The sequence below is a fragment of the Dermochelys coriacea genome, chromosome 8 (assembly GCF_009764565.3).
Source record: "Dermochelys coriacea isolate rDerCor1 chromosome 8, rDerCor1.pri.v4, whole genome shotgun sequence".
In the NCBI taxonomy this organism is placed as follows: Eukaryota; Metazoa; Chordata; order Testudines; family Dermochelyidae; genus Dermochelys; species Dermochelys coriacea.
The window spans coordinates 34,916,574-35,204,931 of record NC_050075.1 but is presented as its reverse complement, the minus strand read 5'-3'; the positions used below and the strand labels follow the sequence as shown (position 1 = coordinate 35,204,931).

At 44.9% G+C, this 288,358-nt stretch overlaps 1 protein-coding gene across 8 annotated transcripts; it reads left to right on the top strand.

The window, feature by feature from the left end:
- Positions 1-48,027: 48,027 nt before the first annotated feature.
- On the top strand, positions 48,028-280,472 carry SIL1 (SIL1 nucleotide exchange factor). Of its 8 annotated transcripts, XM_043520327.1 has the most exons (11): positions 52,570-52,706; positions 60,235-60,375; positions 103,943-104,057; positions 115,164-115,299; positions 177,233-177,353; positions 178,664-178,772; positions 199,468-199,659; positions 207,618-207,739; positions 269,228-269,324; positions 275,426-275,590; positions 279,693-280,472. In XM_043520327.1, exons 2-11 carry the CDS (start codon positions 60,236-60,238, stop codon positions 280,056-280,058), a joined length of 1,563 nt encoding a protein of 520 aa, XP_043376262.1. In that variant the 5' UTR covers positions 52,570-52,706; position 60,235; the 3' UTR covers positions 280,059-280,472. The 8 variants fall into 8 exon arrangements, with proteins under 8 accessions (XP_038269686.1, XP_043376263.1, XP_043376262.1 ...); XM_038413758.2 differs by lacking the exons at positions 52,570-52,706; positions 60,235-60,375 and adding an exon at positions 48,028-48,169; XM_043520328.1 differs by lacking the exon at positions 60,235-60,375 and having other exon boundaries at positions 52,568-52,706.
- The last annotated feature ends 7,886 nt before the right edge of the window (positions 280,473-288,358 follow it).

Here is a 288,358-nt window from a genome sequence, read left to right as displayed (position 1 = left end):
GGGAGTGATTCTAGAGCCTTCAGCCCCACAGGAGGCACCTGCCAGGCTTCAGGGCTTCAGCCCGGCTCTTTCTGAAGTCCTGAGCACCAGCAGGTGCTTTCCATGGGGCTGAAGCCCCAAGCCCCACTACCCTGCTGCAGGGCAGAAGCCCCGACCAAGTGCCCCCGGCTCTCGAACTTCTAAAGATTATAGTATGTGTCTCGAAGGATCAGTAAGTTTGGCCACCCTGGTATATAGTTTCCCAGTATCCGGGCTGGGGCTCGAAATGGTGTGAAGTTTTTAGAAGGAAGCCCTAGAATATTGAACCTGGCCCTTTTTGCTGCTGACAATAGCTGACAGAAGGTTACGCAGCCTCGATGTCCCAGAGAGCTAGGTCATTAGGGGAGAAGTGGGCTGGTGGCACAAGTGCTGACTTTTGTTTTTGGTGGTGGGTGCTCCTCTCCGCCCTCTCCCTCTGTGCAAGCAGTGGGCGGGGCCTCAGGGGAAGAGGTGGAGCAGGGGTGGGGCTGCAGAACAGAGCAGTGGGCGGACCCTCAGGGGAAGAGGCCAAGCGGGGGCAGGGCCTCAGGGCGGAGAATGGTGGGGGTAGGGCCAAGGTCCAGGATTAATCTGGCTCTGTGGGTGCTAAGCAAAAGCATCCCCTATTTTTTTTTTTGGTGGGTGCTTAAGCCCCGGAGCAGCCATGGAATCGGCACCTATGGCTGGCAGGATTCAGGGGAACTGCATGAGGGGCGAAGACAGAAGGAACAGAGAGCACACATGCAGCTGCTCTGCAGCCTCTACTCTCTAGCAGAAGCCATGTCCCAGACTGCAGCCCTTACACATGAGGCTGGGCCAAGTAGATCCATGTAACTCCTGACAATGTGCATGGTGCTGTACAAAATACAACTAGCAACATAATCCATTGGGCTGGCCTCCAAATCTCCTTCCACAGGCATGCTCCCCACCCCCTGCCCTTGGCCACACAGCTGAGTCCCGGTGTCTTACTGCATTCAGGGTCTCCTGCATACTGTACCAGGGACAGAACGGTTGGCTCAGTTTGGCACTGCAGTATTCAAGGACAAATCAAGGTACCTATTGAATTAGTGAAAAGAAAAGGAGTACTTGTGGCACCTTAGAGACTAACAAATTTATTAGAGCATAAGCTTTCGTGAGCTACAGCTCACTTCATCGGATGCTGTAGCTCACGAAAGCTTATGCTCTAATAAATTTGTTAGTCTCTAAGGTGCCACAAGTACTCCTTTTCTTTTTGCGAATACAGACTAACACGGCTGCTACTCTGAAACCTATTGAATTAGTGGCCTCTATGTCTGTGTCCCATGGAATCTCTCCCTCCTGGAGAGGAGGTCACCTGAGGAATAATTCCCCAAACCATGCATTAAGACGGATGCTTTTTATTATTGACCAGCAGGACCCAGCACATTAGACCCTTTCCAGTGTAAATACAGCTAGGGGTTTTTTCTGGTCAGACGGGGCTATTATTAAACTTTTACGATATATATAAAAAGTAACTATTCCTTTTATGGCTGGGAGATTCAGTCAGTAGGACCATTAGCTACAGTGACATTGCAGAAAACGTAACTGTATATCACCAAATATATTGCATCTATAAATAACTATTTGCTAAGGCAAGATGGGATGCTGTACTTGTTTTGTGCATCATTTCACTGTAACCTGAATAGAAAAGGATTAGGACAGAAGCATGGCGTTATGATAATGATTCAATGCCCTGTAAGCTACCCTCCAAGAGGGAGTGTGTTGCAAAGTAGCACAATATAACCACAACGCCCAGGAATCTACTGTTGCCCCTTTTTTCCCAGGCATGTCCCACGTTCTCTGTAAGTAACGGGCTTTAATACTTCCCGGTAAATGTGCTGCTGATGAGTTCCAAGCACAAGCCTTATTCTCTCTCTCTCTCTCAATTAAAGAGCTGCAAAGTAATAAAACACCCAACAAAATAGGTTTCTGCTGTATTAATTCTACTGCCTAGGAGATTTATCGGGGTCCCCAACCCCGCACTGCTATGTAAATGCCAAATCCAGTGGAGGAGATAAACTGATCGTAAAAGGTCCCATCAATTATTCACAAAGGTTTGCCGTTTGTTAAGGTCTCTGTGGCTGCATAGGGAAAAAGCCCCACAAGCACTGACGTTCTGCAAAGAATTCTGATTGCTCTCAGTGGTGGGCTGAGGCTCTTTGTGGCTGGAATCTCCCCCTACCCATCCCCCCAGTCTAGGAGAGCCAGCAGTGTTTGCGACACAATTGGGTTTAATCAGAGTCACATTATCTCCTTCCCACCCCAGCTGCTGCCTTTGCAACCACACTTTTCCCCCATCACAGTGTGAGGTGAAGGTGGATCCAAGGTGCAGCTCTGTCTCCAGTGCCTTGCCCCGAGCCCCATGCTGTACCAGGCAGCTTTGCCTATGAGCTCCAGAACCTGCTTCACCCTTCCCTTGATTGTAGTTAGGGTTGAGTGAGCCAGCATGGATGGAACAACAGCCCCTCCACTTCCACAAAGCCTTGGTCCCAAACGTGAATGGGACCCCCACAAAGCCCAGGAACTCTATGTTCATTGAGTCCCACCTACTGGTGCAGGCCTAGGGGCTTTCAAGGACTCCCTAGTGGCACCTGGAATGGGGAGAAGAGGCATTCCAGCTGGAAGTCCCTCATGTGCCTCCTTGCTTCTGATGGGGGATTCCTCTGTGTCCTATTGAGAGAGGGGTGAAGGGAGACTGCCTACTACTGACCCCCCTTAATCTCTGGGGACAAGACAGGCCTAGCCAGACCCTGGGGCAATAGAACAGCCCTGCCTGCTTTCTCACCACTGCTAGCATAGTGCAAAGAGGGAGCAGATTCAGGAGCTGGGGAGACCCTGGGGGACCCAGGAGTGACTGGATGAGATGGGAAGGGCATGGAGCAGGAGAGGGAATGGGGAGAGGAGAAAGAGATGAGGATGTAGGCAGTGATGAGCTGCCAAAATCTTAACAACTGGTTCCCTATAAAAAGTTCTAATTTAAGGGATGTGCCCCAGTATGTATTTTTTGTACCAACAGGGTTACCATATGTCCATATTTCAGAGTAGCAGCCGTGTTAGTCTGTATTCGCAAAAAGAAAAGGAGTACTTGTGGCACCTTAGAGACTAACAAATTTATTAGAGCATAAGCTTTCGTGAGCTACAGCTCACTTCATCGGATGCATTTGGTGGAAAAAACAGAGGAGAGATTTATATACACACACACAGAGAACATGAAACAATGGGTTTATCATACACACTGTAAGGAGAGTGATCACTTAAGATAAGCCATCACCAGCAGCAGGGGGGGGGGAAAGGAGGAAAACCTTTCATGGTGACAAGCAAGGTAGGCTAATTCCAGCAGTTAACAAGAATATCAGAAGAACAGTGGGGGGTGGGGTGGGAGGGAGAAATACCATGGGGAAATAGTTTTACTTTGTGTAATGACAGGTTTCAGAGTAGCAGCCGTGTTAGTCTGTATTCGCAAAAAGAAAAGGAGTACTTGTGGCACCTTAGAGACTAACAAATTTATTAGAGCATAAGCTTTCGTGAGCTACAGCTCACTTCATCGGATGCATTTGGTGGAAAAAAAAAACAAACTCATCCATGTAATGTAATGACTCATCCATTCCCAGTCTCTATTCAAGCCTAAGTTAATTGTATCCAGTTTGCAAATTAATTCCAATTCAGCAGTCTCTCGTTGGAGTCTGTTTTTGAAGCTTTTTTGTTGAAGTATAGCCACTCTTAGGTCTGTGATCGAGTGACCAGAGAGATTGAAGTGTTCTCCAACTGGTTTTTGAATGTTATAATTCTTGACGTCTGATTTGTGTCCATTCATTCTTTTGCGTAGAGACTGTCCAGTTTGGCCAATGTACATGGCAGAGGGGCATTGCTGGCACATGATGGCATATATCACATTGGTAGATGCGCAGGTGAACGAGCCTCTGATTGTGTGGCTGATGTGATTAGGCCCTATGATGGTATCCCCTGAATAGATATGTGGACAGAGTTGGCAACGGGCTTTGTTGCAAGGATAGGTTCCTGGGTTAGTGGTTCTGTTGTGTGGTGTGTGGTTGCTGGTGAGTATTTGCTTCAGATTGGGGGGCTGTCTGTAAGCAAGGACTGGTCTGTCTCCCAAGATCTGTGAGAGTGATGGGTCGTCCTTCAGGATAGGTTGTAGATCCTTGATGATGCGTTGGAGAGGTTTTAGTTGGGGGCTGAAGGTGATGGCTAGTGGCGTTCTGTTGTTTTCTTTGTTGGGCCTGTCCTGTAGTAGGTGACTTCTGGGTACTCTTCTGGCTCTGTCAATCTGTTTCTTCACTTCAGCAGGTGGGTATTGTAGTTGTAGGAATGCATGATAGAGATCTTGTAGGTGTTTGTCTCTGTCTGAGGGGTTGGAGCAAATGCGGTTATATTGTAGCGCTTGGCTGTAGACAATGGATCGAGTGGTATGATCTGGATGAAAGCTAGAGGCATGTAGGTAGGAATAGCGGTCAGTAGGTTTCCGATATAGGGTGGTGTTTATGTGACCATCGCTTATTAGCACCGTAGTGTCCAGGAAGTGGATCTCTTGTGTGGACTGGTCCAGGCTGAGGTTGATGGTGGGATGGAAATTGTTGAAATCATGGTGGAATTCCTCAAGAGCTTCTTTTCCATGGGTCCAGATGATGAAGATGTCATCAATGTAGCGCAAGTAGAGTAGGGGCATTAGGGGACGAGAGCTGAGGAAGCGTTGTTCTAAGTCAGCCATAAAAATGTTGGCTTCCTCAGCTCCTAATGCCCCTACTCTACTTGCGCTAGAGGGGCTGGCTGCTGGCTGGGCAGGGGTTGCGGCAGGGGCTGGCTGAGGGCAGGACAGGGGGCGTGGGGGTGACTAGAGACAGGGGCTGGTGCGGGCAGGGCAGGGGGTGCGGCAGGGGCTGGTGCGGGCAGGGCAGGGGGTGCAGGGGTGGCTGGAGACAGGGGCTGGCTGCAGGCAGGGCAGGGGGTGTGCGGCTGGCTGCGGGCAGGGCAGGGAGTATGGGGCTGGCTGTGGGCAGGGAAGGGGGTTGTGGCGGGGCTGGCTGCGGGCAGGGGGTGCGGGGGTGGCTGGAGATGGGGGCTGGCTGTAGGCAGGGAGTGCGGGGGTGGCTGGAGGCAGGGGCTGGCTGCAGGCAGGGCAGGGAGTGGCAGGAGGCAGGGGCTGGCTGCAGGCAGGGCAGGGGGTGGCAGGAGGCAGGGGCTGGCTGCAGGCAGGGCAGGGCAGGGCAGGGGGTGGCTGGAGGCGGGAGCTGGCTGCAGGCAGGGTGGTGGGTGCTCACGGGGAGAGCAGCTCGGAGCAGCCCGAGCAGCAGGATGCAGCCCAGGCCCAGCAGAGCAGCCGGGGACCCACCAGGCAGCAGCGGGAGCCCCAGGGCCAGGGGAGCAGCAGCAGTAACAGGGCTCATACCCAGGGCCAGGCGAAAGCCCACATGGCTCCTGCAGCACAGCGCACCCGGCGGCCGGAGGAGGAATTACATCAATTCCTGGCCGGAGCCCATCAAAACCTCAGCGCCCCCTGAATTGAACCGGTTCTAAAACTGCTTTAAAATTTAGAACCCGTTCCCGCGAAGCGGAGCGAACCGGCTCCAGCTCACCAGTGGATGTAGGGGTGAGCGGACTGGGCTGGAGAAGCAGAATGGAGGCAAACAGAGACAGCCTTTGCATCTGTCAAGCCGGCCGTCCTGCTCCTACTGCCCAGCCCCACTGAGTGACAGTGAAGTGAGCTGTAGCTCACGAAAGCTTATGCTCAAATAAATTTATTAGTCTCTAAGGTGCCACAAGTCCTCCTTTTCTTTTTGTCATGGGACAGGGGCTGAGCGACTTGGTGCCCGGAGGGGAGGAGGATGGGGGCAGGGAGATTTAGATGGAAGAAGGGAAAAGAGACCTTAATCACTGGGAAACCTGAGTGAGGGAGGGAAAGAGGCGGATTCAGAGGGAAATGGGGGTTGGGGGTAGGAGAGGAAGCTCAGGGACACACTAAGGAAGAAAATGGTTTGTTGCCGTTTACAAAGCCTGGGGCCTAACATCCCAGTGAGACACCCAAAGTCAGGCTCTCAGCTGGGCCAGTCAGTGAAGCCCCCATTGACTTCCACCGAGCTGCCCAGCCTGGGAGCTCTGGCAGCCGGTTGCTGAAGGAGTTCACAGGTCCAGCTACTGTCACACACAGGGTGGGAGCCTGTCTGAACATGGGAACCTGGGGGGAGTTTGTAGCCTGGTTGGGGCTCAGCTGCTAGTTTTGCTTTAGCAAAATGAACTCATCACTGGCAAATCACAGGGACTTTTTGGTATAAAATCTCTCTTCCTAAAGGTCTTAAACCTTCTAAAATGCACCAGGGAAGGGGCCCCAGACACCCCCTTTGTAGATTCTCCATGCTGCTCAAGGTAATAAATGGCATTGACCATAATTGGATGGGGAGCCGTGGGGAGGCGTCCTGGCCTGGCTAAAGGTGCACGCCTACCCCCCTTGCTTGGATTGCTGTTGCTTGGGGAAGTGAACTCCATTCAGATATCACTCTTCTCTTATGCCCACCGAGGGCCATCCTTACCCATACACAAACTCTGCAGCTGCGTAGAGCACCAGGAAATTTGGGGCACCAGCAACCAGCCCAATCCCCCAGCTGGCTGAGCAGGCTAGGAAAGCTGCCCCTGCCCCTGCTCCGCCCTTGCCCTGCCTTTTCCCCAAAGCCCCCACCACTGCTCTGCCCCATCCCGCCTCTTTCGACCCCTTCTCCGCCCCAGCCCCATCCGCACTCTACCCCTTCCCCTGATGTACGTCACGGGGACTGCAGCAGAGGTCGGGCGTGCCCTGAACCCACCGGGTGGCAGGAAGTGGAGCAACCCAGTCCCAGCCCTCTCCACTCTGCCAGCTGCCAGCTGCGCCGCTGGTCAGTGCTGAGGCGTGGTTCCCCCAGCCCCGCAAGTCCCAAGGCTGGGAGCCAGGGGAGCAGAGTGGAGTGGGCTGGGGCCAAATCACTCCACTTCCTGCCGCCCCATGAGTTCGGGGTCAGGCCCACTCTGCAATCAGTGGATGGCACGAAATGGAGCAACCCGGCCCCACTCCGCTGGCTCCTGCCCCCCACAGACCTTGGGCGCGCCCCTGCTCTGCCCCCGTGGAGGCCTGGGGACATCCTCCCCCTGCCCCACGGAGGCCTGGGGCCAGCCCCCCCCCACAGGGGGGCTGCATAGGGCACCAAAATGTCTAGGGACAGCCCTGTGCCCACCCTTCCCTGCCCTGCATCCTAGCACCACCAGACAGAGCAATGCTGCAGCTTCACCGAATGTTGAGATCTGAGCCACAGCCACCTGCCTTGGTGCACTCCCCTCCTCTGCTGATATACTTAGCTCTTGGTTTTCACTGCAGCCTGCCCGGAAGCAGGGAGTCCCAGCAATATCACACAAAAGCCTGTTCTGAAGACACTTCCAGCCTCGTTTCACAACCCCAAAAAGGTTCGTCACCCGGTTCAGAGAAGCATCTGACTTTCTGGGTCCTGACCCAATCTCACCCCTGAGACCTTCTTCTGTTCTGCTCAGGTTCTTCTCCAGCGCTCCCCACCAGAGTATCTAAGCATTTTCCAGCAGTGCATTAAGTGTCCTGACTACCATCTGTCATATGTGCTCTGTTCTCTCTCTGCATGGGGGGAAGGTTCATGCAGGGGAGTGCTTTGTTTTGGTAGGGGTTGTTGGAGGGTCTGGGGCTCGGAATGCTCTCTCTGTAGGTTCGAGAAGGCCGAGTCAGAGAAGTGCTCCTCACTCCTGGTGAGGAGCTTTGTGATGGTCCTAAGTTCCTGGGTCAGTTCATCCCAGTCTCAGTCTTTTTGGCTGCTCATCTTGCTCAAGCTATTGAGTTGGGAGGCCACTGATTTGCTGACAAGCTAAGATAAGCTGTTGAGTTTGTGTACAACGCCTTGTTCCGATTTTGTCCAGATACATGGCAAAGACAGCAGTACTGACAGACAAAGAATGGGTTTCCTCCTTTTTTTAAACTTAATTTGGTTTATTTCAACCTAATAAAAAGTAATGGGTTTCTTCCTAAACCAGAATGATCTTTGAACCAAGCAGCCCCCAAGAACGCTCAGCCTCTTGCACAGATGAGCTTTCCCCTTGTGGAAGGAAGTTCCATTGTCCCTGAGAAGCAGAGTTGTTGATCCCGGTCCTCATCTCAGAGGCTCTCTTAGGCATGCTGGGTCCAGGCCATGCAGAATTAGGACTGAGACCTTGCACTTGATTGGATATTCTATGGGAAGCCAGTGTAGCACGTGGAGGATGGCTGTGACGTTCTTGTGGTAGCCCGTGTTGCTGAGGAGACGTGCTGCAGTGTTCTGAACTAGCTGTAAAGCAGAGATGGGCCAGAGCCATGGGGTTCAGGTCAAGGTGAGGAGCAGAATCTTGGCCTCCCCAGAGCTTAGGCTCAGGGCCTTTGCACCCCCAAAGAGAAAGACCTGAGGCATGAGGTTTCCATCCAGATTTCTCCATAGCCCAGGTATATTTGTGTGAGCCTGTTGCCCTCTAGTGGCTGGCCCCAGCGAGGATAACAGCCTACCGCTTACAGCCAGTGGAGTTGCTCCTATTGCACAAGTGATAGGTGCTTTATGTGTGGTGCTGGAGGTGTCAGCTTCTGTCCCCACAGACCCCATGGTGCCCATATTGCCTGTATGCAGCTGTGTTTTGTCTCATTTACCCATAGTTTGATTCTTGCCTCATTACATTCTTAGACCCAAGTTCCCATCCAGATGTGGATTCAACTCTAAAATTCCCCCTTCTGTGGCTGGGGGCAGGGTTCAGTCCCTGTGTTCTGATCCAACTCCAGCTCTACTTATGAGGCTGGCCCATCACGAGCTGTTGTCTATTTGTGTCCCCCGCCCTAGCAAATAATTAAGGCCCTGCTGAGAGCAACGAGGAGGAGCCAAGGTGGGAGATGACTGGGTCCATGTTGGACCTCATCCCTTTCTCTTATATCCAAATACAAAACATTCAGCCTTTGCACCCCACGTACACCTTCCCTTACTGAACCCCAGGAACTTGTCTGCACTCTGGCACGCCCCTCCTCCATGCCCTGCATCCAGCAATTCACTCAGCACTACCTGGCACATTCCTTTTCACCAGGGGCCATACGCAAAACTAATCCTATTCAGCTTGCCTCAGCTTGCCTTGGGCAGCATACACAGAGGGAGAAGCATACACAGAGGGTTGTGATTATGCCTTGTAATACAGCAGCCCCTCACTGAGATCAGGGCACCTGCATGTTAGGTGCTGGGCAAATACATAGTAAGAGTCAGTCCCTGCCCTAAAGAGCTTACGATGTGAAAAGACAAGACAGACACAGAGTGGGAGAGGAAGGGACCTACCCAAGGTCAGTGACAGAGCTGGTAATGGAATTCAGATCACCTGACTCCCAGTCCAATGCCCTACGCACTAGACCTCACTGCCACTTCTCCCCCCGCCCCCCCCGCCCCCATCTCCTCTCAGGTGTAGGGATCCTAGGACATTTTTCTTTGCAAGGAAAATGTAATGGTTCACTCCAGTTTTTTAGCATTCAGATCCTTCCTGTATCAGGCTAAAAAATACTGTCATTTGGTTTGCAGAGTTTACAAGCTCTGTTGGCTTCACCTGCCAAGTCCCCCTCTTGTCTCGAGTTGTTCAATTCAGAACCAGATCTTCTGGTTTTGCCAAGAATTGTTCCATCTTAACTGCACCATAGCAACCCCTCCGAAGGATTGGAAGTGTCACCCTGCGACACATCACTGTCTCTCACACAAGTGAATGGGGACAATCCCTAACACAGTGGGTGGCTTTGGCTGCCCTATGCCCCCTGAATCCCAGCTGGTAGAGTGCCAGCTAGAGAAGCATTGTGTGCCAGCTGTTTGCCATCCCTGGAATACCTCATCCAGTTTGTCAAAAATCAAGGCACTAACTTTGGTAGCTGTAAGGAAAGAACTGACAAATATTTTCCTATTCCATATTTGCTGAGACCTAGCACCTGTTCCTGCTCCTCCCGGAAGTTGGGGGAGGGGAGGGTGTTTGTTGTTCACTAAAGTTTGCTTGGCTGCTGCTGCACTTGTGGCTTTTCCCTGTCTTCCTCATTAATGATTCCCCTGCCTGAGTTACTGTCTAATCCTGTCTCAGACTCACACTCCCAGATGCTCCACTCCCGATCAAATTTTCTGCAGAGAACAAAGTGCGGTGGGCACAGCTAATTTATATGTACAACCAGCCAGAAGAGAGCCAAGAAATGCCTCTTTATTTACATATTTAGTATTGCAAGTTAGACTTAAATAATGACTAAGCACGTGCTAGCCCAGTAGAAAGTTTAGGCAAAGCAGGTGAAATGAAGCCAGGTCTGCAATCTGAAACTCCGAGAGGACATAGGTGGCCTAGGGCTTTCCTTCGGTAGCATCAGGAAGATTCCCTAAATAATGCCCCAAAGCGCCCCACCCTGAGCTTGTTCCTGGATATAGTAAGATCATTACCCTTGTCCATACTCTAGGGATGTATATAGGTTCTGCGGGAGTTAAGAAGCAGGTGGCTTTGCTGACACTCTCCCTTCCTATTGCTTCACCCAGCAAACCATATAACTTGCTAGTCTGCACTTTTGGGGAAGTGCTACTGCAGTACAGCGAGTTCTGTTGATAGCTGGTTTGCTTCCTGGGTCTATGCTCTGAATAAAGGGCATGTGTCGTTTTGGTTGTTCTGGTGAGTACTGCATGCATTTAGGCTGGGGCTTCCAAGGAGCCTATGGGAGTTAGGTGCTCAAATCTCTTTGAAAATACCAGTCTTGAGGTCCAGATACCCTTGTATAACAGGTGTCTTGGTGAGGGCAGGAAGCCCCAGCCCCTGCTACGCAGTCCTGCAAATCTTGCCATGAGTCTAATTCCAGAAAGTCAAGACAGATCACAACTGCACATTTGTGTGTAGCCCCTTCCACCCAATGGCTCCCAAGGTGCTTTCCTAACTTTGCCCACCGCTGAAATGCAGCCTCCTCTGGAGAGCAGCATTCAGCAACACTACATAAGACAGGAAGGAAAGACTATGGTGCTGAACCCAGACTGCCAGGGGGATTTAGGTATCCAGACTGCAGTTACTAACAGCACCATGGGTATGCCACTCTACAAACAAGTAGTCATGCTGGAATTCCTCTGGGACAGCAGGCTTAACACTCTAACAGCACGGTCTTTAACAACCCTGAGGAATCAGGAGGACTGGAGGTTTTGTCTCCCATGCTGACAGACAGCTGTTCCAGCAGTTTAGTGCTCCTTAGCATCATGCTAGGTCTGTATTTCAGCGCTGAATCAAAGGAAAGAGATACCTGCTGTACCACTTCCTGCTGCATGCCCATTGCAGATGGTCCCTAGACATCTTTCCTTTCTGGCCTGTCCCAACTTAGCTTGTCACAGCTGCCAGACTCACAGCACAAAAGGGCATGGCTACAAGGTTTCTTGCAGACCATTTCTTCTACTGCAACAGAGTATTTGAGTTTTTGGCATGCTGCTCCCCTTCTCTCCAAAGCACTGCCAACTGGCCCCACTGTCTCATCACATCTGAACTGTCCTTGGCAACAACCTTGATGCAGATCTGAGTAAAGGAAGCCTGTCCTCTCCTCTCTGTTATGACGTAACACAAACTCTCTCTCTCTCTCTCACATACACACACACAGAGATGCAGAGGGCTGTAATCCCTGTTCAGCTCTGGCATCCCAAGGGGATGCTATCTCACAGTGACACAATGAATCTCATAGGAAAGGCAGCAGGAAAAAATACAGACCCTTCCCTCTGCACAGTAACTTACATCCCTGATCTGCAGAGAGGTAGATGGTGCTGTTGTTCTCATTCAAGCAATAGCCATCCTGCATTAGGGCAGTTGTAAAGAGCAGATGGCTCAGACAGGATTCATTAAGAGAATTTATCTGATTTATTAAGAGATGATTTTATTCGGGGACAAAGAGAATAAGTTATCAATATAATTTTCCTTTGGAAACAGTAATCACTAATGATCCACTGTTCAGTTCCATCACCATTTAACGTCAGGCACTGAAACCTAGAATTTACAATGTGACAGGAGAGAATTAACCCCTTCAAGCCGTGCTGTGCCCACAGAGGGGCCTCAATTTCTACAGGCCCTTCATTGGAAGCAGGACTTACAGTCAGGGTTGTTTCATGCTATCCTGGAAGATTGGAGGCCTCTTATTTCTCTGCATGATCACAGACCACCCTAGATGACTAGGCTGAGCATGGTAGTACTGAGCACCCAGCTGTAGCTCTGAGCAGGATTTATAAGGGTGGGTGAACAGCATTATCTCCAGGTACTGATGGGGAAACAGACACAGAGGGATCATGTCACTTACGTGAGGTCACAAGACTAGTCAGCTGCAGAGCTGGGAAGAGGACTCCCATCTCCTTCCACCACAGGAAAACCTGGGCCTTTCCTAAAGTGCTGCATTCTCTGCAGGGGCATTGGGGAAGGTGGGACTGGCTATGGGGAGAGATGGGCACTGGGGCGGGGGGCTTTGTGCATTCCCTGCAAGGCTTCTGCACTGATCTTACCCTGCTGTAGTGGGCAAGTTTTAAATTTCATCCTTATTCCCTCTCCGTTTGAGATCTTTTCACTCGCTGATTATCAGGGGGCTGGATCATCTGTCCCTCTGGCAGCTCTGGCAGTTGGCTGTTGCTGATGCTGTTTCTCTGGGAGAGTTGCAGAGGCCTCCATGCTCCATTCTTCTTGCCCTTGTGACCAAGAAAAGGCAGGTGGTGTGAACCCAAAGGGATTCTTTACTGAGGAGGATGAGCCCTCACAGACCTGGTGCTCCCTGGTTCTCTAGCTCACAGACAGAGGAATGCAGCTTGTGCTGCACAGGGCCAGCAGCCAGGCTGCCTTAGTCCTGGGACAGAGTCAGCAATCATGGAGTTGATTGCCAACTACATTGCAATGGCCAGACCGCCATACAATACAATATTCATGGGCTGTATGTGGTGCGAAAGGAGAGGCATCCGTTTTATAAAGCGTGTGACAGCATCCCTTTTATGTGGGTCTGAAACACAGACAGTCTGTCACCGTCATTAAGCATTGCATCTGCTTGTGCCTTGAAACTGTAAGCTCTTGGAACGTTCACATTCTACCAGCTGTCCAGCACTGTACAAGTAATGCTTCGTGCTTCAAGGCATAAGATGATTACCAGCTGTGGTCAGGAAGAAATTCCTCCCTCCTCTTTTGGGTCTGGGATTGCACAGCTAGGCAAGTGAGGAGGGTCTTGCACCTTCCTCTGAAGCATCAGATATCGGCCTCCATTTGAGGCAGGATATTGGGCTAGACGAACTGCTGTACTATTCCTGTGTGGCAATTCCTATGTGCTTATTGCCGCTACGCAATGGCTTTTGGAGAGTGGTGTTTTATGTTTGCCATGGGCCGCACTGAAAGCTCTTTAGTGTAACGTAGTGGGGCACAACAACCTGTTGAGGCTGTATTTTGTTACAAAGTACAGTGCAAACACTGCCTGATATTTGGTAACCATTTGTCACCAATATCTGACATTGTGAAAAATTGTCCAGTGAGCAAAAGCAGAATGTAGGGAGCAGATACTTGCAATAAATATCTCCAGGTAATAAGCAACAGGGTTACATGCTTGTTTCATGATAGAAAGAGTAGTAAAGTCTCTGCTGGGTAACCTAAAAGCATCAGGTTGTGAGCAATAGTGCTGGTTGATGATTTAAAGCCCTTTTTTCTGGGAATAGCCATTCATAAGCATCCCTTCTCCTTTTGGCACATGGCAACATGGTGATTCACAGGGTTTGACTCCCCTCAATACTTCTTTAGGGTGAGTGTTTCATTAATTTCCATTTGCATTTCATTCCAGAATGCGGGGGGGTTGTTATGTTTCGGAGACACCTCTTCAGTTTCTAGCGTCATTTCCATGCACAAAGAGCTCTGAGCCACAAAGGGGAGCCAGCGAGGGAAACATATCTTGCAAGCTGTTTATGAGGTACTATCCCTCCCTGCTTGCTGCGATGATGATTCCAACATGTGGGGCAGGAGGGGGTGGACCTGGTTCTCCCTGCTTGGCGTGGTACTGAACGTGACAGCTATTTTGCCCTAGCAGCTTGAGCCGAAGTGCTGAGGACAATAAACTGCACGGGTTGCCATTCTCTTGTGACCCCAGGCAGGGAAGCAGGTGACAGGCGTCTCCTTGATGGTGCTGTGGAAGCTCTGATGGGTAGGAGGCAGCTCACCTGGGATAAACATTAGCATGATATATGGTGTCACATGGGCTGTGGTAGTGGGTACACTGCAAGCGCTGGGAACATATAGCTGATAACTCACAGGTATGGTGTCCCCCTTCTCCCCTGGTCCATAAAGAGCAGAGGGGGCCAAAAGACCCATTCCAGGGAGCTGGAATAAATGAAAGCTCAGGAAATGGCCTGGTAGTAGAAGAGAGGAAATGGTCCCTGGGAATCAGAAGTTGGTTGAGGGGGAAAACCCAGGCTACTGTTCCTTTAAGGGCTCGGGATCAAAAGCCCTGTAGTGGCCAGTGTGGGCAGAGCTCTCCTCTCTTCCAGCCAATCAGGAGCAGCTCTCTGGAGGAGGGCAGTAGATAGACTGCCCCGGCCATCAGAACATGGGAGATGCTGGCATGAGAAGGAAGCCAGGGGCAGTGGTGAGCAGTAACTCTGGGAAGGGCAGGTGGTGAGTGGGGAAGATCTCCATGTGGATGGCAGAAGAGCCAGAGATAAGTATGAACCTTTGGGTGGCAGTGAGGGCCTTTATTGGTGGAACTGTTTGCGGGCATTAAACCCACCCCAAGAGGAGGGTGGTAGGACTTATGAGAGAGGCTGTGGAGAATCTGTAGGGGTATATGGGCATAGTGAGTGTCAGTTTGCAGCAGTGTTTCTCATAGCTGGGATCTACAGACTTGGGCTTGCAGGGATTGTGCTCCAGCCACCTCCTTTCCGAGGCTCTAGAGCCGAACCTCCAGCCTGAGCTGCAACATCTACACAGCTATTCTTAGTGATGTAGCATGAGGCTCAGTGTGACTGGCATGAGCTGTAACCTATACCTCCTCACAGGGCCTTAGAGCCTGGGCTCCAGCTGGAGCCCAAAGTCTACACCACAATTAAACAGCTCCTTAGCCTGAGTCAGCTGGCCTGGGCAAGATGCAGAGGTTTAACTGCAGCATAGACATACCTTAAGGGACCCTGAAAAGGGAGAACTGAGGAAGGCTGCTAAAGGAAATTCTGGCAATGAGGGACTGCTCAAGAAGCAGCACCCCTGTTGCTGGGGCCCTGATGAAGTGGCTGGGATTGTCCCTAAGGCTGGAACTTTCAGACTTTGAGAATCTCAAATAAACAAACAAAAACATCAGTTGCATGTCAGTGACAAATTCCCTCTGTACTCCCATGCTGTTCTACGGGGGAACACAGTGGGTGTTTTCCACCACCCTATAAGAAAGGCCATTCATCCCATGCACAGCCCCCCAGCATGCCAATGCATAACAGAACCCTGCTGGTTCAAACTGCTCTGCTTATGTTGTATTTTTTTCATTGCAAGATTTTGCAAGAAGACTCAATCACCGGGTGACATTCTCTGCAGTGCGTGAGCCGGAGGTCAGATTGGATAGTCAGAAGGGTCCCTTCTGGCCTTAGAATTGGGGAACACTTTTGCAAGTGGGAGCCTGAGAAGACATAGGAACTTGTCATGCTTATTTCTTGTCAAATCTGCCTGGGCTGCTTCTTCTACCTGGGCATCTGTCTGACTGTAGCATTCTGAAACTCCCCTTTCCAAAGGGCAGTGTCTCTCCTGAATGCCAGAGAAGCCAAGAAGAGAGCATTTGAAAGGGATCAGATTTCGAGCTGGAAGCAGGCATGTCCGATGGTCTGCTATGCTAAACAGGATGTTCAGCTCAGATCTTCAACCCAAGAAACCACTTCCAGAGGAGCTGTGGCCAATGGCTCAGGGAATGCAACTTCCACCTTGCTAACATGCTTTGCTGATGTGTGGTGAGTATAATGTAAGGTTGGGGGACTGGAAGAAGGTTTATGTTAAAGCATTAGACTCTCAGTATGTATAGCTCCTTCCCCACCTCTGGTTTTTTGATTCACTCCTAATTCTGGCCCCACAGTGGCTGGGTTCCATCATGTAGGCTCCCGTCAGCTCAGTGAGCTAAATGCAGAAGCTTTGAGGGACAGGAGCCAGTTACATATTAGCAAAGGATCAGAGCCTAAATCAGCGTGACCCCACATCGACGGGGCTGGCACGGGCTGTAACTGACACCACCGGAGACTTCTGCTGGACCTACAGACTCTGATTCACCTCAGAGTTTGGTCCCTTGTCTTTTGCTTCCTGGGCCAGTTGGAGCTGGTGGACCTGCATTCCACTGGCTCAGCACTATTGGAGCTCTCTGCATCGTCAAGCCCCTGAAGGGAATTCAAGGTGAAAACCTGACTGGTTTTTCCCTGGTTTCAGCTAGCTGGCTGGGTTGTGTGACAGAGCAATAGGCCTGCTGGATCTGGAGTTGACTGGCGCTTCATAGGTGTAGGGAACACAGGTTTGATGTCTGGGTGAGCAAGGGCTGGGAGTATTGTGGAGGCAACACACCCTGTATCTGGGGGAAGAGGGTGTCTCTCGTGTTTGTCAAGAGTGAAGGTGACAGCAACAGACTAGGAGAGAGCTGCCCAAGGACTCAGGGAGAGGGAGCCAGAGATGACAGCTTGGTGACAGGCCCCTGAAGCAGGCAAGGGGTAGGAGCATCCCAGGGAAGCAAGGAGCAGTCCTGAGCTGCCTAAACACAGTCCCTGGGCTTGAACTCAGAGAGAGTGGGCCTGCGTTCCCCTAGTACTCCCCACAGGACGAACGATGCAAGCCCCAGATGCAAAGGGGCCAGGGCTACTGAACTCTGGGTTGGAGATTAAGCCCAACCCAAACCCATTGGACCTCTGATTCTGTTTGAACTTACTTGGGCACCCTGGCAGAGGTGAGACTCTAGGAGCAACCAGGCCAGAGAGCCATGTCTCAAGAAGGGGAGATCGCCATGGAGCCTGGAGAGTGAGTGTTGGCAGGGACACCTGACACAGAGGGTGCCGTACCATGCTCGGCCAGGAGAAGGTGCACCAGCCAGCAAGGGTATATCTGCACTGCAATTAGACACCTGCGGCTGGACCATGCCAACTGACTAGGGCTTGGGCTCAGGGGCTGTTTAATTGCAGTGTACACATCCGGGTTCAAGCTGGAGCTTAGGCTGCAGCCCTAGCCAGAAGGTCTACACTGCAATTAAACGGCAGGTCAGTCTCGGCCCTAATAAATTTGTTAGTCTCTAAGGTGCCACAAGTACTCCTTTTCTTTTTGCGAATACAGACTAACACGGTTGCTACTCTGAAACCAGTCTCGGCCCTGTTAGCCTGTCAGCTGGCCAGACCTGACATTTGCAAATAGGCCTGGTCTTTACCAGGGGTCAGACCAAAACTCAGCATCCAGTGCCCCTAACCTCGGGGTGTTGAAATCCACAACCAGTTCTGAATTGTGCAGCTTGGACTGATCTCTGTTCAAGAGTAGCTACACAAGAAGCATACCTGGACATAGGGATGTACAGCATCCCTTCCCACCTGTATGATGCGCTTCCCCTGCAGCCTGAAGGACCCCATCCATGTATCTTATGCCACTGCATCTTGGATCCCACCAGAAGAAGAGAATCAGGCCATTCCTACTGCTAGGAAATGCCTCTGATCTGGGTGGGGAGATTGAAATTCCCTGCAGATCGCTGTTGTCTAACGTAATGGCATAGGGAGGACTGTGGGGTTGTCAATAAATGATGTAACATGGGGGGGGGGGGCTTAATTTTGCATGTTAGTTTCAGTGTTAGAAGAGTGGGCCTCAAAAATCACCAAAAAATATGGTATGTAATTTGTGGAGAGCTCCTTCACCTCTAGGACACTGGTGAAAGTGAGCCCAGGCTGAGAGCTGATACAATGTGGTGACTGTCTGGGGGCCTGCCTGACACAAGTTAGTGGGTCTCAGTCCAGCTCTCAGTGGAGGGGCGTCCATGTCCCAGACAACACCCGTCCGCCTTGCACTAAGAGCAGTGTCTTGGGTGACCTGCTGAATGATCTGTGGAGACTGAATTCCCCTCTCCCCAAATGTCCTGCCTTTGCTCCACCCCAGAGTGCTGCTCCCTCCATGGCAGACTGACCCACAGTTTGGAGCTGGCATGTGGGAGGAGCATGCACTGCTTCTGTCTGTCTGCATTGTACCAGCCTCAGGGAGACAGGACTTCTGCCTCCAGGGCTGTCTTTGCTGTAACTAAAACTGGAGTGACCTTTTCTTCCAAAACCATGGGGAGAAGGAATCTGGGGGTCAGGGATGGGGTCATTCTACTGCCAGTTTGGTCCCCCGTGGTTTTGTGTCATGTGTTACAGGCAGAGGTGCAAGAAAGCTGGTACGTCCCGGTACAGCGTACCAGCAAGAGCTGGTGCGCCATACCGGGGCGGACCAGCTTCCCCAGGCGGCAATTTAAAGGGCCTGGGGCTCCCAGCAGCTATTTCCACCAGAGTCCTGCTGCCGGAGCCCTGGGGTGGCGGCGGTGGGGCTCCAGCGGCTATTTAAAGGGCCCATGCTCGGAAGGGGCCCTGGCCTCTCTTCTCCGCCCCCCGCTCTCTCCTATGGGGGCAGAAGCTTGATGCTGCCTTCTCCTGGGGCTCTGTCCTGCTCCTGCAGGGCAGGCTCTGCTGGCAGCCCAGCGACCCCCTCCCCCGCCTCTTCCCCCCACTCTCTCTCTCCCTGCTGCCGATCAGCTGTTTGCTGGCATGAGGAAGCAGAGACGAGGTGGGGGCGGGGCCTCGGGGAAGGGGGTGGAATCGGGGCATACCCCCTCCAGCCCCCTGCCATGAGCCGCTCAGGGCAGGGAGCTGGGAGTGACCCCAGCCCTCTGCCCTGACTCCTGCACCTCCCCACCCCCACCCTGAGCACCAAACGCGTGCTCCTGCACCCTCCTTCACCCCATATACCCACCTGCACCCCTAGCACCAAATGGGAGCTGCCCCAGGTAAGTGCTCTACACCCCAACCTCCTGCCCCAACCCTGAGCCCCCTCCCTCATTCTAGCTCCTGGACAGACCCAGCACCCCAACCTCCAGCCTTCTCCTGCATCCCCAGCCCTGTTCTCAATGCACGCCCACCCTCAGCTTGGTGCAGAGAGAGAGACAGAGAATGGGTTAGAACCAGGGAGAAGGTAGGTACCTACTCTGTGGGCAGCGGTATGTGTGGGGGATCCTGTTTACCCCCTCCCCAGCCCTGCTGCCCTTTCAGTTTACTCCCTGCCCCTCCCTTGCTCCAAGGACCAACCCTAGCTCTTGCCCCACTGTGTTTTTTGCCCCCAGCCCCTGCCTTGCTCCAGTCAGCAGGGACTAATTCTCCCCGCATTCCTCACTGTGCTCATCTTGCCCCGGCCCCGGCCCCTGCCTCGCTCCAGCTGAGGACCAATCCTCCCCCCCCCCGCCATGCCCCGCTGTGCTCTTTCCCCAGGGGGGCCCTCAAATATGTTTGGCACCAGGCCCACAAAAAGTTAATCCGGCTTGGGCCCTTTAAATTGTCCCTGGAGCCTTGTTGCCAGAGCCCTGGAGTAGTGGCAGCAGGACTCTGGTGGCAAGTTAATGGGCTGGGGCAGTAGCGGTGGCCCCAGGCCCTTTAAATAGCCCCCTTTAAATCACCCCCGAGCCCCACGGCTCTCAGTTGCCTCTGCAGCTGGGAGCTCAGGGGGTGATTTAAAGGGCCCGGGGCTTCCAGCTGCTGCTCCCACAGCCCTAGCCCCAGGCCCTTTAAATCCTGATGTAAAGTGCCTGGGGATTTAAAGGCCCCGCCTCTTTCGGTTGAGGCCCCGCCCCCTCATCAGGACTCCGGAGTACCGGTAAATCCTTTAAGTTACTTTCACCCCTGGTTACAGGGAACTTGTTAAGCCAAGGTACTGGGATTCAGCAGTGAAGCCCTCCAATACCACTGAGCGGCATCAAACTCCTTTAGGCTCCTTCGAAAAGCCCAGCCCAGGTATCCACTCCCTGAGCATCTACCCAGTTAATCTCACCCTGACGCTGGGCTCAGTGTAAACCCTGGGGTGGATTCCCTGGGGACTATGTCCAGTTTGTTCCCAAATACTGATCCAAGAATACAGAAGGGAAATTCCCAGTGCCAAGACATGGGGCTACATTGGAAACAGACACCCTGAAAGTGCTGACTTTGTTGCGACTGGAAGTCAGCCCTTATAGATATAAATATGAAACCCACACCCCAAACCTTTATTTCCAGCAACACTTGCTGCAATAAAAACTTTGTTCTCTTCACCCTGAAATTGTCAGCTAGTTCCACCTCTTCTTGTTATAAAACTTTAGTCTTATTTCTTTTGGTAAATCGTTTGTATACAGCTCCATAGGAAATCAGCTTTGAATTGATCACTTTGGCTTCTTTGTCAATGGCTGATGAAATTAGGTATCTGATTTTATGTAAAGGAAGGGAAATCCTGCCATGTCTCCTGAAACATACTGCTCACTAAATCATTTTGATGAATAACATCATTATAACCCTGTAATGAAACCCCAAACTCATCCAGCATGATCAGGCTATAGAGACATGCCAGAAACTGCAGCTGTAGCAACTTTATTTACCCAGTTACAGAAAGGGAGCAAGCAGCCTTGCTGTTGTGGGCATTAGATTCCATAGCATTTGTGCTGGCATTTTAGAGGGTTTGAGGGGGCTCTCTGGATGTGAGTGGAGTGGCACCAGAAGAGTGGACATACTCACTGAGCCTCCTCTGCTGCATCTAAACACGTTCCCTGGGGTGAATTGCCCCGAGGGGGTGATGGGCTGCTTTTCTATGCTGTTGCTCTGGCTGTCCTGCCCACATGGTGATGAGAACCAATGGTACCTATAATTCTCTGGGGTCTCGCAGGGCTGGTCTGGGTGCCATTAACCCAGCCTGTTGCATAGATCAAGGTTCAGCATGACCCAGATTGCTCTGCTGGGGATGAGGTGGGAATTCAAGTGCCATGGATGGGAATGGGGAATGTGTCGGGAATGGGGAATGTCTTTGTGGAGAGAATTAGGGAATAGTGGATGGAGGTTTCTCATAAAACAGGAGGATGGGGAAACTGGCCTCAAGCATAGAGGGGGTGATGCCCTGATTCCCCAAGGGCTCAGACTATTAACTCCCCAGAGCTCCCTGTCAGCATAAAGCAGCTTGTCCTCTGCACTGCATGGGGCTTGAGCAGTGCAGCTAGCATCCACCCTGTCCCTGGGGTGGGGGGCATTACCTAGGGCTCCCAATGCCCCAGCCTCAGTGTCTTCTTCATATCCTGGTGCATGTGAATATTCAACACTCTGGGGAAGTGGGAGTGTCTGGATGAAAACAGGTCAGTTTCACAATGGTCCCCAAGAATGGACCCGAGAAGACAGCTGGATCTAAAGGCCCCAGACCTCTGAGGGTGAGTGGGTGGGTGAATTGAAATTCCACCCTGGAGTTTAGTGGCACAGGCAACTCTTTCTTGGTGGTGGTTGATTTGACACCGCTTTGTGCTGTGCTCTGGCAGGGGGAGTGCAGGGATTCCACTGGTCAGAGAGGGGCCATGCTCTAAAGCAGTGATTCTCTGGGACAGTGCAGCAGAGCCTGGTGGCTCTAGACACCTCTTGTTTGTGCGGTGGTTACTTCCTGGTTACCACTGAGACCTTGGTTGGTATCAGCAGGGGGCTCTGTAGAGGTTGAGTGAGCTTGTCCGGTCCCAATGCCTAAGTGAGGAAGTACAGTAGGTATTTCCAAGGCGTGGCTATCAGCTTTAGCTTTGACTTCACTGTGTCGGTACCCAGTATGTGCTGCTTCCCAGCTGGCCCCTTCAACTGTGGGTTTTTTCCATAGCCATATGCAACACCACAGGTACCTATATTACAGCAATGGACACAGTATAGTCCTGCTCCTATTCTTGGGAAGACATCACATGGAAAGGCATCCAACAGGCTAGAAGGACTGGACCATCCATGGAAATCGCTGTAGGACAGACAGGTGGTTGAGCAAGGGGTGCTGGCTGCTCCGTCCATCTACATCCAAGTGCAATTAAGTCCCATAAGAACCCTGGGAAATCACATGAAGGCCCAGGTGTCAGGAACCCTGAGCTGCTCGCTGTGGGAGTCAAGAGATGCAGACTGGTGAGTTCCTCTTATGCAGAAAACAACCATGTGAGACACCATATACATTAAGAACACTGAGCCATTAGCTAGCGCTTTTCATCTGTGGATCTCCAAGTGCTTTGCAAAGGTGGGTGAGTATCACTCTCCATGTTTCCTAGAAGTTGTGGGCCCTACAAGGCAAGTCAGTAACAAAGCAGGGAAGAAGATCCCCCATCTCCAGCCACCCAGCGGGATGCCCTCTCCATTAGATTGCTCTCCCTTACAAGCGCTGTGCTCCAAAGTGACATGTGCCTTTGCAATGCCTGAGCGAGCTGGGTGAAGAACATGACACAACACCATCACATTTTCTAATTTTGTTTCAGTGGATCCCATTTCCTGGTTTGTAGTTTCCAATGGACTCTGCAAAATTCCATTTGCCTGCTTTCCTTGGGTGAGGTACCTTCTGACAGGTGAAATCACATTAATTGTTCATCATCATCAGGATAAAGGTGGGCAAGTAGATGGCTGGTTAATTTTTATGGCCATATTCATGGCTAATTTTAAATGGCCTAACACAGCTCCTGCAAACCCCACCAAATACCACGGAGGAAGGATCTTAAAGCAGCCAGCAGGTCAAAAATGGCCAGCCAGCGCTTTTCTTGCAATTCAGCTCCCAGAAGGGCCAGCGCTCTTGTTCCACAGAGTGCCACAGCCAATGTCATTAGCCTGACTTTATAAATAGTGTTGCCATTATTCCGCCTTTGGACTAGAAGTTGCTACAAGTTCCAGTGAAAACCTGCAGTGTCCATGATTTGCATTCAGAGAGATACCCAAAGAGATTTCAAATGTGTGCTTAACCTGGCAAATATAATACAACTTTATTTTCTAGAGCAGCCTTCATAAAACCTGCTGTCCTCAAGTGCTTTTCAGAGTGAAACTGCAGAGAGGAATTTGAGGGGGGGGGGAAGATCTCTGCAGCTGAGCTTTTGCAGGATAGGAAGAGTGGATGACTCAGGGAGGCTGTTCCAGACAGCAGCAGCTATAATGAAGAAGGGCCTTGTAGCAGCAAAGGCAAGGTGGGGTGAGGGGAGGTAGTAGAAGGTTTTAAGAACAAACAGGGCAGTTGTAGAACTAGATCCTGAAATGGCTGGGGAACTAGTGGGGTTCTTTGAGGGTGGTCAGGGCTCTGTTTTCTGTCTTTCCATGGCCATGGAATTGGCTGCAGAATCTACCTTGCTGCTGGAGATTTGGCTACCATCTTAGCAGACACATTAAAGATCAAACCAGGGTCCTCTAAGCTGGAAACATAACCAGCTACAACATGAGCTAAAGAACCATGCTGCACCCTCTGGGGCTGTAACAGACTCGTATCCTCTGCAGATTGGGCATGCACTCCCCAGTAGCTGACACAAAGTCCAAACTTTTATGTTCTTAAAAAGAAGGAAGCTTCCCTCACTGTCTCCTTTTTCTCACTGAGTGTCAAGACAGAGGCTGTTCTAACACATGATCTGCCTACAGCCCTCTATATGGAGGCTGTTGGCTCTGTCCCCAGGCAATAACAACATTGACATTCATGCTCTCAGATATTTTATTGTTTGGAAGGAGGTTGGGTGAAGCCTCATTGAAGCTGTTAGGTGTGCTGGATGCCTTCCAGTCTGGTTAAATGAGGGAGCAATTACAAGCCGCTGTTTAGTGATAGCTGGAATAATGGAAAGTGCCATGCTGGGAACTGATAACAACTGCTGCCACCCAAAGACTAGACTGATAACAAACACGGGGGCTGGGGATTGATTGGATTGCAGCTGTGCGTCTGAGAAAGCAGCAGCAGAAACACAAGAGAAGTAGACAGGCAGCAAGGAAACCCCAGACACACCCAGAGAAGAATTTTTAGTGTGACCCTGAGAGAAACTGAGAGGGCTCTCTAGGGTAGAATACTAGCTGGAAGAAGGTTTAGAACTGTGAGCAAAGAAACCCTCACCTGCTGTGTGATTCTTGCTGTATTCAGGGAAATGGGATTTTATATACACTGTAAATAAACCTGGTTGCATCAAAGAAATATCTAACTTCATCATCAATTTCTCTTCCCAGCAGAAACAACCCATAAGATCCTGATTATTGGCTAACTGCATGGCTTAGCAGGGATAAGCATAGCAATTGGAGCTGTCCAGCTGATGTGCTCCTCCCTGGCAGTTGGGTGAATTGGGAGCCGCTGCAGGGAGGAGGCTGCTTGCTGGGGTCTGCTCTAAGCATTCAAGGCCCCAAGGCAGAGGAGATTCTCCCTCTACCCAGAGCCAAAAATGTCAGCTTGAGTGTCAAGTACCCAAACTGCAGGTCATAGAATATCAGGGTTGGAAGGGACCTCAGGAGGTCATCTAGTCCAACCCCTTGAAAGCCCCAGTCACCTCCTACCCAGCTGACAAAACCTTCAGCATCCCCCAGCAACTTCTGCAACTCAGCTGTGTGTAGCTGTGTGACAGAGTGTATCTACCCTGCACTGGCCCAGCTGGGATTGATATTTTCTGTCTTATTATTTATCCCTTTCCCAACATTCCGTTAGATTTTTTTGACTGCCGCTGCACATTGAGTGGATGTTTTCAGAGAACTATCCACAATGACTCCAAGATCTCTTTTGAGTTTCAACAGCTAATTTAAACCCTATCATTTTATATGTATAGGTGGGATTATGTTTTCCAATATGCATTACTTTGCATTTATCAACACTGAATTTCATCTGCAATTTTGTTACCCAGTCACCCAGTTTGTGAGATCTCTCACAGACCTGGTCTGTTCTTTATCTCAGCATAGCTGTGGTGCTCAGGAATTTGACAAATCCACACCCCTGAGTGCCATAGTTATGCCAACCTAACCCCCACTGCACACAAAGTTAGTCGTCAGAAGAATGCTTCTGTCAATCTAGCTACCATCGCTGGGGGAGGGAGTGTTCCTACAGCACCAGGAGAAGGTACAAGGGATGGTCTATACTCAGATTTGTAGCAACTTAGTTATTTCAGTGCAAATCTGGGGGTATCTAATGCAAATCTCCCATATGACACTTGAAAACCTGAATGAACAATTGCCTTGAGCTCACTTATAGTTTATGAGAACAACACCAGGCAGCATTGTTCACTAATTCAGACTAGCTCAGCCTTGAGAAGGAGACTGAATCAATGCTCATTCTATAGAACCAGGACGGTCTGGCTTCCAACTACATATGGATAATGATTTATAAACATAGCCCAAGCTGGGCCAGGCACTGCAGAGGTACATAGACTAAGCATAATGACAGGTTTCAGAGTAGCAGCCATGTTAGTCTGTATCTGCAAAAAGAAAAGGAGTACTTGTGGCACCTTAGAGACTAACAAATTTATTTGAGCATAAGCTAAGCATGTAATCCTTCCCCAGCTGTGCATGTATAACACAGAACATTTTATGTAGCGGGTTAACTGTTTTCTAGCTATTGCCCCATCCTGTCTAATTCTTAAATATTCTGTATGCCCTTCTTTGTCTGGACATGGTATAAGCACTACTAACCACCAGTGGCAATTATACTCCTGTAGAGTGGCCTTTATTGATGTATGTTTTATTTCCAGATGTGTTTTGTAGGGGAAAGAAATAGTAAAAAGATTACCCAGTTTAAAAAGAACCCTTTCAACTTTCCACCTAGTTAAATCTCCTTGAAAACTTATGTACCAGCCACATATTAAAGAAAATAGGTTGCACTCACTATTTAGGAACTCTGCACGCAATCCTAAATAGATCCAACTCCTTTGGGACAATGCAGATCACTAAGCCCTGGAGAAAGCGAGGGAGTTCTGGGGACAAAGCATTCTTCACTGAGGATATCGGACTACAGAGGAGATCAGGCAAAACCAGAGTCTGACTATCTTCGGGAAACACAGCAAAATCTTCCTCTTTGGAAAAGCCTTTCCACCATCATGAGACTATTCACAACACTGACACCCTCTTCTAGCCAGCCCCCCACCCAGCCCCAAAAACCTGTAACAAACAAACAAATCAACCAACCAAACAAAAATAACAAAATACTGCAGGCAGAGTTTTAGTATCTAAAGAGTATAGCTGCCAGAAAAGCCAGAGCCTGCCTGAAGTTCCCTTGGGACTTTGCTACTGCTATTAGTTTTATGGGGCGGGTCCTCGGGTACGAAGGTGATAGATAGTAGTATAAAACCTTTAGATCAGCGGTGGGCAAATTTTTAGGCCTGAGGGCTGTATCTGGGTATGGAAATTGTATGGCAGGCCATGAATGCCTGGTGAGGGAGGGGAATTTATGGGGTGTAGCATGCGGAAGCTCTATAAGGGATGTTACCGAGGTGGGAGGAGGAGGGACTCATGGGGTGTGGCACAGGGGGGGCTCTACAGAGGCAGTACTGGTGACTCCTAGGGGTCCTGCTGGCAGTGACACCAAGGCATCTGTTCCAGGCACCGCCACGGGCAGAGGCACCCTAGCTGGGATGGGTGTGGCCCCTGGGTAGTGTTGAGGTTCTTGAAGGTGGGGCCATAGGAGACCGGGAAAGGATTGGGCGTGCAGCCGCATGGGGGCACTGCCGTGTAGGGCCAGGGTTCTGATCCCGGAAACAGCACGGTGAAGTCGCACCTGTGCAGTGTGGCTCTGTGTAATAGGAAGATGATGCTCATAAAGGGAATTGTGAGTCGGAGACTGGGGAGTGCTGGGCGGGCACAGCAGGGAAGCCCCCGACCCTGCTCCCCATCAGGAGCTCAAGGGCCAGATAAAAACATCTGATGGGCCGGAAGTGGCCATGGGCCATAGTTTGCCCACCCCGTTCTAAAATATAATTTGGTCCCATCTCCACTGCAAGACACAGCATACCCCATTGGAGACAATGTTGTTGTGATAGGAATTAGAGGGGATGGGCACTTAAATTCCTCTCTCCTTCTACCTGTCTGTAGCCCTGTGCTGTGCTCTGGGCTAGAGTTTGTTAAAGCCACTCTGCAAGGTCAAGTTGTAGCTCATTGTGTCCTCTAAGAAGGGCTGGGTCTGTCAGTGTCCCATCAGGAAGTTTCAGAGCTTGGACAGCCTGTTCAAACAGTCTTGGCCCCTTGCCAGCAGCTGACTCACCTCCATGTGACTCAGCCCACTTCACACCTTGTTACCAAAGTTATTTTTGTCGCAATAGAAGGAGCATTTGGGCCCAATCCTGCTTCCACTGAAGTCTCCAGCAAAATACCCATTAATTTCAAATGAGAGCAGGATCAGGCCCTTTTTTCCTCAATGACACCAGAGTGTTGTGTGACCTTACGGTCTCCTCCAGGGTGGGTTGGCACCAGCAGGCAGAGTCGCTGGAAGGACAACACTGGCACAGTCCAGAGATAACAGAACTTATAGTTCTTACTGAGAGACGGGCCAGAAGCAGGAAGCCTCTTCATTCTGGCAAACTAGAGGCATGTGTTTTCTAATTATAGTGCATGCTTTATGCCCCATAAGGTGAACTTCAGACCTCCTCAGAGAATCAGTCCCAACCAGTGCCCCTTGATCAGAGTCCTGTGCCGCAATAATATTCCATACCAATTTAAGCTTGTCAGTTTCTACAGTGATTTGCCAATTTCCCATTACATCCAGTTTTTGGCCATTTGGCCTTCTGACCACCCCAGAGTAAGGAGTTAATTTCTGTGATCTCTCCCTGGCAGGTTCTTTTCATCATCTGTCAGATTACACAGACACTTGTGCTCCAGAATGAGAGAGGATCTGACATGGGGCTCCCCCAACCTTCCCAGGCTGATAGATCCCACTCCCCACAGCAGCACACAGATATACTCAGGCCTAGAATTTGCCAACAGATAGCTTGAGGCGCTATTTCCTGCACTGGTCTGTCCAGGAGCAGTTTTAGTCCATGCACAATCCTCTTTGAAATGTCCAGACTGTCCACGTCTCCAGCAGACCCGATCCCTCACAGCATTCAGGAATTCACTTTGATGCCCCCAGTGAATCCCAATCAGGGGGTTGCCTCATTTCTTTTGACTGAAAACCTGCTTGTCTCAATCTCAGTACCCTTTGTGGCTGTGGGGCTACCTGCTACCTTCCCATCTGGAGCTGTCTGACTTTCCGGTCAGTATTTCCACTGCTTCCTGCAGACTTGTAATTCTGTTGTTGATTCCTTCCCCTTCATTGCTGCATCCCTGAGCTCTGGCCCTGGATCCTCAGATGCTTGTCCAACTCATGGTGTTGCTCCAGGTCACTTCTAGGGTGATGGTTTCAGGGAGCATTTGCAGCTTTGCACTCTGTAGTTCTATCCCTGGACGTCTCCTTAGCCTGCATTAGCAATGAAGTGGTCTCATGCCAGGCCGTCCTGTACTGTTGTCTCCCTGCCTGGGTAGGTTTTGCTGCTATCAGCTGGAGCTGATTCCCATTATCTCTGAGGGTCTCTCTAGCCTGGTCTTTCTGGCCTGCAAATGCATCCAGACCAGAGCCCAGTCTTCCTGCGAAGGTGTCTCAAACTGCTGCTCCAATGCCTTTTTCAGACTTTTGTAATCCACCTGTACATTGGAGGGGGGGGAGTGGGAGGCAGGCACATAAAAAGCTGCCATTCCTGCCTTTCAAAGCAACATCCAAAAATCCACCTTCTCTCCCTCAGACTTCTAATTCATCCTTGCAGCCTGATCCAACTGTCCAGTCCAAGCACTCCAATCACCCTGTACATGGTCAGGCATAAAAACCAGGCCTTTTGGCCTGCATCTTCTAATTCCTGAGGCTCCATGCTGGATGTCACCCTCTTCATGGCTGTCATCTGCCATTTTCCCTCCTTCCCCTGCTCCATGCTGATCCCATCTACTGCCACTGGCGTTGCCTGACATGGTCACAGTAACTTGGTTACAAGAGCTTCCCAGAGTGTAATGAAGCTTCCCTTGAATAAAGCTCTTTTTCTACATAGAGTCCAATGGCTCGGTAATTCATACGTACAATAAATTACAGCATGCTCATCACTGGCCTCTTTCATAAAGCCAAGCCCTCCTTAGAACTCCCTCAGGATAAGCCCTTGGTAAGAGAGTGTCTCTACCACCAACCAAGGGGAATACGCTCCTCTCAGCATCCGATGGCGGCATGAGGGGAGCTATGAGCCAGGTTATCTCCTGGCACAGATGGACTGAGGAAGGCCTTCAAGATTAGGCATGATGTCCCTTTATTTTCACAATGGAGAAGTTTATGTCTATCTCTGATGCACACAGGCAGTTCCCATTGCAACATTTCCACAGGAATAATCAGGCCTAATCTCTTGGGATTTTATCACAAGTCTCATGAGATCGGGAGTTTTTCTTAAGGCACTAGGAATCCTGGCATCGGGTGAGTGTGTGAGAATCTCAGCTCTCATTTTAAAAAAACCCAGTATGTTTCTGGCTCTTGTGGTTGCAGGGAGAAGCTTGAAAATGTGAAACCTCAAGACTCACAAAAGAGAAAGTGAATAAAAAGAATCCCAAATTAATTATTTTTAAAACCTCCTGATTTTTAAGCTAATTACCTGATTCTGGGGGACCAGAGTCATGGTTTTTGAATGCTTGGGGCCAGTGACACTGATTGAGGCCTCTATTTTTGTGGGTGCAATTAATTGCTCCCCCAAACAAATGCAGGCCCAAATATTAGTAGTCAGACATCCAACTCCTTGCTTGTGCTTGCAAATCACATAGTTCAATGCCTATTGCATGCATCCTGCAATTCATGGGGAGGGCAAAAGAGTGGGCAAATTATTTGTGAATGCAAAACAGACTGGACTATTGCTCAGCTCAAAATCATGCTCACCGGCTCCAATGGGAGCCACAGAGGGCAAAGGAAGGCCTTAAAGTAAAATATTTAAACAAATGTAACAAATTATATTAAATGGCAATTCATTCTCACACTTTTTGTGTCTCTGGGGCAAAGTGGCTGTTTGCTCCATACTATGCTTCAGGCTTTACGGATCACTGACTCTACATCCATTAGGACTTTGGGCAAGTAGCAATTCCCCAGAAGTAGTTTAAAACCAAGGCAACTGAACTCTGATGTATTAGTGCTGCCTCCCTCAAATCCAGACTGTGATCCATCAATTACCTAGCTGGTTAGTCCCTTCCTTCATTCTTTTACATCTAAATGGCACATTTTATAGTCACCATTAAGTGATGTGATCAACATCACTTAGCTACTAAAAGAGAACTAAGTCTTGATTTAAAATTAAGTGCTGCATTTTGCCATATTCTTTATATGTAGCCAACAGAATAATTGTAGTGACATAAAAACTAATCACACAGCTCCACAATTAGGTCTTCCCTCCTAGCACTGTGTTTGTCCTTAAGTACATTGATGAAAAATTACTTCCATCTCCAAATTATCATCACATGCCCGTCTTCTTCAATACCGTGGGATAAAAAGCTATCGTTTCACATCAAGTGGTTATTGTAAAAGAGCTTGATAATAACAGACAATAAAATATACTCAGAGGAGTAGTTCTCTTTCCTCTTGATGTGTGGGTGATTTGCAGGCACTGATATTTCTGAGACTCCTATGCATACATCCTCAGAGAGGAGGTCTCTCTTTGTAGCTGGGACGGGTGTGTTTGTGCATGCTTCGGCCACGAGCAGAGTGTCTGTGCTACCTGTCAGAGCAGGGTTAGAGGATGGGTTTTCCAGAATGCTCATCGGTGTTGTAATTGGCCTAACTCTACTCCCATTGAAGTCAATAGTAAAAACTCCCATTGACTTCAATTAGGCTAACACAGTGCCTTTGAAACTCCCACTCCAGAACCTGAATCTCTCCTCTTATTTCCTCCTCCCTCCTGGCCCTCTCTCCACACCCTGTCCCCTCTAACTCAGCCTGACACCTCTTCTGGGGTCCCCACACACCTATGCAGCATCCTTGCTCTCCTCATTCGTACCCATTCCAGGGCTCCCCTTGAGTGGGATCCTCACTCCACTCTACTCCGGTGCTATCCTGTCAGGCTGCATACGTCTCCAAACCCACTGCTGCTAAAATGAGCGTGACTTTTGCCATTGACTTCGAAGGGAGCAGGATCAGACCCTTACATGGTCAGCTCTTTGGGGCAAGTTCTAAGGACCAAATTCAACCCTGGTGTTAAGGGGCACATGTCCCACTAAAGAGAATTACATTGTTACCCCAGAGCTCTATGTGAGTCTGTTCAGTAAAGGGCTGTGTGCATGCATGGTGCAACAGAGATAATTAATACTAATTATATCCTCAGTGAGAGAAATGCAGGCAGAAAGAAACCATCCCTCTTGCCTGGGTAGGAGTCTTCTAGGGAGAGGGAGACATCTTCCAGGCAGCGAAGCCTGGCGATGCAGAATCCTTTGAGTTCTGTCCAGCTTTGGGTGTTTTTCAGCTGGCTGTAGGAGAAGCACAGCTTTCTCTGGGTCCTGGGGTGTCATTCCAGCTCCACTAGTTTTGTGCAGTCCCTGTATTTGCTTGTCAGCTGCAGAAGTCCAGGGGGAATCATTCAGTCTGTTACTCTGAAATAAATATCCCTTTCTTGCTTTGGTCAGAGACAGGGGCATGCTCTTATCTCAGGGGCAGGAAATTAGATGGTCTCTTCTGTCCATCCACATGCCTCCATCGACTGGAGACATATGGGAGAGGAGCTCTGCATGTGTAACTCCCAGCACACTGTGATGTCAAGAAAGCCTTCACTCTTCAAATCTGAGCAGTGTTTATTGGATGTTAATACTTTTAATAAAAACCTTTCCCTGCAACTGACAGTCTATTAAGGGCAAAATTTTGCTCTCCCTGGCACTCCTCCCCCATGCCCCAGCTCAGTGAGCCAGCAGGCATCTCCCTCTGCTGCTCTCAGTTCTTATCTGCTCCTCTGCCAGGTGAGCCACCCCAACCCTTCCAGCTGGAGTGCAACCCCCTCCTCCCAGTGGGAACCCTTACAGCATCTCTGATAGGAGGCTACCCTTCCCAGGGGAACATCCCTCACTCCCCCAGCCCTCTCACTGTTCCCCTGGGTTCAGCTCTCCAGCCCTGCAGGTGTCAGCAGCAAAGCCTCTATGCTGCTCCCTGGCCTTCAGTACTCTTCAGCCTTCCCCAGGAAACACCTCTTCTGCTTCCTTCCAGAATGACCTGCTCCAGTCCCCTGGTCTGTGGAAGCTCTCATGCACCCCTAACTGAAACAGTCTGCCCTGGTTCACTAAGACTCCCCCTCAGTGGGGTTCTCTCTCTGATCATTTATAGCTCCCAGGTCCTGCCCAATCCTCTTCATTGGCCAAATTGGGAGCTCCTGTTGTGGCCCAAGGGGGATGGACCTGCTTCATTTACAGCGGCCAGCCCTCCTCCGACAGGTGTGTGCACATTAACCTGGTCATTTACCGGAGTTAGATCCCTGTGCTTCAAATTAGCTAGGTAGCATGGGTGGGATGCAAAAGAGTTTTAAAGGCGTTTGGTGCCTAAAGAGATAGGCACCAACTGTGATTTTCTAGAGTTCCTTGGCACCTCAGCATTTGTGAAATCCTGCTAAAGACCAGGGTGATGAGCAAGGGTGTAACTGGGAGACAAGGATCTTAAAACTATCACATATTAAAATAACCTCCTGGTCATTTGGCTTTAGGTAGTTAACCTTGTTCACAAAAAAAAAAAGAATAAAAACCTTCATTTGTCAAAAATCTGTAAAGCAGAGCCCTGGTCCATCTTCATCAAAGTTCCTTTAAACTAAATTCAGGCACAAGACTAGTTTAATATAGAATATATTCTCTGGTGAGGGATTATAATCTCCCCATGTGGGAGATGGATTTGGAGATCTAATGGATCTTTTCCGTCTACAGCTGCTAGGAGCCAATCCCTCCTCCCTCCCACCCCTCCTCTGTCAACGGAAAAGCTGGAATTTTCTTCTCTGAAGCCCAGAGAATGATTACTACTTGATATTCTGTTCTCCCACATGTGTGGAACCTTATGGGGGAACAGACTGTCTGAGCCGGAGAGCATTCCAGGTGGGCTGCCCTATGAAACACACATACCCATTAATATTTCACCGCCCAGTCCCTCTAGATGAGTTAAAGCAGGTTGGCCAAGGGGCACAGATTTTGATGGGATGTTCACGACAGCCGGTGAGGACATTCACTGTCCAATGACATTGGCTTGTAGGGTTTGCACCTTGGATACTTTTACTCAACGCTGATATTGATTTGGAGCTTGTTCAAGCACCAAATCATCTGTACTCAGCAGTTTGTGGACACACATGCCAGGGTCGCTGCAGCAGTATCCTGAAGGTTGAAGTGCTCTGCTTATCCATAGCACTGGCAGATGCGGTGCATGCTTTCCCCACATGGCCCTGTCAGCAGCCTTGGGGTGAAAGGGGAGTTCATATCCACAGTCCATTCAGTCCTGGGGCAAGTGACAACATGGCTTTCCTTAGTGGCTACTGGTGTGGTGTTTTCTGTGATGCGAACATTTGCCCCCGGAAGTGGGCTGAGACTCAAACTCATTTCATGTAGGGTATCGTGACTGACTTATCAGGCATGAACAGCGTCTAGACACTAGTGACCTGGATGGGCTTTGAACTGGAGCCATGAGCTCAATTTGTGGGCCAGATTTATCTCTCAGGTACCTTTGTTGACCTCAGACTGCTGGTGGGCGCTCTGTGCTTTGACAGCAAGGTCCCTTATTCAGGTGCCATATGGATTTAGCAGCTTAACTTTAGGCCCACACTCCTGAAAATCTCAGTTTGTATCTTTTGGGCTGATTCAGCAAGAAAAGAGCCAGACCGATAAAGAAGTGCCTGCCCTTTCCCAGTGAGCATGTCATTGATCCTCATCATGAGAAATGGGGAGCAATATAATCTGTCAGCATGGACTGAATACTGTCTTGCTTAAAAAGCACAGTCTTGTAACCCTAACTAATGCACTTTTCCCATTGGAAGACTGTAGAGTAGGGATCAAAGAGGGGTTGTAATCAGAAAAGTGACTGTGACAATGACATTGGGCAGTTCCAAGCAAAAACTGCTGCTGCTGTGAATTCCACCTGCATTCAGAATAACCAGCTGCGTTGTGCCTCTTACGTGGTTGCCAGTAATAAAGACTCCCATTGGACAGTCTTTTGGGGAAGTGCAAAGCAGAAGAGAATCCAAAGCTGAGCTGTCTCTGTAGGACCAACAGGAACTCAAACTTGTTTGTGTCGGTGGATTAAGCAGATCTGACTCCAAGACACAACAGAGAGCGGAAATGTGGGGTCAGAGTCACATGTTTGACTATAAAAGCACCTGACATAGCTTTGTAACAATGTGTTGGTAGCACTGTGGAGTGTTGTTACGGCTGCCGAGTTGTTAATGCTGCTAGTTCTGCTGTTCCTGGAGCTCTGGTGCTAGCTGCGCTAGCAGAGCATGCAGCATGTTGAGTCAGCAGACTTCGATGTTATTCATAAAGAAAGGCCACAGGTTCCATTCGGTGGCAAAGATGCTTGGCCTAGTTTAATGTCTGCAAAGCATGGTACTAGTGCCCTGTCCGATGGGTCATGGGGACTCTAACACATGTATGCCTATGACAAGGTAAAGGCTCAGTCAACGTAACAGGATGCTGTTCCATAGGCCAATACAAAGATGCCCCTTATGTGACTTCTCCTTTTATACATTGATACAAACAAGTTACATGTTACACTCCAGATGAGGTTGGTTATCACCTGTATACCTTGTACCTGCTTGTTTGAACAAAGCATCCTCATCCATTATCCTGTCATCCCATCCTTATCTTATGAGGGTTTGGTATGTTCCTGTACCATCTCTTGGGAATTTGTGTACACAGTTACTTGAGAACTCTGGGTGTTCATACTGCAACCGTGGGGTGACAAATGCAGGGTTTTGGCTCATTAGCCAGGGGCCAATCTCAAGAATTGTATTTGGATATTCACAGGGCACCCATCTGTGTAGCATCTTCCCTTCCCTAAGGGTCAGGGGAAGATTTGTTTCAGACCCACCCCTATTTTGGTGAGCCCTTGTAATTCTAAATGCTATGAAAACATTTCCAATAAAATTCAGTAAATAGAAAAGCATGAGGCAGAGCTTTTGCAAACAAGCTCCTCGCCTCCTGCTTACGTTACCACAACACCTGCTCCCTGAATTTTGTTTTTAATCTCCCATCTGCGGCAGACCAATTGGTTTTCTTGGCCAAGAGTCCCCCCTACCCAGGGATAAAGCACAGCGTTCCCTGTACTGCACTAGAGGAGGGTCTGGCTTGCGATCCTATTGCCTAATCTGAGCAGGATTGGGCCTGTTGTCAGGCAGATTGCTAATTATACTGCACAAGGGGAAAGGAGAGAGAAATAACCAAATGTAAATATTCTGCTTGAATCAAAGCTCACGGAACCCGTGGCTCATCAACACTTTCTAAGAGAAAATCTGGTTTCCCATTGCCATGGGGTCTGCAGGCATTTTTGAACATCCATCACCACCCTTTCTGGCCCATATATGCCCAGAGGCACTCCTGGGCTAAAATATGCTTGGTGAAGGAGGGGGTGGGGTGTCCCCCATTAGCAAGGTGCATTTGCACTAACCCTGACCCATTGGGCTAAGTTAGAGAAGGTTGGGGGCTGTGCTAACGTAGGATAACTGATCAATAGCTATGGGACTGTTGAGATTTGGTGAAGTGCAGGTGTAACCCACACACCTTCTGGGTGTGGTGCTCTGTCCCACCTAGTGGCACTGAGACCACTTAGAGAGAAAAATAAAATGAGTCTGCTCTACAGCCTTAGCTGATAGCCACTTGGCTTTTAGCTCATGCAGTAGAGGCTCATGTTTAGCTCCAGAGACCCCAGGTTTGATCCCACCTGCTGATGACCGGGGTCTGTTGGTGTTACACAGGCATGTTTTGTCCCACCTCCAACATGAATCCAGTTGGCATAGGAGCCAGTTATGCCACTGGAGGCTACATTATGCTGGAAGAACTTAGTGCCAGTGTCCGCCCCATTGTGCCGCCTAAGTGACACAGACCAGAGCGGGGCAATCTGGGCCACTATGTTGAAAGGCGCTCTACCTCAAACCAGTTTTAAACCCAAAATCTAATCTGAAGAGAAATGTTTTCAGGATCTTTTCAAAATAGCAATGGAAATAATTTCAAAGTAAAAAAAAAACTTCCTTTGTAGAGCTGTGAATACCAACAGCAGCTGTGTGTGCTGGTACATCAGAACCTGGCAGCTGAACTGACTAGAAACTGAAGAGAAGCTCTTGCCCCTTTTGCCTGAGCAGGGAGCCAATATCTGGGGCCTGGCACGTTTGTTTCCATTAGGATGAGAAATTTTATGAATCAGGTGTATTCTTAGTGCAGTCATGTTTATCTACAAATAACATACACACAGAGTCCTGTTTCCCTGAACATAGTGGAAACAAACAGCAGACATCTTCCTTGCTCAGAAATCCCCATGTCTGCCACTCCACTGACCTCTGTGCCCAAGAAGCTCTGTTCCTCTGCTTCCACTCAAAGTCTATGCCTGCAACTGCTTTTGGGCTTTCTCTGCTTCCAACACGCAAAGCCTGCTGCCAGCGTGGGTTTGCAGCCAAAGGAAACCCTGTTAATCTGCATATGCTAGCTCTGACCTATCGTGTGGCCTAGTGTGCTGGAAGGTCATCACCACTGTCTGCAGCTGTTTTTACTACATAAAGGAGACAGCTCTTTCTGTTGAGCCTGGAAGAGAGTGCTTGGCATACCCATTTGTTTTACAGAAGTTTATGATTGTCTTTAGATCCCCAAAGTAAAATTGACTAGCCCATTTTGCCTGCCCAACCAAAGCGACCCAAGCAAGGAAAACAAGAGCCTGGCTGAAGAAAGGGGAATTGAGTATTACAACTGAATCTCACAATCTGAATCTAAGATGATGTTAATAATATAGTAAAAAAATAATGACCAGTTCTTCAGCTGCATGTTGCTCCACTCAAGTTAGGCCTGAGAATACAGCAAGGCTGTAGGAACACATGGGTGAGGGGGAAATGTATGTATGTCACAGCACTGTCAATTCCAAGCATTCAAAAACCGCAAGTCAGGTCTCAAAAAATCCTGTGCTTGGCTTAAATATCCCAAGATTTAAAAAGTAATAAATGTGGAGCTCTTTTTTTTCCTTCTGGTTTTTGAGCCATTAGGGTTCACGTTTTCAAGCTTTTATCTTCAACCACGAGGGATAGGAACTTGCTTTGTTTTTATTTGTATGAACGCTGAGATTCTCATGTAATCACCTGACTCCGGAAGCTGGGGCTTGAAGAAAAACACCAAGTATTGTGAGACTTGTGATAAAATCATGAGAGTGGATGTCATGCCTGAAGCATGGCACTTTGGCAGTCCTAGCCCCCCCACCCTGCATCTATTCTGCTGTCTCTGAGACCTTCCATGTTTGCTAAGAGAAGGGCAGGGTTTTACCCTCTTTGGCAAGGATCAGGGGTGCAATTCAGACCAGTGAGGAGTTATATCACTGCTTGCCCTGCAACCTTGAGTGCCTTAGAATGCTTAACTACCCTACAAGCATGCAGGTTACATCCTGAGCGTCTGTGCGCTAGACAGCCCGGGTTCAGCAGCTCTGACCCCAGCAGCCTGTCTTCAGCCCCACAGCTTTACTGTGGCTCCCACCAACCTTGATTACTACTTTCAGGGTGACACCAACACACTCCCAGACCTGAATTTCTCAAAACCGTGTACTCTGCAATGTCCAGCCCTCTCCTGGGCAGTTCAGAGAAATACTATGGTTCATTTGTTCCTCTAACAACACAAAAGCTACCAGCTTGCTATATTAACTGGAGTTTACATTCACTTTAATTCAAACACAGCACTGGTGGGTTAGATTAATAGTAAAACAAACTGATTAACAAAAGAAGACAGGATTTGAAGTGGTTTCAAGTATGAGTAGGGTGACCAGATAGCAAGTATGAAAAATTGGGGCAGGGGGTGGGAGGTAACTGGCGCCTATATAACACAAAGCCCCAAATATTGCAACTGTCCCTATAAAATCGGGACATCTGGTCACCCTAAGTATGAGGAATAAAGTTTGAAAGGGTCACAAGCAAACAAAAGTGAAAACGCATTCAAAAGTCTAAAACTTAATCTAGCAAGGTACAGGCTTGTTCAAGATGGTTTCTTGCCTATATCAGTTCCCAGATACTTCAGCTCCCCATGGTTGAAGGACCCATCTTTCTCAGCTTGTTAGAACATACATTTCACAGTGATATTAATTACCGCGTGCCATTAGCTTTCAGAAAAAAGCTTACACTACACACTTTTATAAGACAGTAATATTATATTCAATTGGTAAATTCAATTGTTTATTACCTAAAGTTCAGCTCCCTCCAACCCCCCCTCCTTATAGCTCAGTGAATCTTTGAAATGGATTCTTCTGAGGGTCACCCCTCAAAGTAAAGTTTATTCAAGCTGCAAGGAAGGTGACAAGGAGGCTGGTGATGAAGGAAGCTCTGTGTTCTTTCTTCCCCCACATAGTAGCTTAGTAGCTCTTTTTACCTAATATGTAAAAATGGCTCTTCATTGTCTTTGCATGAAGATCGGGCCGGTCAGAGAATCAAATACACATAAACGTCTTTGAGTTATTAGTTTTTGAATGAACTCTCACAAGGCATATTTTGTACAAAGATTATTACAATAACTTGTTGAGTGTGAATACAGGGGTATTTAGTGTTACACCGTCCAGAGCATTTCAACCTTGCTTCCAGGTGTTCTGGCTGTTAGTGACAACTATGGCATTCATTTCGTGGCAAACATGAATCATAGACCAGCTTTTTATCTCCAGGTTTGGAGCCTGTATCAGACCGGCCACCTACAAACCTCCCCCTCATGGCCTGGGGTGACTCTGCAGCACTCTGCCTCAGTTTACCCTTTGATTCAGGGCCCCTTAAAAATGCCACATCACAGTCCAGTGGTAATTAAAACACTGCTCTTTTGGGGTCCAATTTATTTAGTTGTTCCACACATTGGGCCCCCAGTTCAGTGTTTCTCTCCTTGAATCAGGAGACCCCAGCCCTCCTTCCCAGAGCTGGGTTCAGTTCAATCTATTCCCTGCAGCTGCTTTCTCAGGCCAGCTGCAGCTTCCAGGACTTCAGTCCTGCTTGGCACTCTCTGTCCTCCTAGCTGGGCCAACACTGGCTGCCACGCATAAGCTCCTTTGAAAAATCCCACACCCAACACAAGTGTAGCAGTTGCATGCTTCAGAGTAGATTGCTTCAGGGATCAGGAGGGAATTCCCTGCCCCATGTACAGGCCAGGTATGTTATAATAACAGCTTCGTAACGTGGGTCATTCCTCTGAAGCAGCAGATCAGTGCCACAGAACTGGCTTCTGGCTTGCTGCAGAATGCACAGGGGACAGACTGGGACACAGGGCAGAGACTCCATTTAATTTCCAGTGAGCAGGCGGGAGTTAAAAAAAAAATCAGGAAATGCAGAATTTAAGGTCCAGTTGAATGGAGCTGGCTGCCTCTTACATGTCACTGACCTTATGGTGATTGCCCATAGGTGACAGACTCTCAGTATGGGGGGCTTCACTCCTCCCTTATAGCACTTTCTGTCTGTGCCATAGCATTGAAGCTGGGAGGAAATGGGCCTATACGTTCAAGGTGCCGAAGAGATTTATTTTTGAACAAGCGCTATATCAGTGGCCTAATTCATTTTTTTATGTTCCCTGATGTTTGGGGCACTAGCACTTCAAATCCAGCCTTGTTTGAAAAGGCCCCGTACAAGCAATTCCACAAATTAAAACAAATAATTCTGATTAGTTGCAAGTGGCCAACCCAGCCCAGGAGTCAAGCTCTTGTACTGTCAGTGAACATACGGTTTAATAAAGGCTGCAGCAGAGAAAAATAACAGTCAACTTGTCTTTATTATAGGACTCGGCATTTGCACTGTTTCTTTGTTCACTGAGGAAATCCAGCAAATGCACTCTTGGAGCTGGCTGTTTTCACTCACTGCTATGCAGCCTGAGATAGTGATGATAAATTCTCATGCTTCAGGGTAGAAGATGATTGCTTCAGGGATCAGGAAGGAATTCCCTACCCGATGTACAGGCCAGGTATGTGATTATAACATCTTCATAAGGTGTATCATTCCTCTGAAGCAGCAGACAAACATTCACACAAGGTAATGTGGGATGCAGTGGTGGATATTGGAGGATGGAGGGGAGAGGAGGATGGTTTCTGTCAAGGGTTGCTGGTGTGGGGTGGGGCGGGATAAAGAGTTCCAGGTCCTGCATTGCCCAGGACACCTCTAAAAAGAGGAGATTCTTCCCTCCCTCTCTGCCAACAGCTTCACCCGCCTCCTGGGTCCCCCAAACCCAAACTGCCACCCAGCAGAGAAAAGCCTGAACTGTCCCAAGAATACTGCCAAAGCCTCCTGCTTCCCCTTCACAGACTCTGCAGTGCAGCCAGGTGTGTTCGATGCAACCCAAACAAGCTGTGTGTGTCCAGCATTATATTCTGCAGCAGACTGAAAATCCGCAGCATAACATTTAATGTAATATAACAATAAATAACCTGGGGATTATATACTGATTTTACTCAGTTGTATAAAATTAACTGAAGTTACTCAGTTAACCAGAGTTCCCACACTGCCACACCAGAGTGCTGCAGAAACCAGGGGTCATTGCCACAGCGCTGGCATCTGGCTTGCTACAGAATATGCAGGGGCCTGACTACAAGTCCTTGGAACACTCTTAATTTCCAGTGTGCAGCATGTTCAAATCAAAATCAGGAAAAACAGAAGTTAAGGAGCAAGATTTTCAGAAGTGACTAGTACTTTTGGGTGCCCAACTTGAGACACCTTGTAGGGGCTAGATTTGCAGAAACTGCTGAGCACCTGCCCTCTGATCATCTGGGCTCTTTCAGGAGTCTCACAATGGGCACCCAAAGATTAAGGCACCCCAAATCACTAGTTGCATTTGAGAATGTTGGCCAAAGTTCATAGCGCATCATCAATGTGCTGCTGCACAGCCTGGATAGTTTAGGGCAGTGGTTCCCAAACTTGGTCCGCTGCTTGTGCAGAGAAAGCCCCTGGTGGGCCAGGCCGGTTTGTTTACCTGCCGCGTCCGCAGGTTTGGCTGATCGTGGCTCCCACTGGCTGCAGTTCGCTGCTCCAGGCCAATGGGAGCTGCTGGAAGCGGCAGCCAGTACGTCCCTCAGCCCGTGCCGCTTCCAGCAGCTCCCATTGGCCTGGAGCAGTGAACCACGGCCACTGGGAGCCGCGATCGGCTGAACCTGCAAATGCGGCAGGTAAACAAACCGGCCCGGCCTGCCAGGGGCTTTCCCTGCACAAGCGGCGGAACAAGTTTGGGAACCACTGGTTTAGGGTAAATATCTAACAACATAAACTGAAGGCTGCACATTTCACAGAAAAAACAGGGACAGACTTTACATGTGTGCAAAAGGCTGACTTAACATTCCTAGAGGAAGCTTAACTTCTTTGCATTTTCTACCCCTTTCTCTGCACCTTAATGGCATCATTGCATTTAGCTCTAGCTGAGCTATTTTTATTGCTATTCCATCCAGTTCTTTGCTGTCTTAGGGCCAGACTGTGACTGTCTTACTAAAACTGGGGAGCTGAATGGCACTCACTGTGTAGGTAAAACCCCCCCAACATGAGTAAGGGATCACAATTTGGCCCTTAGTTTTAGTTGCTCACTTCTGCCTCCCATTTTTCCCTACTCTCCTCTGCTCCTTTTACTTCCTCTTTCTTTCATTCTTTCTTGGATGGATACACATAGTACCGTGAGCTGCATGGACTGATGGTATTGCTTGGTCCTCTGTGGCTTTCCTTTCTGGCGTCTCTTCTGCCTCCGCTTCCACCTTTTCCTTCCAAGTGTCCCTTCCCATAACCCTGTCACTGGTGCTGCTTTCCCTTAACTGACCCCATGTGCACTTGTGCTGGCACTGCCTCTTTAGTCGTTTGACACTGACCAGGGCCTGACCTGCTGCTCATGTGAGAGGCAGAGCTCAGTATCCTGTCAGCCTCCCGATGCTATGCAGACATCATTAGTTCCTTTCTCAGCTGTGACATAGGCTGCGGCAGGAGAATAACTTATCCAGTGTCATAGGCCTGTGACTGATGTGGCCAGCCAAGGCCATTCTCACTACTTCATTAGGTGCCAGGAAGGTGTAGCAGCAAAACATATCCCTTCCCTTCATCTGTTTTCTTTCTCTCCCCATCCCCATTCTGGGCTGTGTCGACTCACATCTTGTCTGGTCCTTTCTGCTGTTCACATTCTGTTTTCTCAGTCACCCCTCTCTATTGTTTTGTGCAAAATGAAATTTAAAAGGATCCTGGAGCCTGATTATCTTTTCACTTGCACCAGTTTTGCTTTGCTGTAAATCCATTGATTCCAGTGGACTTATTTTGGATTTGTACTTGCACTAGTGAGGAGAGAACCAGGCCTTTGATCTCTAAAACATTGTGTTTTAGAGATTACGTTGCCAGTGAGTTTCTCTGTTGCTGTGTTCAAGCAGAGATTGGAACTAAGGTTCCAAACTGCAAGGAACTCTTGCTTTGTCTCCAGTGGGAACTGAGTGTCAGTACCTCACAGGAGTGGTCCTAAATCCTTTGTGATGTTGGGAATGTGGAGAACATGGGGACAGGGAGAGAGTTTTATGCAGCCTGATACTGTGGTTCTTCCAGAGTCTGAGTTTTTAGGCTGAGGGTGACATTCTGATCATTTACAAAGCTGGGCTGAGGCTCTTACTAAAATTAATTATTCAACCTCTTCTGGCAAATAATGGGAAGCCATCTTTGTCTGAACAGTTCTGGGTTGGTCATCTTTAATAAGTCTGTAGTTTAAATGTCTATTTTCTCTTCATGTATTTGGATACCGAGGCGAGCTGGCTCTGATTTTATAACTCTGTTTGGGGCACTTACTTCAGTGTCTCGCAAATGCTAAGCACATTTGGAAAAAACAGAGTAACATTATCAGATTTGTCATGGGATGCTGGTGCTAATCCTGAAGATATTATGCTGAAATCAGACAGAGGTTTGCCAGAGTAAGGGCTGCAGGATTGGACCTTCTGTGTCTATCCTGGACTAGAGCAGAAGTGCTCTGTAAATCTGTCACTGTGGAGCTGCATACCCATTAGGCTACATCGTACTGTGACTCTACAGCATACTCCCTATGGGTGTCTGTGAATGGCAATATCTTAGCATCAGAACATTTTAAATATATGAAAGATCAAAACTGGCTCCTCATAGACCATTATTATTTACTATTAAGAGTTGAAGGTCAAGCCATACGTTATTGGAAAATCCACTTCACTGAGATTTACCATAGCCCCAGATTTGACCCATGACCTCAATTATACAATAATTTAGGTATTCTTAATAACACACTCCTTGACTGGGTGCACACTATCTAAGTAGCAATATTTAGGCAGAAATGAATAAGTTACCAATAGGATTTTAGCTCTAACTTTGAATTGCTTTGTTGCTGTGGCCTGCATATATGACAAAAAGAAGAGGTTTATCTCTCTCTCTCTTAGGTCTAACTTTCTCGCCTCTTTTTCAGCATGGCCCAGGGGATACTAAGTGCAAATATTGCAAGTTAACACTCTTGTATTCATCTGAAACATCTCAGCCTCCCTCAGGTGTGAGAAATGAAAGGAAACAGTCTGAGGAACAAACAGCTGAAAGTAGGAAAGACCATTTGGGCCACATTCACGGAAGCTGATGCATAGATGTGTAAATTACACCTCCTGTCCCAGTGGGTATGTGTTTTTTTGGATTAGAACTGGCCCACTGTGGGGGCTACATCAGCAGAGGCTGCTGCTGAGTGGATGCACAGGCCAGCTGCCTTGGCCACATGTCTCCTTTCTGGGTAGTACTAACTACTTGATGGGTAGCTCTGGTCCTCTATGCTCCCCCATTAGTAGGGAGGCCATAACTTCCCTCCGCCCCCAACGCCCCCAATTCCTAGCTAAGCAGTGTTTCTATCCTGGGGTCCTGCATGTGACTGCTAAGGTCACATGTGCACCGGTGTATAAAGCAGCAGGACTCCAGAAAGGCTCTGCCAAGGCAACACGGTGAGATACACCTTTTGTTGTAGTGAAGACACAGCTTGATTCTTTTCACTACCAATACAGATACAGCTCTCCACATTCGCACAGCATTTGGCTACAAGAATTCATCCAGGATCATTCATACACACAAGCCAAGTAATGGCTGTATGTAAAGATATTAATTACAGCAAAATGTTACCTGCATTCAGCAAAGTAATATTCAGGTGAACATTCTGTGCTAAATTCACCCTCAGGCATATGCTGTTTAAATCAATGGGATTGGCTATATTCCTCTCTGGTGTAACTCCATTGATTTAAATGGATCACACCAGGTTGGGCTGCGCCTTCTGCATTACAGGCTTGATCATCCAACCCTTACTCATGCAAGTAAACTTTTCTCAGCCATTTAAATTGTTCATGTGAGCAAGGACTGCAAGATCAAGTCTTGTAATTGGAGAGGATTGTAACTTCTGAGCAAGGAAGTGTTAGTCAGTGGGATCCAGTGCAAGTGGAGTTGGATTTATTATGATTGATATATGCATTTATAGCAAAGGATGAAAGTTGCTAATTGTTTCAATGCATCGCATGGTGCAAGCATCAGTTCAAACATTGTATGGGACCTGCCTGAACTGCAGAAAGCAGGGGACTCGGTTACAAAGAAGTTAGGTTTCAGAGTAGCAGCCGTGTTAGTCTGTATTCGCAAAAAGAAAAGCAGTACTTGTGGCACCTTAGAGACTAACAAATTTATTAGAGCATACGCTTTCGTGAGCTACAGCTCACTTCATCGGATGCATCCGATGAAGTGAGCTGTAGCTCACGAAAGCTTATGCTCTAATAAATTTGTTAGTCTCTAAGGTGCCACACGTACTGCTTTTCTTTTTAAAGAAGTTAGGGTACATCCACACAGCAAAAAACCCCAAACAAACAAAAACAAACCCTGCTGTGAGTCTCAGAGTTTTGGTCTACAGACCTGGGCCAAATAGCCATGTAGACATTCCGGCTCGGGCTCTGAAATCCTTCAGAGCCTATGCTTCGTTGAAAGTTCACAGGACGTGGGCTTTAGGTACTTAGATGCTTCTGAACATTTTATACATTGTAACCCAGGTGGAGAGCAGGTTCCCAAGTCAGATATTTTTGTGGTGTAACTGAACTCTTAGAATGCCCCTGTGCTGTGAGAAAGAAAGCTATCAAGGCCACATCCTGTTTGCTTTACTCATACAAATACTTCTCTTTTCTACCTCACACAGATGTTGTTTGGATAAATTCATCAAAGATGTGAGGCGATCAGATACTACATTAATGGGGACTATGTAAGTACCCAAGATAGACATATATCCACAAAACTCCCACTGACTTAAATGGAAGCAGGAGCAAGATCTTTGTTTTCATGCAGAGACACTCTGGGATTTCATTCTGTGGGCCATATGTTGTGTCAATGGTTTTAAATGTGGTGGCATCAATTTTAATATTGAAATCAATGCAGAATTCGACTTAAAAACCAATGGCACACCATGACAGTGTGTATTGTGCAAGATGACGCAGGAATCATATGACAAAATAAGTTAATCATCATTTGGGAGTTTTCCTTGCAACTTTAAAAAAAATGCATGTCTACTCTTTTCTTTCTTTCCAAGGCTTGGCAGCCATATAGATATAAAGGTTAACATGCAAAGCCTTCAGCTGTTCTTTTAGCAGTACACTGTACAATACTGAGTTCACTGATGCTTGCCATGTCAATGATATCTGAAAAGAGTAAATAGCAGGTCTTGCCTCTGTCCCTCTCCTTCTGCTGGTTAAGCAGATTTAGTGCAGGCTGTTGCACAGCTGGTGCCCAAAGATTATGAAAAGGGAATGATCTCTGTGGTCTAATATGGTCACCACACAAGATGACTGAAGTAGCAGAAGTCTTAGCTTTTACGATCAGCAGATAGCTCATAAAAAGAGAAAACCAGGAGTGCTAAACATATAGGCAAAGACATCTTGCTAGGCAGCTAACTTCAGTGTGGGGCAAACCCCTCCCCACAAAAGGCCATAGCTGCCATCTGCAAAAGTAATTTATTTTAACTATTTCACTTCAATTAATTCTGAAATATAATTAGTCAATCATTTCTAGTCTGATTGGTTTTTTTATGGTCTAATATTGCTTTAATGGGATTGATTTTTGTTGTCGGGAATAGGCTTCTTGCCCAAAGCAATGGTGACCATTGAATACTGAGCTGCAGTGAGACCATCTGTCACTGTAGCCTTTATTTATGATTTCTCTTCCTGTCACCTCCAAGTTGAATACAGCGAAGCAATCCTTGAGGGGGCCATTTAGGGATCTGGGGCAAAAATTGAGGATTGACCCTGCTTTGAGCAGGGGGTTGGACTAGATGACCTCCTGAGGCCCCTTCCAACCCTGATATTCTATGATTTTATGAATAGAGAAGCTTCTATTAGGCAGAAATACCAGGTGCTCTCCATCTGGAACCCTTCAGCAATTAAATTGTCCTGTGGGGCTACTTTTACGCTGGCTTTGCAGGGATGTAACAAAGAAAACTTCCTCCACGAGGACACAGCCACCACGATATTGTCAGGGATCTCATATGCAGCCTGGCAAAGGGAAGCGCCAGATGCACCGTCAGATGCTCTACGCTCACGCTGCCTATGGTCCATGGTTATCGAAGGAATGTCAGGATGGGCATCTGGGCCCCAATGGGTAGTGCCAGTGTAACCCACACACCTCCTGGGTGTGGTGTTCTGTCCCATGTAGTGGCACCGAGACCACTTAGAGAGATAAAATGAGTCTGCTCTACAGCCTTAGCTAAAAGTCAGTTGGCTTCTAGCTCATTCGGTAGAGGCTCATGCGCACAGGTCCACTGTTTGATCCTGCCCTCTGGTGACCACAGGAGCCAACTTTTGTTGGCGCTGGTGGGAGCTTGCGCCCCCCCCCACCCCTGCCCTTCCCTTATTGGACCCCTCTCCAAATCCCAGCTCTGCCTCTTCCCCAAGTGTGGTGCGTTCCTCCCAGCTCCCTCCCAGTGCTTGCCACACAAAACAGCTGTTTCACGGTGCAAGTGCTGGGAGGGAGGGGAGAGAAGCAGGACACAGCGGTGCGCTTAGGGGAGGAGGCAGAGGTGAGCTGGGGCAAGGGGGGTAGGTCGAGGAGCTGCCGGTGGGTGCAGAGCACCCTCCAATTTTTCCCCATGGGTGCTCCAGCCCCGGGGCACCTAAGGAGTTGGGCCCCTATGCTGGTGACCGGGGTCTGTCGGCATTACAAGTGGGGGCTCGTCCAGGATTTCATTGGGGAAGTCTCTGAAGCTCAGGACATGCTTCCTTAGCAAAGGGAACTATGTAACCCACACACCTCCTGGGCGTGGTGTTCTGTCCCATCTAGTAGCACTGACACCACTTACAGAGAGAGTCAAATGAGTCTGCTCTACAGCCTTAGCTAAGAGCCAGTTGGCTTTTAGCTCACGCACTAAGCTTCAGAGGTCCCTGGTTCAATCCTGCCGGCCGGCGACCAGAGTCCGTCGGCATTTCACCAGCAAGAGCATGGGCGGCTCCATAGGCACCCACAGCTATGCTAGAAGAGCCACAGCGACCGCGGGGACAGGCCGCTGCTGCTGCTGGTGAAGCCCTGGCCCAGGCTGTCAGCCCGAGCTAGAGAGTCCCCCGCTCAGACCAGCAAGCCGCCCTCTGGCTTACACGCCGGAGATCGCGTGTCTGGCGGCCTCAGCGCACGTGTCCTGACAGCAGCCACCAGGGACAGTCCCGCCGGGACGCGGCGCGTGGAGGGCGGGGGTCAAAGGCACCCAGGCCGCGGAGCGCCCAGCAGCCAAAGCAGAGTCAACCAGGCCCGAGCTACAGAAGGGGTGGGGCTTCCCGCCTCCCAGGGCGAGGTTTATGAGAGCGGGGCGGGGCGAAAACCTCCGGTGGGCGGAGCTCAGCGAGTCAATGCGCCGATCTCTGATTGGTGGCTGCAGTCACGTGCTGCGGGGGCCGAGAGGAGGCGTTTGTACGCGCCTACCGGGGAGGGTTGTGGAGCGTGCGCAGTGAGGGGCCTAGGCTGGAGGCTCAGGTAGGAGCCGAGTGGGGTGGCCGGGCTCTCCGCGTCCATGAGGGGTTGTGGCGCCGCTCGCGGGCTGCGGCAGGAGGGGGGCGCCGGGCCTGTGTGACGCAGGGCAGATTATAGGGAGCCACCTGCTTTCCCGCCTTGTCCAGACAGCTGTGAGTCTGCTGTGCCCAGGCGGCGCCCCGTGCGCTCGTCGGCTGGCTGGGGGCTCCCGGCGCGTGCCTTGCGCCCTAGGGTCGCCCTCGGGGTGCCCGGCTCCCGGCGCGTGCCTTGCATCCTATTTGCCCCGTTGCTATGCTCGCGTGGCCTCTGCCTCTTCCCTGCCCTGGGGAGCCGGTGACGGGTGTGTGGTGTGACCCATTCCCTGTCCCTTGCAGATGAGGGTAGTGTGTTTCTGCGGACTGGTGTAGGTTTGCCAGCCCTTCAAGTTTGCCCCGGAGTCTCCAGGAATTCAGGAGTGATCTTCAGTTAAAGATTATGTAATTTGATAAAACCTCCAGGAATTTGTCCAAATAAAATTGGCAGCTCTACTGTGGTGCAGGGCCAAGTTGGCCTGGCATACAGCACGGCCTCCGACTAGCCTGCCTGGCCCTTCGTGTTGGTGGTCCCCAGTGTGCATTCACTGTGCTTTCCTCCCAGCAGAAGTGAGGGGCCCTGGTGGATGATGCTCTTCCTTGAGCTGAGCCCCCCCCGGCTCTGTTGTGGGCTGGGACCTGCTGTATGTGGCTATGGGAACCTTTATATTTAAAAATGGGGAGATGTATGCCACATGGTTAAACTCCTTGGGTTGCAATTTGAGCAGCCTGATGTAATGAAGTTGCCAGCTCTCTGGGATTGTTGTGGAGTCTACAGGGATTAAAGATTAATCTTTAATTAAAGTGTCATGTGATGAAACCTCCGGGAATACGTCCATCCAAAATTGGCGATGCTAGGCAGTAGTGGTAGTCTCGTGCTTATGGGTATAGTGGTGGGTGATATGCTACCCCTTCCCTGTTCTATGTTCTGGGCTGGGTAATTGTTTCAGTCCCATCTCTCTCTGCCTCATTAACTTGCATTCCGTACCTTAGCTGAAAACCTTTTTTTCTCTCCTGCTTATAGTTCTTACTACTTGTCTTCCTCTGTTGTTGATAACTCTGTGAAGCTTTGTGGAATACAGTGTGTGTGAGACAGAATATAAAGTAGAGTTGTTTTGCACTGTTGCTTTCCATGGAAATTCCTGGGTATGTTGGATTCAGCTGAGTCTTAAGACTTTTTTGTGGCTTTAAAAACACCCAGGGAGAGATGCCTTTCATTTTTCACAAAAAGAAAAGGAGTACTTGTGGCACCTTAGAGACTAACAAATTTATTAGAGCATAAGCTTTCGTGAGCTACAGCTCACTTCATCGGATGCATTTGGTGGAAAAAACAGAGGAGAGATTTATATACACACACACACACAGAGAACATGAAACAATGGGTTTATCATACACACTGTAAGGAGATTTCAGAGTAGCAGCCGTGTTAGTCTGTATTCTCAAAAAGAAAAGGAGTACTTGTGGCACCTTAGAGACTAACAAATTTATTAGAGCATAAGCTTTCGTGAGCTACAGCTCACTTCATCGGATGCATTAGATGAAGTGAGCTGTAGCTCACGAAAGCTTATGCTCTAATAAATTTGTTAGTCTCTAAGGTGCCACAAGTACTCCTTTTCTCACTGTAAGGAGAGTGATCACTTAAGATAAGCCATCACCCACAGCAGGGGGGGGAAAAGGAGGAAAACCTTCCATGGTGACAAGCAGGTAGGCTAATTCCAGCAGTTAACAAGAATATCAGAGGAACAGTGGGGGGTGGGGTGGGAGGGAGAAATACCATGGGGAAATAGTTTTACTTTGTGTAATGACTCATCCATTCCCAGTCTCTATTCAAGCCTAAGTTAATTGTATCCAGTTTGCAAATTAATTCCAATTCAGCAGTCTCTCGTTGGAGTCTGTTTTTGAAGCTTTTTTGTTGAAGTATAGCCACTCTTAGGTCTGTGATCGAGTGACCAGAGAGATTGAAGTGTTCTCCAACTGGTTTTTGAATGTTATAATTCTTGATGTCTGATTTGTGTCCATTCATTCTTTTACGTAGAGACTGTCCAGTTTGGCCAATGTACATGGCAGAGGGGCATTGCTGGCACATGATGGCATATATCACATTGGTAGATGCGCAGGTGAACGAGCCTCTGATAGTGTGGCTGATGTGATTAGGCCCTATGATGGTATCCCCTGAATAGATATGTGGACAGAGTTGGCAACGGGCTTTGTTGCAAGGATAGGTTCCTGGGTTAGTGGTTCTGTTGTGTGGTGTGTGGTTGCTGGTGAGTATTTGCTTCAGATTGGGGGGCTGTCTGTAAGCAAGGACTGGTCTGTCTCCCAAGATCTGTGAGAGTGATGGGTCGTCCTTCAGGATAGGTTGTAGATCCTTGATGATGCGTTGGAGGGGTTTTAGTTGGGGGCTGAAGGTGATGGCTAGTGGCGTTCTGTTGTTTTCTTTGTTGGGCCTGTCCTGTAGTAGGTGACTTCTGGGTACTCTTCTGGCTCTGTCAATCTGTTTCTTCACTTCAGCAGGTGGGTACTGTAGTTGTAGGAATGCATGATAGAGATCTTGTAGGTGTTTGTCTCTGTCTGAGGGGTTGGAGCAAATGCGGTTATATTGTAGCGCTTGGCTGTAGACAATGGATCGAGTGGTATGATCTGGATGAAAGCTTCTTTTTCCCCCCCCTGCTGTGGGTGATGGCTTATCTTAAGTGATCACTCTCCTTACAGTGTGTATGATAAACCCATTGTTTCATGTTCTCTGTGTGTGTGTGTGTATATAAATCTCTCCTCTGTTTTTTCCACCAAATGCATCCGATGAAGTGAGCTGTAGCTCACGAAAGCTTATGCTCTAATAAATTTGTTAGTCTCTAAGGTGCCACAAGTACTCCTTTTCTTTTTGCGAATACAGACTAACACGGCTGCTACTCTGAAACCTTTCATTTTTCGTATCCATTAGCTTAATCTTTTTAAAATGGCTTTAGTGTAAAGTCAAGTCAAATTTTACTCAAAATTTAGATTTTGCAAAACTTAACTGATGTTTCCATGAGTTTTTTTTATTCCAGTAGAAACAGATTCTTATACTAAATTTTGTAACTTTTCTGTTTTGTTAGAGATGCCATGAAGAAAGGAAGCAATATAATACATTATAATGGAATTCTTGATTTTATAATCTGTTGTAAGGAGTAGTGGTAAGGAAAGTAAGAAAATGCCTTTCTTAAAGGTGACCTGTCAATGAAAAAATATTGTGTCCTTATGTCCTTTTTAGCTACTTTTGTATTGTATATTGTAGGTCTGGAAATAAAAGGCAGCTTCAAAAAGAGCTCCTCCACCAATCTGTTTTTTACATTAGAAATCCAGGTCTACTTCTGGAAGATTCTGTGGGTTTATTTACACACAAACTTGCACTGAAAAAACTGAATTACTTATAGTCTGTACCTTTTTGTTATTACGATACTATTTCTGAGTGTGGACACTCTTAATTAAGAATAAGTGTCCTGTTTTGATTTAGCTTAAGACACTTAAGAGTGCTCCTGATCAGGTCAGTTTTTAGAGTGTCCACACACAAAACATCCATTAAAATAACAAACGGTGTGGGTTAAAACTGATTCAGTTATTTTGGGACAGTTCAGTTACTTTGTGTGCAAACCAGCCCTTAGCTGACTGGAGAACTAGTGAAATGGTGGCATTATATGAGCCAAGAGAGTGAAAGCCAAGCAGTTGAGAGGGGAAGAGGTTTTTATTATAAGCCTACTAAAAAACTGTTTTCTTTTGTTTTTTAACCCTCCCATTTAACTGCAATGCTTGACTAACATTTTGGATAATGGAAGCCTTTGTTAAACATTCAACACTCCTATCCTTTCTGTTGGGCCAAGTCTACTCTTAAAAGTTTTGCAGGTGTCAGTTAAGGGTGTAATCTATTCATTGAATTTATTAGATATAATTATGGTTGCGAAAGCCCTAGTGTAGACAGTTACACCAGCAAAAGCATTTTTTGTGTGTGTGTGCTGGTTTAACTTATTTTGCTCGCTGAAGTGGAACAAGCTCTTTTTTGCTGATATAACTGCATTTACACTAGTTAGGCTGGTGCCAGTATAGCTATACTGGCGAACCTTTTATGTGTACACAAGGTCTTAAAGTGTGAGGTAGGTAACAAGACCTGCCTTTTACAATGGATCCTACAAGTCTTTATTTCAGCTGTATAAGATCATGCAGCTCATATTTGCTGTGAGCACGTCATCTTTGAAACAGTGGCATTGTTAGAGGTGGAATTTTTAATGTACGTTTTGTTTATCGTACCATAAAATGGCTGTATTGAACCCTGCCATTTGCTCTTCTTATCCGGTCCCAACATGATGGCTGCATAACTGCATCCAAGGCAAGGGTATCCAGAAAGTGGCCCCAGGGAATTCTACAATGCAAATGCCGCGATCCTTAATATAGAGGTGAATCTAGTGAAGACTTCTGTGTAGCTTCTCTTATGAAAAGTAAGTGTTGCACATTGGGTTCTGTTGTCTATTCAGGCCCACATATCACTTGTAGCTGAAGGGGATGTAAATCTACTCTATTTATGGAAACTAAGTGTGAGGTTTGGGTTTCTGGCAAGTTGCCAGCATACTCCTTGACTATACAAAGCATGGCTCCACCCTTCCTATAAGGAAGTGACAAGTAACCATGATTAATTTTTATATACTACTACTACTATATTACCTTCTACTCTCTTATTGGTCCAATTCTGAATTTATTTACATTTAACAGTAAAAATGTCCTCAACAAGCCTCTTTTTACTCATTCTGTTGAGGAGCATATCCTCATCCTTCCACCAAAATCCCCTCTTACTGTTTTTGTGTCACAGTGAAGTTGAGGATGAGGCTTATTTAAAAGGTGACTGGCTCAAGATGGACAGATATGACAGCATATTAAATATAGCTCACATTGGTCTGTGGAGGTTTTGTGAGGTAGTGGCTCAGCAGGCTGAACTTGAGGATGAGAGCCTGGAGCTCCTGAGTGCTAATCCTGGCTCCACCACTGACTTCCTCTTTGACCTTGTGCAAATCACTTAAACTCTCTCTAATTCATTTTCCCCATCTGGGAAATAATACTTAACTCCCCTTTGTGAAGTATGTGAGTCAGCTTTAATTAATATTTGTCAAGCTCTCTGTAGATCAGGAGTGCTATATAAAGCTAGCTATTTATTATTAACACAAAGATATTCTTAGCACCTGAAATGAGTGATGACTGAAAACACAGATTCTGCTGGGATATAGCCATGTAAAATAAGGCAGTACCGGTTTGTGAAGCCTTGAGTAAACTTCTTTTACGTCATTAGAATTTTCACTCTCAAAGCTTCTGTTTCAAAAAAATCCCCAAAAGGCAAAGTCAAAATCAGCACAAACTGAGGCCTTGGCTACACTTGCAAGTTAGAGTACATTAAATCAGCCTCGGGCACCCTAACTCTTGAGGTGTCCACACTGGCAAAGCACGTAGAGCGCCTGGACTCTGCAGCTGGAGCGCTCCTGGTAATCCACCTCCACGAGAAGCATAAAGCTTGCTGCACCATTAGTCCAAGATTCACCAGAGGTTTGCAAACCTTGCCCCCTGTTTCAGGTTTGTAAATTCTCACCAACAACTACATACCACACAACAAAAACACTAACCCAAGAACCAATCCCTGCAACAAACCCTGTTGCTAACTCTGTCTGCATATTTATTCATCATAAGACCTAACCACATCAGCCACATCATCAGGGGCTCGTTCACCTGCACATCTACCAATGTGATCTATGCCATCATGTGCCAGCAATGCCTCTCTGTCATGTATATTGGCCAAACCGGACAGTCTCTATGCAAAAGAATAAATGGACACAAATCAGACATCAAGAATTGTAACATTCAAAAACCAGTAGGAGAGCATTTCAGTCTCCCTGGACACTCAATAATGGACTTAAAAGTGGCAATTCTTCAACAAAAAACTTAAACAGACTTCAGCGTGAAACTGCAGAACTGGAATTAATTTGCAAACTGGACACCATCAAATTAGGCCTGAATAAAGACTGGGAGTGGATGGGTCACTACAAAAAGTAGTTTTCTTTTTGCTGATACTCACACCTTCTTGTCAACTGTTAGAATGAGCGACGTCCACCTTGATTACATTGGCCTCATTAGCACTACAAAAGTAATTTTCCCTCTGTTGATATTCACCCCTTCTTGACAACTGTTGTTCCACCTTAATTTAATTGGCCTCGTTAGCACTGACCCCCCCCCCACTTGGTGAGGCAACTCCTATCTTTTCATATGCTGTAATATATATATACTGCTTACTGTATTTTTCTCTCCATGCATCTGATGAAGTGGGTTTTAGCCCACGAAAGCTTATGCCCAAATAAATTTGTAAGTCTCTAAGGTGCCAAAAGGACGCCTTGTTGTTTTTTGCTGATACAGAGTAACACGGCTACCACTCTGAAACCTGTAATTTTGAGTTAGTTATCTCACTGGTTCTCAAACTGTGGTTGGGACCCCAAAGTGGATTGGGACCCCATTTTAATGGGGTCACCAGTGCTGGCATTAGACTTGCTGGGGTCCGAGGACTGAAGCTTGAGACCGAGTCCTACCACCATGGCCAAATCTTAAGGGCTTCAGCCTTGGGTGGCAAGGCTCAGGTTACAGGCCCCCGCCTGATGCTGAAGCCCATAGGCTTTGGCCCCCCCAGCCCAGGGTGATGGGGCTTGGGCTTTGCTCTCTTTCTCCCTCGCCTCCTGCCCCCGGCGGTGGGGCTTGGGCAGACTCAGACTTAGGTTCCCTCTCCTCGGGTCATGTAGTAATGTTTGTTGTCCAAGGGGGTGCAAGGAAGTTTGAGAACCCTGTGTAAATTTAAACTGACATGGTTATAATGATATAACCTGCCTGCATAGACACTCTTAAACTGGAATATGAGTACTATTTTTTTGTTTAGCTTGGGAAGGGGTTTAAGCTATGCTTCTTCCCCCCCCCCCCCCCCCCAGCCGCTCTTACACTGGAATAAGAGTGTCCACTTGAGGCATGCTTGTTATATTGGTATAACTGATAAAACTTTCCTGTGTAGTCGAGACCTAATGCGCTCCTTTTCAAGACATAGTTGTTTTTAAAGGACACTGGCATTTTGAAAAGTCAACACAAACTGGGATTTGTCTATTGCTCACAGGGTGCCTTCCTAGGCTCTGCTATGAAACCTTTCCTAGGCTGGTATCTGTCAGAGGCTATTGCCTATGGGCAGCATATCTCAGCTACATCCCTTCGTCGGGGCCACCCTCCATTGGACTCGGCTCATGACAGCTATGGCTGGTCCCCCCCGTGAAGTCCTTGCTAAGCTGTTTTCCACTGGGAAAATTCTTTCCGGGTACCTTTATTTTTGTTCTGTGGTCAGTCCCAAGTTTGGTTCAGCTGCTTCCATTATCATGTGGCTACTCAGGTGGCAAGTATTATCTGACACCCCACCGCCAGTATGAGCCTGCTATGCCCTTACCCTAACTGTTCAGTTCTTCTTTCCACCTACAAGATCCACTTGTCGTCGTCAGAGTAGGTCATGTGGAGAGCTGCATTACAATGGCAACAAATAACTTCCAGGTGCTGTTTCCAACTGTCAAACAGTAAAAGAGAGGAAGAGGAATTGAAATGAGAGGTAAGCCCTGAGCATCTCCCTGGCTTTAAGCCAGGCTCCCCTGAGTAATTCATTTCAGCATCTGCACTCTAAGTGCAGGAATCTGTCTTTCGTTTGATAACCTGCTCACTCTCTTGTTCAGTATGTGAGTTGGTTTCTAAATTCCAGTGTAATAACTTTTAACTCTGGTCAGTGGGAAAGTGAATGAGCTGCATTCTGTTAATGTTTGGCCCATTTTTCTACTTGGTACAAATGTATAACATCTGCTAGCATATAGAAGAGAGAATGTGCACTCTAATATTCTGCTTGTCTTTATTGCTTCTATTATAACACTCACAAAGTGAGACTTCCATCTTGTGCACACGAGGAAATTGATCTAGCTGTGTTGGAATAAGCTATTCTGGAATAGCTCCCTGTGCAGTGTGAGGCACCTCGCTCCCACTTGCCCTTGGCATGAGGAAGCCATGTCTGTATCTCCCAGGGATCAGCTCCCCGACTCCATAGGCAATACAAGCACTCCCTTTTTGGCCTGCGCAGGCCTCACTGCCTTTCTTCAGGTTAGGGAAAGGCACACTCTGCCCTCAGCTTAGCTCCCTGGAGTGTCCAGCCACTGTTCCACTTGGCAGTTATGGTATTCACAAATCTGTTGCTTCCAAAGAAACAGTACACCCCAGTTTACCAGTTTGATCTCAAATCACAGTTTTGCTTTCACACACAACATTTAGATATGTTTATAGTGAAATCAAGAATGAATCTCTGTGCTTTGTTTTGTTTGTGATATCAGGTAGAAGTAGTGGAAACAAATGGTTACAGATAAAATAAAATCAAAATGCATTCCATAGCCTAGACTTAATTAACATAGTACTCTGATGTCTTGTGGAGTATTGCTCACCCAACATCTTTCCAGGCTAGCTGTCATCCTGCTTTCATAAGACAAACATGCTGTTAGCTTGTCTCCTTGGTGAAGAATCCAAAGTGTCTCTGGTGCTCCCTAGATATAGCAGAACAATCTTTTGCCATTACTCATAAACAGGACACCCTCTGTTCACTGTTCCTTCAAGTGGCTTTCCTTTCTTGTTGATTTTGCAATCTCTTGATTACCAACAGGCTCAGTATGCAAACAGACATAGATTGTGAGGCGGGCAATACACTTATGACCAGACTGCGATAATAGTCTATTGCCACGTGCCGAAATAAACATTTTTGAGGTATCACCTCCTGGTGACCTGCCTTAATCCCAAATCCCTAAGAATATAATTTTCAGTATAGGTACATAACTTCTTAAATATTATCTGTGTATACATTTTGAAGTGTTTGAGGATCACATGCCACCCGTTGGTGAACTAATACGCATATATCTGACCCAGGGATCCTTGTGCATCCCTGTACCCTCTGCCAGTTGGCAAAAGTGGTCTGTGGGTTACATATGGACACTATTCCAGAACAAAAGTGACTTCATTCTGGAATAATATTCTGCTATAGCCATGTGAGTCAATTTCCCTGTGTAGATTAGGACTCTGCCTCTGTGTATTTATTGATTTTAATCCAGAGTGACTGCTTTAATCCACATACATTTAACGGGAGAAAATATCAATAGCTGGCTCTGACTAGGTCCTAAATGCCCCCAACGCAACTTCCCACTGTCGTGAATTTAAAGCGGTCAGTGCCTTTCTGAAGCACAGTCCCATCCTGTCACGTTCTGGGATGCAGTCCAGATGAGTGAAGGATTGTGTCACCACCTGCCCTGTAATCCTAGATGCCTGAAATGCCCTGTTGCTGTGGCTTGCAACCTGGACACCAGCAACCAACCAGTGAGCATGCAGGTCACACCATGAGTGTCTGTGCACTGTAAATCCATGGATCAGTAACTCTGACCCCAGCAGCACAACAGCTGCTTGTGGGCTTTTACCAGCTTTGGTTACTACTTGCAGGGTGACCCCCAACACACTCCCAGTTCCGAATTTTCCCTAAACTGTGTGCCCCGAGGCATCCCACTTGCTCCTGGACCACTGGGTGAAATAATTAGGCTTGCTACTTTTAAAGAGACAAAAGCACATTTAGTTTATTTATTTAAATAGGGTAAATACACCCTTTCCTTCAAACATAGCCCTGAGTTCCTTATAGTAAAAATAAATTCCATTTATTAACAATAGGACATAAGTAATGTCAAGAAAAAGGAATAAACATAGAAAGGGTTAAGGGCAAATCAAAGTGAAAATACATATCTGAAAGTCAAAAACTTAATCTAGCAAGGTACAGGCTTTGTTCAAGATGGTGTTTTGTTTTGTTTTGTTTTTCTCACCAGTCTTCCTTCTACCCTGCTATGACTGACTTTCCCTCAATCAGAATCTTCCATAGAAGTACAAGGTGCAGGCTTCCTGTGTCTTCCTAGGTGAAAGTTCTTTGTTTAAGCAAGTTTCTCACCTATATTCAATTCCCAGAGACATCAGCACCTCCCCTTTCCTTGGTTGAAGAATCCGTCTTTCTCAGCTTGTGAGAGCTCTAGCCCTTTGTGCCTCTCTAGTGATGGATGCCAAAATGGCTTTCTGTCTCTGCTTATGGCTTTCAAAGTTCAATGACCTAGTTTAAAGAGGGCAAGATAACCTCATGGTGGTCTTCCCTTCCTGTGGTCTTCCTATTCCTCCTGCTGATTTTTGTATAGATGGGGCTTCCGTATTTTAGGTCACGCTTTGCTTAATTTCTTGGGAGACAGATGGCTGTCTTCCTTCCTGTCTGGTGAAAACCTGTTTTTCCATTTATTTGGTCACCGATTGTAAAGCATAATATCAATGAGTGTCTATAGTTCTTTATATAGTGTTTAATAAATACATTTCATGGTGATATTAATCATCAGTGTGCCATTAGCTTTCAGAAAATATCTTACTTGATACACAGTTATAATACAGCAATATTGTATGCAGTCAGTGGATTCAATTATTTATCATTTGAGGTGCCCCCCTGTCTTTATAAATCAAGTAAAATTTCTGTCTTGTAGGGGAGTAGATGCCATGCCATGTTCTCCCCACCTGATAACTTTGTTTACCTTATGTGTAAATGACCCTTCATTGTCTCTTCCTGAGAAGCATGCTGGTCAGAGAAGCAAACACATTGCTTTGTCTAGGGCATACCTGTTTAAGCCAGGCATGTCTGGGGAGCTGGTAAACATTTTTTTTGGCAAATTCCATTATATGTCCAAAACTCTTAATACCTCTCCCCTCTCCCCCATACGTCATACAAGTATATTAATGGTCAGTGAATTGCTAGTTTTCCAATGACACATTACATGACACCTTTTTAGATACAGATTATAACCATACACCAAATTGGTCAAGCCAGCTGAAACTCATTACCTGATTCCAGTGAGCCCTCTGGCACTGGGATGCTCTTAGGGTCACACATCCATTGTGTCTTCTTTCTTTGCTGGCAACTGCATGGCTGAGCTCTGTCATTTTATTGTAGTTGTGGGGTGAAATTCTTGCCTCATTGAAGTCCATGGCAAAACTATTGACTCTAGTGCAGTCAGGATTGACCCTGTTTTTCACCACATTCATCTATTGAAACTAGTTAGCTTAAGTATGTTAACCATAACTCTGCTTCCTCTCACAAAGTTGCACTTGAGAAATGTTGGGAAAATGGTGGGGGAATAGTGAATGGCACCCCCTCCTTGTAATTCAATATTTAACCAATGCCAAAGTCTGGTGGTGGTATTTTTTTTTCGTCACTACCTCCCCGGGTCGGGAGTGGGTAATTTGCGCGCCTGCTGCCTTCCTTGGATGTGGTAGCCATTTCTCAGGCTCCCTCTCCAGAATCAAACCCTGATTTCCCTGTTACCCGTGGTCACCATGGTAGGCACAGGAAGTACCATCGAAAGTTGATAGGGCAGACATTCGAATGCATCGCCGCCGCCACAGGGGTATGCCAAAGTCTGGTGTTATGTGGAGCATTGTGCTGCTGTAGGGGGCTATATTTCCAATGAGATGTAAAAGCAAGTTCTTGTTCCTTTGTCTTTAAGGTTCCCATAACCCTTACACAAATATGGGGTGCCTTGACCAAATTTTAGTCTACGCAATTAGATTCTGCTTCCCAAAATTATCTCTATGGTTTCTCTGATTATTCGTCTTGTCTCAAAGGGCTGTGTAGTGTAATTTAGTGCTACACAGAAGCTTAAGATACTCAAAGATCTGGCTGTATCTGTTGGATGAATGTACTTATATGGGTGTTGGATGATTTGGGTCCCAAATATAGTTTGTAAAACACTTGGCTTCATGGGATGAAATAATCTATAATTTATTCTAGGTATGTGTTGATAATACTATAGGATTTTCAGTGAGCAGGTTAGAGCAGTCCTGAACCCATGAGCTTATGTTGTTTGCCTGCATGATGAGAATCTTTGCCAGTAATTCACAAAGTCTGATGCTAGTGTCTGCAAAGGAAGGGGAGATGCTTTCAAAACCTCTGGGTTGCAAGGGAAGAGTCCCTGTACAGATGTGTGTGGTGTTTCTGGGGAGAGGCTGTGCCAGGTATCTGCTTTTAAGTTTCCAAAATACATTTATTTTTAACAACTGCCTATTTTAAACACAATGTTTTGTTTAACAGGAGTTTTAAAAAGGTTTCACTATTAATTTTAGAACTTTCATTTAAAGCATGTTTCTGTAAAATTGACTTTTTCAATGTCCTCTGCATTGTGTTCTTTTGCAAGAAATCTCTGCATAATTATTTCTTATGTACTTGTTCAATCTATCAGCCAACAGATGTCAAGTATAGCAAAATACTATAATAATATTATGAACTAATAATAGTTATAATGCTTCTAATTGCCTGGCATGGCTTTTGATAAAGGCAGTCTCAGAAATTAGTGAGTGAATGCTTAACCTTGAACCACAGAAGCATAAATAAGCACTTAATCTTGCTCTAGGTGTATTATACTGCAGGTGTTTCAGCTGCACCCACCTATCTCTAATCAAGTGGCCTGTTCCCTTAATTTCCTCAAATGGACCAGGAGTAAAAATCATTTAAATCAGTTATTTATAGTAAAAACCTGTTATCAGTATGTTCAGAGATGCAGAACAACTCTGGCAAACTCTGTTGATCAAGTTTATTGAAATGGATTTTGCATGTCAAAAACTGAAGCCTGGTCATCTTAAAACTAATTTGGCAGTTGACGACTTGGGTTTCAAAAAATTCTTGTGTCTTGATTGTTACAACAATGCACATAAATTGCTTCCACATTGGGAAGACTAGAGAAAATGCAGTAATCCTTTATCTTTTATGTAAGTCGATTTGTGCTGCTTATAAGTGCCAGGAAGTTTTTCTGACACAGGCTGAAATGTGTTTATATGAAGCTAGCTATTCATTACAGATAAAGTCCACCCACCCCTGCACAAAGACAGAGTAAATCCACTTTAGGCTTGATCTTGAGTTCTTGCACCTCCCATTGAAATAAAGGGAAGTTGTGGGCGTTCATTGTTTCTCAGGATCAAGCCCTTGGTGTAGGGAAGCTAAGCAGGGATTTGGGGATGGGTGTTACGGAATTGTCTGCATCCTTCAAAGCCAGGAGTAGGATGCTGGACTGCAGGACAGACCCTCATTGGCCAGTATTTTAGCATTTGGACTAGAATAGTGACTGCAGCATTTTTCACGTAGTGTGTGTTTACCCAACAATGTAAGACCAGGGTTAGTAGAACTTGAGTTAGCAGACCATGGGTTTGTTTACCTAGGGCTTCAGCATCATTTGTAACCCCACGTTAGGAATTATTGAACCCTTGGTCTCAACCTGTATTATCTTTATGTGGGCCTGAATCCAACCACCCATATCCCAGACTTCCTGCTGCCCTCCCAAAATGTGGCTACTTTGGCCCTTTATGGTGCAGTGTGGAAAAACTTGACTGTCCAGAGGACAAAGCAAGTGAGCCCATGAGATTGTGGAATACTCTGGGAGTCCACTAAAAGTATGATGGGCCTGTGTCTACACTGAAAAGCCATTGGGCTTGAACTCTGGGTCCTGGCTTGAGTAAGGCATGCACTGAACCCAAAGGGGTTCTGGGATCAGGGTCAGCATGACTTGTGTGTAGATGGAAGTGAGATTAGGCTTGCTCCTAAATTCAAACCCTGGGTTTACATTGCCCTGTATATGTACAGGTAGAGACTCACTACCCATAAATCCACAAAATTGTGGATCCACTGGTATTGCCCTTTGTCCTACCTTCAGCAGCTTCACTCCACTCCAGGCTAAATGGAGACATAAAGGTGCTGAAGGGATGCTCACTTTCATGGTGCACAACGGATGCCCTGTGTGTCTGCTCTTAAACCCTGTGGTAAGGATATATCCTGTGTGAAGAACCTTCTGCCAGGCCGTCTCTGCTTGCGTGACTTTCACCCAAGCTCACTACAGACAGAATAAAAAGAAAAGGAGTACCCGTGGCACCTTAGAGACTAACAAATTTATTAGAGCATAAGCTTTCGTGAGCTACAGCTCACTTCATCGGATGCTCACGAAAGCTTATGCTCTAATAAATTTGTTAGTCTCTAAGGTGCCACGGGTACTCCTTTTCTTTTTGCGAATACAGACTAACACGGCTGCTACTCTGAAACCTACAGACAGAATGGTAAGCTGCTTGTTGTTGTTAGCCCTTTTTCCTTTCAAGGCAGTGCATAATGGATCAGAGGGCACAGCTGTACTTGCTTTACTGCTCATTTCACTTTGTGTTTTATTCATTTAATGTGAATTTAATGGTGGTGAAGAGTCCTGGATTAGAAGCCCTCAGTTTCACCACAAAGCAGGTACAGCATAGGAAATGGCAGTGCAAGCTTCCTCACACGTGTGCCTCAAATTTAATGTGTAAGTACTACCCGAAGGGATATGAGAAGGACACTTTCCATTACATGGCTTTGGGGTTGAAGGTGCTGCTTGTGATAGTTTGTAACATAATGCTTTAGATGGTAGAAAGGAGTCGTATATATTATTGCTTTGCACCTTTACTGAACTGGGTTGGATTTGAACTGGTGACCTAGAAGTGAAGGCTCTATTTACCATTACCAGTGCCTTGACTAGTCCCCTCCCTGCATTTGCTTCCCTAACCATCTCTAAACCCAAAGGGTTCCGTTTTAACATAGCCATTGGCCAGTTTTGACATATGCTTGTCTGGCACATAGAACCTAACATTTTTAACATTTGGCTTAATGCTTGTAATGAGCTAGGACTTCAGTGTTCTCTGCTCAACTTGCCACTTCCTTTAGACTTTTTTTTACTTTGCAAGGTTTGAATGCTCACTCAAGGTGTTGCCTTTCTAGACCCCTTTCTGGCTGCAGGCCAGTTGATCACCATGGATACCATGCCTCAGGAACTGCAAGGCACACGTTTTTTCCAAGACATTTGTAAAGAAAGATGCTGTAACATGCAACTTTTGTTTAGGGAGAATGATTTTTCTAAGCAAATAAACAGTTTGTCAAAGAACTCTTGTTGTCATACCAGATACTATTAAGAAAAAGACAAATCTCCGAGCTCTTCAGGCTCAAAGTTATGAGACTCATTTAACTTGTTTCAGAGTAGCAGCCGTGTTAGTCTGTATTCGCAAAAAGAAAAGCAGTACTTGTGGCACCTTAGAGACTAACAAATTTATTTGAGCATAAGCGTTCGTGAGCTACAGCTCACTTCATCGGATGCATTTCCACCAAATGCATCCGATGAAGTGAGCTGTAGCTCACGAAAGCTTATGCTCAAATAAATTTGTTAGTCTCTAAGGTGCCACAAGTACTGCTTTTCTTTTTTCATTTAACTTGCTAATTTTCCTTTGCTCAGCAGTTCCTCAATGGCTAATAGCCAGGATGGGCAGGGATGGTGTCCGTAGCCTCTGTTTGCCAGAAGCTGGGAATGGGCAACAGAGGTTGGATCACCTGATGATTACCTTTGCTGTTCATTCCCATTTGGCATTGGTCACTGTCGGAAGACAGGATACTGGGCTAGATGGACCTTTGATCTGATCCAGTATGGCTGTTCTTGTATTCTTAGGCATTCCAATTATATCCTGAGTTAGCTTGTTAACATGCTTGTGTGTTTTTTCGGTCCATAGAGTAAGCATCACCTTTATCTTTTTGTTCTGTTCAGGTACTTGTACCACATTTCTCATTGTGGCAAACATTTTGCTTTTATCAGCAGATTGAGAGCTCTGGGTTTTTTTTAATCTGTCTGGATTAGATCATAGGGATACACTTGCCATTTGATTAATTTAATATTTGAATAAATAGCAACTTGTCTAAAACTAACCCATGAGAAACCACTTAGGACTTTTAGGTATTGAATACTTTCGAAGTATTCTAATTTTTCTTTTGCTGTCCTTGCATTTTATTATCCATTTCCCATAAATTCTTGGCTTTTTAACCTGTATAGGCCTTATTCATGTACTTCACCAATATCAATGGTGAGCTTGTAAGCAGCTGAGCAATAGATCATTCTCTCCACTTTGCAGAAGGTTATTGTGGTTTTCCTTATCAGGCCTGTCGTCACTGTCATCTCGTCTTGACTTTTAGCTCCCTTCCCTACGACCTTCCCAAATCCCAGCTAGATTCCAGATTGCTAGATTACAGCATGTCCAGAATGCTGCTGCTGGAATTTTCACACCTACAAAGAGGATCAAATGCATCACCCTAACATCAAGCAACTCCACTTTTTTAATACTCTGTGTGGACTCATGTCAGCTGACTTCATGGACCTTTGTCTCTCGTCTCTTCCGTTGCTTGTCTGGCCCTCGCTTCCTCTCAGTCCCTTCACCTAGTTCTAACACCAGTGAGAGAGAGAGAACCTTCTCCTTTACAACCATTACTGTCTGGAATAGCCTTCCTGTCTCTCCGTCTCCCTGGTTCTTGATCTCATTTCAGATTTCATCTGTAACAGGGTGGATTTGATTTAAATCGCTAGTCAGGAAGACTCGATTTAATCATGGATTTCTACATAAAAGTGCATTCTTGTTGGTGGTTATAACCTTAATACATAGTCTTCACAACTCAGAGATAGATGTAGGTTTCATTTTTAGAAGGTACACACTATACCTTTTTAAAGTGATTTATTTTGAAAACTCTTCAGATTAGTTTTACAGCTATATCAGAAAATGAATGATTGTTTGGTTATTTCATTTACTCAAGGTAATTGAAGCAGATATTTATGAAGTGATTGGGAGGTGAACTATCTCCAGTTTAGCAGGTTAATCATTAATACTTGGAGACTTTACTTGCCATGCTGTATTAGGAGGAGAATATCACCAGACAGACATTTAAATTTGTTTTATTTAGCTAAAACAACAACTTTATGCATTCTGGATTTTTTTTTCCTTCAACAGCAAACATATAATATTTTAACAAAACAAGCATATGAATTTTTGAATTTAGTTTAATGTTCAAGTTTTTTTAAAATCAGGTTTGTTTTTATTAAAACTTAACTAAAATAGTTAAATGAAATATTTTAAAAATTTTTTTTTTAAATTGACCGTCAGCCAGATCAACATGAGAAACTTAAAATATTGACTTCTGTAGCTAACTCAGTTGTCTTCAAGTTCATTTTCCTGTTTGTTCATAATCTGGAAAAGAAAAACAAGCTTTCCTGCTTTTTCAGGTCCCAAACAATTACTCAGTTTGGAATGAATTAGTCCAAAGGAAGAAAATATTCTTTCTACACCGGCTGAAGAAGTTACTGCTGTTCAAAGCGAGATTATCACTTCATCAGTCTCTGAATCCAAGTGCTTAAGTGACTTCCACCAGTGCACTGGTGTGACTTTCTTTAAAACATCATTAGCAAACTTATATTTCTTGACTGGTTTTTATTCCCAAACTGGGTCTCTTTTATGGCCTGCTGCCATTATAGGTTTTCCATTCTAGTGAGAGAATGGTATGGTAGATCTCAAATCAGTGAAGGCTACACTTGGAAAGAGTTCAAGACTTCTGGAATATGCTGCTCAAACAGTTTCCCTTTTGTTTCTACTGCTTGTCACTCCCTTCTCACATTTATCTCCAGACTACTTCTCCTCGTCCAGATCTATTTTGCCCCCAACAATCTTGTATTCATCGAACTTTTTGAAAATTTGCACTTTTAGGGAGAGGTAAGGGATTGACTCTGTGTACACAAATTTGCAGAGGGACAATAGGGTTGAGGTCTGTTATTTCTCACCTCTATATATTATTTATTAAAAAACCATTTTTGCTGTTAACAAGCATGTTGTTGTCTCTGGAGACACAAATCCACAGTTTGAGAACTGCAAAACTAGACATCGCTGATGCTGAGTACTGAGTCCCATTGGGTAGATAGAAAGATTAACCTAAATAATCTATACAGAAGCCCCTGGAACCCCATAAGATTGGGTCCCTAATCCATGGACTTGGTGATAAGCTGCCAAAATCTTTACAACTGGTTCCTGCCTCACCCCACAAGGGGGTAGTGGCCCACTCCTGCCCCATCCACCCCCCTTCCCTGTCCTCTGACTGCCCCCAGAACTGGGCAGGAGGGTCTCATGGGTCACTGTAGTGGGTGCCCACCCCCCCAAGAGCCAGAGGGATGTGCTGGGGGGGCAGCTCCCAGGAAGCATCCGGCAGGTCCCTCTGGCTCCTAGGGGTGGGGGAGCATAGCTGGGGGTGAGCGGGGGGAGCGACCACTCCCTCCCCACTGATCACATCAAAAGTGGCTCCTTAGGTGCCGACTCTGTGGATGCTCCAGGGCTAGAGCACCCCCGGGGAAAACTTGGTGGGTGTAGAACACTCACCGGCAGCTCCCCGCCCGGCCCCAGCTCACCTCACCTCCGCTCCGCCTCCTCCCCTGAACGCGCCACCCCGCTCTGCTTCTCTCCCCCTGCTTCCTGAGAATCAGCTCTTTGCGCGGGAAGCCGGGGAGAGGTGAGAAGCAGGCGGCGCCTTTGCGCTCAGGCCAAGGGAGGCAGAGGTGAGCTGGGGAAGGAAGCGGTTCCCCTGTGCTCCCCCCCGGGGTACCTCGCTCGTGCCCCTCCCAGCTCACCTCCGCTCCACGTTCAGGGGAGGAGGCGGAGCGGAGGTGAACTGGGGCTGGGGGCAGGGCAGGGAGCTGTGGGTGGGTGCTCTGCATCCATCAAATTTTTCTTGTGGGTGCTCCTGCCCAGGGTCAGCTCCTAAGACGCCACTTTTGGCCGGTTGTTAAATTTAGAAGCCCTTTTAGAACCGGTTCTCCCTCACGGGCCAACCGGTTCTAAAAGGGCTTCTAAATTTAACAACCAGTTCTAGCGAACTGGTGCTAACCAGCTCCAGCTCACTACTGCATGAACTATTGGAACTCATTTACAAAACCTTTTCTTAAATATTACATGAATATATTGTCTCATAGAATTAGAATTTATAATACCTATTCCATGATACATTATAGCTCAAAGATATCTTAATTAAAACTCTTTAAATAGCTTTTTTTCCTCAAAAAGCATTTTATCAAAAAAATCAGATTTAAAAAAAAATCTTTTTTTTTTTTTAAATTAAAAATAATTGATTTTTATCCACTCTGATCTGTAAACTTCTTTTCTTCCTTGATTAACACTGTGCCTTTGAATTACTCTCTACCTGAGTATTTAATTTGTAAACATTTTGGGACACTGTTTGAAAAATGTAATATAAAGCTGTATTGCATTTACTGTAATCTGTTATTACAAGCATATTTCACAGGCATACTATACAGTACTGTGGGTTTTTAACTAAAATTTTTGTTTTTTCAAGTAAGCTTTGAATAGCTGTATGGTAACAAATGATGGATAATATCCATATGAAACAATTTCACTCCATTTTCTTTTCCAAGACCATGAAAGAGTGAAAAACAGCTTTGAAAATGTTTTTCTCATAGCCTTGATTCCTGCTTTAGTATAATTTGTGCTTTTTTTTGTGGTTATTTCTCCTTATGGTAACTTATTAGTGCTATTACTTTTCATGGTCCTCCAAAATAAATTGCTCTACAGTTAAAAAGATCTAGCAGGAGCCTAGTATGAGTTGGATCCTGCTGTAAATTGTGGGTTTAAAAACTCCAAAGGTTTGGGTGTTGCCTGGGTCCCTTAACTCTGTTTCAAGTGACAGCTGGCACAGGCTCAAGGGAGGCAGGTCTCTTTGAAGTGACTTATTAGATATTTGTTAAAATTTAATCCAGTAGTGAAAGCGTTGTATAGCTCTAAGGGTTTGTCTACACTGGGTGTTGTGTTTTTTGCCCCACTCTAGCTGCCCCTTTGCCAACCCCCTGTGCAGATAGTGGCTTGCATTGGAGCAGTTTACATCAGTTTGAATGTGGGAGAAGCTGCACTCATGCAGGTCACTTGTTTCGCCAATGTGGTACATCTACATTGGAGGTTTGAGCCAATGCTGTGCTAGTGGAATTACATCAGTGCGCCCTGCTCCCAGTTTTGACAAGCCCTCTTGTCCATCCACTCTCTCCACATTAGTGGTTTCTTGTTGATTTTTCTACAGTGAGTTGCTCCAAAGTGCAGCATCAGTGTGTGACAAGGGATTGAATTTAAATTTTTTCTAGCCAAACTGGCCCATGTTGTCTGGTAGCCAATATTATAGGGGACATTTTACAATCAAAATGGAAATAAGTGGAACCTAGTATTCCTGCCAGCGAAAGGGACCAACTCCCCTTCCACCAAGAGGAGGCTGCCTATCTAAGGATAAAGGCTGTATGCTAATGCTGCAGGTTGGGGAAATGGAAGCCTCCAATTGTGACTGGGAGTTGCAGTTTATGCAAAGCCAGTGTTGGCTTCCCCTCACAAGAAATATTTTAAAAATTTAATTATTCTTCCTAAAATAAAACAAAGGAATAGTAAACAGGAAACCTCTCAGGATATGCCGTATTCGGGAAACGCGTTCATTTTGATGATGATGATTTTTCTCCAAAGGCTAAATGTTCTCCATCTGCACACGTTGGGCTCTAGATGAATGTTGACCAGATACTCATCCCCAATAAAATGGAGAATCGCTAAATATTTCACCTAAAATACCAATTTTAGGTGGATTGCTACCTAAAATTCCAGTTATCATAGATTTCCCTATAAGCATGTTTGCTTATGTCCAGAAATTCCAATTTATCCCAATTGATTGATTTATATCCTGAGGTGTTCAAGTGCATTTATTAGGTTTAATAGTTAGGAGCGGACTGAGTGATGCTGAGAACAAGAGGTGTCATCAGCATAAAGCATGATCTTGTGTTCTGCTTGGCCTCTCCTGATGTTATGTACATGTTGTTGATTTGTATGGACAGGGGTGAAAGTAATTTAAAGGACTTACTGATACGCCGGAGTCCTGAGTGGAGCACGGCTTCAACAGGAAGGGGCACGGCCTCTAAATCAAGATTTAAAGGCCCTGGGACTCCAGCTGTGGCTGGGAGCCTGAGGGTGGCTGGGAGCTCAGGGCCGAAGTAAAGGGCCTGGGGCTCCGGCCGCCACGGAGCCCCTGGCCCTTTACATTACTGCAGGAGCCCTGCCGCCTCTACCCCGGTGCTCCGGCAGCGGGCTTGGGTGGCGCTTTAAAAGGCCCGTGGCTCCCCGCAGTGGCAGGTGCATTGGGTCCTTTGCGGGGAGCCCCAGGCCCTTTAAAGCGCCGTCTGAGCTTCGTACCGGCTTACTTTCACCTCTGGGTATGGATAGCAATAGCTAAAGCTTCTAGGGGTTGGTCTGACAGCAGAAGTCAGAGGGGGCAACTCTGTTTTGTACCCCTGTGAAGTGGGAATGGTTTTGAAATAATGCCATTTGTTACCACTCTGGAAGAGGGATTCATATAAAAAGTATAATCCATGAGAGAATTGACTACCAAATGTGAATTTAGCAAGCAAGTAAAAGGTAATCCCAGGAAACAGTCAAAGATCTTCTCCACCTCTAAGGATATGGCAACAAGAGGCTCCTTTGACTCCCTTGAGACTGCAATTATGTTGATCGGTTGGCACAAAATCATTAGTTATGTTTTTCACATCATCTGGGATAAAATCCTGAAAATTTTGCTGAGGCAGAAGTCTTATGACAGTGGGAGTTGGATGGGTATGTCTACACTTAAAATGCTACAGCAACACAACTCTAGTGCTTCAGGGTAGACACTCGTTACAGTGATGGAAGGGGTTCTCTTTTTGCTGTAAGTAATCCATCTCCCAGAGAGGCAGAAACTGGGTCGATGGAAGAATTCTAGCACTGTCTACATCACGGGGTAGGTGAGCATAACTAGCTCTCTCTCAGCAATCTTTCACGCTGGCATAGCTACATCTTTCAGGGGTTAAGTTTCCAGTGCAGACCAACTATGAGTATGGGCTGAGTAAAGACCTTGGGATTTGGCTCATGATTTATGTATATAAAGTGTATACAAAGACTGCCCAGAAATGACAGATTTGTATCTATTACTTTGTTGTTCATGATTTGTGATATTTACCAGAAGACAAGAACTTCGTTTCATACGAGGACACAATCAAACATTTCTCATATTTTTTTTAAAATGCCTGTTTTACTCCCTGTTGGAAATGTGACATTGAAACTCTAAATCCTTTAAAATTCCTCTGTCACATGTACCTAACTGGTTTTGTGTGTGTGTGTGTGTGTGTGTGTGTGTAGTGTGGTGTAGTTAATGTGTTCTTAGGAAGCCATAATCCTATATGAGCAGGGACTACATCTGTGTCCTCTGCTTTGATGCCAGTAACCACAGCTGAAAAGAAACCTTCATACAGACAAAACTGTGTCTAAATATAGGTTTTTCATGAGGCATCAAATGCTCTTTAAATAAAATTTGAAAAATAGATGCAGAGCATGGCTCTGGTGCTAAGAACCCTGAATGGAATGCAGGATGACACACTTGCCTCCCCCTTTCTCTTTTTGTGTTCCTCCCACTTTGCTGGTGTTTAATTCTACTGTTGTTTTTTCCCCAGTTACTTTTCTCATCTTTCTGGGAGGAGGTTGGTTGCATACATGCACCTTCCTATGTAAGATTCCTGGAATTGGCCAGACTCCTGCTGGAGAACAATGGGTGTACAGAAATTCTGGTCTACTTCAAAGATTTTTGCAGTGTAGCTTAGGAGTGTGAAAAAAAACACCCTTTTAACTGATATAGCTATGCCAGCAAAAGCCCTAGTGTTGACACAGTTAAACTGGTGAAAAAATCCTTTTACTGGTGTGACCAGGGTCCCAGGGGAGCCAACTTAGGTCATTCAATTAGGGTGAACTGAAAAGAGTGGGGGCAGGCAATCCCCAAAACTGATGGATATTCCAATACTGAGATTTACCAAGCCAGCACAAAACAGCTTCTATAATACCTCACTGGTTACCCAGAAGCCAACAGCACAGTTCCCTTGAAGTAACCCAGCCATAGGCCTCCACCCAGACAACCAAGTCAAATATGATGAGGATTACTGAAAATCTTATTCATCACAAAGGATCGGACACATTACCTCCCAGGTTAATGAATATTCCAGATCTTACCCAAATACATGCTTACAGCCAATTCTTATTAACTAAACTAAAATTTATTAAAAAAGAAGAGAGAGACAGTATTGGTTAAAAGATCAGTATACATACAGACATGAGTACAGTTCTTGAGATTCAGATTCATAGCAGAGATGGTGAGCTTTGTAGTTGCAAAGAGTTCTTTCAGAATTACTTCTTAGGTAATAGTCCAATGTTTATATTCAGGGTGCTCCAGTCAGGACTGGAATCTCAATCTTGTGGCTTAAGCTTCCTCTGTATGAAGCATCAAGCAGATCTGAGATAAAAAGGATCAGGACCCAAGAGTCTTTTGTACAGTTTTCTAGCAGCCACTGGACCATACAGTTCTGGGTGAACAGTAGGCTTTTGATGTAACCTTCTGTTTCCTAACCCTCACTGGTAATTAACTACATGGATTAACATAAGATAATTTATCCATTAAGCAGTTTATCGCAAACTTTAAAGAGCCATATAGACAATGACATTATTGCACCCAAGATTAATATAAATGTTAATATTCCCTTTTGATCTCTGAATCAGTAGCTATAGTGACAGACAGGAACTGTCTATGTGGCTAGCATCTAAGATATAAGTAAACACATAAAATTAGTATCCCCTCTAATTCTCTAACAATACAGGTTTGCACTTCAAAGTTCTAGCCTATCTAGCATGGAATGGCCCTAATTGCCATTTCTAACATGTCTCTATAGGTTGACTCTGGGTCGGTTAGCCTGCAGAATGCTTAACCCTTTCTGGCCACGTGTTACACTTTGTATAAGATTCGTTGCAATTATATAACAGTGGTAGCAATAATGATTTGCATGGTCTTATTTTAATCAGATAATGTCACAACTGGCGTAGCTTATTTTGTTCGAGGAACAGGTATAAGCTATGCTTTTGATGGTATAAACTGCACCTCCTCTAGGAAGGTTTGCTGGTATAGCTATACTGGCAAACCCTTTCTAGTGTAGACGACTTTTGTAAATCAAGCTAGAATGATGATTTTATTAGTGTCTGGGACAACCACCTCTGATGTGGGACACGATATTTAACAGCTCACAGCAATAATACACAATGATAGAGGGAAGGCATCAAAGAATACAGTATCCTGTTGAAACTTCAGGGAGTAGCAAGGGAGGCAGAATGTAATTACTGGAGTTAAAATTTGACCAGAAAACTGGGGATAACATCCCCTATTCTTGCAAAAAATACTAGAGAATCTTTAATTATCACAAGATCTTGGTTTTGAAACTCCTGTAGCATGGCACATCCAGCAGAACAGTGTCCCCTAATCCTGTGCTGGGATTTAGGTTCATCACTGACTTAGTGGGGAATGTTACCTACTAGTTTTTTAACACCACTTCATGCAGTAGCTAGGTGTTCTGTAGCTTGTTAGATGTGACAGGATCCCAGCATAGTGTGATATAACTGCAGGTACAAGCAGGAAAAAGGACAGGAGGAACAAAAATACAGAGATACTGAAAACATGGAAGACAGGGTGGTGGCAAGAGATGGACAGAAGTGGGGCTGTGAAAGGGATGAGGAAATTCTACCCAGATGCAGTAGCAGTGTTTATTTGTATTGTGGCAATGCCTACAGGGCCTAGCTGGGGATTGGGGCCCTCCTGTACATATATAACATAAAGGCAGACCCTGCCTTGTAGAGTTTTCAATCTAAATATCTTGTAAATTAGCTCCTGTCCCATACATTCCCAAATGATAGACTCTACTGTTCCTTCTATACCAGAATTTAACTATTTAATTCCACAATGAATAGTTCTTTAAAGAAAAGATGCAGTGGAAAGATGGTGATAATCCTTAGCAATTATAAAGCAGTTTATATCTTCAAAACTCTTCTAAAATGTCTCCCAAGAATGAACGAGATACTATTCTGTTAGTGCAGAAATGTCACATTCTTTATCTGTTGTGTTTCAGCCCAAGAGTGATAATTTAAACCTCACTTTCTTTTAATAATGAATATTGCTGATGACTGTCTTGCACAGAAACTTCTACATGGGAATAGATTGTATTGTAATGATGTATTTTTAAAGTGAAAAGTGTTTGGTTGATGTAAACACTTGGGTTTAATGTGGCCAGTTAGGCTTCCTGGATTTTTCCTTTGGAGTTTGGCTGCCTTCCACTTAAGGGAGTGCAGTAGTCTATTAAGAGTTTATTTGATCTGACACATGACAAATTGTTTCCAGTGGTGGGTACTTCAGGCAGTGTGTTAGCTGGCAGCCCTGGTGTGGGCACTGTGGAAGTCGGGAGAAACAAGTCCGTTCTTCACCTTCATAGATACTAAGGTCAGAAGGGACCATTCTGATCATCTAGTCTGACCTCCTGCACAACGCAGGCCACAGAATCTCACCCACCCACTCCTGTGAAAAACCTCACCTATGTCTGAGCTATTGAAGTCCTCAAATTGTGGTTTAAAGACTTCAAGGAGCAGAGAATCCTCCCTCAAGTAACCCATGCCCCATGCTACAGAGGAAGGCAAAAAACCTCCAGGGCCTCTTCCAATCTGCCCTGGAGGAAAATTCCTTCCCGACCCCAAATATGGCGATCAGCTAAACCCTGAGCATATGGGTAATATTCACCAGCCAGATACTAGAGAAAATTCTTTCCTGGGTAACTCAGATCCCATCCATCTAATATCCCATCTCAGGGGATTAGGCCTATTTACCCTGAATATTTAAAGATCAATTAATTACCAAAATCACATTATCCCATCATACCATCTCCTTCATAAACTTATCGAGTTTAATCTTAAAGCCAGATAGATCTTTTGCCCCCACTGCTTCCCTTGGAAGGCTATTCCAAAACTTCACTTCTTTGATGGTTAGAAACCTTCGTCTAATTTCAAATCTAAACTTCCTGGTGGCCAGTTTATACCCATTTGTTCTTGTGTCCACATTGGTACTGAGCTTAAATAATTCCTCTCCCACTCCGGTATTTATCCCTCTGATATATTTATAGAGAGCAATCATATCTCCCCTCAGCCTTCTTTTAGTTAAGCTACACAAGCCAAGCTCCTTGAGTCTCCTTTCATAAGACAAGTTTTCCATTCCTCGGATCATCCTAGTAGCCCTTCTCTGTACCTGCTCCAGTTTGAATTCATCCTTTTTAAACATGGGAGACCAGAACTGCACACAGTATTCTAGGTGAGGTCTCACCACTGCCTTGTATAACGGCACTTAAACCTCCTTATCCCTACTGGAAATACCTCTTCTGATGCATCCCAAAACCGCATTAGCTTTTTTCACAGCCATATCACATTGGCAGCTCATAGTCATCGTATGATCAACCAGTACTCCAAGGTCCTTCTCCTCTTCTGTTACTTCTAATTGACGCGTCCCCAGTTTATAGCTAAAATTCTTGTTGTTAATCCCTAAATGCATAACCTTACACTTCTCACTATTAAATTTCATCCTATTACTATTACTCCAGTTTACAAGATCATCCAGATCCTCCTGTACGATATCCCGATCCTTCTCTGAATTGGCAATACCTTCCAGCTTTGTATCATCTGCAAACTTTATTAGCACACTCCCACTTTTTGTGGTGAGGTCAGTAATAAAAAGATTAAATAAGATTAGCTGAGATACTATCGCTTCATGCTTTATCCCCCCATATCCCTCTTTTGTTTGTTAAATTGTGTCCTTTGCATGGATTATTAATATTGCTGATATGCTGTCTGTGCTTGCAGGTGCCATTTGTGTTTCTTGTCGTGCTTTGGTGTGCAAGGCATATCAGGGGGGTGAGTCTGGCTTTTTGGAACCAGACCCAATTGCCTTTAAAGACGCGTTGCTCTGTTAACATTGTATATATAAAATGAGTAACTCCATAATGAAGGGTGGAAGAAATTTCACAATACAATTTCAGTATCTAATGGCTGTTAGCTAAAAGGTATATGTCCTCTGAGACATTTTAAATACATTTTATCTGTTCTATTACCTGCGGTTTCAAGAACATATCCCTCAAGCATTTTAATCTTGTTTTTCAGGCTTGTCTCAGAATGAGAAATCACTCTTATTTGTAACATTGGGGATAATTACCATGTTCACTCATTTCTTTTCTGTTCTTTCCATCCATATATTATTGTTTCCAAGAGAAAATCTCTCAGTAAATCTCTGTTAAAACAAGACAGGCTGCTTGATTGAAGGGAGAGCCTGGCTGGTCTGGAAATGGGTCTGCAATGAGCAAGAGAGCCTCTTCTGGCTCATGTGCAGGTATGCTTTAATGCAGTTGCTCTCAATCTTTCCAGACAACTGTACCTCTTTGAGTAGTCTAATTTATATTGCGTATTCCAAGTTTTACCTCACTTAAAAACTACTTGCTTACAAAATCAGACATCAAAAGACAAAAGTGTCATAGCACGCTATTACAGAAAAATTGCTTATTTTCTCACTTTTACCATATAATATTTCAATTTAAATTGATTTTATAAGTACAATATTTATGTGTATAGAGGAGTATAAAGAAATCATTATATTAAATTTAGTTTGTACTGACTTCACTAGTGCATTTTATGTAGCCTGTTGTAAAGCTAGGCAAATATCTAGATGAGTTGGCGTACCCACGGAGATCTCGGCATACCCCCAAGGGTACGCATACTCCTATTCGAGAACCACTGCACTAGTGTACTTCTTCAGACCCATTATAAAGCACTTCGACATGTGGAGCCAATCAGATGCCTGGACGGGCAGAATGTTCTTAACCCTATAATTAAACAATAAGGCACCCCAGGAAGTACATCTCTGGGCAATTATAACTTATCAGAATGCCTGAGGTGAGGTATGTGGCTGAAGGTCAGGTCTACTTAACTACCCGAGAAATGTAGTAATCATCCTGAAGTGCTCTGCCTGCAGTGTCTCACTGCTGTTATGAAATGGAATTGATATATAACAATAAGAAAACCAGCTCATCAGAAAGTCCTATTTTATCCAGAGACTAAAAACCAATTCAGAGTTTCTGTAACAATGCCTTATGTTCTCTCTCCAGCTATTTCTTTTAAATATAACGTCTCTGATGCTTATGGCAGACTGACAGTGTTGGAGACCAAAGGTCACTCTAATTATTATTTATTATATAGCAACATAAATATTCATCATACTTAATACACAAATTACAGGGTCCTTGCCCTGTTAAACTGACCCCAATTCTACAATCACTTGTGAGTAACTGTACATGTGAATGTGGTCACTGAGTTCAATGGGATTTTGTACATCCCTAAGGGCATGGCTACATGGAAACATCAAAGCGTTTCTGGAGTGTTTTGAAGTGCTAGTGTGCTTGCGTGCTGGGAGAGAGCTCTCCCAGCACTCCTGGTAATCCACCTCAACGAGGAGATTAGCTCCAAGCGCTGGGAGCGCGGCTTCCAGTGCTCAGAGCCTGTTCACACTAGCGCTTTAAAGTGCTCTGACTTGCTGGGCTCAGGGGGGTGATTTTTCACACCCCCGAGCCAGCAAGTTAGAGCGCTATAAAATATAAGTATAACCAAGCCCTAAGTGTCTGCAGGGTCAGGGCCTAAACTGCAACATAACTTGATGCGTGAGGTGTGCTATAATACCCAGAAGCGTACTGCCTGGGTTGGAGTGGAGGATGAGGGGAATAGCCTTGAGTTGTGTGGCTTTAGCCTGCAATTCTAAGGTAATGTTATAAAATGTTATCCTGTGTCAAGAGTGTTTGGCGGTGGGAGGACTAGGCCTTCGTGAGAGGAGGACTTGCATGGATTTGTTCTTTTCTATTTCAGTATTGGCCAGTCCTATGGTAGGCTAGTGATCTCCCTAGTGTTAAGGGGCAGATTGAGACCTGGTTGCTACATGGCTGAGGATTGATCCTATTGCAGACCAGAAACAAAGCAGCTTTGGAGCCCATTGCTCTTCAGAACTTGGAGAGGGAGAAAGATAAAACTGGTTTCAGAGTAGCAGCTGTGTTAGTTGGTATTCGCAAAAAGAAAAGGCATCTGGCATCTTAGAGACTAACAAATTTATTTGAGCATAAGCTTTCGTGAGCTACTGCTCACTTCATCGGATGCATTCAGTGGAAAATACAGTGGGGAGATTTATATACATAGAGAACATGAAACAATCTGTTACTGTACACACTGTAACGAGTGATCGCTTAAGGTGAGCTATTACAGCAGGAGAGCAGGGCGGTGGGGAGGGGGAAAGAAACCTTTTGTAGTGATGATCAAGGTGGGCCATTTCCAGCAGTTGACAAGAACATCTGAGGAACAGTGGGGACTGGGGGCGGAATAAACATGGGGAAATAGTTTTACTTTGTGTAATGACCTATCCGATCCCAGTCTCTATTCAAGCCTAAGTTAATTGTGTCCAGTTTGCAAATTAATTCCAATTCAGCAGTCTCTCATTGGAGTCTGTTTTTGAAGTTTTTTTGTTGAAGAATTGCAACTTTTAGGTCTGTAATTGAGTGACTAAAGACATTGAAGTGTTCTCCAACTGGTTTTTGAATGTTCTAATTCTTGACGTCTGATTTGTGTCCATTTATTCTTTTATGTAGAGACTGTCCAGTTTGACCAATGTACATGGCAGAGGGGCATTGCTGGCAGATGATGGCATATATCACATTGGTAGATGTGCAGGTGAACGAGCCTCTGATAGTGTGGCTGATGTGATTAGGCCCTATGATGGTGTCCTCTGAATAGATATGTGGACAGAGTTGGCAACGGGCTTTGTTGCAAGGATAGGTTCCTGGGTTAGTGGTTCTGTTGTGTGGTGTGTGGTTGCTGGTGAGTATTTGCTTCAGGTTGGGAGGGGCTGTCTGTAAGCAAGGACTGGCCTGTCTCCCAAGATCTGTGAGTGATGGGTCGTCCTTCAGGATAGGTTGTAGATCCTTGATGATGCATTGGAGAGGTTTTAGTTGGGGGCTGAAGGTGATGGCTAGTGGCGTTGTTGTTTTCTTTGTTGGGCCTGTCCTGTAGTAGGTGACTTCTGGGTACTCTTCTGGCTCTGTCAATCTGTTTCTTCACTTCTTCAGCAGGTGGGTATTGTAGTTGTAAGAATGCTTGATAGAGATCTTGTAGGTGTTTGTCTCTGAAGGTTTGGAGCAAATGCGGTTGTATCGTAGAGCTTGGCTGTAGACAATGGATTGTGTGGTGTGGTCTGGATGAAAGCTGGAGGCATGTAGGTAGGAATAGTGGTGTCATAAATATAAAGAGAAGGGTAAACACCTTTAAAATCCCTCCTGGCCAGAGAGAAAACCCTTTCACCTGTAAAGGGTTAAGAAGCTAGGATAACCTTTGCTGGCACCTGACCACAATGACCAACGAGGAGACAAGATTGTTTTTCTCCCTCTTCAGCTTTGAAACTAAGGGTCTGTGTCTGGGTGAGGCTTTTGCCGGGGACAGAACAGGAATGGAGTCTTAGAACTTAGTAAGTATTCTAGCTAGATATGCGTTAGATTATGATTTCTTTTAAATGGCTGAGAAAATAAGATGTGCTGAATAGAATGGATTTTCTTATTTTCCACTGAATGCATCCAATGAAGTGATCTGTAGCTCACGAAAGCTTATTCTCAAATTTTAGTCTCTAGGGTGCCACAAGTACTCCTTTCTTAAAGATAAAACTGATTACCTAAAAGACTCCTGTTAGATAATGTGTCAAGCAAGGAGGATTGTGAGTGCTCCCAGCTCTGCAGGAAGCTACACACAGTGAAGGCCAAGAAGCAGAGAACGAAGTGCAAGATCAGCTCCTGCATTCTGCTGCCTTGCACAGAGGGAGAACTAACACTGAGAAGAAGCAGTGACTGCAGGCCTTCCAGAGAATGACCTTCCCAAGATACCTCTCAGTCTGAGATGGCCGAGTCTCTGCAGAATCCACAGAGCAGGCTGCCCCTAAAAGCTTTTAGCTAGCCCAGCCGATTCAGCAAGGCAGCTTCATCCTTCGTTGCTAATGTCCTCCTTAATGCAGGGAACTCAAAAACCCAAAAGGGGACACAATCCCAGGACCAAAGAAACCAAAGTCTAAAATTAAGTAGATCTCCTTGACTTTGATACTCCTGAGGTTCTTTCTGACAAAAGAATGTTCTATTAAGTGCCTCCCATAAATCCAAGTGGAGAATGAAAAACACTCATAATCAAGCTCAGGTTCATCCCTCAGTTTGTCCCTTTCTGAATCAGAGACTACCAAGCCTCTGAACAGAGCACTTATCAGTAGGATGAGACAATCAGAGACCAACTGCTGTGGGTAGTCTCTCTGTGTTCTTTACTTTCAGCCTGTTTTTGGGTCCTCGTCTTTGCTCCAGTGCCTGGATTGGCTGGGTTGCAGAGTGAAATTAACGAGACTGCTCCTGTTCAGAACCCTGTAATGGCAGTCACTCTTCTGCTACTTTGGGTAGCTCTGAGCAGGAACAGAACTTCTGGCACTGTCTGCAGACTCAAAAATTATTCTGCATCTGGTCATGCTTGGAGAGTTTTTTTCATTGTATGTAGGCTAGAAACTTACACTTTTTAAAATGAAAATTTAAACCCTCAATTTCTTCAGATTTTTAGGCATTGCCCTCCCCTGTCATGCACCAGGGAAAGCTTCTCATTCACTGACAACTGGAAAGCAGATATTGTCAAGCCTCGTACTAGATATTTTTTTTTAATGGGGCCCTGTGATAAATGAACAGGGGGAGGGTAGCTCCCTTTTTATGGGCAGCCAGCCAGTTAGTTATAAAATTCCTCTTAGTAGCTGTTCTCTACTTGCTTTACCTGTACAGGGTTAACAAGTCCAGAGATAAAAGGAAAGGAGTGGGCACCTGACCAAAAGAGCCAATGGGAGGGCTAGAACTTTTTAAAATGGGGGGAAAAAAACCTTCCCTTTGTCTGTCTGGTGTGTTCTCTGGGAAAGAGGGAAACAAGAGGCAGTTATGCTATGAGAAGCTTTAAGCCAGGTATGATCAAAATAATCAGATCATACCTAGAATTACTTATTTGGAACTCCCAAATAGATTAGCAATGTTTAGAAAGACACGATTTAGGTTTATTTCTGTTTTATTTCTTGCCTTGTGGACTCCTCCTGTGCTAACCCCAGATGCCTTTGTTTTGCTTGTAACCTTTAAGCTGAACCTCAAGAGATCTACTCTGATATTTAATTTTTGTAATTTTTCTTTTAAGATTGAGCAAAAAGCCTAAGTTCCAAATGTATTTCCTTTCTCTTTGTTTTTAATAAATTTTTTACCTTTTTTTAAGAGCAGGATTGGATTTTTGTGTCCCTAAGAGGTTTGTGTATATGTTGTTTAATTAGCTGGTGGCAACACCTGATTTCCTTTGTATTTTTTTTTTCTCAGCTCTTCCCTGGGGTGGGGATGGGGGTGAAAGGGCTTGTGGGTACCCCACAGGAAGGAATTCCCAAGTGTTCCTTCCTGGATTCTCAAAAGGTGTTTTTGTTGTGTGTGGTGTGTGTGTGGTTTTTTTTTTTTTTTTTTTTTTTTTTTAAATATACACTTGGGTGGTGGCAACATCTACCCATCCAAGGTCACTCCCAGCACTGGTAGCCATTCCCCTCACAGAGGTGGTGAGTGTTTGTGGTTTTTTTTTTTTGGTTTGTTTTTTTGTTTTTGTTTTAACAGCGCTGGAAGAGCTCTCTCTCAGTGCTGATGCTGTGACTACACAACCATATTAAAGCGCTGCCAGTGAAGACAAACCCTTAGACACTTAGGCATTATCTTGGGCACAGACAAACCTGGTTTCATATCCTTACCCCCATGCATAAAGAAATTCCTACAAGCAGCAGAACTGTTGGATGGTTTTCTGTCATGGAATCTGTACTCCATATTATCATCTCTAGTAGCTTCATCATTTAAATCCCCATTTGTTTCTTCACCATGACGGTCACCTTTCACATAGGGATTTCATCTGCCATCAGGTTTTGAGAATGAGAAGCTCTTTCTGTAGATTATCAATGCTGTATGTTCTGCCGTGACCAGGTGGTGCAGAGAACTGATACAACTTTTCCATTAATCACAAGTCATTGCTCTACCTTCATTTTGTCTGAAGCATCTGAAAGGAGAAAAACAGCATAGACTAGATATCCATAGTGCATGAAAAAAATCTACCTATGTGGAACTGAAACACCCAGGAAATCAAACTTCCTATTCAACCTTTATCTCTAAGCAATAAAAGGAAAAATCTTCAATAACTAGGTGGATCAAAGCTTTGCATAGTAGAGGCTGATAAGGCATAAGGTGAGACTCCCACCCAAGAAGGTTACAGACCACACAACAAGATCAGTGGCCACCTCATGGATGGAAGGAGTGCAAGCCTCCTAAGAGATCTACCCATCAGCCTTACCTACCTTTGTTGGCCTTGGTCCACACCTTTCCAATTAATACAAAGTAGACATAGAACTTTCCGGAGAAGAATGCTGCAGTCTTTGGTGCCTTAATGATTGTTTCAATAACTTTCCAAAAGAAACATAATGAGCTGTGTTGTAATGACAGTTGTAACTAAAGGGACATTGCACAGATCACCTTTCTTATTTTTGTTACCTACTGTTGTTACAAGGAACACCTATAATTGAGAGAGATTAGAAATATTTTTCTTTTGCATGTTGTTTACTTTGTGCATTTGTCAGTATGGTCTGTACAGTCAATTTCCCTGTTTCTTTTCTCATATTTTAATTATGGTAGTGCCTACGGCCCAACCTAGGGCAGTATATAGTTAATAGTCAGTTAATCAGTTTCCTTTGTGTAGGCCTGTTACACAGCAACAAAACAGAAATGACGTTTCTGTACTGTAGAACTGGTACATGAGGGAATAAAGGAGAGGGAAGAAGGTTGCCTCCCTCTTTTGGTGCATGGGTCTGCCAATACAACCCACTCTTTTTATGACTCTGGAGTTGTGATTAGTGCTGTTTTATATTTGCAGTTCTAAAATTTTAAAAAAGGGTTTAAAAATTGTATCTTCTACTGGCTAACAGTTTTCACCTTAGTTTGTTTCAACTTGAGGAGTACTCCTGCTTGGCGGGGAGGGCTCAGGGCTTATCTATGCTTGAAACTCCACAGTGGCACAGCTGCAGCCCTTCAGTGTAGACACTATCTACACTGTTCTCCCATCGATGTAAGTAATCCACCTCCTCAAGAGGCAGTAGCTAGGTTGATCTAGTGCTGTTTATCGTGGTGTGAGGTTGGGTTATCTGCATCCCGCAGCTGTGGATTTTTTACACCCCTGAGCAGTATAGCTGGGTCAACCTAACTTTTTAGTGTAGACCAGGGCTTGGTCTTCAATCTTGAAATGAAAGGTATAGCTAAAAGAGTAGATATGATCAAGAAAGATATCTAGTTCTTATAGATTTTACACACCCCTTCTTGTTCTCTTCAAGCTCATAACTGCCTACGTATTTTTTCCGTGATTTACGTAAAGTATTGATCTCACTTTAAAGTTTGCTCAGTAGTGAGATAAAAGAGTAACACCACTTTACATGTATAACACCTTTTACCCAAGGATCTCAAAGCATTTTTACAGACTCTGAGAGAAGCCTTACTATGCTCTTATACATAAATATTTATCTCCATTCTACAGATGGAAAAACTGAGATTTGGGGTGGTGAAGTGAGTTGCCCGAGATCGCACACTGAGTCAGTGGCAAAGCCTGTAATGGAACCTAGGAATCTTGGCTCCCAGTCGTCTGATCTCACCCCTGGATAACACACCTTAATTAAGATAATATTGAAGTAAAAAGAAAACGGTACAGAGTTTAGGCATAGAAGTTTCTGGTTATCAGGGAATAAGGTACAGATTATCAAGGGGTGCGAAATTCAGTTTAGGAGCGGGTGGCGTAAGGAATACATAATCTGCAATCTCCCCGATTGGGGGTAAAAGTTTAATGGGTCAAAGTACAGACATTGAGAGAGAGGTCCATATAATGGCTATGTTCAGGTGTGGAGTATGAGTGGATGCCATGATGAGGATGGATCTACCCTCATTTGGTGGGATTTAATGTTGAGTGAGTTTATGGTTCCATTTCATATGGTCCAATGAAAAAAGACGCTCAGTCCCTTTCCCGTGGTTGATGCACGATGTTGTACCGGCTCACACCTCCTGGTACTGTTGATGGCCGGTGATGTGTTCGATGTAGATGTCCCTGGACCATCGGATTGCGTCAGACCATGAGGCGCCGCATGAGCCGAGCGTACTGTCGACCGATCCCACAGGTCTGCAGCACATGCTCATTGCAGGGGTCCCAAGCGCCCAGGGCTCCGACAATCAGGGCATCCATCTGCACCTCGTAGCCCTTGGCTCTCAGGGTGTCGGCCAGGGGGGCGTATTTTTCCAGCTTACGAGCTTGGGATTCGCGGAAGGCCGGGGTCCTGGTCTCGAAGGAGACTGTGATGTCGATGAGGATGATCTTTTTCTGGTCCTTGTCGGTGACTACCACGTCAGGTCGCAACTGGCTGTCCGTCCCGGGGATGGTGGAGTTCACAGCGACCTCCCCCAGGCAGTGTGATGGCTTTCACCAGGCGGTTCTGGATGGCGTTGTGGCGCAACTGCCAGGCTCTGGAGTGAGGCTTGCAGCTGCACAGGATGTGGGGCAGCGTCTCGTTGGAGTAGCCGCACTTCCTGCAACGCTTGTCTTGGTTCCCATGGTGGACAGCTTCATTGAGCGGGACGTAGTTGAGCTGGGTGCAGTGGATGAACCGCCAGTCGGCGAAATGGGTGAAGCTGCCCCCGGCGAGGAAGTGGTTGCTGGCGTCCCACTTGCTGGTAAGTTCGAAGACTTTACCCGGGTCTGGTTTACACTTCAGGGTTTCCATATACAACGAGTGGATGGCCGCCTTCAGGGTCCTCTCCAGCATGCCCCTGGAGCTCAGGATGACGATGGTGTTGTCGTTGGACCTGATCTGCGGCACCAGGACTCCCAGCTCCTGGCGCTCCTCCCACTACTCCCAGCGGCAGCCGTTGCACTTCCCCAGGCGATGTGTGGCATTGCGAGCGCGGGACCACAGTGAAGCGATGTCGCCACCGTCCCATCCAAATTCGTCATCCAGAGAACTGCTCAGGAATATGGCGGTGTCTTGGTTGGAGGGGGCTCTGCTGATCCGCTTCGTTGTTGCATCATGGAAGGCGTTTGCTGCGATGTTCCTTACCATGGCGTCGGGACATGTCAGCAGATGGTAGGTATGGGTGATCACCACAATGTCACACAGTTCACCCATGCGGGGGACATTGGCACCACCATGTCTGTGCTCGTTGCTGGCTCTCTGGGGAAGGAACAGCCACTTCTTCACCAGCTGCCGGATGATCTTGTCTGCCTTGTTGAGGGGTACCTTTGCCATGGTGGATCCCCTTAAGACAAAAGAGATGCAGGGGATCAGGAAGGTGTTCAGGGCATTATCTTCTGCTACGGTGTTAGCAGGGAGGCGTTGATCTTGGCAGCATCCTGCAAGATCTCCTGGATAGTGTCCTCGGGTGTCTGCTGGACACGGAAACCCGTCGGCATGCCAAGGTGCTAGTACACCTGCTCCTCTGCCAGGGAGATAGGCTCACCCTGGATCTGGAACCCTGTTGCCTGCACCAAGTCCCTTTTGCTGCCGTCGATGTGGAGAGATGCGCACTTCTTTGCATTGAAGCGGAGCCCCATCCAATCGGCAGCTCAACTGGTGGCATCTAGCGTATGTTGGAGGTTCTCTGGGTCGTCTGCAGTCAGGACCAGGTCATCCGTGTAAGCCAGGACGCTCACCCTCTCACCGTGGAGCTTGAAGCCATCTGTCATTGGAGATCGCTCGCAGCAACGGCTCCATGGCGAGGTTAAAGATGATGGGACTGTGGGGACAGCCCTTCTTAACTCCACTCCAGATTGGGATCTCGGCGATCTCCCCTTCGACCGAGTGAATGGTTGTGCTGCATCCCTCGTACGCCTCTCGGATCAAATGGCGGGAATTCTCTGGCATCCCAAACGCCTGGAGTGTGGCAAAGATGTGGTGGTAGCCAGGTCAAGCCATGCTACCGTGCACTGCCTCCGCGCCTTTCTGGCTGTTTCGATGGTGGTTTGGAGGACAAAGTTGTGTTCATAGCAGCCTTCACAGGACATGAAGCCTTTCTGGGTGGAGCTGATGGCTCCCCCGCTCACTGACCACTCTGTGATCCTCGACGTCAGGCAGCTGGCATAGAGCTTGTACATTGTGGAGCAGAGGGAGATGGGCTTCCAGTTGCTGGGGTCGTCCCGCTCACCCTTCTTGTACACCAGTACCGTCCTGGCCTTCTTCCAGGAGCTGGGAGTCCGGCAGAATTGCTTGCACTGGTTGAAGAGCATGGCGAGGACCAGGCAGCCGGGATCTCGCTTTTTCAGGAGGCTGTAGGGGATGCCATCTTTCCCAGGAGCTGTTTTTTTTTTTTTTTGTTTTGTTTTGTTTTTGTTTTGTTTTTGAGAGTCTGGCCATCACTTCCCTGGGCGTAAAGTCAGTTTCCAGGACACCTGTTTCGTCAACACGGAGCAGGGGGTGGAGACACTCTGGGCGCTGCGCGTCATTCTGGGCTATGCGGTCGAATACATCCTTGAAGTAGCTGTAGAGACGCTCGGATGGGATTGTGCGGTAGGGCGAGGGCTCGTCTAGGATCTCCCTCATAGCTTTGGAGCGGTTTGCACGGTACAGCTTTTTGGATCCTTGAAGCTGCTGCTGGATCGTAGCAGCGTACTAAACAAAACCAAGTCTTAAGAGAATGTTAATAGGGCTCCATTCTGGAAGTTTGTGCTCCATTCCAGAAGTAGCTTATAGTGGAGAATTTGAATTGTCTCTCTTTGTTCTTAGATACTGCAATTCAATATCAATAGCTATAAACAATGGCTTGCTTTTTGGTGGCATTGTATAGCTCCAACATGTGGTTAGTGTAGTTCCTTTGCTGGATTCTAGCTTCTACTGAGAGTTATGCCCATGGGTTGACTTTAATAAGAACTGTCACCTTGGCCTCATGTACTGTAGTAGAGTGAGGGAATGCATTTTTCATAAACTTCACAGCTAATGGTGTTTCTCACAGATCAATAGAGCTGTTTGTAGAGGTCCTTTCTTTCCCCACTTTTGCAGGCGCTTTGAGTTGGTTCTCATGGTGACTTATGCAATACTGTTAAAACAGTAGGGATCTTTGACTCGAGAGAGATAGCAGTTTATAAAAGAAACCTCGGTACTGATATGGTTCTGACGGTGAGGTGTTAGCTGGGAAAGACTGAAATGTAGGTGTTTAAGCATCAGTAACAGGTAGGTTGTATTGGTATTGTATATGAGAGCTGTGATCTTCTCTGCTTTTTATCCTGTTTGCAGCAAGGAACATTAGCCTAATGGAAGTGCTACAACACTTTAGTTGAATACACATGCTAGTGGCATTTCTGGGCAATGTAGATGCTAATGATTTGATAAACTTTATGTAGCATTTTTCATACTAGGGCTTCTGAATTGAGCTATAAATCTACAATAGCTAGTTGGCTGGGACCATCCTTAATTTTAGAAACTGGGAAATGTCAGTGTGCTGGCTCCATACCTTCCTAATCCCAGCCAACGTCCTGTTTCCTGGCACCAAACTTGCCTAACCACATTGAGCATCATCTGTCCTATCTCCATACCTGCTTAATGCAGATTTTCTAATTCTGTCCCCACTGTGACACTGTACCCCATATTCTTCACAGTGATATGATATGATTATGACATAATTATGATGGATTTTGTATAAGACATGTCATGTAAGGGGTCATTGGAAAAGTTATGATTTGCTGAATATGATCTTATTTGTATGCATGTATCATTTTTGTATTTAAAGTTAGGAATATTGACTAAATCTGTATTTTAAATGTAGTTGAACCTGAGCAATACTCACTAGGCAAAATGTTTCCAGTTCAGATAGCTGGCTGTGAAAGGCCTGTTCAAGGTAATGGGCCATTAGGATAAACAACAGGCTTTAGGAGAACCTTATCCCCCATCTGGTAAACCTTCCTGAGAATGTTCCAGACAGCCTGTAAGTAATGGCTGCTATGACTCAGCAAGGTATGTAAGGGCCTTCACAGACAAGGTCAGCTCCCACGCTGCTGTCCTGGGCAACACAGTATAGGGAGGAGGTGAGTAGTCTTCAGTGGTGAAAGAACAGGTTAAGAACTATTTAGAAAAGCTGGACATGCACAAGTCCATGGGTCCAGATCTAATGCATCTGAGGGTGCTGAGGGAATTGGCTGATATGGTTGTAGAGCCGTTGGCCATTGTCTTTGAAAACTTGTAGTGATTGGGGGAGGTCCCAGATGATCGGAAAAAGGCAAATATAGTGCCCATCTGTAAAAAAGGGAAGGAGGAGAACCCGGGGAACTACAGACTGGTCAGCCTCACCTCAGCCCCTGGAAAAATCATGGAGCAGGTCCTCAAGGAAATCATTTTAAAGCACTTGGCGGAGAGGAAGATGATGAGCAACAGTCAACATGGATTCACCAAGGGCAAGTTATGCCTGACCAAGCTGATTGCCTTCTATGATGAGATAACTGGCTCTGTGAATACGGGGAAAGTGGTGGATGTGATATATCTTGACTTAAGCAAAGTTTTAGATACAGTCTCCTATGTATTCTTACCAGCAAGTTAAAGTATGGATTGGATGAATGGAAAGCTGGCTAGATTGTCAGGCTCAATGGGTAGTGATTAACGGCTCGATGTCTAGTTGGCAGCCAGTATAAAGTGGAGTACCCCAGGGGTCAGTCCTGGGGCCAGTTTTGTTCAACATCTTTATTAATGATATGGATGATGGGATGGATTGCACCCTCAGCAAGTTCGCACATGACACTAAGCTGGTGGATGAGGTAGATATGCTGGAGGGTAGGGATAGGGTCTAGAGTGACCAAGACAAATTGGAGGATTGGGCCAAAAAAAATCTGATGAGGTTCAACAAGGACAAGTGCAGAGTCCTGCATTTAGGATGGAAGAATCCCATGCACCGCAACAGGCTGGGGACCGGCTGGCTAAGCAGCAGTTCTGCAGAAAAGGACCTGGGGAGTGGACGAGAAGCTGGATATGAGTCAACACTGTGCCCTTGTTGTCAAGCAGGTTAATGGCATCTTGGGCTGCATTAGTGGGAGCATTGCCAGTAGATCAAGGGAAGTGATTATTTCCCTCTATTTGGTACTGGTGAAGCCATATCTGGAGTACTGCGTCCAATTTTGGGACCCCCACTACAGAAAGGATGTGGACAAATTGAAGAGAGTCCAGCAGAGGGCAATGAAAATGATTAGGGGGTTGGGGCACATGACTTGCGAGGAGAGGCTGAGGGAACTTGGCTTGTTCAGTCTGCAGAAGAGAAGAGTGAGGGGGGATTTGATAGCAGCCTTCAACTACCTGAAGGGGGTTCCAAAGAGTATGGAGCTAGGCTGTTCTCAGTGGTGGCAGATGACAGAACAAGGAGCAATGGTCTCAAGTTGCAGTGGGGGAGGTCTAGGTTGGATATTAGGAAAAACTTTTTCACTAGGAGGGTGGTGAAACACTGAAATGCGTTACCTAGGGAGGTGGTGGAACCTCCATCCTTAGAGGTTTTTAAGGCCCGGCTTGACAAAGCTCTGGCTGGGATGATTTAGTGGGTTGGCCCTGCTTTGAGCAGGGAGTTGGACTAGATGACCTCCTGAGGTCTCTTACAACCCTAATCTTCTATGATTCTGTGATTTTGGACTCCATTTTGGGATGTCTGTATTTTTCCACAGACTGGTCTGGGAACTGGTTTTGGAACAAAGGGTTCCCGCTAAAGCTGTATAAGGCAGGGAGTGACATCTGTTGTTTTTCACTCCCCACACATGAGTACTCCTGGAAACACCAAAGGAACAAAAGGCTGAACTGGGGGAACTACTGGACCCAGACTAAAGGGATTTCTAGCCTGTGTAGGAAACCTGCGGATCCCAAGGTGCAAGGCAAGTGAAGCTTGTTCCTTAAGAATCTGCAAGCCTGCTTGCATCATGAGTGAAAGATTGTTAATTCAAATCCTATCCTCCTAGTATGTTAAGCTTAGTTTTTTTTTATTTACTAGGTAATCTGCTTTGATCTGTTTGCTATCCATTGTAATCACTTAAAATCTATCTTTTGCAGCTGATAAACTTGTTTTTTGCTTTATCTAAACAAGTGAGTTTGAATGAAGTGCTTGGAAATCTTAGCTCAAGGGGAAAAGGCTGTTGCATTGCCTCTCCACATTGAGGAGGAAGCAAACTGGATGATTTCATACTGGTTGGGGTTTTGACCAGGGCAGGACAGTACAGCTCTGGGGTCCTTGGCTGGGAAGCTGGCGGTTATTTTGGCTGTAGCCTATTGTTGATTCATGCAGTGGCTGGCCAGCCTGCATGTAACTGCATCTAGGTTTGTCCTTATCTGTGTGAATGCTGGTGAAAGACAACTGTAGGATTGAGAGCGGGTCTGCAGCTTGTCACAACAGTACAGTGTGAGAGGGAGCCCAGGCTGGTGAGTCAGAGGGTTCAGTGGTACTTCAGGACCAGGGGGGACCCTGGGACTGGGGGAGGGAACCCATCACACCCACATAGCCAGCTTTTGAGCCACTGGCCAAGAAGTTAAAAAAACAGATAAATCTTTGGTCTTCCATCCAACACTGGGGTTTGGTGTCCTGGGTCTCAGGACAGCAAATGGCCAGTAGCTGATTGCTTTTCCTTCTGCATGCCCTTTCTGGCTGATATCATCTTCCCCTGCTCCCCTTTTTCTGGAAGGAATTTATAGTTAAGGTTATAGGATTAGCTACACCCAGAAATAGTGCTGACTAGCCATGTCACTTGTGGTTTATCACAAAGCGGCTTTCTTTGTTATCACATGGGTCTCCATGCTCCCTGCTCCAACACTGCACCCCTGTCGTGTCTGATTTGAAGAGCAGGAGTAGAGAGAGGATCCAAGGCAGTGAGTGCACTGAAGCCTTGTCTATACTGCTCTGAAACTCCAGTGCTAGTCTAGCACCAGTGCAACTCCACCACTGCTAGCATCTGTGGGAGTACCAATGTAGTTTACCTGCTGGTAGGTATGTTCTCCCCCTATCCCCCCCCCCCCCCGCTATTTAGATCTTCGAGTGGGGTTAGACTTCATATTGGTAAAAACTCTTGTGCTCTGTCTATGCTAGCACTCCAACTGCTGCTCGATCTGGTAGAGCTGGACTGGTGCTACACCAGCGTTGGGGATTTCAAGAAAAGTGCCGGCATAGGGGCAGCCAGGGAGAGGAGTTAGCTGGTGATAAAGGCCAGTAACGGAAACATCAGCCCTTTCAGGCTGTAAGCTCTTTGGGGCAAGAATCCATTAACCATATGATTGTACAGCACCTAGCACAATGGGTGCATGGCCTGGTTGGCCTCTAGGTGCTACTGCAATATAAATGTATAATAATAATAATCTACCCCCACTGATTCAGACCCTTGCTGATGAGGCATGGTGAGAGGAATAGCTCAAGTGAGAATTTTAAGTTGGCATAAACTTTAATAGCTTTTTATTAAATGGAGTTTATATTGCTAAGATGTAAAAGCAACTCTTTGTTTCACGTCAAGTTACTGGAGCAAGTCATAAACTTGTATCTAGTTGAGGTCTCATAACTATTACTCTAATTTTCTTGCTTGTTGTAAGGGTTGACAGCCTGTCATAAATTCCTTAAATTTATTTCAAGTACATTGAGAGAATGTAAGCGGATGTATGAGAGCCAGCATAGATGTGACTAGATCACTACCTATTTTTAAGAAACTGCTTAGGCCTATAACGGACATTTAATGCCAAGAGTGGGCCCCACGTCAGTTTACGTGAGATGGAGGCTTGCAGGGTGGATTTTATTTAAATCAAATTGATTTAAATTGCTAGTCAGGAAGACTCGATTTAATCATGGATTTCTACATAAAAGTGCATTCTTTTTGGTTGTTATAACCTTAATACATATTCTTCACAACTCAGAGATAGATGTAGATTTCATTTTTAGAAGGTACAGACTATATATTTTTAAGTGATTTATTTTGAAAACTTTTCAGATTAGTTTTACAGCTTTTTCAGAAAACGAATGATTATTTGGTTATTTCATTTACTCAAGGTAATTGAAGCAGATATTTATGAAGTGATTGGGAGGTGAACTATCTCCAGTTCAACAGGTTAATCATTAATATTTGGAGGATTTACTTGCCATGCTGTATTAGGAGGAGAACATCACCAAACAGACATTTAAATTGTTTTATTTAACTAAAACAACAACATTATGTATTCTGGATTTTTTTTCTTTAACAGAAAACATAATATTTTAACAAAACAAGCATATGAATTTTTGAATGTAGTTAAACATTCGAAGTAGCAGCTGTGTTAGTCTGTATCCGCAAAAAGAACAGGAGTACTTGTGGCACTGTAGAGACTAACAAATTTATTAGAACTTATGCTAAGAACTCCTGTTCTTTTAAACATTCAGGTGTTTTAAAATCAGGTTTGTTTTTGTTAAAATTGTTTTAAACTAAAATAGTTAAATGAAATATTAAAAAAAAAAAAGTGTCAGCCAGGTCAACATGAGAAACTTAAAATAAAATATTGGCTTCTGCAGCTAAGTCAGTCGTCTTCACCTTCATTTTCCTGTTAGTAATCTGGAGAAGAAAAAAAAGCTTTCCTGCTTTTTCAGGTCCCAAACGATTTCTCAATTTGGAATGAATTAGTCCAAAGGAAGAAAATATTCTTTCTACACTGGCAGAAGAAGATACTGCTGTTCAAAGTGAGATTATCACTTCATCAGTCTCTGAATCCAAAGTGCTTAAGTGACTTCCACCAGTTCACTGGTGTGACTTTCTTTAAAATGTCATCAGTCAAACATATATTTCTTGAATGGTTCTCCCTTAGCTCTGAAGTTTATTATAGTTGGCATTATGCAGGGATGATTGCTAGATGCATTTTATCAAAAAATCTGATTTAAATTAAAAAAAAATCAATTAAATTTAAAAAAAAAATCATTGGTTTTTATCCACCCCGGATGCTTGTAGTAATGTCTTCAGTGTTGGCCTCACACAGCTCCTATTTTTATATCTTTTGAGGCAACATATGCCAAGAGTTGCTACAGTGGAACTTTCTAGATAATGTTCATCCTCAGTGAGATTTTCCATAGTGACCTTAGGTCTGCTTGCTGCTCATTACAACAGGATTGGACCATGTAGACTGCATCCAGGGTGGATGGTCCACCTGGTTGATCCCTAGACTATTGAGGTAGTGCTCAAGGTGGTGGAGGAAAGTGGAATTGACCCCATAATGGTCAATACTATGCAGAATGGTGGTGTGCTTTCTCAGTTTACCATCATCTGCAAGAAGTACCCCTCTTAGTTCCCCTGTGCAGTCAGGCTAGGGGAAGAGAAGATGAAGACTTTTTGGTCGCTGGCTGGCAGCCTGGCCAGTCTGAAACTGCATGAGACACCCTTGGCAACATCTGGTGGTGTCACCAAGGTCCTCCACCACCTGGTTCCAGCAACTGCAGTCATACAAGTCAGAGATCATAAGACCATGAAGGCATTGGAACTCATTGTCCTGTTAAGTATCTCTCTCCTGCCCCCCCCGCCTCCCCTAATCTTAATTATGGAGGGAGTGATGTCTCCTTGTTCTGTTAGAGGGAGGGGATGGGGAGGTTGCAGCCTTTTTTGGGAACAGCATGTGTAATGATTCCCTAAATCCTAATTCTGCTGTGGAATCCTTCCAGGTGCCTCCTTGGTTAAGGAAGAGTGCTATCTGAAGCTGCTAGAATATCAGGTGTGAACATATTCAGTGAAACTCTGTTCTGAAATAACTTTGGTAAACTCACAAGCTCTGGGATGTGGGGAAATAAGAGAATATTAGTTACCATAACGATGGTGAGATTTAAGGGGGAAGTGTGGAGTAGCAATGAGGAGGACCTTCAGAAATCACTTTGATCTCTACACTTCCTTAAGAATATCTAAGGTGATTTTACTGCTCCTGGTGATATCTTTTGGTAATGGTTAGAAACTACAAGAGGCTGCTATGTCCTTAACCAGCGGAATCAGTCTCACTGCCGTGAACAAGATCTTTTAGTTAGGAGGGGGTAGGAGGGTGGATTTAAACTGAGGCAAAACAGCTGCCTCCTTCAGTTTCCTGATGCAGGATTAATAAAAGTGATCTTTATTGTCAGCTTCATGATCTATCTGATTACCTGCTGCAGTCATTTGATGATAATTTGAGCCATATCATTGTTAACCCATTGCTCTTTTGAGACCTCAGTTTTACTCCTGAGGGTATTCTGCGCCAAAAAATTTAAAATTTTGCACACTATTTTAAAATTCTGCAAATTTTATTTGTCAATAAATAAATATGGAGGCTCCAGCATGGCAGTGGGGAGCACAGGCCACTGACTGCACAGAGGTAGGACATCACTCTGTGCCCTTTCACCTCTGGACATGGACTTGGTGGTAGAGTTGCACCTACCCTGACACAGTACAAGGGCCAAGACTGTCCCAGAAACACCCTGGGGCCCTACCCCTCTGTGCCAAGCATACTAGATGTAGGCAGGCAGGCTCAGCCCAGCAGGATGCAAGTAGGGAGGGGCTTAGTGTAGGGAGATCCAGGTGTGGAGTGATTTGGATGTGGGTGGCTTAGTGGGGGGACCAGGTGCAAGGAAGATCTGGATGAACAAGGGCTCATTGCGGTGAGTGAGGTTCTGGGTGCAGACACAATGGGACACGGGGGTCCAGGTGAAGGTGGTTGGGGCTCAGTGGGGGTGTGTGTGGGTGTGGAGGGCTCAGCATGTGGGGTCCAGGTGCTGGCGGTGGGGTGCGAGTCTGGGTGTTGGTTTAGTAGGGTTCAGTGGGGTGCGAGTCTGAGTCTGGGGGTATAGTCAGGGTGGTCCAGGTGCATGTGGGGTGGGGCTCTTTGGGGTGGGGGTTTGAATGCAGGGGGTGGTCTGGATGTAGGCGTGGGCCTTGGCAGGGGGTGGGGTCTGGTGCAAGGGGGCTCTGGATGCAGAGGGTGATGCTTGGCAGGGTGTGGGTTTGGGTTCAGGTTCGGGGTGTGACTGAGAGAGTTCTGGGTGCAAGAGGTGAGGCTTGGTGGGGCAATCTGAGTATGATGTGGGTCCGGATGCATGGGGGTTGGGCTCCCCGTACGGTGACCCCTTCTCCCCACAGCTGAGGAGCTGTGGGGGTGAGTTTCCTGCAGCCGGAGAGGTTTCTGGCGGTGGATCTGATTCAGCCATGGACGCTCCTTGCAGGGGAAGAGGAAGTCCCATCCTCCCCAGCCCAGCTGGGACTAGTAGCTGAGCCTGGCATAGGGTAGGAGCCCCTGGTTGGGGCATCCCCAGTCCCGCCCCTCCAATTGTTTACCACTCTGCTGGCTGCTCCGGGGACCCAAAACAACGTACCCATACTGCTGGGGAGCAGTGCATGGCCACTTTTGCGGCTTCTGTTTGCTTCCCGGTCAGAGACATTTTTCTGCAGGGAAGCAAAGAAATCTGTAGGGTGCATAAATTCTTCATATGCACAGTAGCGCAGTATTCTCCCAAGAGTATAATTTGATCATTGTATTGCACAGTCAACCTGTGGAACTCCTTGCCAGAGGATGTTGTCAAGGCAAGATTAACAGGATTCAAAAAAGAACTAGGTAAATTTATGGAGGAAAGGTCCATCATTGGCTATTGGCAGGGATGGTGTCCCTAGTCTCTGTTTGCCAGAAGCTGGGAATGGGAGACAAGGGATTGCTTGCTTGATGATGATCTGTTCTGTTCATTTCCTCTGGGGCACCTGGCATTGGCCACTGTCAGAAGACAGGTTAATAGGCTAGATGGACCTTTAATCTGACCCCATATGGCCATTCTTATGAGTACAGATCAATAGGAGGGTCTTCAGAGTTTTGAGGACAAATCTTAAAATACTCCATCTTGAGCTGAGTGGGAGGTTTCTTTAAGGTGGCGCACGGAACGTGAGACCTGTAGTTTTAATGGACTGCCCCTCGGTATTAAAGATGTGGACAAAGGATACCTGCACCATTTTGGGCGGATCAGCTGCAGCCCTCTTACTCCTTTCAAGTTTCCAAAGCAACCTGCATTAGGGCAGGATTTGGGCACCCCGAGATGGATCTGGTGAGCCACTAGATAGGGCACAGACAGCTGCAGTATGATGAGACGATAGATAGCAGTAGTTCTGCATCTCCTGTTCTGTGCCTGGCTCTTCCTTGCTCAAACAACAGATCACAAATGAATAAAGCCATGTGGGTGCCCTCTGGAAAATACTGTTTTCTGTGAATGTCTAAGGTTCTGAAGGAATTCATTAAGCAAATTAATTGACTAAATTAAGTTTAAAATTAAACTGTGAGGTTGTTTGCATAAACATTATCTAAATAACTAATTTAGATTTTTCATGTTACAGTCACCACCAGGCCTTTAAAATAAGTGCTGCTGACATGTGTTTGCCAGGAGTCTCTGAAAGAGAAAACATTTACAGGTTTCAGAGTAGCAGCCGTGTTAGTCTGTATTCGCAAAAAGAAAAGGAGTACTTGTGGCAAATATTTACAGCAGCTGAAGGGCCAGCATTACACTCCCTGGAGCCCAGGGCAGAAAGCCGAACCCCAACCGCATGGGGTTGAAGTCCAGGTCCCTGAGCCCCGCCACCTGGGGCTGAGGCTGAAGCCTGAGTATTGTAGCTTCATGGGGGCCCCTGTGGCATGGGGCCCCAGGGAATTCCCCTGCTTGCTACCCCTTAACGCCAGCCCTGGCTTTTATATGCAGGAAACCAGCTATTATGACACAGGTGGGCTCTGGAGTTTTTATAGCATGTTGGGGGGGGGCTCAAAAGAGAAAAAGGTTGAGGACCTTTGCTGTAAAAGATTTAGCACATGCATAATTTTACTCATGTGAGTTGTCAATGGGAAATGCTTATGAGAGTAATATTACACACATGCTTAAATGTTTGCAGGGTTGGTCAAGCTAAGGTTCACAGCTTCATTGCAGTGAGTACTTCAGCTGGCGTGCAGCTTGGGCGCAGAAGCAGACCTGTCAGTCACTGGCTGCAGGGGAATGCCCACCATCACCCCCCAGCAGCAGGGCTTTTCTGAAGGAAATTCCAACCTTGTATTTCCAATTTCTGACTAACAATTTGTCTCAATGTGTCTTTCACATATCCAGCCATTATCCTAGGGCAGAGGTGGGCAAACTACGGCCCGTGGGCCACATCCGGCCTGTGGGACCGTCCTGTTCGGCCTCTGAGCTCCTGGCCGGGGAGGCTAGCCCCTGGCCTGTCCCCCGCAGTCCCCCCCTCCCCTGCAGCCTGTGTGATGTGCTGCCAGTTCTCTGGCCTCTGCCGCTCCTGCCGGGCAGTGCGGCGGCGGCGTGGCTGGCGCTGGCTGGGAGGCGGGGCTTTGCCGCTCTGAACAGCGTGGTAAGGGGGGGAGGGGTTAAGCGGTTTCAGGGGGAAGTTGGATGGGGCAGAGGTTTGCGGGGGAGCAGTCGGGACAGGGAGCAGGGGCATTTGGATAGGCGTGGGAATACCGGGAGGGGGGAAGGGGAGGCCTGCCTGGGGTGTGAATAGGGGTCAGAGCAGTCAGGGAGCGGGGGGGGGGAGGATGGGGGGGTGTGATTCTGAGGGGTGGTCGGGGTCCCGGGAGGAGATGGTCGGGACAAGGAGTATTGGATGGGTCGGGAGTTCTGAGAGGGGCAGGAAGTGGGAGGGGGCGGGGGCCAGACTCTTTGGAGAGGCACACCTTTCCTCCGCTCCCCTCCCCTCCGTACAGTTTCGCAATGCTGATGTGGCCCTTGGGCCAAAAAGTTCACCCACCCCATGCTAGGGCTTCACTTCTCTTTTGGGAAGATTGTTCACTCAGCTCTGTGGTGTTTTTTGTGGAGGCTGGTACCCCTGCAGGCTTCAGGGAGTGAGAGAGGCCAAGAAAAGCCAGAGGCAAAAGGAAGGGACTATGTTTCCTGCTCCCTCTTAATAAGTGTCTTGTTTGGGAGCTCAAGCTACCCACTGAAATGCTAGAATATGAATGAAACCATCCATTATTTACTTCAAATCAGAGTGATATAACCCATTCCCATCAAGGGCTGTTCCCCATCCTATTTCTAGCCTTAGAGAATCAGGTAGACCATTTGAAACATTTGAACAAGTTCTAAAGAGGACTCATCTTTACATTCCCATTTTATCATTCTTCAGAACTTTCATGTGATGGCAGCTTTCCCCCCTTCCCCTTTCAGTTCTCATCATTACCATTTGATCTGACAAGTGTGTCCAGGATGATGGTAATATTAATACTGGTGTTAAGAAAGAAGGAATTTTACTCTTGCTTCTTCCTGGAAAATTTTGCTAATCAGAGCTCTTTATAGAGCTGAAACAACTACACAGAACAACATGGCTTGTAGAATATCTTGGATTCATGATAAATGCAGACATATGGGTGCCAGGGTAGTCAGTCAGAAGCCTGTGTTGAGGATGAATTCCATTGGGTTCAAGACCTCCTCTCTGAAGAATGTTAACAAAAGATGAAGTTGGTCATAAAGGAAAACAAGTGGTGTCAGAGAAACAAAAATCCCAGTTTTTAGTGAAGCCTATTGGGAACAATAATGCAGTTTATCTTTCTGTCTGAAGAGGTTATGGTTCTCAGGCTTGATTTAAGCTAACATTGAGCCTTGGCTATCTCTACCTTGCAGAGGAAGTCTGTGATTGCCAAAACCCAGTGCTCCATCCAGCACCAGATAGATTCAGAATGGATACTTGGATGAAATGATTATCAGTCTCATGGAGCCTAGAGAGAAGTGAACAAGTAGAACTTTATTCTACTGGCTGAAGCAGAGTCCATCTTTTAACTACCTTAAAGGATGAAACATTGTCTCAAATTCCTCTAGAGTCTAGGAGGATTCTAATATCTGTGCATGACAGTGTCAAAGCAAAAGGTCAAGTCTCTGTACTATGTTCTCAGCAAGGAAATGGAAGTTTTGTGCAAAAATCCCAACATTAAAGGCTTTCTTAGGACAACTGTCCTGATTCCAGCCCTGCAGAGTTAGAGCTCAGCCTTAGAAATGTATTCTGGTTCTTATAGCACTACCCCAATTGCACTCCTGTGACAGGTGCTGTCGTACTTCCTATCCATTAAAGTAGATGTCCTAATAACAACCCTCTCCGATTAGAGGAGTTGGTGAAGATGGGAACTCTCTCTAATGAGATCAACTATTGTACTTTTTAATTCAGCCAAGTAGTCCTCACAACTGTCACAGCATTCATTCTGAAAGTAAATTCAAGAAACATTCTTCCTTCTTTCAGGTATCAGACCAATCTGTACAAATGCTGACCATCTCAGATAGAGAAGTCATGTCTCTCTTGCATTGAGATTTGCTAGGTGGCCACATGGCCATCAATACATAATATCACCACATTCTGTATATTTGTCATCCAAACTCTGACCAATGCCAGTTTTTGCAGAAGTATTTTGTTCACGCCTCAGTGCCCAGGGGAAGACACATAATTTCCGCATTTATGATGTTTAGAAAACATGACCTATGAGGGAAGATTGAAAAAACTGGGTTTATGTTCCCTCTGTCTTCTCTTTTTCAGACTAAACAATTTTCAACTAAGTAAAAGTTTGTTACAAGGAGGAGGGAGAAAAACTGTTCTTCTTAACCTTTGAGGATAGGACAAGAAGTAATGGGTTTAAATTGCAGCAAGGGAGATCTAAGTTGGACATTAGGAAAAACTTCCTAACTGTCAGGGTGATTAAGCACTGGAATAAATTGCCTAAGGAGGTTGTGAACTCACCATCATTAAAGATTTTTAAGAGCAGGTTAGAAAAACACCTGTCAGGGGTGGTTTAGATACTTAGTCCTACCATGAGTGCAGGAGACCTCTCAAAGTCCCTTCCAGTCCTATGATTCTATGTCCGTGTTTAAAGGGAGATCCTGCTTTCTATCCTGGAGGCTCATTGCTGTGACAATACCATTGTAACAGAACTGTGGACCTTATGATGATGATGAATAGGAAAATGTATCTGTGCTTATCTTGAAATGTCCTTCAAGTAGTAATGTTCACAGATTGGGCCCACCCTGAGTACAAATGTATCGTCCAGAACAGAAATGGAAATTAACAAATTAAACCTGACTCTGGGGATGTTAAGGGAGATTAGTCCCAGGTTCTGCATTAGGAGAAACTGCTATGCCTTTTCTTCAAAGTATAGTTAACACATCCTGTAATTTAGGAAAGTAGAATGAAATTATCTTGGCTGTGGAAATTCTCAGTTGGAGGGAACTTCGGGTAGCTAGGATGTTTCCTTGCTGCCAGTGACTGACAGGTCTGGTTCTGCCCCCAGATTGCAAGCAGGGTCAAATACCTACCATTTGTAATAGATCTGTGGACTTTATTGCACTAAGGTGAAATTTTCAGGTCAGCACAGATACATTTTCCTAGAATCTTCCTGTGTGATTTATATACCACCGAACGCATTAGGAGCCTGATCCCGATTTTGTTTTGTTTCTTTGGGTGCTATGGTATAAAAATAACATGAATAATTTTCAAGTAATTTATTTAAAACATTTAATGAAAAGGTTTTAAATTTTGCATTGCAATATTGTTATTGATCTGGGATCTTAAGCAGTTAATTATTTCAACAAAACGCACATGCTTTACCTATACGGTAATCTTTTTACAGTATTCCTTTGGATGGCTTTCTTCCCACCACCCCAGGTAAACATGTCTTTTTCAGATGCAAAGAATGCTTTGGTGAGGAGGCATCACTTCTATGTTTTCCTGAATTAGTTTAGCTTTGTTATGTTTGTCGGTCATATCATAGGTTCATAATAGTTAGATAGTAAAAACTTTCTAGAATGTTGAATTAGTTTGTCTGGAATGACCAGATAGAGACTCCCCATTAAGCTGATACCATATTTGATTTTGATCATCATAGCTACATTGAAATTAGTATCTCAAGTTGACACATAGGTGACCTGTAACATTCTGAGTAGTATCCATATTAGGCATTCATCTTTTAAAACCTTTACTGTTTTAAAAAAAAACAACTAAAAACAAAAAACCCACCATATTAGGGCCCCCATCCTGTCAGTCTGAGTGCTCTCAAATCCCATTGAAGCCAATGCAAGTTGAGGTGCTTCAGCAGCTTGCATGAGGCAATCAAGATCCATGTTCAAATTTCACTAAAAGTTTTATCATTCTATAATGCAGCCTTGAAAAGTTCTACCTGACAAGAGTGAATCTTGCTGATGAGTGAGTAAAATATCATTAGTATTTTCATTATGACCAGCCATTTTGGTAAAGGGCAGCAGAATAGATTTTGTGCTTGGGCTGGTAAACTTTCCTAACAATTTTGCAAGGCTGCTATAATCTCAGTATTCCTTCCTTGATCTTTAGCTGAGAACAGGGATAGAACTATTATACTTTCTGTTGATTCTGTTGGCTGCAACATAGAGTAGAGGTGTCTGGGTGGTGCGTCTTGCTCACCTGCTCAGAGCCTAGCTGATTGCCATATTTGGGGTCAGGAAGAAATTTCCCCCGGGTCAGATTGGCAGAGACCCTGGGAGTTTTTCACCTTCCTCTGCAGCATGGGACATGGGTCACTTGCACTAAACTAGTGTAAATGGTGGATTCTCTGTAATCTGAAGCATTTAAATCATGATTTGAGGACTTCAGTAACTCGGCCAAAGATTATGGGTCTATTATAGGAGTGGATGGGTGAGGTTTTGTGGGCTGCAGTGTGCAGGAGGTCAGATTAGATGATCGCAATGGTCCCTTCTGGCCTTTAAATTTATGACAAGGGCACAAGAGAAGTCAGTGGTATGTGCTCCTATAGCATGGCTGATCAAAATTCAGATAATGTTTCTTATAGAGTTATTGGAAGCACATAATACACACTGCACATTGAGAGTTAAAACACAAAAGAATGGTGCATACCCAGCCGCAGTAAGAATTCATGAAATATGTTCCTGTTCAATTCTTTTGAATTGTCACCTAGGCCTCTACTGGCTGCACTCACAGAGCTGTCCAGCAGTTACTGATGCATAACTAGTAACATCAGTAAAATGTCTCTGCTAATAGAGAGCATAATGGAAGCACTGTTACTGTAGCCACCAATACAGATGAGGTTTTCAGAAGCTCTTGAACAGAACTTTCTTGTAGTGGAAACTCTCAGCTGGTAATGAGCCACATCACTGAAAACATTGCATGCTATGACATGAGCACTTGCTTCTTGGGAACAAAAGTGTTTGAGTCTGGATGTCTGTAGTCTCTTTAGCACCTAATTTTTTATGAGAAAAGGTAGAGGATAATTTAAAACAAAGGCCCTTTCTATGTTAGGGAAATTTACATTGGTAATTACACCTGTGCAAATTTCCTTTATTTTTATATTGAAAAACAAGTTTATTATTACAAATCCTATCGTCTTTTGGAACCATATATAGATCCCCATCTTTCCATTTTCAGCTGCTACAAGATATAAGAAACAAACAGCTAAAACATTTTAAAATACAGCAAGCTTATGAAGTCTCAAACAAAGCCATGTTTGTGGACAGGGAAAAAGTTTGTTTTGTTTTACACACGCGTGCGCGCACACATGCTTTTTATGCTTTTAAAACTTAGTCTGAAAATGTCTTACTACATCTGAATGTTTCTGTCCTGTAACAAGGTGGCAAGATACGGATGCTTCTCTATGAACATATCCCCTTACATTTAACATCTAACTCTTCCTGCTTAACTGTAAACTACACAAGATATTAAGTGTTTTGGGGCATGCAGAATTCCAGGCAGGCACAATCTTGTATCCTTTAGAGAGCTGTATTGTGATTTGTCACCAGTCTTATCAGTACATTTGAGTTTTATTTTTAGGGAGTGTTCTAAGTTCTCTGTCACTGCTTTGGTGAACTTCTTACTTATCAGATTTTCAGATTTTTGTTTTGGGGATAAATTAATTTTTCTATGTTCAGTTGTGTCTTCACTTTTATAACAGAAGAAAAATCTGTTTCCTGTATGGTGAACAGCAATTGCTGTTAAGAATTGTGGGAGGGGAAAATTGTATGTGCCTTTTGGTCAGCATTTGTATCTTTCAGCCCATTCCTCTGAGCCCTAGTCTACACTAGGGGGGGATCGATCTAAGTTATGCAACTTCAGCTGCATGAATAACATAGCTGAAGTTGATGTACTTAGATCAACTTACCGTGGTGTCTTCACCGCGGTGAGTCGACTACTGCCGCTCCCCCGTCAACTCCACCTGCACCTCTTGCAGAGCTGGAGTACAGGAGTCTACAGGAGAGCTCTCAGGAGTCAACTTATCGTGTCTAGACTAGATGCGATAAATTGATCCTTGCTGAATCGATTGCTGCCCGCCGATCCGGTGGGTAGTGTAAACATACCCTTAGAAGCAAATGGCATTGGCTGAAATCACACAACAGTGTCTCCCGAGAAATTGAGGCATTAGGCCACAATAGTACTGTACTCTGTTGCCCAGATGAGAAACCAGTGAAATTGGTCATAGTGTATCGCTAAGGCTAAGATTTTGTCATGGACATTTTTAGTAAAAGTCACGGACAGGTCACGGGCAAAAAAGACAAATTAACGGAAGCTGTGACCTGTCGGTGATGTTTAGTAAAAAATATCCATGACAACATGGGGATCTCTGGGTCCCCAAACCGCCTGAAGTGGGCAGCTGCACAGGGGCTAGGAGCTGCCTGCAGCAGCTGGGGGCTGCGGGGTACCCCTACCCACCTGCAGTTTCGGGAACCTGCAGCAGCCTGGAGCTTTGGGGTTCGTTCCCTCAGTGGCCGGGAGCTCGGGGGTTCCCCTGAGGGCTGGGAGTTCTGGGGGCCGCCAGAGGCAGCAGGGGTACCCCACAGCTCCTTGCCCCCATGGGTGGCGGGGGACCCTGCAGCTCCCAACCACTGCAGGCTGAAGTCAGAGGTCACTGGAAGTAATAGATTCCATGACTTCCATGACCTCTGTAACTAAATCGTAGCCTTATGTATTGCATATTACAGTGGCCTAGTTCAGAAACTGAAGCACTGGCTAAGGAACAGCATCTTCTTTGCCTTCCTTCTGAAAAACTAACTTACTACTGTTTTATTTATTATTATTTATGTTAGGGCTGGGTTATGGGTTTCAGCAGGAATCTGAACCTTCCCCATTGACACAGCTGAACTGGTGCCAAAGGTTTTCAGTCTCCTGTTTGGAGACAGTGGTGATGACCGAGGAAAGCCTTGTTCCCATATCCTATCTTGTGATTGAAATGCCTCCATCTTGAACTCCACTTGAGCTCCTCAGTCACTTCTTTGGAGTTGCCACAGGAAATAAAAAGACCAAATCTGCAGTGCTAATTCACGCAAAACTCTTGTTGACCTCTGTGGATGTTTTGCCAGAGTAAGGGCTGTGGGATTTTGCTTGCAGATTATATCATGATATTTCACAGAAAAGTGCACCTTCATTTGGAGGGGTAGAATATTGGTTACCTCATGTTAACAAAAACATAGCTAGGATGTGAAAAGGCCGAAAGACAGGCCCTAAATTTGCTACCAGAGCTCTTCTTCACATCCAAGTCTATGTAGCTTGAAAGCGTGTCTCTGTTGCCAATAGAAGTTGGTCCAATAAAAGATATTGCCTCCCCCACCTTGTGTGTCTAATAAATATAATACTCAACTGCAGAATGTGTAATAGTAATGTTGAAAACTGTGAAGAATGTGTATTAACATATTATATAATTGGTTTTTGTTTCTTTGAATTCTAGACTGACTGCAATGTCTCATTGCATTGGACTCCTGTCCATTGCCTCTAAACTGAACTTGCTGGTTTTGCTGCTTTCTGCATTGTGCTTCTGTTCATGCTTAAGTGACAGAATTCCAGTAAGTATCTTCTAATCCTAAGCATGAAAGATGGCTATAAAAGATCATTGAAATCATTTGAATTACTTGGTACTGGTGGGGTGAGCATACCCTTATTTATTTCTCCAGTAATTATGTATAGCAGTGCATCACCTCTCATCTTTGCAGCATTTTGTCTTTTTAAAATGTTCTATGGTATAAAATTTCAGAAAAGTTTTAAGAGGTAAGCCTATCTGAGTCACTTGATGCTGAGCAATAAAAAGGACATGGCAAAAGGAAACATGCGATTCAGGCAATGTTCACATTTTGTCACATGCACCTTGTTTTATTTATTTAATCAGCTGCAACTAAAACTTTAATTTCATTAGGATAAAAACTAAAGCTAAATGTGTGCTCTAGTGGTGAGAGCAGGAGATGGAAATTAATAGTATTTTGTACCCAGCTGTGCTTCTGATCACTGTGTAACCGTGGGTAAGTCACTCATACCCACATTTTGAAAAGGGGCATATGATTTTGGGCCCTTTGTGGGTGTTTTTTTTTTTTTTTTTTGGATGCCCAACTTGAGACACCTTGAGCCTGATTTTTCAGACTTCAGTTGAATGAAATAGGAGCTGTGTGTGCTCATCATCCATGTAAGGGTGCAAAGCTGAACAACCAGAAAATAAGATCAGCTTTCATTTAAAAAAAAATGTATCTAGTTCTCTTGGTTGCAAAGGAAAGCTTGAATACATGACCCTGAGTGTAATCAATGCAGTGTCACCTGCCAGCATTTTCAGGCAGCATGACACACTAGCTCAGAGAGGTGCGAGCTACCCCATTCATCTTCATGGGCTCTGAAATCTACTTTTCTGGGACCCTTGACAACACCAGTCTAGCAGAGGACACTGAAGGTGTATCTACACTGCACACTAAGCCTGTGTCTGTGTCACCCAGTGTATTGGACTTTGTGTTTCCCAGCCCATGCTTGAATGTCTGCACTGCATTGTAAATCTGGGTTTACAATTGCTGGACCTAGGTGTCTCAGCTGTGTTAAAGTGTCCATACTTCACTATGCAGTCCTTGTGACTCAGATTTGTGGCTTGACTTGTATCCACACGACAAAATGACAGGGCTAGGACCCGGGTCACAGCGGGACTCAGACTGTGACACCCTCCCCCCTTTCCCCCAACAAGGTCTTAGGACCAGGGCCCTGACTGCTTGCTGACCTGAGTCGTACTGTTTTTTGTGTGTGGATGAAAGGGGGGCATGGGCTCAAACCTGAGTCAGAGCTCAGGCTTAGTGTGTAGTGTAGACATACCTTGAGATGGGAATGACCCTCATTACACCACATTAGCATGGCTTTGCAAGGCTCCCAGCACACAGAGTCCTTTGCTCAGTCCCTTCCCTTTCTGAGACAGATCCCAGTTTGTCTGCAGACAGGTAGTGGTGGCTTGAGGAGAGGCAAGGCCTCAGCCTGGCCATGGGAGTAGTGGTGGAGGCTGCCTTGTCAGCCCAGAATAGCTCATGTAGGTGGTCTCCGCTACTACTAGCCTAAGAGAGGGTGAGGCACAGGGAACCACATTTTGGGTGTGTCTAGTCGCCTGGACTGGGAATAATCTCAATTTTAACTCCAATTTAACATTATATCTGGCTTTAAGGAAATGTCCATCTTTCTTTGTAGAACTTGTTTTGGTTTCTAATCTCTTGATTCTCTAAGCAAAACAAAAGTAGTTACCAATTAATTATGTACTTTATGTAAGTAGAAAATACAATGATAAACTTGCTTGTGTGCAATTGCCAATTTTCATTACCACAGCAAATGTTAATGGTATTTAGACTGTTAGTGAAAATGAGATAGTTATAAAGTGATCACAGGCCAAACAGCTGAAGCAACTCTTTAAATGAAGAAAGACGTGTACTGTTACCCCTTACAGTACATTTAGATTGCAGCACTCCTATTGAACAGAGACCATTCGTAAACATCAGCTGTCTCCATTATGTGTTTCAACAGATATAAAATTAAGAGGCATGTTGGTGAATTTATTATGGGACTGTGTATCATTAAATCCCTCTTGGATAATAATCTAACAACATAAATAAGCAAAGTAATAACTAGTGGCTCATTTATATTAGCTTTGTTGAATCTTGGCTCAGAAAATGTTAACACTCACTTTCATCAATAGAAGCTGACTTCTTATGTTTATGATTGTAACTAAGCTTTAACCATTTGTCATAATCGTAACAATTCTAATCCTCTCATCATGCACTAAGCAAAAGTAGGAATTAAGGTCTAGTTTCCCTGTATTTCTCAAATTTCTGTCCTTTTGACATTTAAAATAAAATTATTCTATAACTTTTCAAGCATTATAATATCACCATAGTTTTTAACTGCACACGTGTTGCTCAGAACCACAGACTGATATTTCCCGCACTCAAACATTTTTTAGAAACTGTGTAACATACATTTAAATGCAAACAATCCAAATTCTTCCATTAAATATGCATACACAACTTCCATTGAAGTTGGTGGGAGAGGTGAATGCAGAATTTTGGTCCAGAATTTTCAGTAGTTCGAGTGATTGCTCACGTGTATTCCACAATATATGTGTGTGCCCGCCACGTGCACTGGTGCCGGAAGATTTTCCCCTAGCAGTACACATAGGGGGGAGCGCCCCAGTGACCCTTGGAATGATGCCTCCATGGCACGGTATAGTGGGAGCTGCACACTCCCCCCCCCCCCCCCCCCAGTTCCTTCTTGCTGCCAGTGAAAGTGCGTTGGAACGACTCTGCTCCAGCTTTGCTGTAGCTTGTCCCCAGAACTTCTTGTTGGTTCAGTATTAGTACCTGTTAGTTAGTTGTTTTTTTTTTTTTTTTTTTTTTTTAAGCTGTTTAGTTAGAGTGCCCAGGCTGGGGCATGCCCCATGCCCTGAGTTTTAAGTCATGTGACACTCAGAGGCGATCTATGCCAAGGAGTGACCTGCATGTGGACTATCTCCGCTGTTTGGGAGAAGCCCATATCAGCGATCATTGCAAAACTTGCCAGTTTTTTAAGCCTCGGACCAAGAGGGAAAGGGACATTAGGTTCCGGGCTATTCTGATGGAGTCGGTGCTGACTCCAGTGTCCCGCTCCGAGTCAACACCAGGCACCACGGTGTCGGTATGTGGTGACCCTCTGGCACCATCGAACAATCGGCACGGCTCCCCATCCACAGGGCACGCCAAGAAGGCTTGAAAGACACCACCTTTGCAGCAGCACCAAAGTAAACCCAGGACAGAGACTAGACCCATCTTGGGCAGTCGTCAATCCCCACCGGCCTCTAGGCCTCCAACTCAAGTTGAGCGGAGTAGCCCGGCACGTTCGGAGCAGGCCTTCCAGGATGTCCAGATGCTCTCCATGCCGGAGGCCCTGCAGGCGGCCCAGGATGTTATGTCCATGCTGGTACCAGGAGCACCGCCGATGTTGGCTCCACGCTCCAGAGGCAAGCCACCACTGGGATCTCCACAGTCGCCCCTGGCTCAGTATCAGTCTCAGTCGAGGAAACGTTCCCGACCCTGTTTACCACCCAGCGACCGTTGAGGGCAAAGTCCACGTGGATTGCCTTAGACTCCCAACAGGCTGTCTGGTTGGGTTCCGTTCGACCGAGACTCTTGGCTCCACTCCACCTCAAGAAGTGAATACTGATGGGACTGAGGCAGATGTCGCCATATGTCCTCGTCTCGGAGGGATTATCGCAGCCGGTCACGGCATGGTCATCGACGCTGTTCCTGCTTGGAATCCAGCTCCAAGACCCCGCCAAGGCATCGCCTCCGCAGCCCCGGGTGTCGATTGCCGGCGTCTCGCAGTTGCGAGTCCATCCGTCTGAGTCGATCGCAGAGCAGCCATTACTGACGGTACTGGTCCTCCACATCGGGATCGCAGTCCCATGGTCAGCGTTGCTTCTGGCACTGCCGCTCTTCCAGGTCCAGGGACAGCAGTAGGTGGTACATCAGCCCAGCCTCCATTTGTAGTCGTCCATCAATGGGCTGGGCCAGGCCAGCCAGGTCGAACAACCGGCTCCGCCGGTGCCCCAGCAGGTGCAGTGGCAACGGGACCCGTGGCCAGCCCAGTGGTACCAGTGGGCGCTGTGGTCCCTCATGCAGCCCCCAGTGGGGCTTGCTCAGTGGCCGGAGCCTCAGAAGCACCATTGGTCTCGCTCTCCAGACCTTCGAGGAAGGAGTCAATCCTCTGCAGTGTTCCCGGAGACCGACCAGGTGGTGGACCCTCCGGTGCCAGCGGACACCCAGAGTACTGCACCAGTCTCCTTGCCCTTCCTGGATAAGGTGATTATGGCCCAGCCCCCCTCCATCCCACAGGAGGACTTCAGGGCCCATCAAGAACCCTTAAAAAGGGTGGCATCAAGTCTCCACCTCCAGGCAGAGGAGGTGGAGGAGCCCTCGGACTCTCTGTTTAATGTGCTGTCCTCTTTGGCATCGGGCAGGGTAGCCTTGCCTCTCCATGAAGTGGTGGCAAAAATTTCAAATGCCCTTTGGCAAACACCGGCTTTGTTGGCCCCCATCTCCAAGAGGGCAGAATGCAAGTACTTTCTACCCGCCAAGGGACACTTATACACCCACCCGGCGCCCAACTCCCTGGTGGTTAAGTCTGTCAACCACAGGGAATGGCAGAGCCAGACAGCCCCTACCCCGAAAAATAAAGGTTCATGGAGGCTGGACTCTTTTGGAAGAGAAATTTATTCGTCCTCGAGCTTTGTTACTAGTGGGAAACCACCAGGCTCTCCTGGGCAGGTATGAGTTCAATCTGTAGGGCTCCCTGCCAAGTTTGAGGACTCCCTCCAGGAGCGCAATAGGAAGGAGTTCAAAGCGCTGGTGTAAGAGGGTACAATGGCTGTACCCTTGCAGGCAGCTTCAGATAGGGCCGACATGGCCGCGTGGTCCATGGCCTTCGCAGTGTCCATGAGAAGGGTGTCGTGGCTCTTGCTCTCTGGGCTGTTAAGTGAGGCGCAGACCTCCATGCAGGATCTCCCGTTTGACGGCAAAGCTCTATTTGAGGAACAAACTGATACAAGGCTGCATGGCATGAAATACTCCCACACGACCCTCCAGACTCTGGGTCTCTATGTTCTGGCTCCGGCTAAATCTAAATTCAAGCCGCAGCAGACTCCCCCTCAGGCCACTCACACGAAATATGAGGCCACCTATTCGAAGTTGTGGGACTACAAGAGGCGCCCTCAGAAGCAGTCTTGGCCTGCCACCCACCCTGGGCCCTCCAAGGGCAAGCAGGCGGGGAAGAGGGGTTTTGAGGGGGTACCCTGCCAGTTCTCATCAGGGATCCACCCTCACTAAAGCCTCCCTTCTCCAGTCAATTGTGTGCTTTCCTCCCGGAGTGGTCGCAGCTGACCTCTGATCGATGGGTCCTCAACACCATCTTCCAGGGCTACACCCTCCAATTTACTTCCTCCCTGCCCAACCATCCCCTGCTCCTGTCCCTCCTGGGGAACCCCTCGCACGAAGCTCTGGTCGAGCAGGAGGTGGGGCGGCTCCTGGGCCTAGGAGCGGTGGAAGTGGTGCCTGGGGAGTTCAAAGGCAAGGGGTACTACTCCCACTATTTCCTTATCCCGAAGGCCAAATGGGGAGCTCAGGCCCATCCTGGACCTGCGAGGTCTGAACCAGTACATAGTGAAGCTCAAGTTCCGCATGGTCTCACTGGCCTCCATCATCCCCTCCCTGGATCCCGGGGACTGGTACACTGCTCTCGATCTGCAGGACGCATACTTCCACATTCATATATTTGAGGGGCACAGACGCTTCCTCCGTTTTGTGGTGGGGCAGAATCACTACCAATTTACGGTCGTCCTGTTTGGCCTGTCCACTGTCCCCAGGGTATTTACAAAATGTATGTCGGTGGTGCCAGCCTACCAAAGGCAATGGGGGGGGGTGGGTGGGTGTGTGTGTGTCCAGATCTTTCCCTATCTGGACGATTGGCTGGTCAAGGGCAGCTCCCGGTTGCAGGTGAGGGATCCCGTGACGCTTCTCCTGTCCACGTGCACCGCTTTGGGCCTGTTGGTAAACAACACCAAGTCCAAGTTAGTCCCGGTTCAATGCATAGTTTATTGGGGTGCTCCTGGATGCCTCGTCAGCCAGAGTCTCCCTCCCACGGACAGGTTTGAGACCCTGAAGGGGCTCGACACAGTCACAAGGTTCCCGGTGACAACAGCCAGAGCGTACCTCCAGCTCTTGGGTCACGTGTTGGTGTGCACATACGTGGTCTGTCACGCCAGACTCAGGATGAGGCCCCTCCAGCTCTGTTTGGCCTTGGAGTTCTCCCAGGGCAGGGACAGGATGGACAAAGTCCTCACTGTACTTGACTTGGTGATCGCCTCCCTACGGTGGTGGTCCACCCCAAGCAACATGCTCCAAGGAGTCCCGTTCAGGGACAGGGCCCTGTCACTGGAACTGGTGTCTGATGCGTCAGACCTTGGTTGGGGAACCCAAGTGGGGAACGTTCAGACCCAAGGTCTCTGATCAGCTCAGGATCTGACCCTACAAGTAAATGTCAAGGAGCTCAGGGCAGTACGGCTGGCGTGCGTGGCCTTCCACTCGCACCTGGAGGGCAGAGTGGTCATGGTCCTCGCGGTCAACACAGCCTTGATGTTCTATATCAACAGGTAAGGCGGGGCCCAATCCTCTGCTGCAAAGCCCTCCGGCAGTGGGATTTCTGTATAGCCCACATCATCTGCCTACAGGCTTTCTATCTACTGGGCGCCCAGAATTCGTGGGCGGATCGCTTGAGCAGGGACTTCTCCTCTCAGCACGAGTGGTCTGTCCACCCGGAAGTGGCTCATAGGCTTTTCCAAGTGTGGGGTACTCCCCAGGTGGACCTGTTCATGACTCGACAGAACCAGTGCTGTCCCCGGTTCTGCTCCAGCGGGGGACTGGGACCGGGCGCTATCTCTGATGCCTTCCTCCTGTCCTGGTCAGGCCAGTTTCTCTATGCCTTTCTCCCTTTCCTACTGATCAGCAAGGTCCTGAAAAAAATAAAGATGGACAAGGCCTGGGTCCTTCTGATTTCCCCGACATGGCCCAGGCAATATTAGTACGGGACCCTCACGGACTTGGCGGTTGCTTGGCCGTTGCCGTTCCACCCGGACCTGCTCTCCCAGGACCGGGGCCACCTCCTCCATCCCAAGCTAGTGGGTCTCCACCTCAGTGTGGCTTCTCAATGGTTAGGTAGGGAGGAAAGGACTTGCTCAGAAGGGGTTCAACGCATCCTCCTAGAAAGCAGGTGGCCCTCCATGTGCTGCGCCTACTTGGCAAAGTGGTCCCAGTTCTCCAGATGGGCGAATGAGTGGGGTGTTTCCCCAGTGGCCACCCCGATCCAGCTTATCCTGGACTACCTTCTCCACCTTAGAGCCCAGGGTCTGGCGCTCTCCTCAGTCAAGGTGCACCTGGCGGCCATGTCGGCCTTTTGTTCGCCCGTTCAGGGTCACACTGTATTCTCCCGTGCTATGACTGACCGTTTCCTCAAGGAGTTGGATCGTCCCTTCCTGTATGCTCAGCCCCTGGTCCCACAGTGGGATCTAAACCTGGTGTCTAAATCTAAGACGTCTCACGTGGCCCCTGGTTGAGCCGCTAGTCCCATGCTCCTGGTCCCACACCTCTCTTGGAAGGTGGCCTGGTTGCAATCACGTCAGCTAGGTGGGTCTCGGAGCTCAGGGCCCTGACCTCCGAGCCCCCATACATGGTTTTCCATATGGACAAGTTCCAGCACCACCTGCACCCTGCATTCCTCCTGAAGGTGGTCTCCACCTATCACATGGTTCAGGACATTTTTCTACCGGTCCTCTGCCCCAAGCTTCATGTGTCCAGTGAGAAGCGCCGTCTCCACATGCTTGATGTGCGATTGGGCTCTGGCTTTCTACCTCGAGCGGACCAGGCCATTCAGAAAGTCTTCGCAACTGTTCATCGCCTTGGCTGAGCACATGAGTGGTCGGTTGATCTTCACTCAGCAGCTCTCCAACTGGGTCACTTTGAGCATCCGTATCTGTTATGATCTGGCGGCTATCCCCCTGCCACCAATTGTGAAGGCGCACTCGACTCAAGCACAAGTCTCTTCGGCTGCCTTCTTGGCCCACGTCCCCATCCAGGACATTTGTAGGGCTGCCACGTGGTCTTTGGTTCACACGTTCACCTTGCACTATGCAATTGTCTTCCAAACCAGGGATGACGCCGGATTCGGCAAGGCTGTACTCAGTCCTGAGAATTTGTGAAATCTTACCTATCTCCAACAGATATGGACTCCCCTACTGTGGAATACGCATGAGTAATCACTCGAAGAAGAAAAGACAGTTACCTTTTTTGTAACTGGTGTTCTTCAAGACATATTGCTCATGTCCATTCCACATCCCGCCCTCCTTCTCCTCTGACAGAGTTGTCTGGCAAGAAGGAACTGAGGGTGGTGGGAGCACACAGTTCCCCTTATACCGTGCCATGGAGGTGCCACTCCAGGGGTTGCTGGGCCCTCCCCCTCCCCCCAGGTACTGCTAGGTAAAAAACTTCTGGCACCGGTGCACATGGCAAGCATGCGCACCTAATGTGGAATAGACATGAACAACACATCTCAAAGAACAGCAGTTAAGGAAAAGGTAACTGTCTTTTAGCTACTTAATTTTGGGGGGGGGGGGTTAAAATATTGATTAGAAGAATAACAACTATAAAGCCTCTTGTTTTGGGCAATGAGCCAAACTGTTTGAGAGGGATTAGGAAGAAACTTTCTTTACAGGCAGGTAGATTTTTGTACCTTCCTCTGAAGTGTCTGGAAGTGACCACTGACAGACACAGGTTACTAGATTAGATGTAGCACTGGTCTGGTCCATTATGACAATTCCTATGAAATCTAAGATGAAAAGACCTGTTTGGTCACATCTGATTCACTGTCTCATCTCCTCCTAGTTCAAGATTGTTACTTATAGCATACTCTTAATTGTTTTTTGTCCAGTGCAGTTTTAAATGACTGAAGTAATGGGGCTTCCACTACTTTCCTTGGGAGACTGTTCCACACACTAATAGATCTCATTGATTGGAAACTTTTCCTGCTTGTCATCCATTAGTCTGGGTATTCACACACTTCAGATATCTGTAGACAGTGATCAGATCACCACCTTATTGTTTAATCAAGGTATAACTACTTAGCTCTTAATTTAATGTAAATGCTACAAATAAAAGCCATCTTAAAAAAAGATGCAAAAAGGATGAGAGGTTCTAAAACTGAAACTGTCTCTGCATTGTTACAAAGTAGCCATTCCTTTTAATGTAATCCATTTCGTAACAAAAATGATCCTTCCCTATGAATATCCCAAAGAATATAAATACACATGCATAGCTGTGCGCCCACCCTCCAGCCCCATGTTAAAAGAACAATAAGGTTGCAAAGTCAAGCACTCAATCTTAAGTCTGACATTTCCCATTTTGTAAGGTGTAGACAACCATAATTCTGACATGGCCTAACTTCTGAGTGCTTGATATTGCAACCTTATTAAAAGGTTCTTTTAAGTTTGTGTGAATTCATAGGTTTTTTGAAAAAGCAAAATGAAGAAACAAATTCCATCATGTAGCATCATATTGATACCTACGTGGTCGGAACCTTGGGTTGGAACCTTTAGATCCACTGCACAGAACTGTGCTGCTTGTGATTACAATGATGATGAATAGCTGTAGTAGACTGTCATCTTATATGTGGATGAGGACTAAAGGAGGATGAGTTACTTTGCCAGTTGATTTCACAGGTATTTGGTGACAGCAGAGGAAAGTTTGGACATGGGAATTTTGAGTTCCATTACATGCTCTGCAGAGGAGTGTGTTCTAGTGGACATAGACTCTTCTGCCAATTCCCTCCAAGCTTGTCCCTGTCCCATTACCCACCCCAGGTCCTCATCCAAGTCTCATTCTTTTCACCTAGCCAGTCTGAGCCTAATCTGAACTTCCAATCCTCAGGCTTCTCATTCCAGTCCCAACCTCTTTGTCCAGAAAGTTGTAATCTCACCTCTCTGGAATCCCTGTCCCAGCCCCAGTCACCTTCTACCCCATTCCCAGTTTTAGTCTTCTTCCCCATCCAGTCCCAGTCTCTGCTCCCTGCCTCACCAATCCCACTCTCCTGCTCCTCCCTGGCTGCCTGACCAAATCTACTCCCTCCCCTCCCGGATCTGGCTCTTTTCTGATCTGCATTCAAATCGGGCAGCTCCCTTCCCCACACTGTTTGGGTCCAGCGGCGGGTGGGGTGGGGTGGGGTGGGGTGGGGGCATTGGGAGCATAGGAAAGAGACTCCTGGTCCAGGTCCTTGCACATAGCAACCCAGAGTTACAATTGCAGGGCAAGTCCTGCTCAGCACCAGAGTGGAGAATGCTCAGTGTGGATGGCATAGTCAGGGAATTTTAAATGTAGAGCTCTAACAAGTCTCTACTGAGCATATGTAAACTGATTTTTTTTTCTCTCCAAGGGATTATAACTTGGCCAATTATGGGTGGACTTTCAAAGGGACAGTCAAAGGCACATTCTTGACTCAAATGGCACCCCTTTGCCAAATGTCAAGTCCCTGCTCCAAAGCATGGGGGCCCTAGAAACTTCTCAAAGAAAAGGTTGCCAGAATTTTAACATGGGCAAAACAACATACTTTTCCTTAGCCTTGGTCTTGGAAATGACCATATGGTTTTGGCTGAAATTTTCCAAAAACATTCAGTCTGAGGCAGAAACACAGCATGGAAACTTTCAGCTGAACAGTTAGTTTGGGAAAGTTATAAGCTGCTGAAAACAGCGTCTTTATGATGGGAAGTGTCACACAACCTTCCTAATAGGCAGTGCTACCTCCCTGGGCTATAATATAGATCTGGCTCTGTTAACTCTTGCTTGAAGCTTTCAACTTGCACTAGAATAGGAAATAAGATGCACTGCTTTGTTCAACATAAATGTCGTAACAGTTATGCTGGTATAATCTTTAATCTATTTTTAAATCCATGTAGAAAGAATCTGAAGTGTCAAAAAACAAACGCACTTGCTAGAGAGGGGGAAATTTTGTAACCTGAGGAATGTATTCTCTGCTGACGCTACGTAACTCAGGTGCAGTTACTAATGAGCTGTATCTCATGTATCCAACAGGAGTTTGCCCTCACAAAAATAGAAGACAGTGACTTAAAAGAAGAAAATGGCAAAGAGTCAGTAGCAGAGGATGATCTTGATCCTGAAGACTTAGAAGTGTTTTACCCAACATATCAGTGGCAAACAGTCCGTCCAGGTAACACATTGATGGTGAATTATTGTGTCCCTTTGAAACTATATCTGACACCACTGACAGAAACATCATAGAAACTAAAAATAACCATCAAATCCAACTGCATTTTTTGGTGGTTAAACAAAGATGTGTCTGGTGTGGGAAGAACAGCTTTCTGCTTTAGTGAAAGGAAACAAGACTACCACAATCTGGTGTTGTGTGGTCATTGTCAGTCTCAAGAACTTCTGCTAGTGCACCTCCAGGACTTTAGAACTAACTGAGCTTTCTGTCAGTCAAATGGCAGATGATGTGCCTCCATTACTAGCTCAGAAGCACTTTCTTTTTCTCTATGCCTATCAAAAGACAGATTTTATATGTTTGTTGGCACATGCTGTTCTGGTCTGCTGTGGTCTCATGTGCGTTGATTAAATATCGTTGGATGGCAAACTTGCTATTAAGAGTAATAAATGTAATATTGTGCAGTTTTTAAAAGAGGAAAGCTTTCTAATCCTTAGGTGTTTCAAGTCTAGTTTTGTTCCTTTAAATCTAAAAGTTACATATTTCTCGAAAGTGTGCTTCTTAATTCTGGCTTAATGTACCTGACTTTAATATCCAACTTTTAAAAGATTATCCCGATATTTAGTTTGGCTCTTCTGGGTTGCTGGCATTGTCCCAGAATGTAAGATTCTTGGCCATTGCACAGAGGCAACAGTAGAATCAGTAGGTGCCCAAAGACTTATGGGACATAGCTAGCAAATCTGCAATAGTCAGTGGACTCCTACAGAGAATATAAGTATTTTTTAAAAAATTTAAATGATTCTCTTTTTGTGCTGGATGCCCTTCACAGCCTGGCTATAATCTCTGTGACTGTGGCTAGAATCTGTGTTTCTGCCCTACAGTTCACCTTTTGAAAGTATATCATATTTCAGAGTTTTTAAATGCTTTATGATCAAGAAAATGAAAAGTGGACTTCCTCATGTAAAGATCCTCCTGCTTATTATTTCAGGAATCTAATCTCTCCTGGAGCACCTGGCATTAGCCCCTGTTGGAAGACAGGACAATAGGCTAGATGGACCTTTGGTCTGACAGAGTATGGCCGTTCTTATGTTCTTAATAGAAAATTGCTGTTGATCAGCTTCATCCTTGTCATGGTGTTACAGGGGAAAGAAGGTGTCTGTTAGGTCATGTTTGCCAGCTGGACAGTACTTAGAGATCCCCCCCTATAGTATGATGGGCGCTGCTGCATAAAATTTCCACCTTTTAGTATGTGGTGAGGAATCCAGTTCTGAAATCTATTCTTCATTCCTCTCACAAGTGCAGAATAGTCCAAAGTGAGAGCAGCTACTTTCCATGATCTCCCTAGGATAGATCTCACTGCATAGGATAGCTCCCAATGTAGTCTTTGATTTATTTACCCTCTCCCTGCCTCGGTTTCCCCACATGTACATTGGGAAAATGCTTTCCCACCTCACAAGGGTGTAGTAAGTATTAATTAATTTTATAGGGTTTTTTAATTTTAAGAGCTGCATCAGTACTCAATATTATTGTCAAAAAAATAGTTATGGGATCCATTTGTCTTTCGGATGCTCTTGAAGTTTCAGGCTGCTATAGCTGAACAATTTTCCCATATGTAAATCTTTCTATAACATAAATGTGTCTTCAAAAAGCCCTTAAACTTCACAAAGCTGCGATATATATTTATATTCAGTTTTTGCACCATTATGTATGGAAATCTTGTTGTGTGCCTATTCAGTATTCGAACTGGCAGATCACCACCTTTTTGTTGAAGTAAAATATGTATATATTTGCAGTTGTTATAAATGTCATTGCTGTTTTTGTTTAGAAGTGACTTCCTCATTGCTTGGGCATTTTATTGTGCTTTATTTTTTAGCAGCTTCAAATTATGCAAACACAGTAAAGAGTTTATTAAAGTGGGGAGCTCATCAGCATTCACTGCATGTCTTAAGGAAGGAATTTCAGGATATATTTGTAAATGGCTTAAGCAGTGATTGCTCTTCGAGTTCACTTTGCAGATGAGTGTGTGCATTTGGTGTTGAACCTTATAAAAAGCATTAGGGTTACTGTGACTTCCCCAACCTGAAAAGATCCATTAACATCCATCCCCAACACCTCCTCTATCCCTAACATTTTTCTGAAATGAAACACTTAATATGCACTGTGTGACCACTTTAAGCATATTTATTCCTCAAACTTAAAAAATACACACCTTGTCTCAAATGAAGTTTGCACTTCTGCAAGTAAAACGGAACACATAGTCAAGTTGTCAGTCTGACTAGCCACATTGCTCTTTGTGTCAGCCCTTAGATTCTAATTCCATTTTACCAATTTATTTGCTTTTCCAGCACCTTCCCTACTGTTGAGTTTTAACCTTGCTAAAGACATGCTCAATTGATGCTAAAATGGCTAAACAGGAATGCAGTCTTTTAAGAATGGTCAGAGTTGTGCATTGTGCTGTCCTGTTCTCTGTGAATTTACTTCCAGTCTTCCATCATTTTGATTATATAAACTGTGACACAATGTCCTTGACAAAGAAACACTTAGATTAGAAATCTGGATCTTTAGTTTTAAATACTAGGGGAGAAAGGGATTTGGGATTGTTTCATAAGCCATATTAGCATTTCATTGTCTTCTGTGCTGATCTCAGCCTGTGACTCTAGTACTTGGGGTCAGTCATGTTGACTAAATAATTGAAAGATACCAGTGTTTCTCTGAATTGTTTTTCAATTTTGTCCTTGTGATTCCATCCAGTTCATTGTTGCTAATTAGATCAAACTGGATTTCTGCTGAGACTCTGTGGCAGTGTCATCAGGCTGTAATCTGTTAAATCCCTCAAACTTTCTGCAGTTGCTTTTTGTAAATTTAGTACCTCTCTCTGTAGAGTCAGTCCCTTGTTTGATCAAAATACAGCACACATTTTATACAAGTCCTTCTTGTGCTGACTGCAAACTTCAGTGTGCTTCGGGTAGCTGAATGTAAATGTAGAGACGGTTATCCTGAGAGTTTTGTTCCATCAAGTGTCATTGGGAAACTGGAGCATCAGTCTTCCATTTCTGTCAACAAATTATGAGGCTGATAATGGCTGCAGAAAAGTTTTTGAAATCCCAGTAAAATAGATTAGCACTCTGCTAGGCATTGTTTCTTCCTCAATTAAGTTTAGTGTGCTGGACACCCATAAATTAGAAGTTTAAGAGACGTGCATATGAGATCTCTGATCTTTTCACTTTTTTTTATTTTTGTTTTCTGAGCAAATGGTGACAATATCCTTGCCATACTTCTGTCTGCGTTCTTGGATGCTGTCTTCAGCAACCTGGCCACCAAATTCTGTGATAAGTAGGTACGCATTTCCCTGTATGGATGCTTATTGTCTTTATTTACTCATTTCTCAGATTCAGCTAACATTATTCTGTTAACGTCAATGTTAATTCTTTCAGGTCTTCCTTTCATTTTTCCTTTCTGTATTCACTTTCAACATCTACTAGTGGATCTGTGAGTTTAAAACTGTCATGAGGAGTATATCTGAGGTGAAGAGCTTCAGTCATTTAAAGAAATGGATCACTTTATGCTACTTTGAAGATGATGATGTTAGCATAAAAAAAGGCTGTGACTTTCATCATGTGCAAGTCTTTACCTTTCATTGGCATAATCACAGATCGATTTTCTTTTTTTTACCGGTTCTGGAGTATCAGAGACAGAGGCAACTGTTGAATGAAGCTGATACTGAAGAGCTGGTTAGAAGGCCTGAAACAATGACTATGTCATTGTGGTTGTGTTTTTATGATATTGATGGCGTAGAAATGGTCTCACTTGCAAGATCACCAAACTCATCAATTGTCTTCTCTTTTACTTCAGAGGCAAAGTTTCATACTTCGGAGATCTTGGGTAATCTGAAGAAACTGATTTTGTGTACCTTTTAGGAATGACCACAGATCCTTTCTCTCCTGCTACTTAACAACTCTGGACTACGTTTACATTCCACGTCAGAAGAATTATCAGTTTTTATTATTTCAGTCCTTTAACCACTTGTTTCCTTCAGCCTGATATGTTGAGTGTGATAAATTCATATTGATGTTTGGAAATGAAGGCTTATAAGCCACTCACAGTATTGATCAGCAGCTTTCACATTTGCTACGGTTAGAATGAGAAAGAGCTGCCTAGTGAATACGGTGCTGTGAAGGTAAAATAAGAGGGGATTGTGACGTGATGCTCCATATTTATAGAAATATGCTTGGGATATGAATTTGGCATAATTAAGATTTTTTTGCAAGATGGCTCATGTAAGTTATCATTGGAAAGGTTATAATTTACTGATTGTGATTATCCAATTTGTATGCATGTATCTGGAGTTAGGAATATTGACTATGTAATAATTACAACTGTGGTTATACTTGGAGACGCCCACCAGACAATAAGCAATCAGTCTTAATGGGCCATTAGGAAAAAGACAATGAGTCTTCGAAGATGTGGATCCCTTCCTGTGGACATTGCAAATAAATCTGGTTTCATGGCTGCTTTGACGCTGCAAAGTAAGGTGATAATGTCACCTGGTAAAAAGTGCCACCTTGGACACTGCTGGTGCTTTTCCACTGGAAACAAAGGCTTCCTGCCTTACGTAAATTCCGTGCAAGGCTGGGGAGTAAGGAAAACAGGACTCTTCTCAATTGCCCTTCTGTCCAAGAAAAAAGACTGCTGAAAATATCTGAAGAGACAAAGGAACTGAGCTATAGAAAAGGCAAGGGCTGAGTCGAGACTGAGACGGAGGAGTCTAGTCTGTAAATAGAAATACCTGGAACTCTAAGCTACAGAAACTCTGTAACTTGCCTAATACAACATTTAGGGTGAGAAATTGCTTCTTGAAACCAGTCTCTAAGATCTTAAGCCTTGGTATGTGTATTTTTTTCATTTGCTTAGTAATCAGCCTTGTTCTGTTTGCTATCCCTTATAATCACTTAAAATCTTCCTTTTATAGTTGTTAAACTTGTTTTTGTTTGTTAAACCCAGTTTGTGCAATTTCTAATGGGGGAGGGGGAAGAAGTTGTACATATCTTCCTCCACATTGAGGGAGGGGGGCAAATTTGAGTTTGCATTGTATAGATTTCTCTACAGCGCAAGGCGATGTTATTTTCAGTGTACTTTCCAGAGGGGAGCTGCACTTGAGTGATGGGTGATTTTTTAGGGGAGTCTTCTCATAGAGAACTGTTTGCAGATTCTGTGATTCTACAGCTGGTGCGTTTTGTGTGTGTGTGTGTGTGTGTGTTCCTTTTAGGCTTCTAGTCTGTTCAGTAGGTTTCCTAATAGGTAGAACAAGATCCTTAATATTTGCATCACTTCCTTTTTTTTGGGCATTTTAAAAATTTTCATTCAGACTGAAACTAGAGTCTAATGTTTCTAGTACTAAAATTCTTCAAATATATATATTTTAGGGCTGTGAAGCAATTAAAAACATTAATCATGATTAAACAATAATAGAATACCATTATTTAAAGATTTTTGGATGTTTTCTACATTTTCAAATATATTGATTTCAGTTACAACACAGAATATGAAGTGTACAGTGCTCACTTTCTATTTATTTTTGAAAACAAATATTTGCACTTTAAAAAACAAAAGAAATAGTATATTTCAATTCACCTAATACAAGTACTGTAGTGCAATCTCTTTATCATGAAAGTTGAACTTACAAATGTTGAATTATTATGTACAAAAAAACCCCAATCTAAAACTTTAGAGCCTACAAGTCCACTCAGTCCTACTTCAGCCAATCGCTCATACAAACAAATTTGGTTACGCTGGCAGGAGATAATGCTCCCCACTTGTTGTTTACAGTGTCACCTGAAAGTGAGAACAGGAGTTTGCATGGCACTGTTGTAACTGGCGTCGCAAAATATTTATGTGCCAGGTGCGCTAAAGATTCATATGTCCCTTCATGCTTCAACCACCATTCCAGAGGATATGAATCCATGCGGATAATGTTTGTTTAAAAAATAATGCATTAATTAAATTTGTGACTGAACTCCTTGAGCAGAGAGTTATGTCCCCAGCTGTTTTACCCATATTCTGCCATATACTTCATGTTATAGCAGTCTCTGATGATGACCTAGCAAATGTTGTTTGATTTACGGACACTGTCACTGCAGTTTTGACAAAACACAGAGGGTACCAATGTGAGATTTCTAAAAATAGCTCCAGGACTCAACCCAAAGTTTAAGAATCTGAAATGCCGTCCAAACTCTGTGACGTAAATAAGAAGCATGCAGCAGTATCTCCCGTAAATGTAAACAAACTTGTTTCTTAGTGATTGGCTAAACAAGTAAGACTGAGTGGACTTGTAGGCTCTGAAATTTTACATAGTTTTTGAGTGCAGTTATGTAACAAAAAAAAAATCTACATTTGTAAGTTACACTTTCACAATAGAGATTGCTCTACAGTACTTGTATGAGGTGAATTGAAAAACTGTTTCTTTTGCTTATCATTTTTACAGTGTAAATATTTGTAATAAAAATAATATAAAGTGAGCACTGTACACTTTGTATTCTGTTATAATAGAAATCAATATATTTGAAAATGTAAAAAAAAATCCAAAAATATTTAATACATTTCAGTTGATATTCTGTTTAACAGTGCAATTAATTGTGATTAAATTTTTTAATCGTAGTTCATTTTTTCTGAGTTAATCGTGTGAGTTAACTGCAATTAATCGACAGCCCTAGTATATTTGGTTCATGTAAATACTTCAAAGTGACATAGCAGTTAAAATGTGCATTTATTGAAGAAAAGTGTGATAGCTCAATGTATATTTTCCTTTCTTTAACTGTTCATTTCCATGCTTTCAAATGGTAGTTGTTTTTATTGTCATTCCTTAGTATGTATGTATACATATATACATACATAGTACAGCTTAAAGTAAAAAAAAAAAAAATTGTTCATTTGTTATGGTCCAGATGTTGTTTTTTATTTCTTTACTTAGATGAAAGCAAGCCTGTCCATGCATCTCAAAAACTATCTGTGGCTTATGTGGATAAATTCAGGGGTGAGAGAGAGAGCTGTCTTTCTGCACAGAGGCTAAGCAGAGAAAATTGTATGCAGAGCTTGTTATGACCTTGGGAGTGCCACAGTAGCTGAAGTCCTTGGATCACATTGAGCTATATCCAAAGCAGCTTCCACAGTTTGCTAGAGAAATCTCTCTTGCAGAGATTTTCGTGGCTGCTGTCTGGGACTCTGTTCATATGCTTGTGCATTCATACAATGTATGTCTGGGTCTTTTTGTGAAACTTCTTACTTAAAAACGTGCTGTCTCAAGCTGAAGCCATTTCTTTAAAGGAGAAAATGCTGCTAGTTTAAGTAGGGGAGAAGGTGTAAGTTTGTATTCACAACGCAAAAAGGCCAATGTGATATCTAAATAGGCCGAACAGTATCTTGGTCCTACAGACTTGTATCCAAATTCTAGCACCATTTGAGAGGAATTTTGCATAGCTCCTAGTGGCTGGCCAAAGGAAGACTGTTTTGCTTATGTGGTAAAGTGGCTGCCTACAGACTAGTAGGGTCCCTTTTGACTTTCTACTGTGAAAGCAGACCACAGCAGCCAGACGGGGATCTCCACTGATTGGTTGAGTTTACTTTAGGGTCTAGCAACTTGCTGGCAGACTCAGCAGCAGTCTTCCCCTATTCATGTTTAAAGTCCCACATCACAGAATCCTGTCCGGCATGAATAGAAATCGGCACTCTCTGACTATACTACATGGATCATGGAATGTGTGATAGGAACTAGTTAATTTCATACTTGTGGAAGCCCATATTGGTACCTACAGTTACTCCAGAATGCTTTTCTCAATCCCTTTAATGTCTATTGCAGGTTTTAAAAAAAATCTGTGATTGTTGATGTTGTTTAAACTGCAGGGGAAAGGTGGAGAAAGCTTATGTGAGCCTGTTGCTTTGTTTGTAAGAAATGAAACCATTGTCCGTTCAGTGAGGGAGTTGATGATGCCTTGTTTATATTTATATTTATATTTTCAAAGGGGCAGCCTGCCCTCTGGGTAGGTAGCTATCTGATTCTTGTGTACTTGTCTGATTTTTTTTTTTTTTTTTGTGCATTCAGAAAAAGGGTCAGTAGCTATCTGATTTGTGCATACCAGAGGTTTTACACAGGTGAAAGCTTGCATCTGAAAAAATGCATTCATGTAGTGAACAGTTTTCAAAGACATTTTCTGAAAGTTTTTGATTCCCTGTGACTTGATTGGAAAGAATGATTCATTGGGGATATAAAATACCCCATATGAGCCAATATTTAGACATCAGTCTTTATGGCTTTGAATATGTTTAGTTGGCCAAATGGGCCAATCCTATTCTCACCAGATATCAAAGATTTTTAAACAAAATGAGATGGTAGTAGACAAGAGTGCACTTAGGCCTTAGGGTCCCACTTCAACTTTCTTGTGACCTCCTCCTGATCCCCAGGGTATGGTTACAAAAGGATTAAATGCTTCTGCTTTGGCATAAGAATTCTGTGCTAGGGCATATCATTCAGGCTAATTTGATTGAAGTGAGACAGCACTAGGTTCTGTTAATGGATTTTGTATTGTACTAGTCAAATGTGGATCTTGCCTGTGCCACTAAGTAGGGCATGTTAAGTTCTCTAAGACTTTGTAATTACTTTAGCTGAAATAATGATCCATCTGAATATGTGGCTTCTTATTGACCCAAACCTAACCGTAAAACATGATGATGCAAGTGTCTGAAATATGTATGTTAGCACTGGCAATCGGAATGGATGAAATACATAGTTAAACAAGTGTATGTTACAAGAAAAGGAGTACTTGTGGCACCTTAGAGATTATCCAATTTATTTGAGCATAAGCTTTTGTGAGGTACAGCTCACTTCATTGAATAGTTTTCACAAAACCTGATGTGGGCAATCGAGGAAATAGCTGTATCCATCTGGTCAGATCATCGCAGATTTGCATGAACAATGGAAGAAAACTGAATTTTTTAAAAAAACCTCATTTATACTAGATGATTTTTAAGGTAAGGCTTGACAAAGCCCTGGCTGGGATGATTTAGTTGGGGTTGGCCCTGCTTTGAGCAGGTGGTTGAACTAGATGACCTCCTGAGTTCCCTTCCAACCATGATATTCTATGATTCTCTGACATGCTTCATTTGCAGGTACAGTATTTAAAAAAACAAAAAACAAACAAACAAAAAAACCTGCTACACGTTTTCAGAAGAAAATCTGTCTGTAGAATTACCATAATCTGTTGTGGTAGGCCAACAGGAGAGTGCTTCGGGCTAATTATAGAGGGTATGAAAATCCAAATGGTCTCCAGGGTGACTGCAAATGTTTAATGTTTGGAAGGGTGACAGTCAGAGTTATGTTTCATAGTAGCAGCCGTGTTAGTCTGTATTGGCAAAAAGAAAAGGAGTACTTGTGGCACCTTAGAGACTAACAAATTTATTAGAGCATAAGCTTTCGTGAGCTACAGCTCACTTCTTCGGATGCATTTTAGAGTTATGGCCACTGTCTGTTATCTCTGGTTTCATTTTCCCATATGACCCCTAATGCCTGGGGCTCTATCCAGTCATCTCTCCTTAAGTTATATACTCTTTGTCTCTTTTTAAATTGTGACTGCTTCTGTTCATGCCACCTTCTTTGTTTGGAACAGGCTCTCTTGTTTCATGCACCAAGCAACTTCAGTCATTCCTTTCCCAAGCTCCCCTTTTTCTCTTAACCTCGAGTTGGTGGTGATCTCTCTAATGCAGACTGTTCCTGGTCTCGTGCCTAATCCTTTTATCACGGGTGCAAAGATAAGAGGGGAAGAATGGCCTTGTGGCTGAGGTACTAGATGGGGTCTTGTGAAATATGGGTTCTGTTTCTGGTTCTGCTACAGACTTGTTGTGTGATGAGCTGCAGTATAAAATCCTAAAATACATAAACTCTGCGTGCCTCAGGTCTCCATCTGTAAAATGAGGATGATGACACTTTCCTATCTGCTGTGAGTCACTCACGACATGTTGATGATGGTGGCTATATAAAAACTCAAATAGCTAAACAGTGTTGGAACCGTCTAACTTAAATTGTAAGCTCTTTGATGCAGGAGTATTGTTTGTAAAAGTGGTGTTCACTCTGTTGTGCTAAGTAAACGATATAAAGCTATGCAGTTTTCTGTGCGCCCAATCAGTCCTCGGTGACATGCTTGCTTACTTTGATTTTTCTATAGCAGAAGCTGCTTTGTGAATGCAAGCAGCCCAGACAGGACTGTTCCAAGTGCGGTCTGTGGACTTCTGCACATAGCCCACATCTTCCCTTCTCTTTTGTATGGAGGTGGGGAGAGCGAGGATGAAGGCATGTGCTACTACATCTCGATTAAAACAACCCATATAGTTCGGCAGCCACCCTCGCTACTGAGTGTTTTTGAAATATCACCCTTTCATATCTCTCTTCTCTCCCTCCTCCTCCCCTGCCCTAGTCAGTAAGAGTTTGTATGATTTGAGGCATACAAAATCAAGGCATAAGAGTTCCAATATGTGAAATTTATGTCTTTAACATTTGCCATATCAATCAATGAATAATAGAGGTACAGGAGGAGGGGGTTGTGGTATAGCAGTTTTAATTCGATATAGTGACCACCACTCTTCTTTTCATTCGAAAAATATTCAACAAAATTATAACACTTTTTTTAACCAAATACTTAATTCTGGTATCATTATAATGGGTTACTAAGTGATCTTGCTTATTCACGCTACAATTGAGTGACAGTATGGTCATATCAGGACAGTCATTTGTCATCATAGTTTTCCTTTGCAAATGCTAAAGCTGATTTGATCAGTCTGTTGCAACATGCACAACTCCTTTGCAGCTCAAAATAAGGCACATAGCAGTTTGACACTACTACATCCACATCTCATAAATGTATAGGGTACTTTATTCTCACAAGACCACTTGATTACTTCAGAATGTCTGGAGGAGCAAGTTCCAAGTCTCTGTTTCCAAAAACTATCATGACAGGTTTCAGAGTAGCAGCCGTGTTAGTCTGTATTCGCAAAAAGAAAAGCAGTACTTGTGGCACCTTAGAGACTAACAAATTTATTGGAGCATAAGCTTTCGTGAGCTACAGCTCACTTCATCGGATGCATTTGGTGGAAAAAACAGAGGAGAGATTTATATACACACACACACACACACACAGAGAACATGAAACAATGGGTTTATCATACACACTGTAAGGAGAGTGATCACTTAAGATAAGCCATCACCAGCAGCAGGGGGTGGAAAGGAGGAAAACCTTTCATGGTGACAAGCAAGGTAGGCTAATTCCAGCAGTTAACAAGAATATCAGAGGAACAGTGGGGGGTGGGGTGGGAGGGAGAAATACCATGGGGAAATAGTTTTACTTTGTGTAATGACTCATCCATTCCCAGTCTCTATTCAAGCCTAAGTTAATTGTATCCAGTTTGCAAATTAATTCCAATTCAGCAGTCTCTCGTTGGAGTCTGTTTTTGAAGCTTTTGTCATCAAGGGGCCACAACAATGGTTCCCGTAACCCACCCAGCAATATTGTTAATCTATCCAACTATACTCTTAGCCCAGCAGAAGAATCTGTCCTATCTCGGGGCCTCTCCTTTTGCCCCTCCACCCCCCACGAACATGATACAGTTCTGTGGTGACCTAGAATCCTATTTTCGACGTCTCAGACTCAAGGAATATTTCCAACACACCTCTGACCAACATATTAACCCACAGAGACCTTTCTGCCAACACTACAAAAAGAAGGATTCTGGGTGGACTCCTCCTGAAGGTCGAAACAGCAGCCTGGATTTCTACATAGAGTGCTTCCGCCGACGTGCACGAGCTGAAATTGTGGAAAAGCAGCATCGCTTACCCCATAACCTCAGCCATGCAGAACACAGTGCCATCCACAGCCTCAGAAACAACTCTGACATCATAATCAAAAAGGCTGACAAAGGAGGTGCTGTCGTCATCATGAATAGGTCGGAGTATGAACAAGAGGCTACTAGGCAGCTCTCCAACACCACTTTCTACAAGCCATTACCCTCTGATCCCACTGAGAGTTACCAAAAGAAACTACAGCATTTGCTCAAGAAACTCCCTGAAAAAGCACAAGAACAAATCCGCACAGACACACCCCTAGAACTCCGACCTGGGGTATTCTATCTGCTACCCAAGATCCATAAACCTGGAAATCCTGGACGCCCCATCATCTCAGGCATTGGCACCCTGACAGCAGGATTGTCTGGCTATGTAGACTCCTGCGTCAGGCCCTTCGTTACCAGCACTCCCAGCTATCTTCGAGACACCACTGACTTCCTGAGGAAACTACATTCCATTGGTGATCTTCCTAAAAACACCATCCTAGCCACTATGGATGTAGAAGCCCTCTACACCAACATTCCACACAAAGATGGGCTACAAGCCGTCAGGAACAGTATCCCCGATACTGTCACGGCTAACCTGGTGGCTGAACTTTGTGACTTTGTCCTCACCCATAACTATTTCACATTTGGTGACAATGTATACCTTCAAATCAGCGGCACTGCGATGGGTACCCGCGTGGCCCCACAGTATGCCAACATTTTTATGGCTGACTTAGAACAACGCTTCCTCAGCTCTCGTCCCCTAATGCCCCTACTCTACTTGCGCTACATTGATGACATCTTCATGATCTGGACCCATGGAAAAGAAGCCCTTGAGGAATTCCACCATGATTTCAACAATTTCCATCCCACCATCAACCTCAGCCTGGACCAGTCCACACAAGAGATCCACTTCCTGGACACTACGGTGCTAATAAGCGATGGTCACATAAACACCACCCTATATCGGAAACCTACTGACCGCTATTCCTACCTACATGCCTCTAGCTTTCATCCAGATCATACCACACGATCCATTGTCTACAGCCAAGCTCTACGATATAACCGCATTTGCTCCAACCCCTCAGACAGAGGCAAACACGTACAAGATCTCTATCATGCATTCCTACAACTACAATACCCACCTGCTGAAGTGAAGAAACAGATTGACAGAGCCAGAAGAGTACCCAGAAGTCACCTACTACAGGACAGGCCCAACAAAGAAAACAACAGAACGCCACTAGCCATCACCTTCAGCCCCCAACTAAAACCTCTCCAACGCATCATCAAGGATCTACAACCTATCCTGAAGGACGACCCATCACTCGCACAGATGTTGGGAGACAGACCAGTCCTTGCTTACAGACAGCCCTCCAATCTGAAGCAAATACTCACCAGGAACCACACACCACACAACAGAACCACTAACCCAGGAACCTATCCTTTGTCAACTCTGTCCACATATCTATTCAGGGGATACCATCATAGGGCCTAATCACATCAGCCACACAATCAGAGGCTCGTTCACCTGCGCATCTACCAATGTGATATATGCCATCATGTGCCAGCAATGCCCCTCTGCCATGTACATTGGCCAAACTGGACAGTCTCTACGTAAAAGAATGAATGGACACAAATCAGACGTCAAGAATTATAACATTCAAAAACCAGTTGGAGAACACGTCATCTCTCTGGTCACTCGATTACAGACCTAAGAGTGGCTATCCTTCAACAAAAAAGCTTCAGAAACAGACTCCAACGAGAAACTGCTGAATTGGAATTAATTTGCAAACTGGATACAATTTAACTTAGACTTGAATAGAGACTGGGAATGGATGAGTCATTACACAAAGTAAAACTATTTCCCCATGTTATTTCTCCCCCCCACCCCACCCCCCACTGTTCCTCTGATATTCTTGTTAACTGCTGGAATTAGCCTACCTTGCTTGTCACCATGAAAGGTTTTCCTCCTTCCCCCCCCTGCTGCTTGTGATGGCTTATCTTAAGTGATTACTCTCCTTACAGTGTGTATGATAAACCCATTGTTTCATGTTCTCTGTGTGTGTATATATAAATCTCTCCTCTGTTTTTTCCACCAAATGCATCCGATGAAGTGAGCTGTAGCTCACGAAAGCTTATGCTCTAATAAATTTGTTAGTCTCTAAGGTGCCACAAGTACTGCTGTTGTTTTTTAAAAAACATCATGTATCCATCCATATTGCAGTGGATTAAATGGTGATGTATCTGGATCCAGAGCACCTTTCCACACACACAACTGACGATGTGCTCATTTTACATTCTATAAATGCTTCAATTGTTAGTGATAAGGTGCTGAGCTTTGGTGTTGATGTGGTACTTTTGCCAATTTTTGCTGCCTGTGATTTCTTCCAGGTTTTACACGTGGTGGCATAGTTTTGATTATTCATAGCATGCAGCCATGAATTTGGTTGCCTGTTCAGTGACATCAGACTTTGGTGCACTGATGTTGCCCAGCAGACGCAGGGAGTATCCAGCTCACAGAAACTTCAACATAGTGCCTTTGCCCAGGCCAAAATAGGAAGTTACTTTGTTGGCTTCCTTGGATGCATTTGGCAAATTCCATTTGTAAGTGGGTCATCTATGTTGTCGTAGACAGAGTGAAACACCGCCCCCAGTGGATGTTTACTATTGCCTCTGGATTCTTAGTGATTGATGCATAGCTCTAGCTTCTTACTAGTGGCTTCTCTGCCCATTGCATCTTCAGCAATTCTATGTCTATAATTATCCAATATTTGAAAATTAATTCTCATGAGTGGATAGAAAAGAATTTGCTAATTGAGCATGGTTTGAGAGTACAAAAATAAGGTCTTATGTCTTGGTTTGGCTGGACGGGGTGTGGGAGGGGAGAAGAGGACATACTAACAACTTATTCTGCTAATACAGATATAACATGTACCTCTTAGCGAATTGTGTTTCATAACAAAATATTAGTGTGAAGTTTTCATTAAAAAAATAATTGAAATTCAGTGAAAATGGAGCCATTCTTTTTAGGTGACAAATCTGAAGAACTGTTGCAGATTGAGCTGTCATTTAGAGGTGGTTTTGGAGCACATTGATAAATTAAACAATAATAAGTCACTGGGAGCAAATGGTATTCACCCAAGAGTTCTGAGGGAACTCGAATGTGAAATTGCAGAACTACTAACTGTGGTTTGTAACCTATCATTTAAATCAGCTTCTGTACCAGATGACTGGAGGATAGCTAATGTGACACCAGTTTTTAAAAAGGGCTCCAGAAGTGATTCCGGCAATTACAGGCTGGTGAGCCTGACTTCAGTACAGGGCAAACTGGTTGAAACCATAGTAAAGAACAAAATTGTCAGACATATAGATGAACATAATTTGTTGGGGAAGAGTCAACATGTTTTTTTTAAGGGAAATCATATCTCACCAATCTACTAGAAATCTTTAAAGCCTTTGACGAGGTCTCTCACCAAAGGTTCTTAAGCAAAGTAATCTGTCATGGGATAAGAGGGAAGGTCCTCTCGTGGATCGGTAACTGGTTAAAAGATGGGAAACGAAGGATAGAAATAAATGGTCAGTTTTCAGAATGGAGTAAGGTAAATATTGGTTTCCCCCAGGGATCAGTACTGGGTCCAGTCCTATTCAACATATTCATAAATGATCTGGAAAAAGGGGTAGACAGGGAAGTGACATCCATTACAAAACTGAAGATGATACAAAACTACTCAAGATAGTTAAGTCCCAAGCAGACTATGAAGAGCTTCAAAAGCATCTCACAAAACTGGGTGACTGGTCAACAAAATAGCAGATGAAATTCAGTGTTGATAAATGCAGCATAATGCACATTGGAAAACAATCCCACCTATATGTATAAAATGATGGGGTCTAAATTAGCTGTTACCACTCAAGAACGAGATCTTGGAGTCATTGTGGATCGTTCTCTGAAAACATCGATTCAATGTGCAGCGGCAGTCAAAAAGTGACCAGAACGTTGGGAATCATTAGGAAAGGGATAGATAATAATCATATTGCCTCTATATAAATTCATGGTGCGCCCACATCTTGAAAACTGTGCAGATGTTTGTTCCATTTCAAAAATATATGTTGGAATTGGGAAAGGTTCAGAAAAGGGCAACAAAAATGATTCGGGGTATGGAATGGCTTCCATATGAAGAGAGATTAATAAGATTGGACTTTTCAGTTTGGGGAAAAAGACGACCCAGAGGGGATATGATAGGGGTCTATAAAATCATGACTGGTGTGGAGAAAATAAATAAGGAAGTGTTGTTTACTCTTTCTCATAATATGAGAACTAGAGGTCATCAAATGAAATTAATAGGCAGCTGGTTTAAAACAAACAAAAGGAAGTATTTTTTCACACAATGCACAGTCAACCTGTGGAACTTCTTGCCAGAGGATGTTGTAAAGGCCAAGACTATAACAGGGTTCAAAAAAGAACTAGATAAATTTGAGGAGGATAGGTCCGTCAATGGCTGTTAGGCAGGATGGGCAGGGATGGTGTTCTTAGCCTCTGTTTGCCAGAAGCTGGGACTGGGTGGTGGGATGGATCACTTGATTACCTGTTCTGTTCATTCCCTCTGGGGCACCTGGCATTGGCTACTGTTGGAAGACAAGATACTGGGCTAGATGGACCTTGGGTCTGACCCAGTATGGATGTTCTTATGGTTTCAGTGTCACCTGGCTTGTGAATCATGAGGGGAATGGTAATAAGTACTCTTATTACAAAATGCTCAACAGTGACGAGCAGTTTCTTTGAATTTTAGTCTAGAATGTCAGAATCCACAAAAAAAACCCAAAACACTGTGTGGACACCAAACAAGGTATTGGCAAAAACATGCATTTGGCTACTGGATTAATAGATTCTGTTGGCCACACCAATATATAAAAGTGGTGGCTTCAGTCTTTTTTTTGCAAATTAGGCACAGCCTTTGGACGTCTGATAAGTTACAAGTATAGCGTTGGTTGGCATCTGCCAAGACTGAAGCCATTCTATCTGAAACATCTATCACAAGTAGGCAATTAAGCCCCAAACAGACCTTTTCCAGAACAGAAAATAACTATAGTTGCACATTACTGATTCTCACTGCAAATCACCTTTGCGAATGACTGAATTTTTTATGTTAGTAACTGAACAGACAATAAAAAAGCAAGAAGAAAAGGAGTACTTGTGGCACCTTAGAGACTAACAAATTTATTTGAGCATAAGCTTTCGTGAGCTACAGCTCACTTCATCGGATGCATCCGATGAAGTGAGCTGTAGCTCACGAAAGCTTATGCTCAAATAAATTTGTTAGTCTCTAAGGTGCCACAAGTACTCCTTTTCTTTTTGCGAATACAGACTAACACAGCTGCTATTCTGAATTTTGCTGAGAAGTAGTTGAAGCAACTTTTTTTTTTTTTGGCACAGATTTAAAGAGTGTGGATTAGTAAAGTATGGATTGGCAAAGTCCTACTTATGTTAATTTTGCCAAGTCTAAGCACCAGCCTACGAAGCACAGTACTACCAGCATGGTATTGGTTTACCAGTCCGTAGGAACACACTCAGCACAATTATGTACCAATAGTGGCTTCATCTGACTGATTCTCTCTTCATCCTGTTTGTATTACTGTACATCATTGCACTTGTCTATTATACTTTGCTAATATTTTCCTGTTTGAATGGAGCAACGAGATAATAATAGCAAGGTGAACTTGTGGTCAAATCCTGAAGCCTTTACTCAGGTAAAGCCCTTATTATATTATTTTCCCTAATAAATATTCTTCAGCACCAAAAGATTGTGTTTTGTTTAATTCTTAATCATTCAGTTTAACTTTTGCTTTTCTCAGTTGTATAAATGGTGAGGACAGTGTTTGAGTGGAAGTCAGGTGGTAGGTAGTGGTTGGGATGGTTTGACATTGTCTGATTTATAACCTCTTAAAATATTGCTGTGCCGCCTTTGTTTGGGATGACTGTGATCCCTTGCCCCTAAGATGTGTTGAAAAAGGAAACGTTTTGCCTCTTGGAATGCACTAGATTGCACCAAAAGGGAAGGTATTGTGGGACACACCCCAGCATGAGCTTCATCCTTCCCCCTCCCAAATCAAAGCAATCATGTAGTGCACTGCTTCCAAGGTTGTTATATTTTTCTATAATTATGTATTTTAGCAGAGATTATGGGTAAAAATTTCAAAAGACTCTAAATTACTTGGATTAAAATTTTCAAAAGCACCTAACACTTTTTTCCTGGATTAAATGAATTTCTCATCTGAGAGCCTTCAGAGCATCTCACTGCATAGTTTCAGGTAGAACCTTTAGTACAGCTTTAATCCTGAAGGTCCTTGCAGGGGGCAAAAGGTCTTTATATTCTAAAGTGTGATCAGATTGAGCACATGAGGTCTGATCCAAAGCCCATTGGGAGTCTTTCCATTAACTTCATTTTCTTCAGTGAGTTTTGGATTAGGCCATAGGCACAGTCCTTTGCCATGAGCTGTAAGAAGTCTCCAGGCACTGCAGCTTCCTTGTTTCCAAGTACACAGTGATTTAAAAAAAAAAAAGGCGGGGTGGGGAAGAATGGGGGTGTCTTAGAAGACAAGAATTAAGTATGATTCTTAGCATGTAATAAAGCACTTTATTTTCATACTGCCCTCTTAGACCTCACTCATGCTGCAAGGCAGGAATAACTTGGTGACTACACAGAATTACTACTCATGTTAATGCAGGCTCAAATGTACCTGTTCTCAGTATTCTGCTAATCACTTATTAAACCTATGTTTATATGCACAACACTTCACGTTTATATTGTGCAGGATCAAAGTGTATATAGAATTTTTTTCCACCACTGCAATTGTATGACATAATTTCATACATCAGTATAATTAATAAGTGAATTCTATGCCATCTTCAAATATATGTCCTCTATTTTATCCAATTTTCTCACCAAAGTTTCAGTCTGGTTAAGGCTAGTTATCCGTTCACTTCTGTTGGGGAAGCACTGTCTTACCAATGCTTCTAAAATTATCCTCTCTGGCATCATTGATTCAGTCTGCATCCAGATTGCCTTCCTTGATTAAGTATCCTGCAGAACAGAAGTATCATTTAGCCTGACATATAACCCATGTCCAGAATGATAATTTCCCTGTTTGTCTTTTCCCAAGATGTATGTGTGACCACACAGTCTCACAGCATGTGGATTAAATCTCTTATGTGGTTTTGACACTTGTAACAGAAATGTGTTGATCTCGCACCTAATCTTTCGTCTTCTGTAGTGTCCAATACAGATTATAAAAATTTCTAAAACATAATTTAACTTTTTTTTTATTCCCGCTATTCCATGATTAAGAAGTGGATCTTTTCCCATTGAGTCACTGTTTCTTACTCTCATCTCTGAGTCTAATTTGTTAAATTTATGTTGTATTGAGTTGTCACTATTAATGTATAAGAAATTGATGTATATTAGATGCTTGGAGAGCACGAAATCTGATTTTTCTCAGTAGCATGGTCCAGCTCACAATCCAATGTTGTCTTCTGCAAGGAATATCTTGGCTTTGATTCACAAATCACAGCTGTGATTAACCATAGTTCATATATGGCTACAGCTGTGGTTTTTCAGTTATTCCAAATATATGCTTGTTGAGTAAAACTTGCAACAGATCCCTTCCTGCACGCACCCATTCTGTGTATTCTGCTCCATGTCCTCCATTTCTGCATGATAAAAAATGTGTTGCTCTTGGGAAATTCTCTAAAATATCCATCAGTCTCTCCTGAATTGGTAAACTTTCTCCTAATCTTAGCACTTGGCAATGAATTCACCTCTGGAATCCACAGTGAATTTGTCTGTGATGTAAATTACGTTTTTTTAACGTTGTTGAGGTCTAGAAGAGGGATTGGCAACCTTTGGCACACAACCCGTTGGGGAAATCCACTGGCGGGCTGGGATGGTTTGTTACCTGCAGCATCCACAGGTTCGGTTGATCGCAGCTCCCACTGGCTGCGGTTCACCATTCCAGGCCAATGGGGGCTGTGGGAAATGGCATGGGATGAGGGATGTGCTGGCCTCCACTTCCCGCAGCCTCCATTGGCCTAGAATGGTGAACTGCGGCCAGTGGGAGCTGCAATCAGCCGAACATTGCAGATGCTGCAGGTCAGCAAACTGTTCCGGCCCGACAGCGGATTTCCATGACTGGTCACGTGCCAAAGGTTGCCGATACGTGGTCTAGAAGTTTATTTTGTCGTCTCTTTCCCAAATAGACATTAGAAATAAAGGTTCCTAACCTCTACAAGAAGCTTTTGAAGGAGAAAAACATCTCTAGTTTACTAGCTGTACACCACAAGTGTAGGCTGGGGAATGGAGTTCAATCCCCATGAGTCTGTCTTGACATTTTGTAGAGCTAAGATCCCAATTATCTCTCAAACTATTATCAGTCCTATATTCAAAGTTAATTCTTTGTTCCTCTTTGAATGCTGTGAGGTGTAGACATGGAGGGGTTTGTAGACTCTAATTCAGAGTAAGATTTCTGATTTAAAATAACTTATACCCAGATATTTTTTGAAATTTCTCCATGACATTTATCACTGCAAGAAGTTTTGCATGGATCACTTACTTACAGTATGTCATGTGCATACAGAAGTAGTTTATGCAATCTGGCAAGTGATATTTCCCCTCTAATGCTAGAGATCTCCAAAGATTCTAAAGCCCTTGCTATGCTCCTGTGAAGCAAGAGAGAGGATCTTAAGTTATTTATCTGTACCATCTCTTACTGATATGAATAAATCTGAAGTTTAACCCCAGACCAGATTTTTTTAAAGATGTTTTTCTAATCTACATATCACGATTCAACCCAGTCAAAGGTTTTCTGTATGTCTAGCAACGTTCCCACAAGAAGCTTTACATTATCCTTAAACGCCTACCTAATATGCAATAGGTTTTAGATATCTGCTGTTTGTCTTATTTGAAATGAAAACCACCTTATCTTATTATTTAATCTGTCAGCCATGACATTAGTAAATACAGTCGTCTCACTAATATGCACTTTATAGTGTGCAGAAACAATTGGCCACCTCTCAAGGAAGAGTTAACAGAGAGCGTGCTGTAGTGTTGTGAAATATTGTAAAGACTTTATTTACAAACTGACAGTACATTTTACTAGGAAAGTAAATCTCATGCAGTGCTCCATGGAGGGCTGCAAATCCACATGGTGCTGCTGGGTCTTCTCTCTTGTTTACAGCTAGTAGAAACTAGGAGGAACAAGCACAGAAGCAGCCACTAGAAGCCATTATGAAGAGCTGCAACAGAACCTGGGAACTGAAATAGGCTACGGAGAGACTTGGAGCTGTCCTCAGTGACTGCAGCAGGACTGGGGCTAGGAGCTGAAAGCCACCATGAAGCCTCTAGTGCAACCAAATCCTTTCCTGAAAGATACAGTGCAGGAGATTGGAGGCCTGGTGCTCTCCCATCCTCAGCCTGCTGCATCACCCTGTGCCAGGTTGCCGCCTCCTTTGACTGCTGTGCTGCCTTTCTCCAAGACCTGGCCACAGTCTTGAGATGGAGGGAACTTGGCTTAGGTGGAGCAGGGCTGGGAAAAGGAAGGTGCCTCACTTATCCTTTAGGAAATGCTCAAATCCCTCTGATAAACCTAAGTGTGATGGAATCCCCAGGATGCAGCCTGGGACTGTGGGACCACTGTGCCCCCTTAACTCATTAATGTAGGTTGTCTCTCAGAATGCTTTGCTAGGGACAAGGAGCAAACCCTTTCAGGGGCTGTTATCACTCAGCACAACCACATGTGGAGCCCCACCCCCACATTGCTCAAGACGAGCAGTGCAAATTTATTAATTGGTTCACCACTTTGTCAATGGAAAGTGAATATATACCAGCCTTTGCAAGACCTGAGCAGATTTACCACACACTTCAGGCAAAATCACTGGAAAAAATAACAGTAAAACAAATTTGACTACAAAAGAGATTGTAAGTGATAGACAAAAAGTCCAAGTTAGTTACCAAAAGAAAATAAAACATAAGCACGCAGTCTAAACCCTCAACCCTATTAGATGGGGCAACATCTAGATTAAGCAATTTTTCTCACCCCCCTGGATATTGCAGTTCATAGCGTACCGGTTTCACCCTTGAAACCTGGGCGAGTCCCATCAGTTGGAGTCTTCAGTCTTCTCAGTATCCTAGTTGCTTGCAGCATAGGTGGGGGCAGGAGAAAGGCCAAGCATGGGCCCTATATGTTCTGTTTTATACCCTCAGTCCCATATGCTTGGAGAACACAAGTCCAGGCATGTCTGGTGGGCATTGCTGAGTCTCCAGGCAAGGTTGAGCAATTCCCCAGGTGTCGTAGGCGCCGACTCTGTGGGTGCTGCGGGGCTGGAGCACCCATGGGGAGAAATTATTGGGTGCTCTTCACCCACTGGCAGCCAAGCTCCTCCTGCCTCCACCTTGCCTCCTCCCGCCCCGCCCCTTCCTGAGTATGGCGCATCTCTGTTACTCTCCTTCCCTCCAAGTGCTTCCTGCCCACTGCCTAACAGCTGTTTGGCAGCGCTAGGACTTTCCGGAAGTGAGGAGGAGGTGCAGAAGAGGCGGAGTAGGGGCAGGAACTTTGGGGAAGGGGGTGGAATTGAGGTGGGGTGAGGGCGGTGCAGCAGCGGGGCCATGGGGGTTGAGGGATCGAGCACCCACTCTGCAGAGGGGAAGTCAGTGCCTATGCCTGGTGAGTCATTGAATTGTAGCTCCCTTGCTGGACAATGGCTGTTGATGGTTGTTTGACACCTTGCCCAGGTGTTGGTTTCTCTCTTTGCTGTTGTCTCTGGGGAGCTAATATCAGGCTGATTCCCCAATTTACAGCACGTTTTAGTGACAACCGTACAACAGAATCTCATAACTTCATATGCACTAAAGATACACACATTTAGATAGAACAGTGACTTTCAGCTGATCATAACCTTTTCCCTGATACCTCACATAGCATGCTTTATATGTAATGTCACTATTGGATACAGATGAAGAATATGGGGTTACAAGACGCTCCCCCAAGGTATAGTATGTGTCACTAAGTGAAGGAGAAATTGGGAAACTGTTGCTGTATATTCTATTAGGTAATTGCAACAATGATGATTTTATAAAGCGGAGGCACCCAGAACATTGTACAAACAGTCAATGGTCACATGATAAACCACAAAATCATTGCAAGATGGATCACGTAAAAGCCAGATAAAGGACTGAAAGCTGATTACGTGGGCACCAAACTTAGCGGATAATGGTAAGTGAAACAGACAAAAGTTCTGAAAGAGGAGAATTTCAGTTGCTTGAAAAATGGTAAGGCTGGGCTGTGGCAGAGGTCCCGCAGGAGTGAATGCCACACCGCATGGGCTAGAGTCTGCTCAGCAGTGGTGTAAATCTGGAATAATTCCAGAGAAAGAAATGAAGATCTTCCAGATTTACATAATCTGTAAGCGATATTAGAATTTGGCCCTTGTTATCTAAAAATAACTGTCTCAGGCTATTTCTCTCCTCTCCCAAGTCCAGATAATGCATGTACAAAAGTTTTTACCAAAAATCCTCATAGTGGAAATTAACCTAATGATGATGTGTTCTGCTGTATTTAGGTAAAGGCTTAAAGCAGCAGTCCTCAAATGTTGATGTGAGAACCACTGATTCTCCAAGCCCTTCTAGATGTTCCATGGAATTGCTTCTCTCACAACAGGGAAGCTTCTGGCAATTTCAAAATGCACTTCTACTCTGAAAAATGACTATCTATAAATGCATCTTCTTACTCACTAGCTCTGCTTCTTGTCTGTATTGGAATCAGATCTGCAATTAGTGATGATAATATTTCTTCTACTCTGTACTCCTGTTAGCCCTACCAGAGCCAACCTAGCTCAGCGAGAGTGAGCTGATTCTGTTCCTCCTTGTGTGCACCATTGTCAACTGAATTTTCAATCAGTCACACCTGTGCAATCCCCACTAAATTCAGCCAAGACAAAAGGCAAAATTCAGCCTGCAGAACCTTTATAACTGGTGAAGATAGGGGAAGAAACTCCAGTTTCAGATGGCAAGCTGAGTTTGCCATGCTGGCAGCTGGAAAATGCATGTTTATTAATTGTAAGCAGAACGCCATGATGTGAAAATCATTGAGAAATGAAAAACACAGAACCCTACAACGTCATCTTAGTGTCACTTTTCAATGTAGGTAATCGCTTTAAGCGGTGATGATTACAGCTAATACTAGCTGAGTGTAGCACTTTTAAGTGTCTCTAGAATTTATTTTGACCACAAACTTAAAAAAAGAAAAATCTGAAGCACTTCTACATTCTTCCTTACTTTCTTTGTTGGGTGTTTCTTTGGTATAAACTCGACTGTTTGCTGACAGCACGAGAATCAGAGGGGAGAGCACACATATAGGAGAAGGGAACTGAACTGAAAAGGGTCTACAGAGATCAGAGCTGTGAGAGAGTGATTGCAGACAAGGGGAGAATTGGTCTTAATAAATGTAAAGCCCTTCAGGGAGAGGAAGAAACTAAAAGAAAAAAGGTACAAGTTTATATTCACCTTATCTTGCTTAATATTATCCTAATATTACTTTTAATGTAAGCAGGGACTTAGATTGGTTCAGAGAAGGTGGAGGGCGGGAAAATGTTATTGTGAACACCTTTAACTTTAATAATAAGAACCAATTCTTAAAAGTTGAGATCCTCTCATTTTAAAGGACCCCTAAAATCAAAACCTATCCCCATCTTCTCATATGCTTGTCCAATGTTAGGTAGACCCTGAGAGTGACCGAGGAATTTTTCAAGTGTTCCTCAATTTTTAAATGAAACGTGCCTGTACGGCCCTCTCCCCTGCAATCTATTGAGCACAAATTACAGTACTATGGCAATATGTTTGTGGATTGGGAAGGCTACCCCCACACTCACACAGTTTGATCATCCAGAGGGGAAGATGATTAGTTCAGACCTTGACTTGCAATAATTTATCACATTCTTTGCTTTAAGTGCATCCTTTGCAAAAAGCAGATGTTTGCCTGCTTCGTTTTTAGCTCTGAAAATACTTGCTTTGAGTTTGATTGATGGATGTCCCTGTTACGTTAATAGTTGGGCTTTTTCAGAAAGCTGTTATTACCAGGAGAATTTGGTGTGGGTTTCAGTTTTTCTTCTTCCATTGAAAATCTATTAATATCTTTTCCCTTTTTTAAAAAAAGTAGGGAGGATGTCTTCAATTCAAGCAGCTTGCTTTACTCTCTCAGCATCCCTTGGAAGCTTCCTTGGGATAGGCACTTTTAAAATCAATGGTACAAATGTTTTTTTTTGTATTCAGTGCATGGTCGAGGTTTTCTGCTATTTGCTATTAATTTCTAATTTTATTGCAGGGGTTTTTGGGATGCACACAAATTGCTGTGTGACAAATGGCTCTGTCTTTGAGGTGGCGTTTGCATGTTTCCACTTGCAGGGTGCAATTTCTGATGCTGTTAAGCCTTGAGAGCCTTCTGGAGAGCACTGCTCAATGGGGCCCCATGAATACAGTCTTGTGGCACCAAACGTTCTGAAATGGGGTTGAGTAAGGGCTTTGTGGCTCCAACCTCCTCAGTACTTTTCTTGTCGTGACTGGTTGCAGGTGCAAGGACTCTCTCTGCAGCAATATCCGTGTTGAAGGGGTATCCCAAACTCCCTTATCTTTTACCATTAAACCATTTTATAGTTCAGTAGCTAGTTATGACTATAACTGTTTAGCTTGTGCTAACCTGCTAATGCCAACTTTTTTATTCTGGACCCTAAGGGTATGTCTACACAACAAAGAAAAATCTATGGCTGACCTCTGGCTCAGGCTGTGAGGTTGTTTCATTGCTGTGGAGAGTTCCAGACTTGGGCTGGAGCGCGGGCTTTAGAACCCTGTGAAGTGGGATGGTCCTAGGGCTTGGGCTGGAGCCCGAGCCTCTAAATCTACATAGCAATGAAACAGCCTCACAGCCCGAGCCCCATGAGCTCGAGTCAGCTGGCATGAGCCAGCTGTAGGTGTCTAGCTGCTGCGTAGATGTACCCAAAATCATGCTTACTGGATGAGCAGCATTGTCACTCTGGCGCTCTAAGTCTCTAGTGGCATTTCCAGCTGAATTGCTAGCTGGCTGTTTGTGCATATAAAGAGATTTTGGCTGTCTCGAGAAGTATACTTCTGGTCAGGGTCTATTTTTGTCTGTGTGGTTTCCGAAGGTATGTCTGCTTCATTGTGGGCCATGGTTAAACTGACCGATGTATACCAGTTTCTTTGCTTCTTCTCAGGAAGCTCCTCATAGTCTGCACATGTCATGGGAGCATAACCGGAGTGTTGGTTTTGTTTTTGATATTTTTTTTAAATTCTTCCACTGCTCTTCAGTGCAGCATTGGCATGTCTTCTGGAACTACCCCTTCTGCATCTACTCTGCTAGATCTTGACATTCCAGTGACTACTGGAAAGATGAGCCTAAATGTTCTCTTCTGCCCAGGAGGCAGGGACATTCAGTATCTCCTGACAAGACCATATGGAAGCACAGACCATAGGGTGTAATGGACTTAGAGACTGTGAACTATGTGAGCAGGCATCACAAATTGGTACACTTGGGGTGTGTCAGCATTTAAACAGAGGAGAGACATCTAGCTAGATAATCCCACAACAGTGGAGAGCATATGGGTAACCAGACTGGTCAATTCAGATGTGAAGCAGTGCAGTGTTGAACAACACTGGGAGGACTACCTGAAGCATTATAGTTAATTTGATATGGGAATGCATCCACAGGAACCCTGTAGCAGTTTAACTCATTCTGAAGTACAGCTATACTAAGTGAATCAGCTATACTAAGTGGGATTAATTATAGCAGGATAAGACTCAAGATAAAGAGGGGGTAAAAAAGCATTTTATGTGTTGATGTGAGGCTATTTGTGCTGAAAAACCTAAAAAATACACAGAAGAAACTTTTCTGCATACTCAAAACCAGACCTGGACAGGCCTCCAAAAATCCAGCTAAGAGGGCAGCATGAGTTGTCCTCAGAAGCAGATGTATGTTCCTGCCGTTTGTCCTGTCTGGAGGAAGCCTATTCCCTGATCACTGCTCAGTGGGCAGCAGAGGCTCTATGCTTTCCTCAGTGAGGAGATCTCATGAGTTCAGTCACAGGTCTGACCTCAGATCAGCGCCTCCCACCGTGGTGGGACAGAGTAGGATATTTTCAGGTTGAGAGGCAAGATGTGGATGAATCAGGGACCAAAGAAGTCTGTGCTTAAGAGGCATAAAAGCCATGCTCCACAATCTGCACTAGGCTTTAAGGAGTCATAGACATAAAGAATACTGACTGAGAGACTGAGTCTCTGGTGCTGAACTTTATTGATGCTGAGGCCAATTTGGCTTCTAAGGAATTTACTGTGCAGGTTCTTTATCAGCACTATGAACTTTCTAGAATCAAGGTCCTAAGCAAGCACCTATTGTGTGCAAGTGCTGGGAATTTCTTCAGTACCATAGTGCTGTTCTTATGTAACAAGCTGATGCAAGACTCCCTCAGTCTGGGCTCTTGGAAAATTATACCATCACTTACACCTGTGTAAACCTGTGGTGCGGAGTGGAGTAGTGCAGTTGAAACTAAGATCAGAATTTGGCCTTGCAATTGGAACTTAGTTGTTTCTGTTGATGATCTATAAGCCAAAATTGAACCCAGCCCACTTCCGCAGACCTAACTCCAAGTACGTGCAGGGAAAAAATGTGTTGAATAATAAGGTGCCATTTTCCCACCGTTAATTTTGAGAGTTGAACCAGGCTGTAAGGAGAAAACAGTTTCCTTGAACTTATTGGTTCAAGTGTACTTTGCATTAATAAAATTTACATAAACTTCACTCTCATCAATAAAAATGTGTTCTGCAGTGTAACATTGTTGCCTCTGTAGTGGGGTCACTTATATTTTACTTGCATTGTTTGATTTGTTGAGAGAGAGTTAAAATCTGTATGCTAGAACCTCAGCTAGTATGAACTGCTGTAGCTCCATTGATTTCAATGGAGCTATACTGATTGACATCACCTGGCCCTATAACTTTCCCAGCATTGCATTATTCAGCACTTGTTCTAAATGATACCTTGCACATGTACAGCACTTTTCCATCCAAAGGTTTCTAAAGCACTTGCCATTTCTGTCCATGTGACACCACCAATATTTATCCAACTCTGGAGTAGAGAAAGCAGCTAGAACACACACTGAGGAAAGATATATTTTGACAGAACCTGAAGTATAAGGATGCCTTTTCGTATGCAATGCTTTGCTTGACCTTTGATTCGTGATGGGGGACATTTGATGATGTAGTAGCATCAGTGGCAGAGCTCTTGGCATTATTGGCACTATAAATTTGTCCTGGATACATCAGTATCTTGTGTAGTTTTAGAATGTATCTTCCGAAAGGATTTCCTTCCTGGTGGAAGTTACTGGCCATTATGATGATTTAGTTCTGCTTTGAGTACAGAATTCTTAGTAGTACATGGATGCAACCCTTTAACCCTCGATTCCATTCCAAAGCAGGGGGCAGATGTATTTCTGACTTCAGAGCAACAGTTCCAAGTACAGGGGGATTATTAATGTTACAGTTTTAGAGGCTTAAAGTCAAAGATTGGTATCTGTAATGTGCATGCAAAATTTGTGTGTACACACCTGTTACACATGTAAACCTCATGTTGGCATATGAAAAATGTGAAATTGTGCTCATAAGTATTCAGTTAGTTGTTCAAATCCAATGTTCACATGCACAATAGGTTTAGGGACAATTCAAGAGTCAAAATTTTCAGATTGGCAGCTAATGTGCACATTTGCACTTTCTGTGCACTTGAGATGTGAATGTTTTTACAGGTTACTTGCCAAATCCTGCTGTCCTTGCTCAGGTATATAGTACTGTTTAAGCCATGGGACCAAATCCTGTACTTTTTTGCACATGGAACTCCCACTGAAGCACGATTTGGTCCCGTCATAATAATGTTGCATATTATAAAGAAGGAAAAAATAGGTTTTTTTTTAAATACTTCCATCCTGGAGAAGTTGGGACACTCGTATAATGTGCTGGTGAGTGCTGTAGAAAGAACTATACATTATAGGTGGGGCTGGAAGCTCTGCCTCTTATTAAGGTTGTCAAACACATCTCATTTATAAGAGCCTGTATTCAGCTGCTTAGGATTTTGCTAAATTTTAACCATTCGGGCCGATATCTTATATGCTGGTCTCTGCCTCAGGCTTTTTTTGAAAGTTTTAACCAAAACAGTTCAACTGTTTCAGAAAATGGGGCTAGGGGAAAATACATTGATTTGTGATGTTTTTAAAAAAAAAAAAAGTCTGGTGACTTTCAGTGAAATGCTCTAGCACCTGTATGCTTTGGAACAGGGGCTTGGAAATTTTGCAGGGATATAATGTTTGTTTCAGAGATATGCCTTTTGCTGTTCCTATGAAAATCTGATCAAATTTGGCCAAGTTATAAGCTTTTGAAAAAATTCAGTTTGCACATCTTTAGTAGAGACTAGTAGGGCATATCTACTCATTTTGCTCATGGCAAACTGGGGTGTGGTCTAGTCCCATTTCATAGTCCCATTTCAAAGAGGACTAGATTAGAGTAAACTAACAAACCGTTAATGTGTGTCAGAAGCGTCGACACTGACAGTTAGTCCAAGGCAAGCTAGTGTGGGGTAGATTTGCACCCCAGCTTGCTGTGAATTGTTTGTGTAGACAAGCCCTTTGATTTTACCAACTAAAATCTCCAAAGATTCTCTTCACCCTTAGCATGTTCAAGCCTCTCAAAGAGCTCTTAGAATTGGCCAGATTCTGTATGTGCCATCTCCAATGAGTGACTGAGCATGCTGTATCCAGCCCCAGGCTACAGGGGTGAAGCTGCACCTTCTCTTTAATGGCTGCTCTTTTTTGAATGCTTGTTCATGTCAATTCCAATCAGTTGTGTGCGTGCTGCGTGCACAGTCATCGGAAAGTTTTCCCTTAGCAGTTCCTGTCGGGTCAGCTGTGGAGCCCCCTGGAGTGGCGCCTTCACGGCACTGGATATAGGACTCTGCTGACTCCATGATTCCTCAGTTCCTTCTTATCACCAGTGACAGCCGTTGGAATGGCGATCACTTGCCTAGCAAGCAGTTCCCTTAGCGTTCTTTTCATAGTGTAGTTAGTCTAGTTTAGTTGTAGTTATTGTTAGTATATATTGTGTATATATAGTAAGGTTGGGAGCGGGGTTTCCCCAATCCTTAACACACCCAACTACCCCCTGGGCTCTGGGGCATGCCGCGAGCCAAAGGCTTTAAACCCTATAGAACCTGCAGTAAGCCTATGCCAATGAGTGTCCCCCATGATTCGTGTCTGAAGCGTCCAGGGGAGGCACACCAGACAGAAAGGTGCAAGATCTGCAGGGCTTTCCGCCCCAGGACTAAAAACGAGTGAAATTTCCAACTTAAGCAATTGCTTGTGGAATCTGCTCTTTGTCCCCAGTCTGCTGTGGACCACCAGGACCCGGCACCAAGTGCGTCCATACAGAGTGCCCCGGCATTGGTACATGACACAGTGCTAAGAAGGACTCTAGTATAAGAGACCCTCAGCACCAGTGCGCTCTGGCACCACACGCTGAGGAAACAACCTGGCACTGCTCGCATTCACTGGTGCTGTACAAGCAGCACAGAAAAGTTGATAGGGGGCGCTCCCTGGTGCCGAAAGCAGCGGAACCGGAGTTGCTGCACCGGTGCATCCCTCGAAGGCGCATCCGGTGCCCAAGCAGCAAGAGTTGGTGCCGTCAACTTCGGTTCCCCCAAAGGGACCATAGAGTCCAGTGCCCAGTGACTTCCTGGATGGGCAATGCCAGGTGGAGTTAGGGCTACCCTCCACCTCAGACACTTTTGAAGCCGCCAGAGATTTAATTGCCATGATGGCTCCCCAGCCCCTGGCGGTCACAGATAAGCTTCTGGTGGTGCCACGATCAGCATCATCTAGAGGCAAGCTGGCCATGATGCAGCGATCATCTTCTCCTGCCCGGCACCATTCGCCTCAGTACTGCTCCAGATTGCCATAGCCAAGGCACTGCTCACCGGCACCAGATTCCATGTGGGATTCCTTGACACCAGTAGGACGTCACTCCCTTTCCCCGGTACCAAGGACGGAGCGCACCGATCCCTGGCTTTGAGAGAGGACCGGCACTGATCCACAGCACTGGATTCCCTGCACCAGTCCCTGGCATGGGCACCTCGGCACCAGTCCTCCACATCATCAGCTTGGCACCGGTCCCCAGTGCAGTCCCCTTTGGCTCCACCATGGTCATCACAATTGAGATCCGTCTCATTGGACTCGGACGGTGATTCCTTCTATTCCCATTGCAGCCGCCATGGATCTGACAGGTGACAGGTAGGCTCCAACGCCATGGCACGCCCTCCGGCAGCCTTCAGCACAATGGCCCTTTTGGACCCCCTGGACTTACCATCAGGTCCAGGGCTCTTTTACCAAGGGCTCCCACTCAGTGGCCTCTGAGCACCAACCACCCCAGCCAGCCAAGGACCGGCCTATGCCCTGGGGATCTGAGGCGACCTTGGCACAATCCCCACCACTGGCCCAGCTCGCCACCGAGGCAAAACCCATTGCAAGACGAGGCTACCGCCACCATGGCTATGATTGCCACAGAGGCACCAGATACTGACCCGGGAGAGGTCAGGGAGCCAGAGGACCAGGAGGACCCTGTTCTGCCATTGGCCTCTTCATCTTCATCCTTGGTCGAGGCAGTGACAGGAGCTTCAACCTCGGGCCCACCTCCAGTTGACCACAGGGCCCACCAGGACCTGCTCCAGAGGATTACCTGCAACATGGGGTTACAGGAAGAGGTCAAACCTGAGGACCCCATGGTCAACATCCTCGCACCAGAATAAGCATCCTATGTAGCTCTGCCACTAATAAAAACAATCCAGAGCAATATTAAGACTCTGTGGCAGACCCCTACTTCAGTGCCGCTTACTGTCGGGGCGTTGACCGCAAGTACTTGGTCTCCTCTAAGGGGTACGAGTAGCTGTTCTCTTGACCTGCAACCATGCTCTCTGGTGGTGTCTGTGGTTAATGAGAAAGAGAGATGGGGGGCAGCAGGGGCCAGCCCCTAAATCTAAAGAGTCAAAAAGGATGGACCCTTTCAGCAGGAATGTTTACACAACTGGTAGCCTGCAGCTGAGGATAGCTAACCAGTAAGCTATCCGCAGTAGATATAACTTCCGCTCATGGGACTCTGTGTTGAAGGTTAGGGAGCTAATTCCACCAGGCTCCAGAGCCAAGTTCTCAGCTATGAGGGGAAGACAGTGGCGTGGACCTCTTTGCAGGCTTTGTTGGACTCAGCCGCCCGCACCCTTTCCTTAGGAATAGTGATGAGGAGGAGATCGTGGCTACAGGTGTCCGGGTTGCCCCCGGAGCTGCAGCAAACCCTGTGTGACCTGTCATTTGAAGGCACAGGATTATTTTTGGAGCAAACAGACTCCAAGCTGCACAGCTTAAAGGACTTCTGGGTGACTGATATTGTTGGACACGCACACTCTGGCAACCCAACGAAAACATTTCAAGCCCCAACCGCAACAGCAGCATCCATATTCTACTTTGCTGAGGCAGGAATTTTATAAGTTCAGGGGCAGGAACGGCAGGCATAAACCATCCAGTCCCCCTTCTGGGCAGGGTCAAGGACGGACCAAACTTCGTTGGGCTCTAAGTAGGCCTTTTCAAGGTGTGTCTGAAGATGGCAGGCCCGCCATGACATCAGATCCTTCCTCTTGTTTTATGAATAGTCTATCCCATTTCTACTGTGCTTGGTTCCAAATAACATCAGACCTCTGGGTTCTTCACACAGTAGAAGTGGAATATTCTCTCCAATTCTGCTCCTCCCCTCCCTCTCACCCCCCTTCCCGGTCTCTTTTCAGGGACCTTTCTCGCAAGCAACTCCTTATCCAGGAGGTATGGGTGCTCCTCACCATAGGAGCGGTGGAGGAGGTTCTTTAGGAGCTGTGGGGCAAGGGATTCTATTCTCGCTATTTCCAAATCCCCAAGGCAAAGGTGGGTCTCGGACTCATTCTAGACCTCCAAGGGCTCAACAAATTCATGGTGAAGTTGAAGTTCTGCATTGTCTCCGTGAGCACAATCATCCCTTCCCTGGATTTGGGAGACTGATACACCGTTCTTGATATGAAAGATGCATACTTTCACATAGCTATTCGTCCTGCACACAGATGATTCCTACCATTTGTAGTTGACCACAAACATTATCATTTCACGATCCTCCCATTCGGTCTATTGATGGCCCCCCGAGTGTTCACCAAAAGCATGTCAGTCATAGCAGTGTTTCTCAAGAGGGTGCAGGTATACCTCTACTTAGATGATTGGCTGCTTGGGGTGCACAAGGGAGCAGGTGGAACCTCAGGTCCGTTTAGTCAGATCCACTTTTGAAAGGCTGGGCCTCCTCCTCAACTTGAACAAAAGGATGAATTCAAGCTGGAGCAGGTACAGAGAAGGGCTACTAGGATGATCCGAGGAATGGAAAACTTGTCTTATGAAAGGAGACTTAAGAAGCTTGGCTTGTTTAGCCTAACTAAAAGAAGGTTGAGGGGAGATATGATTGCTCTCTATAAATATATCAGAGGGATAAATACAGGAGAGGGAGAGGAATTATTTAAGCTCAGCACCAATGTGGACACAAGAACAAATGGGTATAAACTGGCCACCAGGAAGTTTAGACTTGAAATCAGACGAAGGTTTTTAACCATCTGAGGAGTGAAGTTTTGGAATAGCCTTCCAAGGGAAGCAGTGGGGGCAAAAGATCTATCTGATTTTAAGATTCTACTTGATAAGTTTATGGAGGAGATGGTATGATGGGATAACGGGATTTTGGTAAATAATTGATCTTTAAATATTCAGGGTAAATAGGCCAAATCCCCTGAGATGGGATGTTAGATGGATGGGAGCTGAGTTACCCAGGAAAGAATTTTCTGCAGTATCTGGTTGGTGAATCTTACCCATATGCTCAGGGTTTAGCTGATTGCCATATTTGGGGTCGGGAAGGAATTTTCCTCCAGGGCAGATTGGAGAGGTCCTGGAGGTTTTTTGCCTTCCTCTGTAGCATGGGGCATGGTTGACTTGAGGGAGGCTTCTCTGCTCCTTTTGAAGTCTTTAAACCATGATTTAAGGACTTCAATAGCTCAGACATAGGTGAGGTTTTTCATAGGAGTGGGTGGGTGAGATTCTGTGGCCTGCACTGTGCAGGAGGTCGGACTAGATGATCAGAATGGTCCCTTCTGACCTTAGTATCTATGGATCTAAGTCAAACTTATCACCGACCCAAAGAATAGAGTTAATTGGAATGGTGCTGGACTCGGTACAGGCAATGGTGTTTTTACCAGAAACCTGATTCCAAGTCATGTCAAATATTATTCAAGGCCTCAGGCAGTACACGATTACTACTGCAAGGAGATGCCTGAGTCTCCTCAGCCACATGGCAGCCTGCACTTATGTGGTCCGGCATGCCAGACTGAGGCTCAGACCCTTGCAAGCGGGGCTTGCTTCTGCCTACTGCCTAAAGTGTGACAGTCTGGACTCGGTGGTTAAGGTACCAGAACACATTCTTGAGTCCCTCCAATGGCAGCTCAACCGTCGGACAGTGTGCAAAGAAGTCCCCTTCAATAGTCCCTAGCCGTCCTTGTCCCTGGCAGCGGACGTGTCAGCTCTGGGTTGGGGTGCACATTTGGGAGATCTCCAAATACAGGGCCTATGGTCACAGATCGAGCTCCCCCTTCATATCAATATCAAGAAACTCAGAGCACTATGACTAGCATGCCAAACTTTTCAGGCCTGGCTGCAAGGACAGTGCGTGGCAGTGATGACGGACAACACAACTGTCATGTTTTACATCAACAAGCAGGGTGTAGCCCATTCCTCCCCCTTATCTTGAGAAGCTCTCTGAAATCACAAGTGGTCCATCTGTCTGGATGGCATACACTCCATCTTCCAAAGGTGGGGGTTTCCTTAGATGGATCAGTTCGGCACCAGGAGGAACAGAAAGTGCCCAATGTTCTCCTCCTTCCAGAATCACAGCCGTGGCTCGATCGCGGACACATTTCTGCTATCTTGGGGAGGCCACAAGTTGTATGCTTTTTCCCCCGATCCCTCTTGTGCACAAGGTACATCTCAAGATCCATAGGGACAGAGTGAAAGTAATTCTGGTGGCCCCAGAATGGCCTCAACAACAGTGGTACACCACACTCTTGGAGCTGTCAGTGGATGCCCTGATCACATTACCACTCCACCCCGACCTGGTCACTCAGGACCACGGTTGCCTTCACCATTTGGACCTCCAGTCCTTCCATCTCATGGCATGGAAGCTTCATGGTTAAACCTCATGGACCTTCTGTGCTCAGAACCAGTAAGAGAGCTCCTACTTGGCAGCAGGAAACCATCTACCAGGGCCACTTATCTAAGTGGAAAAGGTTCACTTGCTGGTGTGCCCAGCAGCCCACACCTCCAATCCAGGCACCTATAGTACTCATTCAAGAATATCTTCTGCACCTGAAACAACAAGGCCTGGCTGCATCATCCATCAAGGTACATCTCACTGCTATCTCAGCCTTCCACGCCGGGGTATCTGGACGATCCATATTCGCCAGCCCATGGTAGAACGTTTCCTCAAGGGTCTGGAATAGCTACATCCTCAGATTAGACAGTCTGTTCCTGTGTGGGACCTTACCTGGCCCTTTCCAGATTAATGGGGCCCCCATTTGAACTGCTGGGGACTAGATTACTCCTCTACCTGTCATGGAAGGTGGCCTTCCTGGTCATAGTCACATCAGCTAGGAGGGTGTCGGAGTTAAAGCCCTTACCTCTGACCAACCCTACTCGGTCTTCCACAAGGATACGGTGCAACTCAGGCCTCACCCAGCCTTTCTTCCCAAGTTAGTGTCACACTTCCATACTAGCCAAGACATTTTTCTACCTGTTTTTTTTATCCTAAGCCTCGTGCCAGTAGTCTAGAGCAGAGCTACACTCATTGGATGTTCGGCGGGCACTAGCATTGTACATTGAGCACACCAAGCCGTTCAGGCAGTCAAACTAGCTGTTTGTGGCGGTAGCAGACCAGATGAAAGGGCTCCCGGTCTCAACTCAAAGAATATCTTCCTGGATAACGGCATGCATCCGCACATGTTACAAGCTTGCTAAGGTCCCAACCCCAGTACAGGCCTCGTCAGCAGCGTTCTTGGCCCAAGTCTCGATACAGGAAATTTGCAGAGCAGCAACTTGATCCTCGGTTCACACGTTCACCTCTCACTATGCTACCTACCACCCAGCATGCCAGAGATGATGCAGCATTTGGCAGAGCGGCGCTCCAATCAGCGACCCCATCTCTGGAGTGGAGCTTGGGAGTCACCTGATTTGGAATTGACATGAAAAAGCACTCAAAGAAAAAAATCTCACCTTCTCGTAACTGTTGTTCTTCAAGATGTGTTCTTCATGTCCATCCCAATACCCACCCGCATTCCCCTCTGTTGGAGTAGCCGGCAAGAAGGAACTGAGGAGGTGCAGGGTTGGCAGGATCTTGTATCCAGTGCCATGAAGGCTCCACTGCAGGGGGCTCCGCAGCCGACTCGACGGAAACTGCTAAGGAAAAACTTTCTGTGACTCTGCACGCGGCGCACGCGCACACACATACACACACCTGACTGGAATGGACAAGGACAACACGTCTTGAAGAACAACAGTTACGAGAAGGTGAGTAACCCTTTTTTCCCAGCTGCTCTGTGATGGGGCTGGGCTCTGAAACTGAGGGTAGGGAACCTCTCTCTTGTGTTCTCAATGATCCCTCTGCTGGGGCCAAGGCAGTATGGAGAAGGAAGCTGCCTGTCCTGAATGCAGAGAGGATAAGAGCTAGATCTGATGGGGCTGGGAGAATAGACTGGGACAAAGAGCCTGGAGTGAGAGACAAGAAATGGAGACTGAGACTGACTGGGGTGATGAGCATGGCAGCTGGGGAAAGAAATGTGGGGTGGGTGTTGGGAGACTGGGAGACTGTTATTGGATGAGGAGCCAGGAGTGAGACTAGCATTGGCTGGGCAAGGAGACTGGGACTGGGATGAGAAGCCTGAGGGGTGGAAACTAGGACTACTTGGGTGAGGTAAATGGGACTGGGACAAGGGGCCAGTGGTGGGGAAGGGACAGGTTGGAGGAGACAGGATAGAAGAGTCTGTACCCACTGGAGCATGCTCTTCTCCAGAGCTGGAATGGAACCCAAAATCCCTGAGTCTCACCATTCTACTGCTGTAAGCAAATATCTGTGAAGTCCACTGTCAGTGTCTCATCCATCTCTAATGCTGATTGACATAGAGGATGGCAACCTACTGCTGCTATCAGTTACTCCATGAGCTAAAATGGCAGAGGCCTGTGCAGTAAGTGGATCTAAAAGTTCCTATCTTGCTGAGGAGACATGTGAGTGTCAGTATGATGCTACATGATGGCATTTGCTTTTTCAGTTTACTTTTTTAAAACTCTAGGAAATTGCATACAAAAATGTGTTAAAAGAATGTTGTTAAGGATTCAAAGTCAAGGACTCAAAAGTTAGGAAATGTCAGAACTATAGGATCCCTGATCTATTCAGTACACAGGATGGACCTGCTGTTGGTAGGAATCAGGGTTCTATAGTTAAGGATGAAGTTGGCCATAGGACTCCCTGCCTCATTTGTTGGAGTAGTTGGAAGTGTAGCCAATGAGAGTCGGTACTGCAAGAAGAGAAAGGATGGGCAAATGAATGTTTCCCTGGAGAATCAGATTCTAATCTTGCCTCTGCTGCAGAGTTCCTGTGTGATGTGGGGCAAGTCACTTAAACCAAACTTTTCAGAGGTGGTCGCTAATTGTGTGTTCCTCATTTTCTGGGTGCCCAACTTGACACCTGTAAAATGGGGATACCACGCCCTCACCTCACAGGGGTGTGCAGAAAATAAATTAATATTTGTGAAGCAGTTAGAAGAGTGCAGTAGAAAAGTCCCTGTTTTCAGAGCATGTTTTGAAAAGTAAATAATAAATAAGAACTGGGACTGCACGTTGAACAACGAGGAGGAATCAAAATTTTGAACAACTGCTCGTTAAGTGAGTACTGTCCAGCCTGAACACTGAATGAAGCAGGGGTCCTGTGGAAAAAATAGCATGTGATCATATAAATTAAAGACAGTATAATGCATAAGCACAAGAGTGCTGAATTAAGGTTCTACGGGCAACTATGGCATTTCCTAACTTTTGAGTGCTTGACTTTGCAACCTTAATAATTTACCATACGGTTTTTGTGTAATAATTTAAATAGGTTCCTATTCTAAATTGCTCTACAGACTGAGGACCAAGTTGAGGGTTGCTGTCAGTAGAAGAATTTTGCCTGTAGACGCCACTTCCTCTCTTGATTTGGTAAAGCTCGGAAGCTCACCTGTTGAGTTAGGGGTTTAGATGTTTAATAATAAGGTGGTGATGGGACTTTGCATCATACAAACCAAACTAATGAGTTCCAGAGTGGGTAGTTTGTCAGGCTACCCAGTTAGTTTAGTTCATGTGTTTGACTTTTAACACTGTGAAGTACCCAGACGTGATGGAAGCTAAAGAAGTTTATATTTAAACAGCTAGAAGCAGGGAGGGAATGGGCTTATCTCCTGGAGTGGAAGAGCACCTTTCATCAAGATACAAGGCTGTAGTCTCCCATCTCCTCCGTTTTGCCTATTCATTCATGGAAAGTCCTAAAGAACAAGTCAGGCAATTTTGGTATGTCTTACATTAGCCATCAAGAAGGCAGAATAATCAAACCCCCTTCCCTCCAACTCTTCTACCAATCATGTCACACACACACAGATTATCCCCCATTTTTCTCGCATTCATAAAATCATACAAATGACCAGTTCTATATGGTTGAACCAAAGTGTGTGCAATATATATGCCTGGAACCTTCAGAATGAGAGGTAAGTGGTTAATTCAGCAAAAAATTTCCAACCTTCAAGTAATGAAATTGAGCATTTTGCTTAGAAGTAATGCATCTGGTATAAGAAGGATAAATGATAACAGGTTCTGGGTTCCCTGATAGCTGTCTGCAAGAGGCAATATTTGAAAATTACCTCCAAGTAGTCTGTAATATGTAGTGCATGAGCTTGAGTCAGACCTCGGCTATGAAATTAGGGTATATAATACTGTGTGATCAGTAAAATCAGCTGCTGTGCTTACTCACACATTATTTAAAAACAAAATGCAAAAACCCACTCCATGATTAGTCCATGAATGAGTAGGGCTTTATTTTTCTGTGACCCAAGAATGCAACATAACTAATTTTGTTCTTTGTGATCCATCTTAGAGATGAAATAACCCCTTAGAGCCCATCTTAAGTACAGGTTTCAGAGTAGCAGCCGTGTTAGTCTGTATTCGCAAAAAGAAAAGGAGTACTTGTGGCACCTTAGAGACTAACAAATTTATTAGAGCATAAGCTTTCGTGATGAAGTGAGCTGTAGCTCACGAAAGCTTATGCTCTAATAAATTTGTTAGTCTCTAAGGTGCCACAAGTACTCCTTTTCTTTTTTCATCTTAAGTACTGCAGTGTTGACAGGTTGTCCTGACAAAAATTAGGCTAATGTCCTTTATGACTGCATTAGCTATGGAAATGAGGCTTTAAATTGAAATTTAGAGAGGTACACCACCAACTCTCTCTCCAAGGTATCTTCTTATTCCAGCTTTTATTCAGATTCATTTTCACTATTGCTTGGCTGGCAGTGCTTTTATTCAGCACAATCTCTTGGTCTCCGACCTGAATTTTCAGATCACTCACCTGTTATGAGAAGGGAAGTAGATGTCCAGTGGTTTTGTCCATGTAACTAGACTTCTTTTAGTTATTATACCTACTTTGGATGACACAGCTCAAGGTGATCTTGATGCTGGAATGCTAACATGACCTGTTACATAACAATTTGAAATAAGCCAACAGACCACGACCTACTAAAGCTAGAATTTGAGGCAGTGAGCTGTATGACTTCATTGCTCTCAGTAAAGACTCCAACAGGTACAGTGTGTCCTGAAATGCTCTCTGCAATATTTGGAACCTTAAAGGGGGTCTGTTTTTCTCTCATCATTGTATATTATTTACCTGTTGTGTTTAGTTTTGTGCGTGTGTGTAAGTCCTTTCATCCCAGGGTGCTTTACAAATGTAACAAACCACGGTACAAACTATACATAAGCTCTACTGAAAAACATTAACCTCGGAGGTGGCAGTCCATTTGGCAAGTCTTAGCAACATTATCCAGCAGTTTAGGACACGAGGTAAGAACACTTATTGAATTGAAGAGTAATTTTATCTGGCTTTGGTAATACTGGCAATTTAGTTTATTGTTGACTTGGCTACACAGTGACACAAGGGGCCACACAGACTGGCATATGTTTTGATAGGCAGTTGAAATATGCAAAGATGTGCTGCATTAAGTCTGATTTTTGAGGTGCCGAATGCCCCAATTCCTACTTTGTTCAGAAGTGACTCACACTTTGCAGGATTGGGCTCACTTGAGTACTGGAGGTACACAACAATTTGCAGGATTGGATCAAATATGAGAATAAAACATTAGTTCAAGTTCTGATATTTTGTGAATTTCACAAAAGGGTGTCCTTTTTCTTTCTCCATGCTCCTTTTTGCTGGTCTAGTTTGTTTTAACTCTAAGGTCTAGTCTACACACTACGAAGTTAGGTCGACATAAGCCAAGTTAGGTCGATTTTAATTAGGTCGTGTCTACGCTACTGAGTTCCTTCCGCCGACCTACGTGATCTGTAAAGTCGACTTTTGTACTCCACCTCTGTGCGAGACACAGCGCTTGATTTGACATTCATGGGTCGACATGGGGATAGTGAAGACACTGTATTGTGTAATTCGAATTAATTGGCCTCCAGGAGGTGTCCCACAGTGCTCCTCTGTCACTGCTCTGGAGAGCACTTTCAACTCCACTGTACGTCACCCAGGTGCACCGGAAACAGCCACTCCCCTGTTAATTTCCTGTTTAAGCAGCATGGAGAGTTTGCTAGCACAGCTGATCATGGAGACTCAAGGCACAAACGCGCTCCAGCATGAAGCACAAAGGAGGTGGCGGATCTTATTGCCATGTGGGGAGAAGAGTCTGTGCAGGTAGAGTTCTGATCCAGTAGAAGAAATGCTGACATCTATACCAAGATTGCATGGGGGAGAAGGACTACACCAGGGACACGCAACAGTGCTGCGTGAAAATAAAGAAGATTTGGCAAGCGTACCAGAAGAAAGGTGAACAGTCATTCTGTTTCTGCCCCACAGACATGCCACTTTTATGAGGAGCTGCATGGGATTCTTGGCGCCACCCCACCACTATCCCAAAACGCTTTGTGGATATCTCCCAACAGCCCTGGGCGACCTTGAGCAACAACAAGGAGGACATGGTTGATGAGGAAGAGAAGGAGAATATGAGGCAGGCCAATGGAGGATCCATCCTCTCCAACAGCCAAGAACTGTTTAACCCTGAAACCCATCCTTTCACAGGACCAGTTGGCGGCGGAGCTTGATGCTGGGGAAGGTACCTCTGGTGAGTACACATTTCCAATCAAACTGTTGGGGTTACATGCTGTTATTTTTAATGTTTAATCTGAACAAAAAAGTAGGTGTAGTGGGTATTGGTGGCACAAAAAAGACTGTTTGTTTATGTGCACGGGGATGGCCAGGAATCCTCCATGAGATCTCTAGGAAGCATTCATGGAGGTCCTCTGCAATCCTTTGGAGAAGGTTTCTGGAAAGGGCTGCTTTATTTCGTCCACCACGTTAGGACACTTTCCCACGCCACTCCAATATCAACTCTTAATGACCAGGTCTGTACCCACATGCTTGCAGAATCTGCTTCCTTTCCGCCTCTGTTATCCTCAGGATAGTGTAGCACAATACCTCTTGCCTATGCCTCATGGCCTTACTCACCATGGCTGGAGCAACAAACTGACTCTTGCAGTAGCCAGCAATTGTGGTTACGTTGTGGCTTGCAGTGAAGTGTATTGAGGGATGTTTTTTTATAAAAAAGAATTAACCTTGCACCAGAAATAATGTTTTCATGTCAATGCTACCCTTGTGCTTTGTATTCTTTGCAACTGAAACCTTGTCCGTTGGGGCATCCTCCACACTGGGCCAGAGACTTTCCCAGATTAAAAGGCAGAAAAAGACGACTTGGGAGGACATGTTCAATGAGTTAATGTGTGTCTTGGAGAGTGACAAGAACATGGAGGATTACCCTGTCTGAGAACCTGGACATGGACAGGGAGGACAGGAGAGCATGCAGAAAGAGATGCTGCGGATTATGAAGGAGCAAGACACGTTGAGGTGTCTGGTTGAGGTTCAAGAAAGGCAGCTGGATGCCAGAGTCCCTCTGCAGCCTATGCTGAACTTATGCCATCATTGCCAAGTTCCTCATCCTCCTCCCCCAAACATCCTATGAGGGGGGAGGGGAGGGGAAAGGAGGGGAGGGGAGAGACTGGGGAAAGTTCAGTATCCCTTGCACTCAACACCGGGGAGGGTACAAGGACCAGAAGGTGCACATTCCCTCACCTTTTGATTGTTTTATTGCAGTGCATCAGTAAGCAAGCTGTCCATGCTTCTTTTCCTCCCTACCCCCATTGTTATCAGCCCTTTTGCCCCAGGTTCTCTTTGCTGCCTCTGTGTTTGTGTGCATAATAAAAAAGGGATTGAGGAGAAAAGGCTCTTTATTGATTCAACACATGATGGTTAGTGGGGGTGTGGAGTTTACAGGGGAGAAAATGCAATGAAGGGGACAGTTTAGTAAGGAACAACACAGATAAGTGTCACATTACTCTGGCTCACTGCTGAAATTTGGTTTTCAAAGCCTCATGGAGATGCAGAGCTCCTCGATGTGCTCTTCTTATTGTCTTGGTGTCTGGCTGCTCAAAAGTGGCTGCCAGGTCATCTGCCTCAACCCACCACCCCATCGGAAACTTTTCTCCCTTTGTTTCACAGATCTTATGGAGCGCACAGCAGGCAGCAATAACAAAGGGGCTACTTGCTCAGCCTATGGTTCAACTGCTCCTTACTGCTGTCCAGGCTGCCTGTGTACAGCTTCATGAGCCATGGGAGCAAGGGGTAGGCTGGGTTTCCCAGGATCATAATTGGCATTTCAGCATCACCAATGGAAAGAGAGTCCCTGCTTGCAGCTTTCTGAACAGACTGGAGTTCCTAAAGATGCGCGCGTCATGCACCTTTCCCGACCATTCACCATTGATGTCAATGAAATGGCCCCTGTGATCCACCAGTGCTTGCAACACCATTGAGAAGTACCCCTTTTGGTTTACGTACTCTTTGGCAAGGTGGTCTGGTGCCAAGATAGGGATATGCATTCCATCTATAGCCCCACCGCAGTTAAGAAACCCCATCGCAGCAAAACCATCCACTATGTCCTGCACATTGCCCAGAGTCACTACCTTTCTGAGCAGAAGTCTATTGATGGCCCTGCACACTTGGATCACAACAGATCCCACGGTAGATTTACCTACTCTGAATTGATTCCCCACTAAGCTGCAGTAGTCTGGCGTTGCAAGCTTCCACAGAGCTATCACCACTCGCTTCTCCACTGTCACAGCAGCTCTTATTTTAGTATTGCTGCACTTCAGGGCTGGGGAAAGCTCTTCACATGGTTCCTGGAAAGTGGCCTTATGCATCTGAAAGTTCTGCAGCGACTGCTCATCATCCCATAGCTGCATAATGATGTGGTCCCACCAGTCACTGCTTGTTTCCCAGGCCCAGAAGTGGTGCTCAGTCGTGTCAAGGTGATGCGTGACTGTCACCAGCAACTGCGAATTACTCCACTCTGTCTTCCAGCAGAGCTGCTTGCGTAGCATCACTTTGTTCCGTGCGGTGGCTCCTGTATCGGCTCTGTAAATACTGTAGGATAAGGCTTGAGATGTTTGTAATGCTCACAACAACAGTATACCGCTGAGCAGGGTCCATGCTTATTGTGCTATGGATTTAAATGAGGAGAGCATGGTGGGTGTAACTGACCAGGAAAAGTGAGGAAGGAGATACTTGTGGGAGAAATGGGCAAATGAAGTGTCAGTGCTGGCCTCACAAGCAGAGAGAAGGTGGTGGAGGTGTAAGTAGAACCCAAGGCACATGCTAGAGCAGTGTTTGTTCATAGTTTCTTCTCACTTGAAGGGTCCATCATGTATCATTGTAGGCTTCACTGACTGCCTAAGGAAGGGAAGAGAAGAGACCCAAGGCAAGAAGAGCAGCCGGAGATGCTTTGGCAAGGAAGGATGATAAATGTTGGTCTTGCTGAGCCATAAGCAGGCACAGAGGCCAATACCTGTATAGTGCATATTTAAATAAACCAAACAACCCCCTCCCCCGGCAATTGCAGGCCAGTCTAGAAAGCAGAAAAAGCTTGGGGAATTGGGAGAACAGTGTGGTCTATTAAGCTGGCAGTTGTGTGTTCAACATAATTAGTTGTCCAACAGAGTGCCCAAATTTAGCTGATGCATTTACATGTGTAATTAAGAATGCTGTATTGAAAAGCACTTTGCTTGCAATCCTTTGTTCTCTGTTTGTTGCAGATCAAATTACTGATGGGTAGATTTGATTTTGAAATAGTTTAAAAAACATTTTCTTTATATCTATTGGGGGAAACAAATTACAGAGGAGAAGTCCTCTTAGATGCCACTAGAACAAAAGGGTAACTTTAAAAACCTTTCCGGGTAAAGAAGTATTTGAGGCATAGTCTGATGGACTGTATTTAAATAAATCTCCATTAATGCAACAATTAAGGTGACAGTTACAATCAGAAAAGTCAGGTAGTGCAAAAATATGAAATCCCAGTTATAACATACATCATTTGTTGCATGTCCTGTAGGTTTTATGGTATGTGTTTCCCAGCAGAGCATATGATCAAAGGCCTCTTTGCATTTCTGCTTGTGGGGCATAGTGCCCCTTTGGCACCGAGTTCACAGAATCCTCTTTAAGGCTGTCTTCACTGCAGGATTCCACCAGTGTGAATGTGCAGACGTGGCTCTGGTTACTGGTAAACAATATCTCTCTCTGTGTCTCTTAAATGAGAAGATTAACAAGAAAGACAATAGTGCATTATAGTAGACCCTCATGAAGGGTGTGATGAATAGGTGCCGACTCTGTCGGTGCTCCAGGGTTGGAGCACCCCCAGGGAAAAAATGGTGGGTGCTCAGCATCCACCGGTAGCCCCCCTATTGGCTCCTCCCCCAGCACCTCCTACCCACCGGCAGACCCCACCGATCAGCACCTCTGCCTCATGCCCATGCCTCCTGCCCGCCGCAATCAGATGTTTTGTGGCATGCAGGGGGCTGGGAGGGAGCGGGGAGGAGCGAGGGAGTGGAACAGGAAGGGGAAGAGGTGTGGCGTGGGTGGGGCCTTGGGAGAAGGGGTGGAATGGGGTGTGTGGCTTGGGGTAGAGCTGGTGATCATGCACCCTCTGGCACTTTGGAAAGTGCCTGTGGTGTGATCTGTCTACCATTGCAATCTGTAGAGGGACTCCCATTGACTTCAGTGGCAGTTGGATCAAGTATGTAATCACTCTTTGCTATGCCGAATGCCTCCCAACTTGCACACCTTAAATTGTTTCTCTCTGCTTTGCCGCAAATGCTGTTTAGCAAAAATAGCTATGTAGTACGGTCTCATTTTACTTAAATGTTATTTTTATGGACTAAATTACAGAACATTGTCAAATGAACAAAGTAAGCAACTTTTGTGATACAGTATGCTTGGCTTTTTGAACTGTTCTCTTAGTAATTCACCAGGTTCAATAATTCACTGAAATCACAGGTGTGAATGAGTGAGATTCTGTGCTGTTCAATGTATTCATAAATGATCTGGAAAAGGGGATAAACAGGGAGATGGCAAAGTTTGCATATGATACAAAATTACTCAAGATAGTTAAGTTCAAAGCTCACAGCAAGGAGTTACAAAGGGATCTCACAATACTGGGCAACAAAAAGGCAGATGAAATTCAGTGTTAAGTGCAAAGTAATGCACAGTAGAAAACCTAATCCCAGCCATACATATAAAATCATGGTTTCTAAATTATCATGCAAGAAAGAGATCTTGGAGTCATTGTGGATTGTTTTCTGAAAACATCTGCTCAATGTGCAGCAGCAGCCCAAAAAGGGAACAGAATGTGAGGAACCATTAGGAAATAGATAGACAGAAGACAGAAAATAGCACAATGCCACTATGTACATTCGTAGTATATCCACGCCTTGAATACTGTATGCAGTTTTGGTCGCCCCATTTCAAAAAAGATATATTACAACTGGAAAAGATACAGAAAAGGGCAACAAAATGGTTAGGGGTATGGAACAGTTTTTGTAGGAGGAGAGATTACGAAGACTAGGATTGTTCATCTTTGAAAAGAGATGACGAAGGGGAGAGGATATGATTGAGGTATATAAAATCATGACTGGTGTGGAGAAAGTGACGAAGGAAGTTTTATTTACCCCTTCATATAGCACAAGAGCCAGGGGTCTCTCAATGAAATTATTCAGCAGCAGGTTTAAAACAAACATAAGGAAATACTTCACACAACACAGTCAATCTGTGGAATTTATTGGTAGAGAATGTTGTGAAGGCCAAAAGTATAACTGGATTTAAAAAAAAAAAGTAAGGTAAGGTTATGGAGGATAGGTCCATCAATGGCTATTAATCAGAGATGGTCAGGGATGCAACCCCAGGCTCTGAGTGTCTCTAAAGCTATGTCTACCGATAAATCGACCGAAGTTATGCAACTCCAGCTATGTGAATAATATAGCTGGAGTCGACGTAGCTTAGTTCAATTTACTACAGTGTCTACACCGCGCTGGGTTGACAGTAGACATTCTCCCATTGACTTACCTTACTCCTTTCATTCCTGGTGGAGTACTGGGCTTGACCGGAGAGCACTCTGCCATCGATTTAGCAGGGCTTCACTAGACCCGCTAAATCGACCCCCGATGCATTGATTGCTGGAGTGTCGATTCCGCAGTAGTGTAGACATAGCCTAAGCCTCTGACTACCTGAAGCTCGGAATGGACAACAGGGCATGTTTCACTCAATAATTGCCCTGTTCTTTTCATTCCCTCTGAAGCACCTGGCCTTGTCAACTGTCAGAAGACAGGATAAAGGGCTAGATGGACCATTGGTCTGACCCAATGTGGCCTTACTTCACATACACCAGAATAAGAATGGTCTAGTTGCTATTGCTAGGATATGGTCTGCTATTCAAAAGTGCCACTCTCGTTGACATCCGTGGGATTTGTCAGTGCTGAGCACGTCTGAAAAAGAGACTAATGACATTTGCATTACTTGACTTTTTTAGTTTCTAACTATGTAATATCCCTTGTGGAGGGTGGGTTGGCTCCTGACACTGGTGGAGATTGCAGAGTAAGACTGCCCTTCACGTATCCTACAATAGCCATTGGCCAATCTCTCGGAGGGGCTTGCTGGGCTTGACTACCTCTCGGGGTGTTGTGACCTGGCCCATGGTTCACTTGTTCACAGTGCTGCTCGTGTTTGGCCTGTTTACACCTCCACAGATGGAGACGAAGGGGCAAACGAGCCAAATTTGATTGGCATTCGACTTAATGTACAGGATTGCAGTGCCTGAAGTGGGGAGCCGAGCCCAGCTAGCCCTGCAGTAGAGCAACCACTTCAACCGGGACAGCGGGGTTTGGGGGTCAAAGAGGACAGTCCCAAGAAACCCAGGACTGTTGGGAGGTCTGCAGTTTTCAAACTTTACTAAAACAAATAGATTTTTTTTAATCACATTCTTTGCTGAGAGCTAGCTACCTGCCAAGTTCAATGTTTGTTTTTTTTTAAGGGCTGTTACAATTTTTTTGTAATGACAAAAGTATTTTGTGTTTTCCACTCTTGCATAATTCAAAAGTAGCTCTTAAACTTTCAAAATAAAATCACTCTCAGATAGGAACTATGCACAGAAGATTTCAGCTCCTAGAGTGAATTTTCAGATAGTTTATCAGCATCTGAAATAACTAGGTTATAAAGAAAAGGTATTTTTCAACTTTAGTTATAATAGGCTATCAGTGACTTCTGTAATTAATTATAAAAATCTAGAGAATAACAGAACTGTGAGCAGTGAGTGGCATGTATTTTATGAAGGACAAATCTTGCTAGACAAGCATGGTCACTTTGTGGATACAATTACAAAATTAGTGGTTGCAGTAGAAGTTGCATCTGAAGTTTAGTAAAATATTTGATACAGTGTCCAGTTGCTTTGGATGTAAGCCCAGCCATTGGCCGATGCACTGCAAACCAGGTGTAATGAGTTCCTATGAATTTAGCAGCAGGTGTCTGGTGGGATTCTGCAGTGAAGATATAGGTCTGATTTTATTAAACATTTTCATTAATGGTCTGGAAGTGATGGTAAATAGTATGCTAATTAAATTTTCAGAGGGTACTAAATTAGGAGGAGTTGTGAATGCTAGTGAGGATAATGAAATAATATAAAAGGCCTTAGAGAGAGTAGAAAAGGATCAGGGAATAGCAAAATGCGATTCAGTCTCTCTGCTTCCTCTTTCTATCAGTAGTCCTTCTCTTCTCGACCTGTGCCTGTTACATTTCTCTCGCTTTTGTATGCAAAAATGTTCCAGTTTAAAATAATGAACAATCCGAGGAGTATATGACTCACCTTTGTAAAACTTGCTGGTGCTTTGACAACCTCTTGGCCATTGTATGTACTATGCAGAAAGTTCAGTCTCACAGTATGTGTCAACCCTCTTCAGAATAAAGCCTATCCATCTGCTTTCCTACTAACACAGCATTAAGCACAGGAAATAAGCTTCCTCTTCGTGCATCTGTAGCATGGGGCACAACAATCCACTCACATAAAATCATATCCTTTCAACAGCTTCAGCCTATTGGAGATGAAGCAGGCAGTCTGACAGTGGGGCAAGGTTAATTTTACAGGATTATGCCACTAGGGAATGTGCATGCACCTCATTATCTGGATAATCAATATATAGGTCTAGAATAGTGGTCCCCAAATTGTGGGGTGCATCCCCCTAGGGGGGCATAGAGGAACATTTGTGGGGGCAAGTTGAGGCCTGGGCCAGGCCCCAGGGAGTGCAGGGAGGGAATGCCACCCACTCTGCTCTATCCCCAGCTTCGTTCCTGGCCCTGGCTCTGGCTCCGGCTCCAGCTCTGGCTCCACTCCTGGCCCTGGCAATGGGGGAGGGGATGCGGACAGATTACATTATGGGTGGGGGTACGCAACATAAAAAGTTTGGGGGCCACTGGTCTAGAGCCTTGGATAGAACTGGCTCAGGGGAGGAGGCTGTATCCTTTTTTTCCTTATGAAACTAATAAATACTCTGGCATCAGATAATTTTTTTCAGGATGCTCAAATTGTCTGTCACATAGTCTTAGGTTGTTTTGTTTTTTTAATATCACAGTGCTGCTGTTTTGTTTTGCAGTAACATACACATATTGACTTGTGTATTCTTTTGTTGCCTGTATGAAATAAAATGCCTCTATCCCCATTCACCCACTCAAAAGAAAACAGAGAGAAGATGGGTAGGTTTTATCAGACACTTGCTCGTATATCAAGAAGATCATTTCCTAGAACTGTAGAGCCATTTACTGAATCATAGCTGTGCTTTTCACGCTATTAATAGATTTTTTTTTTCAAGTGTTAAGCCAGGATACTTAGTCTGGGGGGAAAACAGAAGGGTGAAGGAGGAGGTAAAGGCGGATAAGGGGATGGTTTTGGTGGTTATCAGGGAGATTGTGTGTGTGTGGGTTGCAGAGAGTGCTGACATTTGCCAGCATCAGCCAAACAAATGTCTTTTCCTTTACCCTGGGGATTTGGCTTTACCATCAGTAGAGAGCTGGTTTAAAGATAGGTGTGGGAAGCTCATTGGAGATGTTGGGGTTGGGAGGGCACAATTTCATCGCTCTCAGTGGAGGAAGTGATCCATCTTGCACCTGTTTTAATATGACCAAGTTTGGGCCTCAGTATATTTCTGGAGGGAATGAATTCCATAAGCTGATGAGGATGTTCAGCCTCCGCAGACTTATGGGCTTGTGAATTTACATTTTATCGTTAGCAAGAGAACATTGTTAAATGAAGAAAAAGTTCTTAACAAAAAACTAGTTGAAGAGGTATTTGTAGAAAGCAAATGTTATGGAGCAGGAAAGGTCTCTCGAAGCCAATGAGCTTAGTAGGACACTGGCTCGCCCCCACCTGTACTACGTCATGTGTTCCTTGTATGGGACTAGTGGAGCTCTCTCTCCAAGGAACTGATGTATTTACTATACATTATACATATGAAATAAGGTCTACTGAATCGAACTAAAATGGTTTTTAGGCTAAACCATCTACAAAAAAATCATGCTTAACATAAATGGAGACCATTAATACCACATGACACAGATGATATCCTGTATCTTATCGCAAACCTAGGGCAACAGACCTTTTTGATCATCTTTAACTCCTAAGTCTAGAAGGAATTCATACATGTATATATTAGGGCTGTCGATTAATCACAGTTAACTCATGCAATTAACTCAAAAATTAATCGGAGTTTTAATCGCACTGTTAAACAATAGAATACCAATTGGAATTTATTAAATATTTTGAATGTTTTTTCTATATTTTCATATATATAGTATTCTTCATTGTAATTGCAATCAAAGTGTATATTATTTTTGATTACAAATATTTGCATTGTAAAAATTATAAAAGTAGTATTTTTCAGTTCATCTCATACAAGTAAAGTAATGCAATCTTTGTCGTGAAAGTGCAACTTACAAATGGAGGGTTTTTTGTTGTATAACTACACTCAAAAACAAAACAACGTAAAACTTCAGTGCCTGCAAGTCCACTCAGTCCTACTTCTTGTTCAGCCAATCGCTTAGACAAACAAGTTTGTTTATATTTACAGGAGTTAATGCTGCCCTCTTCTTATTTACAATGTCACCAGAAAGTCAGAATAGGCATTTAACATGGCACTTTTGTAGCTGGCATTGCAAGGTATTTATATGCCAGTTATGCTAAACATTCGTATGCCCCTTCATGCTTCGGCCACAATTCTAGAGGATATGCTTCCACGCTGATGATGCCCATTTTAAAAAAAAAAATGTGTTAATTAAATCTGTGACTGAACTCCTTGGGGGAGAATTGTATGTCCCCTGCTCTGTTTTACTCACATTCTGCCATAAATTTCATTTTATAGCAGTCTCGGCTGATGACCCAGCACATATTGTTCATTTTAAGAACGCTTTCAGTGCAGATTTGACAAAAAGCAAAGAAGGTACCAATGTGAATCTGAAGTGCCTTCCAAAATCTGAGAGGGATGAGGTGTGGAGCATGCTTTCAGAAGTCTTAAAAGAGCAACACTCCAATGAATAAACTACAGAACCCAAACCACCAAAAAAGAAAATCAACCTTCTGCTGGTGGCATCTGAGTCAGATAATGAAAACGAACCTGCGTCAGTCCGTTCTGCTTTGGATTGTTATCAAGCAGAACCCATCGTCAGCATGGACCCATGTCCCCTGGAATGGTGGTTGAAGCATGAAGGAACACATGAATCTTTAGCATATCTGGCATGTAATAATCTTGCAACACGCGGTACAACAGTGCCATGAGAATACCTGTACCCACTTGCAGGTGACATTGCAAACAAGAAGCGGGCAGCATTATCTCCTGCAAATGTAAACAAACATGTTTGAGCAATTGGCTGAACAAGAAATAGGATTGAGTGGACTAGCCAGCTCTAAAATTTTACATTATTTGATTTTTGAATGCATTTTTTGTACATAATTCTACATTTGTAAGTTCAGCTTTCATGATAGAGATTGTACTACAGTACTTGTATTAGGTGAAAAATATTATTTCTTTTGGGTTTTTATACTATAAATACTTGTAATCAAAAATAAATATAAAGTGAGCACCGTACACTTTGTTTTCTGTATTGTAATTGATATTAATATATTTGAAAATGTAGAAAACACCCAAAATATTTAAATAAATGGTATTCTATTGTTTAACAGTGCAGTTAATCTCATGATTAATTTTTTTAATTGGTTGACAGCCCTTATTTTTATATAAAAAATCCACACAGTTATCTACTCTGTATGTGTACATGTGTGTATGCATGTAGGAAGGGATAAGATATGAAGGCTTTAGCAATAGGAGCTTGGGGGAAAAAAAATTATTGGAGCTAATTTTTGTATCCACTGTAAATCCAGGTTCCTTAGTTACCGTGACTCATTTTCAGGGCTAAGAGGGAGATAAGAAAAACCTCTACAAATGACTGAAAGTAGATTTTTTTTTTCTTCATTAATGTACTACCTCAGTCTCTTCCATGGCTAGGAATCAATGGTGGGTCCCATTGGGAATCTGGGAATCTCCCCTTTCCAGTGGTATAAAGCTCCCATTTTTATCCCTGCAGGGGCACAAGATAACAAACTTGAAAGTCATTTTACATTTTGTATGTAGAGAGTTAATGCTGGTGCAGGACTGAATTTTGGCTGCCCTGGACCTCAGGCAGGCGTGATTGTTGTGAGGAGAGCTCATAGTTAAGGGTCAGAATGGCAATGTTTCTCTGGTGGGTTGGGTTATTGTTGTTTTGTAAGCTGCTCAGGAATTTAGAAAGTTAGATGTAGTCGCCAGGAGACTGGTTAATGGCCAGAGGGTGGGAGATGTGGTCCAAGGTGAATAATTCATTTATCACTTGGCTGTCTGTTGCGTCTCATGGATATTACCCACCATACCACATATGTGATATACATGAGTGTGCATATGATTTGCCTGACTGTCTTCTACTTTATTGCCTTAAAATTGCTGTAAAATAATTTGTGGTTCAATCCTGTCCCTCTTATGCATGTATGCAAGGAGAAAGAAGAGCACAGGACAATCTCTGGTATATGTTGTGTTTTGGTGTAAAGGCAAGCAGCATTCTTCATTGATGCACAAGGGCATGCTTACACACATGGTTCTGCAATTAGCCAGGGTGCAAGCCACAGCCTGGAGAGGTGTAGATTGGTGAAGTGGCACAACCGGGTCAATAGCCAATTGATGCACATGTTGCAAAATCAGTAGCCAGCCCTGGCCAGTAGCACATCAAGTACCTTCTTTCACTGTACTGGCTTTTTTGGGTCAGGGCAGGACATAGCTCTTATTGTTTAAGATGCAACGTGACCAGTCATAAAATCATGGGAGGTTAGGGTTGGAAGAGACCTCAGGAGGTCATCTAGTCCAACACCCTGCTCAAAGCAGGACCAACCCCAACTAAATCATCCCAGCCAGGGCTTTGTCAAGCCGGGCCTTAAAAACCTTTAAGGATGGAGATTCCACCACCTCCCTAGGTAACCCATTCCAGTACTTCATCATCCCCTTAATGAAATAGTTTTTCCTTGTATCCAACCTGGATCTCCCCCACTGCAACTTGAGACTATTGCTCTTTGTTCTGTCATCTGCCAACATTGAGAACAGTCTAGCTCCATCCTCTTTGGAACCTCCCTTCAGGTAGTTGAAGGCTACTATGAAATCGCCCCTCACTCTTCTCTTCTGTAGACTAAATAAGCCCAGTTCCCATAGTCTCTCGTCAGAAGTCATGTGCCCCAGCCCCCTAATCATTTTTGTTGCCCTCCACTGGACTCGGTCTCCAATTTGTCCCTTTCTGTAGTGGGGGGCCCAAAACAGGACAGAATACTCCAGATGTGGCCTCACCAGTGCTGAATAGAGGGGAATAATCACTTCCCTAGATCTGCTGGCACTGCTCCTATTAATTCAGCCCAATATGCCATTAGCCTTCCTGGCAACAAGGGCACACTGTTGATTCATATCCAGCTTCTTGTCCACTGTAATCCCCAGATCCTTTTCTGCAGAATGGCTGCTTAGCCAGTCAGTCCCCGGCCTGTAGCACTGCATGGGATTCTTCTATCCTAAGTGCAGGACTCTGCACTTGTCCTTGTTGAACCTCATCAGATTTTTTTTTGGCCCAATCCTCCAATTTGTCTTAGTCACTCTGGACCCTATCCCTACCCTCCAGCATATCTACCTCTCCCCCTAGCTTAATGTCATCCATGAATTTTCTGAGGGTGCAGTCCATCCTATTGTCCAGATCATTAATGAAGATGTTGAACAAAACCGGCCCCAGGACTGACCCTGGGGCACTCTTCTTGATACCAGCTGCCAACTAGACATCGAGCTGTTGATCGCTACCCATTGAGCCCGACGATGTAGCCAGCTTTCTTTCCACCTTATAGTCCATTCATCCAATCCATACTTTTTTAACTTGCTGGCAAGAATACTGTGGGAAACTGTATCAAAAGCTTTGCTAAAGTCAAGGTCTATCACGTTCACCCCTTTCCCCATATCCACAGAGCCAGTTACCTCATCATAGAAAGCAATCAGGTTGGTCAGGCATGACTTGCCCTTGGTGAATCTGTGTTGACTGTTCCTGAACACCTGCCTCTCTTCCAGGTGCTTCAAAACGGATTCCTTGAGGACCTGCTCCATGATTTTTCCAAGGACTAAGTTGAGGCTGACGGGTCTGTAGTTACCTGGATTCTCCTCCTTCCGTTTTTTAAAGATGGGCACTATATTTGCCCTTTTCCAATAGTCTGGGACCTCTCCCGATCGCCACGAGTTTTCAAAGATAATGGCCAATGGCTCTGCAATCACATCAGCCAACTCTCTCAGCACCCTCGGATGCAGTGTATCCTGTCCCATGGACTTGTGCTCATCCAGCTTTTCTAAATAGTTCTTAACCTGCTCTTTCACCACTGAGGGATACTCACCTCCACCGCATACTGTGCTGCCCAATGCAGCAGTCTGGAAGCTGACATTGGCTGTGAAGACTAAGGTTAAAAAAAAGCATTGAGTACTTCAGCTTTTTGCACATCTGTCACTAGGTTGCCTCCCCCATTCAGTAAGGGGCCCACGCTTTCCCTGACCACCTTCTTGTTGCTAACATACCTGTAGAAACCCTTCTTGTTACCCTTCACATCCCTGGCTAGCTGCAACTCCAGTTGTGCTTTGGCCTTCCTGATTACAGCCCTGCATGCGTGAGCAATATTTTTATACTCCTCCCTAGTCATCTGTCCAAGTTCCACTTCTTGTAAGCTTCCTTTTTGTATTTAAGCTCACTGAAGATTTCTCTATTAAGCCAAGCTGGTCGCCTGCCATACTGGCTGTTCTTTCTGCACATCGGGATGGTTTGTTCCTGTGCCCTCAATAAGGCTTCTTTGAAATACAGCCAGCTCTCCTGGACTCCTTTCCCCTTCATATTAACCTCCCAGGGGATCCTGCCCATCAGTTCCCTGAGGGAGTCAGTCTGCTTTTCTGAAGTCCAGGGTCTGTATTCTCCTTCTCTCCTTTCTTCCTTTTGCCAGGATCCTGAATGCGACCATTTCATGATCACTGCTGCCCAAGTTGCCACCCACTTCTACTTGCCCTACCAATTCTTCTCTGTAAGCAGCAGGTCAAGAGGAGCACGGCCTGTAGTGGGTTCCTCCAGCTCTTGCACCAGGAAGTTATCCCTAAGACTCTCCAAAAACTTCCTGGCTTGTCTGCACTGCTGTATTGTTCTCCCAGTGGATATCAGGGTGATTGAAGTCCCCCATGAGAACCAGGGCCTGTGATCTGGAAACTTCTGTTTTCCGAAGAAAGCCTTGTCTACCTCATCCTCCTGGTCTGGTGGCCTATAGCGGATGCCCACCACAACATCATGGTTGTTGCTCTCGCCTCTAAACTTGCCCAAAGACTCTCAACAGGCTTTTCTTCAGTTTCATACTGGAGCTCTGAGCAGTCATACTGCTCTCTTACATACACTGCAACTCCTCAACCTTTTTTCCCCCACCTGTCCTTCCTGAACAGTTTATACCCATCCATGACAGTGCTCTAGTCATGTGAGTTACCCCACTAAGTCTCTGTTGTTCCAGTCACAACATAGTTCCTTGACTGTGCCAGGACTTCCAATTCTTCCTGCTTGTTTCCCAGGCTTCTTGGGTTTGTGTACAGGCATCTAAGATAACTAACAGATTGCCCTGCTTTCTCAGCATGAATCAGGAGGCCTCTCCTGTTGCACCCTCCTCCTTGTGTTTCGTCCCAGTATCCCACTTACTTCAGGACTTAAGTCTCCATCCACCGGCGAACATAGTTTAAAGCCCTCCTCACTAAGTTAGCAAGCCTGCCTGCGAAGATGCTCTTCTCTCTTTTCATTAGGTGGATCCCATCTCTTCCTAGCAATCCTGCTTCCTGGAACAACATCCCATGGTCTAAGAATCCAAAGTCCTCTCTCCAACACCACCTGCGTAACCATGCATTTACTTCCATAATTCGATGGTCCATACCTGGGCCTTTCCCTTCAACGGGGATGTGACGGGTTGGATCACAGAAACCCCTTTGGGACTGCCACCTGATGTACCTAGACTACTTCTGAGTCCGTCTTCCCTGTCAGCTTGGGATTTCAGTACCTTGCCTTGTTTGAGCCAGACATGCTTGCCTGCTGCAAACACAGACCCAAGTCTGAACTACATCCCTCACAAGCTGCAGGCTTAACTGAAAACAGCTTAAGAAGTACTCATCTCCAGCACTCAGATACCTAGCTCCCAATGGGGTCCAAACCCCAAATAAATTGTTCGCCTTCTATAACACTGATAGATATGCACAGCTGATTCCCCCCCCAAGATATTAATACTTACTCTGGGTTCATTAATAAGTAAAAAATGATTTTAGTAAATACAAAAAGTAGGATTTAAGTAGTTCCAAGTAATAACAGACAGAACAAAGTGAATTACCAAGCAAAATAAAATAAAACCTACAAGTCTAAGCCTAATGCAGTAAGAAACTAAATGCAGGTAAATCTCACCCTCAGAGATGTTCCAATAAGCCTCTTTTACAGACTAGACTTCCTCCTAGTCTGGGTCCAGCAATCACTTGCACCCCTTTGTTACTGTCCTTTGTTCTAGTTTCTTTCAGGCATCTCTTTGGGGTGGAGGGGCTATCTTTTATGCCAGCTGAAGACAAAATGGAGGGGCTTCCCAGGGGCTTATATAGCCTCTCTTGTGGTGGAAACCTGTCCCTCCCCCGAGTAGAATTACAGCTACAAGATGGAGTTTTGGAATCACATGGGCAAGTCACATGTCCATGCATGACTCAGTTCTTTACAGACAGACGCGATTGTCCACATGCTAGTTGGAATGTTCCCAGGAAAGCTCAGATGTGGATTGGTGTCTATCAAGGTCTATTGTTAGCCAAATATTCCCAATTATTTGAATTACCCCTTCACACTAGGTTGACCAGATTTGCCTTGGGTGCTTTCTACAGCAAACACTTTAAATACAAGCATAGAGCCAACGCTCATAACTTCAGATATAAAAATGATACATGCATACGAATAGGATGAATACATTCAGTAGAACGTAACCTTTGCAAAGATGTGTTTACATGGCATATGTAGCATAAAACATATTCCATTTATGTCATATTTACATTCATAAGCATATTTCTATAAAGCATTATGGGGTTCAATATCACAAGGGAGTCACTTGATTCCTGTCAAGAAAAAATGTTACAAGTGTTGGTTAAACTTCTGCATGAGGCATGTGCAGTGCAAGGGTCCCATTGCTTTAGTAACTCGGTGTATGATGCTTATGACTTTCACTTTGGTTGTCAATGTAATGGTAACCTATTCTGTTTTCCAGTTGCTTATTTATAGTTTTATTTTCAACCCCTGCAAAACTTGATATAGGTACAAAGCTTCAGAAATGTACACATAACAGAATAATAGATAACTATGATTTGGTTACAAGGCAATAATTTAAGTTGACAGGTTTAGCTGATAACATAAAACACAAGAGAGAAATAGGATCAGTTTATAAATGTCAGCAGAACCCCTGAGAGTGACTTGCTTCCTTGAAGCTGACTCTGGGGCTGTTGTTTTTTCTAATATACAAGAAAAAATAAACGGATGTCTGAAAAAATCTGGCTGACCAAAATTAAAAGAATAGGGCTATAAATTAAATTCTTCCTTTATGTCACTTTAAGCGACTTTCAAGAGAGACAGACAAAATGTGACTAAACAAAATGATGTTAATTCTCAAGAAAGACTTTAGAAGTACCACATACTGTAGTTTTAGTATGCCAATACTTTTGCATTCAGATAGGTTTAACATATCCGTGTCCGAAAAGATTTTGGAAGCCAGTCGGGTTAGCTCTTGATTGAGAAAGCAGTTTGTCATAAAGCAGACATGTTGTTTTTTCATATATAAGCTGGTCTCCAATAGGTGGAAGCATAGAAGAGAGTTGTTCTCTAAGCCCAGCTTGAATGCTGGAATGCACCGGGTCAGCAATAGTGCATCAAGCTACTGTCTCCATTATAGCAGCAGCCATTAAATAAAGCGATTAAAATATACATTGGGTATAAAATCGTAGTAACAGAACATTATCATTGGATCAGTGTCTCTTGCTTTGAAAATGTCTTCGCTTTGCCTTGACATTTATTTCCCATAAATGCCTCAGCGTTTAAATAGCATCAGGAATCCTTTATTGTGTGATAATATTTCTGTACAATGGATTTTATCTATTTACAACTAAGAGGCTGGGCACTGGTTGGTTCAGAGGATTGGTAGTGGGATGGAGAGCCTTGCGGTCACTGGTTCAAATCTGGTCCCAGAAATACATCTTCGTTGGCCTACGTAAAATGAATTGAGTTCTTAATCTGGTTTGTGTTGGACAGATGACCACAACACAGCAAATAACACCACTGTGTGACCTCCTTGTTGACAGTCTCAGCAGGGAGGCCAAGGGCTAAATAGGCATGGTGGCTGAACTAGAAGTAGTTCATGCTAGAAGTAGTCCCTCCATATCAGGGTCAAGGTATGTTGGCAGGTAGTGGGGGGAGCTTGGTTTGCTGCTCCCCGTGCTGTCTCTATTCTTTGGCTAAAGTGGTATCTGATGCTTTTCACCAGCTCTAAACTCATTATGAAATAATAATGCTAAATATACCCCAAAGCAAAAAGAGTCCTTGCCCTGTGCCAAAGATCTGGGACATTTTAGAGTGAATGAATAAAGATTGTTGTTGAAACTGAGACTCCTCTTTGGCAGTTTACTAAAGTGGTTCTTGTTGTACTTCTGCAACCATGAGACTTTGCTGCTGTCTCATAAGATAGGAAAAGCTTCTTGATGGAATGAGTACTATTTATCTTTTACATACATGCAACCAGAGATTTTCCTGGTGTGTTCTGGGTTTTCACACTTTCTTGAACTAAGTTTGACTAAGAAGTAGAAATATTTGTCATTTTTCTGATGGCAAAATCTTTAATTCAGTTGTGCTGCATTTGCAAGCTCACATACCCTGGGATTCATATTCAGTTTTTATTTTCAGCAACCAGTAAATAAAAGTAAGAGAAATAGTAACACGTGAGTCATTCAGTTCTACCATAGGCTGCTCTTCTTCCTCCTTTTTTTATGTTTCTTTTAAGAAAAGCACATCATCCTTGTTCGTGTCCCCTGGCAACATGGTGAACTAATGTGGCCAGGTGCATGTGGAATGTGAAAGCTAGAGTATGCTGTATTGTTCTAACGGGGACATTTATTTCTGGCTACACTTGACAATTCATGAATTACTTGAGAAAATACTGCATTGTAACCTCATTATCTCCAGGTACTTTTGACCTAGTGAGGTAATCCCGTTCACTTTGAGACTGAAAGAACCTTGCTTTCTCCTTATGCTTGTCTCAGTCTAAATGACAGGTTTCAGAGTAGCAGCCATGTTAGTCTGTATTCGCAAAAAGAAAAGGAGTACTTGTGGCACCTTAGAGACTAACAAATTTATTAGAGCATAAGCTTTCGTGAGCTCCAGCTCGCTTCATCGGATGCATTTGGTGGAAAAAAAAATGCATCCGATGTCTAAATGGTATTCATACCTGTCAGAGTTCCTCCCCCACTCTGAACTCTAGGTACAGATGTGGGGACCCGCATGAAAGACCTCCTAAGCTTATTCTTACCAGCTTAGGTTAAAAACTTTGCCTTGTCCTTGAACAGTGTGCTGCCACCACCAAGCGTTTTAAACAAAGAACAGGGAAAGAGACCACTTGGAGACGTCTTCCCCCATACAGATGAAGAATGTGGGGTTTACAAGATGCTCCTCCAAGGTATAGGATGCCACATGAACATTTTATAGTTAATCTGTTTGTCTGTTTTCCTTACTCTAGAGTGAAAGGACGTGTTTGTCTTTGTTTTGAGACATGTAGCACTGCCTACTAAAGGGAAATGTAGGAAAAGACAACTTATTTTTATCATAAATATACCTTATTAGAACCGGAAAGCCTTTAGTCTGGACTCTCCCCCACCTTTGTACATTTAAAAAAAAAACTACTATAAACTTTGGACGCTCCTTGTTTAAGGATGTGAGACACACTCCAGGCTGATGATGGAGGAGCAGTTGAGGCACCAGTAGCTTTGACCAGTTAGATACCTCTGTGTTCTTATGCGGGTGGAGTCCGCACACTAGTTCTCCAGACTAGAGGCTTTCATATTATGAGAAGACATATTTATAATAAAATGAATTATCTATGCCTTCAGTGCCCTTCAATAGGAAATGTTATATGTCTCATATTCAAAAAGACAAACATACCCTTTCACTCTATATGACTTTTTAAATTAAGGAAAACAAAGGAAGACTAAATACAAAATCTTCATACTGTGGGGGAGAAAGAGTGTGTGTGTGTGTGTGTGTGTGTGTGTGTGTGTGTGTGTGTGTGGTGTGTGTGTGTGTGGGGTGTGTGTGGGTGTGTGTGTGTGTGTGTGTGTGTGTGTGTGTGTGTGTGAGAGAGAGAGAGAGATTCAGTAAGATGCCCACCCCCATCTATCAGGCAAACGTCTTGTATTAAAAGGGGAAATGCACAGAAAATGGAATCATACCTCACAGGATATACTGCCATTTTCACTTCTTCCATGGAATACAGGTTCATGCTGAAATGTTCTCAGTTAGCTGTAACCTCAATCTTGTGACTAGGCAAAAGCATTTTTAGGGGGATGTGGATAATTGACTATGAATTTCCTGGTTTTTGTTGTCATTTAATGTTGATCAAATATTCCTTAAATCTGGTATCTCAGTACCCTACAGAACAGCAAAGTAACATAAAATCTAGAATATACCTATTGAAGTTGAAAGGATCCTCTGCTGCATGCACTGAGCTTGTCTAGGCACCTATGGCTGTTACATGTCTCAATCTATATATCAGTAGTACAGAGAGGTCTGATTTCTAAGGCTCTGTCCCACTATGATAAAATTATGACTGTGCCAGTAACAGGACCGGTGTCCCTAGCTCACTGGGAACTCTGCATAACCAAGGGTCGCTATTTCATTGAGGAGTTGGCAGTCTGGATCTAAGTTTGTGAGGTGGTCAGGGAATGAACGGAGCGTCAGCCATGTTAACAGTTTTGTGTCCTGGGACTTCCTGGAGGTTAAATGGCACTCGTGTCAAGGTGCCATAAGAACGGTCATACTGGGTCAGAGCAATGGTCCATCTTGCCCAGGATCCTGTCTTCGGACAGTGGCTTCAGCGGGAATGAACAGAATAGGGCAATGTGATCCATCCTTGTTATCCAATCCTAGGTTCTGGCAGTCAGAGGCTTAGGGACACCCAAGGCATGGGGTTGCATCTCTGAGCATCCTGGCTAATAGCCATTGACAGACTTATCCTCCATGAAATTGTTGAATTATTTTTTGAACCAAGTTATGCTTTTGGCCTTCACAACATCTCCTGACAAGGCGTTTCATGGGTTGACTGTGTGTTATGTGAAGAAATACTTCCTTTTGTTTGTTTTAAATCTGCCGTCTCTTAATTTCGGAGAGCTGGGGAAGGCTCAGGCTACAGCAAATGCCCTGTTCTTTGTCACACTGCAGATCTTGGCTTTTCTGCTTGACTCATATCTTTGTTGTACGGTGTTGGAATAGAAGTGTCTGACTGAAATACACCCAGTATGGTAAATCCTGAGAAGAATAAATGTGGCCTGAAATACTCTAACCTTTGTTTTTAGGTCAGGCTGTTCCTGCAGGGTTACATGTGCGATTAAATCTTCAAACAGGGGAAAGAGAAGCCAGGCTTCCAGATAACAAAAATGAAAAAAGTGATATGAAAGACCAGGAGAAAAGGAAAAGGTACAGTAATATAAAGTACTTGCTGCTCTGCTATACAGAGGTATATGGGCTTTTGATTTCATTTCTTTTATTAGGAGACAGATTTTCAGAAGTTCTGAATATCCACAGGTCCCAGAGTCTATAACTGGCATTTGGGGTGCTCAGTACTTCTGTAAACTGGGCCCTAGCTGCCCTACTTCCTTTTAGCCTGGGTGCTAAAACTGTCCTTACTGTGCTTTTGGAGAGACTTTCATACTTTGTAAAGCCATGATTCTGAAACTAAACTTGCAGTATGATTTCTTGGGAATGTCACTTGTTCTTTTGAAACTTTTTGTAGCAATGGGGTGCAAATTATTTTCTAGAAATTAATGCAGCAGGATAGCTTAGGGAGGCTTTTTTCACAGTGGTTTGAGTCAGATACAACAAGGTCATTACTTGCTGTTGTGCATTGGCTCTAAGCATTCATTTAAGTGTCAGTTTTTGCTGACATACACTCAAGATGTCACCAGCCTTCACTATATTTATTTTTTAAAAATTGCCTAAAAATACAACTCTCAACCATTTCCCTCCTTGTGCTTTCTTTACAAAGACAAGTTTTGTAACCATGGGGACTTCTTTTTTCTCAAAATACCTGAGTACTACCATTCTGTGCCCCCTCCGACTTCTACTTATGATCCAGGGCATGCAGAAGCTCATTGAGATGTCCCAACTCTGGGTTTTTCTTTTGCCAGTGCAACAATGCTCACTGCCAGAAGTAATCCCAATAAGACCAGTAGGATCAGGTTAGGACAACACAAAAAGAACAGCAGAGTTAGTTTCTTAGACTGTAGAAACTATATGGTGCCCAATCCTTGTTTTGATATCATCATCCATCATCATCATCATCATCATCAAAATGTCAGCTTTGGAACTGAGTGGACCCATCCCAAGATATACAAGTAAAAGATCCTTGCCAATATTTTGGGCACACCTGTGCTCTTTTTTTGCTTATGAAATCTTTCCTGTTTTATACATCCCCAGATGATATATTGGGGAGATAAACTAAGCAGTTTTTATAGTATTAGCAATTGAGATCTTGTGTTGCCATGAAGATTTTCAAACCACAGCTTTATGATTGTCAGGGTGGTGTCTTAAAGCCACACTCTTAAACTGAGCACTAGATCTGACCTTACTTGGGAGCACTGATTTTTCTGCATGTCCTGTGCTAAATAAATGGGAATTTAGTACTCAACTTTTTCTCCAGACAAAAGTTGATGTATTTTTTTAAGGATAAATTGTTTACCCATATAAAGTGGTTTCCCCTCCTCCCCCTTTTTTTATTTTTCTGCCAGGCTGGACGAGATGCATATCAACTCAAACTCATTTACATCACAGGAACTCAAAGAGGCTTTGGCTAAAATGAAGGAAAAAGAAAAGACAGAAAGCACAATGGAACAAAAGGTATTTCCTGTTTCTAAAGCACCTCATGAAAGGCTGGTGTAACACTATATGAAGCATGCATTAAAAATAACATGGCTACAAATGCTGGAAAATGAACTGGGGGGAACAATCTTGTAGGGCAGTGGTTTTCACCCTGTGGTCCATGGACCCCTTGGAGTCCGCAGAGTGTGTCTAAGATTTCCAAAAGGGTCTGCAGCTCCATTCAAAATTTTTTAGGGACCTGTAAATGGAAAAATGTTGAAAACCACCATTGTAGGGGGAACCAAACAGACCATTTCCTGCTTTGCCTATGATTATGAGGCAAATATAAATTTTCTCAGTAAAATCCTGATCCCATTAAAATCAATGGCATGTCAGGATTTCCTTAGCTATGTTGCTAAAGCTGGGATTTCTATATAAATTGAAAGCTTCTGTAAAGGTAATTCTAAGCTGCCTTGTTCTAAAAAGCCTTTTATTGCACAGCTGTAGTTAATATATTTATACATATAGTCAAGAGTCGGGGTAGCCGTGTTAGTCTCTATCTACAAAAACAACAAGGAGTCTGGTGGCACCTTAAAGACTAACTGATTTATTTGAGCATAAGCTTTTGTGGGTAAAAACCCCACTTCTTCAGATGCTGCATACCCAGGAAAGCTTATGCTCAAATAAATCAGTTAGTCTTTAAGGTGTCACCGGTCTCCTTGTTGTTGTTTTTATACATGTAGTGTAACATATTTGTTGATGATTGGTACACCATAAACTATGGCTGGAAAAGGTGCCACTAGTAGTAATCACAGTGTGGACACTAGTGCACTTCGGAAGTGGACTCAGGTTACTGGTTCAATGACAGAACAGCCATCAGGTGGCCTTGTGGTCACTAACAGTCAGAGTGGGATTTGAACCACAAGTGTGGAAGTTTGAATCTCCATATAATCAACCCCTGGAAGCCCCAGGCCCCAGATCTAAATTTCTTACTGAGGCTCATGTCATACAAGTGATGCTAGAAGTGAAATGACAGATCTTTTCTGTGAACATGAAGTAGGTAACGTCAGTAAGATCTCTGGTGGGATGTTGATTCCCTGGCTTTTTTGGTTGGACACCATTGTTAGATCTGAATGAGTAATACAAAGAGTAATATGTGAACATTTTTTGTGAATACGTCTGTCTTACCACTGTTTCTTGTGTGGTCATGTTGTTCATTGTTTTTGTAAATTTGGTTGATTGCTGGTTTGGTTAACAGCTTTCACTCAGAATCAGGAAGTAGAAAAAATATGCTCTCACTCTAGGTAACCAATCACATGCCATGGGAAAGAAAAGCAAACAAGAATCTGTGAACTCCCCATAGTTTGTCACTACATTTCAGCCTATTTGGTGAGCACTTCCAAATAAGCGGATTAGTAATAATCAGATTTGGTTCTTGAATGATTGATTTGCAAACAAAAAGTGGGCTAACTTCATTAGGTGGTTTATTGACAGTGAATTATTAACCAGCTGTAATTATTATGTTTGGATCATTTTAGCTCAGGAAGGTCCATTCCTGCTCATATTGAAGCCAATCGCAAAATCCCTAACTTTAATAGGAACAGAATAAGGCCTTGCGACAGAAGTCGGTTTCAAAAATGTCTTCACACAAAATAAATACAGTACACTTAAGGCTAAAAAAACCCCCCTCTTTTTGAAAAGAGACCTGCTCATTCATTTCTCTGCCTGCCAGCATAACATAAACTTTCAAACAAGGTTGTTAGCTGTTGGCTACTCAGTCACATAGAGGCCACAATTCAAAGTAAAACAAACTACATTTGTGTATTGTGATAAAGTTTCTTCTCTGTCTTGGTGGGTTCTGTGCTTACAGGCGGATTTGCTCGCCTCAGAGCTTCATGGCAGTCCTCAGTTTGGCTCCTTTTGTTAGTGGCGCAAACCTGCCGTTCACTCAGCTAACTTCATCACTGGACAGCATGGGGAAAAGGAGAACAATTCCCGCAGTCTCTGCTGGCCCATCTAAAGGGTCGGGGGACAGGCCAGAGACCTTCCCCTCTGTAGGGACCCACAGTGCAGATCAACTCCTCTTATATCAAATAGGGAGTTGGGGGGAACCCAGGCCTGCCCTCTATTCTGGGTTCCAGCCCAGGGCCCTGTGGATTTCAGCTGTCTATAGTGTCTTCTGTAACAGCTGCCTGACAGCTACACTCCTGGGGCTACTTCCCCATGGCCTCCTCCCAACACCTTCTTTGTCCTCACCACAGGACCTTCCTCCTGATGTCTGATAACGCTTGTACTTCAGTCCTCCAGCAGTACGCCTAGTCACTCTTAGCTTCTTGCGCACCTCTTGCTCCCAGCTCCTTGCAAGCACCTCACTAACTGAAGTGAGGTCCTTTTTAACCAGGTGCCCTGATTAGCCTGCCTGTCCTAATTGATTCTGGTAGCTTCTTGATTGTCTCCAGGTGTCCTAATTAGCCTGCCTTAATTGGTTCCAGCAACTTCCTGATTGTTCTGGATTGTTACTCAGGGAAAAGGGACCTGCTTAATCTGGGGCTAATATATCTACCTTCTGTCACTTCCTGGATCCCAACAGAATCGCTCTCCTGTAGCCATCTGGCCTGACCCTGTCACAGTATATAAGGCTTAGCAAATGGGATGTAGCTTTTTTCCCTTGAGCACAAGAGAGGATTCCTCTGGGTCCAAGCTTCACTCTCGTATGTGGCCATTGCCTGAGTTGGATAGGAAAACTGAGGCAGGAGAAGTGAGCAAAGACTGTGATACCCCCTCTTTGGGTCCCCAAAACTCTATACTGCCATCACAGTCCCCATATATCACCAAGATGTTTAGCCTGTCAGTTGATTAGAAATGTTATTCCTTCAGTCCAGTCAATGTGTTACAGTTGCTCTAGCAATATTCTTATCATTCTTTAAGCAAGACATCTTCTTTTTCAGAGAATTATTTATCTGGTAGCCAGTATTACTGATAGCAGAATTCTTTTATGAATGCCATTTAAATGCAAAAAATCAGTAATAACCCACTGTGTGAGAATGAGCCATGTGTGACATTCCCCAGAAGTACTCAGAGTTGTGAGGTACCTCACCACCGCCTGCCCTTAGCGTGAAGCAATCTTGCCAGATGCCTGTTGTAGCTCAGCTTCCTGAAACCAACAGCCTCTGGACACAGAGAAGCACTGGCTTCTGGTCTCCAGAGACCTAACCCACTGCTGTGCAGGGTAGTGACAGATGCATACTAACCCCCGAGCCCCTCTGCCAGCCTCCTTGTCATAAATATAAAGGGAAGGGTAACCACCTTTCTGTATATGGTGCTATAAAATCCTTCCTGGCCAGAGGCAAAACCCTTTAACCTGTAAAGGGTTAAGAAGCTAAGGTAACTTCGCTGGCACCTGACCAAAATGGCCAATGAGAAGACAAGATACTTTCAAATCTGGGGGAGGGGAGGAACAAAGGTTTCATCTGTCTGTGATATGCTTTTGCTGGGAACAGATCAGGAATGCAGCCTTACAACTGTTAGTTAGTAAGTAATCTAACTAGAAATGCGTAAAATTTCCTTTTGTTTAATGACTGGTAAAATAAGCTGTGCTGGATGGAATGTATACTCCTGTTTTTGTGTCTTTTTGTAATTTAAGGTTTTGCCTAGAGGGATTCTCTGTTTTGAATCTGATTACCCTATGAGGTATTTACCATCCTGATTTTTGCAGAGGTGATTTTTACCTTTTCTTTAATTAAAATTCTTCTTTTAAAAACCTGATTGATTTTTCATTGTTCTTAAGATCCAAGGTTTTGGGTCTGTGTTCACCTGTACAAATTGGTGAGAATTCTTATCAAGCCTTCCCCAGGAAAGGGGTGTAGGGCTGGGGGGGGGGGGATATTTTTGGGGAAAAGTCTCCAAGTGGGCTCTTTGCCTGGCCTTTGTATAAGACGCTTGGTGGTGGCAGCATACGGTTCAAGAACAAGGCAAAGTTTGTACCTTGGGAAAGATTCTTACCAGCTTAGGTTAAAAAAAATCTTTAGGGGTCTTTCATGCAGGTCCCCACATCTGTACCCTAGAGTTCAGAGTGGGGAAGGACCTTGGCAATCCCCATCTGTAATATCCAGCCCTGTTACTGAACACTCACAGAAATAGCCTGGTAAGCGGTCTCCAAAGAGACAGTGTACACACAGCTTCACTGACACAACTCCAGATCAGATCCTTTATAACAACACAGCACTGGAATCTGCTTATAGTGAAATCAAATATATTTACAAAAATATTAAGATTTGAGAGAGAGAGCTAGGATAATAAGAAGAGGTTCTTCTTCGAGTGATGTCCCTATAGGTGCATCACAGTAGGTGCAGCAGAGCCCCTTGCGCCTGGGATCGGAGATAATCATCAGCAGTGCCTGTCGGATCACACATGTGCACATCTCCGCCTTGAGCTGTGAGTGGGATGTGTATATGTAGCACTGTGTAGTCCAACCGCTCCCCACTTCCATCTCTACAGCCTTTGGTCTGGGATGGAATCTGCAGCAAAGCCCGCTTCTCCTTTTCCCTCAGTAGATAGTGCCTTACCTGTCAGTTTTTAGTGTACGTAGAGGAAAGGAGAAGTAGTAGTAATACTATCCAAAAAAATGTGTTTTGTTGGTTTTAACTTTACCGTTACTTCACAGTTTAGGTTTTCATTTTCCTGCTTCCAGGTTGGGAAGCTTTTCCCCTCACCCTTATGCCTGGATCTTCCATCTTTAAGTAGTGTCTCTCTTGCCGGAATGCTTTCCATGTAACAGATGGTCACCTGCAGTGTATTATTGTCCAGGAGAGGGACATTCCCACAAAATTGTTCCCACTGCCATGAATTGACTTCTAGAGCCAAAAAGACTGGGGCATTGGGTTATGACTTCTCATGGAGAAATCACTGAGTCCAACATTAGACCTGGGCCTGGACTCTCCCCACCAAATGGGATGCAGCTAGGTCACCTGCTGATCCAAATTCCCCGCATCCCTTTTAGAGAAAGTAGTCTTTCTTGCTCTGATGAGAAGAAAAAGGCTTCCTCCTTACACTCTGAGCCACAGCCCATCAGAACACCATCCCCTGTAAGGTTAGTCACCCCAACATCCTCTGATGGGCCATAGCTCCAGGGCCTGTTTGAGTACTACTGGTATGAAACACTAGTCTAAGGACCCTAACCCTGTAGCCCTCAGCAGCATCTTTTGGCACTGGAGACTGAGACAGACCAACTTCAGGAGTTACGGTACCGATAAAACTGCCGGCATCTTTTTCAGCGCTGCCGGCTCTGCACTCTGTGTTCCTTCTTACTGCCCATGACGGTTGGATGAAGCACCTTTTCTTGCCATTGACAGGTTTCATTGTTGTTGTACATAGTTTCATATATAGTTAGTTGACAGTGTTAGTTAATCAATAGAGTCCCAGTTGGAACTTTGCTCCAAGCAGGGCATGCCCTGCTGCTCCGGCTTCAAGCCGTGTGCATCATGCAGCAGGCCGATTCCTATCCGTGATCTGCATGATAGCTGTCTTAAGTGTCTGGGAGAAGGCCATCATAAAGACACATCTGTAAGAACTTTCGCCCTCATGTAGGAGCAGGATTTTATAATTGTACTGTAAGAATAGAGGTACTAATGTATGTCTTGATTTCATTTTACCAGCCACCCTTTTTGAATAGCAGAAAGGAATGACCCTCTGGGACATTGGTAGGAATGCATCTGACAGATTGGTGTCTGTACTGATGTTAAGGCTGGGGCAGACCAGAACAATCCTTATGACGGATTATGGTCACCCTTTTGTTTTAGGATAAGTTATAATGTCTGCCATCTTTTCCTGTATGTATTACAAATTAGGCACTCTAGTTAAATATACATTTCTTTGTTTTAAGGTTTAGTAAGTAAAAGGCAGGATTTTGTATTGTCTATGATAAATAGATTAGAGAAATGTTGAGGGCCTGAAGCCCCAAAGTGAATTGTTTTAATTATAAGATTTAGCAAGACTTAATTCACAATAAGAAAAGGAGTACTTGCTGCTCTGAAACCTGTCTTAATTCACAGTGTATTCTGTATACCTTTGAAGGTTTCTGTGAGAGACTGTTTGTGTGAATGAGGAATGCATGCATCAGGAAAAGATAAGGTGTGAAAGCCATCACAAATGTCCAGATAGTCAAGAAAAAGTGAGAGACTTGGAAACACCAGGAGACAATCAGAAAATATCCATTGTATCTGAGGCTAAACATGTTAGCAGAATTGACGACCTCAGAGGTGAGGCAGGCACCCCCGAAGGCGAGATAACAAATAGGAGATAACGATGGGAAGCCCGACAATAACCAGCAAATAACAGCAGAAAACCCCAAGATTAACACCACTTAAGGACTAATGATTGCAGGATGACATTGCAAAATGCATGGACTCAAATGGGAATTTACAGCTATAAAGATGGGGTGTGTTGTCATGGAACTCTGGGTTCAGTCCTGCAAAGCCTCAGAGCATTGGATCACGACTGACAGAGCCTAGCTCCTCACTCATGCTCAGTCTAACTGCCTAACTTAGATTGACTTGAGCTACAACAGACTGGTAGCTATAAAGACCATCTGCAGGACTTGTGTGTTTGAAAAGCATATGCTAACTGTTGTATTTTCAATAAATATGGCATATGTGCCTTCTCTCTTATAAAAGATCCCATGTGCTTTGTATAGCATAACACGCGGTCCAAGAAGTAGCAGTATATCGCTTGAGGGCATAATTGATGGAGACTGTTCTTTGGCCGGCGTTGGAACCCTCAGCTGTGGCATCCACACCCGCACTTGGGCCTCGGCGTTCAGCATACTGCCTGCACTGGAGTCAGCCCAGCACCTCTTCATTTCATCTGTGCCAAAGAAGAGGCTGAGGAAAAGAAGCCCCTTGGCATTGAAGGAGAGAGGGGCCTCGGGGAAAGGACACGTGTCAGGCCATGTGCCCATTATGGGGCTTCATGGTGGTACCGTGTCGAACTCACCAGCCCTGCCGGGGATCTGTGCCCCACCCCAGGCAGTGGCAAGGGCGTTGTCGGTCTATATCCCCAACTGGCACAGCATGGACCGAGTGGTCAGGATCCCAGACAGCTTCCTGTCATCCCTCCTTTGGTTGCAGGATCCCAAGTTGGTGTTGGAAGGAGTTCCCTTCTCGGCCCCGGCCTCGTCAGTGAACCTTGTCTCCGACGCCTCAGACCTGGGCCAGGGAGTGCATCTGGGTGCCCTCGATACTCAAGGTTGCTGATCCAGTCGCAGTCGTTCCCTGCATATCAATGTCAAGGAGCTCAAGGCTGTTTGACTAACCTGCCTAGCCTTTCTACCTCAGATACAAGGCAGAGTAGTCCAGGGCCTGACGGACAACACGGCTGCGGTCTTCTATATAAACAGGTAGGGCGGAGCCAGGTCATCTGTTCTCTGTTAGGAAGCCCTCTGGCTCTGGGACTTCTGTCTGCAGCACAACATCCATCTTATAGCCTTCCAGGAACCTTCCAGGAACCAAAAAGGCTTTGGCAGATCGCTTCAGCAGGACATTCTCGTCTCACCACAAGTGGTCCCTTTATCCAAAGGTGGCCAGTTCCATCTTCCGCAGATGGGGAACTCCCCGGATAGACCTGTTTGCGTACCGGCAGAACTGGAAATGCCACGTCTTCTGCTCGATTGGAGGCATGCTCAGAGGATCCCTGTCGGACGCCTTTCTGCTCCCGGAGTCGGGGGCTCTGATGTACGCCTTCCCTCTGGCGCCGTTACTACCCAGGGTCCTCACAAAAATCAAACAGAACAGGGTGAGCGTCATCCTCACAGCGCCGGCGTGGCTGCACCAATGCTGGTTCAGCACTCTGATGGACCTCTCAGTGGCGACCCCGTTCCAGCTACCGCTCCGATCAGATCTGTTGTCCCATAACTACGACAGTCTTCTGCACTCCAGCCTGGCGCTGTTGCATCTGACCGCTTGGCTGCTGTGTGCCTGAAAGTGCAAGAGCAGCAGTGCTTGGCTGAGGTTCAGTGCGTTCTGCTGGGAAGTCGGAAGCTCTCCACCAGGCAACCTACATGGCCAAGTGGAAATGGTTCACCTGCTGGATTGTGGACAAAGGCGTTCATCCTGAGTCTCAAGCTTCGTGACTTGTCCCTCTCATTGATCAAGGTCAATGTAGCAGCCATCTCAGCCTTCCACCCGCCGTTTGAGAGAGGTCAGTTTTTGCTTAGAATATCGCGGCCAGATTCCTTAAGGGCCTGGAACACCTCTATCCACACATCAGGGACCCTGTCCCTCCCGTGGAACTTGAATCTGGTGCTGTCGCAGCTTGTGGGTCCTCCCTTCGAGCCACTGACTTCCTGCTCCCTCCTTCTCCTGGTCATGGTCGGCCTGCCAGGTATCTGAGATTCGGGTGCTCATCTTAGAGCCTCCTTACATGGTCTTCTACACAGACTAGGTCCAACTAAGGCTGCACCCAGCATTTCTTCCCAAGGACATTTCAGATTCACTCGAGCCAGGACATTTATTTACTGATCTTTTTTTCTGATACCGCATAGATTGGAGGAGGAGTGCTGGCTACATGCCCTGGACATCAGAAGGGCTCTGGCCTTCTACACTGACAGGATCAAGCCGTTCCGTAAGTTGATGCAATTATTCGTCCCTTTGGCCATCAGAATTAAAGATCCTGTATCCACTCAAGGAATTACTTTAGGATCACTGCCTGCATTCGCTTCTGCTATGACTAAGCAAAGATGCTACTCCTGGCGATTATCATTGCCCACTCTACCAGGGTGCAGGCCTCTTCGGTAGCCTTTGTGATTATCCAGGACATCTGGTCATCTGTTCCCACTTTTACATTCCACTATGCCCTGACCCAGCAGGCCTGGAAGGATGCTGGCTTTGGTAGGGCAGTACTGCAAGCCGCTAAGTTATGAACTCTGAGCCCACCTCCATGGATGCTGCTTGTGAGTCCCCTAAAATAGCATTGACATGAGCAAGCACTTGAAGAAAAGTTACCTACCATTTTGTAAATGTTGTTCTTCCAGATGTGTTCATATCCATTCCATTTCCTGCCCTTCCACCCCTCTGGCAGAGTTGCCGGCCATGAGGAACTGAGAGGGTGCAAGGCTGGCAGCACCTGATATACCCACCTCACAGGAATGCCACTCCAGGAGGTGCCACAGCCAGCCCTACGGATACCGCTAAGGCATAAAATTCTGACAACTGTGCACGTGGACGCTCACACACCTAGAACAGAATGGACATGAGCAACGCACCTTGAAGAACAACAGTTACAAAAAGGTAGGTGACCGTTTTTTGTAGAAAAGTTACTCCAGAGGTAAGAAGCAGGATTGAAAACAAAATGAAGATGATGCAGCTGCCTTTTATATTCTTTTGCCATGTGGCTTGTACTTCCTTTGTCCCAAACACAAGCTTCACAGTACATGGCACGGAAACCTTAGACTCTGAGTTCTGTCCACAGGCATACCACATGCTTTGCTGACTCATAAGGTGTCTTCCCTGGTCCTTTCAATGGGTTCATTGTACAGTTGATGACCCTTGATGGGTCATCGAACAGGTTAGGCAGTGCTGATGCAATCTGCCTGGGAGTGTCACACAGAAACATCACAAGTTTGGAAATGCACATATACCATACATACCTATAACTTTACTTCTTACAGTCCAGTAAACCTTGAAATGCCCCTTTTGAGGTGCCTCACCACCATCAGCCTCTTCACTGTTGCTTGTACTCCCCTGTGCTCCCCCTTTGGGGTTCACATCCCTCTTTTCAACCTGTCATTCCTGTTAACTTCACATGCAAATAGAGGTTTCGTTGTGTTGGTTTTACAATGCTTCATTTACTTCAGCAGCAGGGATAGGTGAATAGACATGCTTTTGTCTGGCAGAAGCCCTGTTTGTCTGCCTTGTAACAGAATTTTAATTTCAGGGTATATATGTATACAGGGTATATATGTATACATTTCCTTATAGAGTGTCAGTACATGCGTTTCTTACTGTGACGGGGCAAGGCCAGATGACTATAGAAAAGTAGTCTTATTGGGATCCGGGAAGTGGGCGGGCGAAGCCCGTCCACTGCTAAAGGATCCCCTCCAGCCTAAAAGGGGATCCACAGGACCTAGATGCCCAAAAAATTCCGGGGGACAACTAATGAAATAACAGGGATAGGAGTGCGGTCAAAGGGTCAAACTAAGGGAACCGGATGGGGACACTGAGCAGAGAACCCCGGACAGCACCCACTGCTCCTCAAAGGCGTCAAGGGAGTCAGAGGACGCCGCCCAGAGGAACTCTGCCCGGATACGTGAATGGACCGAGGATCGGAAATAGGCCCCACAGTCACAGGAGACTCCATCGGCCAACCTTCTCACTCTGGTTTTGTAGATGGCCATTTTAGCTAGGGCCAGGAGGAGGTTGACCAGGAGATCCCGTGACTTTGTGGGGCCACGGATAGGGAGTGCATAAATGAGAAGGTGAGGGGAGAAGTGCAACCAAAAACGTAATAAAATATTGGTGAGGAGCCGGAACAGGGGCTGCAGCCTGGCACACTCCAGGTATACATGTGCCAGGGTATCCCTCATGCCGCAAAAGGGGCAGGTGTCTGGGATTGAAGTGAACCACGCCAAGTACATGCCCGTGTTCACGGCTCCGTGAAGGAGCCGCCAACTGACATCCCCGGCGGGCCTTGGGACTAGGGTGGAATATAGGCTGGCCCACCGGGGCTCCTCACCCTCCAAAGGTGGCAGGAGGTCCCGCCATTTTGTATCGGGGCGGGACACGAGGGTGCGGGTGTGAAGGGTGTGGAGCACGAGCGTGTAGAGATGTTTTCTTGGTGCGGTTTGAAAGCAGATCGGCTGCATCTCGTGCAGCCGGCTTCTAGTGAAGGGATCGGTTGGGTCCACGGGGCAGGGGTCCAATTAAAAGGTCCGGCGGGCCTGGGGTAGCGGGTGGGTGGGGCGTGCCCTCGTGCAGGACCCGGTCGAGATAAACCCGAGCAGCGGGCGGCAAAGCGGCCTTCACCTCCTGAAGTATGCGCCGGGTACTACAAGGTCTGGAAAGCCCCATGCGCTGAGTGAAGGTTAGGGGATCCAGCCACTCTCCCCGGTCATAGTCCAGGAGGTCTCCGACTCTTGTGACCTCTGCCAGGACCAACCTCTGGCGCACCGAGCGGGACTCCGCCACCTGCAGATGGAGTTGGGGGTTGTGTAGCAGGGGCTCCGCGAGGAGATCTGCCCCCTCGGTGGCCGCCACGGACCTGGTTGTTGTAAAGAGTTTCCAGGTCTGGAGGAGGTCCTGGTAGAAGACCAGCAGCCCGGAGAGGTCTCGCGGAAGACCTCTCGGATGGAGATAAAGGAGCTGCCGGTCATATCGGAGCCCTCGGAAGCGGCGCAGGAAGGCGTGCACCAGTATGCTCCACTCCAGACTACCTGCACCATAAAGGAGCCTCTGCAGGGTCTGGAGGCGGAAGACATGGACTTGAGTAAGCAGCCATTTTAGGCCCTTCCCTCCCTCCCTCCAGAGGTAGATGGAGAACCCCTGCAGGGACCCAGTGCAGTCCTGACCAAAAGAACTCCAGAATCGGTGTCCGGAGGTTGGTCAGGAAAGCCTGGGCCGGGACCAGGGTGTTGAGCCGGTACCAGAGCACGGACAGGACTAGTTGATTAAGCACTAGCGCTCTCCCTCGAAGGGAGAGGCCCCGGAGTAGTCCTGTACATTTCCGGAGCCGCTCTATCACCCCGCCCTCTAAATTCTGCCAGTTCTCCGGCAGAGAGGGATGCGTGGCAGAAACGTAAACGCCCAGATAGAGCAGCGGACCCGTGCTCCACTGGATGGCCTGAAGCGTGGGTGGGAGGGAGCTCACCTGCCGCCAGTCCCCTACCACCAAGCCAGAGCTCTTGACCCAGTTGACCCGCGCAGAGGAGGCTGCTGAATAGATGGCCTGGCAAGCCTCCACCCGCACCAAGTCGCCCGGGTCCTGGACCACGAGGAGCACGTCATCAGCGTACGCCGACAGGACCAGCCGCAGCTCCGGCTCCCGCAGCACTAACCCTGTCAACCTCCTTCGGAGGAGACAGAGGAAGGGCTCTATCGCCAGAGCATACAGCTGGCCTGAGAGGGGGCACCCCTGCCATACTCTTCGCCCGAAGCTGACCGGTTCGGTCAGGGTCCAGTTGAGTCTTACCAGACACTCTGCGGAAGCGTAAAGCACCCAGAGAAAATTCACAAACCTGGGTCCGAAGCCAAACGCCTGCAGAGTGCTCAGGAGATACCCGTGATCCACCCTGTCGAACGCCTTCTCCTGATCTAAGGACAGGAGGGCGAACGACAGACCATCCCTACACCCAAGTTCCAATAGGTCCCGGACCAGATATAGGTTGTCGAAGATGCTGCGGCCCGGGACGGTGTAGGTCTGGTCTGGGTGGACCACGTCCGCCAGCACGGACCCTAGCCGCAGGGAGATGGCTTTTGCCACGATTTTGTAGTCCGTGCTGAGGAGCGAGACGGGACGCCAATTTCGTAAATCACGGAGGTCCCCCTTCTTCGGCAATAAGGCGAGCACGGCTCGCCTGCACGAAAGAGGGAGGACCCCGCTCTGCAAAGACTCGGCCCAGACAGTGACTAGGTCTGGGCCCAGGACGTCCCAGAACACGCGGTAGAACTCCACGGTCAGCCTGTCCATGCCGGGAGATTTATTGGTGGGCATGCGACGGAGGGCTTCCGAGAATTCGGCCAGAGTGAGAGGCAGCTCTAGCCGGTCTCGGTCGCCCACGCTGACTGTCGGAAGCTTCTCCCAAAGCACTCTGCAAGCGTTAGGGTCGGTCGGATCCGGGGAGAAAAGGCTTGCGTAGAAGGCTCTCGCCCTCTCGCACATCTCCACCAGATCCGTGAGGGGGGTGCCATCTTCTGCCAGTAGGCAGATGATATGTTTCTTAGCCCCCCTCTTTTTCTCCAGGGCGTAGAAGAAGCGGGAGCTGCAATCCATCTCCCGAAGGAGACGGATGCTGGATCGAACAAAGGCACCCCAGGCCCGATGGTCCTCGAGGCTCCGGAGCTCCTCCCGCTTCTCCCGGCACGCTCCGCAGAGGGGTGGATCCTCGGGGCTGGCGGCCAGACGCCTCTCCAGCTCTAAGACCTCCCGTTCCAACTGCTCTATCGCCGCATCCCTCCGTCGGCTGGCACCCCGGGTATAGTCACGGCAGAAGAGCCGGGCGCGCACCTTCCTTAAGTCCCACCACCGCCGCGCCGAGGGAAAGGCACGCCGCTGCCCTCGCCAGGCCAGCCAGAACTCCCGGAAGGACGCCACGAAGCCCGCATCCTCCAGCAAGCTGTTGTTAAAATGCCAATAGGCCGGCCCCGGCCTCTCCGCGCAGAGGGAGGCTGTCACGGTGTCTGTAATGGTCAGAAAATGGGGCCGGCCGGATGCTGGAGGAGTGGGCTCGTGAAAGATGAAAGCGTGATAAATAAATGCGGTCCAACCGGGAGTGGCGCGACCGATGGGCCTCCACCCGGACAAAGGTGAACGTGGAAGTGTCATCTGGGTGGTGGTCGCGCCAGACGTCCACCAGGGAGTGGTGTTCGACTATCTCCTGGAGGACGGCAACGGTGGCCGGGCTCTGCTCGGTCCCCGAGTGGTCCCGCTCTTCAAGGGTGATGTTAAAGTCCCCTCCCAGGACCAGGCACTCCTGAGGATCCAAGGTGCCGAGGAAGGCGGACGCCTGCTGATAGAATTGCAGCCGCTCCGGGCTCGCTGCTGGGGCATAGATGTTGACGAGGTTGACTACGAGCCCCTCCATGCGGACCCGGAGGTGCAGCAGGCGACCCGGCACAGCCTCGGTGACCCCCAGCACCTCCGGCCGTAGGTCGGGGGAGAACAGGGTCGCCACTCCAGCCGTACGAACTGTGAGGTGGCTAAAGTAGACCCTGTCCCCCCAATCCAGCCGCCAGCTGTCTTCGGCGGTCGGATCCGTATGGGTCTCCTGCAGGAAAACCACAGAGTACCTCCCCTCCCGAAGGAAGGAGAGCACCTGGGACCTGCGGAGACCCATCCTACAGCCACGGGTGTTCAATGTTGCGATGGTAAAGGGTGCCATGAGGAGGGCTGGGGGAGATCCTCGCCAGTAGGGACACTCGCGGCTCCCGGCGGGCCGCGCAGCAGTCCGTGACCCACCCCGTCGGTGAGTAAGGAGTCACGGAAGTGGCGGACCCGCTGGTAGGCTGCGGTGCCCTGCCTTCTGGTCCTTTTCCCCTCCCCCATGAGGGCCCTTGTGGCCCGGAGGATTTGATTAAAGTCCCCCCATCGCTGGAGGGCAAGCTGGACATTGTTGCGGGAGCCATGGACGTCTTCTAGGAACTCCCGCAACTCCTCTCGCAGCATATGGGGGGCTGGGGTTATGGTCTGGTTACTCCCCGACGGGGCCCTTGGTACAGCCTCGTGGCCCAGCGAGACGGGCAGACAGGGTGCGGACCCCCGACGGGGCTCCTGATGGATTGACCTGAATGCTGGGACGATAGGGGGCGGCGGAGGGAGGATAGCAGCCCCTGGTGGGTCGGGACAGGCAAACACTAAGGCCACTCCCTGGGAGTCATCTGCCGGGAAGGGGAAGGAGACAGTCCCAGGGGTGGCAATAATATCTCGGGAGATGGGCGGGATAAGGGTAGGGACAGGGGTAGAGGTGAGAGTCTGGCTCGGGAGAGGGCTCTCACTGATGCCAGGCGCAAGCTCTCTGGTGGATTTGGCAGCCACGGCATCAGGAGGTGGACTTTCTTCTGTAGGGTCCTCTCCCAGGAAGGAGGTCGAATGCTCCTCCCCAGCGAGGGATGCCCTTGGTGGCTCAGGTTCCAGCCGCGTGGCACTGGCCGTTGCCTCAACTGGCTCGGCGGCTCTCAGCGGGGTGCTCTCTGCAGCCGGGTTGATGGAGGAGTCCAGGGGCTCCTCGGAGGCGGGAGCAGAAGCAACGGTTAGCGGGAGGGTACATGGGGAAAGGGGGGCTGGAGTGAAGTCGCCCAGATCGAGGCCCACTGGCATAGGATCGTCCTCCCCCTGGGTGACCGGGGTCAGACCCAGGGCCTCGATCTCCTCATATATAGATGGGAAATTGTTTTCCGCTACCCCGGGATTCTCCCTGCCGGCATCTGAAGCGACAGTTACTTCGGGGCACACTGGGGTTTCAGATGGTGCCTCGGGGGTCTTGGAGGGGAGGGACTCCCGTGGAGGGGAGATACCGCCTTCCAGTGCTGCCACGTCTTCCCCAGCCGGCTCTGGTGGATGGAACATACCCGTGGGTAGAGCGGAAGGCTCGGCATCGGTGCCCCCCTTCCTGGTCTTCCGGGGGGCCTCCGCGTCAGATGGAAGAAGCGGAGCTCGAGCCTTCCGCTTGCCCCGCTTCCCCGGACTAGGGCCCAGCCCTCCATGGCATCATCCAGGGGCTGGCTAGCAGGGGTTGTGTCATGGGTCTGAGGCGATGGCTCAGGGACTCGAGGGGGTAACGGTGGGGCAGCACAAGGGAGGGAAGATTCCCCTTGGGGCGGGCCTCTCCCATGCTTGGTGGTGTCCCTGCCGCACCCTCCTCCACAGGCCTCGCCAGATTGGGAACAGCGGGGGCGGGGTTGTCCCGCTCGTCTGGGTATAGTTGGGGAGGTGCCCCTTGGGCCCGAGCGGGAGCAATGGTGGACTGGGAAGGAGGAGGGGTGGTTTCGGGCACCAGGCAGCCAGGGGTGTCGGCGATGACAGGGCCGGTGCCCTGCCGGGGCTCCGGGGTCCCGGATGCCCCTCCTTCCTGGGCCAGGGGGCAGTCCCTCCGGACGTGTCCCATCGCCCGGCAGAGGTAGTACCGGGCCTCCCCCGTGGAGTAATGCACCCGGTAACGGGCCCCCTGGTAGGGGACTGGGAAGGACCTCTCGAGTGCCTCTCCGTCGCGCGCCGCCGGCGGTAGTTGAAGCTGCACTTGCCGGCGGAACGAGAGGACGTGACGGAGGGCGGGGTCTTTGCAGCCCAACGGGAGAGGGCTGATGACAGAGATGGGCTTCCCCAAGGTAGAAAGGGCGGGTAACAGGGCGGCATTGGGGAGAAAGGGAAGGACGGAGGTTAGGACCAGGCGGACGCCCAGGTCCTGTAGCGGCTCTAGGGGGACAAACGCCCCCCACCGCCAGGCCCTTCTCCACCGCCTCCTGGGCGGCGGCCTCCGATGCTAAGAAGACTACCTTGCCATACATTTTGGAGGCCGCCACAATGGCCGTGGGCCCCACCACCCTCGCCAACGCCCGCACATAGGTCTCCACGTGGGGCGAGGCGGGCACCAGGAGCCAACGGACGCCGTGCTTCTTGCTCATGGTGGGAAAGGGGCCCCGGCCGCTATAGATGGTAGCGGAGGCAGTGAGTTGGAGAAATGACGTAGCGGCAGGCGGGGGGGCTGCCACCACCTGGGCGTATGCTCTGGAGGCCGGGGGAGGGACACCTGCAGAGCTGGTGGAGGGAACAGCGGGGAGGGGCGCCCCAACTGGAGATGGGGCTGGGGCATTGGGGGCAGCCCTTGCCATGGAGGGCCTGGTCTCTTTAGCGGGGCCCTTCCCCTTCTTCTTCCCCTGGCCCTTCCCGCCGGCTGGGGGGGACTCTCCCCGAATCTGAGGGGGTGAGAGACGTGGCAGCAGTGGAGGTCACCCCGGTGCCCGTCGCTGCTGGTGCCCCAGCGGGGGCGATGGCAGATGGTTTGGCAGCGGAGGTAGAAGCTTGGGGGGGGTGACGGAGGAGTAGGCGGGGGAGGGGGAGCTCGGGCTGCTGGAGGGGTCTCACCCGTCTCATCCCCCGCCATCATGAGCAAGGAGGAAAGGGGGGACACCAACGGAGGAGGGGAGAGGGGAAGCAGGTCGACCACTCCTCCCCGCTAGGCTGCAGGCAGGGGAGGAGGGCGCCAAAAGGGGTGGGCTGGACGGGGGACAATCAGGGGTTAGGGGTCAGTCACCGACACAAGGTGGAATTCCGGCTCCTCTTGGTGCACTGTGGGAGGGGGGATACAACAACATTGAGGGTGCAGTGAAGAGGGTTGCAACTAAAATGGGGAATTGCATAAGCGCATGGGAGGGGGCATGGGCACACAGAGCGAGGGGCTAAGCTGTCTGGGGTAGAACAGTGAAACCAAGGGGCTAGCTTCAGAGGCTGGGGTGGGGCAAACAAACAAAGGCTGCAGAAGGAAATGGGCGGGGCAGGCAAACTGAAGCTAGTAAGGGGGGCTGGAGCAAAAGAGGAGGCAAAGCAAGTAGCAAATGGGGCAGGTAGTAAAGGGCAAAGCTGGGGGGTAGGCAGTCCGGGGGGGGGGCACATGTGCCCATGTGCACTTGCACAAGTCTTTTTTAGCTGGCTGCTGCTTCTGGCCCAAAGGGTGGAAATAGGGCGTGGCAAGCCAAGCAAGCAGCTGAGTCCAGAGGCAGGAGCTGAGGCAGATGGTATACAGCCAGTGGGGGTGGTGGAGGGGGCAGCGGTGGTGGTAATAGTGGTGGGGGTTGGGGGGGACACACAGATGGATCGGCGGGCAGCTCCACGCCACACTCCCTGTGTCCCTACAAACACAGTCAAAATCCCCACCACAAGAGCACAGTTTTAAAATTACTCAGTCTTAGGGCCCCCTCCACGGTGGTCTGCAAAGTCTCTAGGTGCTCCCCCACTGGTAGATGGTCCTCTTCTTCTCCTCCTCGGGCTCCAGCAGCTCCAGACAGCGGCCTCTGCAGCAGCAGCAGCTCCAGGAACTCCAGGTTGTAGTCCAGGCAGGCAGAAAGGACCCCTCTCAGGTGGTGGTGGTGGTATCCACAACAGCAGTGGCTGGGGTCCCTCACTTCTCCTCTCTGGGGAGTGGGCTAGCAGCCCCCTTCCCACCCCAGGGCTGCAGTTGGAGCAGTAGCAGCAGCAGCACCCAAGAGTGGGGGGGTCTAGCAACCAGGTAGCAGAGAACGGGGGAGGGGGTGTCTGGCCCAGCCAGGGGAGCAGCTGGAGCAGCAGCAGGAGTAGCAGCTTCCCACCTCCCTCCAAGCTAGAAGGCTATGGGAGAGGAGTGGGAGAGAGAAAGAGAGAGATTTGCTCCAGGCTACACAAATCCCTGGCACCAGGATAAGTGAAATGGCAGCTGCTCCAGGTCAATTAAGACACCTGGGGCTAATTAAGAACTTTCCAGAAGGCAGGGAGAAGGCTATGTTGATTGGGACACCTGAAGCCAAGCAGGGGCTGGCTGAAACTAGTTAAAAGCCTCCCAGTCAGTCAGGTCTTATTGGGATCCGGGAAGTGGGCGGGCGAAGCCCGTCCACTGCTAAAGGGTCCCCCCCAGCCTAAAAGGGGGATCCACAGGACCTAGATACCCAAATAATTCCGGGGGACAACTAATAAAATAACAGGGACAGGAGTGCGGTCAAAGGGTCAAAAGAAGGGAACCGGATGGGGACACCGAGCAGAGGACCCCGGACAGAGCCCACTGCTCCTCAAAGGCGTCAAGGGAGTCAGAGGACGCCGCCCAGAGGAACTCTGCCCGGATACGTGAACGGACCGAGGATCGGAACCCAGTCAGTCAGGTGGGTGTGCATGTCAGGAGCTGTGGGAAGAAGTGGCACTATTGGAGAGGCTGAGTAGTACACACCATAGCGGGCACAAGGAAGGAGGCCCTGAGGTAAGGGTGAAGTGGAGCTTGAGGAAGTGAGGGCTGCTGTGGTGGAAGTAGCCCAGGGAATTGTACATGTCATGTTTCTAAAAAGGTCAGCTACCATAGCTGATACTATTAGGGTCCCTGGGCTGGAGCCCGGAGTAGAGGGTGGGCCTGAGCTCTCCCCCCCCACCTTTGCTCCTGATTAATCACTGAGACTGGGAGACAACAGAGACTGTGCAAGGAAGGATAACTTCTCCTCACCTCCGTCACTGGCTTATGATGAAAATGGCTCAGTTGTTGGGTGTAATGAGTTTGTCAGCCCTGATAGGAGTTGCTCACACAGAGTACTGAAACCTCTGCCATTGAGGGGATCCTAGGGTCATACCATGTCCTTCAAAATCTATTTTAATAGATATGTCATCAACCGGGATAAAAACAGCTACATCTAATGGATGTAAAATACTCCATTTTGCATCATTTACTACTGTTAAGGACCAAATTCATCCCTGGGGTAACGCAGCTGAAGTACAGTTGACTTAATACAAAGGATGAACTTTGCTTTATAACCCTATTGCTCATTTTCCTTTGTTGGGAGGAATGGGGGTAGTGTTCTGAATTTCCGTACAGTGTATATAGCAATTTAACCAATGCAAACAGTAGCACAAATTGTACAGCTACCATTAGATTGACAGTGATTTAACTTTCATCCCTAAATTGTTCTCTCTGACAGCTTGAGCCCACAGATTTCTTTTGCATGAACCATAAAGTAAGTGTGTATGCATGTGTGTGTGTTTAATACTAGAGTATGTTAGGTTGGAATGAGCAATGAAATTGAAAACCTTTTGGGCTCAGATCCTCTCACACCATTCTCTTCCGTACAAAGACAAGTGATCACATCATTTCCATTCTTTGATGTGTCTGTTCATTCTTAAGTGGACCCTGGAATGGTCTTTCTTGTTTTCATAAACTTCCTGGCCATGCTTCAACGTATCTCACATTTAGTCTTTTTTTCTCTGCCTCCTTTCTGGCTTTCTCGATCTATATATCAGTAGTTTCAACTCTGTCTCTCCACACAGTTTAATCACTGTTAATGGAAGAACTTTCTTCTATGCAGTTCTTGCTACCTGGAACAACTTACCTGAGTCTCTCCATTAACTTCATTAACTTCTCATCTCTTTTCATATCTCAGCTGAAAGTATCTCTCTTCTTTCTTACCTTCCACATGTGACTTATATTCTCACCCTCTGCTGTTACCAAACTATGCAAAACTTTATAGGGTATTGTTTGTATGAGAGATACTATATAAAATAGAGTTCTACTGCACTGTCATATCACCAGACTGAGTATTTAACACATTCTTGCCCATTTTAAAAGTGAGTTTAAGGAGTCAGGGCCTTCATCACAGCAGCCTGCCCAAATTCAGTTTAGGGAATTACCTTGATGTTTCAGTTAGATACAATACTCTCTATTTCCTATCCTAAACTGTTACGCAAGATTGCTGGATGCTCTTAAATAGCTGCTGCCTTCCTGAGCGTATGCTAGGTGCCTGCATTTTAGTGGTTCTGGAATTTGTAATTTGGGATCCTTTGGGATGCAAGACACTGTATAAAAATATGAGAAGATGACGATGATAGTATTGAATGGACTAAGTATTGTGGCACCTTTTAGTCTTATGGCATATCAAGAGTAATGCTTTTTTATTTTGGTTGATCTTGAACGGTGTGTAGGATGGGGATAGAGAGAAGATATAGAATGGTAGGTGCAGACAAAGCTGAGGTAATTTCTTCTCTCTTCATATTAGTATCTAAGGGCCAGATTTTAAAAGTATTTAGGCACCTAAAAATGCAGATAGAAACTTTTCAAAAGCTCAAATTCCCCCAGGTTTCAGTTGGTGTTAGTGTGATTTTTAAGTGTGTGGATACCTGAGTGCCTATTTGCATCTTTAGGTGCCTAAATACTTTGAAGATCTGTCTCTAAGTCTCTAAATCAAAGGCCTCAAACTCACTGAAGGTTAAATTCCACTTCTAAGTTATCTGTAGGCTGGGGTGATGTACTCCACTAATCCACTATTTTAACATCTGTATTTCTTTTGGCTTTACTTCTCTCATTTCTAAGGCTAATTTGGAAGATGTGAGACAAAGATTTCGTCCCATAGAAGAGCTGAAGAAGGAGTTTGAAGAACTCAACATGAAGATAGAAACTGATTTTGAAATTATGGTTAAATTAATCAACAAATTCAATAGCTCTACTTCTACTTTGGATGAAAAAGTAGCAGCACTGTATGACCTTGAATATTATGTTCATCAGGTGAGGTAACAAAAAAACATTAACAGCTGCTGTGTAAAATCCAGGGAATATATGGTGGTATAAATGTGGTTTTATTCTTCTTTTCAGTATCCGATAATACAAATTACTTAATTATGGCAATCCGAGGACAATAAACGATTTCACAGGACAACTACAGGCTTATTTTATATCTGCATTTCTAATACATTATTCTAAATTGATAATATAATCACTACAGAGGTCAAGTTTTCACAATTTGCAGTGTGCTCTCAGCCCTCTGTATGTATCTATCTTTTTGCATGTGGTTGATGAAGATGGGTTTTATTTGTGTGTATGTTTGTATTGTTGAAGTTATTAGTCAGTGCCCTGAATGCCTTGCAGGGTACAGGGATGGGTACTTTATAAATATAAATAAAATTATTATTCTTTTATTATTACATGAAAGGTATCTGTTGTCCTGCGTGACTAGGGTGACCAGATGTTCTGATATTATCGGGACCATCCTGATATGAGGGGCTTTGTCTTTTATATGCACAACTATGTCCATCCACTATGGAAAAAAGAAGTGTCCCAATTTTTTTCACACTTGCTATCTGGTCACCCTATGTGTAACCCTTCATGATTATCTCTCCTCATATGTCTCCATACAGAAAGCCATTATATTAAGGGAACCCACGCATGCTCACACACATATAGAAAGACCATCTTTTAACTCAGAATGACTTAGAAATGGGATGTATAACCTCTCAAATATGGCCAGAATTTGTTAGACCACCAAATAGCTGTCTGATGGTATGTGAAATGAGTGTCAGTGAACAAATACCCATGTCCCAAAAATCATTTTCAGCACCTATTTGCTTTCTCGTGTACAATCTCAGTGCAGAGACAGAGGACAAAATGGACCTTTGTAGAGAAAAGTACCCTCTTATATCACATGCAGATGTGGTTGTCACATTTGGTTTGAAGCAGATCGACAGAGGCAATATGGGGAAGCTTGCACTACTGTTCTCAGTGCTGAACCTTCTCTGGGGAGTTCAGTCTCTAGAGATGTTGTTCTAGCACCTTTCACTAGCATGAAATGCATTTTAAAAAACAGTTTTTGGGAGAAGCATGATCTGATGAGACGCAAAGTCCATCTGCCAAGCTGCAAAAGAAAAATCTCTTCCAAGTATTATTTCCAGAGCTTTTCATCTCCTATTCCCATGAGTCTTTCTCATAGACATTCACAGAGTGGCAAACCTTGTCACTCTCTCTTTCCTTGCAATACTTTTGCTGCCATGGGCACCTGACTTACTCAAAGAATCAACTTGGACTGCTGATGCCCTAACGGCTGGTTATATGCACTCCAGGATCAGGGGGAACCAAGTTGAATCCCTGCGACTCAGAAATGCTAGTGTAGATGGTAAGTTCCTGTTCTGTAGGACCAGAGTGGTGAAGGGAATCTTACCCAAACACAAACAGGTGGGACTCTGAACTACTAGAAGAGAGAAAATGGAGGGGAAGCTGGAATATGAATAGAGAATAGCTGCAGATTTATGGGCAGTCCCTCCATGTCCCATAGGCAGCTATTAAAAAATAGGCCGGCTGAGGGGCAGGTAATAACTTTTCCTCCTCTTTCTTCCTCCAGCTAGATGAGTGCACCCAGGATGTTCTCTCTATTTAATATTAACTTTAGCAATACTTGCTTAGTGTAATTACTGAAGGGCAGCCAAATATGGTCTTGAAGCATGACACAGAAAAGAATTAGTCAGGAGTTCTCTGTCCTGTGACTGTTACACCAATGCAGGCTGATGGATCTGAGTAGCAATCCTTAACAGGACATTACAGAAGAGTGTGGAAAGCAAGAAGGCAGGGCTCCACAGACCTATTGAGGAGAGAGATTGGCTCCATTCCTCCTCCTTTACAAGGTGATGGCCCAGCAAGTCTTTCAACTTCCAGAGTCTTTCAACCTTAGACCCTACTGCACCACCAATGCTAATACTCCAGCTCCTGTGTGCTACCCTGTACTGGCTCCTCAGTCCTTAGAATGCCAAGTGTACTGTTGATGGGAAGCCCTGGAGTGGAAAATCTTTTGTATTGTGAGGTTTCCTAGCAGAGTATTATTGTCTACTCTGAGGAGCAAGTCATGGGGAAGTCTCAGATTGCTGGCACATAAGCAGTGATCACTCCCTCAGGATGTAGCAGAGAATCCACTGGATGTGCTGAGCTCAACCTTAACAATGTAATCAGGGGAGAAAGCAGTGGTAAGGGGTCAGGGATTGGATTGGGGTTGGGTAGTAGAAGGACTGGATTGGGAGATTTACCAACTTGATCTTTCACAGAGAATCAGCCCAGGGTCACAGGTCTTCTTCAGCTCTTATTTTGCCAGAATCAGTTGGCCCTATGCTAATCAGGATTCAGCTTAGTGTGTTTGGGCAGCTCTTGAGAGACAGAGAATGTTGTGATGTTTTCTGTAACATGCAAAAAACAAAGCAAGTATAAAGGAAAACAGAGCATAACTCATTTATGAACGGTTTCAGAGTAGCAGCCGTGTTAGTCTGTATTCGCAAAAAGAAAAGGAGTACTTGTGGCACCTTAGAGACTAACAAATTTATTAGAGCATAAGCTTTCGTGAGCTACAGCTCACTTCATCGGATGCATTTGGTGGAAAAAGCAGAGGAGAGATTTACACACACACACACACACACACACACACACACACACACACACACACACAGAACATGAAACAATGGGTTTATCATACACACTGTAAGGAGAGTGATCACTTAAGATAAGCCATCACCAGCAGCGGGGGGGGGAAAGGAGGAAAACCTTTCATGGTGACAAGCAAGGTAGGCTAATTCCAGCAGTTAACAAGAATATCAGAGGTTTCAGAGTAGCAGCCGTGTTAGTCTGTATTCGCAAAAAGAAAAGGAGTACTTGTGGCACCTTAGAGACTAACAAATTTATTAGAGCATATCCGATGAAGTGAGCTGTAGCTCACGAAAGCTTATGCTCTAATAAATTTGTTAGTCTCTAAGGTGCCACAAGTACTCCTTTTCTTTTTAAGAATATCAGAGGAACAGTGGGGGGTGGGGTGGGAGGGAGAAATACCATGGGGAAATAGTTTTACTTTGTGTAATGACTCATCCATTCCCAGTCTCTATTCAAGCCTAAGTTAATTGTATCCAGTTTGCAAATTAATTCCAATTCAGCAGTCTCTCGTTGGAGTCTGTTTCTGAAGCTTTTTTGTTGAAGTATAGCCACTCTTGGGTCTGTGATCGAGTGACCAGAGAGATTGAAGTGTTCTCCAACTGGTTTTTGAATGTTATAATTCTTGACGTCTGATTTGTGTCCATTCATTCTTTTACGTAGAGACTGTCCAGTTTGGCCAATGTACATGGCAGAGGGGCATTGCTGGCACATGATGGCATATATCACATTGGGAGATGCGCAGGTGAACGAGCCTCTGATAGTGTGGCTGATTTGATTAGGCCCTATGATGCCCGTTGCCAACTCTGTCCACCTATCTATTCAGGGGATACCATCATAGGGCCTAATCACATCAGCCACACTATCAGAGGCTCGTTCACCTGCGCATCTCCCAATGTGATATATGCCATCATGTGCCAGCAATGCCCCTCTGCCATGTACATTGGCCAAACTGGACAGTCTCTACATAAAAGAATGAATGGACACAAATCAGACGTCAAGAATTATAACATTCAAAAACCAGTTGGAGAACACTTCAATCTCTCTGGTCACTCAATTACAGACCTAAGAGTGGCTATCCTTCAACAAAAAAGCTTCAAAAACAGACTCCAACGAGAGACTGCTGAATTGGAATTAATTTGCAAACTGGATACAATTAACTTAGGCTTGAATAGAGACTGGGAATGGATGAGTCATTACACAAAGTAAAACTATTTCCCCATGGTATTTCTCCCTCCCACCCCACCCCCCACTGTTCCTCTGATATTCTTAGAGACTAACAAATTTATTAGAGCATAAGCTTTCGTGAGCTACAGCTCACTTCATCGGATGCATTTGGTGGAAAAAACAGAGGAGAGATTTATATACACACACACAGAGAACATGAAACAATGGGTTTATCATACACACTGTAAGGAGAGTGATCACTTAAGATAAGCCATCACCAGCAGCAGGGCGGGGAAAGGAGGAAAACCTTCCATGGTGACAAGCAGGTAGGCTAATTCCAGCAGTTAACAAGAATATCAGAGGAACAGTGGGGGGTGGGGTGGGGGGGAGAAATACCATGGGGAAATAGTTTTACTTTGTGTAATGACTCATCCATTCCCAGTCTCTATTCAAGCCTAAGTTAATTGTATCCAGTTTGCAAATTAATTCCAATTCTGGTCACTCGATCACAGACCTAAGAGTGGCTATACTTCAACAAAAAAGCTTCAAAAACAGACTCCAACGAGAGACTGCTGAATTGGAATTAATTTGCAAACTGGATACAATTAACTTAGGCTTGAATAGAGACTGGGAATGGATGAGTCATTACACAAAGTAAAACTATTTCCCCATGGTATTTCTCCCCCCCACCCCACCCCCCACTGTTCCTCTGATATTCTTGTTAACTGCTGGAATTAGCCTACCTGCTTGTCACCATGGAAGGTTTTCCTCCTTTCCCCCCCCTGCTGTGGGTGATGGCTTATCTTAAGTGATCACTCTCCTTACAGTGTGTATGATAAACCCATTGTTTCATGTTCTCTGTGTGTGTGTATATAAATCTCTCCTCTGTTTTTTCCACCAAATGCATCCGATGAAGTGAGCTGTAGCTCACGAAAGCTTATGCTCTAATAAATTTGTTAGTCTCTAAGGTGCCACAAGTACTCCTTTTCTTTTTATCTTAAGTGATCACTCTCCTTACAGTGTGTATGATAAACCCATTGTTTCATGTTCTCTGTGTGTGTGTGTGTGTGTGTGTGTGTGTGTGTGTGTGTGTGTGTATAAATCTCTCCTCTGCTTTTTCCACCAAATGCATCCGATGAAGTGAGCTGTAGCTCACGAAAGCTTATGCTCTAATAAATTTGTTAGTCTCTAAGGTGCCACAAGTACTCCTTTTCATTTATGAACAGAGCCCAGAGTGTTCACACCCCAGCGCACACAGAGCCCAGACCCCTTTTTATAGTTTGCAGTCTCATTTTTCTCTCTCAGATTATTTATTCTTCTTTCCTTTTCTTTCTTCCTTCCCACTTCAGAACTGCAATACCATTTTACGGTGTTAATTTCCTCTCCTCTCTGTCTTATTGACAGTCTTCTTTTCTCTTGTTTCTAATATCTCCCCTCTCTCTCATTCTCTCCCAATTTAAAGTTGCTCCCACTGTGAGTACTGTCATATTTACTTGTCTCCTATACCCCCATCTCCACCATATGCTTGCTTTATTGGAGTGCTTTTATGATTTTGCGCTTTCCTCTTTGCTGTTTTCAGTGAGCTGGAGCTAAGCGTTAGCTATAACAACACTGTATACATTGCTCAGCAATGCATTCCCAGCTCTGCAGGTAGGTTATTGCTTATGTGCTTTAAAAAAAAAAAAAAAAGAAAAAGAAAAAATAAAATGTGAGGAGTAGCAGTTTTCACAACAGATGCCAAGGAACAAAATAAGATTAAAACATTTTTTTAATAAGTTTATATATTGTTTTTACAATTTATACTCCAGTCTTTTGACTTGGACACCTTTCACTGGAACTGGAGGTAGATTATGGGACTCGCTCCCAGGTGAGAGTAGAATGATGACTGACCTCACTGCGATCAGTACTAAATGCAAAACTCATGTTTTTTGACTTGGTTTTCCCTCATTAAGCTCTTTATATAGACATATCTGCAAAGTGTAAACTAACCAATTTATTATTCCTACAGACTGAGAGACTTGATATTTCTACTTTTAAATATTTTTAAATATTATGGTGATTGAGCATAATCAAGGAGATTAGATTAGATTTTTATTGCAGTTAAGATCACTCTAGAGGAGTGTTGACTCCGAGAAAGGAAAGGAGATAAATGAGATCAGGTTTATAGAAAAATTAGAAGAATGTGATCCAAAAGGACTGAGGAAAGAACGGTTGATGCAAACGATAAATGATCTCACAACTGGATTCCAAGGTACCATTGACTCTTGCTGAGAAGCAGTAAATTACCAAATGAAATGTTGGGTACCACCTCATAATGAATTATAGATAATGCATGTAAACCTAAGCCCTGATTCAGTAGGATTTAGGCAGTGAAGTCAATGGGACTGCTTATATTAAGCACATGGATCAGTGTTTGTATGATTTGGGATCTTGCTTGAAGTATTTGACCCATAATCAATTTTGTTAAAGGAACACTGTCAAGATAAAAATATTTTACTAATAAAAATTTAGATTATTAAATTTGAAACTAATCTGCTTCCTCTGTTGTACTCTATTTGGAATATCTTGTTACTGTTAGCACTTCAGTCAGTTTAGTCAGGGAACCTGGACTGGTCAGTTTTACCTTGTCAACCCAACAGTCATTTTTTTGTTGTTTTTCAGCCTTTCTGTCTCCATCACGAAACGGGAATGGTGGGAATTCTAAAAACAAAAAGTTCCATGAATATACAAAACAATTTTGAAAATTCCTTGAAGACTGCTCTCTCTAGTAGATTTTTGAAAAAATCCTTCTTTTAAATTTACCATCACCAAACTTTGCACTAAATAAGCCTGAACTGCTTGAGACTCTCCCTTTAGGTAACAATTGCAAACTACTTGCAGGCACTTTTCTAGTGTTGATTCAGATTTATTTTTCCCTCCTTTTCTCCTGTGGTAGCCCAAAATCTGTTTCAAGTCAAAGTGCAGCAGATGAATGTAAGAATATTAGAACATAGGAATTGCCATAGATGATCAGACCACTGGTTCATCTACTCTGGAATCCTGTCTCTGAGTGAAAAGAAAAGGAGTACTTGTGGCACCTTAGAGACTAACAAATTTATTAGAGCATAAGCTTTCGTGAGCTACAGCTCACTTCATCGAATGCATTTGGTGGAAAAAACAGAGGAGAGATTTACACACACACACACACACACGAAACATGTTCTCTCTGTGTGTGTGTATATAAATCTCTCCTCTGTTTTTTTCACCAAATGCATCCGATGAAGTGAGCTGTAGCTCACGAAAGCTTATGCTCTAATAAATTTGTTAGTCTCTAAGGTGCCACAAGTACTCCTTTTCTTTTTGCGAATACAGACTAACACGGCTGCTACTCTGAAACCTGTCTCTTAGTGGTCAGCCTAGTGCTGGCTGCTTCAGAGGAAGACACAAGAAACCCTGTAGCAGGCACTTATGGGATAACCTGCATCCAAGGAAAGTTTCTTGCTAGCCTCTATTAATTCGAGGTTGGCTTCTACCTTTCAAGTTAACACAGTATCTTGGACTATATTAATGTAGAATGTCAGGAATAGTTTGTCCATCTCTTGCTTTAACCAGAAGCTTAGAATGTGAAGTTAGTGCATTATTGCTGCTGCTGACAGGCTGCTTGACAATTATTTCTAACACTTCAAGCCTGCCAATTACAGCTCTCTGTGTATATGTATAGCACACAATTCCCTATGTTCCCAATAAGGGCCTTCTAGTGTGAGAATAAGTGAGAATTTACTTTGTTTTGACAGTGTCAGGTTCCCTGAGTTAACACCACATGTCTCAGGGGAAATTTGATAGCTAATCAAATTATTTGAATTTTCAGTGATGTATTATATATTTGAGAATAGCCACCTGTCTGCGTATATTGTTTCTGGAAGTGTGGAATATGATGCTCACATGGAGCAGTGTATGATTTGAGCCATGATTTTTTTTCTTTAATTTTAAGAAGCTTTCAAAACAAAATTCCAGATAGATTTGGAAAAGATAAAATTGATTTAGATGTTATGTTGTTCTAAAGTACTCTGCTTGAAAACTTGATGGGAACCCAAGTGATGCATGTTAAGTTTTACATTAGTGTGGAATCTATTCATTCATAGGTGGACAATGCAAAAGACTTTCTTTCCTTGGGTGGACTTCAGCTTGTGATTAATGGAGTAAACAGCACCGAGCCTGTGCTAAAGGAACATGCTGCCTTTGTCCTGGGAGCTGCACTATCTAGGTGAGCAGTGAGTGTGTGCTCACTGGGAACGGGGGTGGGGGAGGATGAATGGGAAAGAATAGCTTTTTAAGAGATCAGACAGTGGAGATACTTTTCTTCACCTTTCTGAACAGATGGGTATTTTATCCTATCTAGTACACATGAAAAATTCCTAGGCTAGTGGAAATGTGACACTAGAGAGATTTCCCTTCTCTTCTCCTTCCCTTTGTCTTTTCTTCACTTCTCTAGGGAATAGTTCATTTTTGAATAGTGAGATTGTGACATCAGATATACTTGAGTCTTCTGGGAGAACACAAGTCAAGACTATGAATCCAGGGGTCTAAACTTGCCATTGAAATGCACATATGTAATCCCATATTAAAGCTAAACTTGCATTGGAATTGGTGTCAAGAAACTGAATAGACGACAGGCTGATCTGAAAGGTGTTTATAACTCACTTAAAGATGGCTACCACAGAAGGGAATCCATTTTTCCTCATGCTACACTGTGTTCTAATGTGCTTCAAATTGTAGGAATGTTGGCAGCTTGGTTTTGAATGTTGGTTTTTGTTTTAAAAGCTTTTATAGTGAATGTGGTGGGGAAGGGGTGAATGTGAATAATACAGAGAAGTCAAGAAAGCCGAAAGCCAAAAACCTTCCCCCTCTTCTTCCCCCCCCCCCCCCCAAAAAAAAACCCCTGTTTGTTCTTATGCCTTGAAATATGGTCACGCTTTTTACATCATTGTGAATTATTTGTAATTTTTATTATATAAAAGCTAGCATTTCTTTTAGAGGCTTGTGTACAGTGAGACAGATCCTCAACTGGTGTGAATTGGCATACTCCATTGACTTCAGTGAAGTTACACTGATTTACACCAGTTCACAATCTGGCTCACAGTTTTCAGACTGAGCTTGAATTTTTGGTCTCCAGTGAGATCTACCAAGTAAGCTAAAAAAAATTTCAAAACTCAAAATGAATTCATGTGATAGACTGGTTTCTTTGTCGGACATTCTCTCAGAAATGCAATCCCTTCTCTATATTCTGATAATTTAGAGTACCATTTAAAACTACAACTTTAGTGGCTTTATTGGACTTTCGTCTAATGTGTAGAACTTTAATTGTAAGTTTTACATCTGTCATAGATGCAATGCATGGAATTTGGAAACATTTAAGGGCAATCTGAAATATAAAAGGGAAAACTTTAAACCACATCTTCCCTGAGAAAGCTAAAGCAACACAGTCATGACACAAGAAATTAATGATATTGTGATCTGAATGTATGTCACTGGCTACTAATGCATGTATATTTTTTCTCACTAAATTACAAATGCCTGTTGTGGGGAAGAAGTATATCTTTTCAGATATGGTACTAAAGTACTGTTCTTGCAAACTTTTTTTTTTTTTAAAGGAGCTTTCTGACAGATGGTAACCTTCAGTGGTTCAGATGATGTACTGTCTCATTCCTTCGTTCCCATATTTGAGGAGCTTTTTACCTGGCTGTGCTTAAACTTTCTTATTAAATAGACATTTACATGCCGGCATGTTTAGTTTGTTATATCTGGTTAATTTATTTGCTAAGTCCTTATTTTGTGTTTCTTTTTAAACTTTTTTTTCCTTTTTAAACTTTCCTCAACACTTTTTTTTGCATTGTTTTTTTCTAAATCAAGATTATTATTACTATTGTTTATTAAGCCTGTGTTGTTGCATGGGTGTGGCAGTTAGGTGAAGATAATCCACGTTCTGTGCAGTCTACTTCATACAACCAATGAATTTGTTGCGTGCACATTAGCAGTAGAATAAGGGTGGTGATTGGGTGAGTTATCTCTGATCTCGCCGTGGTCTAGGACTCCTATAATTCATGAAGTCAGAATGGCTGAGAACTTAAAAATTAGGTGGTAACAGACCCTGAATCCCAGTGATGATTGAACCTGGTGATATTCTAAATGAAAAGAGCTCTCAACCCTGCTTGTAGCTGTCCATCACTTCACACTGACTCAACAGACATTCTAGGATTCTGAGTGACACACAGAGAGAGTGGCAATCCTAGAATCTTCTTCTTTGTTTTTGTATTGCAGTAATGCCTAGGAGCCTCATATATGGATCAGGACCTCCTAGACAAACACAGAACAGAGAGTTTCTGCCCCAAAGATGATGTGAGCTGTAGCTCACGAAAGCTTATGCTCAAATAAATTTGTTAGTCTCTAAGGTGCCACAAGTACTCCTTTTCTTTTTGTGAATACAGACTAACACGGTTGCTACTCTGTAAAGAATTTACAATCTATTTCCTGGTCTACACACAGATTTTATACTAGTATAACTATTTCAGTTATGGAAGTGATATTTTTTTAACCTATTTAGTTTCACCAGTGCAACCCTTGGTGTGGACACAGCTATACTGATATAAAAATCCATCTGCAGGTGTATCTTAGTCTTTTTCCCATACAGGAATAAGCTATATTGGTATACATACTTTTATACTGGAGTAACTGTGCACCCACTTAAGTGTGTTGTACTGGTTGTAATGTGTGTGTGGAGTAGATGATAAAACTTTTGTGTGTAGGCAAGGCCTTCATATAATACAAGAGACAACAAGTAGGTACAGACAGACTGGTAGAGGGGAACAAAAGGAAGCCTGAGATAACAGGAAACAAAAGTTCTAGGTTCTACTTCTGGCTGTGCCAAAGACTTCCTGTGTGACTTTCGTCAAGCCATTTACTTTTGTTTGAAGGTGGCCAGTTGAAATAGTTTTATTCCATTTTAGATTAATTGAAAACAATTGTGGTTTAGAACACTAAGTTGTCTCAGACTCTGCACAAATCTCAAACTGAAGACCTTTCAACTTTAAAATGAATCAACTGATTTTCTTCAAACTTGGTTTGTCCTTAACTCTGGCCTCAGAAAAGGATGGTTTTTCCAAACATACTCAGATTTATTCAGAATGATGTCGCCACTCCCCCCCTGAGGTGCAGCAAAACCACAAACTTCCATACCTTTGACCTAGGGATATTTTGCTGTCGGTGAGTTCTCGAAGGTCTCTTGCTCAGCTTACTATTATCTTTTACTGGAGACTGTTACTTTTGTATTGTCAAAAGTAAGTGTGGGAAGGGGACGGGGGAGAGAGAGAGAGTGCCCTCTAGTGGCTGGGTTACAGTAGCTTTGTGCTACAGGCTTGTGTTTTTTAAGTAGACAGTCCTGGGTTCTATTCCTCTTGCTACTCATGCTGTTTTTATGTATATGGACAAGGGTTTTTTTTTGTTGTTGTAAAAAAAAAAAAAAAAAAACCACAACAAGTCTAATCCTTCTGATGTACTAATCAAGTTGTGTGGTTGAGAGGAGAGAGTGTTGTTGTGGAGTAATGCAAGAGTTCGTCTATTGTTTTTTCAACTAAGGCGTTAGTTTTGAGGTTCTGGAAAACTGCTCTTAGCCACCTAGTCTGTGATCACATCAAGTGTTGTTCAGTGTGGTCAGATCCCTTTAAATGGTACCATTATTGTAACTACTGCAACTTACTGTCTTAAAACCTCAACAAAATGTTTTTCGTTCAGGAGTTTGCAGAAGTAAAATTAATTTAAACAATTCTCAAGTGTTGTGATTGCAAATAAAAGTTAAATACGCTAACAAAAATAATTGTTAGGCTTGTGCTATCGTACATTTAGATATCCATAATTAACTAACAGTATATGCCAATACACAACATTATCTGGATTGTCAGTGATTGCATTAGCATAAAAGCATGTTAACATTTATCCAGTGCTGCTAAAATTTAAATATATATAAGTATAAAATATTAAGATTTAGCATTCTGGAAGCAAGTAAAACTACTGTATGGAAAAAGCGTCTGCATACTTTTGATTGTACACTGGAGTACCATCGGGGTGACAGAGTGTTAGAACTCTAAGGTAATCAAGATTCACACCACTGGGTCCTAAACATCACAAAAATGTTAACGTTTTATGCAAAGAGGAGCTATATTAAGCTGAGAATATTTCCGAAGAGAGAAGAGTCTTCTGATGTCCTGAGACTATTTACAGCCCAGAAAATTCCTCGTTGTGTAAATCAAATACAGGGAAGCCCATGGACAAATTGCATCTATGTGTTTCACGATATCAGATACAAGTACAACAATAATATTTTTGTGTACTATTTCAATCTTTAAAAGATTTACATCAGAAAACATTTTTTCCCCTTTGGTAATTTTTAAAATTAAATATTTGTAATAAAGGCATTTTCATAAACAATGTACAAGGGGAAAATAAACTATTTTCAATTTACAGTGCATATTTCATCCTAAGGGATCCCAAAGTGCTTTGCAAACTTAACAAGCTCTACACGGCTGAAATGCAGCCACATCTGGGATGAAGTACAGCAGATGTTTAACAATGTACAGCAGTTTGACACAGTAGTTTAGGAGAGGAGTTATAATACCAAGCATATTTATATAATGCTTTTCCGCCATAAGTCTCAAAGTAAGTGTCATTGTCTCCATTTAACAGACTGTCACAAAGAAGTGACCGGCCCAAGGCCACACAGCAAGGCATTGAGAGAGCCAGGATTAGAACCCACATTTCCTGACTCCCAGTTCTGTTCTCTGGGACACACTGACTCCATATCCAAAATACCTAGAAACAAATGCACCCATTTATGTTTGGGAAAGCACAAAGTGTTCTCGCAGCAGAGGGGTAGCCGTGTTAGTCTGGATCTGTAAAAGCAGCAAAGAATCCTGTGGCACCTTATAGACTAACAGATGTATTGGAGCATAAGCTTTCGTGAATGAATACCCACTTTGTCGGATGCATGTAGTGGAAATTTCCAGAGGCAGGTATAAATATGCAAGCAAGAATAAGGCTAGGGATAACGAGGTTAGTTCAATCAGGGAGGATGAGGCCCTCTTCTAGCAGTTAAGGTGTGAACACCAAGGGAGGAGAACTGCTTTTGTAGTTGGCTAGCCATTCACAGTCTTTGTTTAATCCTGAGCTGATGGTGTCAAATTTGCAAATGAACTGAAGCTCAGCAGTTTCTCTTTGAAGTCTGGTCCTGAAGTTTTTTTGCTGCAGGATGGCTACCTTTAAATCTGCTATTGTGTGTCCAGCGAGGTTGAAGTGTTCTCCTACAGGTTTTTGTATATTGCCATTCCTAATATTTGATTTGTCCATTTATCCTTTTACATAGGGACTGTCCAGTTTGGCCGATGTACATAGCAGAGGGGCATTGCTGGCACATGATGGCGTATATTACATTGGTGGACATGCAGGTGAATGAACCAGTGATGGTGTGGCTGATCTGCTTAGGTCCTGTGATGGTGTTGCTGGTGTAGATATGTGGACAGAGTTGGTATTGAGATTTGTTGCATGGATTGGTTCCTGAGTTAGTTACTATGGTGCAATGTGTAGTTGCTGGTGATAATATGCGTCATGTTGGCAGGTTGCCTGTGGGCAAGGACTGGCCTGCCTCCCAAGGCCTGTGAAAGTGAGGGATTGTTGTCCAAGGTGAGTTATAGATCACTGATGATGCACTGGAGAGATTTTTAGCTGAGGACTGTATGTGATGGCCAGTGGAGTTCTGTTGGTTTCTTTCTTGGGCTTGTCTTGCAGCAGGAGGCTTCTGGGTACACATCTGGCTCCGTTGATCTGTTTCCTTATTTTCTCCTGGGGGTATTGTAGTTTTGAGAATGCTTGGTGAAGATCTTGTTGGTCTCTGTCTGTCTGAGGGGTTGGAGCAAATGCGGTTGTACCTCAGCGCTTGGCTGTAGACAGTGGATCATGTGGTGTGTCTGGGATGGAAGCTGGAGGCATGAAGTCTTTTCGGTGTGTTTTGCCCAGTAGGCCTTCTCCCCGCATCCAACAATTTTTTTTACCTGTTTCCTCTCTGCCAGCTTTGTGAGAATCTCTCCCTCTCCTGAGGTATTCCTCATTCCAGTATTTTTCTGGGATGTTTTCCTCCTTCCTCTTCTCCGTGTGCCTTCGTTCCTTCCTTACACCTTCTTCTGAAGGTAGCTGAAGCTGCACCTATCACAATGAGAACTAGGAGGTGTAAGGGGTATCAGTTAATTAGGCTGCTTTCTCCTGTTTCTTCCTGCATTGAGAAATAGCTGAGGAATCATCAGGAGAAGCAATGAAGGCAGTCAGGGGAATAGCAGGGGTTTAACAAATACGGTTTGTCTCAAGCAATTGTTTCGCTTCCTGTTTGTTTTTCTTCTAACGCCCCTATTAAACTAAATGAACATATTCATACAGTAAATGTTCCGCTAACCAAATCAACATCCAGTATTCATAAATTACAGAGCAGCCTGACATCACATCCATCACAGAAGGTTTTAGACTCTTCAGTGTTACTGTGGTTGGGAGGGAGTGAGGTGCATATTTACTTTTCTAAAAAATACAACACAGAAGAATAAAATCCTTTTTCTCAAGGTCTAATGAATCTGTCTGCTGTGGTTAGGTATTTATTCTGTGCTCAGTGCCCATCACCATAATATCTGAGCACCTTATCTCTAGACCCTAGATCTTTATGCCTTCCATTCTCACGAAAGGTGGGTCTGTTACCACTGTCCATCAGTCATTCAATGATGTCAGTTCTCCATACTTGTATGATTTTCCTATTATCCAATCTCAGTCTTTGTTGGGATAAAGAAGTGAATAGTCAGCACTTGCATCTGAAAAGTTCACTTGTCAAGGGGGAAAAGTTTCTATTAGATTTCAATCATTTGAAATAAAGTCAAATTTTGCACTGAAACCAGTTGACAGTTGCTTCTGTTAAATGACATTAAGGGTCTGGCATAAAGCAGTAAAACCCAGTAAAATTAAAATTAAAAAAATTAAAACCAGTGCAATCTTAACTCATAAGGACATAAGAATTTCTGGACAGGAAAATAAATCTACTTAACCTAGCAAGCCGTGTCACTATACATTTATTTCAAATCCATATTCATGTTTGTCCCTGCTTCCTCCAGCTTCACTCTATCTATTGCAACTGCTCACTATCTCTTTATTAATTTTCAGTATTTGCTTCAGTGATCTTGTTTGACAATTTATTTCTATGTGTACCACTTTTCAGATGAATTAATTCTAGCTGGATTCCCCGTTAGTTCGTACTTTCTTGTTTTTTAGATTGTGTCTCCTGTTTTTGTTTAAACTCCTTACTAGTGTGGAATTAGCCTCATTGCACTTTAATTTCAAATTAATTTTATTGGGTAACGTTAAAGTTTTCTGTCATGAAAATGAACTCAGTCTGCTTAGCCTTTCCCCATAACAAATAACCTTAAAGGAAAAACTGCAGTGCAGTATAAAACCTGGTTTAATCAGTAGGACGAGAGAATTCAGAATATTAGAAATGTCTAGAAATCAAGGTTTTGACTTTTTGGCTGTGTTTTAAGGGTAATTTCTGTATTTCATAAATACCTTTTATTAATTTTTATTAATTTAAAACTAGGTGAGCCAACTACTTTTTAATGAAGATGATACTTGGCACTCCTATACTGTCTTTTAACTAAGGATCTCAAAGTACTTTGCCATTACCAACGAATGTAACTTGTAGGGAGTGGGGACTGGGGATGCTATTTTGTAGCTGGAAAAATGAGCCCAGATTAAGTGACTTGCCCAAGGCCATTAACTGATGGGATGGAACCCGGACCTCCTGTCCCTCCACCGGGTGCTTTCACCCTTGGATCATGTTTCCACAACCAAATTTAAAATAGATATAATTTACCTTATAGGATATTTAGCTTCGTTGATTTCCTGTGGCTTTTAATAGGACCTGAATTCTCTCAATCTTAATGAGTCTGAATATCCCACTGGGGAAAATAGTGCAATTGGCTGGATAGTCCCCTCGACATTCTCTAGCAGAGTGAGCAGAAGCCATCTGAAATTTTTATAGAAGACAGAAGGTTGGGGGGGGGGGGGGAGTAGAGTCTTTGCATCCAGCTCACCCATTCCTTCTAAGCATGCTCCCCCTACAACCAGCAGAATTACCACCAGCAAATCCTGAGAAAGAATATGTTCTGTGCCATTCCCTCTGTGTGGGTGAGATGTGGCTAATGGGATCATAGCTCCTTGGGAGGCTGTGCTTTCATAGAGGGGGAGGTAACACGGAGAACAACGTCAGAGGAAGAAGACCGCCGCTCTCTAGGCTCAAAACCTCCTTTGTGTCCAGATCTGCAGAGCTTGTAGGTTGTACCCACTGCATTCATAACCCACCAATCCTTGAGGAAGGCACTCCTCTGGGAACTGTGCAATAGTGTTTCCTATACCTTTCTCCCCTTCCTGTGATAAAACCTGTATGATACAGTCCTACCATGGATCACCAAAAAATGCAGGATTTAGTGGGAGAGCCATGAGACCCAGCCGCTGAAGTACTGCTGTGGTGTATGGAAAACTCATTATTTATTCCCTCTGTTCTTTAGTAAACGTGTAGTGTGTGCAGTGCTCTAAGGTATTCTAATTACTGCTGTTTCCCTTTAAAATATGTATTCAGCCTGGTTAAATTAAGTTATAATTACCTTCATGAAGAATAAGAGCCTGAATCATAGTCTAGCAAAAGTGTAAACAGTGTTTAGTATAACAACAACATGGATTCCATTGTCTCCTCTCTCTGTGTTTATTCCTCGCTCATATATTGTTTTTCTTTTTTTACTACACCCTCTACACTCAGCTGAGGGCTTCAGAGACTTTTCTCCATAACACCTACATTATTTTCCTAACCTGCCGTGACTCTTTAGTTTCACTTGTTCTCTGTATTTTTCAAACTAGTAGGTACAAAATGTTCCACAAATAAGAGGCAATCGGGCTACCCTTTAAACATGTTGCTGGAGGGGCTATCATTATTATACTTTAGTGACTAGGTTTAAAAAGTTAACTAAACAGACAAAGAAGATCATAGTGGGGGAAAGAGGCGGAACAATGAAAACACAGAATGCATGACATCTCCTAAATTATGTACCAGTTTTGATTAGAGTTTGTCATGAACAAAGCTGGTCTAGAGAAGATTGCAGTCAGTTACCTCAACGTGTACAGGATCCAGATGACAGTTCCCTCTGCGTATGTTCCCCTTCCAACCTCCAATTTCTGCTTTTATGAATTTAATGGTTGGACAAACTGTGCAGTGAGTTTTGGGAGTTATATTGATCCAGCTTTTTCAATATAAACTTGAATGCCACAATCAGATTTTGTCAGTGAGGTATTTAGCTCTGACCTTGCTATATGTGGGGTTCCAAGTTTTTAGAGCTGAGGATTTGGTCATGAGTTGCCTGTCCATCAAGCTGCTAGGAGTAAAGGGGTGGGGCTCTGACAGAGAATTGTCTCCTCCGCTCTTGTTGCTCTGCTGCAGTGGGAGATAGGGCTGGCCTATTAGTAGAGCTAGCCTGGGATGAGGGTTCCCCAAAAAATCATGATTCTAAACAGCTGCTTGTTTTGATTATGTCTAAGGCTGGTTCCTGCCTATATTGATGAGAAGAAAGGAAGAGATTAGAAATGTCAAGCACAGTGATCAGAGTCCACTTCCAGAGGCTAGCAGTGCCCCAATTCACTTGCCCTCTATCGATATGATTTTGAATTGGGGATTGTGATAATTTGGGGACTCTATGTACAGCTTATGAATTTTGTGTCTCTACCTCCATCTTGGGCTGAAATTCCAAGGGGTAGCAGTACAGCAGGGTTGTTAAAATGTGATGGTCCTCTATTCAGATGGAAGCACTCGTAGACAAAGGGATGGCTACCACCCAAAAGAACCAGTCTGCCCAGGTGGGTGGGTAACTAAGCAGTGGATCAGCTGGTAGGGGACTGTGCTCACCTGACAAGGCTGATGGTATGTATGTGGGGGGTGTTACCTAACAAAAGGGACCAGTGGTTATATAAAAAACGGTATTTTACTGACCATTGTGTGGGGGGAGAGAGCTCAGAAGGAAGGTAGCTGCAGGACAGAGGGAGACTCTGATTCAGAGGAGAAGTCAGCTTCACGTGGGGACCCTGGACAGCCTAGTGGACTCTGACCAAATCCCAAAGAATGCCCAAGAGCGGTGGGGGCACTGCGGGAGAGGTGGGTGTTTTATTATTTTGTCTAGATCTGTATATTTTTTTGGGCTGACTAAAGTAATGAGTGACTGGTTTTGGAACCATTTGCAACGTATGTGTGTGTTATGTATCTGGAGAGGTAAACATAAAACTGAGTGCCCACAGGAGTGGAGCTCTGGGAAAGATTGTGCTTAAGCAGCCACGGGGTCTTGGCAGGGTTCCGCACTGGTCCTGGTCCCACTTCCATGAAGAGGTAACAGACTGAGTCTGTGCCCAAGAAGTATGCCAGAGAGGCCAAACAAAGAGAGAGAGCTAGAACCTATGCAGAACAAGGGAAGGTTAAAAGCACATAGGTCTATTGTGAGATATTCGAGCACAGCAGACTGGTGAGTATCCAATAGAGCAAACCTTACCAAGTCTCTGATTCTCTTTTTGTATGGAGTGTTTTAAAATGCTTGAGAGGTAATTTAACCCTCCGCTAAAAAGGTTTGAATTGTTACTCTACAAGGATTGTTCCCTAGTTCTTTCTTCAATAGTGTCTTTTGTACCATCAGTTTAGCCATTACTTCTTCCCCCATTGAGACCTCCTGAGGGTTTTGTATTCTGTGAGTGGGATCTGTTGTGATGGGTCTTGCCAGAGAAGAGAGAATTACTTACCTGAAATTGTTGTTCACAGCCATTCCCCATTAGCCCATCCCTAAGGAGTTCAGAGCCTGTGCCATTCTTGGGATACAAATTGTGATCACTTTTTATGCTATATACTGCTTTCACTAAAAAGAGATTATCAGAGGCACTAGGAACTGCCTTGCATTTTTTTTGAAGGGGACAGCTTGCTTTACTGATAGCAAGACCAGTGTCTCAGAATTTTGAGTTACCGGAGTCCATGCTGGCCATAAACTAGGAGTACAGGCCCAGGGAAGTGAAGCGCTAAGGCGCACATCTCTAGAGAACATCTATAAGTAATTAATTCTCTCTCACACTCATTAGATCACAGTAATCTCCTCATTTCTGGGAAATCTTATCATATCCACTTCCCATAGTGTCTCAGCCCCTTGACACCTGACTACATGAGATCTGAATACATTTTAAAACTAATTTGGTTTGTTAGGTTCTCCATGCCATATGTCATTCTTATTAAATATAGCAGAAAAGAAGTTTCCTGGGTACTGCAGCCCATTTCATAAGCAGCCATCAAAGGATTCTGTCTTCACATCTAAGCCCTCAGCCTTCGATCAGAAGTGTTTAGCTGTCCCTCCAGTGCATTTAATTTTTTCCCAGATTCTCTCTGTTTTAGTATCTAATGAATTTAACATTGAGTACATTTGTATAATCTTTTGCAGCAGTCCTTTCCAGAGTCTCCTTTACTGAGTGTCCTGAAAATAAAGGGGCAGGGATGGATAAGGGACTCCAACAGCAGTCAGATGATGTTGGCTGGACCATAGGAATATGTGGCTCGGAAAAAATCCTATTCACCAATGCTTATATATTTTTTTTCACTATTCTTTACAGTTGTTTCTGCTTCTACATATAGTCCTTCTGGTACATTTCAGGTAGAGGTGAAATTTAACTCGAATTTTGAATGTCCTGACTTCATTCAATCTGAAATGGTCCTTCAGTATTATTTAAAGGGTGTGTGTGTGGGGGGGGGCGCCCCTGGAGACTACTCGCAGATCAGCTACAACACCGGCTTGCCCCCCTCCATGCTTGCCAACATGTCTGTGGCCCTGAGCCCTGTTCTGGAATGACTTCCTCAGGGAGTGACTTTCCATGGCCCATCCAGGTCTTGGCCTCCTCTGCTGAGACCAAAAAAATTTGCATTTGAGAGGCAGTTATAGTGGTGGTTTTGTTTTGGTATGCTCACTGGAATCATGAACTCATTTTACCTAGGCCACTAAAGAGCCATCACTTCAACATAGGAATTGCCTTATCAAATAATGCAAGAGGTCCCAGCTAGTCCAATATCTTGTCTGACTAGATGCTGCAGAAGAAGGTATAAGAACCCCTGTAATGGTAAATTATACAGTAAAATGCCAATGGGGTAAATTTCTTCCCCAAGCAGATAGTGAGTAGTAAAAAAGAAAAGGAGTACTTGTGGCACCTTAGAGACTAATAAATTTATTTGAGCATAAGCTTTCGTGAGCTACAGCTCACTCCATCGGATGCATTCAGTGGAAAATATAGTGGGGAGATTTATATACACAGAGAACATGAAACAATGGATGTTACCATACACACTGTAAGGAGAGTGATCACTTAAGATGAGCTATTACCAGGCGGAGGGAGAAAGCCTTTTGTAGTGATAATCAAGGTGGGCCATTTCCAGCAGTTGACAAGAACGTCTGAGGAACAGTGGGGGTTGGTGGGGGGGGGGAAATAAGCATGGGGAAATAGTTTTACTTTATGTAATGACCCATCCACTCCCAGTCTCCATTCAAGCCTAAGTTAATTGTATCCAGTTTGCAAATTAATTCCAATTCAGCAGTCTCTCATTGGAGTCTGTTTTTGAAGCTTTTTTGTTGAAGGATAGCCACTCTTAGGTCTGTAATCGAGTGACCGGAGAGATTGAAGTGTTCTCCGACTGGTTTTTGAATGTTATAATTCTTGACGTCTGATTTGTGTCCATTTATTCTTTTACGTAGAGACTGTCCAGTTTGGCCAATGTACATGGTAGAGGGGCATTGCTGGCACATGATGGCATATATCACATTGGTAGATGCGCAGGTGAACGAGCCTCTGATAGTGTGGCTGATGTGATTAGGCCCTATGATGGTGTCCCCTGAATAGATATGTGGACAGAGTTGGCAACGGGCTTTGTTGCAAGGATAGGTTCCTGGGTTAGAGGTTCTGTTGTGTGGTGTGTGGTTGCTGGTGAGTATCTGCTTCAGGTTGGGGGGCTGTCTGTAAGCAAGGACTGGCCTGTCTCCCAAGATCTGTGAGAGTGATGGGTCGTCCTTCAGGATAGGTTGTAGATCCTTGATGATGCATTGGAGAGGTTTTAGTTGGGGGCTGAAGGTGATGGCTAGTGGTGTTCTGTTATTTCTTTGTTGGGCCTGTTCTGTAGTAGGTGACTTCTGGGTACTCTTCTGGCTTTGTCAATCTGTATAGTGTAACCGAGCATATTTTAAACGCCATTGCCAAATTCTAGTCCAGGCCCAGTGTAAACAGGGTGTCTGAACAAGCAGGAGCCTGTAATGTCAGCTTATGTACAAGTCTAAGATTTCTAACCTCCCTTTGTTATGTTTCTCACCTTGCTTCAGAAAAAGATTGCATTATCATCAATATGGTTTTAGAGTGTTTGTGAGTGTGAGCTGTAGCAAGCAGAAATTCATTTGTGTGCCTGTTTCATAGTCTTGAGAATTTTGAATAAATATGGTGCTGCTGTGTTTATTTAATACTACCTTTATCCAGACTGGAAACTACAATGGCTCTGAAATTTTTCCTTCAAGTAATGCATTTTCTTCTTGAGTGCTTCATACTGAAATCGGTCTTAATTTCAGTTCAGCTAGTGTGTAAAAACACAGTGAGCAATTATTAATCCCCAAAGGAATAAAGACAGTTGGAGCCCATAGTAGAATTGGCTTTATGATTAATTGAATCCTTCAAGAGTCAAACCGAGTCAAAGCTTGATCCCATTCAATCAGTGTCGTGAAAGAGATTATTGTAACCTGAATCTCCACAAGGTAGAAGTTGAAAACATAAATGTAAAAATTACAGCTGTCGTTTAATAGAATTGATCCAATTTACTATGTTGTCATCTTCCAGCTTTTAAAATGGAATTGGAAGAAACAAAGTAACATGAAGTGTTGTTTCATATTATTTAGCACAGAACCCTGAGAGCATACATGTGAAAGGTGTTACACAAAGCAGTAAATAAGGATAGTAGTACAGTGTGCAGATGCAGGTTGATGTGAAGAAAATCAGGAGGCATATCTGTGTCCATTGCACATAAAGGTAGGCTTTGTTAATGAGCTGCTTGATTTTAATTTGAAGCTCATCGGGTGTATAGATTTGCAGGCCTAAAATTAATACAAAGGTCTAGAGCAGAGCGTGGAGAATAAGTGGTTTTTGAGGGGACATTTATGAGAACCTAGAGCCCAAAACAGAGGAGGGAGAGATGAATGTGTGGCTAAGGCATGGGATTGGGAGTCAGCAAATCTGGGTTTTGTTCCTAACTCAGCCACACGTTACATGTGATCTTGGAAAAGTGTCTTCATTTCTCTGTGCTTTAATTTACCATCTGTAGAATGAGAATTATTATCCTTCTGTACTGCATAGAGGGTGACTACATTCAGAAATGCTTGCCAAGTGCTTTGAGATCCTCTGGTGGAAGGCAGTAGTGATATGTAAAGTAGTAGTATTTATTGATTGTGTTGTTCTTGTCTTGGGCATTTCCTGATTATTATTTTTTGAGTCCATAATGACACACCTTTAATAATCTCCCATTGTAGGTTTTTCCTTGGTTTATTAAAATGAAGTATATGCAATGCAAGATGTTAAATGTGATACTGCGGCATGGGCTGGGGTCAGGCCTGTATCCCCAGGCACTGAGAACACAGCTGTAAAGGTGGTTCCCTCCACCCAGAGGAGGGATATGGCTGATAGACCAGCCAACCTACCCTGCACAGAGATGGTGGGGTGAAGCTGCCATAGGGAATCCCCAATACATCTGCTGAGGATCCACTGCTGCTCTCTGAGTAGGGGCAGAGGAAGTTGGAATGAGATTTTCCCATACAGCAATATGCTCTGAAATGTGGTCACAGTGGCAATGCTGTAGCAGCTTTCTGAATTTAAGAACTTGGTTAGAACCTTGCTCACTTGCACAAGTGACAAGGAGAGCCGCCGTGAATGGTCAGTTTTTGCAAATTAGCAAGTAGTCAAACAAACATGCTGAACCTCAAGGCTAGTGCCTTGCAAAATGCACATTGTTCATTTGTTCTGACAAATGCAATTTGGTTTCCATTATTCATAATACCCCTTAGCATAGCAGCAAATGTGCCGTAGTGAATATTGTAAAAGTAAGGAAGTCTTCATAATGTGAGCGCACTCTGCAGGATTCTGCCATGAAATTTTTGCTGAGAAATGATATGAGGTTACTGTGGGTTTTCTTTTTTCCCCTCTGGGAATTATCAGATTTGTGGATTAGTAGACTGTGGTTTAGCGAAGCAGGAGTTAGTGAGGTTCTATTCATTTTTAAGTTGCAGACTAATGAACTAACACATTTTTAAAAAAAAAAACTAGGTCAGCAGTTTTCAAACTCCATTGCACCGCAACCCCCTTCTGACAAAAGTGACACCTTGGTTAAACAAGAAAGTAAAAGAAGCAGTGAGAGGCAAAAAGGCATCCTTTAAAAAGTGGAAGTTAAATCCTAGTGAGGAAAATAGACAGGAGCATAAACTGTGGCAGGTGAAATGTAAAAATATAATTAGGAAGGCCAAAAAAGAATTTGAAAAACAGCTAGCCAAAACCTCAAAAAGTAATAGCAAAAAAATCTGTAAGTACATCAGAAGCCGGAAGTCTGTAAACAACCAGTGGGGCCACTGGATGATCGAGATGCTAAAGGAGCACTCAAGGACGATAAGGCCATTGCGGAGAAACTAAATGAATTCTTTGCATCGATCTTCACGGCTGAGGATGTGAGGGAGATTCCCAAACCCGAACCATTCTTTTTACGTGATAAATTTGAGGAACTGACCCAGATTGAGGTATCGTTAGAGGAGGTTGTGGAACACATTGATAAATTAAACAGTAATAAGTCACCAGGACCAGATGGTATTTACCCAAGAGTTCTGAGGGAACTCAAATGTTAAATTGCAGAACTACGAACTGTGGTTTGTAACCTATCATTTAAATCTGCTTCTGTACCAGATGACTGGAGGATAGCTAATGTAATGCAAATTTTTAAAAAGGGCTCCAGAGGTGATAAGGGCAATTATAGGCTAGTGGGCCTGACCTTAGTACCAGGCAAACTGATTAAAGCTATAGTAAAGAGCAGAATTTATCAGACACATAGTGACTGCTCTCCAACAAATTATGTTAGTCTATCTAAGTTCTCTCTAAACTGCACAGCCACGTGGCCACACAGGCGCGTAGCCACAGGAGCCTGGAGAGGAGAGAGGTAGGGGGTGGGTGGGGAGGGAAGCAAGTTGGAGTGTGCAGGGCTGCTGTGAGCCTCCTCCCCGGCCCTGGAGCTGCTGCCAGTAGGGAGTGGCGCCTCTCCCCCGGAGCTGCTGCTGGCGGGGAGAGGGCTGGGGGGAGTCATCTGGCCCCAGCCCCAGGGCAGCCCCACCCCAAACTCCTCATCCCTTGCCCCACCCTGGAGCCCTCACCTCCAGCTGGAGCCCTCACCCCCCCACACACCCCAATGCTCTGCCCTAGTGCTGAGCCCCCTCCCACACCCTGAACCCCTCTTCCACGGCCCCAACCCTCTGCCCCAGCCCTGAGCCCCCTTCCACACGCCAAACCCCTCATTCCAGCCCACTCCAGAGCCTGCACCCCCCATCCAGAGCCTGCATCCTCCTGTACCCCAACGCTCTGCCCCAGCGCTGAGTCTCCTCCTAAACTATGAACCCCTGGGTCTCAGCCCCACCACACATCACCTCCATATTGGTGCACATAACAAAATTCATTCCACACATCTAAATAAAAAATTAGAGGGAACATTGATCAACTTGGTTTTTGTAAAGGGAAATCATACCTCACCAATCTTCTAGCATTCTTTGAGGGGGTCAACAAGCATGTGGACAAGGGGGATCTAATGGATATAGTGTACTCAGATTATCAGAAAGCCTTTGACAGGGTCCCTCACCAAAGACTCTTAAGCAAAGTAATCTGTCATGGGATAAGAGGAAAGGTCTTCTCATGGATCAGTAACTGATTAAAAGATAGTAAACAAAGGGTAGGAATAAATGGCCAGTTTTCAGAATGGGGAGAGGTGAATAGTGGTGTCCCCGAGGGGTCTGTACTGGGACCAGTACTTTTCAATATTCATAAATGATCTGGAACAAGGGGTAAACCATGAGGTGGCAAAATTTGCAGATGATCCAAAACTACTAAAGATAGTTAAGTCCAAAGCAGACTGCGAAGAGTTACAAAGGGATTTCATGAAACTGGGTGATTGGGCAACAAAATGGCAGATGAAATTCAATGTTGATAAATGCAAAGTAATAAACAAAATATATTCCCAACTATACATACAATATGATCGGGTCTAAATTAGCTGTTACCGCTCAAGAAAGAGATCTTGAAGTTATTGTGGATAGCTTGTGCAGTGGCAGTCAAAAAAGCTAACCAAATGTTGGGAATCATTAGGAAAGGAGAATAAGACAGAAAATATCATATTGCCTCGCTATATCAATGGTACACCCACATCTTGAATACCACGTGTAGATGTAGTTGCCCCATCTCAAAAAGACATGTTGGAGTTGGAAAAGGTTCAGAAAAGGGCAACAAAAATTATTAGGGGTATGGAACAGCTTGCATGTGAGGAGAGAGTAATAAACCTGGGACTTTTCAGCTTCAAAAAGAGATGACTAAGGGACAGGTGGAGGTCTATAAAATCATGATGGGTGTGGAGAAAGTAAATAAGGAAGTGTTATTTACTCCTCATAACACAAGAACTAGGGTCACCAAATGAAATTAATAGGCAGCAGGTTTAAAACAAAAGGAAGTATTTCTTTACACAATGCACAGTCAACCCGTGGAACTCTTTGCCAGAGGATGTTGTGAAGGCCACGACTATAACAGGGTTCAAAAAATTCATGAAGGATACGTCCATCAGTGGCTGTTAGCCAGGATGGGCAGGGGGATGGATCACTTGATGATACCTGTTCTGTTCATTCCATCTGGTGCACCTGGCATTGGCCACCGACGGAAGACAGGATCCTGGGCTAGATGGACCTTTGGTCTGACTCAGTATGGCCATTTTTATGTTCTTGTTTTTACACAGTCACTTTTCAGAGTGGAATTGCAATTTACACTGGAACTAAACAAAACAAGTTTCACTTTAAGATCATTTTTTAAGCTTGAAAATTTTTATGAAATGTGGCTCAAACCTTACCCCTTTCTGTATAAATCACCACTGTCCCACCCAGAGCAACAGTGCTAATACTTGTCCTTCCAGCAAAGCTCATGCAAAGGGATAGGAACAACCCTCTCACACCAGTATTTGTATCACAAAGGAGAACATGCATGAAGCAACCGGGAGACTGTAGTATAGTGCACCATTATACTAGTTACATCCAGTTATTTATGTCATGTGCATTGTTTTGGCTTATAATATCGTGATCGTTAGGCTGTATTCCACAGCCTCATCATGCTATTTCTACACCTGAATCCTACATTGCGGGACATATTCATTAGTTTATTGCCATGCCTCGTTATAACAGTCTGTGGTTGATTGAAAAGTGGAGGCTTTGTATAAGAGACTTCTAATCTACTCTCATTTGATAAATGTTTTGTTCTCTTTAGGAAGCATTTATTCCTCTGTGCATATTTCCTAACCTCCACTGTACTCTTGAACCTGGCATAGACCAGAAAGTAGATTGAATCAAACTAAAAATAATAGCAATTGTTAGCTTCAATAAGCAATTTGAACCCATTATTCCTAACTGCAGTCACATAAATCATTGCTGCTAGAGACAATCCGGCATTCGCATCATCCCCTTGCTGAAAAGCATTGAAATGTAATAACCATGGCAACAGTTACTGAAGGCAGGTCACAGGAAGGGACAGAGCTGTGCTTTATAGAGAACAATGGACTCAACTTTACTAGCAGATGACATTGTAACATGCCAAGGAGATAATCCATGCTGAGATGAGCCAGTCAACCAGCCAGGCTTCCTGGTTCCATTGCAAAATTGTGCCGAATTCAATTATGATGATTTTATTTATAGAATTCTTGGTGTGCAGAACTGTTCAATAAAAAGGTGGTGTTAGAAAACACCCTGTTTAAAGTTTTTAAAAAGAGAATAAAAATATAGTGGCCACAAAAATAGCTTCTCCTTTTTTATTTTAAGGTGAGATGGGTGTCCAGGAAAAGTACATCACCACCTTGCCTACCTCAGATATAATGATGGGATCCAAAAACACAGGTCATATCTGAATGCAGACGCCCCGTATGACAGAGTACAAGAAGAAAGTTCTGAATTTACTCCACGTCCCCTCTTGCCATAGGCCTGGGCTGTCGATTAGGCCCATTCATTAATTCCATGTGAGGCCAGAGGGTCCCAGAACTCAGGATGCAGCCTGAGCCCCAACGTCTATACTGCAAATAGCCCCTTAGCTTGAGCCCGAGTCAGCTGCCTTAGGTCAGCCATGGTTGTCTAACTGCAGTTTATCCATACACTAAGGCACTTAGCAGGCTGAGTCAGTCCCATTGACTTTCAGTGGGACTTCTAAGTAGGTTAGGTAATTTTGAAAATGTTACCCCTTCTTTCACAGAGAACATGCATGATTTTTAAGGATAGGAGAGAGATTAGATCAGAAACTTAAATAACTCTGAACTGGTGAGCTGATAAGTTCTAGCCACCATTTTTTTTTTAAACTATTTAGACCAGGGGTCAGCAACCTTTCAGAAGTGGTGTGCCAAGTCTTCATTTATTCACTTTAATTTAAGGTTTTGCGTACCAGTAATACATTTTAACCTTTTTTAGAAGGTCTCTCTCTCTCTGAGCTTATATATTATATAACTAAACTATTGTTGTATGTAAAGTAAACAAGGTTTTCAAAATGTTTAAGAAGCTTCATTTAAAATTAAATTAAAATGCTGATCTTATGCCGCTGACCTGCTCAGCCTGCTGCCAGCCTGGGGTTCCGTTCACCTAGGCCAGCAGCAGGCTGAGCGGGGCCTGCGGCTGGGACCCCAGCTGGCAAGGGGCCAGCAGCCAGAACCCCAGACCGGCAGTGGGCTGAGCAGCTCAGCCCGCTGCCACATAGTCCGCTGCTGGTCTGGGATCCCGGCCCTGCCCAAATAGAGTGGATACCTACCTTCTCCCTGGTTCTAGCCCATTCTCTCTCTCGCTCTCTCTCTCTCTCTCTCTCTCTCTGCACTGAGCTGAGGGTGGGAGTGCACTGAGCACACGGCTGGGGGTGAAGGGGCAGGCTGGGGGTTGGGGTGTAGGGCTGGCCAAGAGTTAGAATGGGTTCGGCAGCAGGCTGAGTGGGGCCGGCGGCTGGGACCTGAAAGGCAGCAGCGTGCCATTAAAAATCGGCTCATGTGCCGTCTTTGGCATGTGTGCCATAGGTTTCCGACCCCTGATTTAGACTGTAAGCTGCCTGAAGTAGGAACAGACCAGCCCAAGGCCGTGAAATGAACTCCCAAAGGATCTAAGGGTCAGCAGAAACGTCACCACCTTCTACTCTAAGTGCAAGGTGCATTTCTTTGACCTTACCTTCTCTAAGATAAGCAAGGAGAGGGAGAGTGTCCAGAACAAATCAGTCCCCTCCAAACAAATCTTCCCCTGAACAGAAACTGAGAGAACAAATACCTGACAGATGTTAGTAATGTTGCTTAATGTACGACTGGAAGGTTCTCAGATACTCTGGTGATGAGTGCTGTATAAGAATCTATATAGCAAAGAATAGTCTTACTATGTATTCACTCAGTGCCTAGGACAATGGGACCCTGATCTTATTTGAAGCCTGTAGGTATTACTGTAGTAACATAATAATTAATAAATATTCGGCCATCTGATTCCAGGATTGGTTAATTTTAGACCTTTTAGACTGATTAAAACTTTGCAAAAATGTACGATTCAAAATTGGCACAAAAGGCAGATGTAGGAGTCAAAAAGGGAAGAGATGCTACTTTTGATCTGAAAACCGTTAAAGGTTTGGGCCCTACCTGCCTCAAAAGCTGCTTCTCTCCATGTTGGATCCTGCAGCATAAGGGTAGTAGGAGTGGTTGAGCTAGCATAACCTAGATTTATACTGGAAGGGGGCTGGTGGGAGGGCATTCTTTGAGAGTGCCCTAGCTCACTGGAACAGCTCCCTCCCCTGGTCCATTGGAGTCCTAGTGTATAGGGCAACAATCTGAGGCCTATCTGTTTATACAGGTGTTGGCTTCAGATAGGGAATGTCTTAAATTTTTTTTGGGGTTGTGGATTTCAGTCCTTTAATTGACTGTGTCAGTCATTTAATTGTTTGGCTCTTAATATTCTTTTTAGTAGGTGTTATTAATTAGCACATTTCATATTCCTAAAAAAAGAGCAAAACCCCCTTCATGGTTAACCAGAAAAAAAACATTGCAATGGACCAAACAGCAAAAATCTTATTGATTTACAAGAAAGAGGCTGTAAATACTGCGCCTCTGCTAAATAATAATGCACAGTTTAAGTATCTCTAAAACAGCATAAAATTATGTTACCCCATTTGAAACGATCAATATACTGATCAAGCCTGCTGTAATGTCTAAAGATTCTGGACATGATTTTCATTTGTATTTTTCTTTTGACTTCAGTTGAAGTTGTGAGCGCTTGGAACCTTTGCAAATCAGCCCCTCTTCCTTTTTTACTCAAATTGGGTCTTGATTTTAAGTGAGATGAGTTTTCTTCTCCTGATAATTCTGTGCATCTGAAGTGATTACGGCTCCATGTGAGTGCTCTTTTTAGCAGGTTTTGAATGCATTTTCTTCCTGTTTCAAAGATTCTTTCAAGTCTTGTGATGCTGGAGGAAAAATCTCCTAGTAGAAATCGCCACTTCTGCCCCTGCAGCTACGGACTAAAACTTTTATTTTTATAAAACAAACACAGGATAAATCCAAAAACTTCTCTTCAGGCAAGAGGAAGCCAGCTTGGGCAGCACCGTAGCCAACAAGAGCCAGAGCCAAAAGCTGTATAGTTCGGAGGCAGTGGGGGGAGAGGCAGGGTTAATAAAGAATTAGCTTTTGTGTTGGTTTTAACCTCTCTAAAAATAGACACCACCCTCTTTTTCTAATTGGCACCATTTGTCATACTTGATTCATTTCCTCTCCCAAACTGAGCTCCTTCATGAATATTCATCCATGCTCTATAGGAATCTGTGCCTGTCTTCAAAAGTTGAGTTTATGGTGCTTGTGTCATAACAATGTCTCTTTCTTTTCAAAAACTCACCAAATAGAGGGCCTGATCTGGAGAGGTGCTGCAGTCTCAGCAATTCTCATTGATTTCTGACTTCACTGGGAACTGTGAACTGGTCATTAGCTCTCAGGATTAGACTAGTAACTAGCATCCCATTCCAGTTGTCATAACAGTACCGTATGTACCAGTATTGTGAAGACCTGTGTCACCTTGTTAATTGTAAGACAGTGGTTTTCAATCTGTAGTCTGAGGACCCTCTGAGGGTTCGCAGACTATGTCTAAAGATTTTTAAAAGGATCCACACCTCCATTTGAAATATTTTTGAGGTCTACAAATGAAAAAAGGTTGAAAATTGCTGTTGTAAGAATAAAAGATCACCTTAGGAATTTTCCTGATATGGAGATCTGTCCAAGAGCTGTCTTTTGGAGTTACAATGAGTGCTGTTTCCTTTGGAGGATCCTTAGACAGGCTAGGTGAAGAATGTCTCTGCCTTCTTCCTTCAGGACCCCAAGAAGAGAATACAAGCTCTACAGTAGGAACCAGAGCCTCTTCCTTTCTTATCTGTCCTCCAGATTGAATTTAAAAAGATCTAGCCCTGGCTGGAGGGAAATACAGCAATAGAGGATTTGTGGTCAGAAAATTCAGTTGAGATCCCACACCACCCAACTCTTGAGGTCCAAAGCATGCCACAAGTCTCCCAAAACAGCAGTGACCCTTACCTTCCAGACATGTGGCAGACTCTCCAAATTCATGCTAGTGTGGGTGAAATCCATTTCTGATAAATGGGTTCTGGAGATTATCAAAAAGGGATATGCACAGATCTAACAAAATTCTGAAGGATCCTTTTCGTCCAGCCCTAGGCATTCCAGATGCTAGCCAGAAATCTGAAATTAGACAAACACCACCTCCACAAAGAGACATGGTGTCTGCAGAAGGATCCTTTGTTCTCTAGAGCTGATTCAGTGCACTACTTTTCAGTGACAATAAATAAGATTGCAAGTTTGTCATGGAGGTCATGAAAGTCATGGATTCTGTGACTTCTGCAGTGGCTGGTACACCTGGCCTGGGGGCAGTTTAGGCAGCCCCTGCACCAGTCACACTGGCTGCTGCTGGGGCAATCTCGGGCCACCATGCCCCTCCCCCAGCAGCAGCAGGAGTTTGGGTGTGGGAGGGGGCAGAGGGTTGGGGCGTGGGATGGGGTGAGGCAGCGGCAACATCCCCCTTGCTCAGCTCCTTGGTGGATGCATGGCCAGGCAACTCCTCACGCTGCCTCCTCCTGCAGGCACTGCCCCCACAGCTCCCATTGACTGTGGTTGCTGTCCAATGGGAGCTGTGAAGCCAGCGCTCTGGGTGGAGGCAGCATGTAGAGTTGCCTGGCCACATCTCCGATTCTGGGGAGGCATGTAGCCAAGTAGGGAGCCTGCTGGCCCCGCCAACAGCCCACCCCTGGCACCAGCAGGGTTGCCGCCTGCTGACCTGTACCTTCAGCACCAGTAGGGGGTCCTAGCAAGGCTGCGTGCTGCTGCCCCCCCAGCATTCGTGGCACCCCCACGCCACTTCCACCCAGCACCAATGGTGCCACTGGGCCTTCCTCCCTCCCCCAAGATTTAGTCAGGGATATATAGCAGAAGTCATGGACAGGTCATGGGCTGTGAATTTTTGTTTACTGCCCGTGAATTGTCCATTACTTTTACTAAAAATACCTGTGACTAAAATGTAGGCTTACCAGTAAACAATGTGATGGGGCAAACATTGCACTGATGATGCAGTGACCAGCTCTTGTCTGCTGCCTATTCGGTGGGCAAGAGTGAATTAGTAACCTATTTCCTGCTGCAGGTCCCTTAGTCACTCGTGGCTGCAGACCTGCTTTGTGATAGCTGCTAAATAGGTTCAAAAATTTGTTAATGGTTTATCCGCTACTAATTTTTAAAACAGTTCATGAACTAAGCGATTATCTCCCAGCACAGTGTTGTCTCCTGGGCCTCTGAGAATAACACGCTGGCAGACTTCTGCTGCCAGGGGTGTGTTTGCCAGCTAGGAAGATTGTGCAGTTTTTTAGCAGTGTACCATATAATTATATTATAGGGGTTGGTATGGTGCCGTTGATAAGAAATGTGTGTACCAAAAGGATAATCATCTTACAGCACCTTTCATCCCAAAAATCCTAAAGCTCTTCACAAACCTAATGGGTTCATGCGCAAACTATATACAGAGCAATCACTATGTTCATTACTGACACTCAAGCCATGTTGGGGTGAAATGTAGCTTCTATTTTTGAGTGCAGAGTAATGCTATCAGCAATTCAGCACAGAAAGTGAAGAGTATCTTTTGCAATTGAAGCTGCAGAAGTGATTTAGGTAGATATCAAAGTTAGAATTCACCTAATTATATTCTAAGACACTGGGGTTAGCACCCTGCTCTTAATAAGAATGCCACAGTATCTTAAATCATCAAAAGTATCCTGGGCCTTGGTTTTATGTCGCATCCTACAGCTAACATCTTGTCTGCTGACACTCAGTACTAACTCAGTGGGAAGTGGTCCTGGCCTTCAAGGCCCTATGTTACTTAGCTGCCCTTGTCTCTTTTTCCCTCATTCCATCCCTTTTCCTCCACCCTTCCAATGATGTAAGCTTCTCTCGTGTTTCTGTGTCTTCTTCCACACCACTCTTCTGCACAATTTGTCCTTGAAGTCATCCACAAGAGTTCTGCTCTCTCATTTAAATTCTTTCTGAATATCCACCTCTGCTGTGAGGCCTATAAGTAATTGACTGGTTATCGTTATAGTGTAGGTACTTAGAGACAATCTACATATTTTGTACATGCACACAAATTCACTGTATTGCTGAAACATACTGTCTTAATGTGGCCATTTACTGCTTTGATCACTTGACTTGTATGTTATACCCACTTCTTGTTTGAGTGCTGGTCTCTGTGTGTTCCAGTGCAGATATGCATGTGTTGCATGAGCCTAAGAAAGGAAGATTTTTGGTAGCAGCCTCTGTGCATGTGCTCCTGCTCCCTTCTGCTCTGAACTGAAGGTCTAAAGGGCGGTGTGAACCAATTGCCTTTCCAGTTCCTTTCTGCCACCGCATTATCTGAGATGGAACCTCTTCAGTGGCCACTGAGTTTGCTTTCTTCAGGATTCTTTCTGTAAATATTGTAAATAGTTTTTTAGTTTTAGATTGTTCTTAGTTCTAGTTAGCTATAGTAAGTTAGATCTCTGGGTCCCCTCCCCTCCATACAGGGTGACTATTATGCCCAGGATCCTGTGGTTTAAGAACTGTGCTTCCTGCCCCCAAGCCTTCCCCATTAATGACAACCATCAAAGGTGCCTCTATTGCCTTGGTCAGTTCATGTCCCTTCAAGGTGCAGTATTTGCCAATCCTTCCCCAGCTGAACCCACTAAACACGTGCATATTAAAAAAAATTTCCTATGGATCGTGCTATGAGGCATCAGTCAGATGTGGGCTGTGCAGATCCCCCCTGTGAAATGGTCAGAGGCACCAAGAAGTGTGCCTCCTAGCATGGTCACCTCTGATCCAGGGGATGACAAGTAGAGTCTGGGACTACTACTTCTCACAAAGACAGGAGAATGAGAAACGCTCTCATAAACAAAAAGAGAGATCTTCCTCTAGATCCTCTCCAAGAAGAAGGCTTCTTTCCCAGCACCATCCAAGTTGGGTGAGATTCTGCAACTCAGTACAGGAAGCTTAGGATCTCACAAGGGGCGTGGTACTGACCTTCATGTTCCAAAGACCGAGGGTGCCTCTAGATTGGCATCATTCTCAGTAGTGACAAAGAATAAACACAAAGTGCCTCTTGCACAGACAATTGCATTAAAGTAAAGAAAAGTCAGTGGCTAAATGTCACACTAGACTGACTCTGCCGGTATGGATGGACAAGACCTTCCTCATTCTTCAAACAGATATGCTACCCATGAGTACATCTCTATCCACCTAAATCTGGGATCTCTTATCTTGTCGGAGCAGTCCTTACAAAAGAGATCTTGACACCATTGGTACAGGGATGGCATGTAAGAGAGAGCCATTCTCCTATATCTTACAGTAGCCAGGGCATCTCAAGATCCGTGGTACCATGGGCACCACTTAGAGTTGGAGGCTACCTTCTGCTCCTCTGGCAAATCAGATGTTAAGGTGAGGGAGTCTTCAACTCCACCAAGACAAGAGGTTAGTCCAGACAGAGGGTCCAGCATCTCTTGGGCACCCTTACAGTCTCATAAATCAGGATATCATCCTTGATGGTACCCTATTCCCTGGGGAATGCCCCAACCATCATTCAACTCCTCTCGCTGGCCGTACTGGGGACCCATGGGATCCATGCATGCGGTACTCAGAATCTGTATATTCACAGAGGAGGAAGAGCACTGGAACTGCCAGAATTGTTGGCTCCAGTGAGAGTGTCGTTGCCATCCCCCGTGAGGCAGTTGCACCCACCTTGCCTATTGTGCCTGATAATTACAGGCAATTTCAGGATCTGTTAAGGAGCGTAACCAACAGGCTCCCGTTAGTTGGCACAAGTGACACCTCCCAAACTTTTAGATATTCTGCAGAGCACAGGGCCCAACAAGGAGGAGCTTCCCCTTAGCGAGGCTGTTTTGGAGCCTGCTAAAGTTGTCTGGCATCACCAGCAACATGTGCCTCCACTCCAAAAGGGACAGAAAAAAATTCTATGTTGCAGCCAAGGGAGGAGAGTTCTTATTTATATCTCCTTCCCTGAACTCCCTGGTCATGTAAGCAAATGCTGAAAGGCGTAGGAAACATCAACCGAGATCTACTCCATCTGACAGAGTTGCTAAGCGTTTGTACTTGTTTAGCAGTTCCACATAGCTAACTGCCTAGTGTTGATCTTTGTGACAAAATATAACCCTCTTCTCTTTCCCTTTATGTCTCTGTATCTAAAAAGACAAAGGAAAACATCTGTTAGATTCAGAGGTGGGGGATCCTGACCTGAGAGTTTGGGCAGTAATCTGCTGGAGTATGTGGTGAGAAACTTTAATTGTATCTAATACTGTTTAAGTTAGGCACTGGTAAATGTTTTATTTTATTTTTCTTGTAACCATGCCTCATTACTTGTACTCACTTAAAATCTCTCTTTTGTATTTAATGAACTTATTTTACCCAATCCAGTATGCTTGAGTTGGAGTAAAAACTGGCATATTATTCTCTTAAAAGAATAATGGACAATATATTTGTACTGTCCAGGAGAGGTCTGGGCAGTACAGGACATACATTTCTGGGGGAAGATCTGGGAGTGTGTTGGGGTCACCCTGGAGTAAAACTAAGGTTGGAAAGAGCCAAGGCTTGGCTAGCTGGCTGCAGCACACACAGACGTAGCTGGGAGTGAGTGACTTACAGGCTGGAGGCTGTTTGTGAGCAGTCCAGGATGGTGGCTACAGCAGTAAGGTATTGTAAAGGGCACTCCAGGGTAGAGGGCAGGGTGACACTGCTATTCACTGGTCTAGCTTGTACCCCCGTATGTCCCAATCTCCAAATACGATTTTATTAACGGTCCCAAATTTACAAAATTCAGCTATCCTTCCATGGGAGGATAGAGCACAATTCCAGGCTCTTATTGAGAAGGGTAAATTGATTGCCAGCTCATCCCTCCAACCCTCAGTTGAGGCAGTGGACATGGCCTCCCAATTGATGGTGTCAGCTGTTGTCATGCATTGAGCATCATGGCTTTGCTCCTCTCGATTCCCCAGGGAAATCCAATCTACAGTGGAGGATTTTCCCTTCAAAGGGAACAACCTGTTTAGCAAGAAAACAGACAACTCATTACATATATTGAAAGATTCAATAGTGGCAATTTTCCCCTGATGATTTTTTTTCAGTAGTGGCAGTTTACTTCTCCTTCACCAGAGAAGACTTTGATCACAGATGCCTCCTTGTTAGAGTGGGGTGCCCATCTGTATGAATATACAGTGTAGGGGATGTGGACTCTCCTGGAGTCCAGGATGCACATAAACCTCTGAGAACTGCAGCTGTCTGAGAATCCTGCAGCTGATTTTTCAACTCTTTTCAGTCCCTGCATGCTCAAGTGATGTCAGAAAATATGACAACAGATTTCTACATCATAAAATAAGAGGGAGCAAGTGTGTAGAGGCAGTCAATCTGTGGAACTGGTGTATTGGACACCTGGTTACCATGTTGGCAGTGCATCACACATTGGCAAACCACCTCAGCAGAGTCTTCCGCCAGGACCATGAATGGGAATTACACAATTCTGGGTAGAGAACGTATTTCATCAGTGGGGATCTCTGACTTGGGATCTGTTTGCATCACAAGAAGACAAAAATGGATGGTCTACTGCTCCGGGTGGTGGTGGTGGGGAGGGCGCCTTGGTCAGGACTCCATTGGGGATGGATTTCTAGTTCCTTGGTCAGGGCACCTAAGTTACTCCTTCCCACCAGTCCCTCTCTTACCTCAGGTTCTCAGGAAGTTCAAGGAAGATGGGGCCGCGTCATATTAATTGCTTACAGATTGCTCAGGTAATTTGGTTATCCCAGCCCTCTTTAGATGTCGGTACGCCCATACATCAGTATTCAGACCTATTGTCCCATGACGGGCAGGATCAAACATCCCAGTCCTGCTTCCCTCCACCTGATAGGTTGGTATTTGGATGGACATTGAACCTAGAAAGAACATGTTGCACAAGAAGCAGTCCATGTTATCTTTAACAATAATACGACAAAGTAAAATATTTCTTACCCATTTGTAACTACTGAAAAAATTATTGCTGTGTTGGCTAGGACATTGATGTTAGCACCAGTACTTTTGTGAATAGTGCCGTGAGATTTTTCAATGACAATCAGCAATTAGAACCTTGATTTTAAGACTCATCCAATGAATGGTAGCTCCAGCACCCTCTCCCACAGTGTGTAACTGTTTGAACAGGGATGACTCAGAGGGCAGAATCAATTGCCAACACCTTGTGCAGCACCTGGATTTCCTTGGTGGATTCCCCCAAGAACTGACCGGGGTGGTCTGTGCTTTACTTATGCCATCACAGCTCTAAGTGCTGTGGCTCTAAGCATACCTTTTTCTTCTGGGGAAAAAAAAATGCTTCTGCAACTCTCTCCTAGCCAGACTACAGGATAGGATTATTGCTTGGCCCGGAAGTACTTCTGTCTGTTTGTCCAAAAATTGGGGTGAAAATAGTCATACTATGCACTTGCTTTAAAAACAGTTTTATGGGTATTGCAAATGGTTTTTATTATGGCTCCATTTCCGCTAGCTGATAACTTTCTGCAGTATTCTCTATAGGGACTGAAATTTGCCATGCTTGGTCTCTCTCTCTCTAGGATATTTATTTGCTTTTATAATCGAGCAAAATACAGTTTTTTAGTTATGAGGAAAGAAAACAAATATACTTTTCCAGTTGAAAAAGATTTTCACTGTGTTCTTTCAAGTACAAGGAGAGCAGAAACACCCAAAGTTTCAAACTAAAAGCTTTCACTGAATGTAGTTCTCTTTGAGCACTAGTGTCTATAGATAGTTTTAAAATAATTGCCATTGATTGAAACAAATGCTTAACTATTTGAAACTTGTGTGCTAGGCATGGTCAACAGAATATCTGTTTGAGACAGCCTTCCTCTAAAATTTGTAGTTGCTATATGGCACATGCGTAAAAATCAGTAGTAAATGATAGAACAGGTTTCAGAGTAGCAGCCATGTGAGTCTGTATTCGCAAAAAGAAAAGGAGTACTTGTGGCACCTTAGAGACTAACAAATTTATTTGAGCATAAGCTTTCGTGAGCTACAGCTCACTTCATCGGATGCATTTGGTGGAAAATAGTGGGGAGATTTATATATACACACACAGAGAACATGAAACAATGGGTTTTATCATACACACTGTAAGGAGAAAGAAAAGGAGTACTTGTGGCACCTTAGCGACTAACAAATTTATTAGAGCATAAGCTTTCGTGAGCTACAGCTCACTTCAGTAGCTCACGAAAGCTTATGCTCTAATAAATTTGTTAGTCTCTAAGGTGCCACAAGTACTCCTTTTCTTTTTGCGAATACAGACTAACACGGCTGCTACTCTGAAACTCTCCTTACAGTGTGTATGATAAACCCATTGGTCCATGTTCTCTGTGTGTGTATATCAATCTCCCCTCTGTTTTTTCCACCAAATGCATCCGATGAAGTGAGCTGTAGCTCACGAAAGCTTATGCTCTAATAAATTTGTTAGTCTCTAAGGTGCCACAAGTACTCCTTTTCTTTAAATGATAGAACAGTTTGTTTTATGCAGTGTAACAGCTTTCTCAGTTACAAGTGGATTGCAAAGAGAGTTGAGAAACAGATGGCAGGGTTAAAATAGGACATTGCATTTTGAAGACACCACTGGAAAAGTGAAAAGTGGCATGCGTATTTTCATGCCATGTTGTGTTTGTCACAAAACAGCCAAACAGTCTCTGTGAATTTTTTAGCTTTCCAAACAGAGAGACTCGAGCAGAGATTTCATTTTATTAGCACTTGTATTAAAAAGACAGTCAAATAAGCAAGCAAACAAATTGATAGAATGACAAGTAAAAAGGTCTCAGCCCTAGGCTACCTTTTAACATCTCTCAAGAATATTAGTGTTGCCTTAACCCTTTACGTAGTCATTCAGTATCACTGAAGAGTATTAGGCAAAGTACTAGAATTCAAGCACTCTACACGAAAGCTCAAGTCCTCTTGCAGTATATTCAAATAGCCATCTTTTTATAGTGCTTTAGGTATTATGGTGACTAATTTTGAAAGTATATAAATATATCCAAACCAGAATGGGCGTATCCTTGGGTGGCGTGGTGCTACTTTATGCCACTGTTGGCTGCAAAACCTGCTTAACTACCTCAGGCAGTACAAGATGGATTCTGCAGTGGCACAGAGCCAGTGAAGTGGCTTATATGCCACACACACACCTTGCAGTTGGGAAAAGGGAATGTGATTAGAGGAAAAGAGGGTATGGTCCTGACACCCCTGCCTCATGATGATCCTAACCTATGTTTTCAGGCCCGTGTTGCCATTACAGGCAAGTTTAAGGGCTTGTCTACACTGGCAATTTACAGCACTGCAATTTTCTTGCTCAGGGGTGTAAAAAAACACCCCCCTGAATGCAGCAAGTTTCAGCGTGTAAAGCACCAGTGTAGATAGTGCACCAGCGCTGGGAGCTACACCTCTCATGGAGATGGTTTTTTTTAGAGCGCTGGGAGAGCTCTCTCCCAGCGCTGCGCCGCAAACACACAAGCCACATTAAAGCACTGCAGCAGCAGCACGTTAGCATTGCTAGCGTAGACTAGCCCTAATTAGAGAAATCTTCAGGCTGCTTTAGCACAGTGCAGTGGGGGATGTGGGCATGCACAGAGAAGCACCAGGATCAGGACAGTGCCAGGAAGAAAGCTGACTTTGAACTCTTTTGCTCAGTGTTTGCAAATTCTCCATGCAAAAAGATTAGCCGCAGGCTGTGCTGAGGCCTGGCATGACCCTGTAGAGGTTCCTGTTGCTGGCATGCTGAACACACTGTGTATTTATTAAGAATGAGCTGTCCATCAAGAGAGTAAGAGCATGAGTACAGGGGGAAACATTTAGGGTACATCTACACTGCAATAAGACCCGCGGCACAGCTGCGATTGGCCTGGTCAGCTGACTCCAGCCCATGAGGGCTTGGACTGTGGGGCTAAAAATTGTAGTGTAGACCTTTGGGCTCGGGCTGGAGCCTGGGCTCTGTGACCCACCCCTCTTGCGAGATCTGAGCCCAAATGTCTACACTGGAATTTCATAGCCCCACCACTCGAGCCTAAGTCAGTTGACCCAGGCCAGTCACAGGTCTTTTATTGCAGTGTAGACATACCCATAGATGATCAGTGAGGCCCTCCTATGCATGAGTGATTGGTCTGAGTACAGATGGGGAACCAAGAATTCCTGACTTCCAGTCCTGGTTCTGAAACTGACTCTTTTCTGGTGAGGGGCAAGATGCATAATCTCTGCTTTCAGTTTCCCATCTGTGAAATGAGAGCAATACTTATTTGCCTACTTACCTCACAGGTGTTTTGTGAGGATTAGTTATTTATAGCAGGGATAGTTCCCTCCTTGCACCTATGGGGTATGACACCCCAAAAGAGGTGGGGAGGTGGTGGCCAGGTGCCACAGGGGAGTGGCTACAGGAATGCACCCTTTGTGTGCTGATGGGCTCTGCACTGCACTCATAATGACACTGTGCCATAAAGGGGCAACAGAGTCTTAGTATTATTATTACGGTTGTTGGGGTCACCATTTTGGAGAGAGACTAACAAAATGATTAGGGCTTCTGCTCAAACCTCACCTGAACAAATGAATTCTGCCTTTGTACAATGTACAGATAGGCTTGTATTTTCATAATACATATATCAGATGAAGCAAACATCATCTTTAGGTAGGGAGATGAATTTGGTCTATGGCAGAATAACCACCTTTTTGAAATGCATATTGAATGTTTGATAAGCATGGCGCATACAATCTTAAGGTTGATTTACAGCTTTAAATAAAGCACCGTTTTTGGTGATTTGTTTGTGAAGGGAGTTCGTCCTTCTACACAGACCAGGGAGTGCTTGTTCATATCTTTCTAGCAAGAACTGCATTTAATCACGGTTGTGCTAGAAAAGAGCTAACACAGTTTCTGTGATCATTGTAGATGGGACGTGAGTCATCTAGTCCATTCTGTTAAATCATAGCAGGTTGGCAAAACACTCCAGAAAAGACTGTAGGGAACAATCTCTCACTGTCGGGGACAGATAAGTTGGTCTAACATTTACAGTAGTATTTCTTATTCCTTTTGCACGCTGCCCCTCTCTCTGTATTCACTGGCAGCACAATGCCTATAGGTCCTGAGAATCTAAAGAATCTTTGTTTTTAATCATCACAGCAAGGAGCAACAAACTAAAATGCAGATATACATTAGAGACCTCATCTTCAAGGGTGCTGGGCAGCGCCCACCCTTTCCCACTGAAGTTAATGGAAGCTGCAAGTGCTCACATCTTTGAAACTCAGTCCATCTGGTATATGAATATATAGGCTCTTCCTAAGCGTTAGCATTTGATTAGCACACAGGACACACACACACAACTCACTAAACATGCAAAACCTAGAGACAAAATAGGGAAGACTCTCAGGTATGTTACCGGAAGTTGGAGTGTTCGCCAAGAGGTTGGATTTCCTGTCTTTGTTTGGTTTATGTCACCACCATATTTTTTGTCCACTATAATAATAATTTTTTTGATCTGCAGACATAAATGCAGTCTGACAGTTTGCTGTTCGCATGCAGTTAGCAGGACAATCTGGCGTGGCTGGTTTTATTCCACCACCTAAGATTTTATTGCCCAGACCTGGTGTTAACATTTTAATTTGCTTTGGTGTGGGGTGGGAGGGAACGCCTTTTGCAGTTTAGCTACAACTCTTTCTTGCCACAGGCATTGTTTGCCTCTTTATATCAGACCTAAATTAGTGCTGTGTTGGCTCTATTGTCAACTCATTTGTTAGTCAGATGTTGGATGCCAGCTGCAGGATCTTCCTGGGGCTTCTGGCAGGTGTCTTTCTATGACAGATTCATTGTTCCATATTTTTATTTAATTACTTATTTTACAGCTCTTAGTATAAATCTAATTATCCATCTGTTATACTACATTATGGCACTGCAGTTTGTGTCATTCTTTCTCATCCTGTAATACAAGCCAGCTTGACTTTGCCCTCTTGAATATACACTAACTGCACTTTTCTCTTGAAGGGCTGGAAGCTTTCAAACAGAAGAACCTGGGAAGGTGGCTCTGCTTTGCAATCTTGGAATTACTCATAATTCTAGAGCCCCTTAGTGATTACCAGATGTAAGATGGATGCTGCCCTACTAGCATCTGGTGAAGGAAATGTCACTCTGCCCTTGTTTGGTTGCTGTATTTGGATATTTTGCTATTAAAAATTAGGGACTGGCATGACCCAAACTCCAGGTAGGAACACTGAACTTAGGAAAGGTTTGTCCTATCACACAGGAGTGAGTTCCTCTGCAGTGAACTACATTAGGGATACTGTCTCTACAGCAAGTTGGCCTTTCTGTTGGATAGGTCAGTTTCTTGCATACCAGGCTCTGAAGGTGGAAAAGGGTTCTGGTTGCATTTAATCCAAGGTCCTGGCACCATTGTGATAGCACGTGTCCCCCCCACCCCCAGACAATGCAGCATTCTACCCTACAGTTTCCCCTCTCCCTGTACTTTCTAGTGCTTTTACCAGTTTAGTTATAAATGTCTCAAGTGATGGAGATTCTCCTACTTGCTTTAGAACAGTGGCTCTCAACCTTTCCAGGTAACCGTTCCCCTTTCAGGAGTCTGTCTTGCGTAACCCTCAAGTTTCACTTTACTTAAAAACTACTTGCTTACAAAATCAAACATAAAAATACAAAAAGTGTCACAGCACACTATTACTGAAAAATAGCTGACTTTTTCATTTTCACCATATAATTATAAAATAAATCAATTGGAAGATGAATATTGTACTTTCATGTCAGTATATAGTATATAGAGCAGTATAGACAAGTCACTGTATGACATTTTAGTTTGTACCAACTTAACAAGTGCTTTTTATGTAGCCTGTTATAAAATTAGGCAAATATCTACATGAGTTGATGTCCCCCCAGAAGACCTCTGTGTACCCCCAGGGGTACACGTATCCCTGGCTGACAGCCACTGCTTTAGAAGATTGTTCCACTGTCAAAGGGCCAAATGATGCCCTTGATCACGCACAGGTAATTCCCAGTCAAGTTGGTGGGAGGTGGGAATATATATCTGAGGGTAGGATTTGTCTCCACAGATGTCAGTCAGGATATTTTTGTGGTTTTGAGTGGCACAGAATACTGGGGATATATATATGCTGTGTACTGCTGCCCCAAGGACCATCTTGATTTGAGTTGGGCATGTTTCAGGACTTGTTGTAACAAACTGACTTGTCCCTCATTAGTTTCTCTGACATAGATGCACAACTGATATCAATCCAAGGTTCCTCTACTTTTTGCCAGTCTATCCTCATGCCATTTGTCCATTTATGGTGTGAACTGTTTGCATGGTTAAATTGCCTTCTGTATAACATTAGCCCATCAAAAGCACAGTCATTTCCTCTGCTCAAATTTATTCTCCCCAATTCTTTTCTCCTAGGCAGCAAATACTCAATAACTTAATTGCTCATTTTAAACCAGACTTACATCTGTGTAATCCATTATGTCACATTGAGATGTGCTTCTTCTCTCATAGGAGCACTGCTGCTCCCCTGTTGGTGCTATCAGTTGCATAGCTTGATGAAAAGCAGGAAGGAAGTATTGCATTTATGTGGAGATTTTCTTTCTTCTAGGGTTTTTTATGTCTCTCCTACATTCTGTCCTTTTGAACATCTAACATCTCTTTTATGCTTCACATCTTTCATATGAAATAGTTGTATTTTGTTGCTCATCGAAACCTAGTTTTCCTTTTGTCAGGTTTTTCCACTTATTGTATTTTGATCAGCACAGCTTCGTAGGACTCCATTTTTATTGGGTGGTTTTTAGTTGTAGCTCACAAGACCTTTGTCTATGATCAACTTGGTTTCTGCAAGGTACTCAGAGAATCGTCTTTTGTAGGCCAATGCTGACCTTGTGGTGGGCCCTTGGTGTGTGCCCCTCACGTCTCTCCCTTTCAGATCTGATTAGCAGGAGTTGGCCATGTTTGTTTTTATTTATTTATTTCAAGCAATAGCTCTATTATATTTACCAGGTGCTTTTTTTATTGTGTGTATGAGCCACCTGTTTTTCTTTTTGATTCCTTATCTTAAAGTATCTTAAAGCCACGTGGCATATTTTTTAAAGGGGATTAGCTAACTCCTTGTTTTACCTAGGCTTCTGTGGTCATTGTCACATCGCAGGAAGATACATTCTGGGATCGCACACAGAGATGGAGTCTGATGGGGGATAGTTTTTGCAAGGAGGAATGGTCAATTTTTAGTTGTGTTGACTTATCCTGCTTAGTCTATTCAGTGGGACACTGAGAACATACTGCTGAGGTAGATAAAATTTTTACATTTCCTGTGCAGTTCATCTTGAAAGCCACTGACACTGAATTGGTTGTGGGTATTTCCTGATTACTTGGAAGAATGGAAACTTTTCACATTCAAAAAGCAAGAAGGAAAGTTGTTATGGTTGTATATGGAATTGACCTCTGAGTGTTTACTTGCACCCTCTTCAATTTGATGGATGTAACCTTTACTTGGGTTCCATGTTTGAGATTTGTAGTGTCAGTCTAAATATGGAGCCTAGTTTTTATGCTAGGGCTCACGGCACTGCTAAGCAATCGTTCCTGTTAGTAATATTTCATGCTGTATCTGTGCTTTGTTTGCATGCCACAGAAAGGCATACTCTGTGCATATATCACTTCTCAGTTGAACTATTTTAATACTTTTCTTAAATCTGCAATCTAATATTCAGTGACACAAGTATTAACAAGCACTCAATCATCCAGCTTCTTGTTTCCAGCCCTATTCAAAGCCCATAGATTTACAATTGTTTAAGAATGGAACTACTGAATCCCTTTCAAATGTCATTTTAATGATCTGTTTTATCATTGTATCTTTATTATTGGTGAGAATAATTTTAGCATTAGTACATTTATATGGCCTATCAGAAATTCACCAAATATGGAAGCCTCTGTTCAAAAATTCTTGTCAGTTTCATTGGTGTGTTGCTTCCAACCTCTTGAGTATTCTAAAAATGTCCTTTTGCAACGATCTTTCCAAATTCCTATTAAGCAGATATGTGATTCTGCACACCACTTAAACTCTCAATAAATTGTAAATATGTTTTAGGGACTCGTATATTGCACAGCCAGACAAACTTAAAGCATAAACCACTTTCCATTTCTGAGAGCAGAGCATCTGTATGTTGTCATTTTCAGTCATAGATCTTCCCACTACCATCACATTTTTTTGCTGTTTTAAGATGTGCCTCAGTCATAACCATTCCTTATACATAGATTACAGCAAAAGCTAAATAGACTGTACTAATTTTTTTAGTATGTTTCATGGATTCACAGAATTTGATCACATTTTTGATTTCATATATTGTATCTCTCCTGAAGATAGAAGAGACCTATTAAGTCCTACCTAGTCTTATCTAGTGTAGTAGTTATCAGCCTTTTTACCAGCAGCTCCTGCTTTCATCGAAGCAAATGAGCTTAGGTCCCACCTTCCCATATGCTAGACAGAAGATTTATATAGATCAACTGTTAATGAAATATGAGGATACTAACGTACATACAATGATAATAGTCCTTTACCTAATGAATTTGAATGAGAGGTAGGAGCTTGTTTCTGTGCCCAGAGCTTATCCAGAGAGGGAAAGAGGGATTGTGAATTTTGCCAGGGGATCAGAATTGGGTAACTGGTTGAGGGGGTCAAATGGAGGGTAGGAGCCCCAAGGGGAAGAGAATGGGGGCATAGGAGTTCAAAAGGGATACGCCGGGGGGACAGAAGAGAAGAACAAGTCAAGGAGATGGAAGTTCACCATTCTGTATCTCCAGTTTTCATCTCCCTGCCAGTGAGGCCCACACCACTTCTTCCCCGGGGGGCTCTGCCCTGGCTGGACCCTTTCAGGAGGTATTGAGAGCACAGGAAGAGAGGCAGCCCCAGAAGCCATAAGGGGTCACTGCTGGGGATCTCTGCAGCCCTGCTGGGTATAGGAGAGAGGGGATAGTTGGAGCTGAGCCAAGCACCCAGGGAATCTCACACAGCATCCCAGGCTGCTGCTGGCACTTTTTTATTTTCCAATGTAAATAAAACAAGACAGAGAAGAGTTTCAGACCCCAGTCTGGGAGAGCCTGACCTCCTTCACTCCGTGGGCATCAGTGCAGCGCAGCATGGCTTTCTGCAGTCTGCCCTACTTTCCAGCCTAGTTTCACAAGTCTCAAATGATGGAGCTTCTGCCATTTTCTTTGAAAGATTATTCCACAGTCTGAAGGCCAAACTCAGCCCCAGGCACTCACAGATAACTCCCATTCGGACCAGTAGGTCTGAGGGCAGAATTTGCTACAGTAGATCTCCGTGTCAGAGTGTTTTCTTGATATTTAGCCTAAACTTCTCTTTTTTTAATTCTGTCCCATTACTCCTAATAAAAACTACCTCCTACCACCATAAACATTTCCTCTCCCTTCCCAAGTTTGCATGGTGTCCAGCACCATTAGCTAATATGCCCATACCTATTGCCTTCAATCTTTCCTCCTAGGGCTGTCCCTCCAACTCTAATCCTTTCCCTTAATTTTGTCTCAGTACTCTCCAGTTTGTCTTTCTGATACTGAGGTGCCCAGAACTGAACACAACATTCTGGGTACGCTCTCAGCAGAGCTGTATATATAGGCAAGGGCAAGTACCTCTCTGCTCTTTGCCATATCTCTGAGTATGCATCCCCAAATCCCATCATACTACTGTAGCTTTTTTCAATTTAATTTGATTTTTTTTTTACTGCCATATTGCTTTACAAGCTCATATCTAATTTATGATCAACTCTTGCCTCAGGAATCTCTGTGTTACTCTTTTCCATACTTCCCCTTTCCATTGAATATGTGTGGTTCTGATGTTTCTTTACCTAAATGTATCCTAAATTTTGAATTTTAAACTTTGGATCATTCTAGGAATAAAGCCATAAAACTTAATGATGCTGTCAAAATCCATTTTTTCCTTTCAAAAAAACAAGGATACATATAACCTTAGATTTGCAACTAGCACCACTCCTTCTCTTAGTGGCACTGATTGTGGAAAGAGATGACTCATGATTATTATTACTGATTTCCATGAAACAATTTTGCCAGTGAAAACAGCAAAGGAAAAAGCAAATGTGGCTGAGTCACTAATTTGAATTTGACCCAGGCCAGGAGTGAACCAGAAGTTCACACAAAGGCTGCTTGGTGGCATATGTGAAATGAGCTGGTGAGTCTGCAAGTGCATAATAGACAGATGTCCCTGCCAGAAAACCACCATCATCATGACTGCCTTATTGGCAATCTCAGTTATGATCTGTAGAAACCAAATTATCTTCCCCACCATAGAGGTTAGCCTCATCAGGATTAAGGCATGCTGATGGGCAGTATAGGTTGAGCCTGTGCAATAACTGTTGTGTGGATAACTAGAGAGCTTGCTTTTAGTCTAGTTTCAGAGTAGCAGCCGTGTTAGTCTGTATTCGCAAAAAGAAAAGGAGTACTTGTGGCACCTTAGAGACTAACACATTTATTAGAGCATAAGCTTTCGTGAGCTACAGCTCACACATCAGCCACACTATCAGAGGCTCGTTCACCTGCGCATCTACCAATGTGATATATGCCATCATGTGCCAGCAATGCCCCTCTGCCATGTACATTGGCCAAACTGGACAGTCTCTACGTAAAAGAATGAATGGACACAAATCAGATGTCAAGAATTATAACATTCAAAAACCAGTTGGAGAACACGTCATCTCTCTGGTCACTCGATTACAGACCTAAGAGTGGCTATCCTTCAACAAAAAAGCTTCAAAAACAGACTCCAACGAGAGACTGCTGAATTGGAATTAATTTGCAAACTGGATACAATTAACTTAGGCTTGAATAGAGACTGGGAGTGGATGAGTCATTACACAAAGTAAAACTATTTCCCCATGTTATTTCTCCCCCCCTCCCCACCCCACCCCCCACTGTTCCTCAGATATTCTTGTTAACTGCTGGAATTAGCCTACCTTGCTTGTCACCATGAAAGGTTTTCCTTCCCTTCCCCCCCCCCCCCCCCCCGCTGCTGGTGATGGCTTATCTTAAGTGATCACTCTCCTTACAGGAAAAAGAAAAGGAGTACTTGTGGCACCTTAGAGACTAACAAATTTATTAGAGCATAAGCTTTCGTGAGCTACAGCTATGATAAACCCATTGTTTCATGTTCTCTGTGTGTGTATATCAATCTCCCCTCTGTTTTTTCCACCAAATGCATCCGATGAAGTGAGCTGTAGCTCACGAAAGCTTATGCTCAAATAAATTTGTTAGTCTCTAAGGTGCCACAAGTACTCCTTTCCTCTTGTGGGAAGTTATAGTTATAACATAGTGAAATCTAAACTGTCAGAAAATGGAATGTTCCCTTCCACCAGTTCTGTGAGCTGCAACGGTTAGGTTCAGATGTGGGTTTTGTATTTATTTCTTTAGCTGAAGGGCACAGTCGCTCTCTTGCGGTCCCAAAATTAAAAATGTGCATGGCTTGTAAAATGACACGTTAAGATTGTCCCAGGCAAAGTTACAAATCCAGAAGGTTAGAAAGGGACTGCAGTAATAAAAAATGTGTATTTTTCTTATGGTCAAAATTTGTCTGGAAGCTTGGCAGTGCATCAGTCTGATGGCACACACTGCAGTTGCTATGGAGTCTGATGTGAGCTCAGTGCAAGAGATGGGGACATGGAGGAGACTGTGCACTCAACTCCTGGAGCATGGAGTACCCAATCTTGCTTTTGCAGAGCCACCTTTCTCTGTCTTTCAGAGGACCACTAGCAGCTCCACAGGATGGAGTTTTATTCAGTTCTTCTTGGATGTAGGGAGAGTCACCCCAGTGCTGGACTTGAAAATATTAGTAAAAGACCTAGATTAGATTTCCCATAGACTATTGAGTCATGTTTAAGGTCTCACTCCTGATCTTCAAAACCCAGTGCCCTCTGCCAAGAGTGTCTAAAAGAGCCTAAAGCTCCAGGGTGAAGACTGTGATCAAGAACTCTGCTTCTCTTGCACAGTGGAACTTTCTACCATGAGGATAAAGCTTGTCTGCGCAGTAGACAGAGCATTCTTAGGGGCTGGTTCGAGGCGGTGGAACAAACTCCCACAAGAACTAAGCACCATTGCAAATCTCATCATCAGAACTTTACACTTTTTCAGTCTCCCTTCTCGAGTATAAATCCATAGCAGTGTGTACATTTAAAAAAAATCTACCAAAATACTCCACTGCGCGCACAGCTGTTCCCATGGAGCCCTCCTGAGAGAGAAAATGAACTACGCATGACACATTTTAGTCACACCACTTAATGCACTATTGGAAAGCATTCAGATAATCTGATAAGAGAATAGACCATGGGTTGCAAAGTGCGGCCCCCAAGTCAAATGTGGCTGAGTTCTTCAATGCAGCTGCCTTCACCTTTATTGCAGTAGTGCAACCCACTGAAATTACAAGTCTCCACATGCAGTGATCTGTCAGAAGGCCATTTGAATCAAGATGGAGCATTGCATGTTGGGATCCATAGTTTCTGTGTGCTACACCTCAACCAAACAGGAGTCTGGTTAGATCTGTTCCATTTTATGCAAGTTAAACCATGGGCCTTAGAATCCTGATAAGGTGTCAGTGTAGTCTTTATTTGGTCAAAATATGTGTGCCTATAATCTAATCCTTAAACTATCACTAATCTTTCATGTCAGCAAGAGATTTCTGATGCTGGCATCCCTCCATATATTAATAGATTAGTGCCTGTTGAATTTCATATCATTGTAAATCAAAATCTGTCTAATCATATTTATGTTGTTGTCCAGCTGACTCATCCCCTTAAGCAGGACCATGGAATTTATCTGTACAGAGATGCTCTGAGTTTTCAGAATTCTCAGATGGACTTTGTCATTGAGACCACTGAGTTATTTCTAGCAGAGGCATTTTCACTTAAAAAAGAGAAATGTTGAAACACTGAAAGCTGAATTGTACACCTTCAATCTAGTAAAACTTCCTAACCTCTAGAGTTTTTCTTTAGTCACGGTTCAGAGATTTTAATTAGATCTAATTCTCTCGGTGACAACAAAGCATGAAGACATACCAATTTTTCAAGTAGCTCCTTTATTGCTGAGTTTTCATTATTTATTTTAGATAGATGTGACAAAAGAACTTCAATATCCCAGACTTATATTTTGGTTGAATGACAGTAACAGGTCTCCAGCATAAGAGATTTCATTCAGTGCTGTTACGGTCAGTAAAGTGCCTCTACAAATTACTCCATGGGGGTCCATATTTACTGGGCTTTCGTGCTCTCTCAATGACTTTCACAGGAAATTTGCTCAAGTTTACAAGTAAGAACTTTAATGTTCTAACTACCAGGGTTCCAAACTCTTCCTGGGATCTGAAAATACAGCTAGGTTCTTTCTGCCTTGTTTATCATCATCAGTAATAAATAATCTCCAATTAGAATTTAGTTGACAAGCATTGATGATGATGCACAAGACAGAACAGAATCTGAAATTATGTAGCTGTATAGTAAATTTCACTGCTGCTTCTGGGAAAGCACTGAGCAGAAACCGTAGAGGCAAGGACTTAATTCTCTCCTTTTAGAGACAGGAAAAGGAGGAGAGTCTCTTCTTTTCCTCTTCCTGTAGTTCCCAGCCCACCTCATCATAACACTAGAGGATTTAGCTCTGGTCTACACGACGGGGTTAGGTTGAATTTAGCCACGTTAGGTCAATTTTAAAATGAATGCGTCTACACAACCAGTCCCATTCCGTCGACCTAAAGGGCTCTTAAAATTGACTTTTGTACTCCTCCCCGGTGAGGGGAGTAGCGCTAAAATCAACCTTGCTGGGTCGAATTTGGGATAGTGCAGACGCAATTCGACGGTATTGTCCTCTGGGAGCTATCCCAGAGTGCTCCAATGTGACCGTTCTGGACAGCACTTTGAACTCCGATGCACTAGCCAGGTACACAGGAAAAGTCCTGGGAGATTTTGAATTTCATTTCCTGTTTGGTCAGCATAATGAGCTCAGCAGCACAGGTGACCATGCAGTCCCAGAATCGCAAACGAGCTTCAGCATGGACCGAAAGGGAGACACTGGATCTGATTGCTGTATGGGGAGAAGAATCTGTGCAGGCCAAACTCAGATCAAAAAGAAGAAATGCTAATATATATGCCAAAATTGCACAGGGCGTGGTGGAGAGAGGTTACAACAGGGACACACAGCAGTGCCGCGTGAAAGTTAAAGAGCTGAGGCAAGCCTACCAAAAGATAAAGGAGGCAAACTGTCGCTCTAGGTCAAAGCCCCTGACATGCTGCTTCTATGATCAGCCGCATGGCATTCTAGCGGGGGATCCTACCACTACCCAACCATTGTCCATGGACACCTGCAAGGGGGGAGTCTCATGCAACAGGGAGGAGGATTTTGTGGATGAGGAGGAGGAGGAGAATGCGCAGCAGGCAAGTGGTAAATCCATTCTCCCTGGCAGCCAGGACCTTTTCATTATCCTGGAGCCAAAACCCTCCCAAGGCAGGATCCTCGACCCTGAAGCCGGAGAAGGCACCTCTGGTGAGTGAATATTTGTAACTACAGTACAGGGTTAAAAAGCAATAGCGTCAGGGTTCCTTCCCCACTCTGAACTATAGGGTACAGATGTGGGGACCCACATGAAAGACCCCCCTAAGCTTATTCTTACTAGCTTAGGTTAAAAACTTCCCCAAGGTACAAACTTTGCCTTGTCCTTGAACAGTATGCTGCCACCACCACCAAGCGTTTTAAACAAAGAACAGGGAAAGAGACCACTTGGAGACGTCTTCCCCCAAAATATCCCCCCCACACACACCCCCTTTCCTGGGGAGGCTTGAGAATAATATCCTAACCAATTTGTTACAAAATCATCATAGACCCAAAATTTTTAAAAATCAGTCAGGTTCTTAAAAGAAGGATTTTATTAAAAGAAAGGTAAAAGAATCACCTTCGTAAAATCAGGATGGAAAATACTTTACAGGGTATTCAGATTCAAAACACAGAGGATCTCCCTCTGGGCAAAACCTTAAAGTTACAGAAAACAGGAATAAATCTCCCTCTTAACACAAGGAAAATTCACATAAAACAAAAGATAAACTAATCCGCCTTGCCTGGTTTACCTATACTGGTTGCAATATTGGAGATTTGGATTAGGATGGGTTGGAAAAGATGGATTTCTGTTTGGCCTCTCTCAGTCCCAAGAGAGAACAACATGTAAACAAAGAGCACAAAACAAAAGCCTTCCTTCCCCCAAGATTTGAAAGTATCTTGTCCCCTTATTGGTCCTTTGGGTCAAGTGCCAGCCAGGTTAGCTGAGCTTCTGAACCCTTCACAGGTAACAGGATGTTGCCTCTGGCCAGGAGGGATTTTATAGCACTGTATACAGAAAGGTGGTTACCCTTCCCTTTATATTTATGACAAATAGTGTTTAATGTTTGATTTGCCCTGAAGAATTAGGATGCATTTGTGGCCAGTACAGCTATTGGAAAAGTCTGTTAATGTGTCTGGGGATGGAGCGGGAATCCTCCAGGGACATCTCCATGAAGCTCTCCTGGAGGTACTCTGAAAGCATTCATGGTCACCTGGTTGAAATACGGGAATTTTTGTCAGGGAACAGTAAAAGGACCCCATTCATGCTGGACTGTTTGTGCTTGGCTAAAAGGGATCATCCCGGAGAATAGCCAGGTGGCGGGGAGAGGGGTGAAGGGATCATCCCAGAGAATAGCCACGTGTTGGGGTGTGGGGAGGTGTGTACTGCACATCCACCTGAAAACCACAGCCCCTCTTAAATGTGAAACCCAACCGGCATTGCTTGCTATGGGAAAGGAGGGTGCTGCAGTTTGAAACCATTCCCACATGTTATGAAGATGTAAGAAGCCAACCCCACGTACCCTTTGGCTTACCATGGCTGCTTGGGAACCGAATTCTGTTGCCCAGCCCTGTGTGATGTGTCACCATACCAGCAGGCGCTCAATATAAAAGGCAAAATGCAACCTTGTACCTAAAGCATGTGTACTGTCTGCTGTGAATTGCTTGATTCACTGTGAAAGTCTCCTTTTTGTTCTCAGAAATGTATCCTCTTAAATTTTACTCTCCCCTTTTATGCCCCCGCATGTGCAAATGTTTCTATGCTCTCCCTATCATCTCCGTCCCTGAGGTTATCGCAGATTAGAAGACGAAAAAAATGCACTCGTGATGACATGTTTTCCGAGCTCATGCAGTACTCCCACACTGATAGGGCACAGCTGAATGTATGGAGGCACTCAGTGTCAGAGGCCAGGAAAGTATTAAGTAAGTGTGAAGAGCAGAGGCAGGAGGCAATGCTGAGGCTAATGAGGGAGCAAACGGACATGATGAAGCATCTGGTGGAGCTGCAGGAAAGCCAACAAGAGCACCGCCTCCCCAAGTTCCATATCCTTCTCACCCAGATGCCCAAGAATGCAGGGGGGGAGGCTCTGGGCACCCAGCCACTCCGCTCCAGAGGATGGCCCAAGCAACAGAAGGCTGTCATTCAAACAGTTTTGATTTGTAGTGTGGCAATAATAAGCAATGTGGCCTTGTCCTTCCCTCCTTCCCCACCTCACTTGGGCCACCTTGTCAGTTATCTCACTTTTTTTTTTTAATTAATAAAGAAAGAATGCATGGTTTCAAAACAATAGTTACTTTATTTCCTTTGCCAGCTGTGATTGCAAGGGGGAGGATGGTTGGCTTACAGGGAATTAAAATCAACAAAGGGGGTGGGTTTGCAGCAAGGAGAAACGCACACAGCTGTCACACCGTAGCCTGGTCAGTCATGAAACTGCTTTTCAAAGCCTCTCTGATGCGCAGCATGCCTAGCTGTGGTCTTCTAATCACCCTGGTATCTGGCTGCTCAAAATCAGCCACCAGGCGATTTGCCTTAACCTCCCACCCTACCATAAACATCTCCCCCTTACTCTCACAGATAGTATGGAGCACACAGCAAGCAGCAATAACAATGGGAATGTTGGTTGCGCTGAGGTCTAACCTAGTCAGCAAGCAGCACCAGCGAGCTTTTAAACGTCCGAAGGCACATTCTACCAGCATTCTGCACTTGCTCAGCCTTTAGTTGAACTGCTCCTTACTGCTGTCCAGGCTGCCTGTGTACAGCTTCATGAGCCATAGGAGCAAGGGGTAGGCTGGATTCCCAAGGATAACTATTGGCATTTCAACATCCCCAATGGTAGTTTTCTGGTCTGGGAAGTAAGTCCCTTCTTGCAACTGCTCGAACAGCCTGGAGTTCCTAAAGATGCGAGCATCATGCACCTTTCCTGGCCATCCCACATTGATGTCGGTGAACTGTCCCTTGTGATCCACCAGTGCTTGCAGCACCATTGAGAAGTACCCCTTGCGGTTTACATACTGGTTGGCAAAGTGGTCTGGTGTCAAGATAGGGATATGTGTTCTATTGCCCCACCACAGTTAGGGAACCCCATTGCAGAAAAAACCATCCAGTATGACCTGCACATTTGCCAGAGTCGTCATCCTTGTTAGCAGAAGGTCAGTGATTGCATTGGCTACTTGGATCACAGCAGTCCCCACAGTAGATTTTCCCACTCCAAATTGATTCCCGACTGACCGGTAGCAGTCAGGCATTGTAAGCTTCCACAGGGCTATCTCCACTCGCTTCTCAACTGTCAGGGCAGCTCTCCTCATCTTGGTATTCCTGCACTTCAGGGCAGGGAAAAGCAACTTGCAAAGTTCCATGAAAGTGGCCTTATGCATGTGAAAGTTTCGCAGCCACTGTGAATCATCCCATACCCGCAACACTATGCGATCCCACTAGTCTGTGCTCGTTTGCCAGGCCCAGAATTGGCATTCCACTGTATCAACCAGCCCCACTGCCGCCATGATGTCCCAATTGCCACAGCCCGTGCCTTCAGGAACGTCTGTGTCCATGTCCTTCTCTCAGTTGTCCTCGTGCTGGTGTCTCTTAGCCAGGTTCTGCACATACTTCAGGATAATGTGCAAGGTGTTTACAATGCTCAGAACAGCAGCAGTGAGCTGAGCGGGCTCCATGCTTGCTGTGCTATGGCGTCTGCACGGGTAACCCAGGAAAAAAGGTGCAAAATGATTGTCTGCTGTTGCTTTCATGGAGGGAGAGCGGGAGGGGAGACTGATGATATACCCAAAACCACCTGTGACAACGTTTTTGCCCCATCAGGCGTTGGGAGCTTAACCCAGAATTCCAATGGGCAGCGGGAACTGTGGGATAGCTACCCACAGTGCACGGCTCTGTGAGTCGATGCTAGCCACGGCATTGAGGACACACTCTGCCAACTTAATGCGCTTAATGGGAACATGCACAATCGACTGTATAAAAGCGATTTCTAAAGATTGACTTCTATAAAATCGACTTAATTTCGTAGTGCAGACATACCCTTAATCTGTGCCTCTGCTACAGCTGTTAGAAGCATTCTTCAGCAGCACAATGTGGGTCCGAAGGCAGTATTTACACTGACCAGTATCTTGTCTTGTATATTTCATGCTGTTGCTATATTAGCAGTAACCTGGTAACACTGGTAAAGCAGTGGCATTAGCACATGTCCCTGCTCTCCCTCAGTCACTATGAAAGTTTCCGACTACACCATTGGTGAATGGGCACTTATATTTTTTCATGTCTCAGTTAATATATGCCATGGATTTTTTTTATTACTTCCCACCATTTTATTAGAAGAAAACGTTCCAAAATATTTCTTCACTTTGTAACTGTCTCTGGACTCACCAATACGTCCAAACATGCTAATCCTAAATATCTAGATCTGTTTTGTAAGTACCTGATAAGAGAGGAGATGCAGGGCATGAAATTTTGCATGAGCAGATACCACTAGTATCTGGCTCTTTGGTTGGCAGGGCCTACACTGTCACCTTTTAAATCCAGTGGGGTATGTCTTAAAGATTCTTCATGTAAACCCTGGATCCTCCAGAATCTTGAGTTGCATGGCATTGTGCCTTACAGTTCTACGAGGTCACTTATACCAGCTTTACCTATGAGAAGCTTTGAGGCTGGACAACGGAAAATGGACAAGCTTTGTGTACTGATGAGCCTATTATTGCCATGTTCTATGAGCAAGATTTTGTGATAATTTTTGACCATGAAATACTGTCCTTTTATACCCTCTTTAGTCAGGAAAATCCGAGGGATTTGATTCTGTCCTAGGGCTGACCCTCTGGGTTAGAGCAGGCAACTAATGACATGTCCTCACTTGACAAGTGTTGTATGAGTATGCCCTTCTCACGGTGGTATTATCCCACAATTAAAGTACTTCTGCCTCATAGCATTGAAGCCGCACAGCACGGTAGTGTCTTGAAGTAAGCATTCAGTATACTGGTCAGACATCCCGCGATGCATTTCTCTGCTGCAGTGCTGTACATGTTCTGGGATTTTTTTTTTTTGTGCTGCACATTGTGTGATACCTGCCATAAGCCACCAGAATTCTGCAGTTTGGGGTCAGATTTAGTAATTCCCATATTTCTTCCTGTTTCATCCCGTCATCCATCTCTTTATTTTTTTTGTGAGCCAGCTGGTGCCATTTTCAAAGCTCTCTCAGGCAGCATGGAGGAAACATTTGCAATTGCTGCAGTCTTCACAGTGATGAATATGAACAGTCTGCTGCTAGCATATTTAAAGTTATGCAGTGACTTCAGGACTAAGGCAATAAAGCCACCTGAGGAGGAGGTTAAAATCAAGCAAAAACTTCTTCTACACTTGGTGGAGTGCCACTTTTGGGCTTGGCCAACTAACACTAATAGGTGGGAGTGTTGCAGATGACCAGCAGCAGGGATAGAATTTCAGGATGTCAAATGCCACTTTCCTAGAACTCTCTGCAGAGTTCATCCTGGAGCTGCAGCGGTGGAACACCCACATGAGAGCTCCCCTCAGCATGGAGAAGCACATGGCCATCACTATCTGGCAGCTCACTATCCCCAGTTGCTTCCAGTCAATTCCTGACCAGTTTAATGTCGGTAGAGCAACTGTTGGGCCTGTTGTCACAGAGGTGTGCACTGATATCAAGAAAGTGCTCTCCCCTTGGATCGTAAGACTAGTCAGTGCACAGATGGTTATTTAATGTGTTTGCTTTGTTGGAGTTCCTGAATTGTATTGGAGCCATTAATGCAACCCATGTGCCAGTTCTTTGTCCCCTCCACCAGGCCTCCGAGCTTATCATTTAGAAAAAGGTATTTCTCCATGGCACTGCAAGGCCTGGTTGATCACCATGGAAACACAAATATTTATGTGAGGGTGGTCTAGAAAGGTCCTTAATGCTAAGATTGTGAGAAAGTATGGACTGTTTTCTGCAGTGGCAAATGGAAATTCTGCTCCCATGATTTCTGTGGACATTGATATTGTTTCCATTCCACCACCCATTATAGGAAACCCAGCTAACTGCTTGCTTGGTTTATGAACCCTTTTGGATAGGACGGTTATGTTTAACTCTACCCGGAGTAGTTGCAGAATGACTGTGGTATGTTCATTTGGAAGATTGAAAGGATGGAGGATCCTGATGATGAGGCTGATGAGAAAAATTGTATTCTAGTGATAGCTGCTTGCTGTGGTTTTCGTAACCTTTGTGGGAGCAAGGTAGACGAGAGCACAGGACAAGAGCCTTGCACATGGATGGGAGCAGGAAGTGGGTAGACTTGGTGATTGTTTTGAACAGACAGATTAGATTGGAGGCCTCTCTGAAGTGATACAACTACTTCGGCACAGAGTGAGGAATGCATTGCGCTCATGCTTTGAGTCTAAGGGCCACTTATGACAAACGTATGTGCTTTTGTATAAGACATTTATGAGGATTACTGAATATATCTCTGGTGTATATGTACTGGTGTAAGGAATTAATCATATCTGATGTGGGCATTTTATCACCTTTTATGTAGAGTTTCAGTGCACTTTGTGTAGTTTGTAATACAGTGCTTCTATTTCAGTACCTTTTTAGATGTTGTGTATGTTGTATCAATGATGCTGTCCTTAAATTGCCTTAAAATCTCTTCATTTTTTGAAATGTAAGTGTAGCATGATTTGAGCAATTCACCTCATAATAGCTCATGTTGGCTCAAAGCTAAGGGCATTAGAAAAATTGAGTCAGAAATACTACTTTTTTGCTTTTTCTTTTCTGTGTGCATTGCTACAGTAAGTGCTATTCCTTCAGAGAGTCTCCTGGTTAACACACATGGTGTCTCCCTACCATTCCATCCCCCATACAGTCCTATTTTAATGTATCATTCCAGATATATTGGAATTGGTCCTTCACAGTTTGGGTCTCCGCCTCTGGTTCAGGTTGATCCTCTGGCTGTGTTGGGTGGTGGTCCTGGATTCTGAGACTGCCTGCCTTTGGGTTTACTGGGTTGACAAGATCCTGGTTTTGAGGTTCAGTCAGAGCCCACAAAATGCTGGAGTAGAGTGGTGTAACCTCTGGCAAATAGACAGTCCAGCTTCTCATGGTACCAGCAGACTCTGCTTGCTCTCCCACAGATACTATTGTACTCGGCAGTCTTGTACTCCAGCCAAAGCTCCTTTGCCTTACTGTGGCACTGGAGGCTGTCCTAGTTGTGCCCTATCCTGCGTTTGTGGTGATAGCCATCTGTATTTCTGTGCTAAGGGGCTCTTCTTCCAATGAGCCTGATTATGCTCCTCTCCCCAGAGAGCAGTAAAGTCCACAATCTCAGTATAATGACAGGTTTCAGAGTAGCAGCCGTGTTAGTCTGTATTCGCAAAAACGAAAAGGAGTACTTGAGGCACCTTAGAGACTAACAAATTTATTTGAGCATAAGCTTTTGTGAGCTTCAGCTCACTTCATCGGATGCATTTGGTGGAAAATACAGTGGGGAGATTTATATACACACACATAGAACAAGAAACAATGGGTTTATCATACACACTGTAAGGAGAGTGATCACTTAAGATGAGCCATCTCCAGCAGCCGGGGGGGTAGGGGGGGCGAGGAAAACCTTTCATGGTGACAAGCAAGGTAGGCTATTTCCAGCAGTTAACAAGACCATCTGAGGAACTGTGGGGTGGGGGGGAGAAACAACATGGGGAAATAGTTTTACTTTGTGTAATGACTCATCCATTCCCAGTCTCTATTCAAGCCTAAGTTAATTGTATGCAGTTTGCAAATTAATTCCAATTCAGCAGTCTGAATTCCCCCCCCCTCCGCTGCTGGTGATGGCTCATCTTAAGTGATCACTCTCCTTACAGTAAAAAGAAAAGGAGTACTTGTGGCACCTTAGAGACTAACAAATTTATTAGAGCATAAGGCCCAACAAAGAAAATAACAGAACGCCACTAGCCATCACCTTCAGCCCCCAACTAAAACCTCTCCAACGTATCATCAAGGATCTACAACCTATCCTGAAGGACGACTCATCACTCTCACAGATCTTGGGAGACAGGCCAGTCCTTGCTTACAGACAGCCCCCCAATCTGAAGCAAATACTCACCAGCAACCACACACCACACAACAGAACCACCAACCCAGGAATTTATCCTTGCAACAAAGCCCGTTGCCAACTCTGTCCACATATCTATTCAGGGGATACCATCATAGGGCCTAATCACATCAGCCACACTATCAGAGGCTCGTTCACCTGCGCATCTACCAATGTGATATATGCCATCATGTGCCAGCAATGCCCCTCTGCCATGGACATTGGCCAAACTGGACAGTCTCTACATAAAAGAATGAATGGACACAAATCAGACGTCAAGAATTATAACATTCAAAAACCAGTTGGAGAACACTTCAATCTCTCTGGTCACTCGATTACAGACCTAAGAGTGGCTATCCTTCAACAAAAAAGCTTCAAAAACAGACTCCAACGAGAGACTGCTGAATTGGAATAAATTTGCAAACTGGATACAATTAACTTAGGCTTGAATAGAGACTGGGAATGGATGAGTCATTACACAAAGTAAAACTATTTCCCCATGTTATTTCTCCACCCCACCCCACCCCACCCCCCACTGTTCCTCAGATATTCTTGTTAACTGCTGGAAATAGCCTACCTTGCTTGTCACCATGAAAGGTTTTCCTTCTTTCCCCCCCCCCCCCGCTGCTGGTGATGGCTTATCTTAAGTGATCACTCTCCTTACAGTGTGTATGATAAACCCATTGTTTCTTGTTCTCTGTGTGTGTATATCAATCTCCCCTCTGTTTTTTCCACCAAATGCATCCGATGAAGTGAGCTGTAGCTCACGAAAGCTTATGCTCTAATAAATTTGTTAGTCTCTAAGGTGCCACAAGTACTCCTTTTCTTTTTCCTGTAAGGAGAGTGATCACTTAAGATGAGCCATCACCAGCAGCGGGGGGGGAGGGGAATTCAGACTGCTGAATTGGAATTATGAAGTGAGCTGTAGCTCACGAAAGCTTATGCTCAAATAAATTTGTTAGTCTCTAAGGTGCCACAAGTACTCCTTTTTCTTTTTGCGAATATCAGTATGGGACCATGGCAAAGCACAAGGCATGGCTGATCAGTAATCAGGATTATGCAAACTCCACATGAGATGGAATCCCAAAGACAGCACCTGGTTGCATGGAACTATTTAAATGGAACAGTGACTTCTGGTCAGGATGATCCTGGAGCCATAGAGGGTATGCAGGGAGGACGACACAGGTAACCAGCAAAGCAGTGCAGGATACAAGTAGGACGGCTTGGCAGATGCACAACAGTTGTTTCAGGAGGAGGATGTGGCCATACCTACTTTTGCTCCAGGTAAACTCATCCCACATCTCCATAAGCCTGGATCCACAATGGGTTGAAAAACACAAATTAAAATGCCAGATGATTCACTGCAAATATTTTGTTTGTCGATGGAAGGCATTTTAATGCAAAGTAACTCAAGTTAACCCACAACAGATTTCAAATGGAGACAACCCCTAAGATTCCAGAACAGTTTGAGATGTGATTCAACTTTATTTACAGGTTTCAGAGTAGCAGCCGTGTTAGTCTGTATTCGCAAAAAGAAAAGGAGTACTTGTGGCACCTTAGAGACTAACAAATTTATTGGATCAACAGCAAATACAGTTTTCTTCCAGGCACAAAACAGAAAACAAATGAAGATGGTTAAATGAACACACACACAAAATATCTAGCCATTTAAAGATCTCAATCCCAGGTCAAGGCACTGACTGGATTTCACTGGCTACCAAATAAATCAGCCCCTGGCTTTTCTCAAGCTTTTAAAAATATAATTAGAATTCTGCAGTCCCCTGGCTTATTTACAGCCTATTTTTGGCTCGCTGCAGGAACTGGATTTCACCACACAGCTAGTACTTAGCTGAATTTTCTTTTTCTGAGCAGTTTGTGCAGCAGAGTGTCACTTGATAGACTTTGGTCCATGAGGGATGGCTGTGTCAAACTGTACTTACCTCTCTGGCCCAAATGAGTCCTTGGTTGGTGGCAATCTCAGCATTTAGATGGTATTCCAGAATAGGTCTCTTTTCTTATCTCTTTATTGCCAGACCTCTCTAATGCACAAATGTCCTCTGACCAGATAACCATTCTGGATCTTGATCCAGAGTCTAAAAATGTCATCTATCATCTTTCTGAGCTTTCCAAGGACTGTTCTTTGCACATTTGTCATTCAAGGTGACTTTTCCTCTGTCCATCATCTCTCTGTATAGGGTAAGTGAGCTACAGACTCCTTTCTGCGTGCTCCATAAGGAGAACTGACCTGTTTCCCACAAAGTTTTCATTGTTCTTTCTTGGACCCCATTCAGCTGAGGATGAGTTTTTGCTGCACAACTGGATGGGAGAACTCTAAGCTACTCCCTCAGTGGCCCAGCTGCCGTTCCCAAGCTCCACTACATTTTGTAGCATAGATGGAAAAACTTCAACTGCCAAGCAAGGGCAAAGAACCTACCCTGTCTGAGTAAGCTGTCACCTGCAGGAGGCTTGTGCCATTCCCAGAAGGCATCAGGGTTCATTCTGCTGAATGCTAGGGGCAACGCCATAGAGCATTTCCCAGCATGTTGAGATGGAGAAAATTTGTCAAGCAGCTGTATGGAGTTCAGCTCACACACCCTTTCAGACCAATCACTGTTAGATATTGATTCCAGAGAGTGGCTGCCCTGTTTTGGTAGGGCAGCTTTGCAGAACTTGTCCTCATTAATTTAGATGCCAAGGTTAAAGAGTGAAGGAGAGGCAAGGAACTCGGGCTTCTCTGCTGTGTTGAATTCACAGTGGTATCTGAAACACATGTCGAGAAGCTGGACATACAAAATCTGTGACTGATGAAAAGTTGTGTGTCTGAGATTCTGAGAGACGCCTCTCTGCAACCAACTGCAGCAGCCAATGTGCTACAGGGCCCTGTGAGAAGTTTTACTTTTCAGAAGACTTCAGCGTGCCTCTTGAAACGGTGACAGAGGGGGCTTGCATAAAAGAACTGAACGTATCTGTTGGTGTATGCATCAAGTGTTTGCACTGGCCCCCAGGAAATACACCCTGCTGCAAGGCTTGTTGATACACAAATCAAAGGATATCTAAAACATTTTTTTCTGTGGTTGGCAAAGCCATCCAAACCCTGATGTTCTAGTTCTGGTGCTTGAACTTCTCTCTCAATCAAACATTGGACTGCTCATCTTTACGCCGGTGATTACCTGTATGTAGTGCAAAGGCCAGATTCAGTGAGACTTGAGCCATAGTGTAGGGACTTTACAAACTTACATGACCTTACAGGTAGTGCTTCACATTTACAGAACAGAGATGTGGAAGTCAGCACTTGTGCATCTATAAATGCAGGAACACAAACATTATGGCTTGTGATTTGTGCACCATTTGGACCAATGGGAAAGTTTGTGGATCATTGTGTGAACTGGCATTGGGGTGGTTGGCAAAGCCCTGGGACTATGGTAGTTGCTAAACTAAGTTAGATCAAGGGTCCAGCAAGTCCAGTGTCATGTCTCTGAGTGACCAGTATCATATGCTGCAGAGGAGGGTGCAAAGCATGGCACAATGGACAATTAAAGAATAGTCTTCTCATAGGGCAAGGGTTCTCAAACTGGGGGTCGTGACCCTTCAGAGGGTTGTGAGGTTATTACACAGGGGGTCACGAGCTATCGGCCTCCACCCCAAAACCTGATTCACCTCCAGCATTTATAATAGTTTTAAACATTAAAAAAAAGTGTTTTTAATTTATATGGGGGGTTGTACTCAGCAGCTTGTTCTATGAAAGTGGTCACCAGTACAAAAGTTGGAGAACCACTGCCATAGGGGAGGTTCCTCCTACTCACTATAAGGTAGCACTTGGCCTATGCCTTGAAACATGTGCCTTTATATTCCTTATATTTTTATTCTATTATCCCCATCAGTGTCCCATCCCTTTCTTGAATCCTACTAAGCCTTTTGCCTCAATGATATCTTAAGGCAATGAGTCCCACAGGTGAATTATACATTGTGTAAGGACTCTTGCCTCACATGAAACAGCTTAACTGATGTTTATAATGTGTTGTGGTATCCTTGGAGTGGAGGGATTTGTTATACCTTCCAGTACCATTCCCTCAGGGTTACTTATTCTTTGCCTCTTCTCTGCTTTGACACTGTAGCTTCAGTCTTCATTATCACATCTCAGCCATTATTCAATCCTGGTTGGCCATTCATTTTCTACAACCCCCTGAATGAGGATGGAACTCTCCTTGTCTTGAAGAATTTGCTGTCTTCAACTCCTCCACCCCCAAAATCCTCCAAATGGAGGCTTCATTTCCTCAAAAGCTTTGCAAGTGGAGAGCTAGGGTGGAAAGAGAAGCAGCTGGATTTTCTCTCCTTGACACCTTGTATAGTACTGGCTGCTGCTTTATTGTGCTTCTGCTGTTCAGTCCACAAAATATTGCTCGTTATTAATAGAGTCTCTCAGTATCTCAGCTATTGAGTGAGGAAAAAAAATCAAAGGAAGCCATTAGTAGGTGTCTTTCACAATCTTTGTTTTTTTCTATATTGAGGTCAACCTGGTAATTAGAATCTGGAATCCGCACATCAGATCTGCCGCCTCCAAAACACGGAGTCATTATAATGATAAGAAAAGCAAAACCCAAACTGATCCTGCTTCTAATCTCCCTGCAGAAATGGTTTCTGATAGATTGCGTTGCACCCTGATTGACACTGGAAAGCTTTATGTTTGCTTCATTTTTATGAGCTAATATTAAGCCATTGGTTCAATTTGATGGTTCTCCCTGCCCCAACCCATTTATCTTTCTGTTTTTATGACCTTCTTTGCCTGTCTGTCTTTATCTCTTGTATGTTTCTTGGCACTGACTGCTCCAGCAGCTTTCTGGTAATCGTAACAACTCTAAATGTTCTGCAGTAGCAGAGACATGTGACCTTAGTCTAACTGCAGCACAAGTGCTGCTTCAAAGTCAAGAAAGGCTGGTGCACATAGTCTTTCCTCAGAAAGCAAGCGCCCGGGGGTACTGAGTGCTGAGCGCCGCTTGGGACCAGGCACAAAGACAGCTACTACACATTTTGGTCCAAATGTGCATATTAATTTTTCACCGCCAACCCCACCAAGGAGAAACCCTTCAGCATCTAGACACTTCCACGCTCACCCCCCAAAGAAGCACTCTGCAGCACAAACTTTAAACCTCTGTAAAGTATTTGCAGATTGAAAAAGGCTGAGACCACCCCCTTACCTCTCCCCCCCACCCCAACCAATGAGAGCTCAGCACTCTGGATACAGTCTGAAGAGAATTGCTCACAATAAAAGAGGGAGATAACATGTCGTCTTGTGCTGTGGTATAAATAGGACTCTGCAACCCGCTCTATGCATGTCGGCCTCTTTGGTGTCCAGGGGTTTTTATTAACAGTAATACTCTGAACTTATCTCAGACGCTGAAAGTCTCTGTCCACCCAGGCTGGCCAAGCACTTCACAGACCTTAAAGAGATCACCCTCCCAGCACCCCTGTTTAAATGGTACTAACCCCATTGGGTAAAATGAGCCACCTATTGGTTAAGGGCTGGATTTGGCCACTCAAGCTGAGCAGTACCATACCCTGGGAATAGCCCATAATAAGGCTGGCAGGAGCTGGCTCCAGGTAACTTTCCCAAGATGGCACAGTTAGTTGGTGACAGAATAGTGAATACAGCCCAGAAATAGTGATTTCCAGCCTCCTGTACTAACCCTGGAGCCTCCCTGCCTTTTTATTGTTATTACTGTAAATTTTGACATGCAAATCAGAGCACATGAAATGTGTGCCTAAAATATTGCCTGGAAAGCAGCGAGCTTGTTTGGTCAGGCCCCCAGCTGGCTTGCTGCAGCACACATTCCCATCAAGGGTTTCAGAGAGGCAGTAAATCACAGTAAATTCCCTGGCCTAGCCAGACCTAGTCTGCCCTGCATTGCTGGTTCATATACCCCATATGTGATGGGCACACTTTATTTAAACCCCCACACTCCTGTGCAGCGTTATCTGGGAAGAGGCCATAAGGAATGTGTTGCCTTCCTTGATACTGTCTTGTGTCAGTAGCCTTACTAGAAATTTGCACATGCACCACGAAGTATGAGAACTCCTGAAGCCAAGGTGTTAGCTGGACCCAAGACCCACAAACTATGGGGCAGTGCAGGTCCAGACCTGGAATTATACAGCTCCAGCCCATCTGTACAGTGGACGAAGGCTTTATAAATGTAGCCATTTATAATCCATAAGAAAAACTGCATAACATGGACTTTGTGTGCGTGTATGTGTATGTGTTAGACCTGTCATAATTTATAATTCACAAGATTTGGGGACAAATGTCCCTTCTGCAGGTGTGGTGAAAGACTGGTCCTACAGTACAGGCTGGGCAGTGACAGAGAAGTGTTTACATAAATCAGCGTGTTAATAGAAACTGAGGAACAAGAGAGTGGTGGAAAGTGAGAACTGGAATAAAAGGCCGTTAAGGGAAGTTGGAATATAAAGTGAAAGGGATTAATGGTGCAATTGGTGTGAACAAAAGGCGAGAAATGGTGATGGGAGAGATCATTGCTAGGTTAACTCCTGTGGTAACAAAAAGATATTTACTAATGAGAACCTAGTACACCCAGAAGGAACAGCACAGAATGCCTAGCATGCCCCTTATGTGTTGTGCTGCCATCACTTCAGGTTATGTCAGTCACATTTCGTTTTCTGTTGCTTTACTGATTATATTGATCTTTTCGGTGCCAGTCTGTCAGTTACATGGCACCAGAACTGAAACGTTTCTTATGCCTCCAGATGAGGCTAGAGTTTGAGCCTCTGAGTGACATAGTTATACCGATACAGGTCAGTAGTATAGACCAGAGCTTTGGTAGCCAGAATGGTTAGGTAACTTGCAAAGCCACATTTCCCTCAGCAGGTATATTTTAGATGCCTCCCTCAACCAGGCCAGGCGGTTTGAAATTGATTGGGACACTGACTTCACTTTACAGCCAACTAAGGAGTATGATGGTCTTTACCCCATGTTGCATATGGTATTGTACCATACATGCCTCCTAAGGGTTGTATGAAGGAAAAGATCTAGAGTATCTGTCCTGGACTTAACAATGTGGGCTAACTTTTGACAAGCACGATCCTGCAATAAATAAATGCATACCTATGCAAAAGAGAAGAGAAGCTTCTGTAAACGGATCCACCGGCAGGAATCACCCAATCAGCACAAAGGGAGCTGTGATGTTTCTGGGCAACCTGCTGATACCCAGCTGTTGGAGTAGACCCCACCACCTCACAACCAGCATTGGCAACCTCAGCAAGACGAGGGTATTGAGAGTCAGACTGGGAGGGTTTGGTGGCAATGCAAATAGGCACTCTTCAGATCAGCATGGTGGGTGGTGCCAGGCCTGTGGCAGCTTAGCTTCCATTAACCCAGGGCAGGTAAATGAAGGAGGTGACTCACCAAAATCACAGATCTACATTTGTGAACTGCCCTAGTCTAGTAACCACACCTTCTCTGCTGCGACCTTTTGCCACGCAGGCTGCAAGAAGGAGTAACAGAAACTACAGAGAGAAGTTTCAGAGTAGCAGCCGTGTTAGTCTGTATTCGCAAAAAGAAAAGGAGTACTTGTGGCACCTTAGAGACTAACACATTTATTAGAGCATAAGCTTTCGTGAGCTACAGCTCACTTCATTGGATGCATTTGGTGGAAAAAACAGAGGAGAGATTTATATACACACACACAGAGAACATGAAACAATGGGTTTATCATACACACTGTAAGGAGAGTGATCACTTAAGATAAGCCATCACCAGCAGCAGGGCGGGGAAAGGAGGAAAACCTTTCATGGTGACAAGCAAGGTAGGCTAATTCCAGCAGTTAACAAGAATATCAGAGGAACAGTGGGGGGTGGGGTGGGGGGGAGAAATACCATGGGGAAATAGTTTTACTTTGTGTAATGACTCATCCATTCCCAGTCTCTATTCAAGCCTAAGTTAATTGTATCCAGTTTGCAAATTTATTCCAATTCAGCAGTCTCTCGTTGGAGTCTGTTTCTGAGGCTTTTTTGTTGAAGGATAGCCACTCTTAGATCTGTGATCGAGTGACCAGAGAGATTGAAGTGTTCTCCAACTGGTTTTTGAATGTTATAATTCTTGACGTCTGATTTGTGTCCATTCATTCTTTTACGTAGAGACTGTCCAGTTTGGCCAATGTACATGGCAGAGGGGCATTGCTGGCACATGATGGCATATATCACATTGGTAGATGCGCAGGTGAATGAGCCTCTGATAGTGTGGCTGATGTGATTAGGCCCTATGATGGTGTCCCCTGAATAGATATGTGGACAGAGTTGGCAACGGGCTTTGTTGCAAAGATAAGTTCCTGGGTTAGTGGTTCTGTTGTGTGGTGTGTGGTTGCTGGTGAGTATTTGCTTCAGATTGGGGGGCTGTCTGTAAGCAAGGCCTGGCCTGTCTCCCAAGATCTGTGAGAGTGATGGGTCGTCCTTCAGGATAGGTTGTAGATCCTTGATGATGCGTTGGAGAGGTTTTAGTTGGGGGCTGAAGGTGATGGCTAGTGGCGTTCTGTTATTTTCTTTGTTGGGCCTGTCCTGTAGTAAGTGACTTCTGGGTACTCTTCTGGCTCTGTCAATCTGTTTCTTCACTTCATCAGGTGGGTATTGTAGTTGTAGGAATGCATGATAGAGATCTTGTAGGTGTTTGTCTCTGTCTGAGGGGTTGGAGCAAATGCGGTTATATCGTAGCGCTTGGCTGTAGAAAATGGATCGAGTGGTATGATCTGGATGAAAGCTAGAGGCATGTAGGTAGGAATAGCGGTCAGTAGGTTTCCGATATAGGGTGGTGTTTATGTGACCATCGCTTATTAGCACCGTAGTGTCCAGGAAGTGGATCTCTTGTGTGGAATTAATTTGCAAACTGGATACAATTAACTTAGGCTTGAATAGAGACTGGGAATGGATGAGTCATTACACAAAGTAAAACTATTTCCCCATGGTATTTCTCCCCCCCACCCCACCCCCCACTGTTCCTCTGATATTCTTGTTAACTGCTGGAATTAGCCTACCTTGCTTGTCACCATGAAAGGTTTTCCTCCTTTCCCCGCCCTGCTGCTGGTGATGGCTTATCTTAAGTGATCACTCTCCTTACAGTGTGTATGATAAACCCATTGTTTCATGTTCTCTGTGTGTGTGTATATAAATCTCTCCTCTGTTTTTTCCACCAAATGCATCCGATGAAGTGAGCTGTAGCTCACGAAAGCTTATGCTCTAATAAATTTGTTAGTCTCTAAGGTGCCACAAGTACTCCTTTTCTTTTTACAGAGAGAAGATATCTATTACTCTGTCCCATGCTCAAATGTATGCTAGTTGGCTAATTAAGTAACACAACTTTAAGTAGTTATTAATTAAAGCAATTAACAGAATCCATGACACCTAAATGAAAATAAATGGTAGTTTATGTAAAAATGTGGTTGCAATTTTCCATATATTGAGTTTACAAATTGGGATCTCAGATGGTTTCATTGTTGATTCTGCCATGCATAGTGTGACTTTGGACATGTCACTGATTCCAGACCAGATGCATTGTTCTCCATGTTTAGAGTGCATAAAAATGGCTACCATATTGCTTCCCTCACTGGCCCTCCCTCTCATCCTCCGGGTAGCCTCAGAAGCTCACACCCAGAGTCATGTGGTGGTGGCACTGATGCCAGAGGCACCCTAACAATCTCCTATCAGGGATGTATTCATTCTGATCAGGAGAAAGAAGCAAAATGTTTTTGCAATGTGATACTAGGATCTCCCAAATCACTCACATTTAAATGACCCTGCCTGTGCTAATAGTTCTCTTTGGAGTAAATAAAGTACATGGCAATTGTCAGCATCTGGTTGGCTTTTAAAAGTAAGTGTTTCTGTTTAGCTTGAGGTTTTACGTACACAAAAACACGTGCTTGTCCTAATGACAAAAACAGTTCCTAGATCACGTATGCAGGGCCAAATTTCACCAGGTGTCACCTTCATAGACAGTCCCTCATATAGGGAGGAATTCAGGCAGATGTTGTTAAACAATCCAATTTGAAATAAATGCTTAATATTCATTAACGCCTTGCAGTACATCTTGTAAGTAACTCATCCCCACTATTAAAAAAAAAAACAAAACGCCTTAGCTAGAAACAAGCGTGCAGCAAAGTGTGTGCTAACCTGTTTAGTTTCCCTGTGATCTAGTGTCTGTTCCTGATGTTTGTTTTGCTTTTTCCTTCAGCAATCCCAAAGTTCAGGTGGAAGCAATTGAGGGTGGTGCTCTACAAAAACTGCTGGTTATTTTAGCTACGGAACAACCATTGGCTGTGAAGAAAAAGGTAAGTTGGCCAAAATATGTGTGTGTATATTAACGTTTCCTAAATATGACACCCAGGTGTATAGTCTTGCATTGGCACCATTACATAGTGATGTGGTCTGTGTCACCTGTTCATGTATATGTGGTGCTTTATAATGAGGCGCATTCACAGAAGCGGTGTCAGGCTATGTTCAGAGGGTCAGATTAAGCTCTGAGGTCCATGGGCATTCCCCCCCCCCCCCGTCCCTTCCACCCATGCTGATGGGGTTCTGTTCTTCTTTCAGTGTACTCAAGGTGACCCATGTTATAGTTAACAAGCTGCAGTTGTGTACTGACAATGAAAACTTGCCTCTCTAGTGTACCCAGCCATTATCCAGCCCCCAGTTGTCACCTCATGGTAGCGATAGGCCTTGCCCTACTTTAAAAGGAAAACTCAGATCACACAGGGAGTTCACACTGTTGGACAGGCAGTGCTGTGTGTTAGATAGTCTGGGAGGGAGTAAGCAGATCCTGGCATAAAGATCACAGGCTAATGAATAGAAGTCGATGTTCTGGAGAAGATAATTGCTGCATCTACTTCGGCATCCTGCCTCAAGCAGGGGCCAATATCTGATGCTTCAGAGGAAGGCGAAAAGCTCTCCTAATGCCCCTAGCTAAATGTGCAGTGCTGTACGTTGGGGTACGGGATTTTTCACTCTCCTCTTCAGTGATCAGTTTATTCGTTCAAGCATGAGATCTGATTACCCTTATCTTAACATGCAAAGCTACATATGATTGTTGTTGGCCATAAAGTTATCTAGCTCCTTTTCAAATCCAGGCCCAGCGTTTGACTCAGTGACCTTCTGGCACAATGAATTCCACAGGCGGAGCGGAAAAAGTAGCTCCTGTTACTCAACCTTAATGCACCTGCCATTAATATCAGTGATGTGCTGTCAGTATTTTAAAAGAGCATCCTGCTGGCCTAGCCCAGCGTGTGTGATGCAGGGAGTGTGATTACCTCATAGGGACGGTGAGGACTAATCTAGGGAAGGGTTTGAAAACCATTGCCCTGAAGTGCAGTCTGCTTCATTTCAAAAGCAAAACTTTTTCTTTTTTCAAAGCAGCATTCAGAGACGGGGTGACCTCACCAGAGGCAGAGAAATCACCCCAATATTTTCTTTAATTTAATTTACTGATTGAGCTGTAACAAAGAACTCCAGAGAGCCCTTTCAGCATGGCATGGAGTTTAACTGAGTGACCCTTTTCAGAGTAGCAGCCGTGTTAGTCTGTATTCGCAAAAAGAAAAGGAGTACTTGTGGCACCTTAGAGACTAACAAATTTATTAGAGCATAAGCTTTCGTGAGCTACATCCGATGAAGTGAGCTGTAGCTCACGAAAGCTTATGCTCTAATAAATTTGTTAGTCTCTAAGGTGCCACAAGTACTCCTTTTCTTTTTGAGTGACCCTTGTTCTTGTGTTATGATAGGGTAAGGTTTTCACTGTCCTTGTCATAATTTGGATGCTTCTGTCTAGTCTTCTTAACCCCTTTCCAGGCAAAATACTCCTAGTTGTGACAGTCTCTCTCTTCAAATCTAGGACCTCACCATCCAGTATGACAATCTTTAAGGCCTTTTTCTGAACAAAGGGGATGGCTCTGGTTTCAGCATCAGCTGCAATGCATGTAACATTCATGCGTGACAGGGAAAGATTTTTACTCCCATCAGAATGAAAACATGGTGGTTGCAGGAGAGTCATATTTCCCATCCAGCCATGCTTAGGTGGAGGAGGAGGAGGCAACATGCCAGCACACAGTTACTATGGACTGTAGTGAGGAGGAGACAGAAGCATCCACTAAACTACTGCAGGCAACTAAGAGATTATAAAATAGAAATATATTGAATTCGGAAAAAATAGCTGTCTATTCTGATCTGCCCACAGCGGGTGCAGGAAACATGTCCCACCATTGTGCACTAAGGAGTCAATTCCCATTGCAGGCTCTGAGATGGATGATCTCAGTAAAAGTTCTTGTTTCAGCAGCAGCCTTTCCTGAGGGGCAGAATGGCAGTCTGGGCGCCTTTCTTAACGCTTAACATATTGCCTCAAGTAAACATTTTTGTGAATATCAGAGAGGTGTAAAAATCAATAATTTAGCCACAGATTGCCTCCTTCCTCATCCTTAACCTCAGGTCTGTAACAGCTCTGAAAGGGAGAGAGCACCTAAATGTCTCCATCACTAGCCAAAGTAATGCTTTATATTAGGATGAGTTATCTGTGCTGTGGTAGTGCCCAAAGAGCCCAAGCAGAATTGGGTCTGTACTCACACAGAATCAGAGTTCATTATGCAGTTTAAGACGAGATGCACTCAGTGAGAGCAGTGAACAGGGAGGTGAGAGTAATTGGTGTACATCAGTGAGTTCTGAAGGATTAGAGAAACACTCAGAAGTTCAATATTTATCCAAGCTATCTGAGCTTTGATGGGGCTGGATGGTTGTCTGCCAAAGTGACATCCACCAGAAACCTGGTACTCCTTCTGCTGGTTGGCCTGGAGATTTGAGCATAGGCTTTGTCAGGATATTTGGGCACAGAATCCAGACTGCAAAACCCCAGAAGGAGACAATCTTTGGCTTGGGGTCAGTTCAAGTGATGGACATAGGTCCAGTTTAACAGACCTACTGCCTGAAATACAAGTTAACAAAGCTCAGTGAGAGCAGAACCCATTTGGATCTGCAACCTGCCTCTCTCATGTTACTCTGTTTCAGTGCTTCAGTATTGTGGTGATTGAGGCTATATAAATACTATAGACTGAGTTAATATCAGCAGCTAAACCAAATCAAAGTAAAAATCTCATTGGCCCTACATCTATCCCAAACCTTGTATCTAATACAAGAAAGAGTCAGAACAATGTCTTTGCCATTAGTTTCCACAGTCATTTGGACTGGTCACCTGCTCCTTCCTGCATATTCAGGCTTATCCCCACCATAGCAGAAGGAATGCAAGGTGCATGGGCTACAATAGCTTTAAGCACAGATTATTTCCCTATCTCAGCTCTGGTATTTAGAAAGAGCCTCTTGTGCAACTCCACACTCTAGCACTGCATTTGTTTATCACGCTCCTTGGGGAACTGTAGCAACAGCAGACTGCTTGCGTCCGATACAGACAGATGTAACCCTTGTTTAAGTAGGAGCCTCAATCAATTGTCCTGGGAGATAAAGAATATAAATCATTTTTGCTTCTAGACCCTTTCACCCAGGGATCTCAGGCCCTTCCTGAACATCAGTTAGGCCTCACCGTACACCTGTAGGGTAGGCCAGTGATGATCTCCTCATTTCACAAAGAGGGAACCTGGGACACAGAAAGGTAAAGTGATGTGCCATGTGTCACACAGTGAATCAGTAGCAAAGCCAGGAACACAACCCAGAAATCCTGACTTCCAGTCCTGCAATTGAACCACTAGACAAAACTGTTTGGAACCTGCCTTAATAGGGAGGCAGTGCCATGAACTGTGTACTGTATCTGACACTATTTAAAGTAATTGCTCCAAAGTAAGTTCTCTTGGAAGATCCTGTACAGCTGAGATGATAAAGTTAAGCTTTTCGTTCATGACATTGACACAAAAAGTGGGAATGTGCTAATAACATTTGTGGATGATGCAAAGTTGGGGGAGGTATGCCAATATGGAGGAGGATCGGAATACCATACAAGAAGATCTAAATGACGTTGAAAACTAGAAATGGGATGAAATTTAATAGTGAAAAGTGCAAAGTCATGCACGTAGGGACTAACAACAAGAATTTTTGCTATAAGATGGGGATGTATCAGTTGGGAGTGAGAGAGGAGGAGAAATCCCTGGGTGTATTGGTTAATCACAGGAAGACTATGAGCTGCCAATTTGATGTGGCTGTGGAAAAAGGCTAATGCAGTCCTAGTATGCATCAGGGAGGTATTTTCAGTGGAGACAGGGAAGTGTTATTGCCATTTTACAAGGCACTGGTGAGACCTCATCTGGAATACTGTGTGCACTTCTGGTCTCCCATGTTTAAGATGAATTCAAACTGGAACAGGTTCAGAGAAGGGCTGCTAGGGTGATCAGAGGAATGGAAAACTACCTTATGAAAGGAGACTCGAAAGAGCTTAAAGAAAAGGAGTACTTGTGGCACCTTAGAGACCAACAAATTTATTAGAGCATAAGCTTTCGTGAGCTACAGCTCACTTCATCAGATGCATTTCCACCAAATGCATCCGATGAAGTGAGCTGTAGCTCACGAAAGCTTATGCTCTAATAAATTTGTTACTCTAAGGTGCCACAAGTACTCCTTTTCTTTTTGCGAATACAGACTAACACGGCTGCTACTCTGAAACCTGTCCAAAGAGCTTGGCGTATTTATCCAAACCAAATGAAGCCTGAGGGGAGATATGATTGCTTGCTATAAGTGCCAGGGAGAAAGAGGAATTATTTAGGTGTCAGTGTGGACACAAGAACAAATGGATATAAACTGGCCATCAGCAAGTTTAGGCTTGAAATTAGATGAAGGTTTCTAACCATCAGAGGTGTGAAGTTCTGGAACAGCCTTCCAAGGAGAGCAATGGGGGGGGGGGGAAACCTAACTGGCTTCAAGACTGAACGTGTTAAGTTTATGGAGGAGGTGGTATGATCAGACTGCCTACAGTAGCTGATCTGCAACTGCTAGCAGCAAGTGTCCCCGATGGCTGGGGAGGGCTGTGAGTTGTAGAGAATTCTTCTCAAGGTGTCTGGCTGATGGGTCTTGCCCACATGCTCAGGATCCAACTGATATAGCCATATTTGGGTTTGGAAGGAATTTTCCCATGGGTCAGGTTGGCAGAGATCCTGGGGTTTTTTTGCCTTCCTCTGCAGCGTGGGGCACGGGTCACTTGCAGATTTGAACAAGAGTAAATGGTGGATTCTCTGTAACTTGAAGTCTTTAAATCATGATTTGAGGACTTCAGTAACTCAGCCTGAGGCTGTGGGTCTATTACAGGAGTGGTTGGGCGAGGTTCTGTGGCCTGTGATGTCCCGGAGGTCAGACTAGATCAGCGATTCTCAAACTGTGGGTCAGGACCCCAGAGTGGGTTGTGACCCCATTTTAATGGGGTCACTAGAACTGGCGTTAGATTTGCTGGGGCCCAGGGCTAAAGCCAAAGCCAGAAGTGTTCAGCCCTGAGCAGCGGGGCTCAGGTTACAGACCCCCCACCCCTGCTCCTTATCTGGGGCTGAAGTCCTCAGGCTTTGGCCCCCCCTTCTCGGGGTTGTGTAGTAATTTTGTTAGCAGAAAGGAGTCACGGTGCAATGAAGTTTGAGAACCCCTGGACTAGATGATCATGGTGGTCCCTTCTGGCCTTAAGGTTTAAGAGTATATAAAGTTGATGTGGGCAGTCTCAGTCTGTGAGAGCTGCATTGATGTGTTGATAGCATCTAACCTGGAGAAAAGTCAAAGGGCTTGATCCTGAGGGGTGTTGAGCACCTACCGTACCCCCTGAAGTCAGAAGAGGTCACAGGACGAAGCAGGGGGTATGTCTACACTAGCTTTAACTGAGAGAGCTCAAGCAGTGAAACTGCAGCAGCACAGCCTTCATCAGGAGTAATTACCCAGGGTTATGGGCAGGCTTGTACAGCCCCACCCGAAGCACATGGGGCTGCAGCTTCACTGCTCTGGTACCTGAGCTAGCGAGATTAAAGCTAGTGTGGGTATGTCGGCACAAGCTGCAGTCACGCCTCTGACAGCAATGTGGACGTACCCATGATCTTAGAGTTCCTGGAAAACAAATATTTGTAAGAAGATAGCTGGGGGATCAGACACCACACTCAGGTTTCATGCAGAGATACCACCTCGCTGGTGAGGAGAGATTTAAATTAACAAGGGCAAGTGATTGCAGAACAGCAAGTCATGAGTGAACACAGTTGTGTTTTTCTCCCCTGATCAGAAGTCATTAAGTGAGCTTGTTAATAGGCTTTTAAATCGCACCCATATTATGTAGCATTAATCAGCTGCCTTTTGTGGCAGTCCGTGAAGGAAAATGAAGCCAGAATGCTAGGGCTCTTCAGAATACAGATCGCTGAGCAAGAGTTCATTCAGAAATGGCAGCTGTCGCTGGACTAGGAGACTGATTAACTGTTGTGCTTGCCAGGCTCTCTTTGCTTTGTCTTCGATGCTGAGACACTTCCCCTATGCCCAGCTGCAGTTCCTCAAGCTTGGTGGCCTTCAAGTACTTAGAAATCTCTTCAAAGAAAAAGGCATGGAGAGTCTCTACATACGTGTTGTGACGCTGCTCTACGACCTTATTTTGGAAAAGGTAAGCGCTGTGGGGCAGTTTGCTGGAGCCCATGTTCACTGGATGGCAGTGAAGATGTGAGCTATATATACTCTTGGGAGTGAGGAAATGCATGTGAATCGGAACAATTATAGCAATGCAAGACAGTTCTTAAGATCTTCATTAAAGGGCAGTTGTATTAAGGCCAAACAAAGAGGCATCATACCAAGGAACTCCCCAGGCAAAGACAACCTGTGCCTGCTGATAGTGGGGTGGGGATGGGGTGTTTTTTGTGGAGATTTGGGTTCAGCGGCTTCAGCAGTGTTACTGAGCATGATCAGTACAAGCCAAGTAGAAAATCTGGAAGGGCATGTGACCCTGCATGTCCCTCGCCCTCCCCCTGCCCCGCATCGCCTCTATCTCCAGGGGATGGGGGGCCCGCTCTGCTCCAACACGCCTCCCTGCAGTACTACAAGAGAAGCCCCTGTGGAGCTGGGTTTCATATTGCATAGGCAGTTTGTACTTCCTTGGTTGATCTTTTGTCTGAACCTTGAAAATATTATGTAGCCTTTTAAGCTTCTTTTTAACAATAAAATCAATGTTTGTTTTGTTTGTGGTGGGTTTTTTACCCTGAAGTGTTAAAACCAAGAATGTGTGCTAGGGTGTAGGAGAGCCAGGAAATGAAACTGATCATTCTGGTTTCATTGTCCAAAGTGAATGAAATGCAAAGAGAATTACCAGGGTATCGCTGTGCAAACAAGCTAGATTTTTGTAATTCTTTTAGTTTTTTGGGGAACTGTACATTTGTAAATCTTAAGTTGTAACTAAGCAAACATCTATACCTATTTTACTTAACACCACCTTTGATTATTATTGTAAATGTCAATTTAAAACCCTGTTTACTAGCCACTGTTTGATTTGTTGTTTATATTCTGCATTTCTATTACATTGGAGAATGAAAATCAATTAGGTCAAGTTTCACTTCTGTTTATAGTCAGTTTCACCTGCAGATTTTTATTGCTGTAGTGTTTGGGTTTCAGACCTTGAAGAAAAATAATTATATGCTTTAAAATTTGTTTTCAGTTGACTTTTTATAAGAGATGGAAATATTTTTGCTACTCTGAAGTTTTATAAAATATAAATATTGGGTCCAATATAAGTTAACCCTGTCCCTTCAACAGCACAAATATGGAATTTGTATCTATGACTTGTCTTAGAATGTGATTAAAGGGACAATGCTGTGTTTTAATACTGTACCTTTAGCAACTCCATCTGTTCACAGATTGTCTATATTGAGATAATCTGCACACCCTACAAATTCTAAGTTTTATACAAAAACAATGACGTTTATAGCCCTTTTGAGTGTGAAAACTACTTTCTAGGATGTACATCACAGACTGCTCTCTTGTTACGTCTGCAGACAAAATGGAAAAAAACAGCACCCGGAAAGGTGCGCAGAGTAGCAGCTGTGTTAGTCTGTATTCGCAAAAAGAAAAGGAGTACTTGTGGCACCTTAGAGACTAACAAATTTATTTGAGCATAAGCTTTCGTGAGCTACAGCTACAGCATCCGATGACGTGAGCTGTAGCTCACGAAAGCTTATGCTCAAATAAATTTGTTAGTCTCTAAGGTGCCACAAGTACTCCTTTTCTTTTTTTGGAAAGGTGCTGGATCAATCTGAATAAGTGGTGATGTCACAACATGCTGTAAAGGGCTAGCTGCCGGGTGATTGACTGAAAAGCAATAGGCTACTATTTTTTTTTTTTTTTTAATGAAGCAAAACTAACTCCAGCCCATGCCAGTGCCAGCTCAGTGAAATGAAGCAGAAGAGAAGATGGTTCTGAACTGCTTTTCCTGCTTCATTGTCTCTGTTTAACCCTGAATGGATGGACAATCTGTGTGCACTGAAAATAAAGTTTTCCAGGTGGTGGAAATGGCTTTCCTGCAGGATTGTGGGACGGGAAATCTCGCCTGAGTTTTTCTTCATTTTCTCCCCACATATGGTAAATCAAAGTATAAATACAATGCTGTGAAACATGTCGGGAACAACCACCCATGGGATCAACAAAAGTCAGTTAGGTAGCTGAGGTGGGCCCTTAACTAAAGGTCAGATAAAATGTTACAGGAAACCTTGGGGAGACTCGTGGTCCCGCCAGACAGGGGGTTGCTTATTAGCAAGGTTCATCCTTTGTGTGAGTTTCACTGTATCTGCTGATTTCCAGCTTTTTTCTTCTGCAGATTTGGATTTGTTCTAATCAGACCTGTAAAAGCCCTAATCTTCCCTTAATAATAATATGGTAGCAAGCAGACTTGTGCTTTTCAGATCTAATTAATGAAGCGCATACATAGTAATTATCACAGGAGGCCACCAGCCAAGCCAGCGGAATAGTTCTTAAAGGGAAACAGACCCCATATTGCTCTTCTTTGGGAAATGGTGGCATGATCAGCTCCTTCTGGCACACAGACTGGGTGATACATCTAGGGTCACATTTCAGCCCGTGACACATGCATGGGATTCCTATATATGTCAACTGCTTCTCACATTTACCTACCAGCTCTGCTAGGGCCAAATATTTAACGTCAGCATTTAGTATTGAAGCCACCTGTAAAAGGATATGTAGGTTCTTCAGTGTGACACCTGCCCTGTGAGCATCTTTACTCAGAGTATGCTAAGCCAGCTCAGTCCCTGCTACAAAGCCCTAAATTTACCAGTCGTAACTGAGACTGTGGGGTGGGAATCCACGTCTCAGCTCACTCATGGCGAGGCTGTTGAATGTCCATATAACTGCACTGAACAGAATGGATGCACCTTTTATTTAGAGCTGGCATAAGGTGAGCATTGGGTTGGGCCATGGCACAATCAAGATCCTAGCTCATACCCTTGCTTCCTGGGTCAACAGGAGCTGGGACCACTATGGAAGCCACATGCCTGGTCTCTGGATGTGGGGAACAGAGCACTGGGGCTTGGCCCAAGCATCCCCTTCTGGCTGTTGTCAAAGCAGCACCAATGAGCTAAGTTCAGCTAGAGAGAGAGAATTGTGATGATGTAGAGCTTGAGCATGGTGCCGCTGGCGAACCACAGTGTGAAAATGTGGGGGGAGGATCCTGGATAGACCCCCCACTGCCTAGAAAAGGCAATTGAAAGCAAAAATGAGGCCTGAAATGCCAGCAGGCTAAAAAGTCAACTCTCTGCCATTTGCTGCAGACAGCAGCACCGAGGCCACAGGCGCAGTGAAGCCTTTAGGCAACGGCTTCAAATAAGAACAGTTTAAGGAATTGACTTGACGAGGACTTTTTCTGCCCTTTTCTCATTTATTAAATGGAGGGGAGGGGGGTCTCATGTGGAACAGCACAAGGGCTCTACCAGTGTCCAGCGCACCTCGCTGTCCTCTGGATTCTAGGAGCTCTACCCTATATTGTATGTAGGAGGATTTACCATGCAGTTCAGTAGGGCTGTGCTGGCTTCCCTTTGGTATCTCACTGGATTCACCTGAGGCTTTGCTTGCTCGGTTCTGGTATAACATTGCCCCACAAAGGACATTTTATAAAATTGAGCTTATGACCTTTGTTTCCCATCTCCCTCTCCCCACTCAAAAAAAAAGTTGTTTTCTCTCTGCTTTTTTTAATCATAGAAATATCAAGAATGGCAACACTGTCTTCCCTAGCTTTGCTGGAGGCGCCTCCAGTGGGAATTGGGAGCACTCTTAAATTAAGGATGGGGATGTTGAGCGTTTAACAAAGAGGTCTTGTATCCAAAGTAGTTAGTATGTGCCAGAGTTAGATAAGTGATCATGAAAATAAATAAAAAAGCATGTTTTAAACAGTCTCACCTCACTCCCTTCTCCTTTCAATCAGATTTTCAGTGTCTTGCAATATCATAATTCTACTCATTCTCCAATCAACTAGAGCTTTCCAGAGTATGCAAGACCTGAATTTCTAATGCAAAAAAAACAAGCAAAACAAATCTAACTTCATGCACCATATAAAGAAATAAAATAGAGTACAATGCTGTCAAAAGCCAGGAGTTGTGGGATGTCTGGATTCATCCATGGGCACTGATATACTGTATAATCTGCTGGAAACAGTACTAAGGGTAGGTGTTGTTCTTGGATACAGATAATCAATTTAACATGGTTTCTTGCAGATGCTGCTTGAGGATTCAGAGAACAAGGAAGACCAAATGAAAGAGAAAGTTCAGCAGTACAAACAAGTGAACCTGGTGCCAGCTGTGGTGGAACAGGGCTGGTGTGTGATTATTTCTAACCTCCTGGCATTGCCGGAGCATGACACTAGAGAAAAAGTTCTAAAAACAGTGCGCATTCTGATGGCTGCCTGCAGGGACGGATACCAAGGGGACTATGCCCTCAGCACCACACTGAGCATGCTCCGCACCGAGTACGAAGAACTGGCAGCAGAAGAACAAAGGGAAGGGGACAAAGATGGCTATTTTAAGGAGCTCCTTAGCTCTATAAATACCATTATTCAGGAGTTAAGATCAGGATATCTGTAATCTGACGGAGCTTTAAAAAAAAAAAATTCATGACAACCTGGTGAATTTTGATGGACATGCATAAACAAACTATTGAGTAAACTGCTGGTCTAAGCAAAATCCCTCCACAAAGCAAGTGAGCCAACAGCTCCATTATTAAAGAAAGATGCACACATTTTGGGAAGTGTTTTCATTTCACATCTTGGTCCATACTAATATACCGGATAATGGGATATACGTGTTTAAGGAATATTGCATCTTGTCCTCAACCTCTAATATGTTTAATGTAAGTGACAGAATGTTAAAATCTGTTCAGTAAAATGCAGATTCTTCAGGTTCTAAACAACTGATGCATTTTTGATCATGTACTTGCTAATTCAGACAACTATACATCTGTGCTTTGTAAAGGAAAAAGACTTTCCCACGCAACTGTGATTGGTCTTTGTTCTTTTTTTAATGGTGACCCTTTCTTTTGCTGCTTTACAATTTATACAGAAGGATCGAAAGCTGCTGTTAGGTTTTTATTTTTAAGTGTGCTTTCTGCTTCTGTCTTCCCTCAGAAACACCACGAATATCAACGCTGGTCTTCCCTGGGTTTGCTGGAGGTCTGCATAGAGGATTCATAGATTCAGATTAGGAGCCTTCTCAGACCTTTGTTGAAAGATGTTGAATATTCAACAAAAAAGAGCCTTTCTTCCAGCTATGTGTTAGGGTTTTGAGTTAAATAGATGTTTATAAACCCCAAATAAAAACTCAGGCCTTCTAAACAAAAAAGAAATCATTAGAAATCCTTTCTCCTGCCAATTAATCAGGTTTCTCTTGCTTGGTATCTGTGATGTCATAAACATATTTGTCCTCCAGTTTTTGATAGAGCCTGCTTAGAAAAGAAGGATGCCTAAGACTTGAATTTCCCATGTCGCGGGAGGGGTCGAAAGGGAGCTATTGGCAGAGAAATCTTTCAGGCCTTTATACATCCAAAGAAACAAAACAAAAAGGCACCAGTCTGTCAATCAATGAATTTCCCAGCCCATGGCAATCAGGCCTGGTAGCTTCCATATATCATCCTCCCTGACTGGCAGCAGTGGCTAGTCAAGCACAGGGCTCGACTCACCTGAGCCAGTATTGCCAGTTGTACTCTCTGATGCTTTTACTTTTCAGATAAATGTCCATTAAAGGCTGGATTGAGGCTACCACTTCCATTTCCCCTGTGACCTGCATCCAGACCCTGACACAGGAGACAGCCTAGTACATTAACCCAGGGTACCCCCTGCCCCCTCCATCACTCCATTTTCTGGTTAGAATTTGTATCCACAGAAAGCCCTTTAACAACACGTGGATTTCCGGCAGCATTCCTGCCACGGAGAACTATGTACAGTCACATAAGTGTGTCTGATCTAATGCTGTGTCATCCCAAAGGCAGTTTCTCTAATACAGTGCTGGGAGGAGGGAGAGATGGTTTGGTCCCTGGGCCATGCAGACTTGGGCTAACCATGCCCTTTTAGAGTCCTGTTATCTTTAATGTCTGGATTAGGCACTCAGCTGAGTGGATCCCCCTGTTGGCATGGCGGGCTGCTCTTGTAATCCGTGTGCCTCCTGCAGGGTTTCCCCAGCGGGAGTCCCTACTGATATAATAAATAGTTGTATTTATATGGCAGCCATCTGCCTGTGCTTTGTAGGCACTACACAAAACTGTATGCTTACAGTGAAATGAGGCACCAAACACAAGATGTCCTCCAGCCCTTTCTAAAGCTGGCAAAATCTGTGCACTGGACAGACCCTTGCTTCAGCACAGGGTTGCTGCAAAAAAAAACCCTGCAGAGTCCTGCAACTCAGGAGCCCCTCACAAGGGAGAAATGGTACACAGGCTTACATTATAGCTGTGATCCTTCAGCTTAACTAGCCATATGCCATCACCTTCCCTGCCACTGGCATAGGGGGCTAAGCGCCCAAATAAGACTTCCCTTTGTCATACCAGAGAGCCGTTAGGGGTTGTTAGCTGGGGGGCAGATGCCCAGGCTCAGAGATGTGCAAATATGGCTTTAAGGCACTTCCACATGCATGCCATACAGGAGTTGCTCTATATAGGTTTCTGCCCCAGCTAAGGTGTGGAACCATGGAGTTCACCAGATCCTGTTAACTCAAAACTAAACCCTCCAATATATTCTCTCTGCCTGCTAACAGGCAGCTGCCAGGTTACTTCAGCCCTGCCCCTTTGTAATGATACCAGTGCACTTGGCATGAGTGGTAAGCCAGCGATCAGCATCCAGCCTAGAGAGCAAGTGTTAGATAGCCAGGCTTGCTGGTGATGAGGCCTACTGTGGAATTGCTGTACCAGGGAAGGTCACTCTGGCACTAAACCAGCAATTGTAACCCTGAGAGCTGTGTTCGTAGCAGTCTATGTAAACCAAGACTGGCAGCCAGCAAGGGATTTAGCAAATTGGGGCCTGAGATGGCTGATCGTCTCTGTAATGGGGTATTGGGCCCCAAATGCCCATCACCTAAAGCAGCCTTGTTTCATAGCGCTAGCCAGGCCCCATTCTTTATCAATCATTTCTGGAATCAGTTCCCAAATTGCTGTCTAGCACTCACAGGTACGTCAATAATTGTTACTCCAGCTTTGGGGCATCAACAAGGAGAACGTTACCACTGGAAGAGACGCACAATAGCAAAAAAAAATCTGCAGTGCCTACAGTCACTACCTGGAAATTTGGACCTGCTTAGCCATCTTAAGTTTATGCTCCTTGTATTTATGAGGTCAGCATGACAAATACTGTGCTATGTGACATGCCTGTCTAGGGCAGTTCCACCAAGCCATAACTGACTTGCTGTTCACGCTGTGGAATCACAGGCTGGCTGGCACTCACCTACGTGTATGGGCAGCAAATACCAAAGTATTGTCAAGAAGGGACAAACAATTTATACCTCTCATGCACAAAATGGATAACCTCCCTCTATGCGTGACACAAGCCCACTGAGCTTTGTATTGATTGGACTGTTTCAAAGCCATTAGCCCTTCCTTCTTGATACTAAAATATTTCTATCTTTTACAGCCTGTCAAGTGTCACTATTCAGTAACAGATACTTGTGCATATTGATTTACCTTTGTTTGGATTAAAAAATATTTAAATGCAGTTAGAGAAGTCCATTCCGCAGCTAACAGCACATGATTATTAGCAACCATACAATGAGAGAGCGCCAGAACGCGCCTGCATCCTGAGCACATCAGTGAAGGAATCGTGGTTTGGGTTTGTTTTTAAGTTAGCACCTTTTATTTTAGGTAGGCATTGCTCACTAGATGATGTAAAATAAGCCTTTGTGTTCTAGGGGTGCTGTGCTGGGCACAGCCCAGATTGGAGCAGCAGGCCCCAGCTGTTCCACGCTTCCCTTCTCAGCAAGGGAAATGAGCAATCCTAACAGTCTGAAACTCAGCAAACCAGCCCTGAGCCGTGACAGCAGTAAATCTAGAACAGAGCAGCCAGTATCGTGTACTATTTTGATGTGCAAAAAAACTCAAAAGCAAAGGTGACTGCTGCCAGTTGAGCCAGTCTGAATCCAATTCACAGCCCCTTACCCAGGGACATTTGATTTCCAGCCAGAGAAGTGGAGAGGAGCATTCCTCATTGCTCTACATTTCCCTCTGCAGACCTGGCTCACCTGTGCTGGCACATGGACAAACCATCCTTCCTCCAACCAGTGACACAACTACGGGGTTAACAGCATTGGTTGGATTGTTTAAAGTGTTATCTTACAAAAGGATGTGTGAGTTGAAACAGCCTAAGCCCCTGCCCCGCAGCATCAAGGCACCACTCCCACCTCTGGGCTGGCATTCAGGAGGTAGGTTGGGTGCAACCTTGGGGCCCAGCTCTAGGGGCCATCCTTCTCTATTGTACAATGTACCAGCCTCCTTAAACCTGCAGTGGTCACCTCTGGCCAGTTCCCCGCAGCTCTCCCCATTGAAGGGAGTGTTAGCCTTAGGCACAGATGGGCCATCCCTTACAGGCCTTCTATGCATTGCTCAGGAGGCAGCTCCAAATTAATTTTATTAAAAGCAATGGTAATTAAGTTAACAATGGCCCACGTGTCTGATCCCTGTTGAGCAATGGCTCAGTGATTGGTGCTAGGGCTTGGGCACAGATTTATTTGGCTCTGCTTGGGTGTTCAGATTTTACTTACAGTGCAGTTTGATGTAGTAGTGTGACCTTCTTTGCGTCTTACAACAACGGCTGTGCTGCAACTACAAAACACTGAAAATAAGAACAGAAACCCAAGGTTGGCAGCCCTGAACATTCAAAACTCAGGCCTACAAAAACGCACAAGATTCTCGGTACAAATATACATCTTGAGTTCTTTTATTTGGCTTCTAGTTCCTGGGCTTTCATGGGTGGGGTGTCGCATTTTCAAGCTTTTCCATGCTGCAGAGGGCTAAAGAAAGAGTTTTTGTTTTTTTAAAATGAAAGTTGAGATATTTCCATAGTCACAGGATTCTAGGAGCTGGGAAACAAAACATTGCAAGATAAAGAGTTGGCAACACTGGAAGGAAGCATGCACACGTGTGTGCCTGGAATTTGGATTGAAACCCTGCTGTTTCCTGTTTGTTGGGAGGCACAAATTCCTATAGATTTTCCCCAGAATTCTTTGCGAATTGAAGGATCTGAAGTGTGTGGTGGCCAGCTGAGGGTAACCATCTTGGGGTGAACTGAAGCATAGAGAAATTTATACAGCCTATCGGGGGAAATATCCTGATAATGAGATCTCTTGGGGTATGGAATAGGTGCCCATGAATGGTGACGCAAGCACTGGTGCATGAGGCATTAAAACAGGACCCACCCTAGCATGGAGCTTTAGTGTCAAGCCCAAACTGCAATGGAAAGGCTAATAGGTACCTGCAGGCTCCATGCCGCTTGATTCTCTGCTGCTGCCTCTCCGTGACCGAGCAGAAAGGCTCAGCAGAGGCAGATGTGCTGTCCTGGGCACCGGTGCTGGTGCTTTTTGCAGCCAAAAGTGATCAAACCAAAATATTACAGTTAAAATAATGAACTGGGACTCTGCTTCTCCGCAAAGCTAAAAAGGCTGCCAGGGCAACTAAGGAGCCGTGGGCAGGTGCTGCAGGGCTCCTGCCAGAGGGAAAAAGGAGGAGGCTCTTGGTGCAAGTCATGGCTCCGCAAAGCATAGGGACAAGGGAGAGAGAAGGCAAAGCCGTGTCTGTGGTGAGTAGCAGGGGAAGGAGAGGATGTATCAGCGGAGGGTCCTGTCCACTCTCATTGCTCAGTCCAAGCTGATGCTCCTAAATGGAACAGTCAAGTCCAACTTTCAAAAGACGCTCACAGAGACACCAGTCAGCTGCCTTTCCTAGGAGCCGGCCGGTGGTGTGAAGTCAGCTGCAGTCAACATGGAGCTTGATGAATAGATATTGAACTGGGGCACTGTCTGCCCCTCGGCTCTCTACCAGAGACAGACCTGGTGAGAGCTCGGGCTTCCCCACTTCAGATTAAACCTTTGGGGCCTGTCGATGGATGAACACGAGCACCATCTGACAGTGACACCAGGCTGGCAGTTTGTGTGAAGGGGCAACATGTAACAGAACCAGGTCCCCTCTCACCTTTTCCTGGGAGAAAGGAGCTACAAGTCTGGGGACTTTAGGTGCCTGCCGGGTCCTTGATCGGGAAGGATTAGTTTGCCCTGCACACTCCAAAAGACAGTGTAGCACAATCCACATTGCTACAATGCCATAGCCATGGCTGGCCCAGCAGCGCCCTTCAGGGCTCCACCCTGACAGCTGGGACAACACCGACCTGTCTGCTCCCACGGCTCAAGAGGGAAATTGCCACCTGGCCTGCACAGCTACCCAGGTTAATTATGCACCTACAGAAGCTTTGGCATGTATCACTACAATTGGCAAGTGTACCTGCATTGGCTGGACGCAGACACAAACAGCCTGATTCCACTTGCACTAGCATACCGCAGGATCACCTCCAACAAAACCAATGGCATGACACCACTGGTATAGTACCAAGCTAAATGAAAGGGTGATTTGTGCACTGAGTGCGAGTGAGCAAACACCATCTGCTCATTCCCTTTCCCTCCTCGAAGCGGCAGAAACACAGCAAGAAATGTCAAGCCGGGAGCCGCGCACCCAGAAGACTCCCTTCTATCGCTTTCTGCTGTGTCAACTCACAAGCAGGTGTTACTGTCAGAAAAGGCAGGGATGTAAACAGAAGCATGGCAAATCAGCAGGGCAATGAAAATCAAGCCAGCTTCCCAAAGGCTGTGTTCAGTTTAAGGCAGGCTGGTGCGAGCCATTTGGTTTTCCCCTCCACAACCTGTGCCAATGCCAGACAGCTCTGTCTGTACCCACCATACTAACTCTCTCTCACCCAGGATGCCTTCCACAGTTACGAGTAACAACAGGGAGATCAAAGAAGAGCGGCAGTAGACATAGCCCAGGGACGGGAACCAGGATGCCTTATGTTCCAATTCCATCTATGGCTGAATCATTGTGAGACCTGGGGCAAATCAAGTATGAAGTTTCAGAAGTAGCCATTAATACTGGGGCCCCAACCTGAGATCCCCTAAGCCTGGCTTTCAGAGCTGCTGCATACCCAGTCTCCCACTGACGTCAGCTGAAGTTGTTAGAGCTCTGCCCCTCTGAGAATCAGGCCTGAAGATGGAGGTGCCCAAACTCAGAGGCCTCTTTGCAAATGTTGCTCAGGACCTCACTGTCTGTTACGCTGGACTGTCTCTGTCTTGCAGGGTTCCGGGGTGGGCTGGGCAGTCAGCGGTTGGGAAGCACTGCAAGAAAGCAAAACTCTGTGGAAGGCTAACTGTGATGTGAAATTAGCGTTAGAGGAGATGACTCCCTGGACTCAGATACTTGTTGCATGCTTTAAAAGTCCATGATAGCCAAAGAAACGCAAGTGCCATTGCAGGACACTGTAGTGCTGCCCCAAGGTCTGCAAGCAGTAGATGAGTCTATGGTTCAATGGCCTGAGTTGCCTACCCTGGATGGCTTTGTCTAGAATAAAAATGAAGGAACATCATAGAGTAGCCTGGTCAGGTTACAAACATGGCACGTCTCATAAGTGAGAAGACCAAAGGCAAAATTCCCCCTCTTACATCCTCATGGCAAGATCTCAGCTTGGCTATTTGAGAACCCGCCTTTCCATGTATCAGAATATCAGAGCCAGGATGCACTCTGTGGATCTGAGAGAAGAATTGACTCTAAAGTTGTTTATAGATTCATAGATACTAAGGTCAGAAGGGACCATTCTGATCATCTAGTCTGACCTCCTGCACAGCGCAGGCCACAGAATCTCACCCACCCACTCCTATGAAAAACCTCACCCATGTCTGAGCTATTGAAGTCCTTAAATCATGGTTTAAAGACTTCAAGGAGCAGAGAAGCCTCCCTCAAGTCACTCATGCCCCATGCTACAGAGGAAGGCGAAAAACCTCCAGGGCCTCTCCAATCTGCCCTGGAGGAAAATTCCTTCCCGACCCCAAATATGGCAATCAGCTAAACCCTGAGCATATGGGCAAGATTCACCAGCCAGATACTACAGAAAATTCTTTCCTGGGTAACTCAGATCCCATCCATCTAATATCCCATCTCAGGGGATTTGGCTTATTTACCCTGAATATTTAAAGATCAATTACTTACCAAAATTCCATTATCCCATCATACCATCTCCTCCATAAACTTATCAAGTAGAATCTTAAAATCAGATAGATCTTTTGCCCCCACTGCTTCCCTTGGAAGGCTATTCCAAAACTTCACTCCTCTGATGGTTAAAAACCTTCATCTGATTTCAAGTCTAAAATTGTTCCTTGCATTTGTCTACTTTATATATATATATATATATATATATATATATATATATATATATATATATATATATATAAATTTGTTGCAAAGGCCTTATCCATTCAGATTGTGCACACCAACCCATTGGACTCCAGCTACACATATGGTAGAAATGCAAATGAATCCTACCAGTTATTTGTACTGTAACAGAAAACCAGCAGGAAACCAAATCAGAACATGGGATGGATAATTACACTCCCAGGCCTTTTCCCTTAGACTTTCAGAGTAACACACTATACAGAAAGAGCAAAATCTTAAAAGGAAAGGAGAAAAAAATTCCTGGAATTTCTTATAAAAGAAAACACTTAGAAACCCTGATGAAGATGCTCTTCGATCTAAAGCTGCCTAAAATGTGTTTGAATGGCTGACGGCTCACGCAGGATGCAGCTGAGTTTTAAATTTTTGTGCACCCCCCAAAATTAGAGCTTTTTACCATTTTTTTTCCTTCAAAAAGAGTTTA

Coding starts and splice junctions, on each gene's coding strand:
- SIL1 (XM_043520326.1), top strand. CDS start 92,597: ATGAAGACTTTTTGGTCGCTGGCTGGCAGCCTGGCCAGTCTGAAACTG. Junction 199,660..207,617: donor TTGAATATTATGTTCATCAG/GTGAGGTAACAA, acceptor ATTCATTCATAG/GTGGACAATGCAAAAGACTT. Junction 275,591..279,692: donor ACGACCTTATTTTGGAAAAG/GTAAGCGCTGTG, acceptor GGTTTCTTGCAG/ATGCTGCTTGAGGATTCAGA.